The following is a 257,896-nucleotide window of genomic DNA, read 5'->3' as shown; positions in this document are numbered from 1 at the left end:
AGTATGGATAACCTCCTCCAGGGAGCCTGCCCGGATTCCTCCTCTGCCCTCCAAGCTGCCTCAGGTTCTTCTCTTCCAGCTCCAATTACAACCTCATCTAGCCACACTGTGGCCTCCCCACCCTTCTGACTCCACTGGGCCGAGAACCCCATGAAGGCAGAAAAGCTGGAATAGCAAGAGAGAGAGAGAGAGAGAGGAGAGGAAATGGGGTTGTATCTCTAGGATTCAAAGATCCTAAGTGGGTTTCTGATGAGGTGCCATAGGGCTCTGCCCATTCCACACTTGTGATCAAAGGCACTGCTGGCTGCGGCTGCAAGTGTTGGGTCAGGACCCCGGCTCTGCCTTTTACTCCCTGAGTGATTTGGGGTCCCGGGCTGCCCTCTCTGGGTCCCAGTTCCCCCACCCTCTGTAACGTGGGACTTGTGCCAGCATCTACTGGGGAAAGCTCAGAGTTACTGTGCCCAAGGGGAGTGAGCTCCCCATCAAGGGCGTGATCCAAGCAGTGGCTCTGCCAGGGAAGGGGTTGCTCCTTGATATCATTTCCAGACGGCCCAGAGGAACCTGCAGGGGCTTGGTGTGCCCCAGGGCCGGGGCCAGGAAGGTTTTGGGAGGCCTCCACCTGGCAGCTCCTAAGTAGCCCGGGACCAGAGCCAGCCAGAGGCCCCAGGGCTGCACAGGTGACGCCTTTCTCGGACCCACCTCCCGGACCTCTGGTTGAGGCTCATTTACTGCACTGTGACCAGGTGGGTGGTAGGGTAGCACTGCCCGCAGGGGCTCCCCACACACCTGTGCCTCAGGAGGCCCTTGGAGAACTTGGACGTTCCAGCCATCTGTCACCAGATCATGGGCGGGATGCAGGCTGGGGCAGGAGCCGCCAGACATCGGGCTGATGGAGATTTTCCATTCGGGCCCCCAATCCTGCCCAAGCCACCCACAGGCCTGCAGCAGCTTCCTGAGCTTTGCAGGGAACCCGGAGGCTGGCCGAGCTGGCTGGCCATGGGAATGGTGCCCCCGCGGTCAGTTACTGCAGCTGGGCAGAGCCAGGGTGAACCCTCAACCCCAGGCTGAACCCTAATCCCTGCTGAGCCCCAATCCCAGCTGAGCCTTGATCCCAGGCTGAGTCTTGACCCCAGAATCCTTCCTAAGCCTTGATCTCAACTGAGCTGTTTTCGAATTTTAAAGCTGTTTGTTCTTTTGTATTTTTATTTTTTTATTGATATATACTGTATATCCATTTACCATGTAATTATCCAAAGTTTACAATTGGTGGTTCACAATGTCATCGAATAGCTGTGCATTTGCCATCACAATTGACTTTTTTCTTTTTTTGTGAAAAATAACATATAAACAAACAAGCAATAAATGTCAAGGTACATTGCAACAATTAGTTGTGGAACAGATTTCAGAGTTTAGTGTGGGTTACAATTCCACAATTTTAGGTTTTTACTTCTAGCTGCTCTAAGATACTGGAGATTTAAAGAAATATCAATATAATGATTCAGCATTCATACTCATTTGCTAAACCTGACCTTCTCTGTATAACTCCACCGTCACCTTTGATCTTTCTCCCACTCTTCAGGGGTATTTGGGCTATGCCCATTCTAACTTTTTCATGTGGGAAGGGGCTGTCAATAATATGGGATGGGGGACAAACCTAATAACTGAGCTTTGATCCCAACTGACTGCATAGTCCCTCATGAGCCTCGATCCCAGGCTGAGCTCTGATCCCCACTGAGTCCTGACTCAGGCTGAGCCCCAACTCCTGCTGTCCCTCAGTCTCATGCTGAGCCCCGATCCTGACTGCTCCTTAAATCCCTCTGAGCTCTGATCCCTACTGAGTCCCCCACCCCTAATGACACTAGTCTGAGCCTCGATCCCCACTGAGCCCAATCCTGGGCTGAGCCCTGATCCCAGCTGAATGCTGATCCCCACTGAGCCCTGACTCTGGCTGAGCCTCAATCTCAGGCTGAGCCCTGATCCTGACTGAGTCCCCCACCCCCAATGACACCAGTCTGAGCTCTAATCACCAGTGAACCCTGCTCCTGCACAGATCCCTGACTGCAGAGAAAGGGAAGTTGGTATCTGGGGTTCACAGAGGGCATCAAGGGTTCCAGATCACACTAATGCTGCCTGTACCCACCCACCCCTGGGTGTGTCCTGCAACCCCAGTGAATGGACATGAAACTGCCTTTGAAAGGGCAAAGCACAAGGACTAAGTCATCTCCTCCCCACCCAACCACCCCAGCTGGCGCCACCACCCTGTCAAGCTTCCCCCGGGCCCTGCCCACCCCCAGCCCGCTCCCCAGCCTGAATCCCTCCTCCTGCCCTTGGCATTTACTTTTTCCACCACACAGGACACCCTCAGCTGCCTCCTCCTCTTCCTTCTCCAGGTGCCACCTGGAGGCCCACAGCCACGGTCCCTCCTGTCATTTAGATTTCATTGCATTTCATTTTTCCTTCATTTAGTTTTATGGCTTCAAAATGCCTATTTTGTCTACAATTTTATTTCAGACTTTATTTATATAGTTATTATCTGCCTTCCTGCTCCTTGTTTGCACAGCTTGGAAGTAGCAGGGCTGGCCTGGGCTTCGGGGTAGTTTGTGGCCAGAGGGAACTGGTGCCTAGGCTGCATCTGCTGTGTGACCTGAGCCAGCTCCTGACCCTCTCTGGGCATGGGTCCCTGAGCTGAAGGCAGGTGGTGGCAGGCGGGTGTGTGGCCCTCCCTGGAAGATAGCTGGGCTCGGAGCCCAGAGTAGACACCCTGGGGAGCCCAGTCTTGGGGTCTCTGCCCACATTGGACCACCCCTGCCTCACCCCTGTGCCTTGGTCTGGCCTGGGTGGGTTATGAAGCTGCCAGTTTTCCAGAAAGTTCATTTCCCCTGGGGCCTCAGGGCTGTGAGCCAAGGGGCGGCTGGCATTGCAGCAGGTGGTGGCAGGGGGGTTGCCCCAGACTGGAATGGGCGAGAAATGAACTGCACACGTGAGGTGAGGCATTATGGGGAGGCAACGGGGATACAAGGTGGGGTGCAAGAGGGTACTCTGAGTTTCCTCCAGCATTGGCCGAGGCAGCAGGTAGGATCCTAGGGGAGTGTCCAATCCCCTCTGAGCCTCAGAGACAGAGAACATGAGAGGGACAGAAAGGACAGGATGCTCAGCTGGGATCCAAGGCCTGAGGCTCACAGAGTAGATGATGCAGAATCCTGCAGCCCCCCCTACCTCCACCCACCTGGGGACTGGCCCTGCCCTGGCCTGGGCTTGTAGCCAGGTGGTGGAAAAGGGAACTCCAGTAAGTGAGGGGCCCAGAGAGGCCAGCTCGGGCTCAGGGCCACCAGCGGTCTTGGCAGGGGCTTCCTAGGCTCCCACCCCACCAGCCCACCACCCTTATCAACCAGTTGCCTCCTCCAGTTTCCAGCCCAGGCCAGGTCCAGGCATCAGTGATCCCTGAGTGTCCACAGTGCAGATGGGGAAACTGAGGCACATTTAGTTCCCCCTGGCATTGTCCAGAGATCAGTGGTTTCTATTATCCCAGGAATTTTAGGACCTTCCAGAAATCCTCCACTACAGGCAGAATCCACCTGCTGGCCCAAAGCAAAGGTGCCGGGTTCAAACCGATTTGATCTCAGAGTTCCTGAGCATGAGAATGTCAGAGAACAGACATTTCTTTGGCTTCCGGGGTGGGCTGCTAAGTTCCACCACCTCTCTGGATCTCAGCTTCGTTATGTGCGATGCCAACCTCCTCAGAGGGCCGAGGTACCCCTGAGCCCTGATGTTTGTCTTTCCATGCCCCCTTGAGGTAGATCCTCTCTGTGAGGGTGGCATGGGGGGACAGGGGATTGCAAACTTCTCCAGCCCTCAGTTTCCCCTCCCTGTAACATTTCTAGAGCTCAGGTTCTTCCTGCCTATCACGGTGGTGCAGAGGAGAGATGGGGGTGGGGGGCCAAGGGGACAGAAACCTGGCACGTCCATGCTGCCCCTCTCCCCCGGCCTTTCCTTGCCCCGGGGCCCTGGCACGTTGGGGTCTGCCCACCCCTGAAACCTGCGCCTGCTTGGATTCACAGGGGCTTAAATTTCAGCCGGCGGTGGGTGAGGAGGCGGGGTCCCGACAGCCCCATTTTCCAGTTTCTGGAAATAAAAGCTGTGGGGCCATCTATTGTGGAATGGAAAAAAAAAAAAGCCCGTTGCAAAACTATGTGTGAAGGAAAACAGTATCGGCTTAGGTGTGTCGGTGTCGAGAGAAAGAGAGAGAGAGAGAGAGAAAATTCCGGAGAATCTTCAGGGCCAGGGAACAAAGGGGCCTTTCTCTCGTTCTGGAAAGGTCTGGTGGCCTGTGCGTGTGGTGGTTTGAGAATCCAAAAATCCTATGAGGAGGTTTTGCTGGAACCAAAGAGGTAAGGAGAAGATCCGCTGGGACATGGGAGTAAAAGAACCATAGATTTATATTTTTTGCATGTTTTTTTTTGCTGTTTGTTTGTTTTTTTGCGTTTTCTAAGACACCTGTCCTTCCACCAGCAAAAACAAGAGTCAGAAATGCTGATGACAACCCCACCACCACCACCACCCTTGCAGGGAGGAAATGGAGACGCCACAAACAGCGAGGTGCCTGGAATTTGCCCCTTGCCCAGTCCTACTTGGCATTCTCTGGAGAACAGCAATTTCCCTCAACTGGTGCTCTTGGAATGTTCTGGAAGCCCCCCTTTACAGTCAGAATCCACCTGCAACCTCTCAGGCCTGGTTCACCTGCAGCTCCCGGTTTAGCCAGCAGCCTGGCATGAGGCATGGAAGGTGATGGCTCCAGAGGTTCAGCCTCAGAACGAGGGCAGAGTTGGACAAAGGGTATGAAGATTTCAAGCCACATCCAGCCTGGGTCCTGCTCAAGCCCCTCTGTGAACCCACCAAAGGCTGGTGTCCTTGCTGAGGCCCGGAGAAGGCTGCTGTATCTCCCTTGAGCCTCCGCCCCGGCTGCACAGGCCTTTTCGTTGTTCCAACCCCAGGACCTTTGCACAGGCTGGAAAACCAACCCCGGGACTTTGCATGGGCTGGAAACTGTCCAGAACACTCTTGTCCCAGACAAACCTGCAGCTCCCTCAAACACTTCTCTCTCGAATCACTTTGTTTTAAGTCGCACCCCCTCCCCTGCCTCCCAGTTCTCCAGGTACTCCCTTGTTCTCTTTCTCACCATAGGGATTACCACTGTTTATCTGGACTGTATCTTGTAGGTCATTACTCCACTCCTGGTCTCTCTCTCTCTATTCTCTCTTTCTCTCTCTTCTTTTTTTCACCTGCATCGATAATGTTATATTTCTTTGGCTAAATATCGGGTACATGGATGTGGCGCTTTGAATCTATGTCTATTCCAGAAAAGCCATATCTTTCAATCTTCATTCAGTATTGCTGGGAGGGACCTTTTTGATTGTTTCCATGGAGATGTGACCCACCCAATTGTGGGTGATAACTTTTGATTAGATCGTTTCCCTGTAGATGTGTCTCCACCCGTTCAAGGTGAGGTTGCTTACTGGAGCCCTTTAAGATGGCACCATTTTGGAAAAAGCTTTAGAGCCGAAAGAGCCAACAGAGCCCCTGCAGCAAGACACCTTCGAAGATGAAGAAGGAAAATCCGCCTGAGGGAGCTTCATAAAACAAGAAGCCGGGAGAGAAAGCTATGAGATGTTGCCATGTGCTCTCCTAGCTGAGAAACCCTAAACTTCATCGGCCTTTCTTGAGTGAAGGTAACCTCTTGTTGGTGCCTTAATTTGGATATTTCCACAGTCTTAGAACTGTATACTGGCAACTTAATAAATCCCCCTTTCTAAAATCCGTTCCATGTCTAGAATATCACATTCTGGCAGCTTGCAAACCAGAACGATGGCTATTATTTATACTTTTCTTTTTTATATTTTTATTGAGAACTCTTCACCAACAGACTGTCCATACATAATATACAATCAATGGCTCACAATATCATCACATAGTTGGGTCTTCATCACCATGATCATTTTTAGAACATTTGCATCATTCCAGAAAAAGCAATAAAAAGAAAAAAGAAAAAACTCATACATCCCATACCCCTTACCCCTCCTTCGCATTGACCACTAGTATTTCCAGCTACCCAATTTATTTGACCCTTCGTCCCCCCTATTATTTATTTATTTTTTATCCTTATTTTTATACTAATCTGTCCATACCCCGGATAAAAGGAGAATCAGGCACAAGGTTTTCACAGTCACATAGTCACACTGTAAATGCTATATCGTTATACAATCACCTCCGAGAATCAAGGCTACTGAAAAAGTCTCAGGTACTTCCCTCTTGCCATGCCAATACACAACAAACTAAAAAGGAATATCTATATAATACAGAAGAATAACCTCTCAACTTTGTTTGAAATCTCTCAGCCACTGAAACTTCGTCTCATATCTCTCTTCCCTCTTTTGGTCAAGAAGGCTTTCTCAGTCCCATGATGCCAGGTGCCAGGGAATCCCAGGACTTTGGTCCCACGGTGCCAGGGAGATTTATACCTGAAAGTCATGTAGTGGGGAGGGCAGTGAGTTCACCTGCCGAGTTGGCTTAGAGAGAGAAGCCACATCTGAGCAAAGAAGAGGTTCTCTGAGGGTGACTCTTAGGCATAATTTTAAGTAGGCTTAGCCTCTTCTCTGCAAGAATAAGTTTCAAAGGGGTGAACCCCAAGATTGAGGGCTCAGCCTATTGATTTGGTTTTCCCCACAGCTTGCAAGAATATCAGAAATTCTCCAAATAGAGAAGTTGACTATTTCCTCCTTTCTCCCCAGTCCCCCAAGGGGATTTTGCAAATACCTCTTTATTCACTGCCCAAATTACTCTGGTTTATATTGGGCCACCACACTAATCTGTACAAACCAACAAGCGCTCACACTTTATTCAAGATTCCATGTACTTACGGTATTCAGCTAAACTGACCATACAAGTTAAATTAGGTAATATGCGACCCAAAATATAGATTTTGCACCAAATAAATATCTCTCCCATTGGTCTCACATGGAATATACTTTTGTTTAATGCCTTTTTTAAAAAAAATTTTTAAACATTTTTAAATTGTGAAATATAACATATATGCAAAAAAGCAATACATTTCAAAGTACATTGTAACAAGTAGTTACAGAACAGATTTCAGAGTTTGGTATGGGTGACAGTTCCACAATTTTTAGGTTTTTCCTTCTAGGTGCTCCAAGACACTGGAGACTAAAAGAAATATCAAGAGTGATTCAGCAGTCATACTCATTTGTTAAACCTGTCTTCTCTGTTACAACTCCTCCTCCTTTGATCTTTCTCCCAATCATTGGGGATATTTGGGCTATGCCCATTCTAACATTTTTCACGTTGGGAAGGGCTATCCATCCAGGCTGGCCCTCTGGGTTTCAGGACCTCTCTGGCCTAGGAACCCATCTGGAGGTCGTAGGTTTCTAGAAAGTAATCCTAGTGCATGAAACCTTTGTAGAGTCTCAGATCGAGCCCTAGTTCTTCAGGGTTGGCAGGAATGGTTTTGGTTGGGGTTTGGCAAACCAGGCTAAATAGCAATATCTAGCTGAAGTTCGCATAAGAGCAGCCTCCAGAGTAGCCTCTCAGTTCTATTTGAACTCTTTCAGCCGCTATTGCCGTATTTGCTACACTTCTTTCCCTACTTTTGGTAAGGAAGGCACTGCTGATCCCACTGCTGAGTGCCAGGGCCGGGCTTATCCCTGGGAGTCATGTCCCACGTTGTCAGGGAGAATTTCACGGTCTCTTTGCTGTCTCCCCCATGAGAACATTAGCCCCCTGAGGGATGGCTGCTATGTTCTGTCCCCTGCTGAAAAAGCCTGAGCTCTCAAACAGTGTCTGGCACCCAGGGGGGTGCCTTGAAACAGAAAAATGCTTTGGATGAACGAACGAACGAATGAATGAATGAATGAATGAATGAATGAAAATACATGGGAGGGGCTGAAGCACCCTCAGACTCCCTCCTGTCTCTTTTCTGTCTTGTCACTGCCTCCTCCGCCCCCATCCAGGACAGGTTCTGAATTACTGCCATCGGTCTGGGAGTCAGACGCTCTGGAATGTTCCTGGGAGAAATCTAGACCAAGTCTGGGTGGGAGGGTGGGGGCCTTGGGGGGGCTGGGGCAGGAGTCCTCTTGCCAGCCCCCTGCCCGTTCGCCAGCCTGACAGCCCCTTGTTCTCCAGAGGGGTCTGTGGGTGAGTCTCTGTCCCCCTGGGAAGCACTGGGGACTGGGGTGCCCGGGACACACTAAGCAGGCCCGGGTGCTGCAGTGGCTGGGGGTGGGGGACGCCCGGAGCCACGCACTCGGCTGGGGATGTTTGGACAAGGCCGGCGGCCAGGGGGTGTCATCAGGGCTAAAATTAGCCTCTGCTTCCCGCTCAGGCCTCCTCCCTGGAGCTGGGAGGGCTGCCGAGGGGCCTCCCGCGAGCGCTCACGATGTGTCAGGCCGCGCATCCCCTCAACAACCCCGATGGCTGGATGCAGTTAGTAGTATTAGTAGTAAGTGACTCTCCCCGTGTGCCAGGTGAGGAAACTGAGGCACGGGCGCGAGGGTGTGCAGCTTGGAGGTGGCAGAGGCGGAATTCGAACCCACCCCGGGGAGGGTGAGGCCTTGGGGGGGGGCGCACCCCTGTCCTTCGGGTGACATGCCAGGGAGCAGGAATGCCTTCACCTGGGTGACAGTGGGGGTGGGGGTGGGGGGGAGCCGATGGGGGGGAGTGGACCTGGGTGGGAGGGACTGAAATGTTTAAACGACTCCCCTCAGGTGGCGGATCCAGGCAGCTTTTTACCCCGCATGAACCCAGGCTCCCATCCCAGGTCCCCACAGGGACCCTAAGCTCTTACAGGGGGGTCACACCTGACAGGGCGGGCGCCCTGCCCTCACCCCCAATTGGTCACTATTCATCAGGGTGCGACACTGAGGCCCAACTCAAAAAGTACCCCTCCTCCCCCAGACCCCGGTCCCATCCAGGAGGGGCAAGGAGAGGCCTTGGGGTGCAGTGGGGTCACCAGATAAAACAGGGGACCCACAGCTAAATTTGAATTTCAGCTAAACAGCATTTTTTTAATAGCATAAGTATACCCCATAGTCTATTTGGGACATATTTATACTACAAAAAAAAAGATATATACATATATATATATATATATACTGTTTATCTGAACTTGGGCTTAATTTGGGTATCCAATTTTTTTTTTTTACTTTGCTATATCTGGCCCCCTTAGCTGGCCGGTAGCGGTGTGTGCCTGGGAGGGCAGGTGACTTAGAAATGAAGTACGAATGACATCAGGCGCTCAGTACTGGAGGGGGGGGGGGTGACTTCCAGCCAGGTGACGGCTGATGAGCTTCCCAGGTGCCCCGGGGAGCAGCTGTGGGCCAGAGAGGAGGCGGGGTTGGGGAAACATCCTGGTTGCACTGAGTTGAGAGGTAGGGCCTGGGGGGGGGGGGCGCCCTCTCCCCTCCCCCACCGCTCCTCCCCTGCAGACCCCCTCTCCAGTCCTCTGGGCTCAGTTTTCATCTTTAATGGTGGGGTTTGGGGGCAGAGAGTGATCTGGGAACACCTGAGGCTGGGAGGCCTCCACAGTAGGTGGCCTTGCTAATGGGGGTGAAAGAGTGAGCTGTGGGAGGAAAGGGGGTCCCTGCACACCACAGAGCCCATGCGGGGGCAGGAAGTGTCCAATTTGGGGCCAGAAGGGGCACCAGGCTTTCTCCATCTCTGGCTCCCGCCCCAGACCCTCCAGGCCCCTGCCATTTCCTTTTACTCTGAGGTGAGAGACCAGGGAGGCACTTCCAGTCTCCTTTTTCCATCCTCACCTCCACCTCGGGCAGGACCCTCCTGGGCCCCAGAATCCCCCACGTGCAGGGGTCCACTCTGACCCTCCTGCTCCCTGGCTTCCCCTCCCAGGCGGGCTGGGGATCTTGGCCTTCACCCTCCCCCCAAATGTCCAGCTCGGTTGAGAGTGTTAGGCTCAGGAGTTTGTTGAGTCCTTGCTGCTAAGCTGAGGAGTGGTTGCCTTTATAACCCCCAGTGCCCAGGTGGGGAAACTGAGGCTCGGAGCATGCACTGTCAGGATCAGAACCCAGAAGTCTCTGCCGTGGCTCTTGGCAACTCCTCTCCCTTTCTCACTTCGGAACCATCGCCTGTGCTGTTCCTCTGACCTTGGTCACTCTTCTTTGTTTCCTGTGAACTTCTATTCATGCTCAAACACCCCTGCATCCAGGTGAGCTGGGTCAGGCACCTCTGCCTGGGCCCCCTCTGTCTGTATGTCCCTGTCACAGTCCTGGCCAGGCTATGCTGTGACGGCCAGGTCACTATTCCTTGCCTCCAATGGACTGTGTGCAAGCCTCAGGAAGGTGGGCTGGGTTTGTCTTGGTCACGGCCGTGTCCCCAGTCCCATGGCAGTGTAATTGCTGTAGAATCAGTCCTAGGGCCCTGGTTGTTCTCCCATTTGCTGTGTGACCCAAGGCAAGTAGCTATCCCTCTCTGAGCTATAAAACAGTGCCGGCACCTCCTCCATGGTGAGCTGCACTGAGACGGCAAAGAAATTACGTGTGCAAAAAATGACTGCAACCATCCTGGACACCCAGGAGGAGCCTCTACAGATGCCGACCTACAAATTCAGGAAGGGGAGGGTCTACCCCACCCCCCAGGTGCAAAATAACATGTGACACCCGGGACAGGTAATGTGCTTTCACAGGGACCATGGAACAGGTATGGGATGGACTAATACAAACTCGTTAAAAAGGGGGTGGAAAACCTAGGGACTGTGGAACCGCCGGGAGAGTGTGATTTCATTTCTGTGGGGAGAAAAGACAAGACACAGAAGACTGTCTTTGTGCAGGGGACCCCGCGGGAAGGAGAACTGAGAAGTCAGGCTGCTGCGGACGGCAATGGGGTGCTGGGGCAGTGGGGGAGGGCGGGTGGCTGTCATTTGTTCCCCGAACACTCTTGGTTATCGTTTGAATTCTGTGGCCGGTGCCTGTTTTACCTATTAAAAACAAAAAAAAACTGTGAAATGTATTTTAGGAAGACTGCCACTTAAAAAAAAAAAAGACCAAAATAAAAGGGTTTGGATGGCTTTTTAGAGTGGAGTTTGTGAGTGGTGGATTTTAGGCCACACACTGCCTGCAGCCTCTCCGTGCGGGCCACGTACCCTCCCCAGGCCCCCCACCTCCACCCCGGGGGGCTTCACCCTCGGCCTGGCTCACACCTTTAGGGCTCTGGTTCAGCGGATGTTGGGGGGCCTGGTGGGGGCCTGGCTGCCCCCCTTGGCTCAGCCCGACCACCCGGCTTTCTGGGCAGCCCCCCCCCCCCCCGCCTCCAAGGGAGGCCTGGCTGGCCGGGAGAAAACCATAAGTATCAACGATGGGGCTGGGGGCAAGCCAGGCCACCCCTGGTGCCCCCACTCTGGGCCAGAGCGGAATGAGCGATGGAGGGTCTGGTGGGGAGATGTCAGGGGCCCTGGGAGGCTCTGGGCTGCTCCGGGCCTCAGTTTCCCCATTGGCAAAGTGGCTCTCTGACTCGGTGGTCCTCATGGAGGCAGAGGATGCCTCCCATGACCCATGAGCAGGGAGCCGGGGGGATCCGATGGGGTCCTGCATCTCAGGCCAAGCCCAGGGCCCGCTCCCGGACCCCCGAAGGACGGCTAGCCTGCTTGGGGCTTTGAGGCTGGGTTGATGGAGGGTGGCCCTGAGCCCAGCGACTCACAGAGGCCGGGGACCCCTGCCAGGCGAGAAGACCCTTTGGGCCTCTATTTCCTAAGATTCCACCCAGAAACTCATCTCCAGGGTCCCCTATCTCGGCTCTGAAGGTGAGCCCATGACAGGGGGTGAGTTGGTGCCCCCAGACCTCAGGGAGCTGCCTTGCTGGGGGGTGGGGACACATGCTGCCCAGGGAAATGTTTTTGCTCAGAGGCGCCCTTGGCTTCTGTGGAAGCAAGATGGATTTCATGGTGTCAGGGAAGCCAGTGCCACCCCCCCTCACCCACAGCAAGCCCTGACTAGGGTTTCCTGGGAAGCATGTCATCCTCCCCTCCCCACGTTATTTCACCCCGTTGGCCACCCCACTGGGCTCCTGGCTGTTCTGGGGTTGCACCGGCCACTGTGCCTCTGCATAGCTCAAAGCTTGCTTCTGCTCTGCTGTGTCCCTACCTGCACATCCCCAGCTAAAGAGCCCCCCCCATCTTTGCCTTTCACCTCACCTTGGCTTTATCTCTCGCACAAAGTTCTAAAGCACCCTCGTCCGTGTATAGGTTTGTGCAGTTTTTACCCTTTGTTTCGCTCTGGCCCCGGATCTCCAGCTCCTGGAAAGCAGGGACCCCGTCTGTCTTGTGCCCTGATGTGACCCCAGGTCCCAGACTGTACTGGGTGCTTGAGGAATATTTGTCCAATGAATCCCGAGAGCCCTGACTTCAAGACCCTCAGGTATGAATGGTTCCCCCCGCCCCATTCCTGGCAGCCCCGTTGTAGTCATCATGTAATAAGGGGGAGGGGGAGAAGGACCCCCTCCCAGACCCCACTCAGGATGCGCCCACAGGAAATGGGGCTGGGCTGTCCAGATCCCTTTGCAGACCCCATTCCCGAGCAATCGTCAGAGGCTCCACCTCGGAACTCCCAGTCCTTTGCTGACCTAGATATTCATTCATTCATTCATTCCACATACGTTCACCCAGTCCCCATGGTGTTCTGGAGCTGGCTGCTGGGATATGACCTGAGGACATAACAGCATCCTGGATCACATGGGGTACACATTCCAGTGGAGAGGAATGCTAAGGACCCCAGGTGAAAATGACATAGGATTTAGAAACTGTTAAACTATGGAAAAATCTAGCAGTTAAGGGTGTGTGCGCAGTACTGCAGGATACCATTTAAGTCGGGTGTCTGGGGAGGTGTCTCTGAGGTGACATTTAACTGAGAACTGAAGGAGATGAGAGGACAGCTATGGGGACATCTGGGGGAAAGAGGGCTCCGGAGGGAGGGCACATCCTGTGCAAAGGCCCTGGGGTAGGACTGGGCCTGGCGTGTTGGAGGAGCAGCGTGGAGTCCTGTGTGGCTGCAGCGGAGGGAGTGAGCAGGAGGAGGGGAGGGCAGGGGCTGGGGCCTGTTCTGATGCTGCTGGTTTCCACCTCAAGGGAGTTGGGAGCCATGGAGAGCTGTGGGTAGAGGAGGGACGGGCCATGACTTGAGGCTCACGGGCGCCCTCTGGCTGCTGTGGGGAGAGGGGCGAGAGAGGAGGCTGGGTCCAGAGCAGAGGTGGCTGTGCTGGTCCTGGCCGCACCAATGGGGTTGGACCCAGGAGTTAGCTGGGAGGGGGGCAGGGAGGCAAAAGCGGGTGGACCCATGCTTGATTCTGAAAGCAGGGAGTCCCCAGAGTGGGAAGCAAAGGGCCGGCCCCACTGGTGGGCAGGGGGGGAGGGCAGGCTGACACGCAACAGCCTTGGGTGGCCCACCCTGGGCCATGTCAAGGAGCCCACGCCTGAAATAATTTTTAAAGGAACTTTTGGGGGGTATAACTTTGCTTTAGGATCACGTATTGGGGAGGACGCGGCCCTGTCCCACTGGGTGGTTTCTGTGCCAGTTATTGCGAGCAAGCCGAGGTTCTATCAGAGAACAATTTGCACGTTACTTCCAGCCCATGGCAGATGATACTGAAAGCGCCAGCTGGGGCCTCAGTTCCCGCCTCTGTAGAATGGGTGAGGCTGGACGGTGCCTGCACAGGGGCAGGAGGTGGGGCTGCATCGGGCTAACCAGGCACCTTGGGCCGCCCTGGTGGGAGGCTTTGTCCCCTTCCGGGACTGTGTTTGGCTTGCTCCTGTTTTCCTGGCCCACGGAGTGCTCAAGGACCCCTGGTTGGGGACCTTCACCAACCCCAAGCCAGGTGGGTGCTGTTGTAGCCCTGGGGAGGGGCAGCTGCTAGCATGAGCCCCACCGCTCCAGTGCCCTCTGCTTTGGATGACCTCCCCTCCCTGCACATCTGGTAGAGCCTCTTCAGCCCCTTGCCCCTGCCTCCAGGAAGCCCTCCCTGCTTCCCTCTGGGCTCGAAACTGTTTCAGTCCTGACTGCCAAGCCCTGGGGAAAGTCCACCCACCCCCTTTGCCCCATGTGGGGAAAGCTGGGCAGAGGTGGGGGGTTCCAGCAGTGGTAAGGGGGTGGGGGTGCGACACTCTGGATACCTGGCAGGGTCCCCCTGCTGTGGGGTCTGTGTGGGAAGGGAATGAAGCCAGCTCCCTGGGCCCTGTCCCCCTAGTAAATGTTTATGGGGAAGGGGCCTGGCAGGCTCCCTCCTGTACTGACAGCTGGCCTGGGACAGGGATGAGCAGAAGGCAGCAAGGACAGCCCCCTCAACCAGGGAGACTGAGGCCTGGGGTTGGGGAGTGGGGGGAGCAAGAGGGGCCCTCCCATGGTGCAGAGCTGTGGTAAGGGGTTGGAAGAGCCAGGCGGGGCAGAGATGACAGGCTGGGGGCCCCAAGGCCTGTTCCCTCACTGCACACAGGACACCACCAGCAGGCTCTCAGCCCCAGTGTGGCAGGGGAGGAGGTCCGGTGAGGTGTGGGGGGCTCTGCCCTGCCCCAGGCCCACGGGGAGGCTGCCATCTCCCCCTTCCCCAGGGACCCCAAGTACAAACTCTAGCCAAGGGCTGCACTGGGGGGGGCAAGCAGCAGGAGCAGTGCGAGGGCCCACGTCCGGCTTAAGAAGGGAGGAAAGGGGGTTGCTGTCCGGGAGGGGGAGAGCGCCCTGGCCTTGATTTATGGCGTTTTGGGGCTCGCCAGGCTCTGCTCCTGCTGCCAGCAGCAGCAGCCAGGCCTGAAGAGTTCGGGGGCCAGGCCCGCCTACCCCGCCGCCCCTGGCTTGGCCCGGCTGACAGGGTCCCGTCCCGCTCCTGACGCCAGGGCCCCCACCTGCTGGTGGGGCCAAGGCCCTGGGGCTCTCCACTCCAGCGCCCAGGAATTTGGAACAGGGACCGTGTGGAGGGTGGGGGCTCGGGCTTGCTTCCCAGCCATGCTGCTGGCGCTTGGGGGAGGCCTGGGTGGGGAGGCTGTGACCTGCGGAGGAGCCGTGGGTGGCCAGATGGCTCAGGAGCTGACAGCAGCCTCCAGATGGTGATCTGGGGTACCCTGGCCATGCCCCGTCTCCGGGGCTCCCTCTGGCCAAAGGGGACGGGGCTGAGCATCTGCCCTGGGCCTCCGGGCCAGGCCATCAAGCGGCAAGGGGATGGGGTTTTGCCAGCGGAGAACACATCTGGAGGGGGACACACACACATAGCCACATAATTTATTCCTGGCAGCGTTCCAGCCGTCCGGCTCACACCTTGGGGTCGGAAATCAACTTCCAGCCCTCCAGCTGGCCCATCTTGGTGAGGGCGGCGATGGTGCCGAAGCACAGGCAGGCGGCGGCGCCCGTCCCAGAGCTGCGAGCTGTGAGTGGGGAGGAGATGTCAGGCAGGGCCGGGGCACTGCCTGCTGAGGATCCCCGAGGATGCTGCCCCCTCAACCCATGCGGATTCAGAGAGATCTCCTGTGTGGCCTGGGCTATGGGCTCTTTGGAGATTGTTATAATCCTCCAGCTTCCCAAACTGGGAAACCGAAGCACAGGCCCAATGCTTGTGCTGTTCCCAGGCTAGGCATCTGTGCCATGGTCTGTGAACTGACAGCAGCAAGTGCCCGCTGGTCTGGGGGCCAGAGGAAGCAGGTGGGGCCCTCCCTACTGCAGACAAGGCCCCCGAATAGGAGCCCCTGAAGTCTCGAGGCCAGGGCAGTGATGGCGGGCCCCACCCACAGTGCTTCCTCCACCTCTGCCTGCTGGAACCTTCCACGGAGCACCACAACTCCCAGGCTGGCCCAGGGTTCCTGTTGTGCAGGTTGGGGTGGCAGGTGACTGCTGCCGTGGGAGGGCAGGGGGAGCAGCACCACCCCCTGTTTAGGCAGAACTCCCACGTCAGGTGATGCAAAGACCCTGGGGCCTGGCGAGCTGGAGGAAGAGCCCCCTTGGGGCTGCAGCAGGGTGTGCAAGGGGGGAGAGCAGGAAGAGGTGAGGGCAGGGGACATGGGCAGGTTGTGCAGGGCCCGTGGCCTGTCCTGCAAGCAATGGGGACCCCAGGAGGGTACAAGGCCTCTGCGCAGTGGGTGATGCTCTCGTCACTGAACTAGGCACTTTTATGCCAATGGGTCTCGGCTGCCTGAGCATCCTCCTGTGCAGTCTCGCCTGGCCTGCCCTACGTCCCCCCACCCATCTGTCTCAGCAGGAGAGCCCCCTACATGCTCCCTCTGCAGAGGGAGGGAGTGTGATGAGCAGAGGTCAGGGGTCCACTCACTGCGTGCGCCCAAGGTCAGGCCCCCAGCACAGCCTCCGATGAAGTAGTTCAGGGGGTCATCGGGCTTCTCCCGGACCTGGGCGCTGATGCAGGAGGCGAGGCCGAACATGGCGCCAATGGCAGCTGTGGGCAGACAGGAGGGGCAGGCACTGGGTCAGGGCCCAGCGGGGACTGCAGCGGGAGCCTGGAGAGAAACTTACGGGCTGGATCTCGACAGACGCTGCTGGTCAGCTGGTGGCTGCCCCATCTGGGCATGCTGCCACCTCCCGGGACCTTGCAGGACCCCCTCCATTCCCCTACCAGTAGCTCAGACCAGGGAGCTGAGGGAGTTGGGGTGGCTGTGAAACATGCTAGAGACCCAGGCTCTGTCTTTCTGGTCAGAAGACCCCCCCCCAGAGAGAAGGAGGACACGCCCCCGCCTGACCGATCAGGGCACAGGGGCCCCCCACTCACCTGCAGTGAATGTGTAGCGCCCTACCCTGGCCACCCCCTCCACGAAGGTGTCCGGGGGGTTGAGTGTGACACTGTAGGCTGAGACGACCAGGCCTGGGAGACGAGAGAGCAAGGCTGGGTGTGGGTGTGTGCCAGCACCCGAGATCCCCATTCCTCCTGCAGAGCAGCCCTTTCTCTCACTTCATCCTCGTGGTTCCTCATGGGCCTCCGTGGTGGCTCCTGGCATGGGCCTCAGAGCTGGGATTCGAACCTGGGCCTGCTGGCTCCAAATGCTGGAGCCTCCCCCAGTCCCCTCTCCTTTCCCATGGCTGGACCTACTCCAGCTTCTTCAGGATGTTCCTGGGCCCCCTGGTACCTGGTGCCTGGGAAACTGGGCTGCTGCTGGCACGGAGATTTAACAGCTGCCTCCCAGGCCCTGGCAGCTGAGCCCAGCTCCCCAGGCCCATCAGAGGCCCTGCTCCCCTCACAGCCTGGCCCTGACAGCTCAGCTGCGCCCACACCACCCTGACCTTCTGACACAAGTTGGCTTTTCCATCCTGAGCCCTCCGACATCTGGCTTTCTCATCCAGGGGCCTAGGCCAGGGTTGGGCCAAAGGTTCTATCCTGGCCCATGGCCCTGGTTTATACAGCCGTGGGCTGCTGGCCTGGGGGCCTCCACAGTGGACTGGAGCCCATCTGGCTGGTTCCTTTCCACCAGGAGACCAAAAGGGGACCCCCTATCCTGGATGGTCCTATTCACAGCGGACTCTGCACCCCTTCCTTTCCCAACAAGCGGGGCTCCCCACTGCCAGCAAGGCCATCCCAGGAAAAGCAGAGGGGGTGCCACCCCCTTGTCCTCCCAGGAGCTGGGAAAGGCTCGCTCCCTTACCTCCCTCTTCCCTCTCTTCTAGGGGGTGAGGGCCTCAGAGAGGTGAAGGTACCCATTTGAGGCCACCCAGCAGAGCCGGGCTGGGAGCCCTACCCCTCACTACTGCCCTGGGGGAGCACCCACTCCTTTAGGAGACCCTCCCCCCCGGCCCAACCCAGCTCACAGGAGCAAGCCCAGGCGAGCCACGGGGACCTTCATATCTGACAATGGGGTTAATCTTCACAGCAACTCTGAAGGGGGGAAAGGATGGCAGCCTCACTTTACAGATGGGGAAACTGAGGCCCAGAGATAAGAAGGAAAGACCGAAAATAGTGAGTACACCCAAGTGCCAGGCCATGGTCTGCGAACACTCTGGAGCGCTCTCCCAGGCCCACGACAGACCGAGTGGCCTGCTCATGTGCACGGGCGGAGCAACACCTAGTGCAAGGCTGGGAAGAGAGGGGCTGGCCTGCCCCCGCTGCCCCACCCCAGCCGGCAAGACCTGACACCCAGACACACCCGGCCAGTGGGAAAGAGTCTTCACCAGAATCAAGTGGAGGAGTCACCAACTTCCGAGCTAGGCCCAGGCACCAGGTTCTTACAAAAGGTTCCCCTGCGACTCCAACCCCCTGAAGAAGATTTCAGAGAATTCCACTGAATCTGCTGAGGAAATTCAGCGACACCTCTGAACTACTCACAGGGTGGCCCTGGGGCACGGAGGATGAGGGGCTCCTGGCTCACAGCCCACGCTGACACCAAATACCCCCCATCCTATGAGAACACCTCCATCCTACAAGTGCCCCCCAACCTATAAGTACCCCACTATCTTACGTCTCCTTAGAAGTCCTTGAACTGGGAGTGCGTGAGCCAGTAGCCCCTTGATTACTCTGTGGAGTCAAAGACCACCTGCCAATGCCCCCCCAAGCAATCATCCAATGAGGTGACCCTCCCTCCAACCCTTGCCCCCAGACCCCCACCACCTAAGCACACGATGTTCCCCACTGATGCAGACCTTCCCACAACTCCCCCATTACCCCATCAGGAGCCCCTTTCCACCCCTCCGCCTGCTGCTGACTCTGTCTCAGCAACCCTCAGCCGTGGTGTGTGCTCATTCATTCATTCATCCAGTTACTAGCCACCTACAAGGCAAAGGGCTGTGCTGGGAGCATGGGCTCCTTGCCCTCTAGGGCCTCGCCCTCCAGCCTGGAAGTTAGACTGGATATAAGGTATCTTGATGGGGACAAGGGAGTGGGGGACGGGGAGGCTCCTGAAGCGTGTTTAAGGCAAATCCTGAATGTTGAGTGGAAGTGGCCAGTGAGAAAATGCAGGCAACACACACACAGACACACACACACACACACACACACACACACAACCCTCAGACCCCTGAAAGCTCCAGCAACTCCTTTACATGTGGCACCTCCATCAAAGGCTCCCCCCCGCACCCCTTCAAAGACTCTTCAGCCTCAGCAATGCCTTCTAACCATCAAGTCTTCCCAGAGGTTCCTCAGTTGGCAGCACCCCCAGCCCATCCACAGGGCTTGCTGTCTCCCCCCAACTCTCCCTGCAACAGCCTCCTGTGACCTCAGGCCATGGCCACAGCAGATGCGAGCGAGCACGTGCTACTGTCTCATGCACCAACCGCAATGTCTCTCTGTTTCACGTTACACACCCCCTCCCACATCCCCACCGCCACACCTCCCCAGATTTTCTCCCTGAAGGCTCTGCAGGATTCTCAAGCGACCTCCTTCCCAGAGACACGGTCATGATCCCTGTAAAGTTGTTTTGGACTTTGTGGGGGCTCTAGTGATGACTGCAGGGTCTCCCCTTAAGCCCCTCCCCCCACCCCAGAGTGACCCACCCTCAGTGCTGTCCAGTCCTCTGGAGTTCCATAAGTGCCCCCACAGATGTAACAGACCCCACTCCACCTCTCCCAACAATTCACTGTTATAAGCAAACTCCACATAAACCCTCTCCGGGGGGACTCCCCCTTCATCCCTTTCTCACAATTATCCCTAGCCCCCTCCCAAGAAGGACGCTGTGGGAAGACTCCATGCCCCAGTGACCTCCAGGGGCAAGTCAGCAGACCTGGATTTGCAGCCGATGCAAATTCTCCAAATCATGGGGGAAGTTAACGTGCTTCAGTTGTCACCTCTGAGAAGTGGAGATAATAACGACCCATCTCGTTAAGTAGAAACAAGTCTAGCCTAACTCGGATGCCTCCCAGCGGATGCTCAACTTCTGCCAGGCACTGTTTCAGGACCCAGAGAAACAGAAGTGAACAAAACCATCATCCCTTCTAGGGTAGACTGAGAATTAAAGACGATGCCTGTAAAACGCTCCGGGATTGGAAGTGGCCAGGCTCTGGGGCCTCCCTGCAGGGGACGCCAGGGCTGTGGGTCCCCTCTTCCTCCTGGTAGCCACCTCAAGAGGAGCCCCTGGCTCACACCTCCTATGATCTCCAGGGATTCCCAGGACTCTGCCGAGGCCCCAGCGAAAACTTCAGATGTCCCTGACCACTCACTACCTCTTGACCCTAATAAGATCTTGGTCACTCCAAAACTTCTCCAAGTTTCTGTGCCCTTCTCAGACACTCCAGTCCAGGCAGGACGCCTTCAAATAATTTCAAAAGTTGCACTAGTGGAAAGCCTCGCGACCTCCAGCTCCTTCGACCCTATAACCCTGCCCACACCACAATTCCCCAGGGTCTGGATCGCCGCTTTCCACAAAATCACAGCACCCAGTGACCAATCTGTCACGTGGACCACGATCTCGCGGTGCCCTTCGACCCCGCTGGAAGCCCCAAAACGTCTCCGTCACACAAACCCCCTCAGAGGCCCAAGACGGTCCCGGACATTGAGCTGACGACCACGTGCGTCCTGAGACATCCCCAGGACCCCCTGACCCTGACAGACAGCCCCGAGTGACCCCACGATCTCCCTGCGTCCTCCGGGCCCTGGCGGCGCTCACCGACGGCGCCGCCGACAGTGGTGGAGGTGTAGGCTTTGCGGTGGCACTCGGTGCCGTCGGGGATGTCCCAGTATTGCTGAAACGGCGACCGCCCCATGGCCGCTAGCCCTGGGTCGCACAGGCAGACCCCGCCGGTTTCGTGTGCGCAAGGGCAGCCCCAACTACCTCTCGCGAGACTTCCCGGGCTGCGCGCGCAGCCACCCGCACTGACTGGCCGGCAAAACACGCGCAACTTTATTGAGCGCCGCGGACACGGACAGAGGCGCGCGCACGCGCTGTGGGCGAGGCTGGAGGAAGGGAAGAGCACGTGCACCCCCAGCAAATTCCTGGAGGTAAACTGAGGCTGACCAGGCCCAGCGAAGACCCCGCCTGCCAAGCCGGGCTCAGGGGGCGGGCCAAGGTTAGGGATGGCAGGTGGAGCTAAATCTAGGAGCTAGGCCTATCGCTATGCACAGAGTAGCGTGCGGAGCGGGGCTCCTCCTCCCTCCACTGAGGGCTTCACCTGATAGGAGCGAGACGCATTTTGGGGCGGGGCATGGCAGAGATGCGGCCACTACCAGTGTCAGAATCGAGGGGCCGTGGCCTCGCCTTGTGCCCCGTCCTGAAACTGGAGTCTGAGCCGCGTGCCCCTATTTTGGGGCGTGGCCATACCCAGGGGGCGGATCTAACAGGAACGTGACCAATCCTAGTCCAAGGATTTTAGGTGGATGTGGCTTGTGTCCAACAGGCGGTTTATTCGGGCCCTGATGAGGTGTGTGTTTGGCTTAGGGGCGTGGCCAGCGGTGTAGGCGTACCCTGGAGGAGACCTAACCAATCCGCGGCTAGACTGTTGTCCGAGGGGCGTGGCAGGGGCTGGGGCCGCCCCTGGCTCAGAGCACCGCGGGCTCAGGGGAGCAGGGTGCGGACCAATCCTGGAGTTTTTACCCCTTGCGAAGGCGTGACCAATGGCGATGCCAGAACCTGAGGTGGGCACGCAGCCGGGACATGATGATCTGGGGCGTGGTCTGTCAAGACCTTGGTCAATCCTGGAGTTAGGCCGGGTTCGGGGGCGGAGTTTCAAGCTGAGAGAACCAGTGAGAGGGTTCGGGTTTGGGGGGGCGCGGCGTGCTGAAGAGGCGGGGCCTAACGGAGGCGGCGGCCAATCGCCAAAGCTCTGAGCCCGCCCGGAGGCGGGGCTGGTGCCTGGCCTCCCGGGGGTGGGGCCGGGCCCCGACCGCCGAGGGGGCCATGTCGGCGCCGCCCGCGCTGCAGATTCGAGAGGCGAACGCACACCTGGCGGCCGTGCACCGGCGCGCGGCCGAACTGGAGGTGCGGCTGGACGCGGCAGAGCGCACGGTGCGCGCCCAGGCCGAACGCCTGGCCCGCCACGACCAGCAGCTACGCGCCGCTCTGGACGAGCTTGGCCGCTCCAAGGACCGGTGAGGCCCCGGGCCCGGCCAGGAGAACTTTTCGGAAGAGAGGGCGGGGTGCGGAGCCGGGATTGGCTGGGGAAGAAGGACCGGGAGAACTGTGGGCAGAGACATTGGGGCTGGACTGCTGGTGGGCTTGAAAAAACAAACTTCCTAAGAACCCAAAACTTGTGCAAAAAATCCCACCCAAGACTTGAATTAGTGTGTGAAGTTGAGAGATATTATGCAAGTGTGGATTTTTGCTTGTCTTGAGCAGGGGAGGAAAATAAGATCGTTTATCATTTTTTATTTCCCCCTGGCAACTGAGGATTGAAGGGCATGAGGCAAGTGCCCAGGGAAGAGGGAGGTGCTGGGGTCCAATTCAGAGAATAGGGAAACAATCCAGAGCTAGTTGGATTCATTCGTTCATCCTTAGGGAGCATCTACCGTGTGCCAGGTCCTGTGCTCCTCAGGGAGCTCATGGACTACAGGCAATTGCAACACGGAGCAATCAGGGGAGGTTTCCTGTAGTAGGGGCCATCTAAGCTGTTCAAAAATCAAGTAGGGAAAGTTGTAGGGGAAGAAGGAATTGCAAGTGTAAATGCAAGAGGCTGGAAGGAGCAGAGAGGTGGAGAGATAATGGGGACCCTCGAGGCCGTGGTGAGAGGCATGGACTAAAGGTGATGGGGAGTCTTGGGAGGGTCGGGAGCAGGGAATAGCAGAACCTCTGGTCGGTCAATGCCGTAACCACCCCCGTTTCGCCACCCTGTCAGCGAGATCGCCTGCCTTCGGGAGCAGCTGCTGACCTCCGAGGCTGCTGTCCACAGCCTGCAGGCTGCCCTGCACCAGAGAGACGAGCTCATCCGGCAGTTGCAGCCCCGGGCCGAGTTGCTGCAAGACATCTGCCGCCGCCGGCAGCCTCTGGCCGGGTTGCTGGCTGCCCTAGCTGAGGCCGAGCGCCTGGGGCCCCTGCCAGCCAGCGACACTGCAGGACCCGGTCCACCTCTTGCCAACAGCATTGGGGAGGAGGGCGGTGGGGACCACCTCCAGCCTGTGGCGTTTGGAACCACAGTGTGAGCCCCAGAGCACAGAGTCTGGAATGGACACACAGGGTCCCTACGGGCACTTCTCCCACTGGGGACCCTCCTTGGGGGTCAGCATCCATGCATCAGAGCCAGCTAAAAAGTCCGAGATCTCAGACTCGTGGCCTGCAGGCCAAAAGGAGAAACTTAGTCCAGACAGAAATATTTAAAAACTTTGAATCAATCACCCCCATTGAAAAAAGCTGGCAGCACTTATGCAAAAACCCAGATTCCTGGCTTTCAAGTGTGTCCACACTTGCCTGGATATGAGTTGAGGCTGCCCCCTGGCCCGGGTGTGAGTTTCAGTAGGCCCCCTTACCTCTCTTAGATTTGGCCCAAAGCATCTGAGATTGAGATATCTCTCTCTGGTGGGTAAGATGGTTTCAAGTTCCAATTATTTGAGCTTTTCTCACCTTTTTTTTTTTTTCCCCTTTTCTTCCTGGATTCTTCTTGTTCCTGCTGGCCTCCCCATCTCAGGGCTAATGCTCTTTCTGAGATCCTTTTATTCCAAACCGGAATCAGGAGCCTCAAGTGTCACAACATTTTGCATTCGTTTTTATGAAAATGGATTTCTGACTCCTACAATATATATATTTTTAAATTCTGTCCTTCCTTCCACCTTTTACCCAGAAGAGTGAGTCAGGCACAGCTCAGGGCCACTGTTCCAAGAGATGCTGGGAATACTTTGATGCATCCCTTAATCTTTTCCTGATGGCATCCTGCCTCAGGACCTTTGCACTGGCTGCTCTCTCTGCCTGGAATGCCGTCCCTGAGATTCCCACATGGCTATTCCTTGTCACTCAAGTTTGTCCCTCAAGTGTCACCTTCTCATAGAGGCCTTCCTGGACCACCTTCTCTGAAGTAATCTCCGTTTTCTTTCTGGAACTTCTTACCATTTTCTATCTTGCCCACCAGTGTAAGCTCTGTGAGGGCAGGGACTTTTCTGTCTTGTTCTCTGTTTTGTTCCCAGGGCCTGGAACAGCACCTGGCACATCCCAGGTGACCCAGTGGGAAGGGGTTAGATCTCTGGGTCCTCTAAGGAGCCAGGGTACCCCCCGCCAAGTACAGCTGATAAAATCCTCGGCTGGTTCAGCTTTTGTGGCAAGCAGCTGTCTCCTTTTTACATCCCCTAGAGAATCTATTTTTCTTAACTACTCCTTTCTACATGGTTCTCCCTGACCTGAGACATTTAGGGTATTTTGCTTTTTAGCAAGCCAAAGAAAGGAGAAAATCCCTGTGCCTTTCTCTGCCCAGCCTGGTGGGCAGCCCCACCTCCTCACTCAGGGAACTGTCACAGCAGGAACTGCCCGGGGCAGTGTCCATGCCAGCCTGGAAAGGTCAGTGGCTGTCCCTACCCTCGGGACAGAGCCAGCTGCCCACCTCGCATCTCACAATGCTCCCTCAGTGTGGAAACAACGGCCCCATTTTCTCTTCTGGATAGATGACTGGAGTGGGGTTGTTTGTACGAGGGGAAGGCAGGCTGGGGCCTGTCTGTGCTCAAGAATAAACTGGATGATTTCTCAGCCTGGTCCTTCATCCTTTCTCCCTGGCTTGGGGGCTGAAGAGGTGACTCTGTAGTGTTTGGGTCCAGAGTGGGGCACTGCTGGGCTGGGAGAAAGAAGGAATAGTCAGGGTAGCTCAGGCCAGGTGCTTAGAGAGTAGAAGTGAGACCCTGCCTCCCAGGTGGGAGGTCTTGGGCCTCTTGCAAGTTTTTGAGGTTATTGTTGGAACTCTTATTCTCTTAAAAATGAAGAAATGCCAAAACGGAGCCACAATAATTGTGACAGGACTTTACATTTTTCTGTTTGGAAAAAAAAAAAAGATACCTTTAACACAGGAAAACAAGACAAAGTCTTTCTCTGCCCACCCGGTGAGTTTTGGATCATGGCAGGCAGTCAGAATTTTTTGCAGCAAAATGCCCCTCGGTATGGAGTGTTCCAAAAATCTGACGGCATCTCACTAGTTGTGGCTCGAATCACAGAGATGGGTCGCTTGTGATCTACGGTTGTTTTCTGACTGCAGTGGCAACTTCCGCCAGCTGTACCTGTCTTGTGTTGTGTGGGAGATGGATCCAAGCTTTGAAAAGATATACCCAGCCTCTGATGGCTCTTAGGGACAGGTGACAAGTCTCCAAATAGGGTCCAAGTGCTGGGAAATCCATTGTCCCTTCCCTCCCTGCCTGTTGATGTCAGGCTGTCCGTGGCAGTTGACGTCCAGGAGCAATGAGGGGCCTGTGGGTTGTTGGCTTCATGTTCTCTTGGTTTATGTCAGGTCAAGGCTGTCTCTGATTAGGGCTGCAGTGTCTCTGGTAGCATGGGTGAACGGGAAAATCATGTCTGAGTATTGATAACCAACTATGAGAAACCTGCAACGACAAAAACACCCTGGCTGGTACCTAAGTACTACAAGAAACTGCTTTGTTGATGTCAGAGTGGCTCTACGACTTGGCTGTTTTGGCTCAGCCTGCACTGGACATGCTGTTGGAATGGGAAAGGAGGCTGCAGACCCCTGAGCCACCTCAAGTCGTATTGAGTTTGATTCCCTCAGCAGCTTCGTCAGCCCTGACTTTGGCCACGCTGTCCAGTGGAAAGGGAAGGGGGCCCAGTAAAGCCCAGAGAGGGGAAGGGACCAGCCTAGGGTCACACTGGTCTCACACTTCAACCCTCTCTCCCTCTCTGGGGTCCTACTAGGCCACCTGTGCACTGTGGGGGCTGGGAGTGAGTAAGGGGTGGACAGGGTGAAAGGCACCAGAGCAGCACTGCCTGATCTCTCCTGAGGCTGTGCCTTGAGCCACGTGGCACCGAGAGGGTTACAGCAGAGCCCCTCCCAGCCTCCAGAGCCACTGCCCTTAGCAACGATCCTGCCAGGCAGTACGCACCACGAATGCTGGGCAAGGCAGGAAAGAGCCAGACAGGACGGGAGGGCTCCAGTGCAGACAAAGAAAAGCCAGGCAAGTGGGCAAGGGGCAGTTAACGAGGTTAGGTGCCCTCTGACCTCCCTTCCGTCTAACATGGATGCTGTGGACGCCACTGTGGAGAAGCTTCGGGCACAGTGCCTGGCCCGAGGGGCCTTGGGCATCCAGGGCTTGGCCAGGTGAGTGTCCCCTCGAGCCCTGTTCTCCTGGACTGAGCCTTAAGGATCCTTCTCCAGGGGCGCCCTCTGCCCGCAGGTTCTTCCGCCGCCTGGACCGGGATGGAAGCCGGTCCCTGGACGCAGGGGAGCTCTGGCGGGGCCTAGCTGAGCTGGGGCTGGTGCTGGACATGGCCGAAGCGAAGGGTGTGTGCAGGCGCTGGGACCGTGATGGCAGTGGGACGCTGGACCTGGAGGAGTTCCTGCGGGCGCTGCGGGTGAGACGGCCTCGCAGGACCACCCAGGCCCTCCTCTGGGGGTGGCAGGAAGGACTCCGTGGGTCTGTCTGCGTCACAGTGATGACGTGGGTGCTCTGTATATGTCACCTGGGGTAGGGGCTCCTACACCCTCAGACCCCCGTCACCGCCTTCTCCACCCCCCCAGCCCCCCATGTCCCAGGCCCGGGAGGCGGTCATTGCAGCTGCGTTCGCCAAGCTGGACCGCAGTGGGGATGGTGTGGTGACCGTGAGTGATCTCCGTGGGGTGTACAGTGGCCGCGCCCACCCCAAGGTGCAGAGTGGGGAGTGGACAGAGGAGGAGGTGCTACGCCACTTCCTGGACAACTTTGACTCCCCCGAGAAGGATGGACAGGTGGGTGCCCTTGCGTGTCTCACTCCCCTCCCGCCCCACTGCCATCCCCACCTGTAACTCGCTTGTCCCCAGGTCACGCTGGCCGAGTTCCAGGACTACTACAGCGGCGTGAGCGCCTCTGTGGACACAGATGAGGAGTTTGTGGCCATGGTGACCAGCGCCTGGCGGCTGTGAGCGGCGTCACCACCTCCCCGGCTCAGCTGGCATGAACATAGAGTAGGACCCACACCCTGCTGCCAGACCCTCGCCGAGCCCAGTGTCTCCAGGAGCCACCTTGGCAGGGTTCCAGGGACAGGGAGGGCTGGAGGGGAGCACCTGAGAGTCAAGGCTGCAGATGTGGCTGGACTGTCAGGAGGGGCCCCGTCCAGCCCTGTCCTGTCAGGCAGAAGTGGGTCAAAGGTTGTCAAGGAGTCATAGGTTCAGGACCCCCCCCTGCCCCTGTGCTGAACCCTGAGCCCTCACACTTCAGCCCCTCTGTCCTGTCCAGGGCATCCTTGGCCCTGAGTCAGCCTTGAGCCTTGGTCCCCTCACCCCGACCCTCCCATGTGTCCCTGCACAGCAGGCCAAGGGACAGGAGGCCCAAAGCAGCAGCAGCTCTTCTGTGACACCAGGTGGGTGTGAAGTCTCATCCTGGGAGGCAGCTGAGCCTGGTACCCTGCCCAGGTGTGTCAACTTCAGAGGCCTCTGGGACATGCAGGAGGGCAGAGTTTAGTTAAAAGTTTTAATGTAGTTCCCAAATACATCTCATATGACAATCTTACATAAATGTTCTGAAACACATGGGCGCTATCTGATTTTACTTGTCACTAGTCGGCTAAGGCTTAAAGCAGAGAAGTTGTGGCCAGGTCCTGTGTTGGAGCCTCTTCTAGTGTCTTCTCGGTGCTCGGGCGAGGGGGGCTGGGTACACGGAGGTGGGCCCAGGCGGGGCAACAGGCCTCCTCTTCATTCTCCATGGGTGTTGGCGCAACCTGCTGCCTGGGACCAGCCCTGCCCCACACCCTACAGAGTGGCTGGCGAGGGTCCCTTCCACTTCTCCAGGGGCCCCAGCCCCACAGCAGGAAGCAGGCTTGTGCCTGAGGGCCTGGTGACGGGCAGACACAGCAGATGGACCAGGTCCAGAGACCTTCTAGATATACTCTGTCCAGGCTGAAACTAACGGGGCCCAGCCCCTCAATAACCCAGAACCTGGGGTGGGAATGAGTAGGGGTCCCCTAGCATGGCCAGGTGCCCTCGCAGCCTCCCAAACAAAGGCCCCAGACTCGAAGTCAGGACCAGGAGGAGAGCGATGGAGCTGTGCCTGCTCAGCACACGAGAGCATCTGAGTAAATTAAAAAAAAAACAAAAAAAAAAATCCCAGATCCTTTGAAAATAAAAAATAAAAGATCTGCAAAATGTAAACCCCAAATGAGAACAGGGGAAACGGGAGATAATGATAGTAAATGCCCAGCAGGCCTAGCATTTACGCTTCGTGTGCCGGGGTGCGGGACCCAGGCCTGCTGAGCCCACCGGGAGGGGGGTATGATCTGCACACGGCCTGGCCTGCCCCCTCTGTGGGCTGACCACTCCATGCCTGCTCCCCCAACCCTGTACCCTGCCCCCTCTCCGTGCCTGCTCGCACAGCAGGGAGGGTGGAGTGGGTGGCAGCGGCGGTGATGGGGAGAGGCCTGCAACACGACGGGCTGAAGAAACGAGGTCCCCCAGTCCCAGTGAGAAGCCGTGACAAGTCTTAATGTGCCATTTCATTCAAAGGAGGGGAGGGAAGAAATGTTCTTTTTTGTTTCCTCATCAATATGATGAGGTCTCGTGTCCCAAACCACATCCAGGCAGTTCCCGAGTCTGCTTGTGAACAGGACGTGCGGGTCCAGAGTGCGGCTGGCCCAACAGGGTGGTGCTTCCCAAGTCCCACGCCTCGACGCTGCCTGCGGGGAGAGGCGGGTGGGCGGAAAGACGGACAAAGCAGCAGCCTCACGTGCAGCCGGGCGCCCAGCTGCTATGTGCTTCCGGTCGTCTGCCCATCCCCTTCGTCACCAGCACCTGTAAAGAAAGCAGGCCCCTTGATATTTGGTCCATCCCACTCTCCCTCCTATAAGGCTTTCCCGGGGTCAGGCTCAGCTGTGGTCAGAGGTCCAACCAGGGCCTAAGGCTCAAGACGGTGGATTGGGTGTGGGGAACCCGAGCAACCACCAGCCCCAAATTGTGGAGGGTAGGGACAAAGCAGCTGCCTCCTGCTGCAGCCCCACCCTGCTCACCACCTCCAGTGGCTCCTGAGGGAGCCAGGACGTCATCGTCATCATCGCTGTCATCCTCCTCGTTGGACGGGGCTACCCCCGGCTCTGGGGCGGGTGCCTTGGCCTCCAGCTCTTGCTCCACGCGGCTGCGCAGAGCCAGGATGCGGTGGTGCAGCGCTGCGTAGAGCTGGCCCGTGTCCTTGGAGCTGGCCTGTGAGTGAGAGGGGCCACAAGGTGGGACCCCAGTCCTCCTGCAGCCGCTTCTCCCACCCGTGATGGGTGGAAAATGCCGGGTGACAAGGCACCAGTGTCCACCAGTGTTCCTCCATGTTACGGCTCTGGTACCCCGCCTCCCCAACTGCTCAGGCTGCCGCTCTGGAAAGGACGCTACAGCTCCAGGCAACACAAGGGCTCACGTGGTCACAGACATGACCACTGTGTGTGGCAGGATCACAGGCACTGCACAGGCCTTCCTCTGCCCCTGAGCACATCATTCAGCCCAGCCAATTCTTAACTGCTTCTCCTTGTGGATGAGCAGTACACATCCGCCTATCCCAGTGGCTGAGAGCTTATCGTCCCTAAACCCTGAGCTTGGCTGGAACTTGGAAAAAAAGGAGGGAGGAAACCGACTTGTGTTCTAGATCATAGCTGTAGCAGCACCCGAGGTCAATTCTGTGTCCTCACCAGGGCCTGCCTCTATCCTGACTGCCCAGGACAGCAGGCCCATGCCCACAGCCCCACGACCCGTCCTCCCCCTGCCTCTCTGGAGCGGCATGGCCTCTTCCTGCACAGCTGGGCACTAGGAGACACAAGCTGCCCCTCCCCCACATGCCTTCTTCCTCCAACCAGTGCCCTGGCCACAGCCCCACTCCAGGAGAATGCAGCGTGGAGCCCCGCCCACCAATGGGCTTTCCCTTCCAGCAGACCTGGGATAATCCCCGACCCACTTCCCAGCATCAGTGTGTGGCCCTGGCACCCCGCCAAGCGTCTCTCTGACCTGGCCTAGGGGTGCCTCAACTTGAGCGGTAACATGAGGCATATGGAGGCAGCGGCAGCCTCACATGGCAGCCCCTGGGCGCCTGCTCTCCGTGGCTGCTCTGGGGGTACCGTTCTGCAGGGTGAAGGCTCACCGAGACGAGGAAGACCTTCACGCCCTGGCCCTCGGCGTCCGTGGCGGTGATGCGCACGCTTTTCTCGCTGGCCTTGTCGATCTGCATCTGGGCCCACAGCTTGGTGTTCAGGATCAGCCGCAGGCTGCCCTGGGTCCGCATCACTGCAACCAACAAAGCCCTCAGCCCTGCCCTCGGGGCCTCCGACCACCCTGCAACCAGCCATGGGGGTAGACACTACCTGCAGGGAACACCAGCACCAAAGAGGCAAAACCCCAGGATTCTCCCGAGATCTGGGAAAGCCTCCCACCTGTTCGGTGGGCAGGGGCTCCCAACCCGCCCTCTGGGCGCCTGCCCTGGCATCCCCTGCCCAGCATGGGGTGGGATGTCTCCCTAGTTCCAGAACTACCACAAAGGCCATAAAGGCATGAGCCAACTGGGAGTGGTGGCTCCCCGTCAGATGTCAAGATCAGGTTTCCTCCTGGGAAGGGCAGCTCGAGGCTGGGCTGGCTGCTCCCTCAGGACAGTGAAGTACCCTCCCGACTGCACCCTACTTCCATCAGCTCCCCACTCCTGACACCCCTTCACTCCTGGCCCCCAAAGTCCCAATCACCCACTTCTGTCCCCTTCATTCCTGGCCCAATCCTCACTTCTAGCCACCTCCTTTCACAGGCCAGTCCCAGCCCCATCCTTGTGGTTTTCTTAGGGGAGAGGGAGAGAAACAAACTGCTTCTTAAAGCATCCATCAAGAGGCAGACTGTAAGATGACTGGACAGGGTGTGTGTGTAAGCACGCCGCATACCGTGGAGAAAGGCTGGGGCAATGACCCTACATCACGTGTTCACCCTGGAGTGTCCACGCCCATGCTGCTGGCCGCACCTGCTGGGGTCTGGGCCTGAACCCACCTGGCCTGCCTGTGCCCTGGCCCCTGTAACCCCAGGTATAAGTAGCCTCTCCTTTTCCTGCTAGCCCTGCTCTCCCCACAGGGGTTGGTCCAGCGGTGGTCAGAAGCATGCCACTCCAACCAGGGGCACAGAACGGCCATACAGGACAAGAGGTGGGTGGGCCAACTTGGGCAGACCCTGGGTTCAGGGCCCCAACGGACAGGATGGCCCTATGCCCACTTCCATGAACCCTGGGAGCTCAGCCTCACAGGTCTGAGGTGCCACCCAGAAGCAGAGGAGGGGCTCAGGTGGGCTTGGAAGGAAGTCAGGGAGCAGGCCCAGAGGCCATGCATGTGGCGAGAGGGAGCCTGGGATTCCTCTGAAAACATCTTGGGAGGGTTGGGGGGTAGGAGGGAGAGTGTGGATGAGACAAGGTGGTCACAAGGAGGCATCTGAGGAGGAGGGGCTGAGTCCAGAGGACTCAGAACACTGTGCGTACTGTGTGCACATTGGTTTGGAAATTCCTAGACTAAAAAAATGCAAAGTAAATAAACCAAGAGGATGTCAATGGGGGAAAAAAGCGCAGTCCCCAAAGAGGAGGGACGAGGAGAACTGGGTACAGGACAAGGCCTAGAGGCAGTAAACTGAGCACGACGGGGCCAAAAATCGATGTTTCTGTAAAAGCCGGAAGACAAACACGATTTGGGAAGATAAAAACAATAAGGTACACTTCACATAAATGTGAATTTTTTCCCCCAAAGACAAGCATATACCCACTTTTGTATGCATGTATTCATATTTTTGTAACAATATATTGCTGGGAATAAGATTTGTGCATAAATGCCCTGTAGCATTATTTACAGTAGCAAAAAACAAAAACAAAAACAAAAAAAACCCTTAGGAACCCCCTAAGTGGCCATCAGTAGGGAAATAAACACATTAGTTGCCAATGGAATTAATGTAGTAATTTTTCAAAAACAGTTGTATTTTTCAAGAAAACTTGATGTAGGAACCTTACAGAAATGTGAAATGCGCAGGATACAAACCACCCCATTTCATTAAGAAAGAGCCGCAGACCACCAAAAGTTAGCAGAGATTTATCTCTTTAGAGATTTAAAATTGATGTTCGATTTCTTCTGTTTCCATAAAACAGACATCTCTTTTATAATAAAAGTCTGAAGACCTGCTTCCCTGCCCTTTGACCCCTTCTGAACCCACACCTCTAGGAGGCCCCCAGCGCCCAAGCAGCTCACCCAGTCGAGACTGCAGCGTCCCGTCGTCTGCTGAGGCCATGTCGTTCAGTCTGAGCAGCCCCCGGCCTCTCTCCACCCAGGACTGTGAGGTCTTGTCAAAGACAAACAGCTTACACTGAATCTGGAACACACGCGATGGCCGTCCCGGTGAGAGGGAGCCAGGCTGGCACTCACTGCAATGCCCAACCCCTAACTGTGGTGAGACGTTGTAGGCTACCAGGGTCAGCGTGCTACGGCCTGTCTGTTGCCCAGCTCTTGAGCTAAGAACTGATCTTACATTTTTAAAAAGTTATTTAAAAAAAACAACAAAGAATTGTGAAAGAAATGCAAATCAAAACCACAATGGGACACCAACTTCACACCCACAAGGATGGTGAGAATGAAAAAGAGTAACAAATGCTGGTGATGACGCAGAGAAACTGGAACCCTCACACTGCTGGTGGGAATGTGAAATGGTGCACCTGCTGTGGAAACATTAAATACAGTTACCCTATGACCCAGAAATTCCCCTCCTAGGTATATACCCTACAGAACGGGTAACAACCCAAGGATCCATCAACAAAATGTGATCTATCCATGCAATGGAATATTTTTCAGCCATAAAAAGGAATAAAGCTCTGATACACACTACAGCATGGATGAAACTTGAAGACAAGCTGAATGAAAGCCAGGTACAAAGGTCATGTATTGTTGATTCCACTTATGCAAAATGTCTGGAATAGGCAAATCCATAGAGACAGAAGCAGATTAGTGGTTGTCAGGGGTGGGGAATAGAGAAATGCAGCGTGACTCCCCATTTTTTTGGGGAAAAAAATGCTCTAAAATTAGATAGTGGTGATGGCTCCACAATTTGGTGAACATACTAAAAACCACTGAATCGTATACTTTAAAAGGGTAAATTTGTTATGGTATATGAATTATATCTCAATAAAGCTGTTATAAAAAAACAAAAAACAAAAAACACAGAATATGTGACAGAAACTATTAACTGTTGAATCCTTCACAGAAAGCACGTGCAGATCCCCATGGACCATGCTCTCTGCACATGGCCCACAGCACACGGAGGCCTGTGCACAGGAGGGGGAGGGGAGGCGGTGAAAACAAAGGATGAAATGAAGGTCTGCTGCGTCTATTATGTTTCTCCCCCTCACAGAACACCACTAGATGCTGGTGTGACCAGTGTTTATGGGAGTTAATCAAGGTGACAAGAGAAGGTGTTTGCTCCAATAGTCTGTATAATTGTGTTGTGAAGAGTCTCAAAACAGATGATTTTTTGCTCTAGGAAGTGAAACAATACATTTGCTTTGGGGGCCTGGGGGTGGAGGCCCAACCCTTGGGGGCTGGATTCCCGGATGTCCAGAGAGGCAGAGTGGGGTGGGGGGGACACCACCGGTCCTGACCCTCAACCTGCACGAGGAGCCACGAGGCCCACTTGGCTCCGCTCACCTGTAAGACGTTGCTCTCTGCCTCCTCCCCGGTGATGACTTCCACTTTTTCCAACAAACACTTCCGCGCAGTTGCCTTGGTGTAGGCGGCTGCTGACTCGGCCAGGGACTCTGAAATGTTATTAGCTAAATAACACTGACTATTTATTGAGTGCAGGGAGAATGCATGCCTCTCAGGCAACCAAAAGAGTTGGGGGTGGTCCTGAGGGTGCCAGCAACCCAGGCGGGCCCCACCTGGGGCCTGGAAATGCACCGGGCAATTAGGCTCAGAGTTTACAGGGAGGCCATGCGAGAGCTGCGAACTGCAGACCTGGACCTCCCATTTTCCCAGTTGACAGAGGACAGAGGTCTCTGATGAGGCATCTCCCTCTCCTGCTGCCCTGGAGCAGACCGGAAATGGGCAGTGACTGGTTAGGCATGCCCCACCCTGTCCGGCACTCCTCTCACTTGCCCACCCCCCACGCAGCAACAAGGAGCCCTCACTCTCTTCAAGCTGCACACCTCTGCCTTCCGGCTCTGAAAATGAAACCCCAGCATCACCACTTTCAAACAATGACTGGTTCAGAGATGGCCATTACTGCTGGGGTGAAGCAGGGCATGGACTGACAGTTTCCCACCACTAATTAGCCCCTGAAAACACCCTGCCACTCTTCCACAAGGAAGGAAGACCATAATGTACCTTTCTCGGGGGTGGCCTCCTGGGATGTGGGCTCAGACCCGGACTCTGCAGCCGAGGTTTCCCTGTTGGCATCTGAACCGACCTCATTTAACTTTGGTGGGCTCTGTGGGGAAACGGAGGCACACAGGGCAGAGGGAGTGTTTGTATGGGCCTCCGGATGCCATCGCTGTAGGAGAGAAAGCCCCTGCATCAGGACAGTGGCTCTCAGCCCTTCTCTGCCCAGGCAATGGGTTTCTGCTTTGCAGTTTTTTTTTTTTTAATTCTCATGCATTCATAGACAGCACTTTTTAATTTTTATTGCATTAGAATATCTAGAAGGAAATAGTGAAACTGTTAAACTGTATACCAGTATCTGCTTTGCAGTTCTGTGGACCCAACCAGACCAGGAAGAAGTGAGGAGACAGCCTTTCCCCCCACATCCCACCCTGGGCTCTCAACACTTCTCAAACATCATACAGCTGCAAATTCTGTCAGACAGTGCCTGACGCGATCTTCACAAGTGCCCAGGAAGGAGAGCCCCAACAGTGCCACTCACCAAGACGCGCTCGCTCATATTCTGGCCAAACACAAACTTGTTGCTGGAGGCGTCGGCACTACTGGTGGAGTTCTCTGAACTGAAGAGAGGGAAGCTGTGAGTGTGGGGACACCGAAAGCTAACAGGGCCAGTCAAAGACACCTCTTGTGTGTTTGCACATGGACGCACTCTCACACACGAATGCAATCACATGGACACACATGCACGCGTGTATACATAGTCAGTGAACCACAACCAAAGACCTACATGCGGCAGTCTAGGCCGAGGCGCCACTTGGCCTGTCCCTCGGGGTGCAGGCCTGGCACTTGAGAGGCCATCAGTATCTCCAAGCTGTGCTGCATAAGGACCCTCAGCTCGCCTCTCCTGGGCACTACTCTCTGCCAGGCACCATGTGACCTGCCTGACCAGGCTCACTTATCCTCAACTCCCAGAAGGCAGGTGTCACCCTCCGCATGCAGATGAGGACACTGACTCAGGGATTGGCACTGGGCTGGAGCTGCCCAACCCCAGGAATGAAGCCCAGCTCCGTCTCTTAGATCCACCCCCCACCCCCCACTCCCTTGCAGGCAGGGTAAATGGGAGGATGCTAAGAAAGTGCTGGACCCAGGGACTGCAGTCCCTAAGCACTCCACCTGTGTCAGCTGCTGCCCCACTGTGATGCTGCCAATGTGAGACTGTCATGGATTGTGACCCCCTCCCACTCTGAAATGCCAATGTGTATCTTAAAATACTCAGAGGATGAGCTCTTTAACCAGGATGCACATGGCTAAGAGGTGAGGTCACCGCTCACCCCAGGCCCCTCTGAGGCCAACCCCCTGCTCTCGCATTCTGCTGGTCAGCTTCCGGGCAGACATGCGCTCTCCTTCTGAAACACCTGGGGGGCACCCATGCATTGGAGAACATGTTCACCAGTGGGGCCACTTGATAGGGCCCAGGGCCTTCCCTACCTCGGCCACTACTGCCCATTTAGTCCTATTCTGGGTGTGAGGCCCATGAGGCTATGTCCCTCATATGTCCCTGGACAACCCCAGTGAATTCTGGTCCCACTTTGTTATCTGCCAGAACCTAGGACAAGCCCCCCCCCGCCCCATCCTGGCTCCTTCAAAGCTGTGCCTGGTGGGACAGAACAGGGGCCTAAGGGCAAGCTGGAGTCTTACAGCACTGCTCTCCCAGGCCCTCTGGATGTATCTGCCTCCCCTCACCACACTTTCCAAAGAAGGACCAGGCTCAGCTCTGCTCCCAGGTTCTGCTACCTCTTGGGAAGATGCCTGCCCCAGGGCCCTGAGCCCCTCTGCAGCTGTGGTTACTCCACACCTGCCTCCCCACACAAGGACCAGGGCCAAGACACTCACCTGGAGCTGATATACTGAAGGAAATAGTTTGTCGCGGTTGGTGTTTCTGAGCCTGGGTGTCCGGCATTCTCCATGTCAGCCACTTCACTGTTCTCATTTATTAACTGGCAAACAGAAAGGAAACAACAGAGAATGACACCCTCTGGAACATCACACACATGTACTCACACATGCGCATGTGTGGACTAGTGAGGAGAGGAGAGGCTATAATTCACTTCAGCACTACGAGCTTTTTTTTTTGCTTTTAAATGTTAAGAAAAACAGTTCATAAAGCATTAGGTTTTTCTATCTTGCAAAAAAAAAAAAGACTCAAGCTGGCACCTTGTTGGCATTTTTTTCAATGCTTCTGTACCAAAAGAACAGAGTATTCACAAACCTGGTACTCGAAGGGGTTTATTATAAACATATAGAAATGTATCCTTTCTCAAGTGCTTTGCTAAGTCCATTAAACATGTTATATAAAAACCTTCACAGGACTCCTGCAAAGTGTATATTAGCAACCCCATTTCACAAACAAGGAAAGAGAGCTCAGAAGGGGTAAGAAACTAGCTTCTCACTGGAGAAGCTGGGATTTGACTGACAGACTTAAAGTCCCTTGCACCATCCTAATTTCAAAGCATCCACCTTTTGTGACTTGAGGAACAGAACCAATCCGGCCTCAGAGCCGGCGGTCAAGCCTGATCAGGCTCCTATCCTCAGTGGGGTGGATTCAAGTCTCCCACACCTTCCACCTTCCTCCCTAGAGGGTACAGCCCCCCCCACCCCCAGGGTACTAATTATTTTGCCTTAATACTGTTGGCAACATAAACACCTATTTTTCAAGTCTCATGGGGGCTTTGTGCTTCTATTGAATGGTAAAAACCAAAGGAGAAAGCAGACAGCACAATTCCATGCTTTCTACACAGCAATGATTCTGTTTTCTTATTCCAGGGTTTCTTATCTCACCACTGCTGACTTTCGGGGCCAGATCATCCTCTGGCCCGTGCACTGTAGGGTGCCACGCAGTATCCCTGGGCGCTGCCATTCGATGCTGGTCGCACCACCCTACACGCACCCCATCATGACAACCAAAATTCTCCAGACACTGCCCCTTAGGCTGCCTCTTGGGCTTCTAAAGAAGCTTCTTGCCAGATGAGGGCTGGAAATGCCAGGAAAGGATATTCCCTCCTTGTAGTGGGGAAGGTGGCACTGCCCAGTTTTGGGATTCCCTGAGCTCCTACACAGAATTCCAAGCCATGATCCCACCATGCCAGCCCCTCCCCGAGCCTGACTCAAATACCAGACAATGCCAATACACCAGGAGGGTGGCCAGATACCACTGTCTCCTTGGGGAAGATAAAACAGTATTTAAAAAAATATATATAATAGTAGTTCTCAATGGGGGGGTGGGGAGGACGGGACAACTCTGCCCCCAGGGAACCATGGGCAGTATCTGGGGGCATTTGTTGTCACAGCTGGGTGGGGTTAATACTGACATCTGGTGGATGGAACCCAGGGATGCTGCTTAACAATGCAAAGAACAGTCCCCCACAGAGAATGATCCGGACCCAAATGTCAACAGTGTTGAGGTGGAAAAACTCTAAAACAAGGAAATAAAAATCTCTCTGGCAACGTCAAAAGCACTGGACTGTGCTGTCTGCTTTCTCCTTTGCTATGAAAACGTCATTTTTCAGGGGTAAGCCTGCTTGATGGAGAACAAGGGAGCCTGATACCAGAAACCTCTGCTGCGTCTGGCTCATGGTAGAGAGTGGTGAAAGGCAGTTCCAAGGTCAACTGGAGGTGGGGGTGCCCCAGCCAGGCCGTCCTGTTGCCACGTGTTCCAGGAGCCGGGAGCATAGGGGTGGGGGGAGGCGTGGGAAGGTTGCCACCATTAGTCAAGAGACTACCCCCATTGACTCCTCCCTTGCTTCCCAATCCTTCTTCCCCCTTTTAAGGGAGAGGGGACTTGCTATTGTTTAACCTGTGGGAGGTACAGAAACAAATAGTTCATTAGTTCACCACCTTGTTCAATGCTTCGATCACATACCTTCACTCTGTCCCTCAAGTTTTGCCCGAATATAAATGCTTGCTGTGTAAATTGTTCTTTCTTCTCACAGTTTTCCTCCTCAGAAGTATTGCTAGACTCATTTTTCTGGGGCTCTTTCTCCTATTAAAACAGAATAAATGGGAAAAATAACATATTCAGCCCAGATAAACAAGACGAGCAATCCCCTACCACTATGTGCACTCAATGCTTCACCTTGGGGGGTGTGTGTTGGGGGAGGGGGAGCAGGTGCTGGGCAGAGGGGGACCAGACATTTAGGGCAAGATTGTGGGGAGGAGTCCTGGGGCCACCAGTCTCGAGCTGCTGGCTCCCTGGATTTGCTTTAGCCAAATGGAAGTCGTGTGGGAGAATGGGCTTGGATGTCATGAAATCAAGCAGTAGAGATTGGTCCCCAGCCCTGCTACACCTGGTTCCCATGTGTCCTGGGCTGAGGGCCCTGATTCAAAACCAGGTTGGGTCTTCTGCGGGACCTAACTTGCCAAAAAAAAAAAAAAAAAAAAAAAAAAAGCGTGAGGGCTTTAATGGATGATTGCAAGGCTGTTTTATTAGGATACTCTCAATCAATATTTCCTTTGAGTCTTACCTGTTTCTGATTTTAAAAGCCACGCAGTGGTCTTTCTGTCCCAGTTGAGGCGATTCAAAAAGGGAATGTTCCTGCCTAACGCACCCAACTGGCACATCTACGAGTTCATTCTCAGAAATACTAGCACAAGGTGCAAAGAGAGACATGAAAAGGTTCAGTGTAGTGCTGCAGGGCCAACAAAGAACCGAAACCACCCGGATGCCCAGCATCGGGGGAGGGGTTAGACAGCTGACGATGCAGGCTACCCTGGGCCACACATACAGTTGTGACAAAGAAAGGAGGCCTACTTTTCACATGAACTGCAGCACCCAATATGTCCACCGTGAAAAAAGGCAAGCTGTGTGATTCTATCTCTGTTAAAAGTAAACCCAACGGCAACTCTGTACTTTCTGCATGATTTTTCTGTAAACCTACAATTGCTCTAAATACACGCAAAAAAATTTTTTTTTAAAGCAAAAGCAAACCTGTGTGTGTTTAGAAATACCCAGGAAAAAAATCAGAGACAGAGAAGAAAAACTGTTGACAGGTTACTCCTGTTGATAGGGGGCTCTTATCTGAAAAATGGACTCTACTATCTCCTTTATGGATTCTCGTGTTGTTCAAATACTTTCAACATGTAGGCATTTCTTTTATAATTTAACATTTCAAGAATGAATTAAAAAAAAAAAGAATGAATTAATTTATCTTTGGATATGGGGATACTGAGTTGCCAGTACTTCATATATGCTTTTCTTATGCTAGACAACAGAAGCTGCTGTGCAATTTGAAAACAAACTAAAATGAAAAGCATTTGGGCTGAAGCTCTGGGAATGTGTACAATAGGAAGACATGAAACAGGGTTTTCCCAGGAGACCCTTTGAAAACAGCCAAGACTAACGAACTCATACTTGAGAAACACTGTATAATAGCACCTGGCTATACTCAGCTCTCCGAGCTGGCAGGGTAGATGAGAGTTACAATATCAGTTCCAGGACCAAGGTATCACAACATAAATTACAACGGTTAGTCTGCTGGTTGAGAGCATAAATGTTTCCTTGCTGGGCTCCACATGGGGGTGGGGGACGCAGGGGAAGAGGCCCAGATGGGCATGGATGGGCCCAGATGGGCATGGATGGGCCCAGGCACTTGTTGACCCAGTAGATGTTTACCGTTTTGTGGAGGCGTTTTAAGGCTGTAAACTACTAAGCAAATCTTTTGAGCCTAGTCCCAGACAGGGATAGGGAGTCTCTTCTCCAGAAAGACATTAAAACCTCCCTTGAATGAATCGGTGAGCTCTGGCCCATGTCACGCAAACCCTCAAGTCCCGCCCTGGTGGAGAGCACCTCAGTTAGTTCCATCCCCAACAGGCAGTGTGTCATGGTTAAGTCAGGGCCGTGACAGTAAAGGGTCTGCTGGGTTCCTGCCTCAGGACCGTGGAAGGGCAGGCATGGTGACTCATGAACCTCAGTGGAGTCTGGGTGGTGCTGCAGAGCTTGGGGGCATGGCAGTGCTGGGTGGGGTGAAGGGATGGCCCTGACAGGTGCCCGGTGAGCAGGGAGTATTAAATTCAGGTGCCAACTACACGCAGAGTCCCCAGTTGCTGACGGGACGGTGTGGCCGTGTGTGGACCCACCCCTGATGCATATGGAGCACAGGCTTTGGGGCTGTACCTAGATCTAAGCAACAACAGACTCCAGGGGCCCCGAATGGCAGAGAAGGGGTCAGAGGTCAGGGGACCATGCTGTACAAGGGTAAACCCAGTTCCCAGGGATGTTCAGCCCAAAGGAGGGAAGATGAGAGAAGCAAGACCTTCAAGCTCAAAGATCTGAGGAAGTACATCTGTCTGCCTTGGAGGAGGAAGGGTGGGAGCTAATGGGTGGGTGCACCTAGGTCACCTGTCCCCTAGGATGGGACAGAGTGAGAACGCTCCAGTAAGGTGACGAGTTCTGCAGCTGGTGCTGTCTCAGCTCAGTCCGTAACTTCATCATTGGGGACGATGGAGGACATGGTGGGTTGGAGAACTTCTAGGTCTCCCTTCATCTTAAATTATATAGGTGATTTACTACCTTGAAGACCCATAACTATCAAACTATCCAAGAAGTAGCAGGAAGTAACATTTACAATTTGAGAAACTGTGGTGTGTGTGTGGGGGGTAGTCGGAGATGTTATAAAATCTAACTGTACGAAGGTGATGATGGAGTTATACAGAGAAGGTAGGGTTTAGCAAATGAGTATGACTGCTGAATAATTGTACTGATATTTCTTTTAGTCTCCAGTATCTTAGAGCAGCTAAGCTTTTTATGTTTTTTAAATAAAAACCTAAAATTGTGGAATTATAACCCACATCAAACTCTGAAATCTGTCCTACAACTAATTGTTTTGCTGTGCACTGAAACTGATTGTTTTTTTGTAAATATATTATTTTCCACAAAGAAGAAAAAAAAATTCCTTCTAGCCTTCAATGTTCTGGAGCAGCTAGGAGGAAAAACCTGAGATGATGGAATGGCAGCTCATGACAAACTCTGGGATCTGTCCTGTAATGACTTGTTGAAGGGTACTTTGAAAACTATTCCTTTTTTCTTTCTTTGCTTTGTATATATGTTATACTATACAATAAAAAAAGTTAAAAAAAAAAAATCCTAGGCAGTGGCTTGTCCTCTGAAATGGAAGGAGTGGAAACTAATTTAAACAGATCCAATCTGGCTTTTTACATGGGAGATTTGATGTGTTGTTGCCACTCTGATTTCAAATCAATCTCTGCCAATATAAAAAGTGTGCTCTTTGTTAAATGTTATTACATGAGACACTACTGAGAAACATATGCTGTTGGCCTATAGAATTCCAAACTATATTTGAGCTGACTCTTCAGGGAAACATTTAATTTAAATGGACACACAGATGAATCCCTGAGAGGTTTTTCAAGTGTGAATAGAAAGAAGAGGAACATTTCTTCATGAAAAATGTTCGATGTTTCCCAACAAAAGTCATTCTTCTGGCCCCAGGAACTCCCAGGGCCTCAGGCTTCATGGGCTGGCCAGTGACAAAAGGAAAAAGGTGCTAAGCTCAGGCAATGCAGGGATTTATGGCAAAGCTTTTCTCAGAGTATCCTGCTCTCCCAGTGACAGTGAGAGAATATCCTGGGTGTTCCAGTAATTTGTCGCATCAGTTAGAGTGACCTACTGATACCAGCAAGCAAATCTAGAAAGCCTGACAACAGGCCAATACTGAAACTACCCAGAACAGGTTAACAGCCTGTCAGTTCAGCTAAACCCAAGAGGTTTCACCCTCTAGTTCAAGCTGAAGCCTGGTGCCCGAAGCTCTCCCTGCCCCTGGACAGACGGACCTCAGGTGCCTGGGTCTCATCAGCAGATTCCGAGGGACTCCTCCGGGCGGGGTTGTCAGGTGATGCAGATGTTGCTTCCCCTGTGCAGTCTGCTGGGACGCTGACCCCATTGGTGCCGCTGCTCGGGACTGTGGGAGAGAAGGACGGCAGGGGGGTCACAGACACGCAGGACAGCAGGGGGGTCACAGACACGCAGGACAGCAGGAGGGTCACAGACACGCAGGATGGCAGGGGGGGTCACAGACATGCAGGATGGCAGGGGGGTCACAGACATGCAGGCTGTGCCCTCCTCCCCCGAGGACACCTGTGACCTGCTGAAGTGCTGGGCCACTTCTAGAGCTTCCTCCTATTACATGGGGCAATAGTGTGATTTCTCCCCTTTAATGATAAGGCTCTGGCATCACTTAAAAGTCACAAAATCTTAGATGAATTTTTTTTCTTTAAATAGCTGTGAACATGACACATGCAATTTTAAATCTGGCTTTGACTGTTAAGCATTAGATTAAAAAAATTTCCATGTATCTGAAAACTCTTCAGAAATACTAACGATTTTTGTAATGTTGGATTTTGAATTGCTTCTGGTAAAGAATTTTTAAGTTAGGGAAACATCAAGAGGAAGAGAAGCCCATAGAGTTAAGGGAATTAAGGATTAACTGAAAGCCCTGACTTGTGTGAATATAATGGAAACTCAGTCCGGGAGTTAAGTCCGAAGGCTGGCCAACAGGATGAAAACACACGCCTGACCAGAAATCCTACAGGCTTCTTAAAGGAGCCATAAAGCATCAGGCTAAGCTTTGCGTTTGTGAACATGCAGGTAAAGATATGAAATGTCCACAAAGATGTGTCAGCTACTATGAAGGTCGGGAAGGGCCAGAGCATGTTTCAACAGTGGACTCGTGCTCCGCCTGAGAACTGCAGGGAGGCTTTCCCCTGGTGGGGTTCACCAAGGACAGGGTAGGGACCTGATTTAAAGGATAGCTGAACCACTCTCCCTGTGTTCTCTTCACTATGACACGACACGGCTGTCCAGGCCCCGGGTGCACACTTCTTACCAGTCTGTGAGAGAGCCTTTGGCTGAGGGGCTTGTAACACTGCTGGGCGGAGCACGCTGCGCTGCTGCTCCTTGGGCTTCTGGCTCGGCAGACCTAGGGATAGGAGCTGGCTTTCTCAGGGCCCTCAGACCTCAGGAGTGGCAATGGCATTATTGCAACACCCTGGGATGGTCTCAGGTGCATCACAGAAAATCCACACCCATTTTATGTCCCTCATATGCTAGACTTTGCAGGGAAGCACATTTATTGTTATTATTTTTTACAGCCAAGACATTTTCTGCAGATTCCAGTTATTTTCATTTTTTTAATATGATTAAACAAAATTCCCATTTAACTGATCATGCCTGTGAATTAATCCAGTTAAGAAAATAACGTGGCAAGGCAAATCAAGAGAGGTTCCTTATCCTGACCTCAAGACACTTTGAGACAAAAGCAGTGGCACCACAGGTGATTTAGGGCTCTGTTTGGGGGCATGTAAAGGTACCCTCTGTATTTCTTTTCAAAATATCAAACTGAAAAAATCCCTCTCCAAGCACCAACCAAGCAAGCCCGAAGACAGAACACCTCCTTGTCCTGTGGAGGCTCCCTGCCCAGCTCCCGGAATGGGTCCCGAAGGCTCCATCCGCTTGGCCCCGCGTACTAACAGTGAGGCCCAGGGGCAAAGCTACTGCTCGTCAGGGTCAGCACTGTGCTGCAGCATGCAGGGGCCAGAGTGCTCTGGAGAGACCAGGGTCAGAATCAATTGAGTGATCGCTGGGCACAAAGCCCAGATGGCCCAAGCCTGCTCTGCGCTTCGCCCCCCCTCTTCTGCTAAGCGGTAGGGAGCTTGCTGGTAGGAGCCCTAACCTCCCTGGTCTAAGGAATTAGCCTAACAGCTTCCTTTATTAAAGCAACTTTCCCAATGCTTGCGTGTCAGGGATGTAAAGGTGGGGCTGCGTGACAGGGCTGTGCCAAAAGACCCTTACAGAGAGGACTGGAAAGGTCTAAAGAAGCCAAGCTTCTTCTCCTCCAAGACAGCACCTACCTGCACTGGGTGCCTGGCCATGGATGAGTGTCGGTGGCTTCAACCGGAACCCACTGCTCTTCTCCTCTAGAAGCACAAAATAAATGTAAGCAGCAGATGGGGCAGCTAAGTCATGGGTGAGAAAGGGCAGATAATTAGTTCTTGGGCTTAAAGAACGTGGGCCTGGAGTACTACACAAAAGTTTCCAAACTGAAACAATAACAGACCAGGGAGAAAAACTGGCAGGAATATCTGAATCAACTATTTTAAAACTCTGGAGTTTAATGGAACACCGCAGGCATCCAGGGAAGAGCAGGAGGAAGAGACTGGTATACTGGAGTAAATACTGGTGAATTTTACCCCCTGGGTAAGTGTCTGCCACTTACAATCCCCCAACTGCATATATGCAGGAGTGGGAACTGCAGCCCGGGTTCCTGGTACAGTATGCTGGTGCCAGGGCAGGCTATAGACTTAGTCCTCCAAACTCTGGGGCAGTGTGTTTTGATGGCTGAGCCCCTCTTCTGATTAGCTAGTTCACACTGCTGGGGCCAACTCTGAGGGAACCCACTGTTTCAACCCCTTCAGGGAAAAGTGGCAGAAGGGGTCTCAAAGAGGCAGGACCTACTTTTTCTTCTTTTTTCTATTTCCATTCCCCATCTGGGAACAAAAATAGTTTGGAAAAGTCATAAACTGACAGCTCAGGCCCCCAAAACCAGAAACCCCAGCAATCCCAGAGGAATGGGAGAATTGGATTCCAGAGTTATAACAACATGACACTCAGAATGTTCAGTTCTCAACAAAAAAATCACAAAACACACAAAGAAACAGGAAAGTATGGTCCACTCACAGAAAAATAAAAAAAAGAATTTGCCAGAAAATATCCCTGAGGATGCTCAAGCACTGGTAACTATGGGTCAGCGACTTCAAATCAACTGTCTTAAATATGTTAATGTGAGCTAAAGGAATCCATATACAAAGAACTAAAGGAAATTAGAAAAATGTCTGAACAAAATAAAGAGATGGAAATTATAAAAAGAAACCAAACAGAAATTTTGGAACTGCAAAATAGAGTAATTGATGTGAAAAACTCATTATTGGGTTCAACAGCAGAAAACATTGAAATAGAAGAACGAATTTGGAGGACTCCCTCTTCCTGATTTCAAACTTACTACAAAGCTACAGTAATTAAAACACTGTGGTACTGGCATAAGGATAGACATATGGACCAATGGAATAGAACTGAGAGTCCAGAGATAAATTCACACTTCTATCAGCTACCTCTCTACAAGGGGGCCAAGAAAGAACAGTTTCTTCAACAAATGGTGCTGGGACAACTGGAAATCCATATGCAAAAGAATTAATGCAGATCCCTACCTCTTACCATATACAAAACTTAATTCAAAATGGATCAACAACCTCAAAAAGACAACACATAGGGAAATATCATTGTAGGAGGCGCAATGGAATTTTTAGCTTTTGCACCAAAAGCATGAGCAGGAAAAGAAAAAAACACATAAAATGGACTTCATCAAAATTAAAAACCTCTGTGCATCAAAGGACATTATCAAGAAAGTGAAAACACAAACCACAGAATGGAAGAAAATATTAGGAAATCATATATGATAGGGGTTTACTATCCAGAATATATCAAGAACTCTTATACCTTAGTTACAAAAGACAAACAGCCCAATTAAAAATGGGTTAAGGATTTGAACAGACATTTCTCCAAAGAAGATATTCAAATAGCCTCTGAGCTCAATATCATTAGCCTTTAGAGAAATGCAAATTAAACTAGGAGATACCACTTCACACACACTAGAATGGTTATTACAAAATAAAAAAAAAAAAAAAAACACAAAGAAACTGAAAACAATAAGACTGGTGTGCCAGTTTGAAAGGATGTAAGTACTCTATAAAAGTCATGTTTTAATTCTAATCCCATTTTATAAAGGCAGCCGTTTCTTCTAACCCCTATTCAGCACTGTATATTTGAAACTGCAATTAAATCATCTCCTTGGAGATGTGACTCAATAAAGAGTGGTTATAAAGCTGGATTAGATGGAGACATGTCTCTGCCCATTCCAGGTGGATCTTGACTAGTTTACTGGAATCCTATAATAGAAGAAACATTTTGGAGAAAGGGGGAGTATCTGAGAGAGTAGAGAATGCCACAGCACCATGAAGCAGGGACTCCACCAGCCAGCGACATTTGGAGATGAAGAAGGAAAATGCCTCTTGGGGAGCTGGAGAGAAAGCCAGCAGATGATCCAGTGTTCACCATGTGCCCTTCCAGTCGAAAGAAACGCTGATTGTATTTGCCATGTGCCTTTCTTGATGAGAGAGAAATGATGACCATGTTCGCCATGTGCCTTTCCACTTGAGAGAGAAACTCTGAACTTCAACAGCCTTCTTGAACCAAGGTATTTTTCCCTAGATGCCTTAGATTGGACATTTCTATGGACTTGTTGTAATTTGGACATTTTCTCGGCCTTAGAACTATAAACTAGCACCTTATTAAATTCCTCCTTTTAAAAGTCATTCCGTTCCGGCACCTTGGAAACTCAAACAATTGGTGAGGATGCGGAGAAACAGGAACCCTCATACTTCACTGATGGGAATGTAAGATGGTGCAGCCACTATATAAAACTCTTTGGTGGTTTCTCAGAAAGTTAAACATAGAGTTATGGTGCCAGATGACACAGCAATTCCATGCCTAGGAATATACCCAAAGCAAACAAGAACTTGAACAGATACTCGTACTCCAATGTTCGCTACAGCATTATTCCAAATTGCCAAAAAGATGAAAGCAACTCAAGTGGCTATCAACAGATGAATGGATAAACAAAATGTTTTCCATTTAGACAATGGAATAATATTCAGCTGTAGAAGGAGTGAAGCGCTTGTTTTGCTACAAGGTGGATGAACCCTGAAGACATCATGTTGCACAAAAGAACAAAAGGACAAACACTGCATGATTTCCCCTATATGAGATAATTAGAGTAAGCAAAATCACAGAGACAGAAATTAGAATCGTGGTCACCAGACTGGGAGAGGGGGGATACAAGGAGTTATTTCTAAGTGAGAGTGAGTTTTGGTTTGGGAAGGTGAAAACAGTCTGGAAATAGCAGCGAAAGTTTAAAAAACAACAACAAAGCAAAAAACATAACTGCAGAAGCCCTGTTCAATTTCTGAGGCTGTGAGGCAGTGTGGGGAGGTGGCAGGGGCTGCAGAAACATTGACTGAGTATGAACTGCTTACAGTAGCAAGCTGGAGGGTGAAGATGTGCAAGACAGAAGTGAGGAGGACAACTTCAGTGAGGAACCTAGCTGTTGCCAAGGAGACCTGCAGGCGGAGGGTTACTTCCAGGCTGGCCAACCTGGGAACTGAGAGTCTCAGAAACAATTACAACCTGACACTGCGCTGTACACACAAGCCCTGGAGAATGTCAGGGAGCCACAGAAGGAAGGTTCTTGGGATAATTTCCCTTTCCAAAGAAACTTACCTGCCAGAGTATTCAAATGTGATCAGAGTGCTATGGACAGATGTTTGGGAAATGAGACACATTTTCTGTGGTGAAGAGATCAAAGTGGTGGATGAGAGCTGGCTCTCCCTTTTCAGATTGCCCTTGGGCTGGCTCTCCCTTTTCAGATGTGCCCAGAGAACACTATAGGGCCCAAGGGAAGTAAACGGGGGCAGAGCTCCCTTCCAGAAGCAGGGCCGCTTGCTCTGCCCACCTGCAAGGACGCCACCCCTCATGAACACTCCAGCTTGGGTTGACGCATTCACAGAGGCAGAGGGAAGACCAGGAAGGCCCGGGAACTCTGGTGTGGCTCCAGGGCCTGGCTTCAGGACAGCCACTGTCCACACAGACCTTGTGATCTGTGTCTTGGAGACCTTATCCCTCTCAGGAAAGGAGATGGTCTCATATAACCCATCAGAGTAGTTGTGGGGAATGAAGACTGGGACAGAAGCCTCACAGGCTACCGCGGCGGCTTCTGAATGGACAGGGGGCCAAAGGCAGTGCTGCACGGTACCAAGGTCCAACCTATCACAAGATTATGGCAGGTTGTATTTCTACACACTTGCAATGAGTAATATGAAAATGACATTAAGAAAACCATTCCATTTATGAAGCAACAAAAAGAATGAAATACCTGGCAACAGATTTAACAAATGAGGCGCAAAATGTATACTGTGCTAACTACAAAACCCTGTTGAAGGAAATTAAAGGAGAAATAAATAGACGGACATCCATATTCATGGATCTGAAAATTTCATATTGTTCAGATGGCAACATTCCCCAAACTAATGTACAGATTCGACGCATTATCCCTATCAAAATCCCAGCTGATGCTTCTGCTGAAATTGACAAGCTCATTCTAAAAGTCATATGGAAATTCAAGGACCCAGAATTGCTGAAACAATTTTAAAAAGAACAAAGTTGGAGGAGTCACAAAATGTACTACAAAGCCACAGTAATTAAGACTGTGTGGCACTAGCAAAAGCACAGACATACAGACCGATGGAACAGAATTAAGAATCCAGAAATAAATCCTCACTTTTACAGTTAACTGATTTTTGACAAGGGTGCCATGACCATCCACAAGGAGAAAAGAACAGTCTCTGGGACAACTGGATAGCTGCTGTAAAAGAATGAAGTTGGATCCGTACCTCAGACCATATATAAAAATGAACTCAAAATGGATCAGAAATTGTGAAAAACTTGTGTCTGATGTTACTTTTATCCAGGGTATGGACAGCTGAGTAAAAATATGAATTAAAAAATAAACAAATAATAGGGGGGACCAGAGGTTAAAATAAATTGGGTAGATGGATATACCAGTGGTCAATGAGAGGGAGGGTAAGGGGTATGAGATGTATGAGTATTTCTTTTTGTATCTTTTTCTGGAATGATGCAAATGTTATAAAAACAATCATGGTAATGAATATACAACTATATGATGACATTGTGAGCACTGACTGTACACCTTTATGGACTTTATGAGTGTGAAGATGTGTCAATAAAAACATTTTTAAAAAAAGGAAAAAAATGGATCAGAGACATAAAAGTTAAAACTATAAAACTCTTAGAAAAAAGTAAATTAATATTTAGGAGGAAATCTTCATGGCTTTAGGTTAGGCAAAGCCTTCTTATATATGATGCAAGCAAAAAAAGAACATAAATTGGACTTCATCAGAATTAAGCCTTTATGCTTCAAAAGATATCATTCTTTGAAAAGACAAGCCCAGAGAAAGGAAAAGCGAATTACGTATCTGGTAACGGACCTGTATTTAGAATATATAAAGAACACTTTTGACTAAAAACTAAAAAGGCAATCCAATTAATAGATAGGCAAGGGAGGAGAATAGACATTTCTCCATAACATATATACAGAAGGTCAATAAGCACATGAAAAGATGCTCAATATAATCTGCCATCAGGGAAATGCAAACTGAAACCTCAAATTCCATTTCACACCCCCTAGTGTGGCTATAATTAAAAAGAAAGATTAATAACAAGGGTTGACGATGATGTGGAGCAACTGGAACCCTCATAAACCGCTGGTGGGAATGTAAAATGATGCAATTGTTTTGGAAAACAGTCTGGCAGTTCTTCAAAAGGTTAAACATACAGTTATCATTTGACCCAATAATCCCACCCAAGAGAAATGAAAACAAGCTTTCCAACAAACACTTGCACACAATGTTCAAAGCAGCATTATTCATAATGGTCAATAAGTGGAAATAACCCAAACATCCCATCAACTGATGAATGGATAAACAATGTGCATCTATACCCTGGAATATTACTCAGTCATGAAAAGGAACGAAGCACTGATACTTGCTACCACATGGACGGAGCCTGCAAATATCATGTTCAGTGAAAGAAGCAAGTCACAAAAGGCCATATTGCATCTGTTCCTATTTATTTGAAATGTCCTAACAGATAAATCCAGAGAGACAGAAAGCCGGTTCATGGCTTTCAAAGGATGAGGGGAGGGGTTGGAAAGTGCCTGTTGATGGGTATGGGACTTCTTTGGGGGTTGATGAAAATGCTCTGGAATTAGATAATGGCGATGGCTGCACAACTGTATGGACATACTAAGAACTAACGAATTGTACACATTAAAAAAAAAAAAGCCTTGTCAGACCAAAGTTTCAGGTATGAAACAAAACCAAATAAAATTCAGAACAGAACAGGAAGGCACTTCTTCTGTTACCTACATGTTGGTGAACCCAACTGCTCTCCTTGGACAAGCCAGGATCACTCAAACCTTCACTTGTGTGTAATGCATATGAATATGCTCCTGGCTCTGTCGGCTGAAAGGGCCTGCGGGCTATGACACTCCAACAGCAACGGGCACAATTAGCACCCAGAGCTTGGCATCTAAATCCTACTCTCCATGAAAAAGAACCAAGGGTCCCTGGAGAAAGGGCTGACTCCAGGGCTGGGACTGGAGAAGAACAAGGTGAGTCTAGAACATCTTGTAGGAAAGAAAGCAAAGGAGTGCTCAAAAGAATAATGGGGACATGTCACAAGAACACTGGAATTGGCTGGACGGGGCTCCCACCGGCAAGATCTGAGTCATCTGAACACTGTAACCCACTGACTAAAACAGAAACCCTCAGGTCCCTACCGATACCATAAATCAACAGATACATAAATAAAGAGAAGAGAAAGTGCTTCCTTACGGTGGGGTGCCAGTTAGCAAAGATAAAAGCAACGGTGAAATTAGAAAATCACCATTTGACAACCATTAGAATAATAATTAATTCATGAAGAAAAGATAAGTGGATGCTAAAACAAGTGGGGACCAGTGAGACAAAAATGAGATTCTTTGGAGCCTCGAAGTATGTGCCATAAAATATTTATTACAAAGGAAGAAAAAAAAAAGGCATTTTATAGTAGAAAAATCTGGCAGATTCAACCCTAATCAAGTGATCAACGTTAACCCATTAGTACCAAAACAGGTAAACACTGTGTGCCACTTGCTGAGACGCACTGAGAAGACGTTATCGCTTCTGTGGGATTTTAGCTCAAAACGCAGGACCTGGGTCTAATCACGGGGAAATGTCAAACTCAAACTGAAGGATTTCTACAAAATGACTGGCCTTCACAATCTATAAAATAATCTTCATAGATATGGAGGACACAAAAGTCAAGGCAAGACTGAAGGACTGCTCCAGACTGAGAAGAGATGTGGTATGTGACCTGGGATCCAACTCTTTGCTATCAAGGCAAGATTGGGACAACTGGTGAAAAGTAAAGGGGAGCTATGGGTAAAGGGTATAGGGAAGTTCCTTAAAACTTCTAACTTTTCAGTTCTTTTTTTTCAAAATGAAAAGGTTAAAAATAAAAGGAGGGAAGGACCCAAGAAATTTTGCTTGTAAGAGTGGATGTTTTTGATAAGATGCCACACACTCCCGTCACAATCTGGGCACTGGCCACTTCCAACCAAGGTCCAGGCCTGTGAACCAGGCCTGAGCTGCCCTCTCTCGCCAAGGATACCCTGCTCTTGATGCTGGAGGATACCTCAGAGGCCACCACGGGACAGGTGATAGAGCTCGACAGCACAGATAGAAAAAGATGCTCAGCTCAGAGACCACTGAGACCAGAACCTCAAATTGGCAAACTGCACCCCCCCACACAACGATGTGCTAGCTAGAAAAAGGGGTGACAATCAGCAGGGATGGAGCCCTGAGGACCTTTAAAAACCAAGCTTCTCCCTCTTTGGGTTGGGGTGAGGAGGTCAGCTCCAAAGAGTTTGCTTTTAGAGTAGAACTGAATTAAAAGGGTTGAAATGGTGCCATCAAATCAACCCTCCAAGTTATAAAAATGTGCCTTTTTATTTGACACCATCATCATGCCAGGGCATGACTTCTCTTGCAATACTTTTGAAGTCGACAATGAATTTATGTAAGGCAGCTTGGGTTACAGAATCTGGGTTGTTAAACTCGCTCATTAAATCTTTTATGAGGAATTTCAGCCACGTGGGAGAAACTTTCAGGAAATCCTTGGAGTTGGTTCTCCAGCAAAAGACCAAAAAAGGAAAGCTTCACATTCTTCAGAAGGGGTCAAGCTGTTTTCCTTAATATATCAAAGCTCTGATTAAATATATTTATCAGAATAGATCTAAGCAATTTAAATTAATCTAAGAACTCTATACATAGAGATGGGGTCTGGAGAATTACACAAGCTTAACAGTAGTTAACTTTGGGATGGCAGGGTGAGTAAGAAAGGGGAAGGGGACTCCTTTTACTCTATGTACTTCTGATTTCCTTTTTTTTTAGTAATACAAATGTATTACTTGTGTAAAATCAAAAAATGAATAATACATTTTATAGTTTTTTTTTTTTAACAATGGACTTATAACTCCTTGTAACTAGGCACAGCTTGCAGTAACAGAAATTTAAGGGATTTTAAAGCCTTGTCCCACACTGGATTCCAAATTTACAAGCTGGAGAATTGGGAAAAAAAGTTAGGAAATGAAAAAGAATCCTAATTGCAAATGGACATTCCTGTTTAAGATCTTATTATACAGTATCAATTACTTTTTATCCCAGGAAAACTTCCCAGTCATTGACTGTAAAAGGCAGAGAGGCTGGAGGCTCACCTGGTTCTGAGTCAGAATTGCCTGCAGATGATTCGCAGAAGGTCGATGGCATAAAAACATTGTTTTTTGATACTGTCGACAGGGCGGTGCAGACAGGGAGGGAACAAAAGAGAAACAAGGTGAGTGAGAGGGGCTCACAGGCAGCAGGTCACCCTTCCCACCGAGAGGGGCCACGAGCCAGGTCTCTAGACTCTCCCAACAGAGGCACGTCCCTGTGGACTTGCCTAATGGCAGGATGGCCTTTACCGGGGAGGTGGGGGGATGTCCTTGTGCCCCTGGGAAGCAGGGGCAGTGGATGTTCCAAGTCTCATGTGGCTCTGCCTTGGCCTTGCTCCTTCTCACCAGATGGCGAGGGAGTCGCCAGTTGGGTACAACCCCTTCATCCATTTAAAATCTTCCTTTGCAATACCACCTGTTTCCCAGGGTGGAGGCCAGCCAACATGCTTCCACAAATGAAGTGGAAGTTAGAGCTGAAATCTTACTTCTGACAGCAGTAAGAACAGAACACTGTTATGTGTAATCAGAGGGCACGGCAAAAACAATGTTTCTCAAATTATCGGTACCAGTTATCTCTCCATTTCCCTAGATATCAAGAGCTGATAGTATTCCTAAGTGCCAATGGACTGGAGGGGAGACAGCTTTCAAGTGGGCCAAGAGGGAAAAACATTGGGAGGTACCTTGCTCTTTCAGCCTACGGTCACAGCATAAAATGCCCCCTTCTTTTCTGAGCTGTACTTTTGTGACGCTGAAATTGTGGCTCAGAGTAGATTGTAAACAAGAAGGAATAAAATCACTAACCAGGAAGTGAAAGCTCCCTCCTTCCACAGGAATACCTGTCTAGACAGCCAAGGATCTTTAAAAAAAGATGTCAATTGTAGCCTGGAAGGCAAACCACCCAGGCAGTTTGAATCACAATGTTCACGGGCCTGTCACATAGCAATGAAAAAAATGTGGCAAAGCCCAAAATTCATGTGATGAGAAATAGGAATGAAACTGAGTGGGCTAGAGGGATGATCTCGAAAGGATGCTGGAGTTCTACATTGTATATTCTGTGAGTTTATGATACTCATATAAGCAGAAAAATCTTCAGGGGTGTTTTTTACTCCTTAAAGTGATATCCTTAAGGTTCACAAATGTAAAAGATTTTACATCAGCTTCCCACGAATGAATTTCAATTTGGGTAATTGCAAAATACATGTGTGTCTCCAAATAGGTGCTTGAGACAGCTGAGTCTCAGGTTGGTTTGAATTGGTGCTATGCTTGGGGGTGGTACTGGACTGGGCAGGAGAAAGATGATGGATGAGAGATGTTGGAGGGGAATGGAGGGTTCATAAGAACAAATACTTTTCAGGTCCAATCGAAGTCTGCAGCTTTTACCTGACTGTGAAGGTGGGAAGTGGGTTAAAGATGACGTTCTTTCTCGCTTGACAGGAGGGCAGTAATTTCCATCTTCTCTGTCTGAATCTACAGAGATAAGAGGGAGCAACATCAGGTTGCTTCCATTTTGACACCTGAGTTGGTCCAAGTTTGTAGAGGTCTCCTTACCTTCTCCACCTTCTGGACTGGAGCCGCCAGCTGACCTCTGAAACGAGAGCACATATCAGGGTATTAGAAGAGTTGAGCTAACGCAGCAAAACCACCTGAGTTCCCTAACGAATGGCCTCTGAATAGTAACACTGAGGACTAATTCCCTGAGCCCAGCTGTTTGAATAACAGGCAGAACTTCAACCTCAAGACTGAAAATTACCTCCGATGAACCCTCCGCCAAGAAATCCTCTTGCATGCTAAAAAAAATATTCACCACCAAAGAATCCGTTTCATTTTAACACCATAGGTTATAACTAATTGGCCACCCTAAACCCAAACACTGAAATTTTATCTGGCCAAAAGTCATTCTGCTAAGAGCTGAGAAATGACCTTTGTTCTGAAGGGCCGCTGGGCTGTTTAAAATGCTCACATAACGCTGGGTCTCAGTAGTTTCCTTTCTCTGCCCTGGCGCATACTATGTTGTAGATACCTGTCTCAAGGTGAGCTCTTTTTTCCAGAGCAAGTGAGAACTTTGCTACTTAGGAACAAAGTCCACAGCACAGCGTTTAGAACAGACAATAAAATGAAACAGTTCAACAGGTGAAAGAACCAGGCGAATGTTCATAAACTGACAGAGAGAAGGTAGTTAGAGAAGTTCTTCACTAACATTTAGGTATAGAGTGAGCACGCCTAGCAAGTAAGAAGACTTCAAATGAACTCCCAGCAAGGTATACCCACTCATGGGACTGCCAATTAGTCCCTCACCTATGTCCCTCATATAGGTGACCTTCACAGGGACTTGTGATTCCTTAGAACTAAGCAGTCCAAAGTAAATCCCATTTATGAGCTAGCAGACAGCTAACTTTCTTATTTTCAAAAAAGGCCCTTCCCGGGTCAAGTCTAGCCAGATGAGGACTGCCTGCCTCTATGAACTTTCAAGGATAAAAGAGATGAGGTATATGAAGTGTTCTGCAAACTGCATGCAGAGTGGTGTGGAAAGGTAGTGACTGCTACAAATAACAACCATGGATTACGGGGGCCAGAAAAGGACCCCCTAAAGCAGGAGGTAGCAGCACACTTTTCTCCGTAAAGGGCCAAATAGTCAATATTTTCAGGCTCGTGGGTCACAGCATCCATCTGTTGTGCTCTCTCTTTTTTTTTTTTTGGCAATCCTTTAAAAATGTTAAAGCTCTTCTTAGCTCCCGGGCCATGTAAACTTTTGATAACCCTTGTCCTAAAAGGCAGTGAGAGCCCAGAGCAGGTGGGAGGCTTGCCTGCTCCAAGTTGTACACCTAACTTATGACAGTAAGGGAAGGATCTGTACTATCTCCTCCCTCCAAACTGACAACTTGTGTTTGTCAGAGGAGAAAGCCTGGACTTCTCTGCTTGAGGTTGGGTTTCTAAGAACTCTTTGGAAAGGGGGCTGGGGAAATGTGTCTGTGACATGGGGAAAGGATGGGGAGGCTGAGAGACCTCTGCTGTTGGAATACCTGGGAAAGACAAAACCCTGAAGCAGAACAGAAAAATTAATCGCTTGTTGGGGCATCTGTGAAAATAGTGGCTGGGACAAGAATGGAATGCAAACATGGCTCAATTCTTTCTTCCTTGCCAAGACTTGGAAAATTTAGTGTTTTTATTCTGGCTCAGCTGTTTTTTGAGTATTGAATCTTAGGTAAATTACTGAACTCACCCAGGCAAAGGTTTCCTTTGGAAAACAGGGACACCAGTGCCTCCCTCAGAGAGGGGAAGAGACTCTTGGAAAGAGTGCAAGGAGAGTGCTTAGTCAGGGCCTGGCTGGGAACAGTAAAACTGTCATTGCTAAAGCTGCTCCAAGATCCTGTCTGGATGTGACCAGACCCTCTTGGGCAGGCCAGGCATGGGGCAGTGTTGGGCGGAAGGGCTGAAGACTGTAGGGAGAGAGGATGGGAGAATTAGGAGTGCAGAGTAAGACCTGGGTACAGCTAGGAAAGTCAGGCACACACAAAAAAGACATCTGGCAGCTTTGATTCTCCAGAGCCCAGGGCCCCTCTGTGGGGATCTTCCCTTTTCTTGGGGCACAGCAGCCTCAGGTACTGCTCACCTTTACCCTTAGCAGGGGTGAGAAAATCATATAGGCTGGCGGTGGAGAAACCTCAGTCCCACTGCCTCTGACTGGCCCTGACACCAGTGGTGGGGTGAGAAGCAAGCCTCATACTCCCAGCAGCTCTAGGCAGCTGAGAAATGACATGCTCACCTTCCTATCTTACTTGCCCACCCCACCTGCTCCCCTAGCATGCACTGCTCTGTACATCAAGGGGTCAACCCTCCCTTCAGCAGTCACTCTGGACTCCTGCTGAGTGCCGTCCTACTCCCATCTCACTTGGTGTTTTCTCCTAGGCCACTTCTTGCCCCTTGTCCCCAAAACCTACAGGCCTGAGTGAGCAGGTCTGCCCAGATGGCCCTGGTGCTGCACCACTCTCCTCCCTGCATGGTGCAGGCCCTCCTGGAACTTGTAGAGCACGTGGACTCCAGGTGCTTCCCTGGGATCCTTCCATGAGGCAGGTGCTTGTCCCCAGCCCCGTCACTCCTCTCCTCCTCACTCCTCCACAACAGGACCCAAATGTCCTTCTTCACCCCTTCCCATGGTTCTAGAGACTCTTCCCCTCCTCTTTTAATTCAACAATCTTCTTTACTGTCCTGGAACCCATACCTCGTTGCCCCTTGTGGAATGACTTTGGGCTCCTTGAAAGGGCCACGCCCCTCCCCGCCCCCAGGTCTCTGCATACACTCTGTCCCTCCCTCCTCCAGCAAAATTCTCCTTTTCCGTTTTTTACTTTCCAGGCGAGAAGCAATTCCCGCTGATTTTAATTGTGGTCACAGGTTTGTCCAATCACATGACCTGTGTCAGAGTCCCTGACAAGACCCTGAGTTCCAGGAGAGGGTTGGTCCATGGCACAAACAGGAACTTACTCAACATCGGTTCAATGAAGAAACAGTACATCCCAAGCATTCCACAGGAGGGTGAAGCAATGAAGGCACATGTCCTCAGCGCCACAGAATATGCACAGGGCATGGACCCCCGTCTGAGCCAGCGACTCGGAATCTGAGCCAGACTGGAAGATGTCAGTCCCTGAGCTCCCTCTGATTTTCTCAGCCCCTGCACAGGACATTACCCCCACCACATCAATTCCCAGAGACCCTGGCACCTTTCTTGACCCACTGGTTATCTAGCTGTTTTAAGTTCCATTTCGTGAATTTCCCAGATTTCCTTTTGTTCTTAGTTTCTGATTTTATTCCTTTGTGGTTGGAGAACATACCTGGCATGATTTCAGTCCTCTTAAATGCAATGAGACTTGTTCTCAGGACCTGGCAAATGGTTTATCCTGGAGAATGTTCCACGTGTGCTCAAGAATATGTGTCCTGCTATTGGGTGGAGCAGTCTACACAAGTCTGTTCAGTCCGGCTGGTTTATGGTGCGTTCAGGTCACGTTTGCTTGCTAACCATCTGCCTAGTTGCTCCATCCATTTCTGAACATGGGGTATTCATGTTGCCAACTCAGAGGGTTGAATTGTCTCTTTCTCCCCTCCACTGTGCATTTTTGCTTCACGTACAGGGGGCTCTGGTGAGCACACCCAACTGCTCTCTCTGCAGCCTACTGCTGGGAGCCATCAAGTGGATTCCTGGTGGGGCCTGCAGAGAGTACTCCAGGGGCCCCTCTCCCAAGTGGTTCTCCCAGTCTTGCTCACTGTACCCTCTGGGGGTCACCCCTGCCTGCCTCCTCTACAGGGAGCACACAGTCACCACTATCTCCTGTTCAATCTGAATGAAAGCAGCTCCGTTCTATCCCACTCTCTGGTCATTTCTGGACCCTTTACCTGCATTATTTTCTTTATCATGTTTGGAAATGAGCTGATTAGCCTGTCTGTCTTCCTGGTGCATTGAGAGCTCTTCACAGCTCACGCCCAACACCCAGCACACTGTCTGTGCACTGGAGATGCTTGCTAAGTATTCACTGCATGAATGGAGTCTACACCCGACCTTTCAGTAACCCTGAAAAGAAGAAAGGCGCTTGGCCAGACAGGATTCAGATACTCCTAGATGTGAATACCCTCAAATTCATTCCCAAATCTCTTCTAAAAGCCATTCCACGGAAATGTGGCAGGTCTTTTTGTCTCAGAGGGAAACCAGGTCCTGGAAAAAGATGACACAATGCAGGGAGCAGCTTTCAGACGCCAGGGAGTCCTCCAACAGTGTCTGAAATGGTTGGTTTGAAACAGATAACCCCAAATCTGCCTGACAGGCACTAGTGGAAGAAAGCAGTGAAACAAAGTAATTCCCATTTGCCTATGGGTAGCCAACTCTTCTAGAAACCCTCAAAAGCTGGCTATGCCAGGAGCAGTCTGTTTCTCTGAGCTGAGTCAGACCCTGCCAGGGATGGAGAGCTTCTTATTTCCGGAGGTCTGAGTCTGCCAACTTCCACCAAAGCATGAAAAGGTTTGGGATTCAGGAACCCCCCTTCAAGCCACCCTAGCTCCACACAAGGAGAATGTCAGCTCCTCAAACATGTTCCTTAGACACTGCATTCTGGTCATCTAGGCCTCTTCCATGTCAATGCCACTGGGGGCCACCCCTCACCCCAACTTAGCAGGCAGTCTAGAAGGACTCCAAGAGCTCTGAGGATGCTGCTTTGTAGGGAGGTGTGAGGGCAGGAACAGGGTGTCAAAGCCCTGTTTCCTCCACCTTTTCCCTAAGTAGAAACTGTTACTGCAAGGACTGCAGGTGACCCTTAGGGAAAGCCAGGGTTAGCACCCATTCTGGAGATCCCAATGAAAACATTCCAAATCAACACCTAAATAAGGAAGCAGAAGAAAAAGAAGATAGACTTATTTCCCTGGCACCAGGACGGTATGGACAAATAACATGGGCCCATAAAAAACAAGAAAGCCCTGTGGCACGGCTGGGCCCTCTAATGCGGTAAGCTGCCGAGTATCCTGGGAACTGCAGCTCAACTTGGTACTTTAGGGCAGCACCACAAACGTCTGCCTGGGAGCCAACCACAATCACCCAGCCCTCCCAGCTGGGTCAAGGGAGGCAGTGGCAGCGAGTTTTCTGCCCCCAGGAACCACTGGAACCTGGAGTGAAGCAGATACGCATCTGGAGGGTGTCAGTCCCTGTTTCCAAGTACAATATCAGGGGTGGCATTTGACCCAGAAGAGAACTGTGGGCACAGGAAGCATCTGTTTGGCTCTGTATAAAGGAATACAGGGTAAAATGATGGCTGTCACACTTATTAAGCATATCTTCTCTGTCTTGTGGGGCAGCTTGGTGTGGCCAAGGAGGTCGAAGACACCAGGCCAGGAGAGGGCATGGGTGAACACGACGAGTACATACCTATCCCCTGAAGTGCCTGCCGGTCGAGGTGCCGGGCATGGCGCTGGGGACTTCATCCCAGCAAATACACCCCTCCCCCAAACAGCCTGGAAAGCAAGACCATGTCAGGTACAGTCCTTCTGGAAAACGTGGGATACCGTTTGGCCTGGCTGAGCCTCAATGTCTGGACTGACTGGCTAGAAAGTCAAGCTGGTTAATGCTGAAAGAAAATGGATGCCCAAGGTTCAAAATAAGTTAAGGGAGGGGCCTGTTCACTTGTCTCTGTCTTCATTTGCATTACGGGCCAACTTAGTGCTGTTTATTTTGTGACTGAGGCAGCCAGCTTGGAAATCCTTACCAAAAACACAGACACAGAAAAAAAAGAGAGGGGTGGCCTCTGAAGCTTTGGATGCAGTGGGTGGCAAGGTCAAGTCTAGTGCAGGGGTTAGGAGACAATGGGAGGCTGTCCACCCAGAGGGGCTCATTCCACGATCTCCCTAAGCTTCCTGGTGTGTCTAGTAAACATATTTTCGGCTCAGCAGGTTCTTGGCATGGCACTTTGGCCCAGCATAATCCAGCCAGGCGCGGGGTTAGCAATAAGGGCTGCTTGCTTTCTCCGGATCAAGCAGAGAGTTTAATCTGGATGTGGTTTGGTCTTCTTCAAGCTGTCTTCTGAGAGCCAGGAAGTCTGGTATATACAGAGTTTTCCTAGTACTGAGTCTTCAATGGCCAGAGTTCTGATGAGATTGAAAGATGATAAGGGCCTTTTAAAAGCAACAACTCAGTGAGGCACTATTTATTATGAAGAACTCTCGGCTTTACATTTCCCCTAGGATCAGGGAATAAAGAACAGCCTAAACGTGATGGATGAGACCTGCTACGTAACACGCCAGCGGTTTCCCAACCCCAGTGTGGGACAGGGCGAGATCCAAGTCTGTTCTGATGCGAAGTTAACCAGAGGGCAGGCCTTGCCAGAGAAGAACCTGGGATCGGATTCCATGCGATGTGATTTATGGCCTAAATGACCTAAAAAAAAGTTTTCTTTGCCTTTAACCTGCCCAGTCTGTAGAGAAAGCCAATTAAGGGGAACCATCAGCAACCACTGAGGGTTTTCTCTGCTTAGAGCCCAAGGAGTAAGCACTGCTTGGCTCAGAGCTGTCACCAAGTGGTGTAAGACTGGAGCTACCTGGGCTTCTGAAGAGACTGGCCTACCTACAGCTATGAATTTTAAAACAAAAATGCTGCAAGTATGTCTGTTATACTTAAATTGAAAAAAACAAAACAACCCATGGTTTTCAGCATTGTGTTGGTATCTTCCTAAGCTACTCCCCAAAACCCCTCCAGGCCCTCTTTCCTCTCCACCCTGAGCTTCCCTGCAATGTGTGATTTGTGATTTGGGGACCGCTTGCATTTCTTGGGATGAGAGTCTCCACCTTCAAAGTGCAGAAGAATCAGGAAGCTGAGATCCACCAGACTGGACTACTGATGCTGCTGGGACTCCTGCTGAAGGTTCCCAGGGCGCCTCCTGGTGGGTGCCGTGAAGAAAGGGCCGGGAAATTCCCCCTGTACCTCGAGCAGGGTAGTCACCACAAAACCTCTCTGATCTACTTGTCCGCTACTTCCCTTTGCAAACCCTCAATCTCTTCGGCTGGAGGTTCCTACATCAGCTTTTCCTCCAAGCTTGGATGCAAAAGGAAGATTATCCGTTCTCAGGGGGCTGACAACAGAGAATCGAGAATATGATTTCCTGTCCTTGCAGAAGCCAAAGACACAGTAACTCTCAATGCCTGACTCAGAAGTTTCCAGGGAAAACTGTGTCCATAAAGTGACCCCACCTTCCCCATTCCTGCTTCATCAGTTCTCATGTGCTCTAGCGAGGGCTGAGCTCCCTGAACACTTTGTTAAAAGGGCCTCCCAGTTTGGATCCTTACCACTGCTTCTGAATATATTCACGGCACCAAACATTTCTGTGCCTTGAAAAATTACCCGCACTCCAACTACCAGCAGATTCTGGCCCATGGGAAGGACTGTTTTTCCTTTCTCCACCACATTCCTCCAAAATGTGAAAATATTACTCCAACCTTGCCTCAGCTGAGTTATCAGTTCTTCCAAAGTATCCCTATGGTCTGGTGGCTGCAGTGGAATTTCAATGGTTTTCTTAAAAAATACTGGGGACTGGTGCTTTATCAGAAACGTGGAGGACAAGTAACAGCGCAGGGCCCAGAGTAAGATCTGGACTGTGATGCCCTGGAAGGCAGCCTGACAGGCAGCGCACCACGGCAGGGCCTTTTATTTTCTTATAAAGAGTCATTTTCTCCCTGTTGTGAAAATCAGGGACTTCTGAGAGGAGATACTTAGAGGATGGAGTTTCCAATTCTGAATGTACCAGGATGTTTACCTTTCCCCATTTATCAAACTTCAAAAACCCAAGACACTTCACGTTCACCATCTTCTTCACTTACTATCGTGAAAGCAGCCTTTAAACAAAGAAAAAAGGCTCAGGGGCCTCCCTCTGGAGTCCCTCAAGGAAGAGACTTCTTCCTGCTTTGACTGAAGAGAGGCAGTTCACTGCCTACCCACAGTCAAACACAATCAGCCCTGCAGAGCGACCCACACTAGATAACTGCTCTTGCTATATTATCAAAGGAAGCCTTAGCATCTTGGGTTTCTAAGACACTGAACTTGAATGCCCAAATTTAGGGAAAAGAGAAAAGAAAAATTCAAGGAGGTGAAAGGGGTCAAATTTGATTTGAAAGGTTCAACCCCAGTGCCTAATTCCTCTTTTGACCCCCTGTGCCTCTTTCAGGAAGCAGGATGTGTTTCCTGTTATGAGTATTTTCTACTTCCTCTAATAGAAAAGTCTAAAGGTAAAAGAGGACTTCTTCCTGACTTTTCAGCAGCTGAAGGAATCCTGATGGACTTTTAAGTTATCATCAGCTGCTTACTAAAGAGGATGTGGATCTGGGGGACCCAAAGGGAAAGGAGCTCAGGCCAATCTGGGTGGGATTCCCTGGGCAGCAGGAATGCAGGGTGGATGTGGACTTACCCCTGCCAGTTCTTGCGGAAAAGGAAGAAGCTGGGCTTCAGGAGCGGGACGTGAAGGAGCGCTGGCTGAAGCATGAGTGGGGGCAGGAGGCTCTAGGGCATGCTCCCCAGCTGCCTCGGGGTGACCCATGCCATGGTGGGGGGCCGCAGCCTCCCCCCGAGGCTCCTCTCCCGAATCCGACAAGCCTTTTTGCTCTGCAGAGGACTGGGAGCAAAAAAGACAATTTTCCTTCAATGTCAAGGCTGCAACATGGGGCAGGGGAGGAAGGGGCAGGGATGGCAGGGCTGGAGACGGCTCAGCCTTGATCAGTTCTGCCCAGGGATGGCAATGGTGGCTCCTGGGAGGGCAAGCCAAAAGAGTCCACGAGTGCCACTGCATTTTGTTCAATAAAACTAGCCGTTTGGATTGACGGAAGGGAAAGTAATGTGGACTTGCTGCTGCTTGACCTTGCAAACAGCTTTGGGGCATGCAGCAAGACTAAACTGCGAGGCGGCCCAGCAGGGAGCTGCCCTCTGTTTAGAGGTCGTAAGGCAAAACCATCCCGGTGACCACACTGTAGGCAGGGCCTTTATCAGAAACGTGGAGGACGAAGCTGCCACCCCAAAGGGGTGGGGTTCTAGTAAGGCCTCTTCCAGCTCCAGGGATGAGGAACACATTTCCTCAGAAATATGATGAGGGGAGCTGGCCATCAGCCCTGTTTCCATCCATTAGGAAAGGTGGGGGAGGCGGCCTGGATCACCACCATGCAGCTATGAAATGGGGTGTATAAGGCAGAGGCTTCGGCCTCATGTCTCAGTCTTTCCCCCTTCTTTCAAGCTGTCCTATTTAACCTGAGATGAAGAGAACACTTTCTTGCCTCAGTGAGTGCAGGCCTGGGGTGACAGAGCTGGCTTACAAAGTCACGGAGAGACGGATCTGAGCCAGTGGGCAAGGGGGTGGGAGTTAAGTTAGAGGAGGAGGCTGGCAAGGTGACTGAGTCCCTTGGCCTAGGATTTTCCAGTCTCACCCCAAACACCTCAGGCAAGGACTTATGTGGAAAACAGCCTGGGGAAGAGAAGGTTGATTGCACAAGTCTTCGTCCTTGAAAGCACAGTACGCCCAGCAGCTTTGAGGTGGGTCTTTGGATTCCAGGGAGGTTTCTTCGGACTAAAAAGTCTGTGGCAATGATTCTAAAAATCTTCTCTTGAAATATGGGTTATGAACCTGGTATTCTAAAACAGATGGGCTCCAGCCCCCAAACCTACTGTCTGGCATCTTTCAGCAGAACAGAACAGTTTCTCTAACTTGGTGACCTACAAGCTCACCAAGGAACTACACAGAGCAGATTTAGGAGAATTTTCAAAAATCCTCAATAAAACAAAAGCAACACAATATTAACTCATGTGTACATTTAAAGGGTTATAGAAGGAATTTCCTGTTTAGGGAGACCCATTGGCACTAAGGCCATCAATGGCTGCTTTTCATTCCCTTACCAATACCTCACCAACAGCTTTATGGCTAGAGATTTAACATCTCCTGTGGGAAAAAGAAACTGCCTACCTCTAATCAGAACCACTAAAACGTTGTTTTCGCTCTGTGTTTTTGGAACATAAATGTTCAAATGTAGATTCAAAGTGTAAGCCTAAACAAGAGAATCCAAAATCGATGAAACCAGAACAAGTCTGAATTCTTCATCTTTGGTTAAAATTACTGACTCTTGCCAGAGTTGAGTAACAGCATATCACTTCCTCGCTCAGACTTCAGAAATTTTCTTAGGAGAATTGAGAAATGCTATTCAAGCATTTTCTACTTGTATCCTGGGCAAGAAAGTAAGTTCTAAAGAACCAAGAGAGAGGCTGGAGTTTATCAACATATTCGTTAAAAATCTGTCAGCCTTTTACGTCATCCTAAAACACACATGGCTGACAAAAAACACATGCACATATAGCATCAGCTCGCTGCACCAACGGTGTGCTTCATGACTGGGTCTGAACACATCTCCGACAGTGGTTTCACTCTGCTAAATACCATTTTCATATCTACCTTATCTTTTTACCAAAAAGGCATTATCCTGCCAGTGTAAATCTCAAAATCCCCACCTGTCAGTTAAAAAATGCTCCAAAAATATAAGCAACTGAAAACAAACAAAAAAACATTTAATTACCACAATGAAACACCCTCCATAAGGGTATTTAAATTCTCTTCACATTTTAAAAAAGAGAAAAAACTGTCTTCATTCAAGGCAGTTTAGGAAAAAATAAAAGGTTTTATGTTTCCCTCGCAAACACAGATGTACATAAAGGCAGTATGTAATGACGAGACCCTGAGGAAGAACGGGAACATGGAAAAGAATAAAATTCCTTGTGTTGTCAATCTCACCACACATTCAATTTGGCATAAAGAACTGGAGCTGAAACTGTCCTCTGCTTTTTCCTACAGGGAATGAAAGGAGGCTCTCACCCCAGTTGCAGGCTGCGGCTGCGGCCACCAGTCCATGGTGAGGTTAACCCAATTCTGGACTTGTCAACAGGATGGACAAAACACCGTATGATGTCAGCATTAAACAAAAACAAAAACTCCGGGGCTGGCAGCTTAATTTTTTCTTTTCTATTTCAAAACCTCTCAATTATGATTCAGTAATGAAAGACGAGCTGCTGCATATCTCACGGAATACCTGGGCATGTGGCACCCTCTCCCTGTGGAAGGGTGGAAATAGGCTCTTTTACACACACCACATTGGGTGATTTGAGACCACTGACTGATAAAGTACGTTCATTGGTCTCACCATTGATAAAGCTTCTCTTTGTGGATCAAGAAGTTGCTTAAGGGCGGGCCACAGTGGCTCAGCAGGCACAGTCCTTGCCTGCCATCCTGGAGACCCGGGATTGATTCCCGGCGCCTGTCCAGACAAAAAAAACAAAACAAAACATAAAAGAAGTTGCTTAAACTATCACCATAAAGGTCAATTTAGGGACAGTTAAGAAAATTAAAGTATGCATAATGTAAATTTAAATATGGTATAAAATTATTAAATTAATGTTCATTTTCTTCAGAGTGACAATGTTGGGGAGGGGCCCTCTTCCTGGGAGACAATGCTGAAATACTGAGGGTGAGATGTCAGATGGCTGCAACTTACAGGGGAATGCTTCAGTGTTTTCAGTAGGATGGTGACAAACAGGACAGCTGGGTGAGCGATACAGGTACTCACAGTACCAGCCTTTACACTTTTCTGAGGATCTGAAAAATTGTGAAATAAAAAGCTAGAAGGAAAAAGGGGCCGGGGGGCAGTTCACTCAGAAAGAAACAACAGCAACTGGAAGAACCCTGCCCACCCCTGCTTCTCTTGTGCTAAGAGGGGAGATGGGCTCAAACCTGAGGAGGAGAGAAGAAAACCGGAAGATCCTAAGATTCTTATATTTGACAGAAATACTGTGGCGGCTCCCTTGCAGAGGGAACTCAAGGAGGGACACAGACGAGCACTAGACTCCTGAAATGGCCTCGGCAGCTGAGAGAGGAAGTGCAGTGTCCGCTTGGACAGCATCCACCTGGCCCCACCTTGGTTACAAAGGCTCCTGCTACTTCGATCCTTAAAGAAAGAGATGCTTCGACTCGCCCTTGTGGTGATCCTGTGAAAGTCGTGGGGAGCTGAACTCTGAGTGGCCAGAGATCAGTTATTTTTAGAATTCCATTTAGAATTGGCTCTGAGTCACTATTTTGATAAGAAATACACTTGTGCCTTTAAAAAATGATGGTAAAAGCTTTTTTAACCTGTCTTCCTGTTCAGTTTCACCCCAGTTTAAGTCATCTGCATAGGCTTTCTGAAAGTAATACATGTAAACCAGCCTTCATGTTACAAAGCAACGGAATCACCTCAACTGTGAAAATAGCACTGATATATAGGAGTCAGTATTTTAAAAGATATTTTAATTTCACCTGAACCAGTATTATAATTTAGTATTTTATCCTGCTGGTTTTCCCGAAGTCTTCAAAGTTTAAGAAATATTAATTCCTATTATTCATGTTGAATCAGGGCTTAGCAAACATTTTCTGTAAAGGGTGAGATAATATATATTTTCGGTTTGGGAGGCCATATGCTCTCTGTAGAAAGTACTGAATGCTGCTGTATTTGTATGAAAACAGCCAGCAACAACAGTAAGGAGATAGGGGTGGCCGTGTCACAATAAAACTTTACTGATAAAAACAGGCGACAGTGGCTGGCCCTAGTTTGCTGACTCCTCCTTTAAACTAAAAGTGGATCGAAAGATAATCATAACACAATCCAAGAAGATTCTAGAAAATACTGGTTTTCCTGAAAAACCTCAGCGAAGTGATCTTAACACCTAAAACTGAGTCTCATACATCCAATCCCTAATATTTCAAAATTCTATTCCTAAAAACTAGAAGAAACACACCAGTCCTTTCATATGGATCCAACATCCAAATACAAATGATAAAATATACATATGAAGGACACAGCAGAGGGGTATGTAATCAGCTTCATTCTGAAAGCGAGGTGTATCTTGAAAATATCACCTGGCTAACCAAAGCAAAACTGGAAGAAAGTTTTCACATGTTTAATGACTATTTATTCAAGAAAAATTTTTTTAACAGTGGAAGAGTTTAATGTTGGGATGTGACCAAGCAGTTCATGCCATAAGCCCAGCAGAGAAGCCCCATGTGGGTGGGAAGATGTGAGGGTTGTCATTGCTGCTTGGTTGCCACTCCCACCCCCACTCTTCCAGACAGAACATTTTCCTGGGAACACTGCCCAGGAAAATGGGGTCACGTGAGCTTTGGCCTTTCTTCTCAGACCAAGGGATAGGATGCGCTAGCAGCAGCTGGACTGCCCTGAGTTCCATCTCGGAGCTGGTCACCCTGCAAGAGGACTGGGAATCCAACAGGCGTCAAGCGTGGCTCACAAGCACTGGACCGGCAAGATTTTCAAATGCTGTTATTATCAAGATGATGCTATTATCATCCAGATGCACACAAATTTAACAATATACTGATTTCAGCAAAGCACTTCTGTGGCTATGAAATTGTGCAGAGGGATTATATTCCATTCACTGTTGTGGGATGTGGGTGGGGAGGGATCACATTTTTTTTCACTAATAAAGGAAGCCCTCATGCTAGCTTGGAGGTCACTGTCATAGAATATCAACATCAATTCTTAACACAGCCCTGACTTGTCAGGGATTGATATAAAACCAGTGATTTTAAGACAAACATCCGCATCAACCTCACTGCTACCTCAGAGTCCTGTGGGCACAGCAATCAAGCCTGTAACAGGTCATTTGCTCATCACAAGGAGTGTGCAGTGTACTTCCAACAATGGTGCTATCTAGACCCACCTAAAATCCAAGAGGGGGAAGCGACCTAACAAAGATGGATGAGACATATATAATACAAGTGAGCAACGATTATTCTGAATGAGTTCATGCTAAGTTGGTCAGGGCAGAAAAATCCCCAAAGGTCCTGCTTTTCCTCTTTATTGCCATTTCTCTTTTGCCTACCTGCTTTCCTTCTTTAATTTTGCCTTTTTTTCCTACTCTCTCTCTGCTACTGGTTTCCCTTTGTACGGTGGTATCTCAGCAATGAATCCTCATGAACTAGACAGAAGCTTTCCGGCACTGTCTTTTTAAGCAGTGCTCTTGGAGGTCTTTCCATAGTGGACCCATCTCACCCACTCTCACTGGAACCCTAGAGGCCCTGGGCCTTCCGAGGTGTCCTCAGCAAGGCCACTTGGAGAAAAGACTCTCTGGGAGAAAACAAATTAGAGGAACGATGTGAAAAGGGAACATACCGGCTCCTTACCTTTTGTCCTTTATCCTTCTGAAACACAAAGACGGGCGGAGCAATGGCAGGCTTTTCTGCAAAAAGAAAAATTGTTTTCTCTTCTTCAACACTACAGTCATAAAATAAGCAAAGTGATATTCTTTTTTTTTTTTTTAAAGTAAAAATGAAACAAATACAAAGCAGAAACTGCAAAGAACCCCAAATCATTTAGAACAGTGTCTTGCCCTGGGTGTGGATGTGTTGGTTTGTGATACGAGTGCACTTTTCTGTACGTGCATTAAGGTCAGTAGAGTCCTGAGGCCCACTCAGCAGAGGGGTGTGAGAGCATGCTGTGGGGGTGCGGCTAGCTCCTGGAGGGCCTCCATGATAACCGCGGCTTAGCAAAAGCAACTGTGGCCTTGCAGGAACACGTCTCGGAGACACCATGTAGCAAATCCCGACTCTGAACGTTGGGACTAACATAAGATTTTTAAAAACTTGAAGACCTAATGGGGTCAGAAGGCAGCCACTTTGGAACCCATGACCCCCTCACTCATGCTCTTTGGAGCACTTACCCCAGTTGAGTAATTTCAACATTTGACTTGGACTCTAAATGAGCACCCATTAAGAGAAAGAACTTATGGAGTTGGTAAAAGCCTGAGAGTCCATCTTGAACAGCTGCTGTTGAAGGAAAGAAGCACTCTGGAATGTTCTGTCACATGACAAAACAAAGGCAATGCCTAGAGCCCCCACAAAACCCCATTTCACTTCTATAGGGTAAGGGTTGCCACTTGCCTGGGAATGGGTGTCCACTCAGGACACCCCTCCATGTTGTCCTGGGATATGCAGACAGGGACTACCTGTGGATGGGCCTAAACCACAGATTATGCGTACCCTGCTGCCTGGGGCCTGGGTGAACTAATGAACCTGCCAGGGCTGCAGAGCTGAAATATACCCTCCTGGTGCTACCTGCAGCTACTCGTCTTGGCCAAGGGCTTCAGACCAGCACCAACCCTGAGGGACGCAGAACCAGAGCTGAAGAGGAAGCCTGAAGTCTGGTGACACTGTTTGAGGCCCTGCATTCAGCTCTGCCCAAAGTGAATCCTGCTCGACTTTCAGTAAAGCCTGTAAATTATGGTTTTTGCTTAAGCCAGTGTGAGTGAGGTTTCAACCGCTGTCACTTACAGACTCCACTCAGAGAGGAGGGACCTAGCCACTGTGGAGTTAATGAAGCACACACTGTCTTAGGCACTGTGGAGGAAACCCTGGACAAGCTCTGCAGCAAAGCTGAAAGTTTTATTTTTCGTCACAGCCCTATTACCACCTGATTTGTTTATGGTCTATCTCCATACCGAGAACAGACTCTGCTTTGTTTTCCTCTGCACCCTGGACCAGTACAGGGCACAGTGGAGGGATTCCACAATCCCTTGATGAGAGAATGAACAAAGGGGGGTGGTGGTAAAGAAAATGAGTGCACAGCACAGCCACATGGTGCAGGGTGCTGAGGAAGGAAGGGATTGAGTGAAGCCACCTGGAAGGAAGAGGCAGAGCTTTCTGGGCACAAGGACTGTGCCTGCTGATGTGCAGAGCACTGTGCCGGCGGCAGGCTCGCAGGAAGGCCTGCAGGGATTCAGGAAGCCACAGAAAGTCTGGGCAACCTCCAGTTCCCTGAACAGGTGAGGACAGATGCAGTCCTAGGAGGCTGCGTGTGGAGCAAAGGTCCTCCTCAGAGCTTCAGGACCATTCATGTGACAACTGTGAACAACTCTAACCGCACCAGGTCCCTTTCTCAGTCATGGTCAGAGGGAGGCTGCTGACGGTATGTGGGGCTCCAGTACCCAAAGGGCAAGAACGCTTGGGTAAGACCTAATCAGACCCTTCCTAAGGGACTCCCACTAACTGACACTTCCTCATATCCTTGCACCTAACTTTGCCCCACTGCCACAGTTCAGACCTCCCCCGCTCTGTGCTTCTATTCTTAACTCTCCGCCATCTCTACTCTCACCCCAACTCTGGCCTTCCCAGACCAGACAGAATGCTCCATGACAGACGCACACTGAAAGCTCTGCAACAGTACTCCCAAGGGATGGGGCTGAGCTCCTTCTGGCTTCCTCCACCTCTCCTAACGAGTGACACTGAAGAGCCAGCTGTCCCCTGCAAACCATTGCTGATGCCATGCTTCTGGAAGACCATGTGGATGCCCAGAACACACGTTCACCTTCTTTTCCGCAGCCCCTACCTGTTCCTTCAGGAAGCTCTCAAACCCTTGTCCCCTGTAATTTCTGAGCCTTTAGCCTCCACTCTCCCTGGTGGGACCAAGGTGGCCTGTTGCTGAGTCGGAGATCAGACACAGCCTCTGAAAGAGCTCTGTGCCCCCAGCTTATGACCCAGCACACGCCACGGAAAATCATCTCTTAAATGCCTACACTAAAACCCTCCCTCTGTGCTTCCTCATGTGCATGGACATCAACTGCCACCTAAACAGACAGCACTAAGTCCTTCTCCCATGCAAGGCCACGGGAAGAACGGAGAGCAGAAACCGGCCAGCTGACAACCTTACTGTAAAACATTGCACTAACAGGAGCGTGTGGCCTGGCAACAGGGGGTGGGGGGAGCTTCACTCGTCTGCAGCTGACAATGTCTACACTCAAATGCAGTTCCACAAGGGCAGGGCCCTTGTTCATCTCTGTATCCTCACCGCGGAGCACAAGCGCTCATCAACCAGCTGCTGGAGGATGAAAAGTCAGACAGCACAGAGACTGGAGCCTGGGAGAGCCCTGGGCTGCTGTGCCGAACCACCTGCTGCACATCTTGAAAGACAAACCTCAACCTCAGTTATGTCTCCACCCAAAACACAAGGTGGCCGACCACACACTTTGTTTCCACTCAGCTCCACGTGTGGCAAACAGTGTTGGCATTATTACAAATGACAACACACAGAGATCCTGTTCCCAGTGGGACAGCGCACACTTTCTGGAGTGGTTGAAGATTTTTTTCTGAGCATCACCCTCACCTCCACCCCCCCACCAACCTTCTGACAGAACCTTGCTAAGCTGACACCCAAGGCTGGGGAGCAAATAGGACCTGAGGAGCAGGAAGCAATAAGCCTTCCATACCTTCTTTACCCCCAACCGAGTTTTCTTTCACAGGAGAAAAGAAAACCACAGCTGGAGACTTCTAGAGACCCAGATCACCAGAGACCTAAACTATATTAACCAACAGTAGACTGTTTGACCCAGATTCCATCAGCTAGGTTTTTGGCTTTGGGGCCCTGTGGAATGCTCCCCAATCAACTGAGTTTCTAAAATGTCCACCAGGAGCACTAGCTTGACCTATTAGCCTGTTAAAACTCAAGAAGCCCACCATCTAGAAACTTGTCTAACCGAATGTGTTTCAAAGTGGTTTGACTGCAGAACCTCTTTTTCAAGGAACCCCGGTTCCCTGGCCCAAGAACTACATTCTATGCCTATGGTAGCAAGCACCAGTGTGAGAGGCAGTGTGGAATTCTGGGCCTCTCCCCCTTGAATACCCCAAGTCACCTCAAACAAGGTACAGTACCTCAGGCCCTACTGCTTGCAAAGCATGTGGTGCTCCATCTGGCCATGCTATGCCCTGTGGGTTTCCTGCTTCTTCCCATCCTGCTGCATCCAAGATGCCACTGCTTGATTCAAAACGGTCCCCTGCCCAGTAATACTCCCACAGTCCCCTGGGCAGCCCCAGCTGGCCCCTGGCCTAAGCCCAATTGTGACCCATGTGACGATCACAGACCTGAGCCAGGGGAAATTTCCCCAACCCCTTAGGAAAGCAGTGAGAAGCTGATGCTGAAAAGGGGGAGCCCCGGCAACATCCCAGCCCAGAGCTCTGGTGTCCCTTCTGCCCCTGCCACCCCCATCAGCTTGTGGGGGCTCGTTTGCAAACTCCTGGTGATAAGCACAGACAGACTGAGACTTAAGTAAGCCAGGGAACAGAAGGTGGGAGATCTCTTCTTTCATTCCACACCCGAGTCAGACATCAGGAACCCCTCCTCATAGCCCCCAATAGCCTGGCACTCTTCCCCACCCAGTCAGTCTGATACTATGAGCACTGTCAAACCCCTTGCTATTTGCATACAGGACTCAAAGGTTCAATCATATTATTCATTCAGCCACTAAGCCTTGCTGTAACTCCACACACCCGAGTGTCTCTGTGTGTCAGGCACCATGCTGGCTTCTGGTGACGTGGAGGTGGACACTGAGAGACAGAAATGTCCCCTGCCCGCGAAGGGCTTAAGAGTCTTGGCTGACATCAGACAATTAAACATCACAACCTGGGGGAAGCCAAGAAGGCCCTGCGAGCACAGACTGGATCACCAACTGAGAGAGGGTGTGGAGCAGGGAAGGCTTCTTGGAGGAAGTGCTAAGCTAAAGGAGGAGTAGCATTCAGACAGGAATGGGGAAAGATCGAGGCAGAGTGGAGGACACTAGGGAACTCGAGATGTTAGGGTGCACTGGTGTGTGCCTGATTCTTGACCAACTCCAGGCCTTTGGGGACAGCCCAGAGAACAGCACCCCCGGCCCAAGGCATCAGGTTCTGAGAGTGGGTGCAAGGTCTGTATTGCAATCCCTACATGGCCCTGTGATAAGCTCCTGGAAGGCAAGCACCAAACAAATTTAGGCAGGCCCTAAAACACTTATTTTAGGAAATGAGCCACAGATTTCTTCAAAGCAACCCAGGTTTCCAGTAGCACAGTGCTCTGGGCTGCAGGTTTACCTCCCCACGGACTATTCTCCCTGGAGTGAGCAGGTTTCTGGGTAGAAAGGAAGTCTCTGCAGAGGCATGCCCTTCCTCAAAAGCAGGAACCACAAACCTGGGAGCCAGAGACATCAGCTCTGGAGGGGTCCACAGACTGCTTCCATCAGATTCACAAAAGGGTCCAGGAATGATGGGTAAGGAGTGTCCAAGAAGGATGGTTTTAAAGAGTCCCCAGCGTCAGAGAATTTAAACAGTGGGTTTCTAAGGACCATCTCTGCAAGTGGCCCCCGGGCACCAGGACTCAAAGATTTGATTTGTGGCTTTTCTCCCAAGAGACTGATGGCAACACCCTCTAAACAAAATGATGTATACGTTAACTATAAGTAGCAAAGGAGGAGGAGAAGAGTGGGCATTGAGAAAATGTCTTGCCTCAGGGCCAATCTAAAAGGAAGAGGAGCTCCCCACCCCACGAGGTAGGTGGAGTCTGAGGAAGGAGAGGTGGAGCAAGGGGAGGCCTGGACCCCAGAGGTGGCACAGGGTAGGAGAGCATTTGATAACCCTCCAATGTAACGCAGGTGTGGAATCCTTTCTTAAAACTTTTTTCCAGCCTCTGCCACCTTATCAACAGCAAAGACACCCTCAGGTGGGGTTTCATCAAACTCCAGGATGTTTTCACATACATCCACTGCCAGCATTCACTGAGCACCCCCGAGCACCAGGCTAGATTGCTATCTAAGCACCAGCAGTGCAAAAGGGAGACTGAAGTCCATTATCCTAGTTTGCTCCTCCCACCTTTTCTACTCAAGTGGACCTTAATCCTAAGAAACAGACACTGCTCTTTCAAGAAATAACATCAGGAAATAAATGGTCAGTTCTCATTCTAGACAAACATTTATGGAAGAACACAGATCGAACTAGGGGATCATGAAGAGTTTTGGGGGTGACTCCACAGCTTTCAACAAATCACAGGACTGGCTGCCTTACAGAACACATCTGTGCAATTAAGTCAAAAGGAAAACTTCTTTGAGAGTGAAATCCTTATATTTATCAAGAAGAGGTTCCCGGTGCCTGCCCATGGAAAACAAAACAAAACAAAACAAAAAAAAAGAAGAGGATCAGACACATTCTAAGGCTCACAGTGAACGCTGTAACAAGGTGCACTCTGTCTTCTTCTGTAAATTGTTTAACTACAGAATGCTTTCCAAAACAGATAGAAAATCTAAGCCTATCTTACACACTCTTTTTACAGTCCTCCCTTCAAATAAGTTTTCCTTTTTCACTGCAGTGGAAAGAGCAAGGGATAGAAAATCTCAAGGGCAGGTCTGTCCCACCTTAAGCTTTGGCATCCCCCTGTGGTTACCTCCAGTGTTTGACTCGGAGGATCTCATGGCTAAACAGAACCCAAGAAACTAAGCACAGCCAGGAAAGTACAACCAGAAGAGAACCTGGAATATCTCTGCTGTTTCTGTTTATTCCTCACATAACTGATGACTGAAACGCCTGCCGGGAAATTGCTCCAATCTGGAAAAGCCTCTTAGAATTCTTGATCAAATGTCATCAAGGTACTTGGGTAAAATTAGCTTTAATCCTGGGCTGCTGTGTCTTAATCGTTTTATCTGTGGGGGAAAAAAACCACAACATGGAAAGCATCTTCCTAACAGAAGTAACAGTCTATTCATAAGAGGCATCTGCTTTAATCCTTACTATCTCAACTCTTCAAATCATCTGCTTTGACAGAAACTACTTAAAACAGTTCTGGGCTGCAATCTAAAGGTAAAATCATCACTGATGTATCAACTCTATTCTTAGGAGAAGAATGGAGGACCTGATCTCAAACATCCTGTCCCTAAGTGATGCCTCTGAATCTCAGTACGAGCAGGTCCAACGTTCACCTGGCCCAGCTAATGGGGGTGAGGGTGGTGAAGGGGGGCAGACAACCAGACCTTTTATTCGGCACTTGAACATACTTCTCAGGCAACTCTCAACTGGTCTCATGGAGATTACAGGGTTTCTGGAGACGATGATTTCTATGTACTTCTTTCTGGAATGCTCTTCATTTTGCTGTTTCCTCCACCTCCCGAAATCCAAGCCAACCTTGCATGCCTTCATCTTGCTATCGACACACCTATAACTCTACTAACAGCAGAAGCAACTCCTACTTTCTAGACACTGAACATACACAGGCTCATCTAACTTCATTATACCTCATAACCTGGGGCTATTTATTACCCCTGATTGGCAAGTATGGAAACCAAGGCCTTGGACAAGACGGTGCCTCACCTGAAGTCACAAAACTGGTTAGAGGCTGAGCTGGGACCTGTGCCGGTTTGAACAGTATTCTAGAAACATGTACCTTAGAAAAGCCATGTTTTAACCCCATTCTGTAAAGGCAGCCATCTCTTCTAATCCCTATTTAGTACTGCATGTTGAAAGTTTCATTAGATCATCTCCCTGGAGATGCGACTCAATCAAGAGTGGTGGTTGAGCTGGATTTGGTGGAGCCGTGTCTTACCCATTCGGGTGATCTTGATTGGTTTATTGGAATCCTATAAAAGAGGAAACATTTTAGAGAAAGCTGAGATTCTGAGAGCAGAACGATGTAGCCAGGGGAAGCAGAGAGTCTACCAGCCAGCAACCTTTGGAGATGAAGAAGGAAAATGCTTCCTGGGGAGCTTCATGAAACAGGAAGCCAGGAGAGAAAGCTAGCAGCTGTTGCTGTGTTCGCCACATATCTTTCCAGATGAGAGAGAAACCCTGAACTTTATCGGCCTTCTTGAACCAAGGTATCTTTCCCTGGATGCCTCAGATTGGACATTTCTATAGACTCATTTTAATTGGGACATTTTCTTGGCCTTAGAACTGTAAGCTAGCAACTTATTAAATTCCCCCTTTTAAAAGCCATTCCGTTTTCTGGTATATTGCATTCCGGCAGCTGGCAAACTAGAACAGGACCACAATCCTAATCTGCCTGATTCCTAAACTTGGCTCCTCAGGTCCCACTTGGCCACACCCTTCCCTACCACACTTAAACTGTCCTGCAGGGAAACCCTTCCTGTCTCCACCACCTCATCCAGGCCGTAAGCCCCTGGAGGTAGAACCTGTGCTTTGGGGAGCTTTGTGCCTTAAATACATTAGAAATCCCATAAAGATATTAAGCAAATTACACTAAGTCAGCAACTCCACCTGAAATTGAACTGGGAAATCCAGTATCCAGCTTCGACAACAATTTTTAATTCTGCCACTAGGTGGCGAGACACTAACACAAGAGGAGGTGAAGTAAAAGTGGCTGCAGATTTGGGGGAAAATTAATGTAATGACACTGGAAATTCCTTCTCCACAAGGAGGCTCACGGAAATGAATTCTAAGAGCCTGAGAACTTTTGCTGAGGCAGCAGACCAAAACCGATGATGCTCAAGAATGTAGGCTCATGTTCCTGGGTGCTTTTGAATGTGCCTCACCCACTCATGGCTGAGACGCTGGGCAAGTTTAATGAGCTCTGCTGTGTAACTCCCACCTCTGTTCAACAGGGATGGTACTCAACCTTAGGTGGTTTAGGGCAGGATTAAATGAGGCAATGTGTACAAAGGGCTTGGGAAAGCAGTTGGCACACAGCAGGAATTCCATGCTGGCATTAGAACTGTTATGCAAATTATATCACCTTAGAACATGGGTCCTGGCTTCAAGTCAGTTGCCGCCTCCCAGACCCCTCACAACAATAAATGCCTCGCGGTTTGGTCCCTCCCAAGGGTTGGGAATGCCTGGACCATCAAGGCAAAGGCTTAGTTTGCTCAGATCTTTCTGAGCCCTTCTGAGCTAAAGAAAACACTGAAGTCGGAAGAGCTGATGAAGGCTGCTAGCCACGCCATGTGGCCACTAGCACCATTTACAAAGCACCTGTGTGACAGGCACTGTGTTAGGCACTGGGGCCAGAGGATGATGAGGCAGATAAGGCCATGGTGGTTTCATAAGGAAAGAGAGAGAACAAATCTGTGTCCAGATGCACGATGCAGAGAGAACTGGATAATTCTGGAGGAAAGGCTATGAGGAGTGTGGCAGGGGGCAGTCCTGGCACAGCCTGCCATCTTTCCCTGGGACTCACAAATATGTCCTGTGCTCAGGACCGGGTGTCTCAGCCTATGGGATAAAAGACAAACCCCTGTAGGGAAGGAGACTTTCGGTAGACTCCTCCTATTGTCCTGAGCATGTGTAAATACTCACTGGTGGGCATGTTCTATGATATCTAATATCCAGCTCATGCCCCTGTGGCACATCTGTCTCTGCTGGGGAGGGAGCAGGGTTCCTCCACAATGGTAAACGCGCTGGCTACAGGGTACCGATGATCACTACTGAAGCTAACCTTGCTCTGTGTCTTCTTTATGCGAGTAAAATCAGAGCCTGAGAGTCATGCTCTTGGTGGCAACTCCAACACCTGTACTGGTGTAGGCTGACATCTGTCTCTCCTCCTGACCAACAAGAATAAAGCTGGATGGTGAGGGAGTGCAGGGAGAGTGCCTAGGGAGATGGGGAACTGCAGGGTGGGTGGTAAGGAAAGGCCTCTCTGAGGTGTCAGAATAAGCAAGATGAAAGCACAGGGAGGCCTGAATACAAAGGGCCTAAGGAGAGGAAGCCTGGAGGCCAGAGGCTGGAGAGTTTTCAGAGGGAATGGTGGGAGATGAGGCTGGAGGGGGCAGGGGCCAGATGACATTCAGCCCAGCAGCCCATGGGAAGGATCTGGATCTAGTCCAGCACGAAGGGAGGCCAGTGGAGGATTTTAGGCAGGGAATGAAATGCTTGGATTTGTATTTTTAAAACACTGCCCTGGTAGTAGCTGCTCTATAACACTTCCCATTTCTTTGGGTGTTGGAAAATTTCCCTATCTAAACACTGGAGGAAAGCCATGCTGGGTTGTGGGGAGAATGGCTCTAAGGGAGGCAGGAGTGGAAGTAAGAGGCCCAGTGAGGACTCTTGGGTGGCTGTGACAGGTGAGAAGCGGCGATGGCAACAGTGACCCAGGCTGTCTTGTGGCCGTGAGGATGGAGCAAGGTGGTAGAGTCAGAATGGTTTGGAAAGACAGATAGAACGGGCTGGGCTGGGGAATTAGCTGCGGGAAGACAGAGATGGATAGAACAATGTTGCGAAAGTCTATCTTGCTTGCTCAGAGCCAGATACTGTCGGCCCAAACAACTCTCACCACTAACAATAGCTAACAGAGCTGACTAAGGCTCTGACCCAGGCCTTTAGCTCCTCAGCAGTCACCACCATCAATGCTGTAAAGCATCCGTCTTCCTCCAAGAGAAGGGTGGTCCATTTTCTCACTGTCAGCACCCAAGATACTCAATTTTCAAAAACTATTTTGCCCATTCAGTTGCTGCTCTTATGGACACAATGCAGGTATCAATTCTGGATAAACAAATTCCCAACATTCTGTATGGAAAACTGAGGTGGGGATTAACTCAGCAAAGGCATCTTAAATTGACTGCAAAAGGCACTCTGATTCCCTAAACCGTGACAATGAATGTCGTCCCCAACATGGGTCATCTTTCAGGGAGACCAGTCCGATGCCGACGATCTGCAGAAAGAAGAACATATGCTCCTGAGACTCAAAGGCTAGAGACAGGAGCTACGGCCACAGCCTGTCTCAGTGACACAGCCACGGGTGTCAGCCTCTATGAAATGGAGCAGTCCAGGCGCAGCACCTCTGAAGGCCCTTCCCAGCTCAGTCCATCAGGTCCTCACCTTGGATTTGAGTCAGCGTCGAAGGGACTGAAGGTCAAGGAAAATATTGTTCCTTCTTAACAGGGATATGCAGTCCATGACACTGACTTTAGTCACCAAAGGGTCATAATGGAACAAGGATGGATGAGCCCAAAGCTCTAGCTAGAAAATAATTTATTCCTGGATAGTTTTATTTAATCCTATAACCCAGTGGTTCTCACTTCAGGGAGATATTGGTCCCTCGGGATTTGGGGTTGTCATGACGGAGTGGGGGAAACAGTATGCATCTACTGGTTGGAGGCCAGGGATGCTGTACAATCCTCTCCAATGCCCAGGATGGCCCCACCCCAGGAAATGATCCAGCTGCAAAGGTCAACAATGCCAAGGTGGAAAGACTGCAATAATTACTTGAAAAAAAAATCAGACTTAGATACCCACGTCATGTATATGTCAGAATAAATTCCTGATGGGTCAGACGGTATAAATCAGCACTATCCCCCCAGCTTCTGGGATTCACCTGCTTTCTCCCTCCACCACTCAGTTTGTCCATTTAAATGTCTGCAGCATTACAGGCTGAGTAGGTCAGATGCTTATGGAATACAAAGTCTCATGAGTATCAATGGAACCCCTATAGCCAGTAGTTCTTGATCAGGGGTATTTCTGTCCTCCCACCACCCTTTACCCAGGGGACATCTGGAGATGTCTGAAAACAGTTTTCCTTGCCATGACTGGGGAGGTGGGTGCTACTGACATCAAGTGGATAGAGGCCAGGGATGCCACTCAAGGCCCGGGGCAGTCCCCTTGCTCCCCTTCCCCCCTACCCCAAGAATGATCTGATCCAAGGTCAATAAAATAAAGCTCAGGTGGAAAAACCCTACTATGGTCCTAGAGGAGTTTTTTCTCTACACAGGAGAATAATAGCTGATATTAATAGATGTGTAACCCATATGCCAGAAGGTCAAGCATTTGGTGTATATTCTCTTACAACAATCCTCACACTTATCACCATTCCATCCCCATTTTACAGACGCAGAAACTGAAGTCAAACAACCTGGCCAAGGTTCTGAGGCAAGGAATTGGCAGAGGCAAGATACAAACCAAGGACAGTCAATCCAGGTACTTCCAACTGGGCCACGAGATGTCACCTGGAGCCTGCCGGTCAGCCCCAGTTTAAAATTCTCCCGAGGCTGGAGAGACAGGGGAAAAACCCATAGATCTTACTATAGGCACTTGGTCTGTTTACACAGAGGCACTACTTTTCACACCAGTGGTTCTCAAACATTTTACTCTCAGGACCCCTTTCCACACTCTTGACAGTGAGTTTTGTAAAATACAGGTTACAGCTACTACTATTTATTAAAACTAAGAAAATTTCAAAATAGTCATTAATTTATTTACAATCATAAACCCACTAAAGGTTTACCTAATTAATATGATTTTGTTTTTTTACAAAAAAATAACTTTTCGAAAATACAAAAATGTAGTAAAAAGAGGGGCACTGCTTTACATTTTGACAAATCTTTATTCTAGTTTAACAGAAGATACTGGATTCTTTTTTCTGCTTCTGCAGTCAATCTCTGGCTATGCCACACGTCCTACAGCCTCTGGAAAGAACTGCACTGAAACATTTATGAGACAATGAGAGTGAAAACTGCAAATACTTAGCATTGCTATGAAAACAGTTTTGAATGCACAATCCTAAGGGTCTTTGGGACTCTAGGGGTGGGGGTGGGATAAGGGGTGTCCCTGGACCACACTTGGAAAAATGGCTGCCATGTGCTACCCTCTGATTATCTAGCATTCCCTGTACACTGAATCCTGAAGTAATTACAGGTTTTACATATGCTAAAGAGCACCCTGAATATAGAGAAGGCAGAGTCTTAAGAGGCTGTATATAACAGGGTTTGAAATTCAAATGCCAAGCTAGGGTGGGCAGATACTGGAAATGAAGGAAGTGGGCTAGGTCTCTGACGACAGGGCACGGCGGACTCTGCTAAAGGGGAGGGTGCACCATCAACCTGAAGGGCAGCAGCTGCCCCTTGGCCCCAGCAAATCTCACTGTGTGAGAATGCAGGTCGAGGGTAGCCAGGTTTTCTGACTTTTCTAGACAAATCAGAAATCTGGACTTTTTTTCCCTCTGAAATCTCAGAATTTTTAAGTGTTGGCTCCCAACTGAAAACAAACCACAAGGTGGTGCGACAGTGGCTCAGTGGCAGAATTTCCACCTGCCAGGCTGGAGACCTGGATTTGATTCCCGGTACCTGTCCATGCAAAAAACAAAAAACAAACACAAAAATACACACAAAACAAAAAAAAAACACCACACGGAGTAGACTGGTGGAGGGAGGGCAGAATGGGGAGTGACTGCTTAATGGGGTTTGGGATTTTCTCTCAGGGTGATCAAAACCTTTTAGAAGTAGATGGAGGGGAAGGGCAGGTTGCACAACAATGTGATGTACTAAATGTCACTGAAATACACATTTTAAGATGGTTAATTTTGGGTTATGAGAATTCTACCTCAATAAAAAACAAACAAAAAAAAAACAACCCATAAATGGATCAAATTAAATATTTCTGCTGGTCCCTCAAGCAAGTCTGCAAGTTCTCCCTTTGGTTTCCAACTCTGGCTTTATGTCATAAAACATCTGTGGAGATGTTTTAAAATTAAAGACACCCCATACTTCATGCCATGATCTCCCACGGAGGGGTGCCACTTGTTTTTATTGTCCTCAACAACCTCCCTTGACAATCATAACACACAACCAGGGTTGAGAGCCAAGGTACTCTGCTCCACCGTGTGCAACAAGGTTGCCAGCCACACAGGAGGCCCTGGGCTCTGGAGCTTTCTCCTGAGTAGGGTTGTCAGTAGAACCCGACTCCCCCAGAACTGCAGGAAGGGTACCATACTGCAGAGGTGACAAAAATGACCACCTGAAAACCAAACCAACATAAAACACTGCTGCCACAACAGCCACCAGGTCCAGGATGGATGATGATGCCAATCCATGTGCCCCACGACTGCTTCGGAGTACCATGGAGAGCTACCAAACGGCTCTGAGGTTGGGCCACACCACCTCTTCTCACCTGACCTTTCTCACCTAGTGTTTGTGAAGGTACGCCCTCCTCAGCGCTCCTAAATGCATCCCATTTCTCCCTACTATCCCTTGGCCTACTCTCTGGGCCTGAACCCACTTACTACTCACTAAGCCAGAATCCCATCCATACCTAAAATGTCCCCCATCCCCACCCACCGTCCCTCCCCATTCTCACCTCCTTTAACCTACCTAATTCCTGTGGCCTCTAGTTTCCCCAACCATCTCCAGGTGAGAATAAGCCTACGCAGACCCTGACTGGCTCTGATACCCAGTGAAGGGCAAGGGTGACTGGACAACTGGAGTAACACCATTTCCTGGTTAATTGAGAAGCAGTTTGAAGACTTGGCTGAAAAATTTTGCAGACAGATAAGCTTCTCCGTCTCTACACAGGCTCCTGAGCGTAACTTCAGTCTCCCTTAGTGTATAAAGATCTGCAACTTCACCTACCACCAGGTCCCATTCACTGCAGAGTAGGTCACATACGTTTTATTCTCAGAACAAAGCCCAGAGTTAATTTTTAACACAAATTCATGAAATTTTTAACCAGAAGGGGAGAATCTAATAAGTTAATAACTCCAACTATTTGAATTCCAGCTAGTCAGTAAAAATCTGGTGGTTATCTCATTCTATTCACAGGTTAGGTTTTAAGCCAGCAAGTAAAGTGAAAATAAAGAAAAGCCAAAACTAGCCTTGAAAATCTCAAGACACACCCGAACAGGTTAGATCTGTGGTTCTCAACCAGGGGACCCTTGGCAGTGTCTGGAGATATTTCTGGTTGTCATAACTGGAACTGGGGGGTATGAGACCATCATGGAGTGGGTGGAGGCAGGGATGCTGCTAAACAGTGTACAACAAACAGGCCACCCCCTCCCCCCCACTCCCCAGGAAGTTATCTGGTCCCAAATATCTCTAGCACTGAGGGTGAGAAACCCTGAGCCAGATGATCTCATGATGAAAGGCAGGAAAGAACAATGGACAGCTTTGGTCCAGCTCCTCCTGGTCTCCCACTATGGGCTCACTCAGACCATCTCACTGAGTGGGCCTTATTACCTGCACAACTCAGACTCATTGCTCACTCATTCTCTCTGCTGAGAACTTAAAGCTAAATGTGTCTAAAATTCAAGCCTGCTATAATAAAAATAGCCACCATGTATTGAGTGTTTATCGCCGTGTGCTGAGAGGTGCTAAATAATTTACACGCATTAGCTCATCAAATACTCACAGCAGCCGTGAGACAGGTGCAATGACCATTCTTCCCATTTTACTGATAAGGAAACCAAGGCTCAAAGAGGTGAAGACATTTTCCCCAAGTCCTTTAGAGAGTTCTTGGCAGAGTCAAAGCATAAGCCGAGTTGTCTCTGGACAAAATTTGTGCTTCCATCATCATTTATACCAGGGTTTTCAACACAGGGGGTGATTTTGCACCCGACCCGGGGGTCACTGGACAGTGTCTGGAGACATTACTGGTTGTTACAACTGGGGCAGGGGTGCTCCTGGCATTGAGTGGAGTGTGGAGACCAGGGGTGCTGCTCAACACCCTGCAAGGCACAGGGTGGCCCTCCACAACAAGGCCCAGGTGTTAGCTGTCCTGAGAAAGAGGCCCCCTGCTTTATACTGTCTCCAAGTTTTCCAGTATATGTGCCCTCAGGCCAGCAAGGAATCTGTTACCTTTTGATACCAGGATCTAGAATCCAAGACTTCCTACAGTTCAGATATACTTTACTTGCCCTCTTCCTGTTCTTTACCTTTACCAGAACCTTCAAATACCAGTATTAGTCTACAATGTAAAATAAGGCCAGAGAGAGAATGACTGATGAATTTAGGATGTGTCAATAACAAAATGCCAAGCAGAAGAGAATATCCCTGGACAGAAGAGCAAAACGTGTGCACACACACAGACTCCTAAGAGAGAAGCATTCCAACTGAACTTTCAAAGACATGGACTATGGGACTACCAAGAAACAGCTGTGAGAGCTGCTGTTTCCACTCCTGAGGAATTGGCAAGGTAATGAGAGCTAACAGGATGCTACTGGATACACAACTAAAATGCTTTCTTGCACTACTCACACCATGATTCTCAACCCTGGCTGCATGTCAGAATCACTTGTGCTGCTTTCTTACCATACAGATGCTCAGAGTGCACTCAATACCTCACGGATTCAGACTCTGGATTGTGGCTACTGAGCCTTTCTGTGTTCAAGAAAGCTCCCCATTTGATTCTGATGCTCAGCCAGGGTGGACATCCAATCCCTTAGACCAACAGATATGGGAAAGGCCCAGGCAGACAGTTTAAATGGAGGAGGGATCTGATGGACCAACTTAGGACCCCAGACAGGAAAGGGAGAAGCAATGAGGGCAGCTGGAGCTTAAAAAGCAAGAAGAAAAGCACAAATACGGGCCACTCCCTAAAACCTCAAAATGCCTAGGAAAGGAAGTCCTATTCTAGGTAACTGATACGAAATCAATCATCCTTGGAGGATGTACAAATCAAACCCAAAAATGGAGTCTTCAGGAAACACACATTGACTAATTAAAAGATGGTAGAGATGTCTGAGGCACCAAAACACACTCAGATTTGATTTCCTGAGGACAGCTATGACACGGCCCCCAATACCCTCCAGGAACTAGTACTCGAGGCAAACTACCAGGTGAATGTAGCATTTGTCAGGCAGACTTGAAGTACAGAACATTCCATTTCTCTTCAGTTTACAAATTTATACAGCCTATGCTTGAAACAGCCTCTGGAAAACAGCAATATGCAATTTTCCCTTGTGCTCAAAGGCATCTCTTACTACCAGGGTCCTCATTCATTCATTCATTTATTCAACGAATACTTCTTGGATACCTACTCTGTGCCAGGCACTGTTCTAGATGCAGGGGATTCATCAATGATCACAACAGATACAAATTCCCCCTGCCCTTGTGGAGCTCTTATTCTAGAGGAGAGGCAATAAAACAAACTAGTAAACTACTGCATGACAGGTGGTGATAAGTGCTGTAGAGTAAAATGAAGCAGGGTAAGGGGGATAGGGAATGCGAATACAATTTAAAATAAGGGGCCAGGGAAGTTCTCAACAACTAAGTAAAATCTGAGATGTTACTAAACGAGATGAAGGAGCAAGCCAGGGGGTAAATGGGGAAAGACTATTTTCCAGCAGATCCAACGGCCCAAGGAAGAATGAGAATGTCAGGGTAGTTAAAGCACAGTGATTCAGGGAGAGTGGTGAGGGAGAGAGAGAAAATGAGGGAGGGATCAAGGGCTACTTTGACTTCTGAGTTGAGAAGTTGTTAGTGAGGTCAGGGTGCAAATAAGGGAGGTCTCAGTGGTGGTGGTATGGCTGAGAAGGGGTCGCCTTCTGGAAATACCTCTAAGGTAAAACTGACAGAATGTGCTGTTCAATTGGCTTAGAGAGTGAGAGTCAGAGATAACTGCAAGTGTTTTGGCTTCAGCGCTTGCCATCTATTGTAATGGGGACAGACTGTAGGATGGGAGGGGAAGACAGATTTTGTTTTGAACACATATTTGATGTGCTTATCAGACATCCAAATGGACATGGTGAATTGGCAGTTGGATATATGCGCCTTGAGTTCAAGAAACTGTACAGTCTGAAGATGAAATATATAAAGCATATAACACTCATTCTCACTTATACAATCTTCTTCTGCCCTTAACTGGATCTTATGAGTTGGAATGCCTCAACCCTCCCTAGGTTCCTTTAACTTAAAAAGAGATGCAGTGGAATATGGTCAAGAGTGGAGTCTTTAAGTCATTTCTACTCCTTATTAGTGTGTGACCTGTATAACCTTGGAGAAGCAATTTTACTATTCATACTCGGTTTCTTCATCAAGAGAAAGTGGGTAGTGGTACCCAACTCATGGAGCTTTTGTGAGGAGTGAGGGTTCCCAGAGATGACAAAACTGAATACCTGGGACCGTCTCAGGTGTTCCACAAGTGTGGGCACTTACTATCATTCCCGCATTAGTGCGGTTCAGTATGTAAACCTCAGGCCACCCTCCAATAGCAAGAAGCATCGCACGGGTAACCAGGGCCCACAGGCAGGTAGACAGGTCTACCTGCGGTTGTGCACCAAGAAAAGGAGGGTGCTAAAAATAGGCCTCTCAAGTCCTGAAGCTATCGCGATCTCAACACCACTGCTGATTTAAGCAGACATCAGCTTCATAAAGCGTGCTTTCTGGGGGATCCAGAACTGTACCCTTGTCGAAAACGTTCAGGTGGGATGTCAGCGCTCTACAGCGGAGAGAATCACAGGGTCTCTCTCTGCAAGTGCAGCAAACGGGCAAAAGGCAGTCTTTCAGCGGCCCGTTCCCGCGGCCAGGCCTAAATGAGGGGAGTTGGTGCACGACTCTCAGGCTGCCACCAAGGATCCGGGGGAACTGGCGGGAATTTGGGGGACGAGGACTTCGGGGTGGGGGGTGAAAACGGACAGGGCTTCCTCCGTCCTCGGCGTGTAGCAGGCCCGCGGGCGATAAAAATCTCCCAGGACTGGGGAAGGGGCAGGCCAGGCCGGGGAAGTAGGGGAAAGATCGGGTCCCCGAAAACGAGGGGGGTGGGGAGAGAGCGTGGCGCGCTCGGGCCCAGCACCAGGCCTCACGGTCTATTTACATCCGAAGTCGAGGCATTCAGGCTACGCCTCCCGCCCCTTTCGGCCCCGGGCCTGGCCTGCGAGGCGGAGGGGCTTCAGGGTCGAGGCCCCTGCAGCCTCCCGTCTCCTCTGGCCGTTCGGTGGCAGGGGCCAGAGCTGCCTGGAGGGATGGGCCGAGCCGGTGCGCCTAGGTTGAGAGGACGCAATGGGGGGCGGCTGCGGGGACCGCCGGGCCGCTAACCCGGAACGGACGGGACCCCGGAATTCCGCGGTGTTCACCCCTCGGACCTGTGGCCCTTAAGCCTCCCACCGCCCGTTCCCTGGCCGCTAGCTGGCCCCCAACGGCGCCTCCCCTACCTTCGTTCGCCAGGTCCGCCATTTTACTTCCTTAAGCCCTCCCACAAGGCCCCGCGCCGGCTCGGGCTCGCCTGCTTTCTGCCAGAAACTCCCGCGCGTGCGCACTTTCCAAGCTGGCGCTGTGCGAGGCGGACAGCTCGCGCCTGCGCATTGAGGCCGGCAGGGAGTCGCGCCCCTGCGAGTCCACCCCCTCCTTGACGCGCTCCAAGTACGCGCCTGCGCACTGGCCGCCCCGCCTCCTTTTCCCGCCGACATTGGGGGCGTGAGTAGGGTTGGGCGCGTGCGCGGCGCTGGGGGCGCCCGGCCGAAGCTGCCCCCGAGAACCGCCTGTTTGAGGGCGCTCGGACGCCTATAGTTTGCGTTCGTTTCTCGGGGGTTCCCCGCGGGGAGAGAGTGAGCCGTCGAGGACGCCGCGACCGTCAGGCCCTCCACTAGGTAAACCGCTGGGCCTCGGGGGCTTTCCACACGCGCAGGCCAGAGGCCTGAGGGGGAGGCCTGGGGGTGTTGCGGGGCGCCCTGCTACCTCAGCCCTCGGCTTCCCCGGCCTGACGGGTTGGTACCTTCGACAGACGTTTTCCTGAGGTCCGTGTGGAGAGGCGGCGGGAGGGGCGTGGGTGGGTGGTGCAGAACCCAGAGATCCAAGAGCCCCGGCCTCGGGGTTCAGGAGCCCGGGGTGCGCAGCCCCGAATGCAGGTGCTGGTTGTGGGACCCAGCACCAAGGACTGGACCTCTCCAAGGCCGCCGGGACTCGGCCGCATCGCCGTCTACCCCGACGGCAACAGGCACCGAGGCGCCTCGAGGGTCGTCGTCTGTAAAACGCCGTGATCGACTTTGCAGGACTTATGTGAGAACCCCTGACACCCCGAGTCTGGTCCTCGGCTCTTCTTCACTCCCTACGGACGTCAGCAAACCCCAGAGGCTTCGCCTCCAAAGTCTGTATCCCAGATCCACCTAGCTGGAGTCAGGCGGGGCTGGCCCGCCTCCTCTCTCCACTGGAAGATGGAGACAGCCTCCTCCTGCCTTCCCCCTTTCCTGTGGCGCTCCAGGCTGAGTTCAGCACAAGAATCTTTTTAAAAAGGAAACCCAGTCAAAGGCACAGCTCTCCTCAGAGCTTCCAAAGGGCTCCCTGCTGAATCTAAATAATAAGTTTATTATTTAGAAATAAATTCTAAACCTTACGAAGCCCCTCCTGACCCTCGTTCTCTGTTGCTTGTTGCATGCAGTTTGGCACAGTTGCAGCCTCAGGACCTTTGCCCTGCTGGTCCCGCCCCTTGGAACTTTGTCCCACCGAGATTTGAGTCCCAGCTTTCTCCCTTCTCCAGTGTGACCCACAAGAGAGACGTCCTACTAAGGATGTTTTTTTTTTTTTACATTCTATCAAGGCTTATTTATTGCAAATTTCCTTTTGAAAAGCTTTTTCCCCCTTAGATATATGAAAATGGAAATGCTACTTAATACAAGAAAGGAGAAACCTCTTTAAATCCACAGGGTACTGATCATGAAGTGGAGATGATTCATAAGTTTTTAAGGAGCACATTTTTTTTTTTTTTAACATGGGCAGGCACTGGGAATTGAACCCGGGTCCTTGGGCTTGGCAGGCAAGCATTCTTACCTGCTGAGCCACCGTGGTCCACCCTTAAGGAGCACATTTAAATTTAACTTCATGGAAATACAGTAACCTTATTTAGATGTATTTATAATTAATTTAAGCTCCCACATGCCCTTTGACAAGTCGTTTGAACTGAGGTAATGGCAGACACTAAAATGTTTCAAACAAAGATGTATTTCTCAGATATCAACCATTAATGGACAGTTGAATTTTTTTTGCATATACTATTTTAACTATCTTAAAGTAGCCAGTAAAATTCAGTTGAAAACATTAAAAATCTTTGCTAAATATACCATAGGTGTCCCCTACATTTCTGACACTAATGTAATTATTATTAGCTTGCAATTCTTATCTGAGACAATTATATAAAGTAAGCTCTAAGTAATATTAAATTGGCCAATTTGACATTCTTCTCAGTAATGACCTTATGTGGCTGTTTTGCTGCAGAATATGGGTATGATTAAGTAATAACAAGTAGGATTTTACTGACATTAGTTATTTGCAAGTCAGTTTTGCTTACCTTATCTCAGAATTGTGGGCAATATGTAATGGATATTCATTAAACATTTTGAGAATTCTAAATAATTCTATTTACATTTAAGTTTGTAGTCTCTAGTCTCTATTTAAAAGATATTTTACGAGTATATTTCACAAAGGTGAAAGCTTTTAGATAGCCACAAATATGCTGATTGTTCCAAAACAGTTTTCTTAAACAGTTTGAAAATTAGAGTTTTATCCATTGGAAGAGTTGTTTTTAAATCATCTCATCATCCAAGGAGCATTTCCCATGCTCACATTGTATATACATTAACATGTTACTTTCCTAAAAGTTTATCATTTGACTCCTCACCATTCTTTTTTTTTGATCTTTAACATTTTTTTATTGTATAGTGTAACATATATACAAAGCGAAGAAAAAAGCTGTAGTTTTCAAAGCACTCTTCAACTAATAGTTACAAGACAGATCCCAGAGTTTATCATGGGCTACCATACAATCCTCTCATATTTTTCCTTCTAGCTGCTCCAGAACATAGGAGGCTAGAGGGCGTAAATATTTTTTTATAATCACAATCAACTTTTTTTCTTTCTTTTATTGTGAAAAATAACATATATACAAAAAAGCAATAAATTTCAAACCACAGCACCACAATTAGTTGTAGAACATATTTCAGAGTTTGACATGGGTTACAATTCTGCAATTTTAGGTTTTCACTTCTAGCTGCTCTGAAATACTGGAGACTAAAAGATATCAGTGTAATGATTCAGCATTCATATTCATTTGTTAAATCCTATCTTCTCTGTATAACGCCACCATCACATTTGATCTTTCAATCCTCTTTAGGGGTGTTTGGGCTATGGCAATTCTAAATTTTTTATATTATAATTTTAATTATAATATAAAATTATAATTATTAAAATTATAATTTTATACTATATTGTCTCTAATATGGGGTAGGGAGATGAAACTATCTGATATTCTGGAGAGGGTGGGCTAGGTTTCAGGACTCATCTGGACCAGGGACCCATCTGGAGGTTGTAGGCTTTGGGAATTTCTCTAGTGCATGGAATCCTTGTGGAATCTTATATATTGTCCTAGGTGTTCTTTAGGACTGGCTGGAATGGTCCTGGTTGGGGGTTGACAGGTTATGAAGGTAGCAAGGTCTAACTAGAAGCTTGCTTTAAGAGCAACCTCCAGAGTAGCCTCTCAACTCCATTTGAACTCTCTCAGCCACTGATACTTTATTAATTACACTTCTTTTCCCCCTTTTGGTCAGGATGGAATTGTTGCTCCCACTGTGCCAGGTCTGGATTCATCCCTGGGAGTCATCTCTCACGTTGCCAAGAGACTTTCACACATGGATGTCATGTCCCATGTAGGGGGGAGGGCAATGATTTCACTTGCAGAGTTGGGCTTGGAGAGAGTGAGGCAGCATCTGAGCAACAAAAGAGGTCCTGTAGAAGTAACTCTTAGATATGCCTGTAGGTAATCTAAGCTTTTCTGCTACCTATATAAGCTTCACAGGAGTAAGCCTCATGATCAAGGGCATGGCCTATTCATTTGGGCATCCCTAAAGTATGACATAATATCAAGGGATTCCCTGATTGCAAGGTTTAATAGTTCCATATTCTTTCTCCCATCCCTCAGGGAACGTTGCTAATACTTTTTGATTATCTGCTTAATATACTCTAGGATGTATCCAGGCATTACAATAATCTATACAGGATTAAAGGACCTCTTTCTTATTCTGTGCTTCCTGTGTTTCAGTTATTCAGATGAGCTATACAGAGAGGCTGAATTAGATTATGCACTACAGAAAATTTCAGTTCTAGACCAAATAAACCTTTCTTCCATTGGTCTCAAAGAGTATGTGTGGTTCTAAAATACAGACACTGTCTTCCTTACCCCTATGTTCAGTTTTATTCTTATCTCTAAATATCAGTTTATATGTATAAAACAACTTCTCAAAATTCAGAAATAATAGCACTCTAGACTTAATGTGTCTGCCCTAAAAGCCTGCAATCTAGGCCTGGGTTTTTTTTATAAGCATTTCTAAAGGTAACCATCCCATTCTTGTTTTGTTTCTGGTTTATTTTGTCTCACCAGATGTCCCACATGTTTGTTTACATCGTTGCATGCCTCACAACTTTGTTTCATTTTGTAGCAGCACAACCTTCCTTGGTAAGTATACACCATTGTTTGCCAGTCGACTCCATCAGTGCATCCTTCAGCCAGCCACCTGCATTTATTGGGCGCCATGTAGAGGGCCCAAAGTTCAGAGTCCATCAACATTCTCAATTTTAGATAATTTCATTGTTCCCAAGAGATAGAAAACCAATAAACACATCCTCACCAAATAGGAAATCTGAACCTCCTCTTAACCTTGTCCCCCACTGGATTATTTACCTCTGCTGTTGCTTTGGTAGTGCTGATGGTTTCCTTTTGAACATAGCTCATAGCATGCAATAGCAGTTTTCCCCCTGTACCCTGGACTTAAACACTCTTTGTACAAGAATCATATCTTTGAAGTAATTCTTGCGAGAACTAATTCATATTTGTAATGTTAATTAGTGGAACACATAGGTCTATTCAACCGCTTTAAATCTTGTTCATCTTCAATGTGGTAATATTGTTTAGACCCACTAGAGAACCACCTTCACTTCTATCTGTTCCCTTACATTGGAGTTCAACCTCATTAGCTAACAGTTCACCCATCTCTAGCATCTATGTATCTCTGTCCCCTATACTCTATTATAAGCCTCTGATTATACCTTTATGCTGGTCATAAAAGTGGAATCATGCAGTATCTGTCCTTTTGTGTCTGACTAATTTCATTTAGCATTATGTCCTCAAGTCTTATCCATCTTGTCATGTGCCTCAGGATGTCATTTTGTCTTACTGCTGCATAATATTCTATTGTATGTATATACTGCATTTTGTTGATCCACTCATCTGTTGACAGGCATTTGGTTTGTTTGCCTCTGTTGGTGATTGTAAATATTGCTGCTGTGAGCATCGGTGTGCAGACGTCTGATTGTGTCGTTGCTTTCAGCTCTTCTGGGTATGTACCAAGTAGTGCTATTGCTGGGTCATAGGGCAGCTCGATATTTAGTTTCCTAAGGAATCGCCAAACGGTCTTCCATAGTGGCTGCACCATTATACATTCCCACCAGCAGCGAGTGCCTAAGTGTCCCAGTTTCTCCAAATCCTCTTCAACATTTATAGTTTCCGGTTTGTTTAATAGCAGCCTTTCTTATAGGTGTCAAGTTGGTGTCTCATTGTAGTCTTGATCTGCATTTCTTTTATAGCCAATGAAAATGAGCATTTCTTCATGTGTTTTGAGCCATCTGTATTTGCTCTTCAGAAAAATGCCTATTCATATCTTTAGCCCATTTTATAATTGGATTTTTCTTTTGTTGTTGAGTTGTATGATTTCTTTGTAATACAGGAAATCAAACCTTTGTCCGATATGTGATTTCTAAATATTTTCTCCCATGGAGTCGGCTGCCTCTTCACCTTTTTGACAAAGTCTTTGGAGGTGCAGAAGCATTTGATTTTGAGGAGTTCCCATTTATCTATTTTTTCTTTTGTTACTTATGCTTTGGGTGTAAAGTATAGGAAGCTACCTCCTATTATTAGGTCTTGAAGATGTTTCCCTACATTTTCTTCTAGAAGCTGTATGGTTCTTATATTTAGGTGTTTGATCTACTTTGAGTTCATTTTTGGTAGGGTGTAAGATACGGGTCCTCTTTCATTCTCTTGACTATTGATATCCAATTCTTCCATGCCCAGTTATTGAAAAGACTATTTATCCTACTTCAGAGGATTTGGGGGCCTTGTCAAAAATCAGTTGACCATAGATTTGGGAGTCTATTTCTGCATTCTTGATTTGATTCCATTGGTCAGTTCTTCTATCTTTGTGCCAGTACCATGCTGTTTTGACCACTGTGGCATTATAATAGGTTTTAAAGTCAGGGAGTATTAATCCTCCCACACTGTTCTTTTTTTAGGATGCTTTTAGCTATGGGGTCTCTTTTCCTTCCAGATGAATTTGGTAATTAGCTTTTCCAAATCTTCAAAGTACGTTGTTGGAATTTTGATTGGTACTGTGTTGAATCTGTAGATCAATTTGGGGAGAATTGACTTCTTAACTATATTTGGCCTTCCTATCCATGAGCAGGGAATGTCTTTCCATCTATTTAAATCTCCTTTGATTTCTTTCAATGTTATGTAGTTTTCTGTGTACAAGTCCTTTACGTCCCTAATTAAGTTCATTCCTAAGTACTTGATTCTTTTAGTTGCTATTTTGAATGGAATTTTTCCTTAACTGACTACTCAGCTAGGTCATTGCTTGTGTATAGAAATCTTACCGATTTTTGCACATTAATTTTATATCCCCGCCACCTTGCTGAATTTGTTTATTAGCTCAAGTAACTTTGCTGTCGATTTCTCAGGATCTTCCAAGTATAGTATCATATCATCTGCAAATAATGAGAGTTTTACTTCTTCCTTTCCAATTTCGATGCCTTTTATTCGTTTGTCCTGCCTGATTATAAGAATGGTTTTTGCATTTGTAAATGGTTGGGGAAAAAAAAATAGAATAATATTTCATCCTGTGTAAAAATGTGTGAAGTTCAAATTCATTTCCATAAGTAAAGTTTTATTTCAAAACATCCACACTTACTCATTTATAAAGCATCTATGACTGCTTTTACAACAGCAGAGCTGAGTCCTTTCAACAGAGATGACCAGGTCAGCAAAAGTTAAATATTTGCTGTTTGGCTTTTTTGTAGAATTTTGCCAACCCCTAATCTGGAACACATATAATAATTACAGGCTGCTTCTATACGAATCTGTTCAATCAGTGGGGTGGTAAATGTTTAACGATGATTCTCTGGGGGAGAATGTGTGGTTCACAATGTATGTATGTGTGTATGGTTTATTCTAAATTTTACTGGTATTTCTCCATTGCTTTCTTAAGACAGAGTCAATGAAACTTAAGCTCTGGTTGGTAGTGTTTGCTTATTTTCTTGCTGTAAGTACCTGCTCTCAGACAAGGGTGGTAAGTCTGTTGGATGCACTCAATGACCAATTCCTGAGACACTGCAGTTTCAAGGAGAGAAGATTAATTGCTAACTGTGAAACAGGAGATCAGATGGCCTAGAGGCCCAAAGCTCTATCTCTCTGAATTGCAGTAACTGATAGTTTTATAGTATCAAAAGATGGACAGGTTTTAGGATAATGAGCACAGTGGTCCCAGGTAATTAGAGGTGATCTAATTATTGAGCATGTGCAGGTAGATTACATGCTTAGTCACAGAAAATGGTGACCTTCATATGATGACGGGTGTGATTTTTAGTATTTTAATGAGGTACAGGTGATTTATAGGTGAAAGTGTAAGCTATTGCATGTCAGGCAGGCTCATTTTGGATAGTTCCAGCTTCCTTTACCAAAATAACTTTGGAATTGAGGTGGGTCAGTTCAAGGCTAACCTAAGGCCTTTCATTAATAAACATTAGGGGCTGTCTTTAGTGATCATAAGACCCTAAAGTTGAAAAACTAGATGAAATAATGAGGATTAGTTACAAGGTTTTTACAGTCACAAGGGCACAAGACAGGGTACAGTCATCAGAGATCAAGGCAACTGGATCACACTTCAAAGATTTCAGATATTTCTGTCTACTCTAATAGGAACTAAAAAGGAATATCTATAGAATGATTCAGTAATCATAATCATCCCCTAAAGCCTTATTTAATTGCAGCTCCAGCTGTGGCTGATTTCACGCTACTAATGTGAGGTCACAAAATGCAGAGTTGAGAAGAGATGCACAGTAGAATATCAGATTTTTTTCTAGAGCCTTTCTACTTTCTCAAAGTGTGATCCCCGGACCAGCAGCATCAGCATTACCAGGAAGCTTGTTAGAATCCCATGATCCACCCCAGACCTGAGTTAGAATCTGCATGTTAGCAGATAATCAGGTGCTTCCTGTGCACATTGGATCGTGGGAAGTGCTGTTCAGGGACTTTTTATGGGGAACTTTTACTTAACTCTTGTTGGGGGAGGGAGAGTGTTTTTAATAAAAAATTTCCTAGTTCCCAAACTTTACTTTCTAAGACACCTTGATTTTGTTGTCCTAGATTTTACCAGTTGTCTTGTCTTCAGGCATAAGCCACAGATCCTGGGTTAGAAATTATCTAGAATGTCAGTGCTGCGAAGGAGCCTCGGAGGTCATCCAGTCCATCAGGTTACCCACAGTGTGTAGAACTCACGTCTTCTAATTCTTAGCTTGTTGGTTTCATTATTTTCAAGTTTCCCCAAACTTCGCTCGTTGGTCTTCTCTTCCTGTGCCATACAGCTGATCCCTCTGACCTTTAATGAACATAATACTTTTCTCTATATGTCCTTTTTTGTTTTAAGTTTATGTTAAATAGATACTTAGAAAGCCACTAGGCCATGAATAGATGACTGTAACAATAAATATGAAAAGAAAACAGTTTTAAAATTCTAGGTCTATACTGTTGCCTGCCAAAGTGTTGAGCTTGAAGCTTGCTTTTTCTTTGATGTAAAGACATTAGCAAAATATTAGAGGGATGCTAAAGACATAACACTCAATGGAAACTTTCTTCTTGACAAAAGAGAATTGACAATGGGATAAGCCACGTGATTCAGTGTCATTTAATGCCATGTCTCCATAACTGCTAAGGTCATTTCACACACCACATTCATCCCACACATTGGGAAACTCCCAGCAACATTCCATGGCTTGCTAACTATAATCTAGTTGTGGTTTTTAAAGGGACATCGAGAGGCTCAAAGCTTGTCACACTGCTGAGCCAACCAAAATTTCCACTGGTTTCACAATGTCTCATTGGTGCTGATGGCTGCAAACATTATGCCCTCCTTTGCCTGCTTTATCTGCTCCCCTCTTAACAAATTAACTTGGCATCCATTAAAAAAGTATTTATTAGTTATCGGTTACCTACTATGCTGCATTTAAGGATATCCCCAAATTCTCGGACCCTCCTCTGGAAGCTTCCCTTCCCTTGAATGTCAGTGTGTTTGTGACTGGTTGACCAAGAGAGTATAGTGAAAGTGACACTGTAATTTAGGAAGCTAGTGTGTAAACAATTATGGGATGGACATTCGGCCTCCTTCTTGCTGGAACACTTGCTCTTAAAATAAACTTCAGCAATCATGCAAGTAGTTCAGTCAATTGCCTGGGGGTTGCTGTGCTGTGAGGAAGCCGTTGTCCAGGCATCCTCCGGTTGTTCTACCTCCTGCCACTACCTAATTGCATGAGGAGACTTCGAGTCCTGGAACAGAACTCCCCAGCCTAGTATTTCTTTCACCTACAGAACTATAGAAGATGAACTAAGTGATCACTGCTGTTTTAAGTGTTGGGAATATTTATTACATAGTAATATATATCTCCTGCCCCTAATGTGCATCAGTCACTGTTCTGGATGCTGGGGTTCCTGGGAGAAACAAGACAGACTGCCTTCTTGGAGCTTTGCATTCGTTTGCAGGGAGACTGACAATAGACAAGTAAGCAAAAATAATTTGAGATAATGACAAGTGGTTCAAAGAAAAATAGCATATTGTGACAGTGACAGAAGGAGGTGGTACTTTAAATTGCTGATCAGGGAAGTCTAGGGAGGTGGCATGTTAATAGATCAGCAGGAGAAGCATTCTAGACAGAACTGCAAGTTCAGAGGTCCTGCAGTAGGAATCGGCTTAGTGTGCTGGAGGGTCAGTGAGAAAGGAGGTCAGTGTGGCGAGAGCAGAGGAGAGAGGTGGAGATGAGGTCAGGCAGGGGGAAATGCAGGACTTTGTAGACCACAATGAGGAGTTTGGGAGTTTTCCTAATTATAAGGATTGGAAGCAGGAAATGGAAGGATCCAAATGTTTTCCTCTAAACTGCTAATTAGCATCCCTCTTGCCTGCTTTTTCCTTGGCTCACCAGAGGACAAGTCTCAGAGACTCTTTGAGCCCAGGCTGAGCTGACCATGACCGACCCTCCTCTGCCTCCAAGGAGGAAAATGGCATCTGTAATTGGGCTCCAGGGAAGTGGGCCTTCCCTGCTGTAATTCAGTTCTCACCTTTCCGTCACGGGCAGAGAGCCAGCCTGTGTAACATCTGTTCTGTGCCCAACCCCATGCTAAGGTTGGGGCCCAGAGTTTCCACCCTCAGGGAGCTCAGAGTCAAGTCCGGCTTGAGGGTAGTCATTGTGGGTTGCCACCTCAGCTCATCCCCATTCCCTGTCCTCAGTCCGTAGGGTCTAGAATCTGACCATATACTCACTCAGGCATGGAGCGAAGAAGGCAACGGTCTCAGACTCTGAAAGTGCCTACAAAGTTTGGGCGTTTTCTTTCCTCAGGTGCTGATGAAAGTCTGAACTGGAGATCGGGAACCCTGGAATCTGGTCTTCATGCCTACTTAGGTCTTGGTTTTCTCCTTTATACAACTAAGCAGGTTCGACTAGGGGCCCTTGGCTCAAATGTCCCTGTCTCAGGTGTCACTTGCTTTCAGCTATACCCTCGTAACTAGGTGTGAGCAGGGGTCTGCTTCCTACCACCCCTCCCTGTTCTTCCTGAGTCCCCAGGGTTGAGTTCCTGACAAGGGGATGTCCAGTGTGACTGATGCTGACCCCTCGCCCCAGGCTGGTGCACCAGGGCAGCCTCTTCTGGATTCCCTCACTCCCTTGGTACCATATTCTGCAGCTGCTGAGTAGAGTATGGCCTGCAACTGGGAAGGAATACTTGTCTTACTTTGCTTTTCATTTAATTTTAGTAACTTTTCATCTTGAAATAAATTCACACTTGCAAAAAAGTTGCAAAAATAGTACAAAGAATTCCATATACCCTACATTCAGGTTCCCTAAATATTAACGTCTTATGTAACCAAGGTACACTGATCCAAACCAGGAAGTTAATATCAAGACAGGCCTGTTCCCTAATGTCCAAACCTCATTCATATTTCATCCATTTCCCACTAATGTCCTTTTTCTGTTCCAGGATACAGCCCAGGTCCAGCATTACATTAGATGTTGTATCTTAGTCTTTTGGCATTTGAAATAGCCCCTCAGTCTTACTGTTTGTTGATTTGATACTTCCAGAGAGTATTGGCTAGCTATTCTGTAATGCCCTTTAATTTTGAGTCTGTTTATAATTAAGTTCAGGATATCATCTTTGCAAGAATAACACAGAGGTCGATTTTTACCATACTGAGGGTAAATTAGGTAACAGTTTATATGAAATCTGCCAGATTGTAATTTTTCCATTTGTAATTATTGACTATCTTACTAGGAGATACTTGGATGCTGTAAATAAATAGGGACTCTTTGAGAAAGAGAAGGGAGGATGGAGGGAAGGAAGGAAGCTAGCTCTTTCACTGTGGTGCTTGCTGTCTTTCTTACTACTGTGTTGCAATCTAGTAAACAGAACAGCCTCCTCTTCTGGGAGTCTGAGTCCAGACAAAATCAGAGCTTGTAAGGGAAAAGGAAGAAGCTGTGTCACCCAGTGAGCACTGGGGGGCAGCAGAGGATTGGGAGGAATCCAAAACTTAGTTCGGGGTGGGGGGGGGGAGCAGTTAAGTAAACAAAACTTGCTAGGACTCAAAGGCTCTGCACCAGTCTTCCAGGAACCGGGTCAGAGAGATGCTGCTGGTGGGGTTAATTCAATCCTGGGATGTCTTGGTTGCACGACGGCGCTGGCTCACTCTGAGGATTACGTACCCAGGCTGATAGGGCAGCTGCTAGGACTTGATGTGCCATGTCTAAGGCAGAGGCTCCCAACCCTGGCTGGGCTTCAGATGCTTGAGAATCCCTTCTGAACCTGAATGCGAAATTCATCGTCCTCAGGGTGTGTCAATTCAGAGACCGGTTACAACTCCCCTAGACCACCACACTGGCAAATGCAAGCAAAAAGGGAATTTTCTGGAATGTTATGGGGAGGCTTAAAAGATCAAAGAGAAAGAGAAGAAACTGGGCATCTCCTAGGGGTCTTGGGAGTGGGAACCAGACTCCGCAGGGCACCTCCTTAAGAATGCCCAAACTTTAAATGCTTTCAGTCTTTTAGTCACACAGCTCGTGATTCAGATTCTGAGGAAAACGTTGGGACCAGCTTGGCCAGACACTGGTCCATCCATTTCTCCATCAGGTATTTATGTGTGTGTCTTATGTGCCAGTTGCTGTTCTAGGGACCAGGGATAGCTCTCTGGCCCACATTCTGGAGGAGGTAGGGATAGGGGAGACAGAAAATAAACATAAAGACTACAAGCAAAAATGACAGTAGAGTATTTCTAAACATAAAGGCTTTGAAGAGACCCAAGTTCGATTCCCGGTCCATGCACTTCCCAAAAAACAAGCAAGCAAAGCAAACAAAAATTCAACAAATGGTGCTGCAATAATGGGATACTCACATGGAAGAATAATGAAATGTGACCCTGCCATACAGCATACAAAAAAAAAAAAGGCTGTGAAGATTGTAAAACTGGCTGAGAGTGAGAGGAATGGAGGTGGTCATGGAGGGCCTCTGGGAGAAGACGGCATTTAAACAGAACAGAAGGGTGAGAGGAGTCAGTGATGCTGGTTTGGGGAAACAGTGAGGAGGCCATTGTGGCTACAGCAGGATGAGTGAGGGATGGAAGGTCAGTCGAAGCTGGAAGGGAGCTGGGGAAAGAGCCTGGAGGTCGTCCTGGATCCTGGTAGGGGTTGGAATTTCATGCTGCATGTGATAGGAGATCCAGAGGGTTCTGAGCCGGGGTAGGACCAAACTGCTTTAAGCTCTGAGGCCGTTCCTCTGGTTGACGGGGAGCTGAGGGGGCTGGGGTGGTCCCCCAGGTGAGACAGGATGAGGCAGGAACAGTGGAGGGAGGAGAGAGGGTGGAGGAGAGGGAGCAAAGATTCCAGGCATCTGGGGGCAGCAGTATATATGAGGCTGATGGAGGGCATCTAAGTCTATCTTGAGGTCTGGGTAATCAATTACTGTGGATGAAATCACAGCTCTTCTACAAAGCTCTCTGACCTTGTCCCCTGGAGTCCCTGTCTAGCCTGGGGCCTCATCTGATCTCCCACCTCCTTGCAGCTCCCCACACTCACAAGTTCACTTCCTCTGCAGGAAGCGGTCTCCTTCCACATGTGAGTACTGTTTACCTAGCAGTGGCATCTACCACCATGGGAGGAAGGCAGCTCCTCCCAGGGAATTGGGGTTTTATTCCAAAAGGTAGGATGAGAAACTTCGGGTGTTTGCGACTCCTGAAATTCAGTTAGAGCTCTGTTACTATGAAAGCAGTATCTCATACAGGAACTGTTTACAAAGTTGAAAAAGGGGTCAGACTTCGACTAGGGATATGAAGGAAGCTGTTCTGGATGGGGCTAAGGTAGATTAGAATACAGGGTAAAGGATGATATCGTCCATATTTTAAAACCTCAACTTCTGTGTGCAACCAAAGGCAGAAATGTTCATTTTGTGCAAAAATTATATTTTGGGCAGTGTATAATCTAATTTAACTTGTATTGTCAGTTTAGTTGAATACCGTAAATACATGGAATCTTGAATAGAATGTGAGATCTTGTTGGTTTGTCCAGGTTAGTGTGATGCCTCAATATATCCCTGAGTAATTTGGGTAGTAAATAAAGGATTTGCAAAGTCCCCTTGGGGGACTGGGGAGAAAGGAGGAAATATTCTCCTTTGGGGAATTTCTAATATTTTCCCAAGCAGTGGGGACAACCAAATCAATAGGCTGAGCCCTCAATATTTGCCCCTATGAAACTTATTCCTGCAAAGGATAGGCTAAGCCTACTTAAAATTATGCCTAAGAGTCACCCCCAGAGAAACTCTTGTTCCTCAGATGTGGCCCCTCTCTCTAAGCCAACTCGACAGGTGAACTCACTGCCTTCCCGGCTATGTGGGACATGACTCCTGGGCGTGTAAATCTCCCTGGCAATGCGGGACACGACTCTAGGGATGAGCCGGGACCTAGCATCAAGGGATTGAGAAAGCCTTCTTGATCAAAAGGGGGAAGAGAGAAATGAGTCAAAATAAAGTTTCAATGACTGAGAGTTTCAAATAGTTGAGTGGTTATCCTGGAGGTTATTATGCATTATATAGATATCCCTTTTTAGTTTATGGTATATTGGAATGGCTGGAGGGAGGTACCTGAAACTGTTGAGCTGTATTCTAATAGTCTTAATTCTTGAAGACAATTATATAAAGATATAACATTTACAATGTGACTGTAGGATTGTGAAAACCTTGTGTCTGATGCTCCTTTTATCCTGTGTATGGACAGATTAGTAAAAAAAAAAATGGATAAAAAAATAAATAATGGGGGGGATAAGGGGTACAGTTAACTGAGTAGATTGCAATACTAGTGGTCAATGAGAGAGAGGGGTAAGGGGTATGGGATGTATGAGATTTTTCTTTTTCTGGAGTAATATAAATTTTCTAAAAATTATGGTGATGAATACACAACTATGTGATGATATTGTCAGCCACCGATTGTACACCATGTATGGACTCTGTGTGTGAAGATTTGTCAATGAAAATATTTTTTAAAAAAAGGTGGGATGGATGCTGGACAGCCAACCCCACACACACATCCGTCATGGAGGGTCAGTAGCTTTTATCACCTTCTAGAAGGGACCCATGACTTCAAAATAGGTTGAGAATTACTCATGGCTTTCAATATATGTTTAATACATTTTATATTGCAGCCCTGTATCCATGTATATTTGTACAGATGTATACCTCATGTCATATACGTTGAAATAAAAGCTTTATGAAGTAATACATGTGACACATCTGATGTTTTCTATTTCTCTCCTAGTCCATGAGAAAAACAAACTGGTCATAACCCACCAGCATGAGTTCCTAACCTGCTTGACCTGCTGTCTGCAAACAGCTTCGGCGTGCCTCTCACTTCACACCCCTCTTTGCACCCCACTACCACAACTCCAACTTGGACCCCATTTGTACTGTTTTCATAGGTGCCTAATTGTGCCCCCTGCTTCCAGGTTCTCTGGGTGTAATCCACTCTGCCAGGATCTTTCTAAAGTCTAGCTTTGATTATATCATGACCCCCCCCACCGGGGGATGGCCTCTTGAAGGAATCCGATTTTCTTTTGCCTTTCTTCATTGCTCCCCTGCTGCGGTCACCTTTCCTGTCCCTTCCAGTGATCATCAGGAAGAGCACCTTCTCCAAGAAGCCTTCCCCAGTCTCTCATTCACTTGCTCACTCGTCCATTCAGTAAGTATTCATTGAGCACACTAGATTTGGGAAATACAGTGATAAGCAAGGTAGACAAATAGCTGTATGGGAAGGATAGATTTGCAAGCAATTATAATAAAGTATGGTATGGGAGAAATGGGGTGTAAATTATCTTGATCTAGTTGGGGACCATCAAGGAAGGCTTCCTTGGAGGAGTTGACGAGAGCAAAGGTGGGAGGTGCATGTGCACGTGTGTGGCTGGTGGCTTGGGGGTTAAGTGGGACAAGTACAAGCCAGAAGTGAGACAGTGGGATGAATTCTAGGAGCAAGAAATCTGAGCATTGAGTGGTGGGGGGCTTGCATGGGGCACAGAAGGTGGGACAGACAAGTGACATGGTTATTAGGGTTCAAATGATGCAGAGAACTGGTCAGAATGATAATTATTTATCCCAGTGGTTCTTGCCTGGGGGACACTGGGCAATGTCTGGAGACATTTTTGAGCATCACAACTGGTGTGTGTGTGTGTATTGTCATCTAGTGGCTGAAGCCAGAGATGCAGCTAAGTACCCTACAATGCACAGGACAGTCTCACCACCAAGAATTTTCCAGCCCCAATGCGGAGGCTGAGAAACTCTGAAAAAAACAACAACTAACGATTATTGAAAGCTTACTTCAGTGCTTCTGTGTATAAACTTTGTTGCAACAATGCCATGAGGTAGATATTTTTACATCCTCTTTTCCAGAGGGTAAATCGGATTTAAGTAATTAAGCTTGAGCCTAGTGACCATGGAGCTGGCATTCCAACTTGGCGTGGTCTAGCTCAGGGGTCGCCTCTCCCAGCCCCTCTCCACGCTGCCATTCCCAGCCAAGGAGGGGTTGGGAAGTGGCTGGGAGCACGAAATGGCTGGATTACAGGCATTTTGAGGAACAGAAGGGATGGAGGAGGGGGGCAGTGCAGGTGGCCATTTTTCCAGCTTGGGCAGGTGGGTGGATGGTGGCTGTCACTGTGATGGAGACACAGGAAGGGGGTTTCAATGGCAGAATGCCTGGAGCCTGTCTTGCTCTGTGGAGGGCAAGGACCCACGACGATCAGAGTGGCTGTCTGCTGGTGACAGTTGGGGGGGTGTCAGCACGTACAGGGGCTCTTCAATGATGGGAGTGGAGGAGGTCACCAAGGGGTGAGGGGTGGGGGAAGAGGGGCTTCAGGTGGAGAGGCAGAGTGAACCCTGGGGGGAGACAGGTGACACTTCCAGCCAGAGGGGAAATTGCTTTCCTGCAACACTTTGCCAGTTCCTCAGCTGTGTTGGGGGGGTGGGGGCAACTCCCATCCAGGTTTAGAGTTCCTGCAGGCAAGAACATGTTTGGGTCTCCACCACTCCTAGTTGGCACCCCCAGCCCCTGGCAAGCATGTGTATCCACACACACACGCTTGCCGCTTACTGAACTTTGACTGGAGTACAGACCTGGTAGGGACTTAGGTTCCTTCTGTCTTATTGCTCTGCCATCCTTATCATGGCTTTCACCTTGAGGTCCCAGAAGCCATCACATCTGCATTCCCAGGTAGCAGGAAGGATTAGAAGCGATAAGGAACTCCCTGCTCTCAACCCACGGGCATTTCCCGGACACTACGCTTCTGCTTATATACCATTGGCCAAATCTTGGTCCCACAGCCACCTGAGCAGCAAGGGAGGCTTGGAGATGCTGGGAGATGTATCATGTGTACCAGATAGTCACCAGATTACCTGACCGGGTAGTTTGGTTCTGCCTGTCTTCCTACATTCCACACGTCTGTGGTTTAGGGTCTCCCTTGCACCCCACAGTGCAAGGTCTGCGGTGGGCATTTTTGTCAGTTGGTTCACCTACCGACAGTTCTGTGAGGTGGCGTTGGGTCAGTACTTGCTGAAAGTGTTGACTCCCTGGCACGTCCTTGTCGTGAGACTGGCACCATTTCTTGGGCCCCTTCGATGTGCTGACTGCTGACCCAGATCCAGTATGTAAGAAATGAGTGAACGCCTGCAAAATGCTTCTAGCTGAGCATTCAGCAGTTGTTCTTGGTCGTGAGAATCCTTATGTGTCCCTTTAGAGTACAGAGAATCCCCGCTTTATAGACCAGGAAGCTAAGGCCTGAGCTGGCACCCAGATTTGCTTGAGTCCAAACTTCTGTTCAAGTGCTGCTTTTGTGATCAGTAAATGAATGAATGGTGGGTTGGGACCGGTTCCCAAGTAGACCTCTCAGTCCAGGGGTACCAGCTCCACCCACATCCTCCCTGGGTCCACTCTCGCTCCCGCCACGGCCACCCTCCATCTCCCGGATCCTGTTAGTCATGATCCAGCTCCCGGGTCAGGACACTCACCCCTCAACCAGATCACACAGGCAGAGATTGGGGTGCTATGGGAAGGTACTCGGGCTCTGGAAACGGGCAGCCCTGGGGTCAAACCCAAACTGTGACTCTAGTAAGCCACGGGATCCCAGGCAAGTTCACTGGATTCGCTATTTTCCCATTACGTACAATGAGGATAAAACCTACCTCAGGAGATTGTCCAAAAGATGAGGAGGTGGGACCAGAGTAGTGTCTGGCAGGGTGGATGGGTCATGCTGGGTGACCCGCCTTCCTCCCCAGGCTCTGGAGGGGCCTCAACACCTGCGGCTCTTTGGTAGGCCCCTCTCCCAAGGGCGGTAGATCACCCGGGACCTTCACTTGCCTCTTCCTGGGAGCCTGGACTCCTTCACTGCCACTGGGGGCTTGACTGGTAGAGGACCCCTGGGCTCCTCCCCAGGATTCTCAAGCTTTGGTCACCCTACTGAGAAGCTGTGATCGTTCACTCCTGGGAGTCCCCAGGTCCAGCCACATAATTTTGCAGGGCCCAGTGCAGAATGAAAGTGTGAGGCTCTTTGTTCAAAAGTGAGGAAGTTCAAGGTGGTGATAGGGAGAGCATTAAACAAACGGCCCTGGTGTTCCCAGCCCAAGGAAGTGATGGATAATTTTAGGGCCACCCTGGGAGCCCCAACCCTCTCCTTGGCAGAGAGGGGCCTGGGCTGGGGCAAAGGCAGAGTGTCTCGGGGGGTGATGGGGGGTGCTTGCTGGCACCTGAGAAACAGCTTTTCGGGGTGGCTAACAGGGAACTGTGTCCCCGCCTTGCCAGAACATTCTCCTGCCTGTGAGCCCTTCCTGGTTCCTGAGCCCGTGACTCCCCTCTGAGGGTTGCTTCAAAGTCCCACAACTCCCCTCATCAGAGTTCCTGGACAAGGGGACTTCCTGGGCCCCACCCCAAAGCCACCAATTCAGGTTCTCCGCAGATGGGACTCAGGAACTGGCAGTATCTGAACAAGGTCCCACACGGGTCCTTAAGGATTCTGAAGTTTGGCCCCAACTGCTCTCCTGAACGAACCCTGAGAAGAGCCCTCTGGGCTTCACCAGCAATGGGGCATCTATTTGTTCCCTGTCTCCGGTGGGGTCTAGGCTGTTTCCAGTGGGGTCTAGGCTGTTTCCAAATGCAACCATGAGACCCAAATCGTCCCAGGAAGGGCAGGCTCAGGGTTGGCCGTGTGGAAGGAAGTCTGGTGCCCCTCTCCTGCTGGCTGTCCCAGGGTGGGGTGGGGGCACTGGCTAGGAGGGAGGGAGGGGCATGGTGTGGGGCAGGGCCAGAGTGTGGCCCCGCAATGGGCACCCTCAGTGTGTTTACTGCTATGGACAATAAGAGCGGGGCTGCAGGCTGTGTACTTTGCCAGTGGAATCCCTGCAGAGGAGCAGAGGGAGCGGCACACAGAAACCCGTTTATATTGGTTGCCACATATGGAAAGAAAGCCAGGCCATTATAGCCCATTAACAGGGACTCAAATGTCTCCCAGGAAAGGGGGTTTTGAAAACAATCTTTCTGTCTGACTGTACCTACCTCTTGAACTCTCAAGACCAAAGAAACATTGAAATTGTCATGGACCTTTTTCTAGAATAAACGCTTGTCTTCCTCTCCCTTCCCCCCCAAGCCTCCATGCACGCCTGGCCTAGGAAGGCACAGCACTCCCACTGCTCTTTATGGAAGGTTTTTAAAGGCCACGTGAGTTTACATTAGTACCTTCTGCGTGAATGAGAACAAATATTGGGGACCGAATATACTGCAATATACACATCCATAAGAAATTCTCTAATAACAGTGAGAGCATAAACTATCAGCATAAACATATTTCCAAAAAGAAAAATGGTTACATTTCATAAGATGGCGCCGACTAGACCAGAGGTTTGTCTTTCTCCTTGGCAGTTGTTGGGGGACGGAACCATTGCCCAGGGCCCACCCAATGTGAGGGCTACGTCGTGACTGGAGAGAAACTGAGGGCCGAGGCCAGGGCATTCATTTGCCCCCAGAGGAGTGTTTGGACTTTGAATGGCTCGAGGTGGGACTGGGCCGGGTTCAGCCGGCTCCGGGATTGCTAGCTCCAAGGGAGGCTGGCCGGAAGACTGAAGGACAGTTGCGGCTGGGAGCTCGCCCTCTGGCCTGGCCACCTCAGCAGGGACTCATGAAAGGCCCAGTGGTTTGGCTTGATGTTGACTGTGAACTCTGAACCCATTGTCCTTCCAGTTGCTGATAAAGCTTCTGCTTTTGAATTTTTAAAGGCACAGCTGTGTCTTGGCACAAGAGGATGCATTTCTGGGGCTTGTTCTATGAGCTGCGTGGGACTGGGGGATGCGGGCGCCAGGGGCATGGAAGTCGCCAGCTGCTACTGGAGTGTTCTTTGGTGTCTGGGGGTTCATCTTTTGTGTGTGCTTGAGGTTGGCTCTGGACAGGACGAGGAAGGTCGCCTGCCTCGCAGTCCCAGGAGCGCAGGAAGCCACCCGAGGCCACGGAGGAGGGGTGTTGAATGGGTCCCTTTGCACCCAGGGGCACAAGGGCAGGGTTGCTGGGCTTTCCATTCCTGAGTGGGAGCGGAAGTAGGACAAGAAGGGGGAAAGGCTCTCCCCTCCTCCCCAGGCTCTGACTGCTTCTTTAAAATTTTTTTAATCATGAAAAACGTTGGAAGGCACCATCTCTCAGCACAGCCCCTTTCAGCTCTTACCGAGGAAATGTCTGGGACTTGGACCCAAGTTTCACAATTGCAGCAGAGGAGAATTTCTGCCAAGAAAGGCAAGATGGTCTGGTGGTCAGCTGGCTCCCACCTTCCTTCTCCAGTGCCCACGAATGCAGCGGCTGCAGCATGAGCCCAGATGAATGTCTGCTTTCCTTCTGCAGGAAGTTCGTGTCCTTTGAGCAGGCGCTGACCCTCAGAAGCCCTCCCGTAGTCAGAGTAAGCGCGGCGTCATCTAAGAGGCACTACTGTGGTTGGGTGTGGGGAGTCCGGGCCTTTGGGACCCCTGACACCTTTGGGGCGCCCGCCCATGGCTAGAAGCCCTGCAGGGAGGGGGTCCCATCACTGCGCTCCCGCTTCACCAGGGGCTCGCCCAGGCGGCGGGTCTCTGCGTCGGCCTCCCTCCCACGGTTGTTGCTGATGTCATCTGTTAAGGTCAGCATTGGGGCGGTGGAGGGGGAAAGAGAACAGCACATATTCAGTCTGGGCGCAGCCACCAAGAGGTCGTAGGCTCAACCAGCCTGCTGGAACCTGTCTGGGCCTCTGGTCTGAGTTAACCCTCGCCCTTGCTTGCCTTGCTGTTTCACCCACACTACCCCTGGCTGGGCTGTGCCCAGGGTGTCTTCCCTTGCGAGCAGCAGACCCCTGCACTAGCTCTCCTTTGCCTGGATTACGTGCCCCCCTGGAGGGCTTGGCTAGAGATGGGTCCTTCCCTCCCCCTGGGGTGAGGAATGGGTCTGGGCAGTCTCCTTGCACAGGGACGCATGCACAGGAGGGCCCCTGGGTGCCAGAGTCTGCCCGCAGTTCCTCTCCTCTGGGCCTAGAGTGGAGGGGCTTGGGGAGCCCGCCTGGCAGTGACACCATTGGGCTGTCCCCATCGCCCCAGGGCTTTCTACGAGGTGGGAAAGCCAGGGCAGAAGGGGGAGAATTGCCCCAGGCAGGGCTGCGCCAGAAAGGCCCAATTCACCCACCTTTGTCGAGCAGTGTCAGCGACAGGGAGGCGAGGTCGTTGAACTGAAAGAGAGAAGCCAGGGGTCAGAGTCACTACAGAGGAATGACGCTCAACTTTTGGGTGGTTCCAGGGAAGTTGTCAGCTATGCCTTCGGTTCAGGTAAGCGGGTTTTCATGTTTTCTCAGTGACTTGGGTTCCACCCTCAAAAGTGGGTCTGAGGGCGTCCGCCCTGGGAGGCCTGGCAGCTCTGGGCAGCCAGGGGACAGGGAGTTGCTGTCCCTACCCCCAGGGTGTCACTGGGGCCACGGGCAGCACAGGCTGTGGGGAGATCTCTCTGCTAGCCCTGGAGTCTGTGCACGGCTGCTCCTGGGCCGGCACCCCGGCCACTGTGCTGGGCACAGAGGCCTCTGCAGGAGGAGCTACTGTTTACTCTTGAGTTTATTATATACTAAAGCCAGACCAGCATCACCTCAAAACAAGCCCTGGGACCTGGCAATCCCCCTCCTAGGTGTGTGCCCCAAAGAAATGATGACATGTGTTCAGACAAACACAGGCAACGTGAGTGTCACCGCACATTGCTCACGACAGCCAGAAAGTGGAAGCCACCCAAGCGCCCACCAGCCGATGAGTGGAGAGACACAGTGTGGTCCGTCCAGACGAGGGATGTGATTCGGCCATAAAGAGGAGTGACATTCTGACCCGTGCACCAACATGGATGAACCATGAAGACACTGTTGAGTGAAGGAAGCCAGGCACAAAGGGACAGATACTGTCTGATTCCACCCACACGGTCTGTCCAGAAAGGGTGAATCCATACAACCAGAAAGTAGAGTAGGGGGTGCCAGGGGCTGGGGGGCGGGAACTGGGGAGGGATTGCTAACGGGTGCGGTGCCTTCCCGTCATCCTTGGGGTGGGAATCTGTGCACGACTGCTCCTTGGGATGATGGGAATGCACCACAAGACAGAGCTGATGACTGCACAACCCTGTGAATACCCTAAACGCTCTGGGCTGTATACTCCAACACGATTCAAATGGTCAGTGCTGTGCTATGTATGTTTTGCTGCAATTCAAAAAAAACAAACCACGGTGGACAGGGGTGGAGGATTAGGCCCCACCCAGGTTCTGGGAGGGGATGGCAGGGTGCCAGGGTGTGCGCCATGATCTGTCAATGCTGGCTGGAATGGTTTTCTTTGGGTGGCTCTGTTGGGGCTCACTCCAGGAGGCTGCTCAGGGCTTCTCTGCAACGGACCCCCCCCACCCCTCAGCCCCCCTCACCTCCCCCATGACGGCGATGGGCGTCTCTCCCGTGGCCTCAGCGACGCGGTGCTCCACCAGGTAGAACATGTACTCGTCGTAGAGCAAGCGGATGAGGTGGAAGGAGCCAAAGCTGGCCGCGCTGCGCAGTGTCAGGTCCCGGATCACCATGGAGCTGTGGACACGCAGACAGGAACCCAGGAGCCCTCAGGGCGGGACCCCCGCATTTCTCCAGCTTTGCACCCTACCCACCGAGGCCTCCCACCCCTCTCGGCTGAGACAGTTCTGGATGTGCCCAGTGAGTCTTCCCAGGGTGGGCAGAGGCCAGAAGGGGGACTCTGTCTCCCCCCAGCCAGGAGTGGCCTTTCTGGGCTCCCCTCCTGTCACTCTGCAGGACCCCTGGTTTTAGGCACTTAAGGGCATGACAGGATTTCAGGGTGCTTTTCCCTCTTTCTCCTGAAGCAGGGGTTGGCGAGTGACCATCAACTGCCTGGTTTGTACCACCCACCAGCTAAGAACGGCTTTTACATTTTTAAAGGGTTGAAAAAATAATAGAAAGGAGAATGATTCATGATACGTGACAATGATGAAATTCACATTTCAGTGGCCACAAATGAAGTTCTCTTGGAATATGGCGGGGCCTCTTCATTACGTATTGGGGTTTACAGCAGTGGCAGAGTTGAGGGGCCGTAGGACACGGCATGGCCCTCTAAGCTGAGAATAGTTAAAAGAAAAAGGGACCCCTGATGTGCAGGGATTGTACATAACATGGCACTTGTCCAAAAACTTTGATCCCCAAACATGTTGCCACGTGGCCCCAAATACTCCAGTGCCCTAATCTCAAAACTTCCATACTCTCTCATCAGTGTTGTGGCAATCAAAGGAACAGGGAGGGGCAAGAAGAGACTAAAGACTTGACTTAAAAACCTCCCAAACTGTTTATACTTATGTCTTACAGGGGGCATGCAGGAAGGGGCAGTAAGGATGGTGGACACCAAACCAGTTTATTAAGATCTCATTTTATTCCTGAGCTAGCCTGGGTACGTGCTCCTAAAGCTGGGCGAGCAGTGGAAAAGGAGCTGATTTTGGCTGGGCATGGCCTTAGGAAGGGAAAAAAAAGAAAGAAGCCTCATGCAGACCTGTCTATGGGGAGAACACAGTGGACTGTGGGTACTTGTGAAAGAGTTTCTGGTGTAATGCTTTATCCTGAGTGTCTTTTCTAGAAAATTGTCTGCACCCACCTCAGTTACATTGTGGGTTCTCCAAGTGGGCTTTGAGCTTCCCAAGGGCCGGAACAAGAGCTGCACACTCTGAGAGAGGCTGGCTAAGCCCTCTGCTGTCCTGTTTCTTGGTGCTCTGTTGATGTTTGTTTTTATTTTTATGGTAAAATTAAGTTCAGTGGGCTTAGGGTGAAACGCATGCCCCACCTTGCCAGAGGCTGCCCCTCTCAACACTTAGCTGTTCTCCTTTTCAGTTCCATGTTTCTAAATCTCAGACTTATCCTGCTGTTCTCGATTCTTTCTGTTAACACTTACTCTGCTGTTTCCCGCCCCGGGAGATGGGATCCAGCACCTGCACGCTGCCTCTGCACCCAGAGACTTGGAGGCACACCCACTTTTCCTCCCTTTCACCTCAGTATTGCTGTGTTATAATTTTTGGCTAAGTTGGCATATTAGCCATACACAGCCATATTAGGCTCACATTTCCTTTCTTGTTCATTCACTCTACCAACATATAGGTGCTGGGAGGCAGTGGTGAACAAGGGCACTGGGGGAGGGGACAAACAACAGATAATGAGGTGACACATGATAATACAGATTCTGGAAATAAAAAATGGAGCATGGGGGAGAGAGGATGGGAAGAGCTGTGCTAGTTTCATGTAGGGTGGTCTGGGAGGGCTCTCAGATGGTGATCAAGTCACAGGACTACCTGGGGGAAGGATGTTCCAGGCAGGGGAAGGGCAAGTGCAAAGGCCCTGAGGCAGCAAGGCCAGGATGGAGGGCGAGGAGGGAGTTGCCTGCAGTGGTGTACTGGGTGGCTAGATGAGGGGTTGGCAAACTTTTTTTTTTTGAAAAGAGTCAGGTAGTAAATATTTTTGGCTTTGTGGGCCAGGTGGATTCTGCTCTAACTCCTCAGCTCTGCTGATGATCTGAAGAGGAATGGCTGTGTGTTGCAATAAATTTCCAAGAGCAGGCAGAGGCCAATCCGCCTGCAGGCCATATTTCAGTAGATGGATTAGATCATGCAGGGCCTGTAAGCCAGAGAACAGCTTACTGTTTTTCCTGGAGTTAGTAACAGCCGGCTTGTAAAAAATTGCTCAGTTTTCTATGTATTTATCACCGAGACCAGAACTTTCCCACAGAACGGCAGGACTCCCTGCATATGCACAGTCCATGTTTTCCAGGCAGCATCCCTTCCAAAGCCCTTGGTTCTCCTGCTCTGGTCTGCACAGAGTAGGACCGTGGGTTGGAAATAATTTTCCGTCAGCATTCTGATGGCACTACTTTACTGCCTCCTAATTTCCCTCCTTACTGTTGAGAAGTCTGATACCTGGCCCTCTGCAAGTGGTCTGTTCTTCTCTCTGGAAGCTTTTATGATCTTCTCTTAATCTTGGAGTTCTGAAATTCCCTAATGAAGTTCCTTAGAGAGGGTCTTATTCAGTGTTCTGAGAATTCGGCAGTTTTTACAGTTTGGAGATTTGTGCCCTTCAGTCCTGGGATGTTTTCTTCCTAGGTTTTTGTTATTTTCCTTCTCTCCATTTTCTCTTTCTTTAATTCCTATTAATTGGATATTGAACCCCCAGAGGGATCCTTTAATTTGCTTTTCTTTCTCTCATGTTTTCTTTCTTTCAAGATTTCTCTCATGATTTTTCTTTCCACATTTTTCTTTTTTTCTCCATATTTTTCTCTCTCTTGTAGTTACTTCCTGTGATGATGAATCTTAGATGTCATTTTGGCCTGACTATAGTACTCAGTTATTTGATTACACACTAATCTGGGAGTTGCTGTAAAGTATTTTTGTTGATGTGGGTAACATCTGTAACCAGCTGATGTGGTAGTTTGGAGCTGTTTGTATCCCAGAAAAAGATGTTAAACTTAATCCATTCCTGTGGGTTTGAACTCATTGTCATAGGACTTTTCGATGAGGTGACTTCAGTGAAGGTGGGGCCTGACCCAACCAGGATGTCTTCATTCTATTACTGGAGTCCTTTGTAAGTGGAATGAAATTCAGATAGAGAGAAAGAGCCACAGAGGAAACAGCCAGAAGTTGAGTATCAAGGGAACCCGGAGAAGAAGGGAGAGGCCAGGAGATGCTGCCGTGTGCCCTGCCAGGGGACAAGCTAAGGATTGCCAGTAGCCAGCCCCAGAATACCAGTTTTTGAGAAGAAAACATCACTTTGATGACACTTTATATCTGGACATTTCCTGGACTCAAAACCTTGAGCAATAAATCCCATCCTGTAAGCCAGCGCATGGCACCGTATTTGCTTGAGCAGTTAAGGAAGCTAAAACAGTTGGCTTTAAGTAAAGGAGATTCTTCTTGATAATGGGGTATGTCTCATGCAATCACCTGAGAGACTTCAGAGCAAAACTGAGGTTTCCTTGGGGGAGAAGAAAGACCACTGGCAGGCTGCATGGCCAGTACCTTCAGGCCTGTTCTCAGGTGTCTACAACGGCTCGCCTGGCGGGCCTCACGGGGAAAGCTGCCCTTTTCTACAGACTTGATACCCAGCCAGTGCAGCAAGGTCTCTTCTGGGGGTTGCAGAAAAGGACTCGAGCCCCAGGCAGGCCTTGTTCACAGCACAGGCAGATCCTCATTCCTAGTTCAGGTGCCTGAGAGCCTGTTCAGGCACCTCCTTATCAGGACACTTGAAGACCCTTTCTTCCACTCAGCACTTTTCCACTCCTAGCCCCCGCCCCACCACCACCACTTCCCACTGCCCATGGGTCCATGAAGCAGCAGGAGCCTTTTCTTTGGGTCCCCTTGGCAGTGAGATAACCCCGTCTACATTCATTTACCTGCCCTTGCCCCATTCTGCTGAGTGGGGCAAATGGAGCCCTGGGGAGCTGGGGGCTGTCTCTGCCTTTTTCTTGAATTATGGGCGGAAGTGAACACAATTTTGACTGTTACTTTCAGTTTGGCTTGTTTGTCCTAATCGGCCACCAGGACACCATTCTCAAATGTTCTAAACTGTTGTCACTTGCTTTCCTGTTCTCTTTGTCCTTGTAGGGGCAGCTTATGTCTTTTAAGAACTTGTACTGTCTTTTTTGTGGGGTTCTGCTGGGGCACAGAAATAAATGCAAATGCTCAAGTTCCAAGTCCCTAACAACAATTTTTCTCAGCCAGAGAAGCTTGTAACCTTGTTTCAGGCCATCAGTGACTTCCTGGGCCTGCCTCTCCTTTTTGGGGATGAGCCACTGCCCCAGCCGTGCTGAGCCCTGTGGAATGACAGGAGGAGCCCCTACCCCTGGCACCCTCCCAGAAGTTTCTCTTGAAGATTGAGTGGGGATTTACCTGTAAAAGGACCATTTCAGCAGGAACTGCCGGGCGGCCTTAGGGAAGCTGGGGCTGCCTGCATGCTGCTTCAGGACCTGGGTGACGACGTTGTCTAACCAGCTGGCCCACTGGTCCAGGGAGCTCTGCTGCTGCAGGGTCAGTTTGAAGTCCTGCTCCAGCCGCTGCACCATGTTCTCTTCACACTGGCACACCCATGAGGCCTGTTCCTGTGGTGCAAGTGGCCCGTGAAGACAGAGGGCGTGGCAGCACTGCCAGTGCCGCTGCTGTGGGCGGGAGACAGGGTTCCCCAAACAGAAACGGCCTTGCCCCAAGCCCAGCTGTGGGTAGCCTGGCATATGGTCTTCATAATGGCAGCTGGGCACTAGCACTGCCTGCTCCAAAGGGGTTGACACATAGAGACACGAGGGGACCTGCCCGGCTTCTAGGACCTTCCACCAGGCCTTTCTGGATCCAGAGCTCAGAATATGCCACATTACTATTCAGATATTTAGAATATATTCTCAATATATTCATCTCAAATCTATCTATTTAGAATATACTCTAAATATGAATATATATTTTTATATATGTATTAGAAATAAATACATATACATATGTAATAGATAAACTCAAGGCTGAAATATGATGGAAACCTAATGGCACGTGGGATGCCCCACTCTGTGCACTTTTCTAGTCCCTGGGGACAGAGCCATGAAAATGGCAATGGTAGGAGGAGGGGCAAGTATTGCTCGGGTCCAGGGAGCTGGGGACATTTTTAAAAGAAAATGAACATTTCCTAATATACCTTATGTAGACAGCTTAATTGATCACCTTAAGTACATGGAACCTTAAGTAGGGCATGAGATTCTGTAGATTTGTCCAGAGTGATATCTCAATAAATCCCAGAAGGATTTGAACAGTGAATAAAAAAGTACTTACAAAGTCCCCTTGGGGGAATGGTGAGAACGGGGAAAAATTCAACTTCCCCAAGTGGAAAATTCTTGATATTCTCACAAGCAGTGGGGACAACCAAAGCAATAGGCTGAGCCCCCAATCTTAGGGTTTGTTCATAGGAAACTTAACCCCATGAAGGATCGGCTAAGCCTACTTAAAACTAGGCCTAAGGGTCACCCCCAATAGAGCCTCTTTTGTTGCTCAGATGTGGCCTCTCTCTCCAGCCAACACAACAAGCAAACTCACCACCTCCCCCTATCTACATGGGACATGACTCCCAGGGGTGTGGACCTTCCTGGCAACGAGGGACAGAAATCCTGGGGTGAGCTGGGGCTCAGCACCAAGGGATTGAGAAGGCCTTCTCGACTAAAAGGGGGAGTAGAGAAATGAGACAAAGTGTCAGTGGCTGGGAGATTCCAAACAGAGTTGAGGGGTTGTCCTGGAGGTTATTCTTACGCATTAGATATCACCTTTTTTGGTTAAGGCATAACAGAAAGGCTGGAGGGAACTGCCTGAAAATGTAGAGCTCTGTTCCAATAGCCATGTTTCTTGAAGATGACTGTATGGTGATGTAGCTTTTGCATTGTGACTGTGATTGTGAAAGCCTTGTGTCTGATGCTTCTTTTGTCTACCTTATGGACAGATGAGGAAAAAAACATATGGATTAAAAATAAATAAATAATAGGGAAACAAATGTTGAAACAAATTTAGTAGGTTGAAATGCTGGTGGTTGGTGAGGGTGAGGGGTGAGGGGTATGGTATGTATGAATTTTTTTCTGTTTTCTTTTTATTTCTTTTTTTGAATTGATGCAAATGTTCTGAGAAATGATCATGGTGATGAATATACAACTATGTGATAAAAAAAGAAGGTTCATATTGTATGTTGATTGGTTTTATTAATAAAAATTAAAAAGCAAAATAAAATTAAAAAGACTAAAAAAAAAAGAAAATGAACAAAAGGTGTGGTCACAGCCCGTGCAAGCCTGAGGACCCTGCAGGACCAGGGCGTGGAGGGGTCTCAGGCTGGGGCCATGTTTGGGCTTTGGGGCCTTAACCCTGAACCTGTTCTTAGTCAATGAAAATGTGGCCAGGCCCTGGACTGGGATTTGCTGTGGCCACATTTGTGGGTTTGCTGGTTTTTCTAGAGGGTGGAAAGCAGGGCTGGCTGAGGTGGGCGTTGGCACAGACCGGGAGTACAGTCTGGGTGTGCAGGCACACCTTCACCTGCACCCACGTACACACAGTTCACACCTTCCCACACCCTTGACCCCTCCCCACTGCACACATTCACGTCTACTTCCTCTCCCTACACCCCACAGTGGCCCTGCTCTGCAGCTGGGCACCCACAGGGAACAGCGTCTGCGTGTCACCTGCACGTTGGCGAAGTCCACACGGTTGAGGTCGCTGAGCATCTGGCTGATCTGGGAGGAGTTCTGCAGCACGGCGCGTGCCGCCTGGGCCAGGTGGTTGAGGGACGTGTACCTCCGCAGGGTCTGGGCAAAGGCACTGACGACACCAACCTGGGACCAGGACGTGTGTGGGTGAGCCCGGCCCTGGGCTGCCGTGGGTTCTCTTTGGGGGGTGGTGTGGGTTCAGAGAGATGGTGGGGAGGAGAGAGCACCAGACAATTCCAGGGGGAGGGGAGGGTCCCCTCTGACATTCTTCAGGACCTGCGGCCCAGGAGTTGTGTGTGTTCTGGGTGAGGCCAGCCACCCACAGCGTTGGAGAGGGGCAGTCTGGACAGCCCAGGGGCACCCTTAGGCTCCATGTCACTCTCTGGAGTGGCTGTTAAAAACACAGACTCTTGGGCTGCACCCAGACCTGTGGGATCCAAGTCTTTGGGTCTGCCCTGGGAATCTGCACTTTTGAACACTACCTAGGCAATTTCTGAAATCCACTGAATCTGAATGAGGACCACTGGCCTAACGGACCAATTCCAAAGCTTCTTCACAAGAAGGCCGAGTCCCCACATTTTAATTCTGTTCTGTGACTTGGACTATGGTACTAAAAGTAACAGTGAGGTTAAATTTCCTTCCTTATGATGAGCATAGAAATGAACACTCAACAGACCCAAATATATCATAAGAACGATACTTCCTGTCCTTTCCTCCCTGATGGCACCAGTTCTATGTCAGCAGTGTCTTTGGGCTTCCTGAAGGGGGTCCATATCCACATGGCACAGAAGGAGCCCACCCTCACCAGGGCGCTGTGTTGCTCACGCTTCCTGCTCCCCCTGGCACGGCACAGCAGAGCCCAAGGACTCCCCAGGGCCCGGCACCTCCGCTCAGCTGCTCCTCTGTCTCTGGGCAAATGGCCCTGACGTTCCCCCCACCCCCAGCCTGTTACCTTGGTTTGTATGACCTGCTGAGGGAAGTCACTCATGGCATTTGTCAACCAGCCTTCCAGGCTCTTTGCAAAATTGCGGATCGCCTGTGTCAAGGTACCTGGAAGATATGGACCGTTACATTAGCAGAGAGAAAGGCTGGGTCTTGCCCATGGGTGGGGATTGAATTACGCCCCTCCCCACCAAATACATGTTCAGGTCTTAATCCGCATCCCAGGGGCTGTGAACCCATCTGTGAACAGAATGAGGATGGGCCTTAATCCACCATGACTTGTCTTATAAGCAAAGGAAATTGGACACAGAAGAAGCATCGAAAAGCCAGAGAAGGAGAGAGCTTGCTGTGTGACAGAGGCATGCTAGAGGGAAGCACGGCCTTCCAATGCATGCTGTTGGATTTCCAGCCTCCAGAGCTGTGGAGGTGAATTCCTGTCATTTAAGCCCACCCACTGCATGGTGCTTGTCGTAGCAGCACACTGAGACTCCCGTCAGCATCAGGATGGTATGGAACTGATTCAAAAGGAGTGAAACTGCCACCTGCAGAGAACAGGCAGCATAGAGGAAAAGAATGAATAAGCAGACAGGGGTGACAGAGAGAATTAAGACCTCTCGAAAACCCTGTGCTGGACAAGAATTAGGGACAGCTGAGTGCCCTGGATTTCTGTCTGTTCATTTGTCTGTCTTGTGCCTGTAGTTCTCAATCAGTGTCGAGTTTGCACCCCTTTCTCCAGGGGACACTTGGAAGTGTCTGGAGAGATCTGTGGTTGTCACAACTGGGGAGTGATGTGGATATCCGGTGGGGGAAGGCCAAGGAAGCTGCTCAACACAGTACACAGGGCAGCAGCCCCTTTAACAGGATGCGGGGACCTGAAAGGTCAACAATGCTGACGCAAGACTTTAACAGTCTTTTACTTTTACTTTTATTTTTATTTAATAGACTGCAAGTAAACTCACAGAAATGTAATGTGAGAGGAACTATACCCAAACTCAACCCTTGATATAAAGACTCTAATTGAGCATTAAATTGAACTGTTTTGTGGCAGGCAAGGCCAAAGGAGAAATGCAATGGTTTTATTATTTCTCATTTTCTGTCAGAAAGAGGCATCTGAGTTCATTAAGATGGAGAGTTTTCCAATATTAAAACTCACTGGTATTTACAGATCACCTGCTGGACACTGTCTGATGGTCCTGGTACAATAATTTAGTAATTTTCGTAAACCAATGAGAGTGCCCGAGCGTCTTCGTCTTTAATTTGGGACATTGCTCGATGCAATGGCCGCTGCTCGATGCCCAAGGATTCCTGGATGCCCCCAGGGAGAGGGTGTGAGGCACTAGGCACTGGGCCTGGCTTCACGAGCGCCCACAAGCAGTGGATGTGGGCATCACCAGGACGGAAGTGCAGGGTGGAGAGGCCCAGCGAGGTCTCCCTGGGTGCATGGCAGCCCTATCCCGGGTCAAGCCACCATGGCAAATGTTTTAGTTTTTTCTCCTTTCCTCAGTCAAGGATGTTGAAGTTTGGCAAACATTGGTCATATTTACCCTTTTAGGTGGAAGAGTTGCAGGGTTTGGAGAGAGTTGGGTTCAGTATTGGATCAACCCAGGGGAAAGCCTGGATCTGACTGTCTCTCTGGTTTCTGGCAAACCCACTGTCAAATGTCTTACGGGGACCTCCCAGGGTATGGAGAAACTCTGCGACATGACTGCTGCCTAGAATCCTACAGTGCTGGGCAGTAGTGGGTCTTGGGAGAGCACAGGGGAGGCTGGGGTTCGGCCAGGGACAGGCTGGTGGCAGGTTCTGGAGGGCCTGAGCCTGGGAAGGTGGCAGCCTTGGCTTATTCTTTCCTTATATCCCGGTACCCAGCCCTGTGCTCTAAGTAAATGTCAACCCAATACTAAAATCCAGATGGCAGAGGAGCTGGGGAAGGGCAGCTGCTGCCTCGTCCTTGGGGAGTAGCCTTTGCTGGGCAGCTCAGGCTGGGTGATGGGGTGACTGCCTGTGTGGCCTTTTTCAGCCAGATAAGCCCACAGGATGGCTCTAGGGTATGACTGAACCCCTCCAAAGGCTGGCTGCACGCCTACTAGATAAACTTTCTGAAAGGGTTAATTTATTTGACCTAGGGTGAGCAGAATGCACCACAGGCAACAGTTTGTGCCCCTTCTCTTGTTTTTTTGTGGGTTGGTAATAAGGAACACCATATACAGACAAAAAGACACATCGCAGAGACCCCCAAACTGCTGCTGTCACTTTGGGATTCTCAATGCCCCAACTCTGGAAAAGAGAAAGGTAGGAGGCAGCTGCAGACATGCAGGTAAGACAAACATGAAAAAGAAAGAGAGAGCAGAGGTGAGAGGAGCGGCAGGGCCCGAGGTGCCTCAACAGCATCTGCTTACTGGGAACCGGCCGCAGCACGTCAGGGATGAGAATCTCCACCAGGGCCTGGTAGAGGATGTGGTCACAGCTCCTCATCCACTTCAGGATGGGGTCGGATTTGCACAGGGAGATAAGCTTGTCCTTTGGAATCACGGCAACTTCTGGCTCTTCTTCGCTGTTAGAAGCCAGGAAAGAGAGTCAGCTGGGAGCTGGGGCCACCCCTCCTCCAGTGCGAGCCTCCTGCTGCTGAGCCAGTGGCAAGGGATTCGGTAAGTCTTTGGGAATAGACCGGAAAGTGAAGCTCTGGGGCTCTGTGGCCTCAGAGAGCATGGGAGAATGGCCATGATGTCCCCATCCCCACTCCTGCCCCATGGTCACCCTGGCCCCCACTCTGCCTGTGGCCAAGGTGGCAGCTGCCAACTGAGGGGATGTCTGTTTGGGAGGCAGCCTGGTCTTCACTAAGGTCTTTAGTGTTGAAGTGTCATTTGCAAAGGGTGGAATGGACGATATAAATTACAGATTCATGGAAAGAGTATAAAAGCAGGTCTTTGAGCAACAGGTCTTGGAAAGTTGGCACATTTGCTTGTGGGGTGCAGTGTGAGCGTCGGGGTTGTGCTTGTGGGTGAAATCCAGGGCACTGGGAGATGGCCTGGAGGGTGCCGGGCCCTGTGGGGCAGGATGCGAGGTGGTGGGTTACCTGGCAGGAACTGAGGTGGGGCCATCGCTGGCTGAGGCTTTCGAGCTCCAGAAGGACAGCCACAGCTTCTCAACATAGTGGAACTGCAGGTTCATGACAACATCTAACGTGGCCTAGGAGTGAAAATGAGCGGTCAGATGTCTGTCTGTACCTGCTGGAAAGCACATTCCTCACATGAGGCTGCGAACCTCTGTCAGCACACAGAGTGAGGGGATGTGGGCTGCAGGGTTTTCTGAAATTTAAAGAGAGGATGCAATGGACAAGAGAAGTGCGTGGAAATGATGAAAGGCCACTGTTCATAAACAAGATTCTTTCTCCTTCACCAGAGCTGGGGAAGGATGGCTGGTGGGCGGACGTGGAGACTAGGGACACTGTGACACTCTGCATCTGATGAGCCTGGCATTGTCCGTGGAAAGACTAGCCGCCTCTGTGCAGGCGAGACACTTGGCTTCTCACCCAGCCACACCCGCTACCCTGACCCAAGCAGGGCCTCCTCCTGAGCCCACCCTGCGGACACTACCAGTATCACTCGGGGGGTCAGTCACCTCGCAGTGCCGCCTGTAGACAAGCTGCAAGGTCTTGACGTCGTGCAGCGTGATGCCCTCCTGCAGCAAGATGCTGCCCAGGTCAGGAGCCGGGAACTCCGGGAAGACATGGGAGACGTCTGTGGGGAGAGGAGGAAGGTCAGAAATGGGCCGCTGGGTGGGTGGGCTCGTTAGCAGAGCAGGGGCCGGGGCATAGGAAGCCCGCCTGCTGGGGAACGCTGGTGGTGGACCCCCATTCCGCAGGTGCCCGTACTTCAGGCACAGGCAGTCCCAGATGACATCCTGGCTCCCCAGGCAAGTCATGCAACATCTGTGAAGTTTGGTTTTCCCAGGTATAATGTGGGGACCACAGCTGTTATTTCCCAGGGACATTTAAGCAGCTAACACAGGCCCGGGGCTGTGCCCAGGACCCTGCTAAGGGTGAGCGTGACGCTGTTCTCATCACGGGAGCTCGGGAGGGCGGGTGGCCCAGCTGTCAGCCCACGGGGAGAAGGCGATGCTGCGCAGGCGAGTTGGAAGGAGGAGACTCATTTTCATGGAGTCCCAGGCATCTTAAATGCTCCAGGTAAGCAAGGAAGAAATCTGAATCCTCTTGTGCCTCTGTGCTGTCCGATGGGTTTTAAAATGCAATACCTGGTGTTCTTTCTTTTTAAAAAAACCGTGTTTTTTTTTTGTTTTTTTTTTTTGCAGTAACATAGATACAAAATAAAATGTCCCATTTCCAGTAGTCTTTTTGATAGTGATTTCATCTTATTTTCTTTCATTTCATACATTAATTTCTGTGGCCTATGCTGGTTATTCTAGACTCAGGATACTGGGAAGGCTTGTCTAGAACGTTCTTCTTATTGAAAGAGTGTTCTATGTCCCTTTAGATGTGGCTGATGCGAGCTGCACCTGGCGCCTCACCTATGTACTGCTGGTGGTGCTGGGTCTGGGCGGCCATGGCCTGCTCAGGCGGGCTCTGCAGGCTGCTGTTGGAGCCACTGTCCCCCAGGCTGTCTGTCTTCTGGGCTGGCCGGTACCTGGCCGGGGGACACATAAACCATCGTGAGGTTCATGGCAGCCCCAAGGACCAGGGGGCTGAGCGGGATTCGGTTTGGGATTAAAAATAATAATAATAATAATATCTCTTGGAAGACAAGTGAACTTCTGTACATAGAATTACAAACATCTTACTATTGTGTGGTCTCAAAGGAAGTTGTGAGCATCTTATTTTGCCCTGAGCCAGAAAGCAATGGGCAGCCTATCTGGACAGAAAACCAGGGACCCCTAAAAGAGGAAGGGTTTCCCAGATGCACTGTTCCTCTGAGCCCAGATGGTCCAAAGTGGCAGCAAAGGCATGGGGTGAGCAAGGGCAGGAGGCAGCCCTAGCCCATGGACAGCTGGAGGACACCCCAGGCCTCTCGCTATCCTCACTTCACACTATTGGAGGTGAACGTCTTGCACACTCCCAGGCCACTGGAGAGTGGGGGTCAGCTCATGTGAACTGGTTTTCCCACCCTCCCATAGGATGGGCAGTCCCTTGTATATATGCATCTGACATTTGAGAATCACCCCTTCCAAGGTTGGGGCGCTGCCCCACAGCCTGGGCTACCCACCCACCTGGGCTTCTGGTGCACAGGCTGCTGCCTCATGGCCATATACTGGGCGTCCTCCTGCAGCCGGTTCAGGGGTGAGTCGGGCTTCAGGCGGATCCCGTAGTAGTGATACTTTGAGTTGCCCCTAAAACCAAACACCCCAGGGTCAGCTCTCTGCCCTTTAAATGGATGATCAAGTCCCAGAGGCATCCTTAACAAGGAGACGGGTATTCTCTCTTGGCCTCTCATTTTGGGCACTCTGGGGTTCAGTGTTTCTTGAGCTGTGTGAGATGGCAGTGGGCTGTTCCTTGGGAACACAGGCTTAGGAGAGTCTGCACACCACATTGCCCTCTTAGAGGTTTGCATAATAAAGGGTCTGAAAAGTCCCTCAGAGAGAAAAACAGTTCAACTTTGTTTAACTGAGCACTGCCTTATAAGTATTCTCATTATTACTAATAATCATGTAAGAACATTATTTCAAAAAATGGCAGAGGTTGAGAAACACTAGCTTAGTTGATTATAGGAGAAGTCATGCTCAAAGGGCTTGAAACAACTCAGTTATGAAAACAGGTTAGCAGTGTCTCTGAGGGGGAAGTACTGAAGGACGGATACCCGCTGTCAGGGTGTCCTGGCTCACATGATGCCGTCTCTCCCCGGCTGAAACCAGGACAAGTGGGAGGTCTCTGGATGAGATCTGTGCTTAACTAGGTGTTAGGAGAAAGGAAAACCAGGCGGAAATAAACCCTAGTCTGGAAGACCCTAGAGAGAGTCTAGGAGCTGTGAAGTGGCAGAGGGGCTGCGTCCCTCAGAGACTCGGCTTTCATCTCCTTTCTCCCTGTTGCTTCCCCTTCCTTCTTCCATGCATATTCTGTAAAACTCGGTGAGGGATCAAAAGGTGACAGAACAAGAAATAGCAAGTGGGCCTGGAGAACAAGCTTTCTCTGGGACCCACTACCATGCGCTCAAAGCCAAGAGGCTGCTCCCAGAGTGGCCGAACAAATATTGATGTCCACTTCTGTTTGCCCTCATGGTGAACAAAGACACCAGGCCTGGCCTGCCAAGAGATCCCAGGCTTGGCAGAAACTCCAGCCCACCAGCTTCCCATCTAGAGGCAGGAAATCCTTGTCTAGTAGGCAGAGTGTTAGGATTATTGCCTCAGATAACTTTATAGCCCAGAATACTCCAAGCTGCTGTAGGCCAAGAAGAGGCAAAAATTTAGATTGGTCCAGGACCACCCAAAAAGCATCAAGAAATGGGAAATTTAACTCTACGAGATCATTGAGCGACTCCTTTTTTAAAAAAAACAAAAGAAACAAAAACTCATCGTTTATGGGAATGGGAAACCTGAAACAAAGAGAGAGATTGGATGGACCCCCATGTCCCATCACCAGAGGGAGAGCCTGCCCACAGCTAGGACTGGGAAGCCCCGGCCAGGCAAGCGTGGCCACTAACTCGGACTGTTTCCAAGTTCACCCCACTGTGGGATAGGCTGACCGCCTGGCTAAGGAAGAAGCCCCCATCCCCCCCCACCTGATTTCCGTTTAAGGGAAGAGGGAAGGAGAGGCGGCAGGCACCTGGTTCCATCAGCCTCGTGTCCACCCACCTGGTTCCCAGCCGCCGCGTTCTCAGGCCCATGAAGACCGAGCGAATCAGCTTCCCAAAGGAGGCAGCATTCACAGGGTCAAGCTTGTGTTCCTGGCAGTGTCGAAGGTAATGGTTGTACAGAGAACTTCTGGGGAGACTCACGCCTTCGGCAGTTTCGTAATTATCTAATAGCCACTGGAGCTGGGTGAACAAAGGACAGGTTTGCGTTCGTCAGAATCCTACAAGGATGCCCAAACGGGTAACATGGATGCATGAAGAGTGCTGCATGTGCTTTCCCTTTGCAAATCAATACGATTAGGAAATTCATCTTTATCGGTATGGATTTGGGTTCAAGGGGCTGAGCACGTTTATTGAGAGGTGATCTTCATTCGGTCGTTTGTAACTTCTTTTTTCAGATGCTGACCTCATAATCATTTAAATGTCCACATATGCCGCACGCCCGACACACCTGAAAGGGCAAATAGAGCCCGAAACAGCTCCTAAAGCTATGGGAATGGCAGTCTGTTCGGATGCCATGAGAAAACAGTGGATGAGAGCAAATTCAGCAGGACACTCCCAGCACTGCATTGGCAGCTTGTGATTAAGAGTGATGAACTAGCACCCACTACAATCTCTGATAGAGACAAGTCCAAATGAAAATTTAACACAAAACTTAACGAGCGCTCATGTGCGAGGTTTTGTGCTCCAAACCGGGAGGCAGGCTAAAGGAAGTCCAAAACCAAAGTCTCTGCCCTCAGGATGCGAGCATCAAGTGAGAAGGATAAGAGTGGGCCATCTATAAAGAACACCCTCCACGCTGCGAGAAGGGAGGCTGGCCTACCCCCACCCCCCACCCCTGACCAAACAGCCTTAAAGCCTGGGGCTCCCCATTCCCTGTATGTCGCTTATCAAGAGAGGACTGATGTGTGAATTTTAAAATTTTACGAATTTCTGAATGGATGGATGGGATCTGGAGAGAGGCAGGTGCCGCATGCCTGGAATTCAGGCTGGCACCCTGGCTTTGGAACCTGGTCCAGCCCCTTCCCAAACCCAGTCGTGCTGGTCCTGCCTGTCCGCTGGGACTGGGAAGTTCTTTTCCCCATTCCCTCTTCCACCCCCACTTCCTTCGAGAGCCAGAGTGAGGGTCTCCTCTGAGAACCAATCCCCCTCCTCCCGCCAGCGACCAAACCAACACATTATGCCAGGATGTACACGTCTGTCTGTGCCAACCAGGCCTAGCATTGCAGGCTGGGAAGTGGGCTGCCTGAGTCTTCCTTTTAAAAAACAGTTTAGTATAGAAAGATTCTAATGTACACAGAGGTAGAGAGAATGGCATGATGAATCTGAGTACCCATCACTCAGATCCAGCAGTCACCTGTTTGTGGCCAGTTCTCGGGGCTAACTGCCCCTTCCCAGGGCTCCTTCCTTTCACGCATGGGTCCGCCCAGCTCTACTGTGGGCCGACTGAGGTTGGGTGGGGATGGGGGTGGCTGCGCGCTGCGGACTCTAGAGGCAGCCTGGTTACACGGTGGCAGCAGCGGAGTGGTGGTGATGGGGCACGTGGGGGACCCACAGGGTTGAGGCTACCTTAACAGAAACACAGGCCCCAAGGACAGCTGGGTGATGGGTTCTGGGTCAGAAAGAGGTGAAGCTCTGGGCTGGAGTTCAGGGGTGAGGTGACGCCCAGGTGTGTCCAGAGGAAGACACGGAGGGGGGTGTCTGGACGACTGGCCAGGTGTGAAAGCCGAGGAGGAAGATGAGATGGGCAGTGAGTGGGTGTGGCGCAGGGTAACAGTCGGAGCAGGGGCGGCGTGGCCAAGGAGACCAGAAAGGGCCCCCAGACTCCAGGTGGGCAGCAGCACAGGAGATCCTGAAAGTCACCCTGGGCTTCGCAGATGCCTTAGGATGAACTGCACCAGGTGGTCTCACTGGGGAGCTTTATAATCCACCACTGGCAGCTCTGCAGGCTGTGTGGACCCAGCGCGTGAGAGTCTGTCAGAGACCACTGACAGAGGACAGGGAACTTAGGGCGGTGTCAGAAAGCAGGCACGGAAAGTGAAGAAAGCCAGGGAGAGACTGGCTGAGGCCTTAAAGGCGACAGGCTGGCACAGGGTGGCAGAGCAAACAATAGGTATAGAAGAAAATCCTGAAAAGTAGGTGAAGAAAGAAGGTAAGGATGAAGAACCTGAGATTGACTCTTGAAGTTCAACACGAAACAGCCCTGATTTTCAACTGCATGTCTGTCATGTCCATCATGTTTTCCTGCTCTGAACTATGAACTCTGCTATACCTAAAATATTGTTTAACTCTGAGAGACAAAAACAAACAAAAAACCCACCTAAAAACAAACAAGCAAATAAAAGGGCCTCTGAACATGGTTTTGTCTTTTTTGCCTCCTTGGGGAAAGAACATTATGGTTTTCACTTTAGTCCTTCAGATACTTAATCTTAAGCTTTTCCTAGAGGGCGGTGGGGGCTTTTGTCTGACATGAAGGTGGCCAATGTGCCCCCTCCCTGCTCCACTGGGGTCCCATGCTCCCTGGGAGCTGCCTCCTTGTCCCCTTCGCCCTCCCTCTCCATTCGAGATCCTGACTCCGGAGTGTGCCCTGGGAGCACCCTGCCCCTGCCTGCCCCAGCCAGGCTGGAGGTGGCAGGGTGTGCGGAAGGAGTCCGGTCGGTTGCTGTGACATCAGGTCACCACCGGCCCCACTTGCCCAAGGAGCCACATCCTGCCAGCCATCATTGGCGGCCACCCCCCTGGTCTGATTTTCATTTCATCGCCAATTGGTTCACCCCGGTGAGAAGGTGAGAAGTGGCTGTTGAGGCCCCTGGCACCCTGTGGCTTTCCTCACAGCACTTTCACTGTCTGGGATTTGGGGGGGGGGGGGCATTATCTAGCGATTGCGGGTTTCCCCACCTAGAAACATGGAAAGTCCTGGGAGACAGTGATGTGGAGCCCCTCCCCTTTCCCTTCCCAGGGCTTGGGGCATGGACCTGAGCTGGTGCAGGTGGGAAAAGGAAGGTTTGGGAAAGATGCTCTTTTGCTCACCACCCCACTACGCTGTGTAAATTAAAGGGGAATTCTCTGGGTGAGTATGTGGACCTTGACATCAACAGGATGGATGATGGTCTTGGTAAGACCTTCTTCCCTGTGTGTCCAAAGTATCTGCAGAGACTCGCTTGACCCACTGGTGGGCCCTGAAAGAATAACCCTTTAATCTCCTCTCTCTCCTGTACTGAGGAATCACCCGGAAGGGAAATGGGTTACAGCCGAACGCTGCTGGATTCCAGGTCTACAGCCCAGACTGCGGGATCTGGGCAGCTTGGGCTTGTCTCCCCAATACCAAATATGGGGTCTGACTTGGAACAAGCTGGCGCCCCTACACACAGCGACCACCTCCCCATCGCACGTTGGTTTAGCCTCCCCGAGCCTTGTCGACCCGTATCCAGACATTAGAGGGTTGGAGAGGATCTCCTTTCAGGCTCCAGATATTTCTGTATTAAGTTTTTGTCTGCTTATATGGGCACTAATTCTATGTAAATATCAGATGTGTCAGAAGTGAATGCTTTATAATAAAAGCAAAGATTTATCCACCTTTGTGGTTATCTGTTAGTCCTGCCTGCCTCTTGATAAAATGGACCAAAGCTTTCCTTTAAAGGGGAAAAAGCCCCCAGCCCCAGTGGTTCTGGGCTCCTGGGGGCCTGTGGGGAGGTGGAGGCTCAAGTCCTCACTCGTGTCCTACCCCCCTGAGCCCTCTGGGCCTTTGGAGATTCTCGATTCTATTCTGCAGAGGGAGAAATTTACCTGGCTTTGATTCCTGCCTGGCTGAGGGTAAGTTAGAGTCTCCCTGGATCACACTAAAAACAGCCTGGGCAGCTCTTCAGAGCTCCTTGCGTGGTGCTCCGTGCACCCACGTGTTCATGCAGGCAGGGAGTATTTGCTGAGCACCAGCTGTATGCAAGTCCCCAGTCTAGGTGCTTTGGATACAATGGAATTAAAACAAGCCCCGCCCTCATGAAGCTTCCATTTTTGTGGTAGAGAAATGCACATTATATAAGTAAAACATACGGAATACTTTGAGAAAAATCGGCTTGGGAGAGGGGTCCAGGCATGCCATGTGGAGGGGAGAGGGAGAATGGCAATTTTAAATTGGATGGGCTGGTGGGGTCAGGGAAGGCTGTCTGAGAAAGCACTACCACCACCCGAGTGGAGGTGAAGGAAGGAGCCCTGGGGATTTGGAGGGGAAGGGGAATGGGAATGTTCCCGGAAGAAGGAACAGCCCATGCAAAGGCCCTGAGACAGGACTGGGCCTGGTGAGCTGGAGGAGCGGTGAGGAATTCCCTGTGGCTGGAGCGGAAGGAACCAGGGGGAGACTGGGGGGAGGGGAGGGCAGGGAGGGACAGGACCATGGGGAGGGCTTGGGCTTTTAACTGTGACCTGACCTATGTTTTAACAGGCTCGCTCTGGCAGCTGCCATGAGAAGGGGCAAAGAGCCAGGCAAAGGCTGAGGCTGGGGTGGTGGAGGAAGTGGTCTCATCTGGTTCTGAATGCCTCCTGGAGGTGGAGTCACAGAATGTGTGTGATGGACTGCAGGGAGACCCAGGTTTGGGGCTTGGGCATCTGAGGTGGTGGGGATGGTCAGGGGCATGGACAAGATGTTTATTCAATGCTTTGGAGACGTGGGCAGGCAGGGGAGCTCAGGGGCTGGCAGTGAGGGAGAGGCCGTCAGTGTGGAAGCCGTATTTCTCACCAGGAACCTGGGGGAGGTCAGCCAAGCAGGGAGGGCAGGTTGGAGCGGAGAGAGAGAAACCAGTGAGACAACCAGTGTCATTGCTACACAGTTTGTCCCCATGATCTGGAGTACATTTTGCACAAGAGACCTGGTCTCTGGAGCTGCCAGGGAGCTCTAGCCAACCCCCACCTTGACCTGCAAGTCATGACTACCTCTCATTCAGCCTTCGGTTGGCAACTTGCTGAAAGCTAGATGCTCTCTGATGATTTCTTTCTTGATTGAAAAAAAATGTCATAGCATCTATATATGATTCATCCAAAGGCAGTTCCTTCTCCCAGGTTTGGAAATGTCGTTCACTGTAGTGACCAGCAGCCACCTCTGCAACAGGGACTGGGTGAGCCTGGCTCAGCAAGGGGCAGGCAGGTGGGGCTTGAGACAGGATCTAGGGGACATGAGGGAGCCCCCAGTCTGCAGAGGGGCAGACTCAGGGGAGCTTGGCTCGAAGCCTCTCAGACTACCCTGCTGTGCATGGCCCCTCTCCTGCTCTAGGTGGGGATCTCGACTGCAGCCTTCCCAGGTCAGGCAAATGCTGCAGTGACACCCCGATTGGTAAAATATTTTTTCATCCCTGGCACGAGCTTCTTTACTTTCTTCCTCCAAAAGCTATTTTCCATTTCATTCCACCACATGGCGCCCTTCTCTGTTTGGGGCTCGCCTCCCGCAGCTGATTGTCACTTCCAACAGTGGATTCCCAAGGCTTGCAGAATCCCTGGCTCAATGACCTGGTGGGGACCGATGGCACACACAGAGTGCACCTCCCACCGCCTGTTGGGAAGCTCACTCACCGGGTTTGCTGTACACACTCGGGGTTAGGCTGGGCGTGCGTTTTCACGGCCTTGTTCCTGACCTCAGCTCTAAGCTCACGGAGTAAGTTTCTTATTTATCTTGCCACCTGGGTTTTGCTGGCCTGGCCAGACCAGGTGCCTGCTGGGCAGTGTGCTGACGCTGCCCCCAGGCAGCGGGAAGAGGTGCACCCCATGACTCGTAGTCTGCCCCGATTTGGGTGCAGCCTTCCAACCAGACCACCACACCCAAACTGGCCTTGGCAGAGAAGGATCTGGGCATGGCCTCAGGGAGGCGGGACAGCCACCATCACTGCCCTCCCCTTGCTTGGTGGTGCGCCCGGGGGTGGGATTGGCAAAGAAGCCAGGGCTGAGGCTATGAGCCCCTTCCCCCTAGACTTCCAGAAGACCACTCTTGGCACCAGAGAGACCTCTGCCACAGCCACCCAGTGGTGACCCTCACCAACAAGCATAGCTGATGGGTGCAGTGGGTGTGTCCAAACATTATTCCGTCAACTAGGTCACATTCTCTAACCCTCTTCTTCCTCTTCAACTCGCAGATTTCTCAAGACAAGATCAGTTTTTACTCAAGTGCGAATGGATGCCTTTTAAGAAAGTTCTTATTTCTATTTCCTTTGCTTCTAAATCACCAAATCAAATGCCCAAATCCTACATAGCACAGTTCCAGGTGGAAAAGAAAAAACAAAAATACAAACAAAAAAAAAGCCTCAACAGTAAATAATCAAGGAGAAAAAGACCACGAGAGATTTTTACCTGCTGGAAAAGTGAAAGCAGAAATGTAATTTTGCAGGGAAGCAACCCAAGGAAAACTGTCTTTCAAATGAAAGGTGTTAGAAAGCCAGAAGCATTGCTGCATCTGCGGAGACAAGCGGCTCATGCGTTTCCCATAGACATTTTAATTTCCTGTGCCCATGGCTGCCTGCCTGTGGTTTGCACCCCACATCCTGCCATCCTCACGCTAATGCTTGGGGAACCCCCAGGCTGCAGTGGTGGTCTTGTGTATTCGCTTTAAAGCTGAAGGATGCCTGACCCTTGGTTAATAGAGAATGCCATTTTATGGGCTTTTCTCCATAGCAGGCGTCTTGTCCTCAATGTTCCCAGAAACTTCTTCCCTCCCCAGGTTTGTCCACAGGGCAAATCTTAAACCCAGAAAGTTTTTCTCAATTGGCTTCTGCTCCTGGAATCACAATTTCTAACACCCCTTTTGAAATTGGGCCAAAATAAGAGTCCTGACTGCTCCATGGATAGGATCGTGTTCTTTCTCTGTAATGTTTTAATTCTCAAGAAAATGAGAATCCCCGGGTAAGTAATAGAGACAACAGCTGCTAAAGACATGTTTGACCTGAGTGGCCTGTCCAATGTTTAAAATGCCAGAAGAATTTCTGGTGACATGCAAAGTCACGGTGAGAACGTTTGTAAGAGGCAGCATAGAAGGAAGGGGAATGGGGACCAGAGTGTCCTCACCTGTCCCTGGGGATGAAGACTCTGTCCCACCCTGCCCCTAAGTTGCAGAGACCAGGTCATTTACATCTGTGTTTACCAGGCACATTGTCATGTTTTTCTCCCACGAGGCAAGTGAAGGAGAGAAGTCTTATACGCCTTAAATTAGAAAGAATCAATTACTTTTTGCTTTTCTCCAATCACCATTTCTTTCAAAGACCCAGCTGCAGGAAAATTAGCTAAAACAACCTTTCTGGCGTTTCCAATCCTGAGTCGTTCATTTTTTTAAAATGTCTATGAAGGTTACAAGCATAGCAGGGGCAGATGGAAAAGTCAGACACACACTTACATGGCTGTTGAGTAAACCGCTTTTGTGTGATGTTATCCCTTCACTTTTTTGGAGGTTTTCAATCGCCATTTCAAGCTAAAGAAAATGTGCGCAGAGAAACAAAATAAAATGGAAAAAAAAAAAAAAAGGAAATCAGATGGTTAGCATCAGCCACGATTTGTTTTTTATTAATATCCAAATAATGATTAAAGCTCCTACAAAATAAAAACAAGACGTGAGGCGAGGCAGGGCTGGGGACCAGTTCAAGCTGCAGCAGGGAACACTACTTCGTCTCATGCAAACAACCCCTCAAGAGCCCATCAAACCAGAACAGCAGAATGAAGTTATATGGCAAGAAAGTGCTACTTCCTCTTAACAGAATATATGTATGTGTGCATGCATCACACACACTGTCGCATCATAAATTCCCGTGTAAGCAAAGTCTGTTAATAATCACCTGCTAACCCCGGCCCAGCCCCCCCCCCAGTTCCCACCCCACACCCCAGCCCCACCCCCAGTCATGTTGCTGGGGAGAACCAGGTGGCCACACCAAGGGCAGACAGCCAGCCTTTGCTTCTAGGCCAGCTGGGTCCCCCTGCTGGATGCTGCAGGAAAACACCACTGAGGCCGAAGATGGCCCCTGCTGTCTTCGGGAGACATGGGACCTGGGGGCGTCTGGACTCAGCCAAAGAGTCCAGCTTGTGAACACTTAAAAGCGTGCACTATGCAAAGAGTGTTGTATGGAAAAGAGCACTGAGTCGCGGGAGGAACAGTACATGGGAGCTGACAGGGCCGGACTCCCTTGGAGGTGACAGGGTGGGTCTGTGCAAAGGAAAACACACTCAGCTGTGCATGAACACCACCCAAGTTTGGGCATCTCAAATTTGGCCTAGACTTGGGCATTATAAACAGCAATTTGAAACCTGCTTCCACCCCACCACAATAGGCAAAAAACTGCAGTGGAGGAAATGAACACAAAGTGCACACTTATTTTTTTCCTGAAACACTAAGTAGAGGCAATGACTTCAACAATGCTTCTGTAAGAAGCAGGTCACCTGAGGATTTCAGAAAGTTCGGCTGGCTCGTTCCCCGGGGCTGAGCTCAAGGATAAGAGCTAATCAGCTAATGAGACCGTTACTGTCCTCCTTTTTCTTATCAGCTAAAACCACTGGAAACCAAAGGGGATGTAAGTGTGACTTTCGAGATAGATTTACTGGAAGCCGATCATTCTGAGAAACTTCAAGGGGAACCTGAGAAATCAACTTTGCTGGCCCTTCCAGCTGAAGTTACTGCAGAGAGGGTCACCAGGAAGGAGGCAGGGAAAGCCCCAGGCAGTCCCCAGCTCAACAATAAAGAGAAAAAAAATACCTATATCCACCCCCGCCCTTGCAGGCATTAGGATCTGCAGCGTGGGCAATCAGGGGGGCACCACGAAGCCGACCTCTCCTGCCCCCATACCCCTACCTCAGGAGGGCCAGCTGCTCATGCCTGGGCCAGCTGCTCATGCCTGCCCTAGGGCACCTTCATCTGGAAACTGCCCGAATATGGGGAGCCCAGGCAGTCCCAGAGGTGGGAAGGAAGTCCATGACTCTGGAAGGCTACTCTCTTCCTGGGTGGTCTTATCCAGGGCACAGCAGACCAGGAAGGAGAAGAGAGAACCATCTCTTCAGTAGCACATCTCAACCTTTTGGGTCCAATGACACCTTTACACTGTTTAAAATTATCGAGACCCCTTTTTGATGGTTACATCTATCAATTTTCCCATATTAGAAATTAAAATATAAAATCTTAAAATGTGCATTAATTCATTTAAAAATATTTAAAAAAAACCCTTAAGGTTAACATAAATAACAATTCTTTTAAGAATAATCCTGAGAGCAGCAGAGAGAAGTGACTTGCCACATACAAGTGGTCCTCAGAAAAACTGATAGCTGATTTCTCTTCAGAAATCATGGAGCCCAGAAAGCAGTGGGATGATATATTTAAAGTGCTGCAAGAAAAAAAATTCAACCAAGATTTCTATATCCGGGAAAACTATCCTTCATAAATGAAGGAGAAATCGGGACATAAAACAATAATTATAAATTTATGTTGATGGCACACAATGTATAAAGATATAAGTTGTGACAATAGCCACCTAAAGAGAGAGATGGTGCTACACAGGACTGAAGTTTTTGTATACTGTTGAAACCAAGTTGTATTGATTTGAACTACATTGCTGTAAACTAAGATGTTAATTGTAATCTCCAGGGCAACCACTAAGAAAATAACTAAAATATACATAGTAAAGAAATGAGAAGGAAATAAAAAGGGTACACTAGAAAATATCCCTCAAATACAAAAGAATGCAGTAATAAAGGAAGTAAGGAACAAAAAAGACATAAGACATATAGAGAATAGTAACTGAAGGAAACCTGGAAAATTTATAAATACAAGATCATTAAACGACATACTCCTAAACAACCAATGTGCCAAAGGGAAAAAAAATCACAAGGGAAATTAGAAAATACTTTGAGCTGAATGAAAATGAACACTTAACATATCAAACTTTATGGGATGCAGCAAAAAGAGTGCTAAGAGGGAAATTTATAGCTGTAAACACCCACATTCTAAAAGAAGATCTCAAATCAGTAACATAACCTACTGTTCTAGTTTGCTAGCTGCTGGAATGCAATATACCAGAAACGGAATGGCTTTTAACAAGGGGAATTTAATGAGTTGCTAGTTTACAGTTCTAAGGCCGAGAATTAAAACAAGTCTATAGAAAAGTCCAATCAAAGGCATCCAGGGAAAGATACCTTGGTTCAAGAAGGCCGATGAAGTTCAGGGTTTCTCTCTCATCTGGAAAGGCACATGGCGAACGCAGTCAGGGCTTCTCTCTCGGCTGGAAGGGCACATGGCAGACACGGCGTCATCTGCTAGCTTACTCTCCTGGCTTCCTGTTTCATGAAGCTCCCCGGGAGGCATCTTCCTTCTTCATCTCCAAAGATCGCTGGCTGAAGGACTCTCAGCTTCGTGGTGCTGCAGCATTCTCTGCTCTCTCTGAGTCTCTCTCTCCAAAATGTTTCCTCTTTTATAGGACTCCAATAAACCAATCAAGACCCACTCAAATGGGTGGAGACATGTCATCCCCTAATCCAGTTAAACAACCATTCTTGACTAAATCACATCAACCAGGGAGATGATCTCATTACAGTTTCAAATATACAGTATTGAATAGGGATTATTCTACCTTTATGAAATGGGATTTATATTAAAACATGGCTTTTCTTAGGGGGCATATATCCTTTCAAACCAGCACATTCCACCCTCTGGCCCCTAAAAAAGACATGTTTTTCCCAAATACAAAATACATTAATTTCATAACAATATTAGAAACCTTAAACCTTTCAGTAGCAATACAATGAAGTACAAAATTAGAGACAGTATAAAATCTCATCAAGTCAGTTACAGGCATGGTCTGTCCTAAGGCAAAATTCTCTCCATTTGCTCTGGACCTTTGAAAACTCATGACAAGTTATTTGCTGCCAACATACAAAGAAGGAACATTCACAGGATACACAGACACATTTCCATAGGGAGGAAGGAACACAGGGGTCACTGGACCCATACAGTTTCGAAAACCCGCAGGGCAAAGTCCATTAGATTTCAAAGTCTGAGACTCATTTATCCTCAGGGCTTTAGAAAGTGGCAGTCCCACCCTTTCCAAATGCCTACGCCTGCCTCTCTCTGAATGCAACCTTGGGGGATATTGGGGAGACCACCTTTCTCTCGGCTCCACCCTCTCCAAGCATTGGGGCCACACCCGGGCTCTCTGCCATCTCCGGGGCACACGCTCAACCCCTCCATGTGGTGGCAGCCAGGCTCTCCCCAAATCCCAAGGAACGTGCTTCACTCTCTCCAAGACCTGAGGCGGCATGACTCTCCCACTGCAACGAGGTGGAAGGCCCATTCTCTGCCTTTGGGGCAAACTCACCCTCTCCACGGGCTTGGGTGGGTCCACTCTCCTGGCCCGAGGCTTCTTGACTTCAGACCTCAGCCTCCACGGTTTTGCCTCTGAAGTTCTTTTTCCTCCAATGTGTCCCTTCTCTGAACCCCTCAGTCCAGACTGGCAGCAGCTCTGTTTATACAGGTCCCACAGCACTCTCATTGGCTTTCTATGCAGTAGCCCTGGATCATGCCCATTAGATATAAGGAGTTTCCACAAATCTTTCCTGGATAACTCCATGTCTGATCCTGACTTTCTCTGAAATGGCTCGCTAGTTCCACATTTGGTGAAATCCACACTATACTCTGTAGTCTCCTTTTCTGTAGGCCCAGAATTTTCTGGGACCTCAATTTCTGGTTTCTTTTTACTCAAGAGTTCAGCTTTCAGCTTATCTCTTTCCTTTCGCATTTCACTATAAGCTGTGAGGAGAAACCAGACTGCACCTTCGACATTTAATTTGGACATCTCTTCTGCTAAATATCCAAGTTCATGGCTTTTAAAATCTGCCTTCCAGCCAAAACTACCAGTCAATTTTGCCAGATTATCTGCCATTTTAAAACAAGGATCGCCTTCCTTCCGGTCTACAATAACACGGACCTCATTTCTGTCTAGGGCCTCATCAGAGGTATCTTTAGAGTCCACATTTCTCCCAACAGTCTCTCCAAAGCATTCTAGGCCTTCTCTATCAAGCTTCTCACAACTCTTCCAAAATCTTCCCTTTATCCAATTAAAAAGCCGTTCCAACATGTTTGGTATTTGCAAACTGCAGCAGCAGCACCCCACTCTCCGGTACCAAAATCTGTTCTAGTTTGCTAGCTGCTGGAATGCAATATACCAGAAACGGAATGGCTTTTAACAAGGGGAATTTAATGAGTTGCTAGTTTACAGTTCTAAGGCCGAGAATTAAAACAAGTCTATAGAAAAGTCCAATCAAAGGCATCCAGGGAAAGATACCTTGGTTCAAGAAGGCCGATGAAGTTCAGGGTTTCTCTCTCATCTGGAAAGGCACATGGCGAACGCAGTCAGGGCTTCTCTCTCGGCTGGAAGGGCACATGGCAGACACGGCGTCATCTGCTAGCTTACTCTCCTGGCTTCCTGTTTCATGAAGCTCCCCGGGAGGCATCTTCCTTCTTCATCTCCAAAGATCGCTGGCTGAAGGACTCTCAGCTTCGTGGTGCTGCAGCATTCTCTGCTCTCTCTGAGTCTCTCTCTCCAAAATGTTTCCTCTTTTATAGGACTCCAATAAACCAATCAAGACCCACTCAAATGGGTGGAGACATGTCATCCTCTAATCCAGTTAAACAACCATTCTTGACTAAATCACATCAACCAGGGAGATGATCTCATTACAGTTTCAAATATACAGTATTGAATAGGGATTATTCTACCTTTATGAAATGGGATTTATATTAAAACATGGCTTTTCTTAGGGGGCATATATCCTTTCAAACCAGCACACCTACCTTCTTAAGGAACTAGAAAAAAGAAAAGCAAACTAAACACAAAACAAGAAGGAAGGAAAAAAGAAAAGATTAAAGTGGAGATAAAAAAATAAAGAAAAGAAAAACAAGAGAGAATCCAGGAACCCCAAAGTTGGTTCTTTGACATGATCAATAAATTTAACAAAACTTTAGCAAGACTGTTTCAGTCTGCTGAAGCTGCCAGAATATAATATACCAGAAATGGAACGGCTTTTAAAAGTAGAATTTTTAAGTTGCAAGTTTACAGTTCTAATGCCATAGAAATGTCCAAACTAAGGCATCCAGAAAGAGATACCTTAACTTCAGACAGGGCCGATGAAGTTTGAGGTTTCTCTCTCAGTTGAGAAGGCATGTGGCTGGCCTCTGTTAGCTTTCTCTACTCATTTCATAAGGCTTCCCTAGGGCGTCTTCCTTCTGCATCTCCGAAGATCTCTAGCTGTGTAGGCTGTGTAGGCTCTGTTGGCTCTAAAGCTTTTTCCAAAGTGGTCCTCTTAAAGGGCTCCAGTAAGCAACCCCACCTTGAATGGGTGGAGACACATCTCCATGGAAACCATCTAATCAAAAGCTACCACCCACAACTGGGTGCGTCACATCTCTATGGAAACAATCTAAAAGATTCCACCCAGCAATATTAAATAAGGATTAAAGAACATGGTTTTCTGGGGTACACAACCAGCACACTGATCAATAAAAGAAGAGAAAAGACTCAAATATCTAAGATTGGGAATGAAAGTGGAAGCATTAGTATTGACTGTACAGAAATAAAAAGGACTTTAAGAAAATGTATGAACAACAAATGAGATGATTTGTATGCCAAAAAGTTAAGTAACCTAGACAAAATGGACAAATTCCTGGAAACACACAAACTATCAAAACTGAAGAAGAAGAAATACAAAATCTGAATAGACCTGAACCATGTAAAGAGATCGACTCAATAATCAAAAAACTCCAACAGAGAAAAGCTCAGGACCACATGGCTTCACTGGTGAATTCTATTAAGCATTTAAAGAATCATTAACATCAATTCTTTCCAAACTCTTCCAAAAAATAGAGGCAGAGAAAACACTTCCTAACTCATTCTATGAGGCCATTACTACCCTCATACAAAAGCCAGCCAAAATTATCAGAAGAAAACTAAAGACCAATATCTTACAAATAAAGATGCAAAAACCTTCAACAAAAAAACTGAATCCAATAACATAGTAAAAGGATTGCACACACAGCATGAGCAAATGGGATTTATTCAAGGAATGCAAGGGTGATTTAACATACAGAAATAATTCAGTATAATATACTATATTAATAGAATGAAGGATAAAACCACACCATCATCTCAACTGATGCAGAAGATGCATCCGATAAAATCCAAAACCCTTTCATGATAAAAACTCACCAAACTAGGAATAGAAGGGAGTTCCCTCAACCTGATAAGGGACACCTATGAAAACCCTACAACTAACATCAGATGTAATGACAACAGACTGAATGGGCCCCCCCTAAGAACAGGAAAAGGACAAGGATATCTCACCTTGCCACTTCTACTGAAGGACACATGGGATATTCTGGCCAGGGCAATGAGGCCACAAAAAGAAATAAAGGAATCCCAATAAGAAAGGAAGACATAAAACCAACTCTGTTTATAGAGAACATGGTCTTGTATTGAAGATTCTAGGGAAGCAGAAAAAAAAACAACAAAAACTTTGAACTATAAACCAGTTCAGGAAGGTTGCAAGATAAAAAGATCAACATACAAAAATCAACTGCATTTCTATACACTAACAGTGAACAATCAGAAAAAGAATTTAAGAAAATGATTCCTTTTTTATTTGTTAAGCACAATACACCAACTTCTAGGAGAGTTTGATGCCTGCCTAATTTGTGCTAAGGTGCCAGCTGTTTTACCCACCACTGCTTCTACACAATCACTGCAAAAACGTCAACGCATGGAGAAAGGCAACTGCTGTCCTAGCATTGTTATGAAAATAGTTTTGACCTCATGGACGCCCTGAGAAGGTCTTGGAAAAACGGGTCTTGTGTGCGTATTTAAGACTGACTTCTAAAACCTTGGAGTTATGAATAATATGGAAAGAAAAAGGAAAGATTGGCTGCGTTATTGGCATAACTATTAAATAGGATTTGAATGGGCCCACTGATATAGAGACTGACTTTAATCTACAGCGGACCCCGCAGGCTGCTCGCTGTCATTTGAAATGTCGCGTAAACATGTGAAGATGAGACAGGGAAACTCCCTCCGGCCGGGCCTGGTGCGCGTGTGGGCGCTGTGGGCACGGGGGAAGAGTGGGGGGTAAGAATGAAGCCCGTCGCGTAGCGCGCACACGCGTCCAGAAGAGGGCGCTGCGGCGCCATCTCCCCAGCGCGTCCCGAATGCTTGGAAACCAGCTTCCCGCTCTTGGACGTGACGCCTGGGGAGGGCTGTGTCGGAGGTGGGGGCGGGGCGCAGGGGGCGGGCACAGGGCCGGCAGGGGGTAGGGGGTTCTGGTCCCACCTGACTACTGAGAGAAGTGAGAATTTAATCTTTAAAAGATTTTTAAAAGTTAAAATTAATTTTGTATTTGCCTGGGTTTACTTTGTTATTTAAAAAAATACATATATATATTTATTAAAGTATTACATACACAGGCCCATGCATCAAACGGTAGGGAAGAGCCACGGCTGAAAGCAGCAGCTCTTAACCCCTCCCTGCCCCCAAAATCTCTAAGGCAGTATTTCCTGAAATATATGTATATCTATCTATCTATCTATATATATAATTTGCACATCTATTTCTTGATTTATTAGAGGCTTACCTTTTTTTTTTTGACTTGGGGCAAGACAGTACGTATTTCTTTTTGTTGACCATTTAATATAATTTTTTCTGCTACATAAATTATTAACAGAATGTATGGGGAAAAGGGCACATATTATTATGCCTTAAGGGCTGAATGCCTGGTTTGAAGAGGACAGAAAATGTATGAAGCCTTCAGACAAATGAAGCTGGATATAGTGTCTTAAGAACCCAACCCTAATTGCATATAGCAGATAAGTTTTAATAGCTCCCCAAGTATATGGAAAACAGCCAATTTGAAAATTCTTTTTCTTTTCATGTAGAAGTCTAGCAACATTTTCCTGACTTAAAGACAATGCATTTGCACATCACATGTTTACAGTTCGAAGGCCATAAAAATGTCCAAACTACGGCATCCAGAGACAGATACCTTGACTCAAGAAAGGTGGCTGGGTCCAGAACACCTCTGTCAGCTGGGAAGGCACGTGGTTGGTGGCTTCTGATTTCAAACAGCTTCCCCAGGGATGTTTTCTTTCGGCATCTCTACATGTCTGTGTGTCAGCTCTGAAGCTTTTTCTAAAATGATTCCCTCTTAAAGGACTCCAGTAAGTGGATTAAGACCCACCTTGAATGGGTGGAGACACACATCTCCATGGAACGCTGCTCTATGTGTCACCAGGTCCTATGCGCCCCCCCCCTCCTTTCCTTCAGGGCCCAGAACATTTCAAGTATTTTTTGCTGTCTGATCCAAGAAAACCTATTTGTTTTATTTTCTCTTTTTCTATCAGTCCTGCCCCCTCTGTCTGGGGCAAAAACCAGCAACCTCAGTTATTACTGGAGGTTTAGCTGAGTAGGGGGCCTATTTTTAGTAGTCAGAATTTGTGAATTAATTGCACAATTGGAGCTTGGTTGCACTCAGCCCCTTGCTATTAGTAAAGTCTCTTTCCTTTCCCCTTGGGGACCCAGCCTGTGGGGGAGGGGCGCTGGCCGCCATGGCCTGGGGGATTCACGGTTCTGGGTGGGCTCATAGCCAGTCCAGTTTGTCCAGACTGGGGTACGCTGTGTCTCTGGTCACTGACGTGGCCCCAGCAGTTGTTCTGCACTGTTCCTGGCTATTTACTAGGTGCTCTGGAGGACAAACTAAATCCCACACCTCACTAAGCTACCATCTTGGACTTCTCTGACATGCATCTCCATGGAAACCACTTAATCAAAAGGTCCCACCCAAATCAGGATTAAAGAGCATGGCTTTAAACAACAGTTTCAAACGGTCAAGTAAAGGCAATAAAGTTAATATGTTTTATCAGCCACAGCCCTTTGGGGAGCTATTAAAAGATGTAGATTATTTTAAAAGAAGAGAAGTGGAGATTGGGATTTTGAGAGCAGGGTTAACCTGGAGAAAGGAAAAGCCCTGCAGTTATGGTCCAGGTGGGAAACTCTAGATACCAGTAGGGGGCAGGGGTTGGATGGGGTGGGGTTGGGGGTGGCGTTCCTAGGCTGGGGAGAGAGAGGCTGATCTAGGAAACTGCAGCACTTTAGTCCTTTTGTCTATTTTTATTTTGTTAAATAAACACTTTAAAATGATGTGTTCTAGTTTGCTAGCTGCCGGAATGCAACACACCAGAGATGGATTGGCTTTTAATAAAAGGGGATTTATTTTGTTGGTTCTTCACAGGAAAGGCAGCTAACTTTCCACTAAGGTTCTTTCTTACGTGGAAGGCACAAGATGGTCTCTGCTGGTCTTCTCTCCAGGCCCCTGGGTTCCAACAACTTTTCCTGGGGTGACTTCTTTCTGCATCTCCAAAGGCCTGGGCTGAGCTGCAAGTGCTGAGATGAGGAATGCAGAGCTGCTTAGGCTGTGTTCTCTCATTTAAGCACCAGCCAATTAAGTCAAACGTCACTCATTGCAGCAGACACGCCTCCTAGCCGACTGCAGATGTAATTAGCAACAAATGAGGTTCAAGTACCATTGGCTTATTATGTCCGCAGCAACAAGACTAGGTATGCTCACCTGGCCAAGTTGACAACTGAATCTAACTAACACATGATGTAAGCAATATTGCACATGCTTGCTGTAAAAAACCCAGTTAGGCCAGGGACAGATGAAACACCTCTGTTGAGGGCAGCGGGGTGCCCATCCTCAAGTCGTGCAAGTGCAGGGCTGGCCCTAGAGGGGAGCATGTCACTGCCCCCCACCCAGGGTCTGCCTCCACTTTCCCCTGAGTCCCCACCCAAGTTCCCTGCCCCAGGGGCAGCCCTGAGCAGTGGCTTGGTGTGGCTCCCTTCGGGTGCACGGATCACATCCACACGTGTTTTAATTATGTTTAGACCTTTGGGGCTCTACTCTATATATTCATTTCTGCTACTTGCATTTATCACTTAGTATTTTCTGGCTCTCCTTTCTGGCCAGTTCTTATAGATCAGGGGTTGGCACCTTTTTTCTGTAAGTATTTTGGGCTCTGGAGGATGCGGTATAGGGTGTGACCCCTCAGGGCTAGCACGAAAGCAGTCAGAGGACAGGCTGATGATTTGATGTGGCCATGTTCCAATAAAACTGCATTTACAAAAAATAGGCTGCTGGCTGGATTTGGCTCGGGGGCCATAGTTTGCCAACCCCTAATATGGATCTATTGAGTAAATGTAAGTCACCTGCAGAATTATGCAGTCTGCATATTTTGTACTTTATCGTTTAATTTTAAGAATTATATAGGTAGGGTCGTGATGGTTACATAACACTGTGAATGTACTAAAATGCCACTTTAAAATGGTTACTTTTATATTATGTGACTTTTACCTTAATTAAAAAATTATATAGGTAATGTGTACCTGTGGCTAAAGAAATTCAAATAGAACCAAAAGGTATAAAATGAACAATTAGCAAGTCTTCCTCTTACCTCACCCTTTCTATTCCATGGAGGCAAGCCTTTTTTTTTTTTGCAATCATTTTTACATAGTTCATGTTTTTAGTTCTTGTAGTTCCTAGAACTTAAAACAATATAGTTCTGCTTCTTAATTTAGTATTTTTAACATTTAACAAAATTTCATTTTGAAATAATTTTTGATTTGCAAAGAAATTGCCATAACAGCCCTAAGAATGCCCATATATTGGTCACCCAACCTCCCCAAATGCTAACATTTTACATAAACTCAGTGCGAGGATCCAAACCCAGAGATTCACATCAGCTCAGCCCTGCTCACTAACCAACAGGCTTAACTAGAATCCCATCAGTGGTCTCATGAATGTCCTCTGGTTGGACCAGGAGCCAAACTAGGATACTGCCACAAGGTTGCATACATGGCCATAAAAGAAAAGGGCAAAGGGGATTTTATTAGGCTCACGACCCATTTTTTGTAGTTAATCTTCACGCTTTGTCAAGTGGGTTGTGTCACTTCAAACAAGGAACAATGACTGCTGGTGAGTGAATCCAGACTTGGCAGAGTAAGGGCAGAACAGGGCCTCCCATGGAGTCCAGAGTTGTACTCCCGAGAGCAAACCTGGGTTTTGTTCCTACTTGGGCAAAGAAACTAATAAAGCCAGCTTCGGAAGGGATGATAAATATTTTACTCCGAAAATAAGCAGGTGAGCATTTGGCCAAGCCCCTTTGTCGAGCTACACCCTGGACGTGGCATAATATCCAAGAGGCGGTGGGGAAGAGAGACGACTGTTGTATGCATTTGCCAGCAAATATTTTGCTCCTCTCGTTGGACACAGGGCCGGGGTGTGCAGGGGATGGAAAGCTTGGCAAATGGGTAGTATATAAAGGAGACCAAAGTGCCAAGTTGACTTTGTATTCTGCTTTTCTCACTGCAAGCCCGTGCTGAAGAAGGGAGTGCTTTCAGTGGGTGGTCACGTTGTGAGCTGGGTGTGGAGGGTTGGGGGGCTGCCCAGGGACACTCGGAGCCAACACCTCCTCCTGGTCCTGACTTGGCATGGCAAGAAATGGGAAACTTAGACGCACAGTCTGATGGCAGGTGCCTGTGGTCCACCTTCTGGGCCTGCCAAGGGGAGAATACAGGATTCGGCTCTTCCACATCCTCAAGGGCAAGGGCTAACTTGAGTTTTTAGGATGGTGTGGTAGTTCGATTCAGGTGTCAACTTGGCCAGGTAAAGGTGCCTAGTTCTATTGCTGTGGACATGAGCCAATGGTATGTCAACCTCATCTGTTGCTGATTACATCTGCAGTCGGCTAGGAGGCGTACCTGCTGCAATGAATGATGTTCGATTGAATTGACTGGTGCTTAAATGAGAGAGCTCAACATAGCGCAGCCCAGGCAGCTCAGCATACCTCAGCTCAGCGTACCTCCTCTCAGCACTCGCAGCTCTGCCCAGGTCTTTGGAGATGCAGAAAGGAATCACCCCAGGGAAAGTTGTTGGAACCTAGAGGCCGGGAGAGAAGGCCAGCAGAGATCACCCTGTGCCTTCCCATGTAAGAAAGAACCTCAGATGAAAGTTAGCTGCCTTTCCTCTGAAGAACTATATGTTAACTAAATAAATCCCCTTTTATTGAAAGCCAATCCATCTCTGGTGTGTTGCATTCCAGCAGCTAGCAAACTAGACTAGATGGGAAGTGGGTTTCTGCTCACACTGGTCAAGATTATTCCTCTGACTTTAAGGGGTCTGCCCAAGCAGTCTGTCTCTGTGGTAAATATTGTAGTTCGAAGAACTTGACTTCATCCTCCCAGGGCCAAGATAGCAGGACATTTACCAGTGGGAATGTGGCATCATGACATCTGAAGGCCAAACATCACCCCGTCGTAGACAGGCCACTCGCCACGGGAGGGTTTTCCTCACTTATTATGGGATGAAATCACTGGTATAGTCTTAAACATCGTATTGAAAGCCACGGAACTCATAGAAATTCTTTTTGGAGTTGAAGCAACCAGAGGAAGATCTGAACCCGTTGGCCACTGCTCCCCTGGCTGACACAGTGGGCTTCGGTTCTGAAGGCGCTGGGCCTGGAAGGGGCCTCCAAGGCAGAGACCAGAGCCCACTTTCCAGAGTCCTGCTCGAACTGAACATCTGAAGTACACTCCCAGTGAAGGCAGCCGTGACTTAGGATTTGCCTTTAGTAGAAACAGAGTTGGAAAAGATGTCCACTAAGTGTGGGACTTCTTCATCAAGCCAGGTCTCAGCAACATCATCTGGCCTACGAATTCCAATGGTGGATTTCTATTTTGAAAGTTAGCTGGCCCTTCTGTCTTCATCAGTGAGTTGTGTGGGGACAAATGCCCACTGTATTTGGGAGACTCAGCCTCATGTGGGCCCTGGGTCTGCGGATGTAGGGTCCTCCAAGTGCAGCTGTAGGGCAGAGGGTCTCTTTCTCATATAGCCACCACTGCCCGTCAGCCCCACCTTGACAGAACCAAATGGGGAGAATGGAGATTCTTCCTGGGCTGAGTCTATAAGAGCAAACCTCTCCATTTACTACCCTGGTTCTATGTAATTAAAAAAAGTGCGACAGAAAGTCTTATCAGAAACTGACTATCTGGGCAATTTTGGTATTTATAATACTGCATGAAAATTTAATCAGAAGTAAATGCTCTTCCGGAAAATTTGTCACTAGCAGTCTGAAATCCCCCTTTTAGCCTGTCAACTCTATTTACTTTTCAGCAGAGACATCTCTTCTGGCCTTCATGTACTCTTCTCAGGATTAATTTTTTTTTTATATAGGTAAGTGAGAAAAGTTTATTGAAAAGTATATGCTCAAAGGTTGAGCATGGATGTGCTCAAGAGAGAGACGTGCCTTCTCAGGATTAACTTAAAGTCCCACAAAACAAATCTCTGATCTGAACAATTTGGCAGATGTTAGATGTCTGCTGCAGAAGCCCTACTTCTCTTGTGGGCCAGCTGTTCCTGGCTGGTCCCTCTTCCTGTTCCTATCTCCTGGGAAGTCCCTTGGATCTCTGCTGCATCCTCATGAGATGTTCCCATACTTCAAAACGGCCAATAAACAAGACCAGAGCTGGTAGTGGTCAGGAATCAGTGCCCCATCTGAGCTGATAATGACAGAGAAGCAACCATGGGTCAAATCACAGCCCATTTGTGGATTTCCCAATGATTTAAAAACTCAATTCTTCTAAAGCAACCCAGACAACAAACCAGTCATTTGGCAGTCCAGGGTCTGAGCCATGCCTCTGCTCATGATAAGGAGGACCTACGAAGCTGTACCACAGAGAATGCTGCTATTTCTTATAAAATGTGTGACCCTGAGAACATATATTCTATTATGAATGGATGCTGTTGGCTAACATAAGACATGCTATATTCGTGAAAGCTAACTTAGTCTATGAGGAAAGCTTTCTGAGCAGTAAGGACTCTAAACTTCCACCTAGTCAATACTCTGGGGGAGAAGTATGGATGGTTTCCTCAGGCTGCACGGGCCTTGGTTTGATGTTTTGCCACCACCAGGGACTAAGGCAACTAGGCTACAAGCAGGTATGTCTTGGTTAGAGCAGCAAGCACAGCCTCTCAGAAAGCATGCAATTTCTGTCCAGAGAAGAAGGAAGGAGGTGCAGGGTGGTTCCATGCCTGTCCTCACAGCTGGGTCCTGGGGTCACTCTGGACAATGTAAGAAAGAGAAGAGCAAGGCCCAGGGAGAATCTCTGATTTGAGAGTGATCCCAAAATATACCAGGACCAAAAGAACTGTGAAGAGGCTAGAATTTTACCTTATTCCAGGAAATAAGCCCTGTAAACAAAATAAGAAGCTACTTTTCTATTGAAAATCAGTGTAATCCACTAGACTGACAGTCTAAAAAAGAAAAAACACATGATCATGTCAATGAGGAAAAAGCATTTGACAAAAGTTAACGTCCATTTCTGATAAAGATTCAGAAACCTAGGAATAGACGGGAACTTCCTCAACCAGACATAGAGTATTTAAAAAAAAAAAACCCTTCAGTCTCTTATCATACTTGATGATGAGAGACTGAATGGGGAACAAAGCGTGGCTGTTCACTCTCACTACTCCTATTCAACATCATACTGGAAGTCCCACCCAGTGAAAAAAGGCAAAAGCGAGAATTAAAAGGCATCCAGATTGGAAAGGAGGAAATTAAACTGTCCCTATCTGCAGAAAATAGAATCTCCTAAAATAAAACAGTGAGTTCAGCTAGGCTGCAGGACACAAAGTCAGCAATCAACAATTCAATCATATTTTTATATACTAGAACTGAACAGTTGGAAGTGAAGTTAAAAATCAATACCATTTGCAATAGCTCCAAAAGCATGAAATTCTTAGGTGTTAATCTAACAAAACATGTACAGGTCATATATGCTGAAAATCCCAAATTTCTGATGGAAGAAATCAAAGGAGACCTAAATAAATGGAGAGACATACCATGTTCATGGGCTGGAAGACTTGACCCAGTAGTAAAGTAGGAAAGTTTCCCCAAATTTATCTATGGGTTTAATGCCATTGAAGCAAAATCCCTGTTTCATAGAAGCAGACAAGCTAATTCTAAAATTTATAGCTAAAAATCGAAACACTTACCTGAATAGCTGACACAATACTGAAGAAGCAGCAGTAGGAACCATGTATCTGATTTTAAGAGTTGCTGTAAAGCTAGTAATCAAGTCAGGACAGTATTGGAAAAGGGACAGGTGATACTCAAGGGAATGGAATACAAAGTCCTGAAATAGACCCACACACATATGGCCAGTTGTTGTTGTTTTGGCTTGGGCAGGCTCCGGGAAATGAACCCGGGTCTCCGGCATGGGAGGCGAGAACTCTGCCACTGAGTCACCACTGCACCACCCGCCAGCTGGTTTTTGACAAAGTTACAAAATCAATTCATTGGAGAAAATTACAGCATTCAATTCAATGTTGTTCAATTCAACAAGTGGTTCTGGAGCAGATAACTTTTTATTAACTTTTGAGTTAAACAAAAGTTAACTCAAAATGGAACAGATCTAAATATAAAGTGTAAAACTATAAGATTTTTTAAAGAAAGCATAGGAGTATATCCTAATGACCTAATAGTTCTTAGACATGACATCAAAAGCACAAACAATAAAAGAAAAATTGGTAGATTGGACTCGATCAAAATTTAAAACATTTTTTCTTTTCTGTAAAAGACCCCTAAAGAGAATGAAAAGACACGCTAATGACTGGAGGAAAATATTTGCAGACCACATACCTGGCAGAGGACTTATATCCAGAATATATGAATAATTCTCAAAACCCAGTTGAAAGAAAACAAACCACCCAGTTAGAAAAACAGGCAAATGGCTTGAACTGACAGTTTACAAAAAGAGCATATATAGAAGGGAAACGGGCACATGGAAAGCTGCTTACCTACGTTAGTTACAGAAGAAATGCAAATTAAAACCACAATGAGGTGCTGCCACACACCTACAAAAATGGCCAACATAAAACGTATCAACAATGCCAAGTGCTGCTGGCAAGGTGAAGCTCCCCCACTGCAGGGGGAATGCAGGCTGGTACAGCCTTTCAGGAAAGCCTTTTGGTGGCTTCTTATAAAATTAAACATCCTCTTACCATGGGAGCCAGCGATCCCACTCATAGGTATTTACCAAGAGAAAGGAAAATATCTGTCCATACAGAAACCTGTATATGAATACTTATAGCAGCTTTATTCATAGTAGCCCGAACCAGAAAGCAACCCAACTGTTCTTCCACCGGGGAAGGATGAACAATAGAATCCACTCAGCAACTAAAAGGAACAATCTAGGGATTCAGGCGACAACTTGGGATAAGTCTCGCAGGCTCTACACTGAGGGACAGAAGCCAGAATCAAAAGGCCACATGTTGTATGATTCCATTTATATGACCATTTATATGACCTTTCCTCCAACCAAAAACCCCTGAAACTAGAGAGACAGAGGACAGACTGGTGGTTGCTAGAAGTTATGGGGGGGGGGGTTTGAGTGGGGGGGAGGTTATTGCTACAAAGAAATCCTGCGAGGGAGAATTTCAGGTGATGCAACAGCTTTGTTTCTTGACCGGTGATGGTTACATGAATCTATATGTTAAAATTCACAGGACTGTGTGGCAAAAGAGTCCATTTTACTCGATGTGAATTTAAAAACCAAAAATACAAGTAAACCTGGGAACTACAGTTTAAAAGCAGTTAAGTGTTTAAAGCCCATAAACGATTATTTGGGACAGGAGCCTGGTGGCCAGGTTTCAGTATGGGTGCTCTAGAGACGTTTCTCTTGTGTGGTTCAGCCCGGTTCTCACATTGGTGGATTGGGCCTCCCAGAGGTTGGTAAGAAAGGTGAGCATACTGGCAGCAGCAGCAACCCGTTCCAGAGCTCATCTCCTGTGTTGTGTTCACCGCAGCCCTGCTGTACCATGCATCCTGATGCCCGGGGTCACTCGGTCAGGCCCCAACTCCGGGCGGCCTGGTTCCCCCTGCGGGCGGCCCTTCCCGTCCTCTGAGCTGCCGCTACTCACCGTCCCTGCGGCTGCGGCAGTGTCTACCCACCGTCTAAGCGCAGCGCCCCCCCCCCCCCCCCCCCCCCCCCCCCCCCCCCCCCCCCTTGTACATACCGTAGCTGGCGAGGAGCGGGAAGTGTGGGCCAGGCAGTGCCTCGTGCTGTCCATCGCCCCGTGGATGAGATAGGCTCCCGCGCTGGAGACGAGAGGACTGCCCCCGACATCCATGGCCAGGCCCACCATGCCGTGGGCGGGGACCGCCGGCGGGGACGACGCGGCCACCGTCACCTGGGTGCCGCCCGGGGCCTCGAAGTAGGAAGCCGCGCTGCTGGGGGCGTACATCTGAGGCTCGGGGTTGTAGGCGTAGGCCGTCCGTCTGTCGGAAAGAGAAGTCGCCATGGGACTCTGTACCCTATCTGGTTTCAGTGCCTTCTCTCGATTCCGAAGGAACCCAGCCAAAGCTCCTGGGAAAACAAGTCCCAGGTCCCAGAACATGCGGGATATGCAGACACAGAATGTGGAATTCCAATGTACCCCCAAGGGTTGTCCAAAAGGATTGTCCCTGAAAACATTCAGGATCAAACGCTGATGAATGGAAAACTGATCAGTTAAATTCTGTGAATGTCTAAAAGGCTGGTGTGAAGGAAACAGACTGTTTTTATTTGGGGCTTGGTGGTTGCTACATGAATTTGTATGTGGAATAGAACACACACACACACACACACGCACATGCACACACATAGTGCTTATAAAAGCTGTTTGAAAATGACCAGGTCTGGAGGTGGGTAACACTAGTGTCTCAATGTCCATTTCCTGGTCTCCACACTGTCCCACAGTCTTAAGGTGCTAGCTACCATGGGTGCATGGGGAACCCTGGGAAGGGCACCTGGACTCTCCGTGCTGTTTTTACAACTTCCTGTGAGGCTATCATTATTTCAAAATGAAATGTTTTTAAAAAATGAAATTGCATAATAAAAACAAAATTTCCATCTGATGTCTAGAATTTGTCTCATGTTCCTTTAGCCTCTGGATCAAATAATTAGCCACATAGGTTAAGATTTAAGTTTTACGTTTTGCTTGAGTATATAGTACAAGACATCATGAAAGATTATTATAACTATTAGTATCTGTTTTTCCTTCCTGGCCCATGGCCATGTGAAGGCAGTGACCCGACCCCTGACAAGCTGCCTCCGGGTTGAAGGGAAGACGACCCTCACTGGGAGAGCGTAACTTAAATCGCCCCCCAACAGCGTCATCCTAAATAACTGTAGCACAATATTGAAACCAGGAAACTGACACTGCAGACCTTGTCTGGATTTCATCTGTTACACACACTCTTGTGTGACGGTGTGTATAGTAAGTTCAGTCTTTTGTTGTAGAAAATCACAACTCCGTCAGTCTCAAATCCTAAATCCCCGAGCCCAAACCCTCAGGCACAACCCCTGTACTTGTGGATGGGAGCCGTCAAAAACACGCGAAAGCAAACCAGCAAGCAAAAGGATTCGTGTCTTAAGCCAAATGAACTTTATGGAAATGTAGTTAGAAAGCAGAAAATTCTACAGTCCTTGCAAAACAGAAAATCAAAGTTTTGTTAGAATCATAAAAAGCTAGAGGTTAACAAAGGCAAGGATGAAAAAGGAGAGGTAGAAAATGGCCTCTGGATCTTCAGATTCAAAAGTTGGATTAGTTTTTTGGTGTTTTTTAAACTGCCTTTCCTAGAAATAAAAAATACGAAGATCCGTATTTCTGATATTTCACGGGGTGGTGAGGTTCTAAGACTGTGTGAACTGTTCGAACATTATCACCAGAATAACTAGGCTGGGGGATTTGTTCGAACCTGTGCCCAAGTGGGAAAAGGGGTTGGGTTGCAAAAGAAGGTCGTGGCTGCGGACTGTGGTTTCTCAGGGAGAGAGAGAAAAGCACGTACATGGCGCCATTCGCGTAGACGGTGTCTCCCCCTTCCACGTACTGCACCTGGGCGGGGTACACGTGCTGCAGGGGCTGGACCTGAAACAAGCGTCATGCATTCCGTGTTAGGGACAGCGGTTTTCTCCTGGACCATTCTTAGACTATGCAAGCTGAGAACATCTTCTCTTGCCCTTTATGTCCACTTAGTTCTAAATGACAGCTTTCCCACCCTTGGTCAGCACTTCCAGAAAGCAATGAGGGGGGCAGTTATGTGAAGACTGGGTATTCCAGACATATTGGAGAGGAAGGGAGCTGCTGCTGACCCGGGGCCTTGCTGTTTCTGCATGCAACCCTGTGTGGTCGCCATGAGCAATGCTGTGTGTCTCCAGTCGGGACAGGGGAGGCCCACTTGGTGGCCCTTGCTCTGTACACATGTGGCAGAGAACACACAATTATGGCCCCTGAACAAAGTGGGCCTGCTTGACCGAGGAGAGGGAGGGGAAAGGGACCAGCTGACAGCTCTGAGCAGAGCTGCAGAGCACAAAGCTAGAAGACCCCATAGCCCGCTGCCCCGACAAGGGCCAAGGACCCTTGGGGCCAGGGAAGGCGGGCCAGCTGACTGGCTTGACATTCCCACCTCTGGGAGGTGGTGCAGAGCCCAGTGAGCCGCTGCCTTGGCCCCATGCCACTCTCCCAGGGCCCCAGGGACTCTGGCCCTGGTGGAAGCTTGATGTGCAGAACCTCGAAATCTTGGAGGGGCTCTTCCCAGGCACCTAACCCAACCCAATTTTAGGGTGAGGAAATCGACTGTCTCTCCCAGACTTGATTTGGAGCTGCAAGTCCCAGCAACCAAACCATGGCATCCGTTTGCAAAATGCACAATCCTCTGAAATAACGAGCATGCCACAAGAACGTGCCAGGGGCTTCCTTAATCCTGGGTGGTCCCCAGGGGAGGGGAGGAGGGAGCAACACCTAGGGCGCCAGGTGAGAAGTGACCCAGCAAGTCAGAGATGGCCCAGAGAGAAAGAGCTGGAGCTGGCCCAGCCCCACAGAGCCAGGAAGCTTCTGGAATCATAGTATTGGTCTTTGTCTCCTTCCCGGACCATGTTTCTAGGTCACTGGGAATGGCCTTGACAGAGAGGAGGAGAAACAGACACAGCATCCACCTGGCCTGAAGGCCCTGGTTACCTGCTAGGCCTGCCCTGCCTAGCTTCTTTCCTATCACCCCACAAATCCACCTGAGAGGTGCAGCTCTAAAGACGCAACCAGTCCATGAGGAGCCCCCTGGAGAGAGAGAAGTATTCTCTGGATGTCCCCCTCATGGCTTCTTTCAGACAGGAGCCCAAATAAAATTTTAATTCAGCACCTTACAGAACAGGGGCTGGCAAAGCCGAGACTGCTGCCTGAACCAGCCTGCTCCCCACTTTTGTACAGCTCACAAGCTTAAAATGGTTTCGCCAGCTTTAGATGGTTGGGGGTGGAATCAAAAGAAGAAAAATATTTTCACTGGGAAATTAGATGAAATTTAAATTGCCTTGGCAATAGATACAGCTTTATCAGCATCCAGCCACACTGGTTCATTTATGTGCAGGGCTACGGCGGCTCAAGCACTTGGGCGACAGGGTTGAATGGATGTGAAGGGTGTGACAGACACTGTCTGGCCCACAAAGCTGAAAGCATTTACTATCTGGCTTTCTATAGAAAAGGTTTGCCCACTGCTGTTACAGATCAAGTAACTATCTGTGAATGGAAGATAGTGGACCATCATTTGGTAGGTTAGCTCATGCTTTCAAGCTGTATTTCTAAATGAAGTAATTTCAAAAGAGGCACCTTCCCCTATCATGACACATTCCCGAGGGTTGCCCCTGGAGGCTCTGTGTCCCCTCAGTCTGGAAACCCTTGATGCTGGTCTGCATTTCTACTCCACACACTGACACCCTGCCTGGCAGGTGTGAGGTGCTTGCTTGCTCCCCAGATGGATTTATGGATGAATGAAAATCATCAGCTTTCATGACTTGTTGCAAAACCATGTGCAGCAAAGGATTTTTTTTAAACATAGCTGTCCAAAGAACCTTCTGGGTTAGGGAGTGGAGAAACAAATGCAAAGGAGCAGGTACAACAAAAGGTTCATTGTTAAGAGATTATCCTAGGTCGCTAAATGCTCCCCACCACCCACGCTGGCTGCCGGCTGTTACCTGCTGAGGCACCTGCTGGACTCTGGGGAGGGAGAGAGGCTGCATCTGTGCCCCTTTGGGAGCCGAGCCTGCTGCCTGGACCAGCACCCTCTAAAAGGGAAGGGAAGAGAGCGACATTTAGACTTGCCAGAGTTCTGTCCTTAAAACAAGAGTGGATAAGCTCCTGCATGTCTGTTCACAGGGGGGTCGACAGGGAAGGAGAGAAGGGCTGACAAATGGGCACACGTGCTTACACATTCGCGTACACCTCAGCACATGTACACCACTGTGCACACACTCACATGACCACAGGCACTGTATGCACACATGCACGGACTCGTGGGCGCACAAAATACATACATAGGCTCACACATGCAGACACACAAATGGAGACACAAAAGCAGACTCACATAGAGACACACATACAGTCTCACACAGGCAGACTCACACACAAACACACACAGACTCACACATGCAGACACATAGGCTCATACCCACAGACTGATGCATACAGGTACACAGACTCACAAAGACACACACACAGACACAACAGACTAACACACACAGACCCACAATGCAGGTACAGATAGTCTTACATGCAGACACACAGCTGCACATGCAGAATCAAGCAGACTCACATGTTCTCACACTCAAACATATGCAGGCTCAAAGACACACACAGGGACACGCAGACTCACCCACACACACACAGGCATGCAGGCACATGTCTCTCCGCCACCCCCCACCCCCCTGCCGGGAGCTGTCCTTCCGTGGAGTTCGCAGGCTGCAGGGGGACATGGCCTGTCATGGACACCCAGGGGAGAGTTGGGTGAGGACAACCATCTGGACAATTGTCCACGTTAACTTCCCCAGGAAGCATGCTCTGCAGCACACCAAGGCCCTCCAGAACCCACTTGTTCTGCATGAGGGAAAATGAAGCCCAGAGTGTCTAAGTGGCATCTCACAGCCACAGAACTCTGAGCCCCAGAACTCTGAGCCCCAGAATCGGACTCAAGTCCAGGCCTTCTGCACCTGAGACCCTTGCTGGATCCCCAGCTCCCTGATTTGGGAGTCAGTCTTTCCAATGTGGTTTTGTTATTTTTGCTGGGAGTACTGATAGGGCACAAAAAGCTATGATAATGGAAAGAATCAAAATGTACCCCGAAGTCAAATGATGACTTGAAGGGCTTTGTTTAATCAAAGTTAGGGCTTTAGAAGTTACTGACTGTGAGCCTCTGATTTTCCAAACCTTAAATGTCCCTAGTAAAGGTGATTCTGAAATACTTTGCCTTATAAACACTCCCGAGTTCCCTGACAAGGGCGAGGATGTGCTGATCCTCTAGTGTTCAAGGAATGTGGCTTATAAACAAAGAAGATAGGACTGACACCCATCAGTGGGCACTTCCATATCCAGCTGAGCAGGGCACCACGCGCAGAGAGAAATTCACAGGGGCCCAGCTGCCTGTGGGCTCACAACCCAAGACCGAAAGGACCGAGGTGGTACAAAAGCAAGCAAGGTGCACGGATAAACAGAATGGGTACATCCAAACAATGGAATATTATTCAGCCATCAAAAGGAATGAAGCACTGACATGCCACATGACAGATGGACCTGTACACTTTATCCTAAATGAAAGAAGCAGACACAAAAGGTCACAGTTAGGTGAAATGTCTGGAATAGGCACAACCATAGAGACAGAAGATAGATGAGTGGTTGCTAGGGGCGGGGCGGGGTGGGGAGCAGGGACGGGAAGTGACAGCTGGTGGATATGGGGTGTCTCTGTGGGGTGATGAAAATGTTCTGGAATTAAGTAGATACCAATGAGGGCTGCACAATTCCGTGAGTGCACTGAATGCCCCTGACTTGTATGCTTTAATTTTCATGTAACATGAATCTCAGCTCAATTTACAAAATAAATTAATAAAGAGGAATATTAAGGGCTTACATTTGCATACCTAATATACTACACACTGGCTGTGCAGCCATGTGGCTGATGAAATTTGGACGAATGATAAGCCTTAGACTCTTGATTGTGCACGCCATGTTTTGCGGGCTCAAGGACCATGTGTGCCTAGCTGGTGATTCCGGGCCTGGGCGGAGCAGGGCCGTGGACTGTTCTTTTGGTCAAGAGTGTGTGAGACTTCCCTTTTCCTCGCCTGGGAACAGTCAGGCAGGACCGGAGGGCTTGCTGTTTAGAGAATTCAGTGGCACATGTGCCAGCAGGCCCGTGCTGCTGGTGGGGGAAGGATGTGCCAGAGGGCCTAGGCGTGGGAAGGGACACTGTGTACCTCAGACGTGCAGGGGAGAGGGTGGGGCAGACCGATGGAGGGCACTGTGGGGAGGCGGGTGGGGTGGGGACAGCTGGGTGCCCTGGTGGGGCCCCGGTGAAACAGATGGACACAGGGCCATGACGGTGACAATGGGGATAGTCCCAGCCGAGCCTGCTGGAGATGCAGGAGGAGTCCATACAGGCCCTGGAGGCTCTGAGAGCAGGACTCAGTGAGGAGAAGGACTGGGACAGTAAAGTGGGGCCTGGAGGCATCCTCAGACTCCCCAAATACCCGCTCACCCCCCACATTTGAAAGAAATAAATGTTACAGATATCCGGCTATGCATTCTTAATAGAGCCAATTGCTGCTATATGTGCCTTTCCGTTTTTGCTGGATTATGTTTTTTCTCCTTGATCATTTCATTTTGTGAGCTCCTAATTTTAGATGGCAGCTGGTAACTCGAGGGCGATCAGGAGGTCACAGAGAATCTCTGCACACTTCTAGGAGCTTCAAGTCCATTCCATCATCTTCCTTTCATTGTAGTCTTAAGTCACTTACTCTGTTTATGTTTTATTTTAGTCCATGGGAGAAATCCAAAAGTTGAGAGTGCCTCAGGGGAAAATTCTCTATCCTGTAAATTTTAAACAATATCTTCATTCTAGTGCTAGGTTTGATTTTGAGGCAAATACTAAGAACTCCAACTTATTTTTTGTCTTATGCCTAAAGTATGTCTGTATGACAGGGCAAATTCCAATGTACAAGGCAATGTCTATTAAAAGATAAATATAAATTCTCATGTGAGCCATGGACAGCAGCCCAATTACAAAAACGTGCTAATAACAGGGTGGCATATGAGACTCCTGTATTTCCCGTGTGATTGTTCTGTAAACCCACAACTTCTCTAATTAAACAAAATAAAAGATAAATATGAGCTAAGTTGGGTTCTGGAGAGTGGCTTCTGGTTCAGTTTCAACTCTTCCTTGGTGGGACCTAGTGGGCATGAAAAACTGTGTGACCGTCGGGGAACAGGAGGAAGCAGGGCAGTTTCCATAGCAGCAGTCTTGGGAACTGATCAGTGGTTTCCTCTCTCTACTGATTCAGATATTTTTCAAAATCAAAGTGAATGCGTTGCCCCAGTGGTGGACGGGCCGTCTCCGGAAGCAGGCTGTTACCTGTGGGGAGGGCGGCACTGGCTGGGCCCCGGGCGCCTGGGCTGCTGCCGCCGGATGCAGAGCCACAGAGGCCGGCGAATCTGATCCACCCTCTGAATTCTGCATGCTCAGTTCTAAAGAGAGGCGGAGAGAGATTGAGTAGAGAAGGGTTGACATCGTGACGCCCAAAGAGGAAAAGGCAGGCAAGCACAGACAGGCAAGCGCTAATCCCTTGCATCCTCCAGCGGAAAGGCAGAGGGCCTGGCCATACTGGGTGAGTAAGGGCAGGAGGGGGGAAGGGAGGAAGGGTTGCACAATTGTTCCACAGAAAGAGAGAGGGGAGAGGAGACAGAGGATGTGTTTCTGGAGAGAAAACCAAAACTCCAGCCCTGAGAGCCACCCAACTGCAGGCAGGTTTCAATGCGAGGCGGGATGGTGCTTCTCTCCTTTCCACTGGACTGGCTTGAGCTATCTTGAAGGGCTTGTACAATCATTTATTTGTTGATCCAACAAGTCAAAAGCTTTTGAAGGATACTGGCCATCTGGGGAGGCCCCTTCCCCTGCCCCAAACTACAGGTGCATTCTCCTAGGACCGGCTCTCTCCACCTCAGCATGGCTGACAAGGGGCCGGATCATTCTCCAGGGTGGGGCATTCTGGACACTGGAGGGGACTGAGCAGTGTCCCTGGCTGCCACCCTCTTGATGCCAGGAGCACTCACACAGCCCCCAAGTTGTGACAACCAAAAATGTGCCCAGACATTGTGAAGTGCCCCCTTGGGGGCGGAATTATCCCTGTTAAGAACCACTCGGCTAGGGAGAAAAAAGGAGCTCTGAGGTAGGAGCAAAGAAATGGTACATTTTATCTTGGGCTGGATACAAGGTCTTAGAATTATATTTGTACGTAAAAAAATGCCTTCTGTTCATAGAGATCTTCGTCGGTATGGTGAAATCAGAAAAACACACGTCTTTGTTGTCAGATGCATACATTTTAAAAATAGGTCATAAAAAAATTCTATAAGAAAAGACTCAGTATCAGAACAAAGTGGCAGATGATACAAATTCATTCTATGAAAACATTAAAAATCTGTCTTCTCTTTTAAATAATCAGCTGGCTCCCTGGGGTTTTTGCGAAGCAATGAAGTGCCTAACTTAAGAGCAGGGAGGTGGCACCCAGGGGGGCCACTTCTCTGTGTGTGAAGTTTCTAGGGCACCTGCCCTGGAGGTGTGGTTAGTACAGTGCCTCTTGCAGGGTCAGAACTCAACACACACCTCCTTGCATGCTTAAATATATATCTTTCATCCCAAGGGCTTCCCCCTCAAAGAAGGAATGAGGGAGAAAAAAAGAAGAGCTATTTTTTTTTCCTAATGTAGAGAAAAATAACAGATTCAAATAATTTGCCTAAGGAAAGCAAAAAGGGGTGTGTGTGTTTGAATCCAAGTGTGTTGGTTTCATCCCATCCTAGCTGAAGGGAATATTCCCTGAGCCCCTGGTTCCACCCGCCCCTCTCCTGCTTTCCTACCACCAAAGCGGCGAACCTGTGGCTGTGGTGTGTCTTGCTCCATTCGCACCACTAGATGTCCCCAGAGCCACGTGGCAGTTGGCCGGGACGGTAAATAAAGCCTTAGCCTGAAGGGAGAGAGGGAATTTCCAATGGCCTATTTCTTGGATCTCCAACTTTCTTTCTCTTCTTGATAGAATTGGCTTTGGGATTATTCTGTTGATGCTGTTTAATCGAGGGTTCTCATTAATTTCTTGAAGTGTTTAAATCAGCTATTTGCTCGCTATCCTCCACTTTGTTCCCAGCTGAAGTCCCCACGTGGGTAACTTCAGTGACACCAGGAAGAGATACGGTGACTTGAAATCTTTGTGAAAAGAATCCACTGATGATAAAGTGATAAAGCTGACTCGATTGAGATCCATTCCTTGTTCCACTGGCAGAAATACTTTTGCTCCCACCTCCAAGTCTTACTGAAATGCGGAGAGCCCGTGAGAGTACTGGGGAGAAGCAGTGAGGCTGTGCCCTGTTTCTCCATGATCACCTGCATCACCAAGAATGCAAGTTATCCAATCTCACACGCTCTGCCACGTTCACGTGTTCACTACAGGTTTATCACACTGTTTAACTCAGCTTGTCTAGACCAGGGGTCAGCAAACTTTTTCTGTAAAGGGCCAGAAAGTAACTGCTTTAGGCTTTGTGGTCCATACTGGACTTTGCCATCATAGTGCAAATGATGCTAATATGTAAACAAATGACCTTGGCTGTGTTCCCATAAAACTTTACTTACAAGAACAGACAGTGGGCTGGCTTTGGCCCCTGGCCTGCAGTTGCTGACCTGTGGTTCCATATAATTTGGGTTTGACAGAGTGAGGTGGTTTTAGAAGATGGTGAGAAAATTATATTGCATGATGCAAAACTTTAAGGGGTAGGCCTCTGATACAGTGTGAGGTTCTTGAGGCTATGTCTCACCAACGTGATAGGATTAGAGGAGGCAGGAAGGGGACAATGAAAATTAGTAGGGGGTTGGAGTGCCAACATTTAAAGATAAACTAAAATGATCTGAATGACTCTTAGGTCTGAAATGATAAAGGCGGTACCACGGAAACTTAGGAAGTCACTAATAAAAGTGATTCACCAAATCCTGGAGCCCTGGGAGCCAAGTGTGTAGCCCTTGTGACAGGATTTGGGGTATAATGGACCGATCATCTTGGGGTGTTCATGCCACCAAGCACACACAGGGAGAGGAAGATTCTGCGAGACAGTTCTGGTATAGTGCTTAAAAGTGCTATAAATGACATAGGTAGTTGATATGCATTTATCCAATGAATACTATAGCATTACACTTGATACTATATTACCTAAAAAGTATATTTATAGCATTTCAGATAATGAGAGTCTATCGGAATACTTTGTGAAACAGATACAATATGTGGAATTCATATTTCAAGAGGCAGTGCAGTTGGAAAATATAAATAGGTTCATGAAGGTTTCATAAAATTTAAAATGCACTTAGTTATTTATGGAGAGCTGAGACTATTCTGGTAGAAGTAAAACCTTTTGAGACTAACTCTGTCACTCTCCCTCAGCATATCCGTTGACAGTGGTATCAGACAGACAGACTTCCAGACTAGCGGGCACCATCTGGGCCAGCTGCGTGACTCCGAAGGCTTGACATACGCAGGACCTAACAGCTGGGACCACGGAGTCTTTCCTTATCCATACAAGATAATTAAAGTGATAAATTTCACAGAGCTGATCCACGTTTATGAAAACCATGTTTATTTAGGCCTATTAATCAAAGGCTGTCAGCACATCATATTTTAGTTTTTCTTAAAATGGCTTTAAAATGTATACTACATTTCTCTCTCTAAGCCAACTCAGCAGGTAAACTCACTGCCCTCCCTGCTACGTGGGACCTGACTCCAAGGGTGTAAATCTCCCTGGCAACGTGGGACAGAAATCCCGGGAGTGGCTGGGACCTGGCATCAAGGGATTGAGAAAGCCTTCTTGACCAAAAGGGGGAAGAGAGAAATGAGACAAAATAAAGTCTCAGTGGCTGAGAGATTTCAAACAGAGTTCTGAGACGTTATCCTGGAGGTTATTCTTATGCATTATATAGATATCCCTTTTTAGCTTATGGAGTATTGATTGGAGTGGCTGGAGGGAAGTATCTGAAATTGTTGAGCTGTGTTCTAGTAGTTTTGATTCTTGAAGATGATTGTATGAAGATATAGCATTTACAGCATGACTGTGGGATTGTGAAAACCTTGTGTCTGTTGCTCCTTTTATCCAGGGTATGGACAGATGAGTTAAAAAAAAATGTATAAAAAAATAAATAAATAATAGGGGGGACAAAGGGTAAAATAAATTTGATAGATGGAAATACTAGCAGTCAATGAGAGGAAGGGGTAAGGGGTATGGGATGTATGAGTTTTTTCTTTTTTCTTTTTATTTCTTTTTCTGGAGTAATTCAGATGTTCAAAAAAATGATCATGGTGATGAATATACGACTATGGCTCATATTGTGAGCCACTGATTGCACATCATGTATGAAATGTATGTATGTGAAGATTTAGCAATAAAAATATATTTTTTAAAATGACTTTCAGTAGTGGTGGGATAGACTGGTTGCATTAGGTCTTCCATAGATAACAATGATAAATTCTGGGAAAACTATTTAAACACTGGAGAATGACCAAAGCTGACAGACAGAAATTGCAGGGGAGTCTATCCTTCAAAGACCACTGCAGCAGGTAAGATGTGTGAGTTTGTAGCTTTCTGCCTGGGGTACTCCCAATTCACAAATGCTTGAGTAGCAAAAAGCAACAGTCTTTATGTCTTCGGGAGTCAGAGGACAGAGTTCAGAATGATAGGGGAGGAAGTCCTTGAAGAGGGAGAGCCACAAATCTTTGGCTGACTGAACAGACTACATATGGGATGGGGAGGGGTTGAAGGGAGACATTGGGGCCCTGGAAGAAAGCAGCATCTTTTTTTTTTTTTTTTGGTCTCTTTTTTTTAATTAATTAAAAAAAATTAACAACAAACAAACAAAACAATAAGATATCATTCCATTCTACATATATAATCAGTAATTCTTAATATCATCACATAGTTGCATATTCATCATTTCTTAGAACATCTGCATCGACGCAGAAAAAGAAATAAAAAGACAACAGAAAAAGAAATAAAATGATAATAGAGAAAAAAAAGTTATACATACCATACCCCTTACCCCTTGCCTTCAGAAAGCAGCATCTTGAAGTTGAAAAAATGAAGTGGAGATTTTAGCTGCTTTCCACTATAGGAGAGACACAGTTTGAGTCGAGCCAAGTTAACTGCCTTCAGCAGAACATGACAGAATCCACAGAGTCTACAATGTCATTCATCATGTCCAGTATCCAATAAAAATTATGAGCTATGAGAAGAAATAGGAAAATGTGACCCATTCTTAAGAAAAAAAAATGGAACTAATTACAATCAAGCCCAAGAAAATCTAGATGATGCATTGAGAAGAAGAGGACTAAAGTAGCTATTAAAAAATAGGAAGTTATATGCATAATGAATGAATAGAGGGGAATCTTCACTGAGAAACAAAAATAATAAAGTACCAAACAGAAATTCTATTCCTGAAAAGTACAATATATGAAATGAAAATTTCACTGGATAGGCTTAATAGACTGGAGGTGGCAAAAAAAAAGTTGGTAAACTTGAAGATAGATGAACAGAATTTACACAATCTGAATAAAAATAGAGAGAAAAATAATTGAAGAAAAATAAATAGAACAAGCAGTCTAACATATCTGTGAGTGGAGTTTCAAAAGGAAAAGGAGACAGAGAGAATGTGAGAAAAAAATATTTTAACAATGGCCAGAAAACCTCTTAAATTTGATGAAATGCATCAGCTTACAAGCCTAAGAATCTCAATGGTTCCCAAGAAGGATAGCACAATGAAAACCAACTTAGGTATGTCACAGTTAAACTTCAAAAGAAAAACAATAAAATAAAATCTTGAAAGTAGTCAGAGAAATACCACACATTACATTCATGGGAACAGAGGCACAAATGATGGCAGACCCCTTCCAGGAACGATGGTGGCTGGAAAACAATGGAAAGACATTTTAAAGTTCTGGGGATGGGGTGGGACGGGGTGGGGGAAGTTGTCAATCCAGAATTCTACATCCAGCAAAACTATTCTTCACAATGAAGATGAAATAAAGACCTCTCAGATAAACAAGAACTGAGAGATTCTGCTGCCTACAGTACAACATTCTACAGGAAGTTCTCAAACTGAAGGGGAATAACACCAGATGGTAAACTTGAATCTACAAGAAGAAATGAAAATCCCCGGAAATGATAAATATGTGGGTAATTACAAAATACTATATATTTTTTTTCTGTTTCTTAATATCTTTTAAATACATGTAACCATTTAACAAAAATTATAACATTCTATTATGGGATTTAAAACATAGGCAGATGTCATAATGTGATAACAAGAGCACAGGGAATTATACATGCAAGGCTTTGTATTTTATTTGAAACATGAAATAGTAACACTCTACTGATTCTGATAAGCTAAAGATGCATATTGTAATCCCTAATAATTTTATTAAAATGAAATAAACTCAACACTTTAGTGAAAAGACCTGGATAAAAAAGCAAGATCTTGTTATATGCTGCTTAAAAGAACCCCACTTTAAATACAAAGACACATGTGGATTGAGAGTAATAGGACAGAAAGAGATGTACCATGAAACATTAATCATAAGAAAGCTGGAGTGGCTATAATAATCAGACAAAATAGTCTTCAAGATGAGGAGTGTTAATTACCAGGGATAAAGAGGGACACTTGCTAAAGACAAAATTATTAATTTATCAGGAAGGCATAATCATTACAGAAGTGTACGCACCTGGTAATACAGCATAAAAAAATATATAGGAAAAACTAACAAAATTAAAGGAAGAAAGAGATAAATAAACCATCATATTTGGGGATTTAAATACCCTTCCCCCAGTAATTTTAACAGAGAAATTAAACAAAAATATCAGTAAGGTAGAGACTACCTGAAGACACTATCAATCATGTTGATCAACCTGACCTTTATGGAACACTGCAGCCAAACCTTGCACATTCTTTTCAAATACACATGGATTATTCACTAAGATGGGCCGTATTCTGGGCCATAAAGGAAGTTCTGAAACATTTCAAAACAGAAATTTTATAGCGCATGTATGTATGCCAACCACAATAGAATAAAATCAGACAGCAAAAAGGTATCTAGAAACACCCTCACATATGTAGAAATTTTAAAATGCACCTCTAAGATCACCCACAGCCAATGAAAAAACCACACAGGAAATTAGAAAATATTTTGAACTGAATAAGGAAGAAAACACCACATATCAGAATTTGTGGGATGCATTTAAAACAGTGCACTGAGGGAAATACATGGCTCTATGTGCTTATACTGGTTAGAAAGGCTTAAAAATCAATCTGCTAAATTTGCAACCTCAGGAAGCTATGAAAAAATAAGCAGATGAAAGCGTAAATTAAGTACAAGGGAAGAAATAATAAAGGACAAAGTCAATGAAAGAAAAATCCAAAACAATAGAGAAAATAAACAAAGCCAAAAGCTGGCTTCTTAAGAAGAACTGACAAATCCCTGGAAAGAATGATAAGAAAGAAAAAGAAAAAACACGAACTGCCAATATCAGGAATGAGATGCGATACACTACTACTGGTCCTACAGCTATCAAAAGGAGAAAAAATATTATGAACAACTTTAGCCAATAAAGTAAACAACTTAGATCGAATGTGAATAGCCAGATATTTTAAAGAGAAATCAAATTTGTTACCCCTAAACCTCTCTACAAAGAAAAATCCAGGCACAGATGGTTTCATTGGTGAATTCTAACAAGCAATGAAAAAGGAATTAATACCAATATTATCCAAATTCTATCAGAAAACAGTGGAAGAAGGAACACTTCATAACTAATTTTATAAGGTTAGCAAAATATTGATAGAAAAACATGATATATTCCAAAAAAAGTATTTAGACTAACGTCCCTTGTGAACATATACTCAAAAGTCTTAACAAAATATTAAAAAATAAACACCAGCAATATATAACCAATATAACCCACATTTAAACTGTCAATTGAGTTTTGACAAAGGTGCCGTTGCAATTCAATGGAGAAAGGAAGCCTTTTCAACAAACAATTCTGGAGCAACAGGATATCCATACAGGAAAAGTGAAACTTGACCCTTAATTCATACCATATACAAAACTTATTTTAAGTTAGATCACAGACCTCACACAAAAGCTAAAACTACAGAACTTCTAAGAGAACACAGGTGGGTAGGCAAAGGTTTTTAAAGAGAGGATGCAGAAAGCAATAAGATAAAAGAAAAACTTAATAAACTAGATTCCATCAAAACTAAAAACTTTTGTTCATCAAGAATCTCCATTTAACAAAATAGACAAGCCAAAGACAAGGACAAAATGCCTGTACATCATATATCTGATGTACAGATATATCAAGAACTCTTGCAACTCAATAAAAAGACATAAAAATATGAACATATTATTGCTGGTTTTATGATCAGAATTCATGGCTCTTATGGTTGCTGTTGAAGTAAAAAGTGATATGAAATGAAATTAAAGTAAATAAAACTCCAAGAAAAAGTGATAATCGGTTAAAAACCAGACCCACACCCCCATGCCAAGGCAGATCTCACTACTAGAAGAAAATCCTGTAGCACTGTTGGGAATTGAATCATGCACACCAAAACAGCCATGGTCAAGTCTCAGTCTTGTGGGTGTAAATCTATTTGTAAATTAAAAAAAAAAAAGACAATATCATAGTGTGGTAGGTTGAACCTGTTACGTACCCCATAAAAGGTCATGTTCTTTAATCCATTCCTGTGGGTATAGACCTCTTGTATGTGGGGCCTTTTGATTAGGTTATTTCCTCTGAGATGTGACCCCATCCTATTCAAGGTGGGTTTTAATCCTCTTACTGGAGTCCTTTATAAAAGGATAAGATACATATAAAAGGTAAGAGATGAAATTAAAAGAACCTCATAAGAAAAGTCCCAGAGAAGCTTAGAGGCAAGGACATACCCACAAAAGCTGAGAGAGGAAGTCACTGACCAGGTCTGGAAGGAATGGAACCTGGGAGAGAAAAAGGCACAATGCCATGTTCCTCCCTATGTGATAGAGGAGATAAATCTCACCAGTAATTGCTCTTCACAGAAGGTATCATCTTATAGATGCTTTAATATGTACATTTTCATGGGCTTAGAAATACAAACTTGTAAGCAATAACTCCCCATTATTCAAAGCCAGTCCATTTCTGGTATATTACATTCTGGCTACTTTATCAAACCCAAACACATGGTAATTGACAAATGCATTTTTTACAGGTCAAGGCCACCGTTATGGACATACTGAGTTTACCTATAAACAATTTTGTATAAACTTTGGAAAACATTTGAAAAAAAAAAAAGACAACAGTCCCTTTTCTATCTCTGGGTTTTGTCTTCTATATGTGATGGCTGGAATGACTGCAACCATTTCAGAATCATGAAGGCAATCAACCCAAGAGGACATGTCAACATGTTGAAGATGGCAGAGCGTAAAGATGGAAGGAACTGGGCCTTGGAAGATGTTGTTAAACTAGTAAATTAATCCACTAGGAATAACAGTGCCTCTGGCTTCTTATTGTTTTCTGCTATCTGTGACTAAAAGCATCTTAAATGGTTCAAACTAGGCAGGAAGTTACTGAACTAGTCTTATAAGAGATGATGGTGGTCCAGATTAGGATGGTGGCAACGGAGATGAGAAGAAGACAGCTCTAAGAACTAGTTAATAAAGTATCAGGCTCAGTAACGGTAGGGGTGGGAGAGGTGAGGGAGAGGCAAGAGTCAAGGATAACCCCAGCTTACTGGCTTGAAGATCGACTTTTTGTTGTTGTTGTTGTTTTTAATGATTTAGGTAGAGTTATTTGTTCCATTAATATTACATGTAATGAAAAGACATGTATTATAAGCCAATGTTAAAGGCAAAGGCAAAAGGAAACACAAACATTCAAATCAGTTGTGACAAGGTTTCTCTACAAATATTTTAGGTGCCATACTTTTATGGAAAATGAGATTTAATGTGTATTTGGATTTTACAGTATCAATGCTCTAATTGAAAATTAACAGAGCAGTCCGATGGAATAAAGTCTAGCATTGCAAATCTGTAATTCAACACTACTGAGCACCCACTGTGCAAAGTGCTGTGTTAACATTTTAAAAGTCAAATATTAATGTCTATATCAAGCATTATCTTTGAGTGAGGTAAAGATTTATTAAATTAGCATCAGTTCAGTTTGCTTGTGGTAATTTATGAAATCCTGTGCCAGCTGGGTCTCTGTGCCATATAACAAGGTTCTGCACTCCCCTCATTCACTCCCAAAACATCTGCACACCAACTGTGTGCCAGGCATTGCGCTAGTCACTTGGACACCATGATTTGCTATATGTCCAAAGAATAAAAAGTTATATTAACTTACATAAAATAATTAGAAAGGTATATTACTTTCCTAAAATGAGATCCAAAGCAAAATATAAGCTGTTTCTTATACCACACCACAGACCAATAAGAGTTTGCCTGAATTGGAAACTAACTTTAAAAGTTTTATGCTGTAGTATAAATAAGCCTAGACTTATTTATACTTATTTTTGGTCTCAGAAGTCTATTCTTTGGTGCACCTGACCCTATATAGGCACCATTACACTCTTAAAAAGAGTTTGTAAACTAAACTTGCAGAAAAAAAAAAGCCAAAAATGAAGGCATTTTATAATGTACTTAAAGGACTATTCTGGCCATGTGAAACAAATAATATATAAGTAATTCATGACTGGTTCAGACATATTTCAAAGCACTAACCCTACCCCCACACTCAAGTAATTCTAACCTGACTTTTTATACAAGTTCCACATAAAGCAGAGGGCAGAATTTGGCCCAAAACCTTCTCTGGAATATTCTAAGTGATTGGTTCTTCCACTCCAAGTAGAATTTAAGAATTCCAATAGTCCCCTAATAGGATTCTGGCATGTAGGAGAAATGGCCCACTGGATCTTGTCAGCCAGGAGTCCATTTAACTTCTATAGCAGTGTGAACCTACTATGACACCTGGTGGGAAGGCAGAGAGCTGGGCATTTGGCTGTCCACTTAAGTGAATCCAGTACAGGCTTATAGCTATGCACTGAATAAAGTGCTCTGCACATTTTGCTTCTCATCTGGAATGAAAATACACAGTCACTTATCTTAAGAATTAACCTACTTGCAGGTTTGGGGAAAAAGAACAATAAAGGTTGAAAGAATCCCAAGGAAAAGTATGAAGCATTGACTAGGAAGGAAGACAAATGCCTCTAGTAGTGTCCTCAGAATTCTCAGGATTTGAAATTGAACACTGGGTATTATAGTGCCACTGTGAGATGGTAAACCAAGAAAAGAGGTGTTTGGGGACTTGGGGCGGGGGATTGGTACAATAGTTCAGTTTGAGGTGCCAGTGTAACATTCTAGTGATATCCTAATACTCTGAAAAACATCACTGTTGGCCACAAAGTATCAACAGGGCTAAATTAATCATCATCATCATCATCATCATCTAATAGTAAAAATGATCAAAACACCAGAACAGGCATTTAGCAAAGGAAGATATACAGATGCCCCAAAAAAGCATGTGCAAAAGTGCTCAACCTCATCAGTTGCTAGGGAAATGCAAACTAAAGCCACAGAAAGACCCCAGAAAACCCTCTCAAGAATGGCTAAAATAAAAAAGCCTGTTGACGTCAGTGTTTGTGAGCATTGTGGGACAACTATAAACTCTCATGCACTCTGGTGGGAATGTAGAATGATACAGCCACGCTGGAAAAAGGTCTGGCAATTTTCTAGAAAGTTAAACCTACCCTTTAACCAAGAATTCCTCTTCTAGATATTTACCCAAGGAAAAAGAAAACATATGGCCTCAAAACAACTTCTACAAGCACGTTTGCAGAAGCTTTATTCATAGCAGCAAGAAATGGAAATAACCCAAATGTGCATCATCAGGAGAATGGATGAGCTATTTTATTGTGCATACAATGGAAAACTCATTAATAGAAAACAATGAAATCCTGACACATACACCAATATGGATGAATCTCAAAACCCTCATGCTGAGTGAAAGAGGCTGGATCCAAAGGAGTATATAATGCTGAACAGATAAAACCAATCTAAGGCTTAAAAAAAAAAAAAGTGGGGGAGGGGCAGGGACTGACTGGAGAGAGCATGATAGAACTTTCTAGGCAGATGGACGTATCTTTATGATGACAGGGTGAAGGTTACACGGTGTGTCCATTTATTAAAAGTAGACAGTTACGATTTGTGTGTATGTAAATTTTGCCTTACGAAACTAAAAATATGATAATTGAGTGCAGGATGGGGAGCAGCTGGAGGCAGAGATGGTAAGAGCAGATAATCATTGGGGCTGTGTGATGGCTGCTTGGGGTTCATTTTACCGTTGTGTTTACTTTGCAGATGCTTGAAATTTTCAAAATAAAAAGTTAAACCAATCAACCAACCAACCAACCAATCAGCAATTTGCTTTTAGCAAAAAAAAAAATCTGCACCAGCGCCTTTTATTGCCGTTTTTCTCTATACGCACGGGTCTGGCAGTCTGGCAGCACATAAAGAAGAGAGTGGTAAGTTGTAGCTGGTGGCAGACCTTCTGGTCCCTGAGTAACTCCTGGCCTGGGCAAGGAGGGGGCAGAAGAGGAAGGGAGGCGGGCAGGGCCGCGTGGACAAAGGCCCCCGAGTCACAGTCACTGTGGTCTGTGATGTCCAAGGGCAGAGGTGAGGGGTGCCTTTGGGGCCTCCACGTGTGACTCCCTGAGCTGAGCACACTACCCTCTGGCTCTTCCTTCTTCCTGCCAGGCGGGTCGGGCCCCTTGCTCGGTGACACAGTGACAGTGGATGTGGCCCAGTAGGCACGAGTGACTGTCTGTGCTTCTGCTTTGGACCTGAACTTGCCATGGCAACTGGCCTCACTGCGTCTGGGACCTTCCAGCTCTTGCTCTATCATGTTTGTTCAGCGCTGCTCCTATTTTTCGTCTTCATGGTAGGGACTGAGCATTCCTCTTGGACCCCCTTCATCTCCGGCTCATCTAAAGTAGGGCTGATGGCAAGGAAAGGGGCTGGAAGGGCACCCCATGCCTGGTAGGCCCAGCCTGATGGACAGGCCTGGCTGGTCTACATTCCTGCGCAGAACAGAGGCCAGCTGGGGAAGCGTGGGTGAGCCACATCTGTGCCATCACCATCTGCACCCAGAGAAGCGAAGACTCATCAGAGCAGTCGCCCTGTTAGGTTGGTACCAGGGTTTGGAATCCTCGTGAACCCACACCCAGTTTGATCTTTCGGGGGAGTCACTGCCAAGTCAAGCTCACCAGTCAGGACCCTGCCTGGTTTCTTGAGCTTAAGTGAGGGGGCAAAAGGGAGAGGAGCTTTGGGCATAGGGATTCGATGAATGAATGGGCCCAGGCACAAAAGGAAGAGGCTTCTGTTTACAGGCAAATACTCTGGTCACCTAGTAACCAGTAATGACAGGAAAGGAAATGCAGAAAATGCTGAGAGCCATTTCTGGGCCTGCTCCTGGCTCAGCCGCTGACTCATCGCGACCTCAAGCAATCCCTCTTCTATTCCTGGTCCTCCGGGTGCCAAAGGTGGCATCGCCTGGCTCACCCAGGGGCCTGATCAATATTTAGAAAACACTTCGGTGGCATTGGTGGGTAGGTTAGGGAGGAGCGAGCAAAGTGTCTGCGTCACTTTACTTGTGATGGGCTCATTAGCTGTTACTTTGGGGAGACACGTGGCCCCCCTGGGCCGGCAGACCTGGTACCCAGGGGCATCCAGATGGCATGAGAACTCTTTTATCCCAAGAAAGCAATTAACGTCTTCCATGGGTACAAGAAGGAACAGGCCCAGATAGCTTTCAGATGCTGGTTGCTTCCAACACCAGGCTCAGCCCCCATGCTGGTGTTAACATCGCAGTGTTTTCCCAAGAAAATTGCATCCTTGTCCTTCTCTAGGATCCCCTTCAATCTGAGGGAGAAGCTGGAGGAGCAAGCACCAGGCAGTTAGAGCCTGTCCCAACAGTCTCTGCTAGCTCGGGGCCCCTGCCCTGCCCTCCCACAGTCCCTGGGGGTGGGCACGTGTGTGTCTGCGGAGCTAAACTGCCATCTCCTTCCTGCTAGGAATTGGACTCTTTTACACTGCTTGGAGGGAGAGACCACCTCCCTTCTCGCTTTCCGATCACTCCCAGTGCACCCAGTTGGGTGCTTGGCCTTGTAACCCTGAATGTGGGGGTGCTCAGCCTCAGCACTGACACTGGGGTGGGACCCTGCTGACTCTGAGGTGGGGGGTGTCCTGGGCACTGTAAGGTGCTGAACAGCTCCTGGGCCTGTCCCCACTTGATGCCAGCAGCACCTCCCCCAGTTGTAACAACCAAAAAAATGTCTGCAGACATGTCCCCTGGGGGGCAGAATTGCCCCCAGTGGAGAACCACTGCACTCAACGAACGAATGTGCAATATCTGAGAAGTGACTGTATAAGGGGCACTGGAAGAAAATGAAATTGAAGACCAAGAAGAATGACCAGGGGTGGGGTGGGGATAGAGTGGCGTGATCCGGACATGAGGCTATTACAATTTAGCCAGGCAAAAAGTATGGAAGTAGAGGTGGAAAAACAACCGGACCCTTTAAAAGTGACCCACTGCTTTCATGAGTATCAGATTCCAGCTGACATTGAGGGGACCCATTAGTCCTTCTTTGCTGAACCCACTTGAGGGAAGCCCTGTCTTGCCTCGGTCACTTTTTTCTTGTTTTCTTTTGCAGCAACAGCCTTTCAAGGGTCAGGATTGGCTTGGAGTTTCTCTGGAAGGAACTATCTTCAGCATTCAAATTCCTTTTTCTTTTGGTAAGAATTGGGCTTCTGCTCCTGCTTTTTTCTCAGGAGCCAAACAGACACAAGTCCTTGGAAAGTGGCCTTGGGAAGGACCCCAGGCAGAACATGGGGGGCCTGGGAGGCTTCTGGGGACCCAGCCCCTCTTCAGAGGTAGGTTCTAGTCCTCACTGCCACACCTGGCAGGCTACGCTAAGCAGTCTTCCTCTAACTCAAAGGGCACCAGCCTTACTCTGTCCTAACTCTCCTACTCCCCTCTTAAAGAGATTGGATTTGACGATTACTTTCAAAATATGCTTAAACTAAGGGAGGGGTACATCTTCTCTGACGTGGTCTGATTTTAAGTGCCACCAACAATATTATGAATTCAGGGGGAAATTCAAATGAAAACCTCCCCTGTGCCCACACCCACATTTTTGCCTAGCTAAAGTTCTTTTGGCATGCATCCCATGTCCATCAGCTCTTAGGAACAACTTAAAACACCATAAAACTTGGTTTCCAAGAAACTGAAATTCTTCCTAGATTAGGGGGAGTGCCCCCAAGTCCAGCTCAGTGGAGTGAATGCAAACTGGAGGCTTGTGTGAGAACTGACAGGCAGTTGCTTCTCTGCCCTTGGGGAGCAGGTGGAGAAGTGTTTCACACACGTGTACATGCATTGCTATCAGTCTTTCTTCTTCACAAATGACGGCAAGGAAAATGGCCAAGACTGCACACACAATACTGACACCATCTCCTCACTCCACATATATGTCTATAAAACTGAATGTTGACTACTCTCAATAGAGAAAAACCAGTGACTCTCAGGTTAAAAAGGAGGAAAGCCTTATGTTCAAATATTTACTCATATACGGTGGAAGAGAACCTCAGAATGGAGTTTTGTCTCTATAGGAAATGGTCTCACCCAAGGATTCCATTCTGGAACTGAGCCCCATCATCTCACGTCCCGACATGACCCTTGGCCCTCCAGCTCTCAGCCCTGCTCTCCCTCTATCTCCTCATCTGCCCAGCCCCTTCCTCTTTGCCTCACCTTCTCCTCACTTCCTCCTTGGCCCAGCCCACACCTCACACCCCCACATTTCTGATCCTCTCTTCCGAGCATCTTCAACTCCTGGGGCCTTTGCCAGTCTTCCTCACTTATCTAGTACCCCTTTGAATCTGGGCCCAACCGGCCACTTTCTTTGCTCTCCAGGCTGGGAAGAGCAAACCTGGAGACGGGTTAGGTCAGAATGTCTACTTTCCAACTTCTGTGCGGCTCTCAGGGCTTTACTTTCCCTTCACTTGCCACAGGCCAGCCACTTCTGTTGTCCTGAAACCATTTCAAATCCTTGGCACTTTCTTCAATACTCCCAGTCCACCCTTGTCTGCCCCTAGGGAGTCCTTCTGATAATTTCACAGCAAAGGGGGTGTGCTGCCCCTCTCCCACTTATAATTATCCACTGTTCACCTCTACACCTGGAGAAAGAAGGCCCCTTCTTGCTGAGGATGGCTCTTGATTTGTGCACTAACCCTGGGGGTCTACAGACTATGGCCTGGGGGTCTACAGACTATAAACCAGTTATCTGTGCTTATGGAGTTTTATTGGCACACAGCCATGCCCTTTCATTTACATCTCACCTCTGGTGGCTTTCATGTTGCAGTGGCAGAGCTGAGTAGCTCCAACAGAGACCAGCAAAGTCTAAAATATTTGCACTCTAGCTCTTGACAGAAAGAAGTGGCTGATCCCTGTTCTAGAGCCTTCCATCTCCCCCAAGATCATGCCCATCATCTGCCTTCTTTCAGCTTATAGACAAGTTCACATCATGGCTGACTTAGAACAATGTCCATTGCCGCCATGAGCCCCAGTTCATTGGTCCTTCATCTTCTCTTGGGGCCTGGACTCTTCTTTCTTTGCTGGTCCCAATTCTTGGGAGGCTATGTTATGGCTTCTTGGCCTCCTACATGGCTCTTACCTCTGCGTTTTCACCCCTGCCCCACTGCCTGAGGTCTTCAAGGGGCATTCACTGTGCAGGGCTTGTCTGAATTCGACCGCTCTCTTGCCTTAGGTGTTACTCCTTGGAATTCTGTTCTCCCTTGTTTCTGTACAACACTGATCACCCTTTCTCAGTCTCCCTCTGAGGCATCTTCTTGGTTCTCTGCTTGGGCCCTGCTTTGTCCTGTAAGCAGCCCCAAGCCCACCTCTGTCCTACCCCTTCCACTCTGTCCCACTCAGTATGACGACCTGACCATATCTCAACTTCATGGCACTGCATCACCAGGCTCCAGATTTCCATTTGCAGTTGCCTCCCAGACCTCCTTTGCTGGTACCCCTCAGGGGCCTCAACAAATCAGAAGGAGAAATTCTCCCCCACCCCCACTCCCACTCACCAAACTTACTGTTTCTCCTACGTCTCATTGTTCATGTCATGAGGCGTCTCCCTATGCCCCGGGGACCACGTGGCAGGGTGACTCAGACTGTCCTTTCCACCTGATCTTACTTCTTAGGTCTCCCCGCCCCCTGCCCTTCCTGCTGCTGCTGCTATTTTGGCTCAGTCCTGGTCAGGCGCAGACGTGGGGCCACTGTGTTTCCACCTAACTGTCCTCTGTGGTTCTAGCCTCAATTTCTTCTGAGCCATTTGTTTTTTCACATCAGGGTGAATCAAAAGATAACAATGTCTTGTCACTGCCTTGGTGCAGAGAATCCCTGCTGTGGATGGTCCCTGCTTTTAGAGAGAGGGTCCGGGACACGTTGAAGTGAAGGGCCTCTGTGGTCCTTGCAAAGGTTGAGAGCCGTGCCGGAAGATTCAGGTGCCCTGCACACTGCTGGGACTCTGGGTGGGGGGCTCTCTGGACTGAAGAGGGTTCCTTGACACCCAGTCAGAGAAATGGAGTGCTTGGTTCCCTCCCTGCTCTCTCACAAGGGCATCAACTCCAGCAGTGAAAGAGCCTTCCCACCCTTCATAGCACAAAGAAGCCCTGCACCCGGAACAAATGCCAGGGTGAGACTAAACTGGACCGTGAGGGGCCCAGTCCATGGAGAAGACACACAGAGAAGGGGGAAATGGGTGAACTCTGGGATCAGACATGGCCATTCTGCCACTTGCCCATGGGCCTGAGATTCCTTCTCTGAGGCTGGGGCTGGGGGATAAAGGGGAACAAGCATCTGGTAGGTGTCACCCCCAGCCTGGATCCTGGCTCACTAGTAAGATGCCATTTTATTCAGTGAGGAGGAAGCAGGAATGATAACCACAAAGATAAGCCCAGCCGGCCCCAGACTAAGCATTAGTTATGTGCCACTGGGCAAAGCAAATTCCCCCAAAGGGATTTTACTTAATTCTGAGGAAGTATTATTATCACCATTTTAGAAACAATGACAACAACAGCAGCAAACAATCTTGAGGCCCAGACAGGTCTGGAAGGGGCAGAGCGGGATTTGAACCGACTCTTTGCACTTGTGTCATTGGTCACCCCTTTCACAGAAGGAAGGGCAAAGTTTTTAAAGATGCCAAGTCTCCCATGTTCTCTACCATACAAGGTCTCCACTTCTAACCCATGTAAATCACATTTCCCCTCATGCCAAAGAGAGCTGTAAATAACATGACTTAGTGTTCTGCTTTAGAGATTTCTACCTTTTCACTTATGCTATTGGGACTCCTAATTATTGATGTGACTTTCAGCCGCCAGAGGTATATACATTTTGCCCATCCCATCTGGCTTAAGTGAATAAGTGGCTCTTTATTTAATTCTCAGTAACTGGAAGGAACTTGTAAATAACCACCACTTTTAAAAATTATTGTTCCTTCTATCTTTACTGAAGAGTTTCCTGCACACATAAGGCAGTCTGGTGCTTCAGAATTTATGACATCCTGGGATGCTTCCCGGACCGATTCTGCACACTCAAGGCCTGCTGGTTCTTTTACCTCCACCCCTGAAGCCCTCGCCATCTGTTTCCTCCTTGAACCTCATAATCTTATTTGTCCACATTCTTCTCCATGCCGGCCCAGGGTCTTCCATGACCCTTCCTGCTTTGCACTGTCCCGCCCTCCCTCACTGTAGCTCTTCCTCCAGGCTTTCTCACCACTCCATTTAGCTACCTGGGTGGTGAGTCTCTTTGCCTCACCCCCACCAGGCTTGGACCCGGGCATGTGCTTGACCTTGCGATTCTCGTCTTTGTAGAATCTGGGGTGGCCAGAGCGGCTCATAGGGATGACAGAAGCCTCCGGACCCACCCCAATGAGCCATTCTGCTGCGAAGTCTCTGGAGGGTGTGGACTGGTGTCCCTAAGTGCACTGCTGGGAGGGCAAGGACAGGAACTGACGCACAGGTGTGTGGTCACTGACTCCATTCCGTGCAGTCACTGACTCCATTCTGCCCTGATGCCCCAGTTCACCCGCAAGTGACAACGAAGAACAAAGTGACTGTTTCAGATTCACAGTCAGAAACTAGAATAGAGGTTATCAGGGACAGGGGTGGGGAGGGGGAGGGAGTTAATGCTTAACGGGGGCAGAGCTTCTGTTTGGGGGGATGGAAAGGATGGTGGTAAGGGTAGCACAACATTGTAAACATAATAAATTCCTCTGAATTATACATTTGAATATGGTCAAAAGAGGAAATTGAGATTGTATATATGTTACTATAATAAAAATTTAAAAACACAACAAAAACCATATATCACAAATAAGTCCTAAATGTAAACTAAGGACTATAGTTAATAGTACAGTTATAATAATATTCTTTCATCAGTTGTAACCAAGGTACCACACTCATGTAAGGTGTTAATAATAGGAGGGGTATATGGGAATTCTGTATTTTTATTTTCTGCATGATTTTTCTGTAAACCTACACTGTTCTGATAAAAAAAAAATGTTGAAATGACTGCTTGGTTAAAAAGGGGAAAAATAACAAACCATCAGCCTCAAATTGGACCCAAGTAAAATGCTGAGCAGTGTGATTAAACCCCTCTGTCGATCATCACATCATCTAATGCAGGGCTTCCCAGTCCCAGCCCTACTGCTACTTGGGACTGTCCTGGGCATCGCTGGGTGCTGAGAAGCATCCCTGGCCCCACAGAAACTAGTATATACCCCCGCCCCAGTTGTGACAACCAAAAATGTCTCCAGACATGGCTGGTGTCCCCTGGGGACAGACTCGCCCAGGTTGGGAACCCCTGCTCTAATGCACGGCCTACTAAACCCAGCTTTTCTAGAGCAGCCACATCCCTTCTCTCAGTTCGGTAGCTCATCCGGACTTGCTCACCCGTTGGCTTCCTGATCAGCTAGCCTTCCTTGAGAATACAAGACGGGTTCTTAGTCATCTTTGAGGCCCCTGCCCAGCCCTCTCCATCCCCAGCCCCTAGCACAGCAACCCGAAGACACTCAAGCAATATTTTCAAGTGAACGAGTGAAGGTGGGAAGACAGTGAGTAAGCAGGCTGCTCTCTGGGCTGGCCACACCCCGTCAACCTTGACCAAGACTGTTCACCAGCTTCCACCTCCAGAGCAGCCTCCACCTTCAGACCAGCCTCCACCTCTAGACCAGCCTCTATCTTCAGCTGGGTCTGGCCCCTGTCCGGGGTTCTGGGCTCAGTTCTAAGGTATCCTGCTTTTTCTCTTACCCACTTGTCTTTCCCTCTCACCCTCTCTCCTTCCTGCACTCTCCCTGAGAGCAGAAGGCTGAAGGGAAGCTATTAGCAGTCAAGGACAAGATAGGGAATGTGTAAGGCCAGGGAATACTTGGACAGGTGGTGAGTTAATCAATCCCCTCCCTCTCCTGCCCTCCTCTTTCACCTTCAAAACCCTTCAGAGATACCCACCCAGCCAGAGGATGCAGAGCAAGGTGAGCATAAGTCCTGGTCGGGAGGCTTCTTTCCTGAAAGCAGCTTCTGGGCCCTGACCCACACATGGAAGCCATGGGGTGGCAGGCAAACAAGGGGGTAACAGGCAAATGATGTTTCTCCATAACCCCGTGGCTGCTTCATGGCTTTCCGATGATCTGTACCTGGGGCCTTTCCAATAGACCCACTGCCTCCCCTAATTTACTCTGAAAATAGAAAGCCAGAGAGGTAGCCTAGCTCAAATTCAGGAACTTCTATTTAAAATCGTAGCACGGGAGGTCCTTTAAAATCCCCATGTCTGGCTATTTCACCTTACCGATGATGAAACTCAACCTGAAATGTTAAGTCCCAGTTTGCAAAGCCTGATGTGGGTGAAAAGTATTTCCCTGTGACATAAAAGACACCATCACCTTAGAAGAAAATATTTAAATGAGGCTACTACTCCTGAAAAATGATCTGCCTCAATTGGGACAGGGTACAAAATAGCTTTACAGAATGCAGACTAGCATTCTATTTTTTGAGGAATTTATTTTGCAAGTAGGAAGAAATCTTGTATTTTAATGAACTTTTGGGGGAGTCTTCTCATAAGTCAGAGCTTATTTATTTTCATTCCAGCAGCGCTCACTATCATTGGATCTTAACTGTTGCAGCTAGTAGGGCTTACGACTCACCCGTTTGCTTTTAATTGCTATATAACACAAATCACATTTCCATCACGATTTCGGTTGGGAAACTTGGGCAGGTACTTTAAGGAGTCCCAAGACATGAGCTACAATGCTGGTACAAAAGTGCAATGAGCATTTTCTTGGGGCATTCAGCCACAAAGTGAAGCGCTCTTGGAAAAAAATAAAAAACAAAACCCACACAACTGAAGTAGGTCTCCCTAAGACTGTTCTACAGACGGGCTGGTGCAATGACTGCTGACGGCCCTTGTGCGGTTGTCCTTACGTTACTCAGCTTGCACTTGAGATGAATACAGAGGAGTGGAGTCCCCAGCAAAACCCTGCACTGGCCGACAGGTCTCAATTTATAGCTCTAGTTAGGGGCGGGGGCAGTGCAGAGAGGAGGGAAAGAAATGTGTCATCAGCTCCGTGTGAAGTTCAGGGACAGTGTTTACCTAAGCAACGAGCCCTTGGTAAACAGTCGCTATCTCAGGCTCACCCATGAAGAGATGGGGGAGACGAGGGGGTTGGGATCAAAATTCATCCTGTGGCTGCAAAATGCCCATCAGCAGCGGAATGATTTTCCATTCCCCTGCTAGTGGGAACATGCCCGCTTCCCCCAACCAGCACAACGTGTGCGTGGTACACAGGGACGCCAGAGACCCCACTTCTCAGCAGGAACTTGGAGCCGCGAGAACTGGAGGGTCCAGGCTCAGTTTCCACCGCCAGCCCCTCAATATGCCTGTGTCTCAACATGCCTGCCGCGAGGGCTCCACTCATGGCTTTTTCTGTCATTCTTAAGCAGCGAGTATGAAAAGATCAGGCTGAAAAGCACTTGAGAACTTGGCAGATTTATCAGTGATATACAGCAGAGTGTTAGCCGAGTAGTGATTTTATCAACCCAAGGAATTAGATTAAAACCGAAATTCCGCTGACGACTAAAATAAATCTCCTGTTGGGAGCAGTCGAGAGCACATTCAAATGGCTAGAAGTTTTCTCCCAAAGCCCCTCTTCATTTATATGGGATGAGAAGTCAGTGGAACAATATGCTTTCTTGTATGTGCCCCTCAAACGGACCCACGTCCACCTCTCATGGCAAATCAAACTCAAACATAATTTAATCAGAGGAAAATATATGCAGATGTTCAATTAAAACCTGGAGTCTGTAGTCTTGGCGCTGTTTGCCCGGCCCTCATTGTTTGCTGAGTAACAACGGTTGCCAGGGGCAACGCAGTCCACTCCAGTCTCCAAGAGCCTGTTGCCAGGCAACGGAAAGAATACTTCCCAAACCAAACAATGTCATCCCCGGAGCAATCCCCTCTATCTCACATTAACCAGATCTAAAAAAAAACCCTCCCAAATATGTAATCTATTATTTTCAGAAGCTCTAAGAGAAAGGCAAATAATCTCTTCTCTATAGTAACCAGGGGAAAACAGTTTACCATATTTGTTCTGAAATAACAAAACCCGAAAAGGACCAACTCTCACCGTGTGGTAAGCAGGGCATCATAGGAGAGACTTCTTCACTCCGTCCCAGAGTTGAGAGGAGAAAATGCCTTTTTCTCCAGGAGGGAAGAATTTACTTTTCATGAAACAACGTGGGGTAGTTCGTGACCATACAAAGTTTTTTCTGGGCAGTGACGAGACAAACTAAAACTAATCGGGGATTAATTTACTTAAAAAAATGTAACAACAGAGGAGCAGGCACCAGATTAAAAATCTCTCTTAAAGCAGGTACAGAGGAAATAGATGCAAATGGAATCACTGACTCAGCATTAGAAATGCCTCCTTTGAGTGTGCCAGAAGAACTTGGGGGAATATTTGGAATCCTGGCCCCTGATCTGCGTTCCTTATGGTGAGGAAGAGCCTTCTGAGAGGGGACCAATTTCCATCATGCACCTCCAGATGGCGGGGAGCAGCTTTCTTGACCACACATGGACACACTGTTTTTGGAACTAGGGGGCAAAGGGACAACCTGCCATTTGCAAGGGGAGCCTCTAAAAACAATGGTTTTACTTAAGGAAGTGTGGCCCAAGATTTACAAACATTTTGACAGAAAGGGAAGCACATGACTCCGGTACAAATGGCTCAAGAGTTCACATGATAAAAACACACAATGCGAGTAGGTTTGTGCACTGAGCATGACCTGCAGCTCTTGGCTGAGGTTAGTCCCCAACCTTGTGGTGGAGACCCTGAAACTGTGTTTTCTTAAGATATCACCCGTGAATACACAGTTATTGTGAACCATTGATTGTATACCATGTATGGAATGTTTGTATGTTAAATTTTTACAATTAAAAAAAAAAAAGATATCACCCAGAAGTTGCCCCTAGAATAAACAGGAAAGAGTTCGTGTTCACCTGAGAAGAAGGAAAGGCTGGTTCCATGCTGTTAGAACTAGACACGAGGCTCCAGGGAGCAGGGAATTTGAAATCAGTTAATCCACAGCTAAGTGGCAATAGGGAGAAGTGACCACAACCATCTTGAGTCCAGGAGATCAAACCACTGCAGCAGAGGCAACCTGGAGGGCTCTGTCTGGGTACTGCTTGGGGGCACCCCCATATTCTGCCCCCTCTCCATCAAAGGGGGCTCTGCCACCAGCTGTGAGAACCCAAACCCCATATCCAAAGGAGGATTAAGATAGGGATCTTAGTGGCCTTCTTCACTAATTTCAATCAACAAATAGTTTCTGAATGCCTACCAGGTGTTGTCCAGTAATCAAACCAGAGAAAATCCCCTTCCCTCCTGGAGCTTGTACTCTGGTATGTAGGGGGTTTGTGGGATACAAAAATAAAGAGAATAGGTAAGAAAAATATGCCAGGTGGTGATTAGTGCCAAGGAGGAAAATGAGGTGGAGCGAGGGGATGTCAGCCGGGATCGGGTGGTCTCGCAATTTTAAAGGGTTGTCAAAGGCCTCAGTGAGGAAAGGGAGGGTTAGAGCCAGGCAGATGGCTGGGGAAGAGTGCCCAGGATGGAGGGAACAGTGAGTGCAAATGGCGCACTGGACTAGGGGGCAAGAAGGAGGAAAGAAGACCACGCAGGCCATTGACGACTTTGGCTTTTGCCCGGAGTGAAATGGAAGTGATTAGAGGATTTGAGCCCAGGATTGACCTCATCTGACCTGTTTTAACCAGGTCCCTTTGGCTGTCTGTTGAGAACAGACAAAGAAGGAAGAGAGTGGGAACAGAGAGAGTGGTTAAGAGGCTAACCCAGGCGAGAGATGGCGGCCTGGCTAGGGTGATAGCGAAGCAGTTGAATTCTAGATAAACATCGAAATTGGAGCCAACAGGATTTCTCATGGGTTGGATGTGGAGTGTGAAAGAAAGAGAAGAGTCAAGGGAGCCTCCAAATTTTTTGGCAACTAAAAGGATGAGATCAGGAAAATTGCAGGAGAAGAAGTCCTCTGGAACACTCAGGAATTGAGTTCTGAAAGTGTGAGGTGTGAGAGGCTCTTAAATCCCCAACTTGGTAAGCTGAGAAAGCAGGTGGATATGTGAGTCTGGGGCTAAGGGGTGGGCTAGAGCCATCAGTGTAGACATGACATGAGCTGGAACCATCAGTGTACAGACGACATGGGCTGGATATAGATCAGGGTATAGACGACATATTTAAAGTCATGAGACTGGCTAAGCTCACCAAGAGAATGAATATGGAGGAAAGAGGGCCGGGGCTGAGCTCTGGGGCTCGCCATCATTTAGAGGTCCTTAAGAGGAGGAAATTCAGCAAAGGAGGTTGAAAAGAGGAGGCCAAAAAAATATGAGAAGGACCAAGAGTGAGTGGGGTCCTGAGAACTGAGGGAACTTTGGGCTGAGAAGTGCTCAATCTGGTGAAGTAGAGGTCACCAGTGAGCATAACAGGAGCAGCTCCAGGGGAAGGGTTGGGGCAAAAGTCACAGAGACTGTTGTGGGTTCACGAGACCAAGAGGAGAGGAACTGGAGACCGCAAGAATGGGCAGCTCTTTTGAAGAATCCTTGTTGAAGGAAGGGAGAGGAATGGGTGGTAGCAGAAAGGAGCAGAAAGAGGCAGAAAGAGGGTTTCTGAGAATAGAAGAAAAAGCAGGTTTGTACTTGGATGGGAGGGAACCAATGCAGGAGGGAGAGAGGGGGGAAATAGCTAGTGGAGTATATCTGGTGTAGATGGGATGGAGGGAGAAGTCTGTTGAAGAGAGGAGGCTTGGCCAGAGCTAGCACAAGGACATGCACCCTTGGAACAAAGAGAAAGCAGAGGACTGGCACGAATGTGACTGAATCAGAGACGGGTTGCTCAGAACCTTCAGGGAACCCACAGCTCCCAATTCCATTCCTTAACCATGGAATTCCTGTCTTATGATTCCAGGGCTCTCCCAAGTCTATTCCTGGAGAGGCCCTGCCAGCCAGAGCTATGGGGCAGGACCTGGGCAACCCACAGACCTCGCTGCATGGAGGTCACCGGCAGACCCTATGCCTAGAGGGTTCTGCTGCAGCTGGGAATGAGCTCCCAGATGGCCAGCAGCCAAAATGACCAATAGCTCCCCTTCTCTTCCTCTCTTCCCCAAAACACAATAGTGCCCCTCCCCCCAAAGCCAGGCAGAAGCCCTATCCTTCACGTTTATGTCCACACATAGGCTTTGGTTTTTTGACTGCTTTCTTACTGGTTACTACACATCTCTTTTCAAACCCACCAAAATGTCTGATCTTTATGTTTAACTAGTACTAGAAACAGGCTTTAATACACCTACCTATTTTGCTTTCCACAGCAATGTGTAAAACATGCAACTTTAAGACAGAGAAAAATATGAGTGCATTTCTTGCTAAGTCATGTTAGAACTATGTGAGATTACCAAGGAATTCAATGCAAGACAAACGAGCGAGGCCAGGAAATCTTGCTGTGAGTTTCAAAAGCAGACTCCTCACTTTCCAGGTAACTGAGCGCCCAGTAGGACTGGAGTTCTCCCTGCCTTGGGGAAGGAAAGAAGTTTCTGTTTCTTTTAAGTGGTCATCAGTCTCTGAGGGGCCCAGTACATAAAAATCTGGACAGAGTCCCCTCAGCAAGGCCCAGGGATCTCTGAAGAAATGGAACTGAAGTAACAAAAGGCAAAATTAGAAGCATTTATTCTATTTCTCCTCTCCCCTCCTCATCTCAGTTCCTGATGTTCAAATCCAAAGAGAACAACATGAAAATTTCAAGCTCAAAGCAAAACCTCAGTGTGTTCTGACAAAAAGGAGCAAACAGGCTTTTTAAACTCATCATTCTCATTAAACCAACAGAGGGAAACCTTGGAGGCATTTTAGATTCTTATACTAATTAATCCTAATTAATTCCAAGAAGATACGCTAAAATCTATTCTGTTTTGGAAAGGCTATCCAATCAAAGGCTTTGAAAAAATGTTATTTTAAAAATTTAAAAAGGTACCGGAAAACCTTTTAAAAATAGTTTAAGTGGCCTTTTGATTACATCAAGGTCTGAAATGAGTTCTCTCTTCTCGGCCAAACTTTCTACCAGTGTGGGCTGGATATGACTTCAGATGGTGCGCCAGGACAGGAAAGGACAACCTTCACTTGTTCTGTTTTGGGTGTCTGCATTCCCAGCTCTGTATTAAGTCAGTTCCCAAAGCAGAGCAAGATAATTTTGGAAAAAAAATGGAATGAAATGTCCTAAGTAGGTAGAAAGAGAAATGTTAAGTTTGGGATTATGGAGTGGGACCTGCCACCTTCCCTCCCTAGTCGACCCCTTCCCTTCCATTCAAAATGTCAATCTGGACACGCAGTCGCTTTTGAAACCAATCTCCATGTTTCAGTATTTTTTCCGTCTCCCTTGCTTCTAAAAGTCTTGGTGGGTAATGTAACTATTTGACTGCTGGGCCGTCTTAGCCATCCTTACACTTAAAGAGCACTTACTGCTATTTCAGCATAATTTTTAAAAATAAAAGTATTTGAAAGATTTGAACCTATTTGAATAAGGAAAAAAGTAAGTGTGAACTGATAAAAGGCCGTTGCAGTTGTCTACGGGCTGGAATGAAGTATAAATCGAGTTCTCTCTTCTAAGATGAAAACTTCTTTCTTAGGATCAGATGAAATGTGGATGGCCAGTCTCCCTAGTTCAGGCCAACTATCCTCCTTGGGAGCCACAGACAGTTAACCTGGCTGTTTACTCAGCCCCTGTCGACTGGGAATGCATCTGCTGGGATATCATACACTAGCACAAAGTAGCCTGGAGTCTTCTCTCTCTAGCAAATGGAAAGCGCGCCTTTCACCAATGCAGCAGTGACCATTGCTGGCACAGGTAGAATCCTTGGTGACCCTTCGATAGGGCTGCTCTGGACAGCAGGGTCTCAGTTCTGCAAATGGCTGCAGATCCGCGCAGTGCCTGCTCTACCCACGTGAGGTGGCACTGGCAGTTCACCACTCAATGGGATGGTGACTGAAGGGCAGTCCCTCACGGCCAATGACTCAGAGACAGACATGGAGAGCCAGGATTCGGTCTGGGCTGGGGCTTAGGATACACCCATGGCAGAAGGGATGCCCAGCCCTAAGGAGAGCCTGGGGACCTGGGGTGGAGGACGAGGTGGCAGCAGTGTCCTTCCTGCAGCTTTCTTTCTTGATAGATCCTCCCTCTCACCCCAACTGAGTGCCTTCCTCAACCCCAAAGCACACTCAGGACCTTTGCTTCTTTCTCTTGATACACCCATGTAGTCTTTCCCCTACAATCTGCAAAGTTTCATAAGGGCAGGGGCCCTGTCTGGGTTCCTTTGTAGGATGCCTGGTGTACTATCCTAGAGCCTGTGTGCCCAGTAAATCAGTCATTCACTCAAAAATACAGTCTGAGCACCTCCCACGTGCCTGGCGCTAATCCATGTTGACACAGCAGGGAACAAAACAGATCTAGGCCCTGGCCACATGGGGCTAACCCTCCAGGGGTAGACAGAAAACTCCGAGGATGCAATATGGGATAAGGACACATGCTATGAAGAAAGCCGAACCTGAATAAGGAGCAGGGGTCAGGAGATACAGCACAGGGAGTGGGTGACAAGATGACTCAAGAATGGAGGTATGGAACAGGTACTAAGGGAAGTGACTTCCAGGCCAATTCAGGGGCTCTGCCAGGGAGGGTAGACTGTGGGAAGGAAGAGGTGGGAGGTCACCATGAGGGCCAGATTCTCACAGTTGGAAACCTCTAGGTTGGAGCAGAGGGACACAGTCTGGGTAGGGTTCAGAAGTATCCAGAAGTATCCACTAAGTGAAGAAAAGAGCTCGCTGGATAGCCAGGCCAGAGGGGATGACAGCCCAGGTGTTAGAAGGGGCCAGGTTTGGGACACACACTTCAAAGACAGAGCCAGCAGAGTTTGCTGAGGGCCTGGAAGTGGACTGGGAGAGGGAGAAGTGTCAGGTTGACTCAAGGTTTTAGGTCCCAGCCCCTGGAAGGATGGAGCTACCCCACAGGAGGGAGGCCCAGGGAGGAAGCAGGAGTCCGGTCTTGGGCACGAGAAGCCTGAGCTGCCCCTCAGACATGCAAGGGGAGATGTCAGCAGACATTCAGAGGCATGGGTCTGGAACTGAGGGGTGCGAGCCAGGCCAGAGATACAAATTGGCAGTGGCAAGTGGCATTTGAAGTCTCAGGACTTGGCCAGATCAGAGCAGAGTGGGTATAGACAGAACAGAGAGGAGAAGAGATACTGCACTAAGCCTGGGGGCTCCCTAAGGTCAAAGGTCATAAAGAGAAGGAGGATCTGGTCAGAGAGACAGAGCAGGGGCAGCAAGTTAGGGAGGGTGAAAACCTGGAGCCCATTGGCCCTGAGGGCTAAGCAAATAGGTGAGGCCAACACACAGGGCCACAAGGCCAAGAGGGGGTGCCGGGTTGGAATCCTGGATCCCACATTATCCAGCCAGTGGCTTAATGTTTCCAAGCTTCCATTCTGTCATCCATAAAATGTAGAAAATAAATTCTCTCTGCCTCAGAGGGTCACTGTAGTCAAAGAAGTGGAGCCGACAAAGCGTGGGGTTTAGTGGCCAGCCCCGCACACAGAAAATGCATAATAAATGCCAATTATGGCAACTGCTATGACTTGCTACAAGATAACTGCATATTGTTGCCTTTTTAAACATCTGAAACCCTAAAAGTCATTCTGCAATCAGCAATTTGGGATTTCAAAAACAACTCTTCTAGCTGAGTTCTCCAGGGAGTGCCTGGGGCTGTATGCACTCTCCAACCCCTGGCGCCCCGTCCATCCAACTCTGAAGACTCATTCATTCTGAACCCTAGCACGGGTGTTAGAGAAACAATGTTTTGTCATCGGCACCCTTCTGCAAAGTCCAGTCCTTCTGGGACAACAGAGTGGGTACAGTGAAGTCCTCCCGCCATGCGCGGCATGACTCTGAAATCTTTGGCACATGGCAACGATGCAGACTGCCTGGTGTCGTCCTTCCAGGGAAGACAGAGAGCACACCTGTGAGCTTCTTTCACTCTTCCCAAGGCTTTTGCTTTCTCTTGTTTACCACAAGTTTCTGGGAGTTGCGTGAATAAGTTGGGGCTTGGCCAATTGCTCCACCAGCGCTAATTCATAAAAGGCAATGGCACCTGTGGCTTTCTCCACAAGTGCGTGGGGTGAACAGGAGGCCGAGAGCAAGGGAGGCTGGGGAAGGGGGGTGTGAGGCCCTGCCACTCCCTCCTCCCTCCTCCCCGCCTAAGAGCAGGGTCTGCTTCTGCAGCAACGGGGCTCCCAATGAGACAGGGAAGAGTGAGGATGGAAAGGAGGGAGGAGGCAACACGCACTGCTCATTGCTCATTCTAGTCTTGCTCCAGGCACCGAGAATGTCTCCTTAGTGCTTGGGGAAACAAAGGGAGCTGTAGCCAGGATGGGCCATCATGGGTCCCCATGCTTCTAGCATCTCTTAAGACTTAGGATATGCCAGAACTACAAAGTCAGAGGATGGAGAGCTAGCCAGAAGCAGTGTCTACATCTCCCCACCTCAGAATTTATCCTAGAGATAAACATGTATGCATAAAGGAATATGGTCACACAAAAACTTGTACACACATGCTCACTGCAGCATTATTCACAGTAGCTGGACAGTGGCAACATCCCCAACATCCATCCACCCACTCAATGGGATGGTGACTGAAGGAAGGGCAGCCCCTCACAGCCAGTGAGGGGTCAATACAACACTGTCTGTTCACACAATGGAATATGATTCAGCCATTAAAGAGAATGAAGTCCTGATATGTACTACAACATGGATGAACCTTGAAAATATTCTGCTGAGTAGAAGAAGCCAGACCCCAAAGGTCACATATTATACGACTACTTTTATATGAAAGGTCCAGAATAGGCAAAGTCATAGAGACAGGAAGTGGATTAGTGGTTGCCTAGGGCTTCAGGGGAGGGGAATGTGACAGCTAATGGGCATGGGGTTTCTTTTGGAGATGATAAAAATGTTCTGAAGTTAGTTAGCGGTGATAGCTGCAAGACTCTGTGAATATAGGAAAACCCACTGAACTACACACTTTGAATGCATGACTTTTATGGTCTGGGGAATGTATCTCAATAAAGTCATTTAAAAAAAAGTATGGAAGTCACACAAAGGAACTGGAAATAAGTTAAATGCCCATCGATAGTGCATCCTCAATAAATTACGGTACATCCTTGTTGTAATCATATGCCACCATTAAAAAGAATGAGGCACATTTATACGTACTGACAATGGAAAGGTCTCCAAGACAAACAGTGCCTGGTACATGGCAGAGTCTTTAATATCTGTAGAATGAATTTATGCAAAAAAAAGAGAAAGTGGCTAAATACACTAGGACACAGGTAAACTCATACCATGGTCTAGAAGGAGGCAAATCAAATTAATAGTGCTGACCTCATGGGAAGGGAGAGGGGGCAGAAAGATGAAAGAGACAGTTTCATTTCTTAACTTACTTCTGGAAAAGGTGATCCTTTATCAGGACAAACTTATATAGAGTTTTATACCATTTTCAAAGCTACAAAAAATTTGCAAGGATTCCAAGGCACTTCAGTTCTTCTAAATTAGCCAATTGTCTTTACGGAACGACTTCCATCCCGGAAAAGGAAAATTATTCAACTCAGTTTTTCTACAAAACTAGAGGCTTTAGTATTAATTCAACATTAAGCAGGAACAGAAAATGTACCAGATAAACACGCCGGGGTCCTCCGATCTGGTGGAGCAATATTCAGCAACAAAAAGAAACAAGCTACCAATGTATGCACAGTACAGACACATCTCAGAGGTGTCTGTGCGGGTGGAAGGAGCCAGTCTCAGACACTACAAACTGGAAGCTTCCATTGAATGGCATTCTGGAAAAGGCAAAGCTCTGGGGACAGGCTGCAGACAGCGGTTGCCAGGAGTGAAGGGGAGGGGAGGGTCTGCCTAGCAGGGGCCATGGGAGGGAATTCTCTGGGGTACAGGAGTTGCCCAGTCTCCCTCTGTGGTGGCAGTATAATGGGCACCTACACAGCTGGTAAAGCTCATGGACCTGGACACCAAAGAAAGTGAGCACGACTGAATGCAAATTTAAAAAGTAAATAAGTGAAAGAAAGGACACAAAAGGGGAGGGAAAGTGAATCCACCAAGTGCTAGGCTGAGGACCCAAAGTGAGCCAATCAGCTGGGAGCAGCTCCGGGACGCTGGCCTCCCCGGGCTGGGGATTCAGACAACAAATGGGGTGCCAGGTTGCTCCCCATTGCAAAGCAGGACAGCAGAACTCCCTGGAGTGTTTAACCAGGAGCATAATACGATGCAAGTTATCTTTGTAAAAGTCTACTGAGAGAAAGAGTGGAGAACAGGAAAAACGGCATAAAAAGCAGGGAGGAAGCTACTGTAGCATTTACTATTTAAACACTTTGAATAATAATTGTTTCCATGACCCACATATGGTAGCTGGGTTGGAACAATATCATTTTAGAAAGAAGCCAAGTAACAGTAAACCCATTAAGTGAGGGTGCAACCAAATAAGTGTTCAGTTAACATGCAAGTAAGTGATGGTTCTCCAAATTTAAATCATCATAACACACAAACATCAGCATGCTCATTAATTCAGTGTTTATTTCTCCTGGCAATTTACAGTGTCATGACTCAAAAATTAGGTAATCGAATCTTGCCAGAAAGGGCACTTTTTTTTGTTTGTTTGTTTGTTTTTGCATGGGCAGGCACCAGGAATCGAACCCGGGTCTCCAGTACAAAAAGGGCACTTTAAAAGTGAATCTGTTACCGAAGCAGACATGAGTGAGATGAGTTTCCACTTTTCCTCTTCCATGGTGATGAATGCGTTCTATGTATTCCTCTTTTAAATAAATGGCACACTTCCTTACTATTATGTTCAATAACAGGGGTTTGTCCAAGGCTGACCCAACCAGTACAGAGATGCAATGTTATATGATAACCCCAGGCCTTTTCTATTTATTCCATAAGTATTTGATTTTTACTCAACCTCTGCCCCTTCTTATTTCTAAAAACATAGAGAATGCTCAGCAAAGTGGTTTAAACTGTGCAATATGCTCATTCAATTGGCCACACAGGACCCCCAAATTAGATCTGGGGATTCCCCAGGGTGCAGGACTGCATGAACCTGTAACTATGAAAAAAGTACAGATGCGTGTGGACGCCTGTTCTTCTGGGGAGAAATTTCCAACTTTCGGCAGATTTTGAAAGTGGTCTGGACTCAAGAAAGGTTGGGAACCACTGGACTGTGGTGACAGGTCACTGTGTGTGTGTCTGTGGTGATGGGCCACTGTGTGTTTGTGTGTCTTTTTAGCTGAGGTTCACAAACATGGGAACGCTGGTCTGGACAACCCTTGCTGTAGAAACCAGGTAGTCTGCAGCCTTTAGAGGAAAGCAACCAAGTCATGATGCTTCCCTGCTGAGGGCCATGGGACGACAGGAGTGGCAGAAGGCGCATGCCCCCATCGTTCACGGGGAGCAACATGTGGAAGGTGGCTCTTCTTCTTTCCATATCTAGGAATCCAAAAAGCCCAGGCACGGGTCACTCTGATGATTGACTATGCTGTCAACTGTTGCCTTAGCAGCAATTAGCCCCAAGGTCACCGTGGTAATTAACCCCCAGGCCACCAAGCCCAGGAAGACAGAAGATTTGAGGAAACTGAAGAGAGAAACATCTGCTAGAAAGAATAAAACAGCTAAGGAAAGCGGCAGCTTATCCTAGCATCCACCCGAACCCAAGCCAGGAAAGGAGTCTAGCTGCTATCTTTGGTGGCCAACATGACTGGCCCCAAGAGAAGGAGACCAAGGCAAGTGGTCACATATTTTCTGACCCCCAGATCACCCCGGAACCAGCTCTATTTCCTCTCTGGGTTCCAGCAGCGATTCCTAGCAACGTCTCAGCTCTAAAATACTCAGCCCTGACAAACAATTCAGAAGTCATCTAGAATTGGTAGGAGTTTAGCTCTGTGAGATAGGGCTGGAGTGATGGAATACTTTGCTTTTTTTGATATCCAAACACTATTTAGCAGCTACCCATTTTTACTTCTTATATGTTCAGCTGCAGCATGTTCTGAGATGAGATCCTTCTTCCCACGTGGGGAATTTCTCCCCCAGGCGCCTATCTTACTTGCACTGTCATCTGTAGCAGTGATTAATTTCAGAAACCACTTACAGGTGTCCTGACTTATACCCCAGGTACCAGAGTTGGCCTGAATGGCTAAGAGGAAGTGGCACTGCCCAAGGGACAGCCACCCAGAACCACCTTTCATGTAACTGGAGATGGGAGTGAAGAGACCTGGGCTCCCTGACTACTGGCTACGGATACGCCCCGACAGTGGGTCTGAACCTAACCCAGGCTGTCCAGGCACCTCAAAGTCCTCTGCCGGGGACAAAAATGTGGCACAGTCTCCTAGGGAAAAAGAGGAAAAGAAAATCCAGGATGCAAGATGGATGTGACCAGATGAAGGCCCTCCTTTAATTACAACAAACAGAAGAAGATTGTATCATTCTTCTCCTCTTCTAAAAGAAGCAAAAAATGATGTTACGTTAAAGGCCCTGAAGATTCTAAGGGGTTTTAGAAACCTCAAGGTCAGCATTATATTCATATACACTTGAGGTTATACTGAGTGCTAATCAAATATAACCAAGGACCATGAGTTAGACCAGGGGTTAGCCAAATAGTAAATATTTCCGGCTCTGCAGGGCAGACGGTATCTGTTCAGATGAGTGGACTCTGCTTTTGAGTACAAAATTAGCCACAGACAACATTGGCTGTATGCCAATAAAACTTCATTTATGAACTCCGAAATGTAGATTTCTTATAATTTCATGTTCCATGAAATGTCTTTCTTTTCATTTTTTTTTTAGCCATTAAAAATATTTTTAAAAAAAGTCTTGGCTCATGGGCATACAAAACGAGGTAGTGGGAGGATATGGTCCCATGGACTAGTTTGCCAGCCTTGTATTAGTCTGGAACGTTTGGACTCATTTCTCTGAAAAAGAGCCCAAAATATGTCCAGAGAAATAAATGGACAGGCATCAAATAACCCAGGAAGCACAACTAACATTATAGAAATTTCAACATCTGGATGCTCAAAGCACACTGAGGGAGAAAGCCAGCATTCTGATCCTGTCTGCTTCCTAAAGGAAGAGGAGGCAGGACTTCCAGCAGCTTCTGAAAAAGGCGTGCCGCTGGTGGTAACTGCAGCAATGCCATGTGGAACAGAAGACGACCCACACACACGTGTTTTTGATTCTGGCCTCCAACTTTCAGGCAGCCCTCACATGTGCTGTGAACATTTGTGACTCAGGGTCTTTGGACATTTCACAGAGGTACCAAGAGAAACTTGTAGATTCAAGAACATTAGAAAAGATGACACATCTGAATAGATGTTTCTCCAGAAAAGATATACAGATGGTCAATAAGCACAGGACAAGATGCTCAACATCATTAGCCATCAGGGAAATGCAAATCAAAACCACAGTGAGATACCACTTCTCATCCAATAGGATGGCTAGGATAAAAAAAGATAATAATGTGTTGGCAAGGACGTGGTGAAATCAGGACCCTCATACATTGCTGGTGGGATGTAACATGGGTACAGCCACTGTGGAAAACAGTCTGGAAGTCCCTCAAAAAGTTAAACATAAAGTCCCCATATGAACCAACAATTCCACTCTTTGGGAATGTTCCCAAGAGAAATCAAAACCTAAGTCCATGCAAAAACTTGCAAGTGAATGATTCCAATCTCCAAAAAGTGGAAACAACTCAGGTCTCCATCAAGTGAGGAATGGAGGAACAAAATGTGGTTTATGTGTACAATGGAATGTTTTTCATCGGTTAAAAGGAATGAAGGGCTGACACACGACACTATGGATGGACCCCGACAACATGATGCTCAGTGAAAGAAGCCAGGCACAAAAGGGCACTTAAGATATCCTTTCTTTTATATGAAATGTCTCAAATAGGCAAATCCAGAGAGACAGAGAGTAGATTAGTGGTTGGCAGGAGTCAGGGGAAGGAGGAGTGACTGCTGATGAATATGGGGTTACTTTTTGAGGCGACAGAATGTGCTAGAATTAGATTGGTGATGGCTGCATAATATTGTGAATATACTAAAAGCCACTGAATTGTGTATGCTAAAATCATTAAAATGGTGAATTTTATGTTACTTGAGTCTTCTCTCAATAAAAAAGTTTTGTTTTGTTTTTAACAAGATGACATACCAGGTCAAGAAGAAAAACTGATGATACAAGCACTAAAAATTGTTCCTCTCTTCTTTACCATGGAGGAAGTGAGATCCATTATTACTCATGATGCTGAGAAAGTTAGGTATGAGGATTTACAAGGACAAACTTCTTTGAAAACTTTTCAGAAATAAATTTTGTTCATTAAATAAAAATACCCCTTTTATATAAACCCTAAGAGGCTTTCTTTCCTTTTGAAAATGTTCAGTGACAGGTAGGGAAAAAGGTGTGAAGAAGTCTGTTTTAGAAATGCTGAACTTAAGGTATCAAAACATTTTATGAGTCTTGTCTCATAAATAGAAAAATTAAGGGGTGTCCTTGTGACACAAAAAGGTAGATATTTCACACTCAGAACTGGAAATTAGACTACATCTCAGCTCCTGGGGAAGGCCGTAAGCAAACATTACCACCAGAGAGCAATGGCCCAAGGCAGTTTCTAAGAGATGCTACAGTTATGAACATGAAAAGAGGGGAACCAGTTTAGGTGACTATCTCAGAAAACTTAAAGGATGTTAAAAGAAAAATATGATCCACTGAACATAAAACTGGGGACAAGTTCAGAGGAAGAATTAATAACTTTATCCAGGATTAAGTCAAAGGAATTCTGGCTTTGACTCATTTGGGTGGAGTTTTAAGAGGAAGAATGTACACTATATTCAGGAGGTGACCACAAGAGAAGGAAAGAGGCTCTGGAATGGCACCTAGAACCTGCACAACTCATTCCTGGCCTGAGTAGGAGAAAGCAGATGTATGCAGCAGGGTTCCAAGTAAAGCTGGTCCAAGGACGGCCTGGCAGGGTGCCTGGCAACTAGGAAAGAAGCCGCATGAGTTCTAGGTGCTGTGCACAGGCAGCTAAGAGTCTAGAACCACCTGTCTAGACCTGTCTGGTGGAAGGGCAAAAGGGTGGGAACACACTGTTGCCAAGTGAGAGCCAGCACAGCATGAAAGGCAACGGGTCATGAAGTTGCAGCAGCACGACCCGCCCAGCAGCTGGGCCTCCTGACAGGGACCAATAGCTGGGTCAGTCGGAACCAATAGCTGGGTCAGTCACGTGGGCTGCAAGCTGGGCCAAGGAAGATGGACAGGGACAAGGTCTTAGGGTAGGGACTGGTCTATGGGCAGATTTCAAGGAGTATGAGAACCTCCTAAAGTGCAGGCAGGATGTGATGGAGATTTTCAGCATGCTTTTTCTTGGGGAAGAGGACAAACTTTTGCCAGATCGTCAGAGGGTCTGTAGCCCGCTATTCTAAAATGTTCAGGAGGTAAAAACAAATCTATGTTGGATTACGAGCCAAGGAAGGGAGCCAAGAATGAAGAGTAAATGGCATGCGTGCCGTAACAGAGCTCATGGTGCTACTGGAAGCAGGAGCTGGTGGCCCGAGCAGTGATGCTGGAGGTGGTGCAGTTTCAGGAAAGGACAAGGGTGGAAAGTCACCTTCACTGCAGGAACGGAGCATGTACACAAGTGACAGAGAATGCCACCAAAGCAAGGAAGGCCCCTAGCCCTGGCAAGTCCCCTGCTGGGAATTTGCAAATGTTCTCACACTTGCATACAAAAATGTCTGGACAGGGTATTCACTGCATCATCATCAGTAAAAGTGAAAAAGTATAACCAAAATGCCCCTCAATAAGTAGCAAATTCAATAACTTTGGGCACATCTGTGCAATAGGATCTTGGGCAGCAATGTAGAAAAAAAATGAAGTAGAAACACAAACACCATTTAGGAAAGATTAGATCAAATACTTTGTGAAGTGAGCAGGCTACAGAAAAGTAGACATAATACGATTCCTTTTTTACTGCCAAAAGAAAGTAACCGTTCAGGCATAAAACGGAAGGAAGTTCTGATCCATGCTACAATGTGGGCGAACCTCGAAAACCTTGTGTTCAGTGAAAGATGGAGGGGGAAGGCTTTGGATGCCAGGCAGGGCCCCTGGACTCCATTATAGGGCGGGGCCTCCACAAACTATGGCTCTAGGACTAAATCCAGCCCAGCCTTCTACCTGTTTTGATATGGCCTAAGAGCTAAGAATGGTTTTTAGTGTTCTATAAATGGCTTTAAAAAATCAAAATAAAAATATGTTGCGGCACAGGAAAAAAATTATATGAAGTTGAAGTTTCAGTGTCCACTGGCACATGGCCACATGCACTCATTCATGTATACTGGTGGGGCTGCTTTCATGCAGCCACGGTGGAACTGAGCAGTTAAACACACCATCTGGCCTGCAAAGCCTCAAACGTTTACTCTCTGACTCTTACAGCAAACAGTTGTGGATCCCTGCTTCCTTGGAATACCGAAATACTCTGTGGGCTTTCTTTGCACAAATAAAATCAGGGCACTTTCCTCAATGTGCAGAAAAATTTCCTGGATGGCTTTTTCAAATTGAAAAACACTTTCCCCCCCTAATATTTCTCCAACCCTTGAAACAAGTTTCCCCTTATCTGTTTGTAAGCAACAGTGAACAAGAGAACAGATTCCCTCTAAGCCTTCCACTATTGGGCGACACCAGACAAGCAAGTCATGCCTGCTGCCACAGCACAGGTTCTAAAGGACACATATCTGCCGTTGATACCCTGCACCACCGCCACGTGTTATGATTGAATCGTGTTTCCATTAATACCAGTAGAGCTGGTTCACGTGATTGGATCAAGTGCACTGGTGCTCCACGGTTTTCCACCAAAACACCAGCTCCGGCCCCTAAGCGGTTTGAGAGCTTGCAGTTGAGGTCGGTGCAGTGACAAAGTGTGAAGGACAGAGCTCGGCATGGGCTCTGTAGGATCCTCTGTTGCAAGGGGAGAGACCAGCGGATTATTTCACAGGTCCTGAATTACAGGGTTTGCCTGCACAAGAAGAGCATGGACCGAAACAGGAAGGCGGGGGGCAATCCGAGAGCCATGCAGGTCCTCAAGTCTAGAGGAGTTAGTGACTAGATGAGGGGAGAAGGGGCTGTGGGGTAAAGAAGAGAAGAGAGGAGATGAGGTAGCGCCTAGCCTTCCAGCCTGGGTGCTCAAGGGGCTGGCAGGGACCCCAAGGAGGAAGGACACCTCGGCTCTCAGGTGAGGGCAAGCCATCTGATCCCATAACACCAAAGGCGCCAATGGGCCCACCTCTCACTTAGCCACAAGGAAGAAGAATCCAGACTGAGATGATCGTAGCACATAGCAAATTGAGTTGGGCTCGGCAGCAGGAAGGAGCCCAAGGGACAAAGAGGCATAAATTAAGCATTTATACCTTTGTTAAGGGCATGAGAAGAAGATCAACTCTTCTAGGTTTTTGCTAGGATTGGAGGAACCTGGTGGAAAATGCCTAGCTCACAGCAGGTGCTCGGCAGGTGGCATCGCCATAGCTCTTTGTTTTTAAACATGACGGCAGTGATCTAAGGGCCACTGCTTCTAAAGTCCAGCTTCTCCCTGCTGTGAGCTGCTTGCCTCCTCTCTGCCTTTCTTGCAAAATCCTCCTTGTTTGGCCTGAAGCATAAGAGGAAGACTTGACTCATTCGACAAACATTTGTCAGAACTTACAGAGGGCCCTGCCCTTTGCACAGGGTTGGAGACTGTGCCAATAAAAGGAGAAGACAACCAACCTGACCTGTTGTAGGACCCAGTTAAGGGGTTTTTCAGGCTCAGACAGTTAATGACTGGTCTAAATTATTTCTCCACATCCAAATGTCTCTGATTTCCTTCTACGGAAATTGGAGATGTTACCGGTTGATTTTGAGAGATGTTATATAGATGAGAACCGGTGAATGGCTCATAAAATGATGGCTTCTGTTATTTTTATATGAGCCTTGTCAGTCATGAGACAACTGATAAAACAATGCTTTCAGAATGTTCTACGTGGGATAGCTTTGATGCCCATGAAGTTTATCACGTCCTCTTGAACTGGTTTCTGTTTTGGCTGGCATAAAAGAATTACCTTTCTTCCACATAGAAACTGTGACAAACTAGAAATTTGGGGCTCCTTGGCAGAAAATTCTGAAGTGCCAGCTCTCCCTGTGCCTCTAGAGTTCAGCAGGTGCCAGGGCAACATGAGCACCTTTGAAGGGAAAAGGGAGAGGAGGCCACCCTGTATCCTTCAAGACCAGTGCTTTCCCACCTCAGCCCACCACACAACTTTTTACTAGCAAGAGCGTCATGTTTCTTCTGCTGGCCTCTGAGTCCTGAGGCCTGCACTTTCTTAAATAGGGATCTCGGTGAGCAACGGAGAGGGGTTAGAGGCATCCAAGCACACGGAGCAGAGACCTTCTCCTCTATGTTCCTGGAGAGGAAAACAACTCAGTGCCTGGAGCTCAGGCTCAGGCAGGTCCCTCGCATGCACTGCCCTCCCCTGACACACACACACATACACCAGGAGCAGATCCACACTTTGGGAAACTGTTCTGAGCTGGGGAACAAAGCTGGGGAAATGGATCTTTAAGAAAGGAAACCGAGGTTGGAAATAAAATCAGCAAACTTTCTGCAATTCAGTTCTCTGTAAGTACTTCCTCTGTCCTGGCCCAGTACACAGGGCTGGCTTTTTGAGCTGCCCAGCAGGCTCTGGGGCTTTTGAAGCTTTCACAAATCACTTGAGCTACAGCACAATCAAAGGTTTAAAATACTGACAATTTGTCCTGTAACTTTGCTTTTCCTCATGGGAAAAGGAAGGCTTCATTCGCTTGACAAATTGTGAGCACCTGCTTCACTGCCGAAATAGTTCTAGTAGGCCTAAACACCTTAACGTTTATTGCAAATAGACTATCGGAGTGAAATCTTAGAAAACTTTCAAAGTCAAACAAGAGATAAAGTAAGCAACTGCAATTGGCTTAGACATAGGATTCTAGCCACTTAAGATCTTCCACTGTTTTCCTGCTTTACCAATGAGACCTGGCTGCAGCTTGGTTATAAAGACACCTCCCACCCACTTCCAGAAAAACATTTGTCTAATAAGCTTTGGCTGGGCAAAAAGGAAAGTTGATTAACAGTCAGGGTCTCTGATGAAAATTTCTTTAGGAATTTGCTAAAGAAAAGCTACTTATAGAAAAAAAAGCTGGAATGTTATTTTAGATCGAGTCCAAATCCAGTTTTTAAAGCCAGTGGATGTCAAATGAGGGTTTCACAATTTGTGGTTTTTATTGAAACAAAAGGTTCCGTTACTTGAAGCAGCCCCCCAACAGCTGGCTGTGGGACACACTCGTGCACACAACTTTCTGGGGATGCGCCTGGTTGGGGTAACTCTAATGGCTGGGGCCATTCAGGACCCATCATCACTTCTAACTGACCAGTCCCGTGGTCCTCAATCCAGAGCAATTTTGCCTCCCAGGGGGCACTTGGCAAGTCTGGAGACATTTTTGGTTGCCACATCTGGGGAGGGGGTGCTCCTGGCATGGAGAGGAGGGAGCGTAGGGATGCTGCTCGACACCCTTCAGTGCCCAGGACGCCCCCACCCCAGAGAATAACCGGTCCCCACACGTGAGCAGTACTGAGATGCAGAGACCCAGCTCTGGTCTTATTTCTTCCCCCTTAGCTCACCAAACAAAATCTCAAGTTTCCATGATGAGGGAGCATTTAAAAAGGGTCTTGAGAGAATAAGAAGGATTGACATTCCAGGGAGCAGATATAAGAAAGCAAAAGACCTGTTTAAGGTATGGCAAGTCCCTTCAGAGAACTAGTGAAAGATACAGCAATTAAAAGGGAAATGGGGCTGAATGGAGATAAGCCTTGAAGACCGAGTCAAGAATGATGTGGTTACAACGCCAAGGGTAAGGGCCCATTTCTTTCATTTGGCCAGCCAAAATAGGGGCAGAAAGTGCCCCCATCTGTTCCTCTTTGCCAAGCCCAGAAGTAGCCACAGGCAAGGTGGGTGACTGAGAGGTAGGGGTGAGCAAGAATCAAGAGACAAAGGAACCCAGGCTTTGCAAGGAGCCACCAAGGCAGGAGAAGATACAGAAGGGATGGTGGCATGTGCTTATTGGTGGGTACTGAAGGCTGAGAAAATACTACCTCTAGAACAGAAGGGGAGGACTGGGCCACTTCCAGGAAGGAGGAGGACAAAGAACTCCAGTTGCCACTGGACTAGGATGGGGAGAGAAACTAGGCCTTCCTGGGACACACAAATGAAGGTAGTTAGATGTATCCCCAACCTGCAATCTGAGTGAAGGTGCTGTATTGCGGTCTGGCCGTGGCTTCCATCTCCACCATCCTGTGGCTCATGACATTAAACAAGTGCCAAATGGTGAAACTTTTCTTTCGTGCACCAAGTATACCACCACACTTACCAGGTAGAGACATGCCCACTTGTTAACTAAGGCTGGCAATCAATGGGATCTCACGGGGCTTCCAGAAACCCTTTCTACTCACTCCTGCTTGTCATTTTGGGTTTGCAATATAACCAGACCATGATTTACACCATTGTAATATATTCCAGCGTATGCATGAACTTCAGATTGGAATGTCAGTTGTAGATGGCTGCTAGTAATTTCACATTCTCTACTTCCCTCTTAATTTTCTATAGATGATACAGGAATACATTTAAACACGCACCAATTGTAAGCTCCTGAGACATTTAATATTTTTAGCCCTATTTGCTGAATGAATGCAGACTCCAGAAAGCACCTCATGGAAAGACGTCTTGATGACAGGTAAGGCGAATTACTTTTAAAAATGAGAAATCTCTTTAAAATCAAAAGCTTTTCCTTTTATCTGTGTTCTGTGGGTTTGGATTTTCAAATCTATTTTTTGTCAAAGCAGGTAATATCCATCTATACATATTTTGAGAATGGGAGAGCTGGGAAAAGCACCACATAGTATTTTCTTGTTTGGCCTTGCTGGGGTAGAACAGGTATATACTTGGTAGGCTGGTAATTTGGGGGGAAACTGCTTCTGAGGGCATATGCCACTGATCACCTTTCGATGGAAGTGAATCCCTGGAAAGAAGGCACTGTTTCTAAGAGATGAACTTTCCAATTACAAAAAAAAAAAAAGCATAATTAAGTGCTGTTACAATTTTTAAAATGGACTTTTATATCACTGGTATCACTAGTGGTTTTCAGGAGACAGTGGTGGCTCCTATACCATGCTTCCTGCCCTTTTGTGGGGATAGGATTCTTTCTTCTCAGGGGACTAGCCTGAGTTGCCTCTGGTCTCCAGCGGACCGTTCCTCTGCGTGGTGTTCAGTCTTTGAAGCTATATCCTCCTCTGCCTTTGAAGCCTCTTCTTCCATGTTTTCCTTCAATCTCAGAGTTCCTTCCAAATCTCCTCTGCTGACCCCTCTTTGGCTTCCTATCCCTTAAGTGTTGATGGGTTTCTCTTTGACCTTCTCTTCTCACTCTCCAATCTCTTCTTGGGGAATCTCATCCATTCTCGGGGTGGAAATGACTACTTCTATGCTAACAACACCTAAATTTCTACCTCAGCCTGGACCACCTTTCTGCTCCAGACCCAGAAATCCAACTGCCTATTGGAAAATGGTCTCCATCTGGATGTCCTATGGCTGCTTCAAGCTCAACAAGCCCATACCTGAGCTCATCACCCTCCCTACAAACCAGCTTCTCTGTGTCCCCCAACTCATTGAAGCATCACATTCTACACAATCCCTAAAGTCAGACACCTGGAAAATATCCTCAGTTTCTTGCTGCCCCTCATCCCACAGGGACTCACCAGGTCCCAGGAAGCCCTCTAGCGACCTTATGGCCCTGGTTTTCTCACCATCCCACAGTTGCTGCTTTAGGGCAGATCCTAGTCCTCTTTCCCCTGCTCTGTGGCAACAGGAATCTCTACATTTTCTGCCTCCAGACTCCAAGCCTTCCAATGCATCTACTAAAAACACAGGTCTAAATAAGAACAAGAATGTGATGTGAACATGGCATGGAAGCAAAAAACAAACAAGGAAATATGCAACCATGTAGCAAATGCTTAGATTCAGAGATCAGAGGCTGTGAATGTCTGGAATCGATTGGATTCATAGATTGCCCAGGGAGATAGGAGCCACAAGGGGATAATAAAGAAAAGGACAGATTAAAAGCTAAAAAGAAAGAAAAGAAATATCCCAATGCACTCAAGGAAAGAGAAATGCTCTAACAATGTTCCTGCTTATTCTTTCAATACGAATACACAGCTGGGCCCACCCTACTGTAACCTGGTAGACACCAACTTTTGCATTAAAGCAAACCGGATGTAGTGTAGTTTATGTAATGACTGAAACTGAGAAAGTGGGACAGAAATATCACTAAGGAGCCAAGATTTGAATGACTACCATGCACACACAAAGGAACCAATGCATATGACTGCTTACAGGGAGTAACTCAGCCCAAGTTTTATACAGTGGCCATGGCTGATCAGGACCTTAAGCGAAAGATCTCCAGAGTTCCTACATGTACATTTCTAGCCATAAGTACAACATCAAATGGATGCCAGATGATTATGGAGGCCTGTGGTTCTAGTCCTTACAAGACAAAGTTTCTCTGCCTTCTTTTGACTGACTTTCTCTGTTATTAATTCATTAGACATACTCTGTTATGAGTCAATTGAGTATCATTAAGTGCACTCACTTTTTATGCTGTTTTAAAAATGATACTTTGCATTACTTAAAAATTTGTGGCATTTTAGTATAATTAGATGTTTGGATGATTCCTCAGATCATCTGATGGTCTTTGTTTTATATTAATTTATTCAACAAAAATTTTTAAGTCCATACAAGGTGCTTAATAAGATATGGTCCTGCCCTCAAGACTCAATCTTATGATGGGGAAGAGAAAATAAATAAATACAGTAAGATAGTATGCTAGGGTAAAAGTATGGAGTGGTAGGATATGAATACATAAACATGGAAAGGATGACTTCTTTCTACTTGGTTGGGATGGGAGGGAAGAAAGACTAGAAATGGTGGTATTTTGACTTAATCTTTAAAATAATGAGTTGGTGCTATATTTTGGAGTTCTCGGTATGGGGCTGGTATTATTTTTGCAACTGTCCTGTATACTAAGATGCATCACTGCCAACCTCTCAACACTTACCCAGGGCTAGAGAGACCAATCCCCATTGTCTAGAATCAATGTCTAGTTCAGGCTTTGTGGGCTTTGTGGGCCCCACATGGTCTTTGCCACAATTCAACTCAGCCGTACACAATATGTACATGCACAGCGTGGATATGCCCCAAGCTTTATTTACAAATCAGGCTATGGGCCATAATTGGCTGCCACTTGTTCTAGACTAAGGTTCACCAAACTCTAGCTCCTGGCTCTCCTTTCTAGCCTAATCTTCTTTGTACCCTGTCCTCTGGCCATGATGAACTGCTTGCAGTTTCCGAAAAGGACGGCCAGCTCCAGTATCTTCCCGTGGCCCTCACCATCTGCCCCTGGCCCACCTGCCTCTCTCCACTTCGCTGATGGGGTCTAGTCATACTAGCCACTGATGGGGCTCCCCACCACAGGACATTTGGACCTGCTGCCCTGCCAGGAAGGCTCTTTCCTCTGAACTTCCCAGGGCTGGCTCCCTCTCATCATTTTGGTCTCAGTCCAAATGTCACGTCCTTAAGAGCCTCTATGGCCACCAGCAGCTCCCCAGTCAGCCTGACAGCACCCTATTTGATTGCCTCTACCATTCAGTTCTTGGCTAAAGCTCACATATGGGAAATCTCTTATTGCAAATTAGCCCATTCTAAGACAGACACACATCATGCTACATATCACTGCAGAGATCTTAGAAGATACAGGCCGACTGTACACAGCACATCTGGGCTTCATTATATTGCCAGAGACAAATAATGACCATTTTGGGCTATCACATATAAGTTCTACATATTTTTAATGAATTTATCTTTTTTTTTTCATTTTTAACAGGTATTATCTATTGTTGACATCCTATGCCAACTTTGCTGTACAGACATGGGAAGTCCACTATATTTTTTGGAAAGTTATAGATGTCACACACACTTAAAAGAAGAATAATGCATTTCTGGGGAATGGAACAGAATTTTGAAATATCCAAGAAAGACTTAGGTATCAGAAAACAGGGATGGCATTTCAGGGAAAAAAAAAAAAAAAGAACCGAGCTGCAGTGACAACCAAAGCCAAACTGCCTGCCTCTAAGGGCCTAGTCCAAGACCTGGCATGAGGACCAGGACAGGTTTTGGTGCCCATGGCTTATTTCCAAACTTCAGCTGTGTTGGCATCTAAGGGCCAGAGATAACACAGAAGGGACTCGTTTTTTAATGTTCTCCTCTGGAGGCTCGGCCTGAAGAGTTTTGGTCATTTAACAAAACCCGTCTATAAATACACTTTTGGGGGGCCTAATTTAAGATGAATCTCTACCAAACCAAGATGTGGGCTTCAAGTTACTTTTTTGTTGTGATTTTGGTTGCCGCTAAGCACTCAGACTTGTAGAGTGAAATACCAGCTCTGGTGAATTTCTAAACTAAAAGGCATTTTCCATCCTGAAACAGGCTTATGTGTAAGGCCCACAACTGGATTAAGCAAGAAATATTCACTGAATGTTTGCTCAGCATCTCACACTGGACGGGAAATCAAAATACAAAAAATAATCCTGGGCTACTTGGTGCTTGTTTGTGTCATTCCAATAATAATAATAACATAATAATAATAATGCCACCTATTTACTGAGCATCTATTATGTGCCCGGTGTTGTGCTAATGTTTAGAGATATTATTTCTAATATAGCAAGTATGCAAGCTATTATCATGTATTTCACAGATGCTGAACCTCCCCCAGAGTCACTGGACTCCTAAGCTGGTGATGCCATGCTTTAACCCCTTATCTGCCAGGCCTCCAAGGTCCACATCTGTGGCATCCACTGTTCGGCTTGCAGTTTTTCCTTCCTTGTTCCTTGGCCCCCATTCACCCAGTTGGAGCTCTCTTGAGTCTCACAGGCCACAGTAGATGGTACATCACAAGCTTTCTCATTTCTACACATGGGTTCCCCAGAGGTGTCGATTAAATCCATCTATTCATTTAGTGAACATTTATTGTCTGTTATTCTTGGTGTCAGACACTATTCTGAGGGAAACAGAAGTTAACAATATAGGCTGAATGCCCTGCCCTGGCCATACTGACATTCTAATAAGGAACGATGATAATAAAATAAATACAAATTATATAGGATGTTTTTGAGTGCGTTTTTAAGCACAAAGGAGAAAAAGAAAGCAGGGAGGGAGGCTAGGATGTGTCAGGATGCAGCAGGCTTTGTGGAGGAGGGGGCACTTGAGGAAAGGCCAAAAGGAAGTGAAGGAGCAAGCCCTCTAGACACCTGTGAATAGTGCTTTCCCAGGGACTTTCTGGAAGCCAGAGGAGTCAAAGCAGAATGAGCATGGGGATGGAGATGAGGTCTCATAGATGAGGTCAAAGAGGTACTGGGTGGAGGGAGCCCGGGGGAGACTGGCTTTGGGGCCAAGTCCAAGTTCATTGCTGAGGAAGACATGATAATAAGATACAAGATGGCCCAATGATAACAGGCTCTGGTGGCCGGGTTGAGGACAGACTGCCAAGGGCCACTGATAGCAGCTTTATGGAGATCAGTGAGGAAGCTGCTGGGACAATCTTGGCCAAGAGATGTGGTGGTCTGGATCAGGGTGCTGGTTTTGGAGGTGTGAGGGTAGAGTCAACAGGATTTGCTCATGGATTGAGAGAAAGAGGGCGTCAAGGAGGCTCCAGAGTTTTGGCCTGAGCACCTGGGAGAGGCAAGATATTCCCCTGATGGGTGGTAAGTCTAGGAGGCAAAGATGTGGGTGACTATCACCAGCTTGGTTTGGCCGCCTCGCCTTTAAGCAGACTACAGAATCCAACTGGAGATGCCCAGGAGGCAGTTGGATAGACTTTTCCTGTTAAGAAGACCCTACAGTTCAGACCCTCCCTCATCATCTTTGCTGGTCTGTGTTTCTGAGGTATGAATTCTTTCCAGATTTGCTGCGGCTGTCCCTGGCTCTTCTTTCCCATCCTCCTTCACCCACTCCTTATCCCACCCATTCTCTTGATTCCAGGTCTTCCTGGGTTGTTGTTTTTCCCCACTGTAAGAATTCCTTCACTGATCTTGGGGTGTCCAGGAAGCATGTTTTCCATTTTCTCTTGTATTCCATTCCTTCACTCATTCAACAAATCAAGTCCACACTATCTGCCAGGCACACAGCCAAGAGGTAATGGAAAGGGAGTCACAACACCGTTTTTATCCCTAGGTCCACAGTCTCATATTGTAATGCCCAAACCCCCAAATTCTCTGAAAACCGCAAGTTTTTTCCTACGTTTAGCATGGATGCTGTTTGGTGACATAAGGTATTTACGTTCCTTGTCTAAGCCACTTAGTGTGACTATTCTCATATGGCTCAATGTAGAGACACAAATATGTTTACTGGGTGCGCCCCAGACTGGGAGCTTCAGACCCGGGACCGCGGCTTCTACCTCCCTCTCCCCTAGTGCAGCACGAGTCCCACAAGCAACATGGTCTCTCTGGGAACTCTTCCTGCCATTTAAAAAGGCTTCCTATTTTACAAATAAGTACAAGTGTTTGGGTGCCTGGGTGGAGGCATGTTATTTAGATCAGTAAGTAGATGTGGCTCCTTTGGGCCATAGAGTTTTATGAGCAAAACCACCACTAGTGACTCTAAAAATCCCCCAAGTACATTCAAAACTATGCCTAGACTATTTTAATTAAATTTAATTCAAGTTAAATTAATTAGGTATTAATTCATTGTAACTCTAACCTGAAACTAAAAATCAGACCTAAGAAATAATCAATTTTAGATAAACCCAGATCAGCTGGATGACCAGTTTTCCAGCATCTGCCTTTCTGGTGAATCCATCTGTCCTTGCAGTACGTCAGTGACAGAGGTCATTAAAAGATAAATACTGCCACAACAAACACATATTAAGGCAATATGTGTCCTCCCCCAGAAAGCACGGATCAACGGGATTTCCAAAGCCATGATCTCTTACTTGTTTTAATTAATAATTCTGACCCTTTCCTCTTAGATTTCCCTCCTGAGTGTGGTTTATCTGGGACAAGAGAGGAAGGCTAAATACTTCAACACTGTTCTCACTTCAGGGCAAACTATTTTTGTGCTCATTTATGATCCAAATCGAGTGAAATATCACAGCATCTTAGAACAATTATCTTTCCAATCATCTATTCTGAGAAGTCTTGGACAAAAGCCTAAAAGATGACCAAGTCCACCATGTATGAGCTTGTTTTTTCTCCAGTGAAGGTAATGAAGGAAATTAAATTCCTTTCCTGGGGGAGCGGGGCGGCAGTTTACCATAATCTATTAGTCCTCTGGTCAGTAACCATTTTTAAGGTTCCTTAAACTCAAAATGGGAAAAAGAAAAGGGAAATGTAGTACTCAGGGGGAGAGAGAGTATGGATCTCTAAATAAACAAACAATATTTCAGAGCATGAAATAGAAGGATAGAAACTGGTTGACAATAGGCACAGGCAAGAAAAAAAAGTTCTTGCTGACGTTTTGCATTATTTATTATTATTTGGGGCAGGGAGGTGGGGAAGTCTTGCTTGAAACTGAGAATGAAGCTTGTACAAAGTTTGATCGTTTGGATCTGCAGAGATAAAGTTGATTGGAAGGAGGAAGAAACACTCGCCAAAGCCTGCATTGACAGTGTATTGCACAAAGCAAGAAAATAACTTTGCAAAGGGAAATATGCACGTCATACAACACCCCCAAAGCACGCATGAGGTCTACGGGTGGGGAAAGGCAGGCAGCCTGGCCTCCTCCATGCAGCCCTTCCCCTACCCCATTCCTGCCGCAATCAGGAGGTTAAAATAGGCAGATAAGCCGCTCCCGCCGCGCGCGCGCATGGCCCGGGCAGTTCCAGCCCCGGAGCCCTGGGAATAGCCGGGATCGGCAGACCCGGCTTCCCGGGCACAGCAGCAACGAACTCCAGCGAGACCCAGCTGGAGGCCGGAGGCCGGGGAGCGGCGTAGCTCCTCCAAGAGGGAAGAGGACGGGGCACAGCGCATTTGGAGTGGGGTGGGGTTTACACGCGCGCGCGCACACGCGCAAACACACACACACACACACGCATTCGAACAGCCTCGGGAGAAAATGCCACCCAGTGGTTGGGGCCCCAGGTTGAGCTCTTCAACAAAATAACAAATAAACGAAAGCCACACACAAAGTAAACAAAACTTTTCTCACTTCTCGATCAGTCCAAATAGGGGAGCTGCGTGTGTGTCAAGGGGCCTCCTGGGGTGCATGGAAGGACTGGCGGCTCCAGGCTCCCCCAATCTCAGAGGTGCGTGGTTAAAAGGGAGAAGGGAGGGGTCCGAGGAGCCCCAAACGCGAGGATTTTTGGTTAAAAGGTAAGAATCGGGCCCCCGGGGACGACCATTTTCGGGGCGTTTGTGGTGAAAGTTGAGGGGAGGAGGCGGTTCTCCCCAGGACAAACGCACCGACTTTCGGTTAAAAAGTGAAAGTGGGTTTCGGGGGAGTCTGGAATTCAGAAATGAGAAGGGAGTCCTCGGAATGCCCCAAATCCAGGAATGTGCGGTGAAAGTCAAGAGGGAGTCTTCGGAGCACCCCCCAAACCAGAGAGTTTGAGGTTAAACGTGAGAGATGGGTCTCAGGAGTACCCCCATTTCAGGGACATGGGGGTTAAAAGTGAGAAGAGCATCCTCCGACACCCCCAACTCAAGGCGTTTAAAGAACTAGAGACAAGTACCTGGGGTGCCCCCCAATTCTGGGAGTTTGAGGGTGAAAACGAGAGAACAGTCCCAGCGGTACCCCGAGTTCAAGGATGTGGAGGTTAAAAGTGAGAAGAGGGCTCTCAGGCGCCCCAATTCACGAACTTGGAAAGGAAGAGTGAAAGAGGGGTCCCCGGGGCGCCCCACTTTCAAGGATTTGGGGAGTTAAAGTGAAAAGCAAGTCCTCGGGCGCCCCCACTTCAGGGAGTTTGCGGGTAAGGGTAAAAGAAGGGTCCCAGGGGAGCCCCACTGTCACAGATGTGGGGTTAAAAGCGAGAAGAGCGTCCTCGGGCGCCCCCAATTCGGGGACTGTAAGGAAGAGTGAGAGAGGGGTCCCCGGGGGCCCCAATTCAGAAAGTTTTGTAAAAAGTGAGGCGCTGGGTCCCCGGCTCATCAGAGCCTGGTTAAGAGGAGAGAGGGGGCGTCGCCAGGGGGGTTCCCCAAACTCGGCCGCGCGGGCCGGACCGGTTGCGGGGGCGGGTCCCATGGGCGCGCTGTCCCGGGCGTTTGGGGGGGAACGGGGGTGCGCTCCCCGCTCCCCGGCCCCGAAAAAGGGGGGGTCCCGGTCGCCCCCCACACCCTCCGGCCCGGCGGGCACGGGGCGGTCGCATCGTTCACCTGGAGTTCGGGCCGGGAGTTCGGGCAGCGGCTCCCGCGGCGGCGGCGGCGGCGGCGGCGGCGGCTGCTGCGTGTTGGTCCCCGTTGGTAAGTAACAGTCTCCACGGCTACAGTCTCTATGGCGGCGGCGGTGGCGGCGGCGGCGGCGGCGGCCGCTCCTCCTCCGGCTCCCGCCCGCCTCGCGCGGAGCGCCGGGGCGTTGTTACCAGCAACGGTTTCCAGGCTCCACGCCCCGCCCCCCCAACGGCCCGCCCCTGCCCGCCTCCAACGGGCGGGAGCCAGGCGGGGCGCGAGGTCCTGCGGCGTCCCATTGGCTCGGCTGGGTGCCTGTCAGAGGGGGCGTTCCCCGGCGATCAAGAGGGCGAGGCCAGGCCAATGGGCGCGAAGGTGGGCGGGGCTTGGCAGAAGGCGCGCGCGTGCGCGGGACTCCGAGGGTTGGGGAGCAGGAGGCGCGGGTTGGGCTGTGGCGCGGCCCCAGGAAGGACAAGTTTGGGGCAGTACCCGGTCTTCGTTTATTCCACAAACGATTATCAGACCGCAAGACATAATCTGGGTCAGGGGTCAGCAAACTTTGGCCCGCGGGCCAAATCAGGCCCTCCGCCTGGTTTTGTGAGGCCCGTGCTCTAAGAAGTTTTTTTTTAATTTTTAAAAAATTTTGTTGAGATATATTCACACAGCGCACAGACCAGACCATTCAGAAGGTACAATCGCTGGGTCACGGTATCCTCACGTAGTTGTGCGCACATCCTCATGATCAATTTTAGAACATTAAAAACTTTTTATAGTTTAAGAAAAATCAAAAGAATGATATATATTTTTTTATCCTGGAAGAATTAAAAAAACAACAAAAACAAAAATAAAGTGAACTTCATCAAAATTGAAAACTTTCGTGTGTAAAAAGATATCAAGAAAGTGAAAAGCTGAACTAGGGAATGGGAGGAAGTATGTGGAAACCACATATCTGATAAGAGTTTAATATCCAGACTATATAAAGAACTCCTACAACTTAACCAAAAAAGGATAAAACATTTTTTTAAATGGGGCAGAGATTTGAATAGATATTTCTCCAAAGAAGATATTCAAATGGCCAATGAGAATACATGAAAAGATGCTTAACCTTAAAGAAATAGAAATTAACACTACTGTCAGATGCCACTTCACACTGTCCAGAATGGCTATTACTTAAATTAACTGAAAATAACAAGTATTGACCAGCCTGCAGAGAAATAAGAACCCTCATATATTGCTGCTGGGGATGCAGTCACTGTGGAAAACAGAGTGGTGGTTCCTCGGAAAGTTAAACATAGGGTAACCATATGACCCAGAAATTCCACTCCTAAGCATATACCCTCCAAAAACTGAAAGCAGATTCAAACACGTATTTGTATACCAGTGTTCATGGCGGCATTATTCACAATTGTCAAAAGATGGAAGCAACCCAAATGTCCATCAACAGATGAATGGACGAACAAAAGGTATACGATGCAATGTTATTCAGCTGTAAAAAGAAGTGAGGTGCTGGTGCATGCTACAACATGGAAGGAACTTGAAATTACGTTGAATGAAATAAGCCAGATAAAAAAAGGCAAATATTGTGTGATTTCATTTCTCTTAAATGCAATACTTAAAATAAGCAACTTCATAGAGACAGAAAGCAGAATAGTTACTACCAGAGATGGCAGGTGAGGGGAATGAGGACTTATTGCTAAATGTGTATGAGTTTGGATTTGGGATGATGAATAGTCTGGTAATAGATGGCAGCAAAATTTCCACTGTCTTGTCAATGTGCTTAATGTCGAAGAATTGCCCATTTAAATTGGTTAAATTGATTTTTATGTCATGTCTATCTTACCACTATTAAAAGTCAATGAATTATATATAAAAAAAAGAAGAAACTTTTGCAACGTGGGTAAACTATATGAAACTCAAGTTTATTTTTAAAAATTTTATTCCATCCACTATTTCGACTAGTTTAAGATTTTGCAGACCACAACCTGTGGGACAAATTCTGTCTGCCTGTTCTTGTAAATAAAGCTTTATGAGAACACAGCCTCGCCAGTTCCTTTAGCAACATGGAAGACTACTTTCACGCTACGGAGCAAGGAGTTGGGAATTGAGGAAGTGTCACATATGGCACAAGCGTCAGTGCATAAGCAAAGCCTAAAATATTTACTATCTGGCCCTTTAGAGTAATGTTTGCCAACCCCTTGCATAGGAGGTGTAGGATTCAGCTGCAAATAGGACAGATAAGAACTCTTACCCTTATAGAGCTTTATTCTTGTGGGGAGACATTGGTAATAAACAGAATAATTAAATTAAAAATATGTAGTTATTCTGAGGGTGGGCAATGGTGGCTCAAATGGCAGAGTTCTCGCCTTAGCCATACTGGAGACCCGGGTTCGATTCCCAGAGCTTGCCCATGCCAAAAAAAAAAAAATATATATATATATATATATATATAGTCATTCTGGAGAAGGGATTGGGAATGGGTACAAGCTGAAATCAGATGTAAACCCTAGGGGGAGAAATGGTTCTGGGAAGGGGCAGGCAGGGCAATGCAAGGGAAGGTTAGACCTCAGCTCCATTCATTTATTCATCCATGTAACAAAGAATCATAATTGCAAGCATTGATGAAATTGTTCTAATGTACCAAGCAGTGTTCTAAGTATTTTTCCTGTGCTGACTCAGTAAAATCTCATGACAGCACCCAGGAAAAAGTACCATGACAGATCAGGAAACTGAGGAACAGAAAGAGTAAGTGGGTTTGCCCAATGTCAACTTGCTTAGAAGGGATTTGAACCCCAGATGTCTGGTGCCCAAATCTATGCCCTTGACCACTAGCTGGGGAGTTTTCAAACTTTTTTTTACCACAACACAAAGCAAGAAATACATTTAACCTAGAGGCCCAGCACACACAAACACATATATACCTAAAACGAAATTTAATGAAATGATACTTCATATACTGTGCTCTGATACTTTCTACCGTTTCATTTTAATTAAAATTCTGATGGTGACTTGCCAAACTGATTTAGCAACTTTCTAATGGGTTACTTCTTGCAGATTTTCATGTGACAGAGTCTTAAGCCTGGGACTATAGCAATCAATCCCTTTCATTCATTTATTTGTTTGTTCAAAAATACTTATTAAAGCCTGTAATTATCCAGGGATCATAGTGGCCGGGGCTAAGGACACCACTGTATATAAAATACACACAATTCCCAGCCTTATAGGAAAGGTGATTTGATAATAACTTCCCTTGGGGAATTGGTGGGTGAAGATTTAGCTTAGACAGAAGAGCCTGGGTTGACCAGTTGTCCTGGTTGGCCAGTAAATGAGGGATTTCCCAGGATGTAGGATTTTTGGTACTAATATTGGGAAGTTTTTGGGCAAAGCGGGAAGAGTTGGTCACCTCTGGCCTCTCGGAGGAGGTGACATTTGAGCCAAGATCTGAATAATGAGGAACAAGGGAATACAATTTCAGGAATTCAAAGTCCCTGGCATGGAAACGCAAGTTGAAGAAATAAAAAGCAGTGGGTGTGGCTGAAAGAGAGGGGTGGGGAGAGTGAGTCAGAGGATGTAGGAGTCATTTTGTGTGAAGCGTCATAGACTATGGGAAGGAGCCCTTATCAGATGAGGAAGCCATTGGAGGGTTTTAATCCGGGGAATACACAGTTGGGAGACTCCTGGGCTAGAAAGTATGGCAGCTTTGATTAGGGGCCTGGGAGTGTAGGTAGAGATGAGTGGGTGGATTTGGGGGTACATCTTGGAGAATATCCTGATGGACTGGTTGTGGGAGGGAAGTGAGAGATAAAGTTTTAAGTAAAACAAGTGGTGACTTGCATGTTTTGTTCAGTCCATTCTGCTATAATGCTTGTTTTGAAAAGGCAAATTTCACATTTGCTTCTGTGCAATCTCATCTGCAAGAAATACTAGGTAAAAGCAGAAAACGTCACCCAAATCAACTGAGCTGCACAGGAACATGAGACCACAAACATGCATGCACCTCAGATAACTACCAGCTCCCTCAGTTCTCCACACGTGTTACGAGCCACCTCCACCCCCATTTGGGGTTACAACTTTCCATTTGATTTCAGACTTTCTTCTCCTACTTCACAATAACTCAAATGCTGTATCCCTTCCAACACCATCTTCCACAAGCAAACTTGAGGTTGGCATAAGGATAGATATATATCTCAATGGATTAGGTATAAGAATCCAAAAGAAAACTCCACATTTGCAGGCAATTGATTTTCAACAAGACTGCTGTTTCACTTTGCTAAAACTGACAGAATGCAATATACCAGAAATGGGTCAGCTTTTATAAGGGCGATTGTTTAAGTTATAAGTTACAATTCTAAGGTCATGAAAATGTCTGAATTATGGTACCAATAAAAGTATACGTTCTGGGAGGAAAAGCAGCTGGCATGTGGGTTCCCTCTCTCATGGGAAGGCACAAGGCGATGTCTGCTGGTCCTTTTCTCCTGGCTTCTGGTTTTAAAGGGCTCTCTCTTAGCTTCTGACATCTCCTGGGTCGTTTTCCTTCTGCATCTCCAAACATGTGTTTCTGCTCTTTCTCCAGTAAGCGGATTAAGACCCACCTTGAATGGGCGGGGTCATATCTCCATGGGAACAATCTAATCAAAAGATCCCGCCTCCCTCTGTCCTGCCTGCTGCGCAGAACGCCTTCCACCATGGCAACTGCAGAAAGTTCCCACTTAACAAAGGCATCAAACTGGTACATATAGCTGTGCCTCAGGGCAAGAAAGCCCAAGCCATGTACATCAGGATGGATGACACTATAGAAGGACTGGCTGTAAGAGTGCACCCTGGACAGGGCACCTGTGTGTAGAAGAGCTGCCTGAGTAGAGTTTTGATGGCTCTGGGACTTTTCAGCCTGAAGGCTCCAACAGTGTCATGCATCTCAACACTACTGCCATGTTTTGGGATCCTTCCTGCAAGAACCCCAGGGAGCTGGTGTTCAAGGTCAACCAAAAGCCTACAAGAGACTTGTCAATGGATAATGGACATGGCGAGCAACCAGCACCCCTAGTTTGGTACGGAGCAGGAATATACCCTGATAGGGACAGACGGGAGACCCCTTTGGATGGCCTTCCAACGGCTTTCCTGGGCCCCCAGGTCCATGTCACTGGGGTACCAGAGCAGGTAAAGCCGATGATAGCGACAGGCCCACAACCAGCCTGCTTGTGCCCTGGCATCAAGGCTGCGGGGAAGAATGCTGCGGTCCTACTTGCCCAGTGGGGGTTCCAGGCAGGACTCTGTGAAGGAGTCAACCTGGCAGAGCATCTCTGGGTGGCCCGTGTCCTCTTACACCGTGCGCGAGAAGACTGTGGTACGGTGGTCCCCTTGGATCCTAAACTCACACCTGGAAAGGAGAACGGTGCAGGCTGCAGACCAACTTCAGCCGTGGGAGAAGAGAATGGTCTGAAGTGCACCGCGGGACGCATCCAGAAACCAAGCAAGCAACTTCAGTTCCACATTCACACCTACAACCCCAAGGGGCTTCCTGGACAACGCCCGGCGCCTAACTGGGTTTGCAAAACCTCCCACGCCAATTTCTCTGCTGGCTTGGCCAGCCGTGGTACGAGCCTCCCCTCTCTTCCAATCATCCTGCTAACTATAACGCAAAGGTCGGAACATTAAGGCCTTTTTTATCCCTCGTTCCCAGTTAATAACTCTTGCTTTTTGGGGTCAGGGTAGAGAGGTCAAGTTCGTAATCTCTTCACACCCACCCCACCTCCCTTTTTTTTTTTTATGGTTTAAAAAGAAAATTTATTTATTTATTAATTAAAAAATTAAGAAACCAAATAAAACATCAACATATATAATCAGTAATTCACAATATCACTTAGTTGCATATTCATCATTTCTTAGAACATTTGCATTAATTCAGAGAAAGAAATAAAAAGATGATAGAAAAAGAAATAAAACGAACACAGGAAAGAAAAAAAAAAAGATTATACCTACCATACCCTTTACCCCTCTCTTTCATTGATCACTAGCATTTCAAACTAAATTTATTTTAGCATTTGTTCCCCCTATTATTTATTTTTGTTCCATATGTTCTACTCCTTGGTTGACAAGGGAGATAAAAGGAGCATCAGACAGGAGGTTTTCACAATCACACAGTCACATTGTGAAAGCTATATCATTATGCAATCATCTTCAAGAAACATGGCTACTGGAACACAGCTCCATTTTCAGGCAGTTCCCTCCAGCCTCTCCACTACATCTTGGATAGCAAGGTGATATCTACTTAATGCGTAAGAATAACCTCCAGGATAACCTCTCGACTGTGTTTGCAATCTCTCAGCCACCGACACTTTGTCTCATTTCACTCTTCCCCCTTTTGGTCGAGAAGGTTCCCACCTCCCTTTTTATACTATCATAGAAGCTTTGGGAGATTGAGGAAGGAGTACATTAGTGGGGAGGGGAAGCGTGATGACCGCTGCTTCCCTACAACCAGGGCAGTTTGTCCAGTAGGCATAGTCTAGTCTGGACAGAGGGCATCTGTGTTTGCAAAGGAAGAGCAGGACTCTTTCTGTAAGGTGAGCAGAAAATGAGAGGGGTTAAGAGTGATGAAGGGTATATATAAGAAGCTTCATGGTTCACTTCATGCTCAATGGCGAAAGATTTTTAATCTTTCTCCCTAAGGTCAGGACCATTAACAGAGATTCATGCATCACTTAACACCGCGACCCAATATTATACTGAAAGTTCAAACCAAAAGCAGTAAGGCAGGAAAAAAATAAAAGAATCCGAATTGCAAAGAAAGAAGTAAAACGATATTTGCAGATGACGTAATCCTACAGATAGGAAATCCAAAGAAATCTGTAACAAGACTTCCCGAGCTAATAAGCAAATTCAGCAAAGTGGTGGAATAGAAGAACAAGACGCAAAAATCATTTGCCCTCCTGTGCAGCAGTAATAAACAATCTTAAAGGAAGTCAAGAAAGCAATTCCATTCACAGTAGCACTTAAAAAAATAAATTATCTAGGAATAAATTTAACCAAAATCTTGAACACTGAAAACTATAAAACAATAAGACACTGCTGAAAGAAATTAAAGAAGACCTAAATGAAAGACATTCCATTTTTCCTGTATTGGGAGACTTAATTTTTTTTCTTTTTTCTTTTTTTTTTTATTAATTAACGGAAAAAAAGAAATTAACCCAACATTTAGAAATCATACCATTCTACATATGCAATCAGTAATTCTAAACATCATCACATAGATGCATGATCATCGTTTCTTAGTACATTTGCATCGGTTTAGAAGAACTAGCAACACAACAGAAAAAGATATAAAATGTTAATATAGAGAAAAAAATAAAAGTAATAATAATAGTAAAAAAAAAAAGAAACCTATAGCTCAGATGCAGCTTCATTCAGTGTTTTACATGATTACTTTACAATTAGGTATTATTGTGCTGTCCATTTTTGAGTTTTTGTATCTAGTCCTGTTGCACAGTCTGTATCCCTTCAGCTCCAATTACCCATTATCTTACCCTGTTTCTAACTCCTGCTGGACTCTGTTACCAATGACATATTCCAAGTTTATTCTCGAATGTCCGTTCACATCAGTGGGACCATACAGTATTTGTCCTTTAGTTTTTGGCTAGACTCACTCAGCATAATGTTCTCTAGGTCCATCCATGTTATTACATGCTTCATAAGTTTATCCTGTCTTAAAGCTGCATAATATTCCATCGTATGTATATACCACAGTTTGTTTAGCCACTCGTCTGTTGATGGACATTTTGCCTGTTTCCATCTCTTTGCAATTGTAAATAACGCTGCTATAAACATTGGTGTGCAAATGTCCGTTTGTGTCTTTGCCCTTAAGTCCTTTGAGTAGATTCCCAGCAATGGTATTGCTGGGTCGTATGGCAATTCTATATTCAGCTTTTTGAGGAACCGCCAAACTGCCTTCCACAGTGGTTGCACCATTTGACATTCCCACCAACAGTGGATAAGTGTGCCTCTTTCTCCGCATCCTCTCCAGCACTTGTCATTTTCTGTTTTGTTGATAATGGCCATTCTGGTGGGTGTGAGATGATATCTCATTGTGGTTTTGATTTGCATTTCTCTAATGGCCAGGGACATTGAGCATCTCTTCATGTGCCTCTTGGCCATCCGTATTTCCTCTTCTGAGAGGTGTCTGTTCAAGTCTTTTTCCCATTTTGTAATTGGGTTGGCTGTCTTTTTGTTGTTGAGATGAACAATCTCTTTATAAATTCTGGATACTAGACCTTTATCTGATATATCATTTCCAAATATTGTCTCCCATTGTGAAGGCTGTCTTTCTACTTTCTTGATGAAGTTCTTTGATGCACAAAAGTGTTTAATTTTGAGGAGTTCCCATTTATTTATTTCCTTCTTCAGTGCTCTTGCTTTAGGTTTAAGGTCCATAAAACCGCCTCCAATTGTAAGTTTCGTAAGATATCTCCCAGCATTTTCCTCTAACTGTTTTATGGTCTTAGACCTAATGTTTAGATCTTTGGTCCATTTTGAGTTAACTTTTGTATAGGGTGTGAGATATGGGTCTTCTTTCATTCTTTTGCTTATGGATATCCAGTTCTTTAGGCACCATTTATTGAAGAGACTGTTCTGTCCCAGGTGAGTTGGCTTGACTGCCTTATCAAAGATCAAATGTCCATAGATGAGAGGGTCTATATCTGAGCACTCTATTCGATTCTATTGGTCGATATATCTATCTTTATGCCAATACCATGCTGTTTTGACCACTGTGGCTTCATAATATGCCTTAAAGTCCAGCAGCGTGAGACCTCCAGCTTCGTTTTTTTTCCTCAAGATGTTTTTAGCAATTCGGGGCACCCTGCCCTTCCAGATAAATTTGCTTATTGTTTTTTCTATTTCTGAAAAATAAGTTGTTGGGATTTTGATTGGTATTGCATTGAATCTGTAAATCAATTTAGGTAGGATTGACATCTTAACTATATTTAGTCTTCCAAACCATGAACACGGTATGCCCTTCCATCTATTTAGGTCTTCTGTGATTTCTTTTAACAGTTTTTTGTAGTTTTCTTTATATAGGTTTTTTGTCTCTTTAGTTAAATTTATTCCTATGTATTTTATTCTTTTAGTTGCAATTGTAAATGGGATTTGTTTCTTGATTTCCCCCTCAGCTTGTTCATTGCTAGTGTATAGAAATGCTACAGATTTTTGAATGTTGATCTTGTAACCTACTACTTTGCTGTACTCATTTATTAGCTCTAGTACTTTTGTTGTGGATTTTTCCGGGTTTTCGACATATAGTATCATATCATCTGCAAACAGTGATAGTTTTACTTCTTCCTTTCCAATTTTGATGCCTTGTATTTCTTTTTCTTGTCTAATTGCTCTGGCTAGAACCTCCAACACAATGTTGAATAATAGTGATGATAGTGGACATCCTTGTCTTGTTCCTGATCTTAGGGGGAAAGTTTTCAGTTTTTCCCCATTGAGGATGATATTAGCTGTGGGTTTTTCATATATTCCCTCTATCATTTTAAGGAAGTTCCCTTGTATTCCTATCTTTTGAAGTGTTTTCAACAGGAAAGGATGTTGAATCTTGTCAAATGCCTTCTCTGCATCAATTGAGATGATCATGTGATTTTTCTGCTTTGATTTGTTGATATGGTGTATTACATTAATTGATTTTCTTATGTTGAACCATCCTTGCATACCTGGGATGAATCCTACTTGGTCATGATGTATAATTCTTTTAATGTGTTGTTGGATTCGATTTGCTAGAATTTTGTTGAGGATTTTTGCATCTACATTCATTAGAGAGATTGGTCTGTAGTTTTCTATTTTTGTAATATCTTTGCCTGGTTTTGGTATGAAGGTGATGTTGGCTTCATAGAATGAATTAAGTAGCTTTCCCTCCACTTCGACTTTTTTGAAGAGTTTGAGGAGAGTTGGTACTAATTCTTTCTGGAATGTTTGATAGAATTCACATGTGAAGCCGTCTGGTCCTGGACTTTTCTTTTTAGGAAGCTTTTGAATGACTAATTCAATTTCTTTACTTGTGATTGGTTTGTTGAGGTCATCTATTTCTTCTTGAGTCAAAGTTGTTGTTCATGTCTTTCCAGGAACCTGTCCATTTCATCTAAATTGTTGTATTTATTAGCGTAAAGTTGTTCATAGTATCCTGTTATTACCTCCTTTATTTCTGTGAGGTCAGTAGTCATGTCTCCTCTTCCATTTCTGATCTTATTTATTTGCATCCTCTCTCTTCTTCTTTTTGTCAATCTTGCTAAGGGCCCATCAATCTTATTGATTTTCTCATAGAACCAACTTCTGGTCTTATTGATTTTCTCTATTGTTTTCAATTTCATTTATTTCTGCTCTGATCTTTGTTATTTCTTTCCTTTTGCTTGCTTTGGGATTAGTTTGCTGTTCTTTCTCCAGTTCTTCCAAGTGGACAGTTAATTCCTGCATTTTTGCCTTTTCTTCTTTTCTGATATAGGCATTTAGGGCAATAAATTTCCCTCTTAGCACTGCCGTCGCTGCGTCCCATAAGTTTTGATATGTTGTGTTTTCATTTTCATTCACCTCGAGGTATTTACTAATTTCTCTTGCAATTTCTTCTTTGACCCACTCGTTGTGTAAGAGTGTGTTGTTGAGTCTCCATGTATTTGTGAATTTTCTGGCACTCCGCCTATTATTGATTTCCAACTTCATTCCTTGATGATCCGAGAAAGTGTTGTGTATGATTTCAATCTTTTTAAATTTGTTAAGACTTGCTTTGTGACCCAGCATATGGTCTATCTTTGAGAATGATCCATGAGCACTTGAGAAAAAGGTGTATCCTGCTGTTGTGGAATGTAATGTCCTATAAATGTCTGTTAAGTCTAGCTCATTTATAGTAATATTCAAATTCTCTATTTCTTTATTGATCCTCTGTCTAGATGTTCTGTCCATTGATGAGAGTGGTGAATTGAAGTCTCCAGCTATTATGGTATATGTGTCTATTTCCCTTTTCAGTGTTTGCAGTGTATTCCTCACGTATTTTGGGGCATTCTGGTTGGCTGCATAAATATTTATGATTGTTATGTCTTCTTGTTTAATTGTTCCTTTTATTAGTAGATAGTGTCCTTCTTTGTCTCTTTTAACTGTTTTACATTTGAAGTCTAATTTGTTGGATATTAGTATAGCTACTCCTGCTCTTTTCTGGTTGTTATTTGCATGAAATATCTTTTCCCAACCTTTCACTTTCAACCTATGTTTATCTTTGGGTCTAAGTTGTGTTTCCTGTAGACAGCATATGGAAGGATCCTGTTTTTTAATCCATTCTGCCAGTCTATGTCTTTTGATTGGGGAATCCAGTCCATTAACATTTAGTGTTATTACTGTTTGGATAATATTTTCCTCTACCATTTTGCCTTTTGTATTATATATATCATATCTGACTTTCCTTCTTTCTACACTCTTCTCCATACCTCTCTCTTCTGTCTTTTCGTATCTGAGTCTAGTGCTCCCTTTAGTATTTCTTGCAGAGCTGGTCTCTTGGTCACAAATTCTCTCAGTGACTTTTTGTCTGAGAATGTTTTAATTTCTCCCTCATTTTTGAGGGACAATTTTGCTGGATATAGGAGTCTTGGTTGGCAGTTTTTCTCTTTTAGTAATTTAAAGATATCATCCCACTGTCTTCTAGCTTCCATGGTTTCTGCTGAGAAATCTACACATAGTCCTATTGGGTTTCCCTTGTATGTGATGGATTGTTTTTCTCTTGCTGCTTTCAAGATCCTCTCTTTCTCTTTGACCTCTGACATTCTAATTAGTAAGTGTCTTGGAGAACGCCTATTTGGGTCTATTTTCTTTGGGGTGTGCTGCACTTCTTGGATCTGTAATTTTAGGTCTTTCATAAGAGTTGGGAAATTTTCAGTGATAATTTCTTCCATTAGTTTTTCTCCTCCGTTTCCCTTCTCTTCTCTTTCTGGGACACCCACAAGACGTATATTTGTGCAGTTCATATTGTCTTTGAGTTCCATGATCCCCTGTTCAAATTTTTCCATTGTTTTCCCGATTGTTTCTGTTTCTTTTTGGAATTCAGATGCTCCATCCTCCAAATCACTAATTCTATCTTCTGTCTCTTTAAATCTATCATTGTAGGTATCCATTGTTTTTTCCATCTTTTCTACTTTATCCTTCACTTCCATAAGTTCTGTGATTTGTTTTTTCAGTTTTTCTATTTCTTCTTTTTGTTCAGCCCATGACTTCTTCATGTCCTCCCTCAATTTATCGATTTCATTTTTGAAGAGGTTTTCCATTTCTGTTCGTATATTCAGCATTAGTTGTCTCAGCTCCTGTATCTCATTTGAACTATTGGTTTGTTCCTTTGACTGGGCCATATTTTCAATTTTCTGAGCGTGATCTGTTATCTTCTGCTGGCCTCTGGGTATTTAGTCAGATTTCCCTGGGTGTTGGACCCAACAGGTTGAAAGATTTTTCTGTGAAATCTCTGGGTTCTGTTTTTCTTATCCTGCCCAGTAGGTGGCACTCCTGGCACACGTTTGTCTGCGGGTCCCACCAGTAAAAGGTGCTGTGGGTCCTTTAACTTTGGAGAACTCTCGCCGTGGGGGAGGTTCGCCAGCTGAAGTGACTTGGAAGAGTGCCAGCCGGCCCGGGGGTCCGAACACGGGGAGGGTCGCCGGCCACCGCAGCCCGGGAGAGCGCCCGTCCTAATTTCCTAGTTGGCCCGGGGTGCCAAGAGGGGCGCGAGGGCACCAGCCACCACGGCCCAGGAGAGTGCACCGTTCCCAGCCAGACCAGGGAGTCACGTGTTTGGAAGAGACTCCCCCGGTCACCGTTCTCCGCGGCCTGGGAATTTCTGATCCAATTCTCTCAGTTGGTCCGGGGGGCCATGCGTGGTGGGGACACCAGCCGCCACGGCTTGAGGGGACCGCCTGCCCAATTCTGCCAGCTGGCCCGGGAAGGAGGAAGGGAGGGACTCCGGCTGCTTGCCACCCCGCCCGGGGAAACCTGCGCCCCTCGGCGATCTCACTGGAGCGGGTTCTCTCAGCCAGTCAGCCGTTCCAGGATGGGGTACGCTGTCTTTTTGATCTGTCGTGGTTCCGGGAGCTGTTCTGTATCGTTTCTACTCCCCTAGTAGCTGTTCTGGAGGAGGAACTAAGATCCGCGCGTCTTACTAAGCCGCCATCTTCTCCGGAAGTCTCTTTTTTCTTTTTAACTTTTTTAATTGTGAAATATAACATCTACACAAAGAAGCAATAAATTTCCAAGTACATTTTCACAAGTAGAACAGATTTTAAAGTATGGTACAGGTTACAGTTCCACAGTTTTCATCTATTTGTTCCAAGACACTAGAGACCAAAAGAAATATCAATATAATGTTTCAGCAGTCATACTATCTTCTATGTTATACTCACTTTTTGTGTGTGATAAATAACATACATACAAAAAAGCAATAAATTTCAAAACACAGCACCACACACACAAAAAAAAAAACAGTGAGGGAGGCCTGGAATTAGCTGAGAACACATCTTCCCCCTCCCCCTTTTGGTGGGGAAGTTCCATTTTTAAAAAAGATTATAACGAACTTTCCTTTAGAAATGGGATTAGTAGTTAAGGAAGGGTTACAGAGATTAGGAGGAAAATGCTTTTGATCCCTTGCTGTTTTGCTTCCCTCACTTGAGGCTAAATGCCCTAGCCTGAAGGCAAACCTCAGAGTATTAATTAATGGCTAACCCTACCTTAAGAAGGAAAAGTTCCTACTGCTTGGCTCTCCATTTATAACACAATGCAGAGAAGTATTTTTTTATTTAAATGGAAGAACAAATATATATATATATATATATATATATTTATATATTTGGGTGTGTGGATATGTGGGTTTCTCTAAAGGAGAAAATCATTCTAATTCGCCAGGAGGCAAATTTGATGCAAGCAGTCTAGTTAGAAATCAGGTTCTCCTTTTGAGTGGGGGTGAGAGAGGCATTGCTTGAAAGGTTACCTATTTGGGGTCTTTACTCACTCCCTACCACTTGGGGAGTTTCGCTGTGTCCTGCCCACACTTCCAAAGGGAGTGGGAATTGATCTGGTAATGGTTCAAAGCACGCTACCAGCACTAGCAGTCATGTGAGCCTGGTGGCTCTGGTTTAAAGGACACACATGAGCTTTGTACATACAGGGTGTTTTAGGAATGCAATATACCAGAAGTGGAATGGCTTTTAAAAAGGGGAATGTATTAAGCAGCAAGTTTATAGTTCTAAGGCTGTGTAAATGTCCAAACTAAGGTATCCAGGGAAAGATGCTGTGATTCAAGAAAGGCCGATGGGTCCAGTGTACCTCTGTCAGCTGGGAAGGCACATGGCAATGTCTGCTAGCTTTCTCTTCTCATTTCATAAGGCTTCCCCAGGAATATTTTCCTTCAGCATCTCTGGCTGTGTGGGCTCTGTTGACACTGGGCTTCTTCCAAAATGGCTCCCTCTTAAAGGGCTCCAGTAAGCAAACCCACGTTGAATGGGTGGAGACACAGCTCCATGGAAACCATCTAATCAAAAGTTACCCCCCACAATTGGGTGGATCCCATCTCCATGGAAACAATAAAAAAGATCCCACCCAGCAATATTGATTGAGGATTAGAGAACTTGGCTTTTCTGGGGGACACAATAGATTCAAACTGGCACACGGGGTTAGCAATACGAGTTGACTGGTCAACTGAAGCTTTATGTTCCCAACAAAGTGGTATTGGATTTATTTTCTGGTGGGAGTAGCATGTCAAGAAAGCAGGGCTTTTGATATATTAAAATTAACAAAAAAAGTTCCCACCTGCAATTGGGTGGGTCACATCTCCATGGAAATATCCCTTCGAAATATCCCACCCACAATAAATCTGCACCCACATGATTGGATTAAATAAGCGAGGCTTTTTCTGGGGTGCATAGCAATCTCAAACCAGCTCAGCTGCCAAAGCAATTCAGTGGGAGAAGAATATTCTTTTCAACAAAAGGAGCTGGGACAACTGGATATCTACATGCAAGAGGATGAAATTAAATCCCTCCCTCACACCATGTACCAAAATTAATGATAGACTGCGGTTTGGCCCAACTGCTAAGCTATCGGGGACCCTCTAGTCCTCAGCTTCTCACTGCTTGCTAGATGACACTGCCGCACGCAGAAAAGGGGCTCGAGCGGGAGGTCTGGGTCCAAGGGGCGCGCGCAGGAGACCTCGCTGCGGGTCTAAAGGACTGGAGGCCGAGTCAATTAAGGCATAAAGCGAGGTAGCTTTATTGTTGGTAGACACTTATGCCAGGGCCGCCAGTAGCTAAAGACCACGAGGCTTGATGAGCCCTGGATTATATACAGTTTGAGGAGAGGCGGAGTTAGGGCGTGGCCTCCAGGGGAGGGTAGCCAATCACACAGGGAGGACGGATGAGTGACTGTGACCATAGAGATGCTGTTCCTGAGTGTACCCGTAGCAGAGGATGTTGGGTAGGTGGAGGACTAAGGAGAAGGCCAATAGGGTTAGAGAGACAAGGCTGCATCATCACTAGTCGCCGGTGAGGCTTGTAATTCAGAGGTCTAGAAGAACCGGTGGTGCCAAAATGGCGAGGGAGGGAGAGAAAGAGACTAAGCCACCAGGCCAAGAATAAAATTATGCCACAATAGACCCAATGTAGAAGTTAAAACAATAAAACTCTCAGACAAAAACTTAGGTGTAAATCTTCATGACCTTTGATTAGGCAATGGTTTTATAGATATGACACCAAAAGCACAAGTGTCAAAAGAAAAAATAAATTGGACTACATCAAAATTAAATCTTTTGTGCTTTAAAGGATACCATCAAGAGAGTGAAAAGACAACCCACAGAATGGGATAACATATTTGCAAATTATCCGATAAGTGACTTTGGAGAAATGGGAAAACTCATTTATTATTGGTAGGAATGTAAAATGGCGCAGCCGCTGTGGGAAACAGTTTGGCTGTTCTGTATCTAGAATATACAAAGAACACAAAACTTCTTTGCGGCACTGCCAGCATATTTTCCACAGTGGCTGTGTCATTTTACATCCCCCACCAACAATAAACGAATATTCCTGTTTCTCCACATCCTCACCAACACTCATTTTTTTTTCTGCTTTCTTTAATAGAAGTCCATTCCAATGGGTATGCAGTGGTATCTCATTGTGTTTTGTTTTTTGTTTTTTGTATGCGGTATGGCGGGGGCACATTTCATTCTTTCTCAACGTGAGTATCCCATTCTTGCAGCACCATTTGTTCAATCTTTCTGTTCTTTGGGGGAAGTGCATGGGCCAGGAATTGAACTCGGGTCTGCTGCATGGTAGGTGAGAATTCTACCACTGAACTACCCTAGCAGCGCCCTCCCTCCGTTATGTTTTTGATTTGCATTTCCCTGTTGATCACGGCAGTCTTGTAAGTTAGTTTTCTTATCCCCTGAGCCTGGGACAGGTTCAAAATTGAGTCTTTCATGGGGTGCCTAGGATACAACCAGGACTGGTTCCATAGTTTGTGGGTCCCAGGGCAAAATGAAATATGGGGTCTCTTGTTTGAAAGTTGTTATGAATTTTAAGGAGGCAACAGCACAGCATTCTCAGTACGGGCTCTGGGTGATTGCACAGGTTGCAGGCTTATGAAACCAGCCCTGGATACACCCTCTCGCCCAGGTGATTTCTTTTTACCTGGCCAAAGTTCCTCTATGGTGACCATTATTTTTCTCTCATTGGTCCCTAGAAGTTCAGCCGCCGCCTCTTACGTGTCTTCTGCTGAGGCCCGTTCACTCCTCCAGGAGGAATTATAGGGCATCTAAGATGTACCCCCCTGTGCCAGCTCTTTCTTGTTGACATGCGCAAGCCTAGCTCCTGGGAAACACACACATCTGCCCAAACAAACTCTGCCTTTGCAAGCCGATCCTGATTTAGCAGCAACTTGCCTTTGCTCGGCTGCCAAAACAGTCAACCAGCCCATCTCTCATCCTACGTTTTTTGGCAGGAAACGGACACCAGGCTATCAGCCGTCCCCACAAATGCAGCATCACAATCTCCCTCTCTCAGGGGAGTCAAGGCGTGCCCTCGATGTCCTCCTCACCAAGATTAGGATGAGGGACAATCAGGTTCCTTCCCACCCTCAGCCCTCCCTATATTCACTCCTCATCCTTTTATTTGCTCACACTGGGGGAGAGGGCTGTAGTGTTGGGAAACTCTTTCTCAGTTATTTCTTCCAAAAATCTGCACTTGAGTATGGAATTCAAGAACGCTTGTGTCTGGTGCCTGTTTAGGGATTGAATCACGTTCCCCATAAAGACACATTAGGGTCTCAATCCATGTTCCGGTGGGTGTGGACTCATTTGTGAATAGGAGCTTTGAAGATGTAGTTAGTGAAGGCGTAGATTCGTCCGTGAATGGGGTCTTTGAAGATCCTATATAGGTGAAGCCAAATGGAATCAGGGTGGGTCTTCATTCATGTGGCCGGAGGTCTTAAAAGTAGAGGAAATTCAGATGCAGTCAGAAAAAAGCCACAGGAGGAGACAAAGGAGGGAGATCACCATTGACAGAGGCAGAGATGCAAGCCAAGGGAACCCAAAGGTCACAGCAAGCCTGCCACAGGATGCTACAGACTCTGGAAGAAGGCATGACCTGTTGAGGACTTACGTTGGGCATCTAATCTCCAAAACCATGAGACAAAAAGATTTCCATCCTTAAGCCAACTGGTGTGTGGTATTTGTCACAGCAACCCTAGAAAACTGAGGCAGTGCCCCAGTTATAATTTCATTTGCACACACTGTCATATTTGTTTTCCTGCATTTTACCTTCCTACTTCCTGCCCTGACCGCCAGTTGGTGTGAATTCCATAAGGAAATTACAAGCCATGTAGGACCCGGAGCTTTTCTGCCTTACTTCTTTGTATCCTCACTCTCTAAAACAGTGATTCTTGATTTTGTCCAGTGAGGAATATCTGGCAATGCCTGGAGATATTTTTGGTTGTCGTGACTTGGGGATGGAGGGTACTACAGGCATTGATTGGAGAGAGGTCAGAATGCTGCTTAACATCCTATGATACACCCTCCCCACACCCCCCACAAAAGAGAATGATCCAGCCAATAGGATGAACCTGAGAAATCCTGCTTAAGAATCAGGCATGGTACCCAGATGTCCTTCAGTAAATAACTTTTAAATAAATGGATAGTAGAATGCCAAGTCAGCAGGTCCAGACTTCTTACTAAAATCTTTTAAGGCTGGGTAGGTAGAAACATAGAAGAAACAGAAAGATAGAGGAAAAGAGTGCAATTCTCTGCATATATGGAGGATGTGAAGCCTCTGAGTATAGTTCAGCAAAGGTATGGAAGAATCACTCTGAGATTCCTCTTTGGTTTTATTTCGGAGCCACAGTTCTGTACTCAGACAGCGATTTCTATATTACGCCAGACCAGTAGGAAACTGGCGTGAATTTCCTACAGGAATTCCCACCTCATTCCTACTCCAGTTGGACTTACTCTCCAGTCAGTCTTTGTCAGCTTCCTGTTTTCTTATATAGGTCCCAGGGACCCCTTATCAAAGAGCTGCTTCCTGGCTGATCTGGGACAGCCAGGGCAGACACGAGAGGGGAGAGCTGAGCCTCTGCTCCTGTGGGGACCATGGAAAGACTGATATTTCCCCTAGTGGACTCAGCTCCTGTCCATTCCAAAAAGCAAGCTTTGTCTGTCTCAGGAAGCCAATCCAAATACAAGTGATCTTTTTAGGCACTGCTTGGAGCAAACAGTGGAGCTAAAGTTTGCAGTAGAGGTAACCACGGCACTGGAAAACTTGGGCAGTGGCTGAGACGTGTGCAGATGTGGGAGCATGGCTGTGAGCAGTTTACTAAGGGGAAAAAAAAGCATGTGCATAACTCTTTAAATATATTTTTTAAGAGGGGATAAACATATGTAAATATGTAAATGAAAATATTCAAATATGTAAATGTAAATTTATATTTATACATATTTATAATTAAAAAATTTATTAATAAAGCCAATCAACATACAACATGAACATTCTTAACGTATGAAAATTCCATACTTGGTGTACAATCAGTGGCTCACAGTATCATCACATAGTTGTATATTCATCACCATGATCATTTCTCAGAACATTTACATCACTCCAGAAAAAGAAATAAAAAGAAAAAACTCACACATCCCATACCCTTACTCCTTCCTCTCATTGACCACCAGTATTTCCCTCTACCCAATTTATTTTAACATTTTTCCCCCTATTATTTATTTATTTCTAATCCATACTTTTTACTCATCTGTCCATACCCGTAGATAAAAGGAGCATCAGAACAAGGTTTTCACAGTCACACAGTCACTTTGTGAAAGCTGTATCATTATACACTCTTCTTTTTTTTTTTTTCTTTTTTTTTATTAATTAAAAAAAGAATTAACAAAACAATTAGAAATCATTCCAATCTACATGTACAATCAGTAATTCTTAATAACATCACATAGTTGCATATTCATCATTTCTTAGTACATTTGCATCGATTTAGAAAAAGAAATAAAAAGACAACAGAATAAGAATTAAAACAATAATAGAAAGAAAAAAAAACAAAAAAAACAAAAACAAAAAACCTATACCTCACATGCAGCTTCATTCAGTGTTTTAACATAATTGCATTACAATTGGGTAGTATTGTGCTGTCCATTTCTGAGTTTTTATATCCAGTCCCGTTGTACAGTCTGTATCCCTTCATCTCCAATTATCCCTTCTCTTTTTTTTTTTTTTTTTAATTAACGGAAAAAAAGAAATTAACCCAACATTTAGAGATCATACCATTCTACACATGCAATCATTAATTCTTAACATCATCACATAGATGCATGATCATCATTTCTTAGTACATTTGCATTGGTTTAGAAGAACTAGCAACATAACCGAAAAAGATATAGAATGTTAATATAGAGAAAAAAATAAAAGTAATAATAGTAAAATCAAAACAAAACAAAACAAAACAAAACAAAAACCTATAGCTCAGATGCAGCTTCATTCAGTGTTTTAACATGATTACTTTACAATTAGGTATTATTGTGCTGTCCATTTTGAGTTTTTGTATCTAGTCCTGTTGCACAGTCTGTATCCCTTCAGCTTCAATTACCCATTGTCTTACCCTGTTTCTAACTCCTGCTGAACTCTGTTACCAATGACATATTTCAAGTTTATTCTCGAATGTCGGTTCACATCAGTGGGACCCTACAGTATTTGTCCTTTAGTTTTTGGCTGGATTCACTCAGCATAATATTCTCTAGGTCCATCCATGTTATTACATGGTTCATAAGTTTATCTTGTCTTAAAGCTGCATAATATTCCATCGTATGTATATACCACAGTTTGTTCAGCCACTCTTCTGTTGATGGAGATTTTGGCTGTTTCCATCTCTTTGCAATTGTAAATAATGCTGCTATAAACATTGGTGTGCAAATGTCCGTTTGTGTCTTTGCCCTTAAGTCCTTTGAGTAGATACCTAGCAATGGTATTGCTGGGTCGTATGGCAATTCTATATTCAGCTTTTTGAGGAACCGCCAAACTGCCTTCCACAGTGGTTGCACCCTTTGACATTCCCACCAACAGTGGATAAGTGTGCCTCTTTCTCCGCATCCTCTCCAGCACTTGTCATTTTCTGTTTTGTTGATAATGGCCATTCTGGTGGGTGTGAGATGATATCTCATTGTGGTTTTGATTTGCATTTCTCTAATGGCCAGGGACATTGAGCATCTCTTCATGTGCCTCTTGGCCATCCGTATTTCCTCTTCTGAGAGGTGTCTGTTCAAGTCTTTTTCCCATTTTGTAATTGGGTTGGCTGTCTTTTTGTTGTTGAGATGAACAATCTCTTTATAAATTCTGGATACTAGACCTTTATCTGATATATCATTTCCAAATATTGTCTCCCATTGTGAAGGCTGTCTTTCTACTTTCTTGATGAAGTTCTTTGATGCACAAAAGTGTTTAATTTTGAGGAGTTCCCATTTATTTATTTCCTTCTTCAGTGCTCTTGCTTTAGGTTTAAGGTCCATAAAACCGCCTCCAGTTGTAAGATCCATAAGATATCTCCCAACATTTTCCTCTAACTGTTTTATGGTCTTAGACCTAATGTTTAGATCTTTGATCCATTTTGAGTTAACTTTTGTATAGGGTGTGAGAGATGGGTCTTCTTTCATTCTTTTGCATATGGATATCCAGTTCTTTAGGCACCATTTATTGAAGAGACTGCTCTGTCCCAGGTGAGTTGGCTTGACTGCCTTATCAAAGATCAAATGTCCATAGATGAGAGGGTCTATATCTGAGCACTCTATTCGATTCCATTGGTTGATATATCTATCTTTATGCCAATACCATGCTGTTTTGACAACTGTGGCTTCATAATATGCCTTAAAGTCAGGCAGCGCGAGACCTCCAGCTTCGTTTTTTTTCCTCAAGATGTTTTTAGCAATTCGGGGCACCCTGCCCTTCCAGATAAATTTGCTTATTGGTTTTTCTATTTCTGAAAAATAAGTTGTTGGGATTTTGATTGGTATTGCATTGAATCTGTAAATCAATTTAGGTAGGATTGACATCTTAACTATATTTAGTCTTCCAATCCATGAACACGGTATGCCCTTCCATCTATTTAGGTCTTCTGTGATTTCTTTTAGCAGTTTTTTGTAGTTTTCTTTATATAGGTTTTTTGTCTCTTTAGTTAAATTTATTCCTAGGTATTTTATTCTTTTAGTTGCAATTGTAAATGGGATTCGTTTCTTGATTTCCCCCTCAGCTTGTTCATTACTAGTGTATAGAAATGCTACAGATTTTTGAATGTTGATCTTGTAACCTGCTACTTTGCTGTACTCATTTATTAGCTCTAGTAGTTTTGTTGTGGATTTTTCCGGGTTTTCGACGTATAGTATCATATCGTCTGCAAACAGTGATAGTTTTACTTCTTCCTTTCCAATTTTGATGCCTTGTATTTCTTTTTCTTGTCTAATTGCTCTGGCTAGAACCTCCAACACAATGTTGAATAATAGTGGTGATAGTGGACATCCTTGTCTTGTTCCTGATCTTAGGGGGAAAGTTTTCAATTTTTCCCCATTGAGGATGATATTAGCTGTGGGTTTTTCATATATTCCCTCTATCATTTAAAGGAAGTTCCCTTGTATTCCTATCTTTTGAAGTGTTTTCAACAGGAAAGGATGTTGAATCTTGTCGAATGCCTTCTCTGCATCAATTGAGATGATCATGTGATTTTTCTGCTTTGATTTGTTGATATGGTGTATTACGTTAATTGATTTTCTTATGTTGAACCATCCTTGCATACCTGGGATGAATCCTACTTGGTCATGATGTATAATTCTTTTAATGTGTTGTTGGATACGATTTGCTAGAATTTTATTGAGGATTTTTGCATCTATATTCATTAGAGAGATTGGTCTGTAGTTTTCTTTTTTTGTAATATCTTTGCCTGGTTTTGGTATGAGGGTGATGTTGGCTTCATAGAATGAATTAGGTAGTTTTCCCTCCACTTCGATTTTTTTGAAGAGTTTGAAGAGAATTGGTACTAATTCTTTCTGGAACGTTTGGTAGAATTCACATGTGAAGCCATCTGGTCCTGGACTTTTCTTTTTAGGAAGCTTTTGAATGACTAATTCAATTTCTTTACTTGTGATTGGTTTGTTGAGGTCATCTATGTCTTCTTGAGTCAAAGTTGGTTGTTCATGTCTTTCCAGGAACCCGTCCATTTCCTCTAAATTGTTGTATTTATTAGCGTAAAGTTGTTCATAGTATCCTGTTATTACCTCCTTTATTTCTGTGAGGTCAGTAGTTATGTCTCCTCTTCCATTTCTGATCTTATTTATTTGCATCCTCTCTCTTCTTCTTTTTGTCAATCTTGCTAAGGGCCCATCAATCTTATTGATTTTCTCATAGAACCAACTTCTGGCCTTATTGATTTTCTCTATTGTTTTCATGTTTTCAATTTCATTTATTTGTGCTCTAATCTTTGTTATTTCTTTCCTTTTGCTTGCTTTGGGGTTAGCTTGCTGTTCTTTCTCCAGTTCTTCCAAATGGATAGTTAATTCCTGCATTTTTGCCTTTTCTTCTTTTCTGATATAGGCATTTAGAGCAATAAATTTCCCTCTTAGCACTGCCTTTGCTGCGTCCCATAAGTTTTGATATGTTGTGTTTTCATTTTCATTCGCCTCGAGGTATTTGCTAATTTCTCTTGCAATTTCTTCTTTGACCCAGTCGTTGTTTAGGAGTGTGTTGTTGAGCCTCCACGTATTTGTGAATTTTCTGGCACTCTGCCTATTATTGATTTCCAACATCATTCCTTTATGGTCCGAGAAAGTGTTGTGTAAGATTTCAATCTTTTTAAATTTGTTAAGACTTGCTTTGTGACCCAGCATATGGTCTATCTTTGAGAATGATCCATGAGCACTTGAGAAAAAGGTGTATCCTGCTGTTGTGGGATGTAATGTCCTATAAATGTCTATTAAGTCTAGTTCATTTATAGTAATATTCAGATTCTCTATTTCTTTGTTGATCCTCTGTCTAGATGTTCTGTCCCTTGATGAGAGTGGTGAGTTGAAGTCTCCAACTATTATGGTATATGAGTCTATTTCCCTTTTCAGTGTTTGCAGTATATTCCTCACGTATTTTGGGGCATTCTGATTCGGTGCGTAAATATTTATGATTGTTACGTCTTCTTGTTTAATTGTTCCTTTTATTAGTATATAGTGTCCTTCTTTGTCTCTTTTAACTGTTTTACATTTGAAGTCTAATTTGTTGGATATTAGTATAGCCACTCCTGCTCTTTTCTGGTTGTTATTTGCATGAAATATCTTTTCCCAACCTTTCACTTTCAACCTATGTTTATCTTTGGGTCTAAGATGTGTTTCCTGTAGACAGCATATAGAAGGATCCTGTTTTTTAATCCATTCTGCCAATCTATGTCTTTTGATTGGGGAATTCAGTCCATTGACATTTAGTGTTATTACTCTTTGGATAATATTTTCCTCTAACATTTTGCCTTTTGTATTATATATATCATATCTGATTTTCCTTCTTTCTACACTCTTTTCCATATCTCTCTCTTCTGTCTTTTTGTATCTGACTCTAGTGCTCCCTTTAGTATTTCTTGCAGAGCTGGTCTCTTGGTCACAAATTCTTTCAGTGACTTTTTGTCTGAGAATGTTTTAATTTCTCCCTCATTTTTGAAGGATAATTTTGCTGGATATAGGAGTCTTGGTTGGCAGTTTTTCTCTTTTAGTATTTTAAATATATCATCCCACTGTCTTCTAGCTTCCATGGTTTCTGCTGAGAAATCTACACAAAGTCTTATTGGGTTTCCCTTGTATGTAATGGATTGTTTTTCTCTTGCTGCTTTCAAGATCTTCTCTTTCTCTTTGACCTCTGACATTCTAACTAGTAAGTGTCTTGGAGAACGCCTATTTGGGTCTAATCTCTTTGGGGTGCGCTGCACTTCTTGGATCTGTAATTTTAGGTCTTTCATAAGAGTTGGGAAATTTTCAGTGATAATTTCTTCCATTAGTTTTTCTCCTCCTTTTCCCTTCTCTTCTCCTTCTGGGACACCCACAACACGTATATTTGTGCGGTTCATATTGTCCTTGAGTTCCCTGATACCCTGTTCAAATTTTTCCATTCTTTTCCCTATAGTTTCTGTTTCTTTTTGGAATTCAGATGTTCCATCCTCCAAATCACTAATTCTATCTTCTGTCTCTTTAAATCTATCATTGTAGCTATCCATTATTTTTTCTATGTTTGCTACTTTATCCTTCACTTCCATAAGTTCTGCGATTTGTTTTTTCAGTTTTTCTATTTCTTCTTTATGTTCAGCCCATGTCCTCTTCATGTCCTCCCTCAATTTATCAATTTCATTTTTGAAGAGGTTTTCCATTTCTGTTCGTATATTCAGCATTAGTTGTCTCAGCTCTTGTTTCTCATTTGAGCTATTGGTTTGTTCCTTTGACTGAGCCATATTCTCAATCTTTTGAGCGTGGACAGTTATCTTCTGCTGCTGGCGTCTGGGCATTTATTCAGATTTCTCTTGGTGTTGGACCCAGCAAGGTTGTAATATTTTTCTGTGAAATCTCTGGGTTCTGTTTTTCTTATCCTGCCCAGTAGATGGCGCTCGTGGCACACGTTTGTCTGCGGGTCCCACCAGTAAAAGGTGCTGTGGGACCTTAAACTTTGGAAAACTCTCGCCGTCCTGGGGGTTCGCTAGCCGAAGCGGCTTGAGCCGGCCCGGGGTCCGAACGCAGGGAGGGTGTCCGAACGCAGGGAGGGTTGCTGGTCGCCGCAGCCAGGGAAAGAGCCCGTCCGATTTCCTAGTCGGCCCTGGGCAACAAGCGTGGCGGGAGGGCGCCAGCGGCAGCGGCCCGCCCGAGAGAGTGCACGTTCCCTGGGAGTCACGGGGTCACCGTTCTCCGCGGCCTGGGGGTTTCCGATCCAATTCTCTCAGTTGGTCCGGGGGCTGCGCGTGGTGTGGGCGCCAGTCGCCTTGGTTTCAGGGGACCACCTCTCCAATTCTCCCAGCCGGCCCGGGAAGGGGGAAGGGAGTAACTCCGGCCGCTTGCCACCCCGCCCGGTAAGGCCCGCGCGCCTCGGCGATCTCACCCGAGCTGCTTCTCTCAGCCAGCCAGCCGTTCCAGGATGGGGTACGCTGTCTTTTTTATCTCTGTTGTGGCTTTGGGCGCTTTCTGTATCGTTTCTACTCCCCTAGTAGGTGTCCTGGAGAAGAAACTAAGATCCGCGCCTACACTCTTCTTAAAGAAACATGGCTACTGGAACATAGCTCTACGGTTTCAGGCGTATACAAATATACATATATATAACTATGTAAATGTAAATTTACATACACAGATATTTACAATTTTTTAAAGTAAATACATAAGTGTTTATCTGCCAAGGAATTTTCCCATCCATTTGTCAATACTGATTGATTGAATCTTCAAAATCATTCTTGCATTTTTGGCCCCACTCTACATATGAGGAAACCAGATGCATTAGTCATCATTTCTGTGTAACGAATGATCCCAACACTCAACGTTTAAAACAATAACCGTTTCATTATCTCGCACAGTATCTGTGGGTTAGGAATTCAGGGGCAACTCCAGGTCTGTTAGGAGGTGGGGTGCAAGCTGTTAGTCTTGGAGCTGCTGTCTCATCTGCAGGCTCGACTGTGGGAGATCCATGTCTCACCTCACTCCAGAGGATGCTGGCAGGAGACTTCAGTTCCTCGCTGCATGGACCTTTCCACAAGATGCTCGAGTGCCCCCATGACATGGCAGCTGGCTGCCCCCATGTCCCCAGGGGCAGAAGCCACAGTCCTTTGATAACTTACGTTTGGAAGTTACATCCCATCACTTCTGTTCTTCAGAGGAGGGTATTACACAAAAGAGTGAACCCTAGGAAGTGGGGGTGGGGGGTCCATACTATGAAATACAGAGCTGAGATTTGAACCCAGGAAGTCTGGCTCATGGGCTTACCTTACTCTACCCTGTAGTACGTCTTCTCCATGTGCTTCTGCAACATACTTTTATATGCAGCGAATATTTCTGGAAACAACATAAATGAAGACTAGAACAGTAGGAGGCAGGCTTAACTTTCATTTGTAGATCCTTTTGTACTATTGGATATATCTGCATGTATAAGAATTTACCAAGTGCAAGAGCTACTAGTTCAATCATTTTTTGGAGGTGCCCCCCCAAAACCCCAGGGCAAAATAAAATGAAAGGGTATGTCCTGACAAAATATAAAATAGAAATCGAGTGAAAAAATTTAAGCCACACAATTTCTAGAAAATAATTAGCTAGCCAAACCATAAGGCCACTGATGATGGTTTTGAGTTCAAAAATGGTACAAAAAACGGCAACTTCTGGGATCTTTCCAAATCTGCCTGAGAGGGTTTCCCTTCGTGGTTGTTAGCACTTTTTCCCTCCAGTCAGCCCTCTTCCTAATTGACTGTTTTTGTTTAACTAATGACTGTTAATTAACTAGAGCTATTAAAACCTTGAAGAACTTTTATGCAGTGATGGGTGGTTTTAAGAGCCTTTTATTTGGTCCAAACCTGAGTGTGAGCATCTGATCCTTTCAAGGCAGAAGAAAAGAACAATTTCCATAATGATGAGGCTCTGCACAGTGAATTTTGTATGAAAAATACCTGCGTGCCTCAAAGGCCTTTATTTTTCTCATGTCTTTCTCGCCACTGCCTGCCACATTTCTCTGCAACACAGAACCATTTCCATAGCAAACTGTTGTGACCCCAGACAGCCTTAGAAGACACAGGCTGAATGCACGTTCAACACATTTTTTATAAAACCATTTTTTTTGTCCCCAGCCAAATGTATTAATCACTCTTCCAGGCAACCAAGGAGCAGCCAAATAGAATGACAGTGCCCATGTTCCGTATTGACTACAAATGAGAAGAAGGGAAGGAAAGAGGAAAAGAGAAAAGAAGGAAGGAAGGAAGGAAGGAGAATTGGAAAGAAAATGAAAGGGGGGGGAATGAGAAGGAAAAGAGCATAACCCAAATCAGGATCTAAGGGATGGGTTTGAGTGCTCACACCATTATAGAGATATTCTCTTTTTTTTCTTTTTGCATGGGCAGACACCAGTAATCGAACCCAGGTCTCCAGCATGGCAGGCAAGAACTCTCCTCCTGAGCCATTGTGGCCCTAGATATTCCTTTTTGCTTTCTGGTCTATCGAAGTAGACAAAGGGAAATGCCTGAAATCTCTAAATTGTGACCCAGCTGCCCTGATTTCTGAAATGATTGTAAAAGTCCTTATCTTGTGCTTTTGCAACTGGAAGAGCTCTTGCTCCCTTTATCTGGTCATTTTCATGTAGGGCAAAGTCCCTGATGCTAAGGAACAATTTGAAGTCAGGCATTAACTTTAGCCCCCGACATTTGTAAATCGTATCAGCTGGACTCTGCTATGGAAAGATAACTTGTCTCCCTTCCTTCCAGCTTGCACTTTTAGTACTGAAGGAATAGCTCTGCCTCCCCTCCTTTCAGGTTGTGTTCTCCTATTGACATGATAACACTGTCTCATTTTCTGCTTAGACCTTGCTATTTGAAATTGCAATGACCTCATTCCTCCTTGCTAAAATCCTTAAAAACCTTGAACCCCCTAAACTCAGGGAGAGACAGGTATTGGGCCACTAGACTATCTACTCTCCTACTAGGCACCTAGCAATCAACTCTTTCTCTCTTTGAAACCCCCGTGTCTCCAGAATTGGTTATTGAGTAGGTCAGGCAAAAGAATCCAGTAATAAGAGGTTTACAGAGAAAGAGAGAGAGAAAAAAACCCCAAAAGTTTCAATAGCAAAGCTGTAAGGCATACCTACAAAAATGAGGCAAAGAATGTTCGATTCTTAGCTTAATTGCAGCTGCACCAGTTGTAATGGTAGCATAATACATTGACTAGTCTCAATACCAAGCATGAAAGTTAGTTACTCTTTAAGAAATTGCATAATGACCTGCCTAACAATTCAGAGCTACAGCCTGATCTAGGGGAAAACAGCGCTTTGCAGCTGACTAACATCTTGATAAATGGGGCTTGTTATTATTTGGGGGGTGCCTCTTGCCATCCCTGCCACTCTTATTATTAATTGGAGAAAATTGCCAGTGGGAAAAGGAATATGAACTAGGGAAAAGGAATATTCACACACTACGTGAATGGGTTGACTGAAGGGGTTAAATGTGCAGATTTGCCATTTCTCTGCATTTTCTTGTGTACTTCCTTGCTTCCCCCCACTCCTGCCCCAAGGCCATTATTGTTTCATAATATTTGCTTTTCATTTTTAAAGGATGTCCATGCTGTTGGGTGAAGTTGGAAAACTTGAGCGCCTTCTGTTACCAGACAAAAGCCCTGGATTCTTCTGCCCACTGCACTCAGCTCAGTAACCAATTCCTGAGACACCAGGGTTTCAAAGAGAGGAAGAGTTGATCACTAAGCACCTAGCAGGAAAGCAGATGGGCTAGTGGCCTATGCTAGTTTGAAAGGAAGTATGCCCCCTAGAAAAGCCATGTTTTAATCAAAATCCCTTTTCATAAAGGTAGAATAATCCCTATTCAATACTGCATGTTTGAAACTGTCATCAGATCATCTCCGTGGATGATGTGATTTAGTCAAGAGTGGTTGTTAAACTGGATTAGGTGACAACATGTCTCCACCCATTTGGGTGGGTCTTGATTGGTTTATTGGAGTCCTATAAAGAGGAAACATTTTGGAGAATGGGAGATTCAGAGAGAGCAGAAAATGCTGCAGCACCATGAAGCAGAGAGTCCACGAGCCAGCAGCCTTTGGAGATGAAGAAGGAAAATACCTCCCGGGGAGCTTCATGAAACATGAAGCCAGGAGAAAAAGCTAGCAGATAATGCCATGCTCGCCATGTGCCCTTCCAGATGAGAGAGGAACCCTAACCGTGTTCACCGTGTGCCTTTCCAGATAAGAGAGAAATGGTGCCTTCTCACTAGAGAGAGACCCTGAACTTCATTGGCCTTCTTGAACCGAGGTATCTTTCCCTGGATGCCTTTGATTGGACATTTCTATAGACTTGTTTTAATTGGACATTTTCTCAGCCTTAGAACTGTAACTAGCAATTTATTAAATTCCCCCTTTTAAAAGCCATTCTGTTTCTGGTGTATTGCATTCTGGCAGCTAGCAAACTAGAACATGGCCCAAAATCTGTCTCTTGACTGTGGTAATTCTGACCGTTTTATTAGCGAAAAAGATGGGCTGGGTTTCAGGGTGATGTGCACTGGCCCCCAAGATGATACAATTAGAAGTGATCTATCTAACGGTTTAGCCTGTGTAGATGGATCACATGCTTTGTCACAGAATATATGAAGGAAAATGGTAGGATGAGGTCTAGGGGACTTGCAGGTTAAAGTATGAGCTGCTGCGTATGTCAGGTGGGCCCATTTTGGTTAGATCCAGTCTTGGTTACAAAGGTTATTTGGACTTGGGGTGGGTTAATTCTGGGCTGACCCAAGGCCCTTCATTAATAAACATTAGGAGCTGTCTTTAATGAAATACAACACTCGAAAGTTGAAAACCAACATAACTGGGTCTAAATGAAGGTTAGCCACGAGGTTTTTACAATCACAGGGGCAGCAAATGAACGCTACACCACTGCCATCAGAGATTGAGGCACCTGGGTTACAATTTAGAGATGCCAGGAGTTTCCCTCTGTCTGTTCCAATATACCAGAAAGCAAACAGGATTATCTAGATAATGATTCAGTAATCAAAATCATCCCTTAGACCTTGCTTTCTGGGTTACACTTCCCCCAGCCCCTATTAGAGACTTTGAATAATATGCATTGGGCTTTAAACACAGATGTAATAAAATTCCAGAAGTTGTTAAAAGGATGGTGGATTCTGACTCATCTTAAAACGTCCAGTTTCTGTAGTTGTCAGATAGAAAGGAGGCTACTCTTTCAATTCGTGTAGGGATGTATTTATTTCATCCTACTGTGAGGGCAATGAAAATATTAATAAACATAAAGGTTTGGGAAAAAATGCCAAACTCCGTCTTGAAAGATTCCTAACCGTTAAAGGAGTCCCTGGTCCAATGCGTCTCAGTTTTTTTTTTTTTTTTTTGGTTGTTTTGGTCTAGTACAACCAAAGGTACTAGAAAAGAATAATATTTATGTGGCACAAATGTGTCAACTAGAGGGCATTAAGGTGTCTACATGGGGTTTGGTGAAAACATTTAGTACAATTTCATTATATATTTTTGATGAGAAAAAACACAAAATGCTAGGGAAGACACTTAACTTGCATTTGTATGAAACTTCCTCATAAAACTTTTCAAGTTTTTTAACAAATTTATTTATTAATTAAAAAATTAAGAACAAACAAAAACATTCTACATATATATTCAGTAATTCTCAATATCATCACATAGTTGCATATTCATCATTTCTTAGAACATTTGCATCAATTCAGAAAAAGAAATAAAAAGACAACAGAAAAAGAAATAAAACAATAATAGAAAAAAAAGATTATACATACCATACCCCTTACCCCTCACTTTTTTCAATTTTTTTAATGAGAAACTTGAGTTTTCTTGCACCATCAACGATTTATAAGGTTAACTTTTATGCATATCATTGCAATGTATAATTCCTGACTGAGACTTTACACTAATGATCTCTCTGATTGCTTTTTTATTGTTATGAAATGTTTTAAACATTCTAAAGACATTTTTCTTTTTTATTGAGATGTAACTTACCAAGGTGCACGCATCTTAATTTTTCTTACAGATGTGTGACTTTTACATATGTGTACACCTTTGTCACCAGTACATAGATTAAATTATAGACTATTTCCAGTTCTCCAGAGGGCTCCTTTGTGCCCTTTTCCAGTTAATACCTTCCACTCTTTTTATGACTTCAATCAGCATATTTATCTTGCTTATTCTCAAGCTTCATGTTAATGGAATTATATAGCACATACTCTTTTATGTCTGACTTCTTTGTACAATATTGTTTGTGGAACCCATCCATATTTTTTGTTGTTCATTCTTTTTATTACTAAGTAGTATGCTACTGTATGACTATACCACTATTTATCTATGCATTTACCTACTGATGGAAGTTTAAACTGCTTCCAACTTCTTCAAATTCTCAATAAGCACAATTAGCTCACACACACCAAAAATCGTGTGTGCCAACAGGCGGTAAGAGATTTAAAACCTCCCTTTTTTTGGCAAACCATTAAAAACTACAACAGGTGAAATTATATTTGGCAGGCAATATGAAATTCAAAGCCATCTTTCACAAACCATTCAAAAATTATATCAGGTGAGATTACATTCAAAGAACCCAATTTCTCTTCTGTGTTGGTTGACAAACATAAGTTTGAAATTTCTTGTAATGGTGTAAATGGATTGCAAGTCTGGTTACACTTTCTCCAATCATGCACTGCAAATAATGATGCTCTAATTTGCAGGATGAGCCTGCATCCTTAGGGCCGTCTCCCAGCTACAGGTTTGCTCCCAACAAAAATGCACACCAGTTGCAAATTGACAGAAGCTCTGAAACACATAATGATGGGACTTGGGGCCTTCGCCTGGAGCTGACTCTGCACAGAAGACCCCTTCTGGACCTTCTGGCCAAAAATCTGCCTTTGGCTTCATGTCTTCTCCTTGGCACCTGGAACGGGGACACCTCTAGTCTCTCCCAGGACATATGTCCACAGTGACACAGGACAACCTCAGCATGCCATGGGGGAAAAGCAAGTGCCAGAGGCTGCTCAGGACGCTCAAAATCTGTGGGGACCAAAGGAATGTCTTCAGACCCCACTCCACGCTGTCCACCCTAATAGGAGCCTTGGATAAGGCCACTCCTGACTGGAGGTGACAGTACCAGGAGCTGCAGCCTTCTCAGATGCTACCTGAGTTCACCTGAGCTCTGCTGTAGTGGTGTTAATACTGCAAACATCCATGCATTGTGTCAACTGTGCGTCACCTAAAGACCGCAAAACGTACCAGGAATTAATTTATTTGCTAAAATGCTTTTCTCCCCCAAAATAGGTAAGAGCATTCAAATTTCAGGAGTCAAGATTTGCAACCTCATTGCTTCCTGATCAGAAGTAATAATAACCAGCATCACTCAAACCTTTATTTTTTTCTAGACCTGTTCTACCCAGTCTGGTAGCCACAAGCTATATACATGGCGACTGAGAGCTCAAAATGCGGCCAGTCTACATTGAGATGTGCTGCAAACGTAAGTTATACAACCGATTTAGAAGACTTTGCACGAGAAAAAGAATGCAAAACATCACAGCAATATTTTTAACACTGATTACATATGGAAATGATACTACTTGGGATGGGAGGGGCTCAAGTAAAATATGCTACTAAAATTCCCTTCTCCTGTTTCTTTTTTTTCTTTTTTAATGTGGCCACTTGGGAATTTAAAAGAACTCGCTTTTGTGATTCACATTCTATTCCTATTGGACAGCTGTGTTCTAGGCTATTTCATAAACTCAAACCTCATTCTCAGACAATCGCTTTCTTATCATACAGGCACCTAAACTGGTCACAAAAATAAAACAGAAATGCAGGCTTCAGGTGGTTTACGGGGCTTCTTAGTGTGGGCACCCCCAGAAACAGTCCCCAGGGTAAGGATTTGAGGGCAAGTACGTTATCTGGAAGGTGATACCAGGAAGTGGCAGGAGGGGAGTGAGGAAGTGATACAGGGAATGGAAGGAGTCAACAGAGGGAATGTTTGTGAGCCAGCTGCCCCTGTGGGCAGTTGGGCTCTGACCCCATTAGTGCACCTCAGAGTTATCTTTATCTGAGGAGTGGGGAAGCTGGGCTGTTTGGTATTACCAAATAACCTTCCTTGTTGGCTAAGGATGGCTTTCCTATGGCATCTCCTTCCTTGGCCATTCAAGCCCTCTGGTGGCGGCATGCAGGTATTTGCTGTCAGAGTAAGAGGCTGCAAGTTTCAAGCCTACCTAATGAAATGACTTCATAGCCTCCTATACGACTCTTATTTTGTCATTTTTATCATAATGCTAGTTAATTACATAGAGTTTGGTGTGATTGGCAGAACAAGGGCTCCCCCAAATATCCAAATCCTAATCCCTGACACTGGTGAATAGGTTCCCTTATGTGGCAAAAGGGTCTTTGTAGATGTGATGAAGTTAAGAATATTGAGATGAGAGATCGTCCTGGATTATTTGGGTGGACCAAGGTCATCTCAAGGTCCTCATGAGATGGAGACAGGAGGATCAGAGTCTGAGAGGACGCAGTAACAACGGAAACGGAGGTTAGAGCAATGCAATTGCTGGCTGGAGGCCACGAGTTAAGGGACGCAGGCAGCCTCTAGAAACAAGAAAAGCTGAAAGAAATGGATTCTCCCGGCTGGAACCCACAGAAGGAATGCAGCCCTGCCAACGCCCGGAACTGTAAGATAATAACTTTGTGTTGTTTTAAGCTATTACATTTATGATCATTTGTTGCAGCACGCTCCCAGGATGAATACAAGTGGTAATATTTAATTTCCTTTTTTCTCATTAGTCAATAATTAATTTCCTTTTTCTCATTAGTCAATAATAGCAGTGTCCAATAGGAACATAATATGACTTTCCTATTTAGTTAAAAAAAATATATAGGACCACACTTTTTTAAAAAGTGGAAACAGGTGAAAATAATTTTAATAGTATATTTTATTTAACTCAATAGAGCCAACATTTTGATGTGAAATTGTTAATGAGATGCTTTACATTATTTTTTTATCCTAAGACTTTAAATTTGGTGTGCACTGTATGCTTACAGCATATCTCAACCCAGAGGCTAAATTTTCATCAGAAATACTTGATCTGTATTTGGATTTCATCAGATTCATAGTCAAAAAGATTCATATATCCGAACTTCTCTACATGGCTTCCACGTCTCACGATATGGTAGCTGGGTTCCAAGAAGTGAATGTAAAAGTTGCAGCTTTTTAGATCTAAGTCTCAGAAGCCATGATCCCGGCCACTGTCTATTGGTCAAAGCAAATCATAAAGTTAGCCCAGTTTCAGTGTGGAGGGATTGTCACACAAAAGCCTTGTTACTGGGAACCATTTTTGGAGCACAGCTGCCATATGGCCCAAGTAAGTTTCCATGTTTTTTTTTTCCTAAAGGTTCTTGGAGGATAAGTGGGATTTTTACAGTGAATATGAGTGAAGGGACAATATTTTGGCATGAAACAAAGCAAAATAAAGGCAGTGAGAAATTGCAAGGAATGAGCAGCAGTTCCTGGAGAAGAGAAGAGTAGAAGTAGGCAATAATTTCTGGCTTCTGCAGCGAAGTACATTATATTCTTCCTTCGGGCCAAACAGCTCTAAAGAGTCCTACTTTCTCTCCCTGCACAGGGCAGGCTTCCTTTCTGCGTGGCTGCCTCCGGACCCGAGACTAAGCAGTTCTGAACACCTAGGCAATTCTATGCCTCTGTTGCTGACTGCTGAACCATGGCTTGCCTCTCTACAAATGTGTGGTCAGAAACATACCCTTCCTGGAAGCTGCCCCGGGAGAAGCAGACACCTGCATCGACTTTTTGGTGGTAGCAACATCCACTTCTGAAAAACCACTGACTACTGGTGGTGGGTGCTCCAAAAATGCCATCCTACACCTCTTGTCTGGAAAGGAGAAAGTAAACATTTTCTTCCCTGTTTTTGCTAGGGATCTGTTCTAGTTTGCTAGCTGCCAGAATGCAACACATCAGAGACAGATTGGCTTTGAATAAAAGGGGATTTATTTTGTTAGTTCTTCAGAGGAAAGGCAGCTAATTTTCCACTGAGGTTCTTTCTTACGTGGGAAGGCACAGGATGATCTCTGCTGGACTTCTCTCCAGGTCTCTGGGTTCCAACAACTTTTCCTGGGGTGATTTCTTTTTGCATCTCCAAAGGCCTGGGCTGAGCTGCGAGGGCTGAGATGAGGAATGCTGAGCTGCTTAGGCTGTGCTACATTGCACTCTCTCATTTAAGCACCAGCCAATTAAGTCAAACGTCATTCATTGCAGCACACACGCCTCCTAGCCGACTGCAGATGTAATCAGCAACAGATGAGGTTCACGTACCATCGGCTCATGTCCACAGCAACAGAACTAGGTGCCTTCACCTGGCCAAGTTGACAACTCAATCTAACTACCACAGGATCTAAGCAGTTAAATGCCTTCAGCAGCTCAATTATTTGCGCCTCAAATTTTGCATCTGTCTTATTGGAAATGTATTTGAAAAGTCTAACAAATACAGTACATTTGTGGCTTGTTGTTAATATTCCTGCATGCAGGATTTTGGTGGGACTGTACCTAGGAATCTAGTGGGAAGCCACCCCTTTATTTTGTTGACAATTTCAAATGAGTTTTAAGGCAGTCACAATGTGGTAAATACTTAACAATTGGCTTTGGGTGGGCAGGGCAGGGGGTGGGAAGACACAGATTTTCAGTTTGCCAATTCCTCTGGTGTAAATACTCCCACTACGGCTGACATCAAGCTAGTAGTGTGACCTCATTGAACATGGAGTTGGCAAAACCTGCATTCAGTTGGCTCTGATCTTACAGGATGATACTGCAAACCACTGCTCCAAAGTCCTGTCATTTTGAGTGTATACTTCTTATAGAGATCTAGAACAAGGCCAGGGACCACTCTCTTGAAGTCAACTCTGCAAATAAAGTCACTATTCTCCCCCTTACGTGGGACATGACTCCCAGGGGTATAAGTATCTCTGGCAATGTGGGACATGACTCCCAGGGATGAGGCTGGCCCTGGTATTGTGAGATTGAGAATGACCAAAAGGGAGAAAAGAAATGGAACAAAATAAAGTTTCAGTGGCTAGGAGGCTTGAAACAGAGTGAAGAAGTCATTCTGGAGGTGACTCTTAGGCAAACTTCAGCCAGATACTTCACACTCTCACAGTATGCAGAACTCCAACCAACAGTGCTCTTGGCAACTCTAGGGAGCGCCCCAGATTCTGCCTAAGTCTCTATAAATGTTTTTCTTAGTAGGTTTATTTTTTCAGAAACTTAAGGCCTTTAGATTTATCCTAGGGCAGATAAGTCCTGAAACCCAGAGGTACCAGTCTCTCTGAGAACATCAACCAGTTTCATTCCTCTATCCCATAATGTCGACACCCTTTCCAGCACGAAGGAGTTAAAATGGTCATTGCTCAGATATCCCTGAAAACTGAGAGGAAGATCAAATGAGAGGGAAGAGGAATAACGGAGAAATTAGGATTTAACCAATGACTGTTGAGTACTGACTCATTCTATAGATGCTTCTTTTTAGAGTCTAGTGTTTCAGAACGGCCAAAAGGAAATACCTGAAGTTGCTGAACTATTATTCAGTAGCCTTAATCTATAATAATGACTGTATAACTACATTGCAAAAAAAAAAAGTCAGCTGCCTGCATTTGTATGGATCTACTTCTGGATATTTTGTTTTGTTCCACTGGTAGCTATCTATCAATATTACACTGTCTTGGGGTGGGCCACGGTGGCTCAGGGGCAGAGTTCTCGCCTGCCATGCCGGAGACCTGGGTTAGCTTCCTGGTGCCTGCCCATGCCAAAAAAAATATATTACACGTCTTAGTTAAACTACCTCTACTATAAGTCTTAAAATTGGTAAATGCAATACTAGTATTCAATAACAGGATGGGGGAAGGGAACATGCAGGCATATTTGGGGTTTTTCTTTTTATTCCTTTTTCTGGAGTAAGGCAACTGTTCTAAACATGATTGTGGTGATGAATACACAACTATGTGATGATACTGCTGGAAAAAAAAAGAAAATATACTATTTTGAGGTAATACTAATAAAGAAACGCAGGGAGACTGATGGGACCTCTTGATGTCACCTGTGCTGTGAGGGACAGAGTCATGCCCCCACCATGGCAGGTTCCAGTCTTAACCCCTGGCCCTGTGCGTATGAGCCCATCTGTAAACAGGATCTTTAAAGATGCTATTAGTTTAAGGTGAGGCCAGGTGGAATCAGGGTGGACCTTTATCTAATACAATCAGAGTCTTTGTAAGCAGAAGAAATATGGACACGATAGGAAGAGATGGGGAGAGACACGGCACAAGTTGGAGGCAGGGGATGGGTTACGAATGGCTGACCAGCCACCAGAGTCCTGTTATTCAAGCCCATGAGTTTGTGGTATTTGTCATAGCAGCACTGACAAACTGAGACATTTGCTTGCAGGTGATCAAATAACCACAAGTGAATTAATTGCCCCAGTGCTGTGATCTCCAAAAAAAAAAAAAGGGTGTCGAAAAACTAGAAATGGGCGGAGGCTGGAGCAGCATAGGGAATTTTTCAGTTTAAGACCTGACAGTCTAGAAAAGCATCTGCGAATAAGACAGGCCTGCTGGGATTAAGAGTTACGTGGGGATTCTTGAGATATTCAAACTGTGGGTTGAACAAGAAGTTCTAGCTTTTAGAAGGGCTTTCTTTAGAGACCCTCTGATAATTGATATCGACATTAGTATCGACTGGAACCAGAGGCAAAGGATAGTATCAGTATCACAGTGCTTATATCAGTACAACTAAAAATATGAAAAAAAAAAAAAACGAGGTATGATTGCATTCCTTCTATACTTTGTGCACAGATGCTGCTTCATATGAGATACGGCCAGAAGGAATGTCTCTTGGTTCTTACAACTCAAGTCTCCTTAAATGGGTTTGGGAAGTAAAGTCCTGGTTAAAAAAAATAATCTGAGGGGGAGCAGTGGGTCTAAGAGAGAGGTCTTCCCTGGAGGAAAAAAAAGGAGAGGAAATGAGCTTGGGGGAAGAGAACAATCTGATGCCAGGCTAGTAATTGGGCCTGGGAGCCCCCATTCCCATCCCCTTTTTTTCCCTCCCCCTGTTGGCCTTTTCAGCCCACCATGTCCACTGCTGTGATGGAACAAATCCATCAGAACCTTTCATAGCTGATCTGGTCTAAAATGATTGGGGGGTGGGGGTGGGGAGAAGAAAAATATTCATGGACAAAAGAGAGGGTGACCAAACTCACCCGCAACCCGGAGTGATCATTTACCCAGCACCTGCTTTGGCAGCTGGTGGCTGCATTCTGATGGGCCACCTGAGCTGTGGGAGGACATTTCCTGCAGATTCCTGACCTTTGAGCAGCAGTAGCAGCTTCCCCATCTCCAGGCTCACCTACAGCAATGGACCTAGGGGCAGGCAGCAGCTACCCTGGCCCACCTCGTTTTCTTTTTAACTGTAAAATATGACATATATACAAAGTAAAGAAAGAAAAAAGCAATGATCTTCAAAGCACCTTCAACAAGTAGTTACAGAACAGATCCCAGAGTTTGTCATGGGCCACCATTGCACCATCTCAGAATTTTCCTTCTGGCTGCTCTGAAAACCCTGGAGGCTAGAAGGAATATTAATAGAGTGATTCAGCAGCCATATGCATTTGTTAAATCTCATTTTCTCTGTTATTCCTCCTCCTTCTCCTTTGCTCCTTCTCCCAATCAAAATATGAATCTTTGGGCAATGCCCACTCTGACATTTTTATGTTGAGAAGGAGTGTCAACACTAAAGGATAGGGGGGTGGAATTCATTGATATTCCTGGAGAGGCTGGTCTCTCTGGGTTTCAGGATTTATGTGACTTAGGAACCCTCTGGGAATGATGTGTTCCAGAAAGGCAAACCTAGTGCATGGACTACATCCCTTTCTGCTGTTTTCCTGATGGAACCCTAAGGATACAGACAGTTCCTCAAGTTTAAATTGCCCAGGAACTTCCATGCTCTGGGAGGACATAAAGAATGAAAATTACACTAGGATTCTAAATAGAATTGCCCACCTTCTAGTAAGAGGTTTACTGCCAGTCTGCTCTCTGTATATATGTATTCACCAGTGAAAATATTTCTTGATTTTAAAAGATGGGGTGGGGGTAGTAGATTAAATCATGTACCCGGTAAAGAAGACCTTTTAAAGATGCTATTTTTTTTTTGTATGCTGTATGGTTGGGGTCACATTTCATTATTTTTCCACATGAGTATCCCATTATTGCAGCACCATTTGTTGTTGAATTTTTGTTTGTTTGTCTGTTTTCTTTCTTTATTTGCTTGTTTGTTGGTTTTTTGAAAAGTGCATGGACTGGGAATTGAACCCAGGTCTCTCGTGTGGTAGGCGAGAACTCTACCCCTGAACTACCCTTGCACCCCTTGAAAATACTATTTTTACTTAAGGTGTTGCTATCTGAGTCAGGGTGGGCCTTAATTCATATTGCAGGAGGCCTTACAGAGAGAAGAGCAGAGCACCAGAAGCGGGAGAAAGTCATGGGGAAGACCTGGAGGCTGGAAGTCAGCAGTAACCAGAGAAGCAGATACCAAGGGAGAAAGATCACTAGGTGTGAAAGTTAAGTTCACGTGTCAACTTGGCTAGGTTTTGGCGTCCAGTTGTCCAGCCAGGCAAGCACTGGCCTGATTGTTACTGTGAGGATATTTAATGGATTTAAGTCATCACTAAATTGATTGCAACTATGGCTGATTGCATCTACAACTAATAGAGAAGATTGCCTTCAACAAGGAGAGACATCTCACTCAATCACTAGGAGGTTTTAAAACAAGAAGTGATGATTTCAATAGCCAGAAGAGAGAATTTCCTTGTCTCTTTCAGTCAGCCAGCTTCTCTTGGGGAATTCATCAGAAACCTTCATTGGAGCTCCCAGTTTTCAGTCTGCCTTATGAAATTTGGACATGCCCATCCCCAGAGTTGTATGAGCCAATTCCTGTAATAAATCTCATATTTACATAATATGTATTTATACATAAATATGTATCTCCTGTTGGTTCGGTTTCCCTAGATGTGCTGGTTTGAAACTGTTGTGTATCCCAGAAAAGCCGTGTTCTTTAATACTGGTCAGTATTGTCAGGTGAGATTTTTTTGATTGAATTGTTTCCATAGAGATGTGACCCACCCACTTGAAGGTAGAACCTGTTGATTAGGTAGTTTCCATGGAGATGTGTCTCCACCCATTCAAGGTGGGGTTGCTTACCGGAGTCCTTTAAGAGGGAACCATTTTGGAAAGAGCAACAGAGCCCACACAGCCAGAGACCTTTGGAGATGAAGAAAGAAAATGCCCCTGAGGAAGCTGCTTGAAACCAGAAGCCAAAGACACCAGCAGATGCCAGTCACGTGCTTTCCCAGCTTAAAGAGGTGTTCTAGATTCGCTGGCCTGTTTTTGAGTCAAGGTATCTTTCTCTGGATGCCCTAGTTTGGACATTTGAATGGCCTTAGAACTGTAAACTTGCGACTTAAGAAATTCCCTTTTTAAAAGCTGTTCTATTTCTGGTATATTGCATTCCACCAGCTTTAGCAAACTGAAACACTAGAGGACTCCTACTATTACACCATGTACTAGGAGGTAGAGACAGAAGCCAAGGAAGCCCAAGGATGCCAGCAGCCAGCACCAGAATAAAGGCAAAGGATTATATTGAGCTACAGACAAGGAGAAAGCAAACCTTGCTGATATCTTGCTTTTGGTCTTGTAACCTCTAAACCGTGAGCCAGTAAATTCCCATTGTGTGAGCCAACCAGTATTTGGTGTTTGTCAGCGCAGCCTAGCAAACCAAGACAAGGAAATTAAGAGATTCAAATGAAACACATACGTTTCACTTAAAGTCTACTCTATTTACATTGTAAAACAAAATCCAAACAGAGAAGTGGGGTACGCTGCTCCTAAGGTGGCTCTCAATTTTCCCACGTCCTATACCAATAGTCTTGTATCTTATGACCTGGACCTGGTGTCTTGCTTCTAATGAATAGAATACGTGATGATGTACCACTTCCAAGATTAGGTTATCAATGGCTGTGACCTCCATCTTGCCAGACTTTCTCTTTCTCGATTTCCTTCTCAGCTTGCTCACTTTGATGAAGCAAGATGCCATGTCGGGAAGGTCCACATGCCAAGGAACTGATGGTGGCCTCCAGCCGACCACTTCCAAAGCACTGAGACCTTCAGTCCAATAGCCTGCAGGAAACCGCATCCTACCCAAACCACATGCACTTATCAGCTTCTAAGTGGATCCTTTCCTGCTCGCATTTTGAGATATTTCACCCCAGCTGACACCTTGATTGCAGAATGACAGATCCTAACACAGAAGTTTGCAGAATGACATATCCTAACACAGAAGTCCAACCGGAACCATGCCTAGATTTCCAACCTGTAGAAACTGCGAGATAATAAATGTTTTAAGCCACTGAACTTTGGGATAATTTGTTGTGGAACAATATATCACGAACACAGCAATTGAGTAAGTATTCTGTGAAAAGGGAATCCCTTTCTTGGCTCTCCCAGCTTATTTCCCCTTCCTAGAGACAGCTACAGACAGCAGCCTCTGTTGGAATGCTACAGAAATAGACTTTATATCCAGGCATGTGTGTCTCTATATAATTTGTACATAAATGATAGCAAACTGTACATTATCCTGTCCCCTGCTGTTCTCACTCAATAAGACTCCTTGGAGATTGCTTCATTATAGGTTCATGAAAAGTTTTCTATTCCTTCTGTGGCTGGATAACATTCCATTCTCTAGATTTCCTGTGTCTGATTTAACAAGTCTCTACTGACTATTAGGATGCTTCTAATCATTTGCTTTTAGAACAATAAGCATATCAGTATCCTTAGCCACTAAGTTTTGGGGTGTTTGTTACACAGCAGTAGCTAACTGAAATAAACATACCTGCAAAATAAAATCCCAGGGATGGAAGGGGTGGATTCAGGAGGCATGTGCAACTAAGATTTTGATAAATTCAGACAAACTGCCTTCCAGAGAGATTGCAGCAGTTTCTATGCCCACCAGCAAATCGAGAACTCGATTCCGCACAGCCTCACTATCACAGGAAGTTAGGAAACTTCTTGGTATTTTAAGATAGTTTAAAATTGCACCTTTTTTTTTTTTTTTTTACCCTGAATGAGAGAGGGCATCTTCGCAAACTGCAGAGTGCTCTGTCGTATTAGGAGGACAGCAATTTCAATATCAACCTAAGAGAACGGCCAAGAGAAATCTCCGAATGGGATTATATAGCCCCAGCCTGAATAACGACAGATTGGCAGATTAGAGCAGGAGGGACAGAGGGCTCAGAGAGCAAGTTTCCTAGGGAGAAAAAAAGAAGGAACTGATAGATCTTCCTATTTCAGGGGTTTGGCAAACTTTTTCTCTAAAAGGCCAGATACTAAGTATTTTTTTACTCTGGGGCCATAACGTCTCTGTGGCGGGTAGCTGAATGTGCCATTGCAGCACAAAAGCAGCCCAGGACGATTCTTACTTGAACGGGTGTTGCTGTGTTCCAATAAAACTTTATTGACAAAAACAGAGAGTGGGCTGGAGTCTGTCCTTGGGATGTAGTTTGTCCATCTTTGCCCTGTCTGTGTGAGCACATGGAAAACAAAACAAAACAACATCAACAGGTTTATTAATCAAAGCAGTGGAAGAAAGAGCACTGGGACCAAGCACATAGAAAAGCATTGGAGAAGACGGCCATTATCAACTCCGAGGAAAAGCAAAATATGTGCAATAAAGTTAGTGTTCAAGAAAGCTGGTGTGACTGGCCACATAAACCCTGGTGAGTGATTGAACCCAACGTTGGGAAGCCATGAGGAAGTTTGTGCCAAATCGTTAAATCCCAATTCAACCTAAGAGAAGTCAAGAGAAAGTGCCTCAAACTGGGGTCGATTTACCTGAGTAAATAAAGAGTTGGTAATGGTTGGAAGTGGATCAAGGATGGAGGTGAGGGTTGGGGGAGGGGTGGAGCAGGGCTCTGCTATCTTGTTATAAAGCTCTCCCGTCTTTTCGGTACTCAGACAATAAGGACAGCAAAATAATGCGTATCTATTACCTCGATAAAATACAAGTTTAACTTACAGAAACAGCAGACTCATGTCAGGGTACCCCATCTTTTGCATTTTTTAATCTTTTAATTAGAGAAGTTGTAAGTGTACAGAAAAATCATGCTTAAAATACACAGTTCCCATAGACCACTCTATTATCAATACTTCTCACCTTAACACTTAAAACTTCTTTTGACCACATTTATATATATTTATATTTCAGTGCTGTTAATTATGTTATATGTTATGTTAACAATGTTGTGCTGCCATCACCATCATCCATCATCAAAACTTTACAATCAACCCAAATAGAAACTCTTTGCAATTTAAGCATTAACTTCCCATTCCCTACCCTCACCTCAGCCCCTGGTAACCTATTTTTTTTTTATTTTTTAATTTTAATTATTTAAAAAAAATTTTTAAATTATTTTTAAATTTTTTTAAATACCAAAAAACACCAAGCAAATGCAAACATTCAGTTGTCAACTTGGCCAGGTGAAGGCACCTAGTTCTGTTGCTGTGGACATGAGCCAATGGTGCGTGAACCTCATCTGTTGCTGATTACATCTGCAGTCGGCTAGGAGGCGTGTCTGCTGCAATGAATGACGTTTGACTTAATTGGCTGGTGCTTAAATGAGAGAGCTCAACATAGCACAGCCCCAGCAGCTCAGCATTCCTCATCTCAGCCCTCGCAGCTCAGCCCAGGCCTCTGGAGATGCAGAAAGGAATCACCCCAGGGAAAGTTGTTGGAACCCAGAGGCCTGTAAAGAAGTCCAGCAGAGATCATCCTGTGCCTTCCTAAGTAAGAAAGAACCTCAGATGGAAGTTAGCTGCCTTTCCTCTGAAGAACTAACAAAATAAATCCCCCTTTATTAAAAGCCAATCCATCTCTGGTGTGTTGCATTCCAACAGCTAGCAAACTAGAACACATTCCTATTTTGATCATTTCGTTCTACATATATAATCAGTAATTCACAATATAATCACATAGTTGCATATTCATCATCATGGTCATTTCTTGGAACATTTGTATCTATTCAGAAAAAGAAATAAAATGACAACAGAAAAAAAAATTATACATGCCATACCCCTTACTACTCCCTTTCATTGATCACTAGCCTTTCAAACTAAATTTATTTTAACATTTGTTCTCCCTATTATTTATTTTTATTCCATATGTTCTACTCATCTGTTGACAAGATAGATAAAAAAATTTTTTTTAATTTAAGAAAACAAACAATATAATTAGAACCATCAACACAACAATGGATATCTTAGCTTAACAATAGGCATATTTAAATAAAGTATCCATATAATTATTGTAAAGCCTGTGTTTGCACAGTAAGTTTCATAAACCAATTTAAAACTAAGGCAAAAGGGAAAAAATCTACACCTTCATTAGCAAAGTTCTTAAATTCTAAGTATTAAACCCTAACATAGATGCTATTTGACCAGCTTTGAAAACTGTGAATGTTCTCAAAATATCAAGTAGAAAGGTTTTATAAATATCTGCATTGCTATGGTAATGACCTATGTTACTAAATATTTTACTGATTTCAGGAAAATATGAAGATACAAATATTTTTATAGTTAACATATGGAAATCCTAACCACCTAAAATGGATATCTTAGCCTATCCATAGGCATATTTAAAAAATTCTAAGTAATCATCATAAAGCCTGTTTGTACAATGTGTTTCATAAACCAATTTAAAATTAAAACAAGGAAGGAAAAAAAAATCTATAAATACAGATATCAGAGTGACTTGAATTCTAAATATTAAACAGTATCTTAAATACCATTTGATTAACTCTCAAAACTGTGTGCGTTCTCAAAATATCAAGTAAAAAGTTATGGTGACCTATTTTTTTTTGCATGGGCAGGCACTGGGAATCAAACCCAGGTCTCCAGCAAGTAACTTATTTTTAACTCTATGAGTTCACTTAATCTAACTATTTCATATCAAGGAGCTCATACAATAATTCTCCTTTTGTGCCTGGCTTATTTCACTCAACATGATATCTTCAAGGTTCATCTATGCCGCTACATGTATCAAGAGGTCATTCCTTGTTATGGCTGAAAAACACTCCATTGTGTGTATATACCATATTTTATTTATCCATTCATTGATTGGTGGCCACTTGGGTTGCTTCCATTTTCAGGCAATTGTGAATAATACTGCTGTGAACACCTGTGTGCAAATATCTGTTCGAAGGGCATTTCGTCTTTGCTGCCCGAATTGTAGAGACCCCATGATGCTTGCTTTGCCAAATTCTCCACTCACCTGTTGGGGAGGAGAGATGAAAGGTTCCACCAGGGGGCGCTGTGAGAAAAGTTATAGATTTTTTTTTCTGGAAAAAAAGAAGAAAAAATCTCTGCCGCTAGTCTACAGTAAGGATCAGTAAATCCAGACTGCCGCTGGTACTTGCAGGCAAAGTTGCATTGGCACACAGCCATGCCCATTTACTTATGCAATGTCTATTTATTTAATTATGTATGTAATGCCTATTTATGTATGTAATGTCTACTTTTGTGCCACCACAGCAGTTGCCCTGTAGCCACTAGTAATGCATGGCCTGCAAAGCAGAAAATATTGATTATTATGTGTCTCTTCACAGAGGAAGTTTGCAGACCCCTAGTCTACAACCTGGAGATTAGCCCTGGCCTTTATCAAAAAAGCAAGCTTGCAGAAATTGAGCAGAGAGCTCCCTAGGAAGAATTCGTGGTTTGGGGTCTTGAATGGTGATCATGCAGTATTTGAGAAAGGGAGTCTTCTTCGAGCCCCTTTTCTGCCCTCCTACTGCAGCGAGAGGGAGCCCGTGGACACCTGGGTCGAGTTAAGCCCCTCCCCTGTCCCAGCCCCGCAGGTGGCTCCTGCTCCATCACCTCTGCACCCTCCTGTCTTCCTCCTGCCCTCTGCTCCACCCATGTGGGCTTCCTCTATGCTCCTCCAACTCACGGACCCCATCCAGCTTCAGGGCATTTGCATGCGCTGTTTCCTCTGCCTGGCATTCTTCCCCCATGTGTCCCCTGGGCTCCTCCCTCACCTTCTCCAGGTCTTCGCTCAAATATCATCATCTCAATGAAGCGTAGTCAATACACAAAATTATGGGTGAGATATTTGAGGTTCTATTTTTTCATACAAAGTCTTCCAACTTATGCTGACCCACATCTCAATTCCAAAGCTGACATTTCATCAGAAATAACTTGATCTGTACTTAGATTTCATAACATCTATAGTCGGGTTTATCTGACAGTCACATCAACACATTTGCAAACTATTTGGTCCAGGTTATTTAGTGTAGCATTCTTTGTAAGGGCAAAGCATTGAGTGCAGCTTAAATGCCTGTCAAGAGGGGACTTGTTGAAGAATGCATAGTGGCAGACCATATTTTCCAAAGATGACTGTACTAATACATCTCACATCCCCCAAACTCATCTTCCAATGTGGGATGGGCTGGGAAGGATCTCTGTAGACTCCAAGAGAATATGGCACAAGTGATGCTTCCAAGACTAGGTCATAAAAGGCAGAATGAATGAGTGTATTGCTGAATCATTTTATTGATATTTCTTTTAGTCTCCAGTGTCTTACAGCAGCTGAAAGTAAAAACCTAAAATTGTGGAATTGTAACCCACACCAAACTCCGAAATTTGTTCTGCAACTAATTGTTGCAAGGTGCTTTGAAATTTATGGCTCCTTAGCATACATGTTATTTTCCACACACACACAAAAAATAATATTTCTTCTAGCCTCCAGTGTTTTGGAGCAGCTAGAAGGAAAAATCTGAAATAAGAAATGGTAGCCCATAACGAACTCTGAAATCTGTTGTGTATCTACTTATTGAAGCATACTTTGAAAAATCATTGCTTTTTTTTTAGCTTTTTAAAAAATTGTACAACATATATACAAAGGAAAGAAAGAAAAAAGTAACAGTTCTCAGGACAGTTACAAGACAGACCCCAGAGTTTGTCATGGGCTACCATATGATCCTCTCAGATTTTTCCTTCTAGCTGCTCTAGAACATAGGAGATTAAAAGGAATAAGTATCTTTTATATCATCTCAATCGACTTCCTTTTTTTTTGTAAAAACAGCATATATACAAAAAAAGCAATAAATTTCAAAGCACAGCACCACAATTAGTTATAGAACAAATTTCAGAGTTTGGCATGGGTTACAATTCCATAATTTTAGGTTTTTACTTCTTGCTTCTCTGAGATATTGGAGACTAAAAGAAATATCAATATGATGATTCAGAAATCATACTAGTTTATTAAACCCAACCCTCTCTGTATAACTCTACCATCACCTTTAATCTCTCTACACCACTTTTTAGGGGTATCTGGGCTATGGCAATTCTAGCTTTTTCATGTTGGAAGGGGCTGTCAATAATATAGGGTAGGGTAGGGAGATGGAACTAGCTGATGTTCTGGAGAGGCTGGGCCCCTGAGGTTTCAGGACTTATCTGGTGCAGGGACCCATTTGGAGATTATAAGTTTCTGGAAAGTTACCCCAGTGCATGGAACCTTTGTAGAATCTTATATATTGCCCTAGGTGTTCTTTAGGATTGGCTGGAATGGTCCTGGTTGGGGTTTGGCAAGTTATGATAGGTAGCAACGTCTAACTGAAGCTTGTGTAAGAGTGGCTGAACTCTCTCAGCCACTGATACTTTCTTTGTCTCTTTTAACTGTTTTACATTTGGAGTCCAATTTGTTGGATATTAGTATAGCCACTCCTGCTCTTTTCTGGTTGTTATTTGCATGAAATATCTTTTCCCAACCTCTCACTTTCAACCTATATTTATCTTTGGGTCTAAGATGCGTTTCCTGTAGACAGCATATGGAAGGATCCTGTTTTTTAATCCATTCTGCCAGTCTATGTCTTTTGATTGGGGAATTCAGTCCATTAACATTTAGAGTTATTACTGTTTGGATAATATTTTCCTCTACCATTTTGTCTTTTGTATTATATATATCATCTCTGACTTTCCTTCTTTCTACACTCTTCTCCATATCTCTCTCTTCTGTCTTTTTGTATCTGACTCTAGTGCTCCCTTTAGTATTTCTTGCAGAGCTGGTCTCTTGGTCACAAATTCTCTCAGTGACTTTTTGTCTAAGAATGTTTTAATTTCTCCCTCATTTTTGAGGGACAATTTTGCTGGATATAGGAGTCTTGGTTGGCAGTTTTTCTCTTTTAGTAACTTAAATATATCATCCCACTGTCTTCTAGTTTCCATGGTTTCTGCTGAGAAATCTACACATAGTCCTATTGGGTTTCCCTTGTATGTGATGGATTGCTTCTCTCTCGCTGCTTTCAAGATCCTCTCTTTCTCTTTGACCTCTGACATTCTAACTAATAAGTGTCTTGGGGAACGCCTATTTGGGTCTAATCTCTTTGGGGTGCGCTGCACTTCTTGAATCTGTAATTTTAGGTTTTTCATAAGAGTTGGGAAATTTTCAGTGATAATTTCTTCCATTAGTTTTTCTCCTCCTTTTCCCTTCTCTTCTCCTTCTGGGACACCCACAACACGTATATTTGTGCGGTTCATATTGTCCTTGAGTTCCCTGATACCCTGTTCGAATTTTTCCATTCTTTTCCGGATAGTTTCTGTTTCTTTTTGGAATTCAGATGTTGTATCCTCCAAATCACTAATTCTATCTTCTTTCTCTTTAAATCTATCATTGTAGGTATCCATTGTTTTTTCCATCTTTTCTACTTTATCCTTCTGTGGCATAATTTTATTTTTGGCCTGGTAGCTTAGTCTCTTTCTCTCCCTCCCTCACCATTTTGGCACGTCCGGTTCTTCTAGACCTCTAAATTACAGACCTCACCGGCGACTAGTGATGATGCAGCCTTGTCTCTCTAACCCTATTGGCCTTCTCCTTAGTCCTCCACCTACCCAACATCCTCTGCTATGGGTACACTCAGGAACAGCATCTCTATGGTCACAGTCACTCATCCGTCCTCCCTGTGTAATTGGCTACCCTCCCCTGGAGGCCACGCCCTAACTCCGCCTCTCCTCAAACTGTATATAATCCAGGGCTCGTCAAGCCTCGTGGTCTTTAGCTTCTGGCGGCCCTGGCATAAGCGTCTACCAACAATAAAGCTACCTCGCTTCATGCCTTAATTGACTCGGCCTCCAGTCCTTTAGACCCGCAGCGAGGTCTCCTGCGCGCGCCCCTTGGACCCAGATCCCCGGCTCGAGCCCCTTTTCTGCGTGCGGCAGTGTCGTCTAGCAAGCAGTGAGAAGCTGAGGAGTAGAGGGTCCCCGATAGCTTAGCGGTTGGGCCAAACTGCATCCTTCACTTCCATAAGCTCTGTGATTTGTTTTCTCAGTTTTTCTATTTCTTCTTTATGTTTAGCCCACGTCTTCTTCATGTCCTCCCTCAATTTATCGATTTCGTTTTTGAAGAGGTTTTCCATTTCTGTTCGTATATTCAGCATTAGTTGTTTCAGCTCCTGTATCTCATTTGAACTATTGGTTTGTTCTTTTGACTGGGCCATATTTTCAATTTTCTGAGTGTGATCCGTTATCTTCTGCTGGCGTCTGGGCATTTAGTCAGATTTCCCTGAGTGTTGGACCCCACAGATTGTAAGATTTTTCTGTGAGATCTCTGGGTTCTGTTTTTCTTATCCTGCCCAGTAGGTGGCGCTTGTGGCACACGTTTGTCTACGGGATCCACCAGTAAAAGTTGCTGTAGGTCCTTTAACTCTGGAAAACTCTCGCCGTAGGGGAGGTTTGGCAGCCAAAGCGTCTTGGAAGAGTGCCAGCCGGCCCGGGGGTCCGAACGTGGGGAGGGTCGCCAGCCGCCGCAGCACGTGAGAGCGCCCGACCAAATTTCCTAGTCGGCCCG

General features: G+C 46.8%; 5 protein-coding genes, 3 long non-coding RNA genes and 2 pseudogenes across 42 annotated transcripts; 7 read left to right on the top strand and 3 right to left on the bottom strand.

Annotated features, from left to right (window-relative positions):
* Nucleotides 1-15,264: 15,264 nt before the first annotated feature.
* Nucleotides 15,265-20,784, bottom strand: NDUFA11 (NADH:ubiquinone oxidoreductase subunit A11). Its single transcript, XM_077121024.1, has 4 exons — nt 20,588-20,784; nt 16,771-16,863; nt 16,318-16,440; nt 15,265-15,421 (listed from the first exon to the last, which is right to left on the bottom strand). The coding sequence occupies exons 1-4, from the start codon at nt 20,682-20,684 to the stop codon at nt 15,309-15,311; spliced, it is 426 nt and encodes a 141-aa protein (XP_076977139.1). The 5' UTR covers nt 20,685-20,784; the 3' UTR covers nt 15,265-15,308.
* A 1,009-nt stretch (nt 20,785-21,793) lies between these two features.
* Nucleotides 21,794-24,580, top strand: VMAC (vimentin type intermediate filament associated coiled-coil protein). Its single transcript, XM_077121023.1, has 2 exons — nt 21,794-22,005; nt 22,749-24,580. Exons 1-2 carry the CDS (start codon nt 21,815-21,817, stop codon nt 23,050-23,052), a joined length of 495 nt encoding a protein of 164 aa, XP_076977138.1. The 5' UTR covers nt 21,794-21,814; the 3' UTR covers nt 23,053-24,580.
* A 120-nt stretch (nt 24,581-24,700) lies between these two features.
* Nucleotides 24,701-27,557, top strand: CAPS (calcyphosine). Its single transcript, XM_077121022.1, has 4 exons — nt 24,701-26,150; nt 26,227-26,404; nt 26,571-26,777; nt 26,850-27,557. Exons 1-4 carry the CDS (start codon nt 26,068-26,070, stop codon nt 26,949-26,951), a joined length of 570 nt encoding a protein of 189 aa, XP_076977137.1. The 5' UTR covers nt 24,701-26,067; the 3' UTR covers nt 26,952-27,557.
* RANBP3 (RAN binding protein 3) lies at nt 27,485-87,188 on the bottom strand. 28 transcript variants are annotated; one of them, XM_077120997.1, is made up of 23 exons: nt 87,061-87,148; nt 80,099-80,191; nt 79,026-79,052; nt 68,598-68,653; nt 66,156-67,669; nt 65,920-66,020; nt 65,569-65,682; nt 62,805-63,008; nt 54,427-54,463; nt 54,259-54,345; nt 52,882-52,953; nt 44,288-44,353; nt 43,264-43,356; nt 42,212-42,339; nt 38,289-38,408; nt 36,263-36,366; nt 34,911-34,989; nt 34,376-34,541; nt 33,698-33,822; nt 32,252-32,372; nt 30,136-30,278; nt 29,027-29,216; nt 27,485-28,811 (listed from the first exon to the last, which is right to left on the bottom strand). In XM_077120997.1, exons 5-23 carry the CDS (start codon nt 66,322-66,324, stop codon nt 28,768-28,770), a joined length of 2,163 nt encoding a protein of 720 aa, XP_076977112.1. In that variant the 5' UTR covers nt 66,325-67,669; nt 68,598-68,653; nt 79,026-79,052; nt 80,099-80,191; nt 87,061-87,148; the 3' UTR covers nt 27,485-28,767. The 28 variants fall into 28 exon arrangements, with proteins under 28 accessions (XP_076977112.1, XP_076977108.1, XP_076977117.1 ...); XM_077120993.1 differs by lacking the exon at nt 79,026-79,052 and having other exon boundaries at nt 66,156-67,731; nt 80,103-80,191; XM_077121002.1 differs by lacking the exon at nt 79,026-79,052 and having other exon boundaries at nt 29,030-29,216; nt 66,156-67,731; nt 80,103-80,191.
* A 109-nt stretch (nt 87,189-87,297) lies between these two features.
* LOC143650333 (uncharacterized) lies at nt 87,298-88,242 on the top strand. Its single transcript, XR_013159526.1, has 2 exons — nt 87,298-87,495; nt 87,898-88,242. It is a non-coding gene; the product is annotated as an uncharacterized LOC143650333 (long non-coding RNA).
* An 18,064-nt stretch (nt 88,243-106,306) lies between these two features.
* Nucleotides 106,307-207,843, bottom strand: RFX2 (regulatory factor X2). Of its 5 annotated transcripts, none has more exons than XM_077120991.1 (18): nt 207,666-207,843; nt 156,753-156,865; nt 153,331-153,420; nt 151,155-151,234; nt 149,342-149,603; nt 131,595-131,669; nt 124,230-124,411; nt 122,652-122,771; nt 121,956-122,071; nt 121,050-121,168; nt 120,505-120,617; nt 119,828-119,982; nt 117,442-117,539; nt 116,466-116,615; nt 114,160-114,425; nt 109,666-109,819; nt 108,409-108,451; nt 106,307-107,864 (listed from the first exon to the last, which is right to left on the bottom strand). In XM_077120991.1, exons 2-18 carry the CDS (start codon nt 156,855-156,857, stop codon nt 107,752-107,754), a joined length of 2,241 nt encoding a protein of 746 aa, XP_076977106.1. In that variant the 5' UTR covers nt 156,858-156,865; nt 207,666-207,843; the 3' UTR covers nt 106,307-107,751. The 5 variants fall into 5 exon arrangements, with proteins under 5 accessions (XP_076977106.1, XP_076977107.1, XP_076977104.1 ...); XM_077120992.1 differs by having other exon boundaries at nt 114,160-114,368; nt 207,666-207,842; XM_077120989.1 differs by lacking the exons at nt 156,753-156,865; nt 207,666-207,843 and adding an exon at nt 161,451-161,645.
* Nucleotides 168,971-203,425, top strand: LOC143650335 (uncharacterized). Of its 2 annotated transcripts, XR_013159530.1 has the most exons (4): nt 168,971-169,626; nt 171,153-171,234; nt 198,862-198,988; nt 202,187-203,425. It is a non-coding gene; the product is annotated as an uncharacterized LOC143650335 (long non-coding RNA). The 2 variants fall into 2 exon arrangements; XR_013159531.1 differs by lacking the exons at nt 198,862-198,988; nt 202,187-203,425 and adding an exon at nt 179,421-180,272.
* Nucleotides 199,814-200,788, top strand: LOC143650969 (rRNA-processing protein FCF1 homolog pseudogene; annotated as a pseudogene).
* On the top strand, nt 206,371-246,711 carry LOC143650334 (uncharacterized). Of its 3 annotated transcripts, XR_013159528.1 has the most exons (5): nt 206,371-206,666; nt 236,513-237,220; nt 239,664-240,246; nt 240,348-240,439; nt 242,580-246,711. It is a non-coding gene; the product is annotated as an uncharacterized LOC143650334 (long non-coding RNA). The 3 variants fall into 3 exon arrangements; XR_013159529.1 differs by lacking the exon at nt 236,513-237,220; XR_013159527.1 differs by lacking the exons at nt 236,513-237,220; nt 239,664-240,246.
* On the top strand, nt 211,148-215,207 carry LOC143650331 (glutamine synthetase pseudogene; annotated as a pseudogene).
* Nucleotides 246,712-257,896: the final 11,185 nt, after the last annotated feature.

Source organism: Tamandua tetradactyla, chromosome 11, assembly GCF_023851605.1.
Source record: "Tamandua tetradactyla isolate mTamTet1 chromosome 11, mTamTet1.pri, whole genome shotgun sequence".
Classification (NCBI taxonomy): Eukaryota; Metazoa; Chordata; class Mammalia; order Pilosa; family Myrmecophagidae; genus Tamandua; species Tamandua tetradactyla.
Note: the sequence above shows the minus strand (reverse complement) of the source record. Positions and strands in the feature narration are given on the sequence as shown.

Excerpts from the sequence above, each read along its gene's own strand:
- VMAC (XM_077121023.1), top strand. The coding sequence starts at position 21,815 with ATGTCGGCGCCGCCCGCGCTGCAGATTCGAGAGGCGAACGCACACCTG. Across the intron at positions 22,006-22,748 it reads CTTGGCCGCTCCAAGGACCG|CGAGATCGCCTGCCTTCGGG; the intron begins GTGAGGCCCCGG and ends CCACCCTGTCAG.
- CAPS (XM_077121022.1), top strand. The coding sequence starts at position 26,068 with ATGGATGCTGTGGACGCCACTGTGGAGAAGCTTCGGGCACAGTGCCTG. Across the intron at positions 26,151-26,226 it reads GGCATCCAGGGCTTGGCCAG|GTTCTTCCGCCGCCTGGACC; the intron begins GTGAGTGTCCCC and ends CTCTGCCCGCAG. Across the intron at positions 26,778-26,849 it reads CCCCCGAGAAGGATGGACAG|GTCACGCTGGCCGAGTTCCA; the intron begins GTGGGTGCCCTT and ends GCTTGTCCCCAG.
- RFX2 (XM_077120991.1), bottom strand. The coding sequence starts at position 156,857 with ATGCAGAATTCAGAGGGTGGATCAGATTCGCCGGCCTCTGTGGCTCTG. Across the intron at positions 122,772-124,229 it reads ACGCGGCGGCTGGGAACCAG|GGGCAACTCAAAGTATCACT; the intron begins GTGGGTGGACAC and ends GTTTGGTTTTAG. Across the intron at positions 107,865-108,408 it reads GCTGACACTGCTCGACAAAG|ATGACATCAGCAACAACCGT; the intron begins GTGGGTGAATTG and ends TGACCTTAACAG.
- NDUFA11 (XM_077121024.1), bottom strand. The coding sequence starts at position 20,684 with ATGGGGCGGTCGCCGTTTCAGCAATACTGGGACATCCCCGACGGCACC. Across the intron at positions 16,864-20,587 it reads CACTGTCGGCGGCGCCGTCG|GCCTGGTCGTCTCAGCCTAC; the intron begins GTGAGCGCCGCC and ends CTCGTCTCCCAG. Across the intron at positions 15,422-16,317 it reads CCTGACCTTGGGCGCACGCA|CTCGCAGCTCTGGGACGGGC; the intron begins GTGAGTGGACCC and ends CCCCACTCACAG.
- RANBP3 (XM_077120997.1), bottom strand. The coding sequence starts at position 66,324 with ATGCTGTCCAAGCGGACACTGCACTTCCTCTCTCAGCTGCCGAGGCCA. Across the intron at positions 65,683-65,919 it reads AAACACTGAAGCATTCCCCT|GCGCCGGGAATCAATCCCGG; the intron begins GTAAGTTGCAGC and ends TTGTCTGGACAG. Across the intron at positions 54,464-62,804 it reads TTCCGCAAGAACTGGCAGGG|AGGTCAGCTGGCGGCTCCAG; the intron begins GTAAGTCCACAT and ends CTCTCGTTTCAG.